Source organism: Ahaetulla prasina, chromosome 2 (genome assembly GCF_028640845.1).
Source record: "Ahaetulla prasina isolate Xishuangbanna chromosome 2, ASM2864084v1, whole genome shotgun sequence".
NCBI classification, from domain to species: Eukaryota; Metazoa; Chordata; class Lepidosauria; order Squamata; family Colubridae; genus Ahaetulla; species Ahaetulla prasina.
In genome coordinates, this window is record NC_080540.1 from 130304182 (window position 1) to 130567469 (window position 263288).

General features: G+C 40.6%; 2 protein-coding genes across 6 annotated transcripts; one reads left to right on the forward strand and one right to left on the reverse strand.

Moving 5' to 3' along the window:
* Window positions 1–3439: 3439 nt before the first annotated feature.
* CASKIN2 (CASK interacting protein 2) lies at window positions 3440–140643 on the forward strand. Its single transcript, XM_058174017.1, has 21 exons — window positions 3440–4026; window positions 26845–27366; window positions 95143–95194; window positions 102860–102957; window positions 103755–103900; window positions 105212–105307; window positions 107515–107645; window positions 110536–110644; window positions 111359–111467; window positions 111830–111924; window positions 113138–113255; window positions 115402–115596; window positions 116567–116688; window positions 119157–119235; window positions 120316–120398; window positions 121701–121811; window positions 122027–122128; window positions 122681–122819; window positions 131985–134120; window positions 135041–135371; window positions 138155–140643. The coding sequence occupies exons 2-21, from the start codon at window positions 27273–27275 to the stop codon at window positions 138249–138251; spliced, it is 4443 nt and encodes a 1480-aa protein (XP_058030000.1). The 5' UTR covers window positions 3440–4026; window positions 26845–27272; the 3' UTR covers window positions 138252–140643.
* Window positions 140644–142079: 1436 nt separating this feature from the next.
* Window positions 142080–230333, reverse strand: TMEM94 (transmembrane protein 94). 5 transcript variants are annotated; one of them, XM_058174012.1, is made up of 32 exons: window positions 230030–230326; window positions 221988–222117; window positions 192104–192223; window positions 190592–190719; window positions 189072–189208; window positions 185255–185457; window positions 183617–183768; window positions 183382–183484; window positions 181322–181408; window positions 180120–180236; window positions 178383–178439; window positions 175763–175867; window positions 174626–174790; window positions 171568–171780; window positions 169079–169394; window positions 167131–167304; window positions 165702–165804; window positions 164144–164361; window positions 162248–162426; window positions 161412–161550; window positions 157582–157697; window positions 155917–156016; window positions 155161–155269; window positions 153632–153821; window positions 152922–152999; window positions 152285–152370; window positions 150165–150246; window positions 149030–149190; window positions 147658–147752; window positions 147431–147524; window positions 146296–146466; window positions 142080–144535 (listed from the first exon to the last, which is right to left on the reverse strand). In XM_058174012.1, the coding sequence occupies exons 2-32, from the start codon at window positions 222009–222011 to the stop codon at window positions 144463–144465; spliced, it is 4095 nt and encodes a 1364-aa protein (XP_058029995.1). In that variant the 5' UTR covers window positions 222012–222117; window positions 230030–230326; the 3' UTR covers window positions 142080–144462. The 5 variants fall into 5 exon arrangements, with proteins under 5 accessions (XP_058029995.1, XP_058029994.1, XP_058029996.1 ...); XM_058174011.1 differs by having other exon boundaries at window positions 162248–162429; window positions 230030–230321; XM_058174013.1 differs by lacking the exon at window positions 174626–174790 and having other exon boundaries at window positions 162248–162429; window positions 230030–230318.
* Between the last annotated feature and the right edge of the window lie 32955 nt (window positions 230334–263288).

Below are 263288 nucleotides of genomic sequence, written 5' to 3' on the forward strand. Positions count from 1 at the left end.
GTTTCTCAGCTTTGATGTAACTTGCTGATATTGGATCTCTTTGAGAAAACAAGGATACTAATGGATCTGGTAATGAGCAGGGAATTTTCAAAATGTTCTAGAAACAGAATATCTAGGCTTATAAATATTTATGAAAAGCCAGTTCTATCCACAAATTAATGAAAACTGGTGTATACACATTCTCTTCTACATAATGGAGAGCTACTACCCTGGAACTCCCACAGCTATTTTATAGGAGTAACTCAGGAGTTCATAATAGCAGCCATGATAATTGTGGATCTATTGGTTCCAGGTTACAAGAAGCAGGATCACCAGCTAGTTAAAGTGGCATTAATAGCTATATCTCATCTTTGAAGGAGAATTAGGACAGCCCACCCCAAAAAAATTCTGTTGGATTACAAGACAGGACTTCCTGTCCTCTACCATCTTCCAGAGACCATTTAAGTTCATGCCGACTGCTTCAGTGACGCCATCCAGCCATCTCGTTCTCTGTCGTCCCCTTCTTCTTTTGCCCTCAATCGTTCCCAGCATTAGGCTCTTCTCCAGTGAGTCCTTCCTTCTCATTGTGGCCAAAGTATTTCAGTTTCATCTTCAGGATCTGGCCTTCTAAAGAGCATATTTGTGCTAGTCTGATTTTATTTATTCATTCATTAATTTATTTACTCATTCATTCATTCACTCATTCAATTTCAATAGCCATCCAACTTAACCAAGTGACTGGGGGATTCCGAATGCCATCTGTCATGTAGAGTCAACTATGAGAATATCAGTTTACTTCTTTTGTAGCATTTGACCAGAATGACTTCAATTTGTGATAAGAAGGATTGGCATTTCTCATCAGGATCCTTGCAAACATGGCTTGTAACTTTTATCCAGAAGTTAGAAATGCCTTAGCTAACTAAGTGCCTTTATGAAGAGAGCAGAGATGCCTCGTTTAAAGAAGACATCACTAGATATTTCTTTAATTACCTTTCTTTCCTTTCCAAGTTAGTGTAACACATGATCATAGGTCATGATTTTGCTTGGGCCAAGATAGATCCTTAACATGTCCCTCTATAGACAAACTGAGCAATAGTGATTAAGTGGGTGAACTAGGGCTAGGAAGACCTAGGCCTGTGATGATGAACTTATGACACGCATGCCACAGGTGGCGCATAGCGCCCTCTCTGTGGGCATGTGAGCCGTCACCTCAGTTCAGATCTGCCGCGCATGTGTGTGCACCTCCCACCAGCCAGCTGGTTGTCAGGTCTCTGCTGCGCATGCGCAGGGGGTGGGGCACATGTAGGGGGCACACATGCAAGTGTGGGGGCAAGACACATGTACATGCACGGGGGGCGTGCAGGGGGCGTGCATGTGCATGGGTGGGGCACATGCACTGGGACCACGCATGCATTGCATTTTGGGGGTTCGGGCTTGTGCTTTGGGCTCTTGGTCCAGAAAAGTTTAGTCATCACTGACCTAGGCTCAGGTCTACCCACAGCTATGGAAAAATTGGGTGAGTTTGGGCCAGTAGTTCTATCTCAGACCAATCTATTTTATAAGATAATTGTTAGATGAATAAAATCAAAGAAAATTTCCATATAAATTGCCCCAAAGTGCTGGGGAAAATATAGGATATAAAGTTAACACTTAAAGATGACTCTGCAAGCATGCAGGATAAGATCAGAAACAGGATTTTCCTTAAGATGATGAGAGTTTTTCTTCTTTAAAATTACTGATTAGACAACCTCATAGGGTTTTTATGTCTTTTAGACCATCAAGCCCATCTCCTGAAAAGAATTCCAGAAGGATACAAATTCAATTTTTAATTTAATTTAAAATCTAAAAATGTAACACAGTGCAATAAATTGCAGATTTATACAATATAAAGAAGGAGCTGAAAAAGTATAAAATAACTTTCTATGTACAGTAAAAAACTGCCTTTTAATAAAGATGTTTCATACACTTCATAACCAAAGGAAGTCTAGCTGCATATGATATGTTCACTAAGACTGTAATAACTGCTCTCCCACCTCATCCTGTTGCTTGTATCAGATTTGCCTTGCAGGCACTGAAAAACTAAGATCTAAATGTAGACCTGTAAATTTCTCTGCGAGAACAACTGTTGAAAAAGAGAAGGGAACCAGAATAGGTAGAAGGATAATTGATTAAGGTTGTCTTTCCTATGCCACTTTAACCCAAGCTGAAATATATAGACAATTAGATAAAAACCAACCAATCACAAACTCATCTACTGTGTATGAACAGTTCATGGTGTAGCGTGTGAATTGTATGAATCAAATGAATGAGTGGAGTAAATTATTGTTCAATTAATCACGGGGGAAAAGATGTTATGCAAACAAAGCCAGAAGGTACTGGCATAAATCAAGATGAAACAGGAGGCAGATACTTCGTGATGTCGTAGCTAGAAATATGGTGGCAAGTGAAGCATTTTCCACCGCCAACAAAAGAGGCCCGTCTCAAAACATCTGAACACCTGTACACGACGATGCTTAAGAACTGGAGATACAATACAATACAATACAATTCTTTATTGGCCAAGCGTGATTGGACACACAAGGAATATGTCTTTGGTGCATATGCTCTCAGTGTACATAAAAAGAAGACACAAGGGCCCAGAAGAAAAAGAGAAGGAAAACCTCTGCAGATTCTTCATATTTTTAGTACAAAGAAGTGTACACCTATGAAAATAAGCAAGAAACATCACACAGACACATAGAAGTTTAAACTTAGTAAACAGATTTATTTACTAAATCTGCACTACTACTAATCTTCTCATCGGTCCCATCACCCATCTCCTTCCACTTATGACTGTATGACTGTAACTTTGTTGCTTGTATCCTTATGATTTATATTGATATTGTTTCCTGATTGCTTATTTGTACGCTATGAAAGAATTCTATTCTATTCTATTCTAAACCCAACATTAAAACAAAATGGGGGGGGGGAGGATTTTAAGGACCAAAGGGGATAAACATTTATCCATGAGTCCCTCGGAGATATCTTTTTTTGTTTTTTTAAAGACACACTTTGGAAACAGACCGGCCTCTTCTTTTGCGAAGCCTATCTCACAAAACAGCCACTTGAGACTTTCCTGAGCCCTGGAGGGGAATCTCTTGGAAGAGGAGGAGGAGGAGGAGGAGGAGGAGCGGCGAAGGCGGCTCCGCTCCCCTGCTCCAGACACACAGTCTCCCTTACCTGTGCGCACACGCTTCGCACCGGGCCAAGGCCTCTGGTGACACGACACGCCCCCGATCGCCCGCCCTCCTCCTTCTCCTCCTCTATGCTTCACCCCTGAATCCCTTTACTCCCCCCCGCACCCCTCCCGGTGCAAGAGGCAGCGGGAGTTCCGCAAAGCCCTGCCCAGCTCGGCCGGCCGTCCTCGCTTTCGCTTTTCCAATCAGGAGGGGAGAACGGGAGGCTGGGAGGGATTTCCTGCTGAGCGATCCCAGGCGAGGGAAAGGAGGGAGGGAGTCGGAGGGGGAACAAAAAAGAAAAAAAAAGGAAAAGAAAAGAAAAAGGCGGCAGAGGCGGAGGCGAACTCTTGGGCAGAGTTCCCAGGCGCCTCGCAAGCTGACCGGACGGAGTCACCTTCCGCGGGGGGCGACGCTGCCCTGAGGAAGCAGGAGAATGAGAAAGCGGGCGCGGGGGGCGCGGGAGGCGCTGCGCCAGCCTTTCCTCCGCTTAAGTTCTCGGGTTCCGTAGACTTTTGCCCGCGGACTTCCAAACCCTCCCGCTTCCCTTCCTTCCTTCCTTCCTTCCTCCGCGCCCGCCTTCACCTCGCTCCCGGGCATAACTAGCCTTCGGCGCTCGGCAGGTCCGGGACGAGAGCGAGCGGGAGAAGGAAGCCCTCGTTGGCGTTCCGGCGGTCGTCGTGGAAGGCGAGGGGCAGCTCTTTCTCTTCGCCCGGAGGAGGCAGCCAGGAGGAGCGGGGGAGGAAAAAAAGCCACCAGCCGGTGACAGGAACGCTCGCAACTTTGTGTGTGGTGCCTGGGAACGCGTCGAGCCCCCCCCCCCCCCGATGCGGTGAGTTGTGGGAAAGAAAAGCCAAAAGGCTGGAGTTAAATGTGGAGGCTGTGCGCGGAGGGAAAGAAAGGGAGAAATCGGCTCCCAAGTCTCCAATGTTGCCGACCAAGATTTGTTTTTCTTCCCATCCCCGCCCTCGGCGCCCCTTTATTCGCCTTATTTGGGCACTTCTGTGCAGCCGACTCTGGATTTAAAAACTCTCCGATTTTTGCTTTTTCCCCCCCGAAACCGGGCTCCATCCTTCGATTCTGGGCATTTCAAGACGTTTGGTCTGATGGCTGCTGGCTTGGATGTTTTGAGACGAACTTTTCAAAAGATTATATCCGCCAGGCTATATAGTACCGCGCTCTGATGCGCTATATAACGTGCGCTGGTTTACAAAGCTTTTTATCCCGAATAATTCTCGGGTTTGATTTTTCCCTCTACTGCTCTGCTGCCTCTCCTCCTCCTGCATCTCCTCGTCCCGGATAACCCCATCCGCTTTTTTTGCAGCCTCCTTTGACCCATCTAGGTGAGCTGAACTACCACCACTCCCATTATCCCCAGCCCGTTATTGATCATGTTGGCTGGGATCAGTCAGGGTTGCCCTTCAATATCCCTGCAGGGTTTTTTGGGTTGGTGAAATTGTGGGGTTTTTTTTTTTATTTTAAGGAAAAAAGAACTATAGTCTACCTCCAAAGCCTCACCTCTTTTTCTCCTAACTCTGACTTGTAGCATACCTGAAAAATGACACCACTGTTGTGATACAAAAAGTTCCCCAAGTTCTACCAGGTAACCTTTGCTCTAGGCTTTGTTTTCCAGTGGAGATAATGTTTGCCCCTTGTCTCCCTCCTCCAGGGCTTGTATTTTTAATAATTGTTGTTTAGCATCTTTAGTCTATCTCTCACATAATTGAATCCTGGTCCCTCACCCCCAACCAACTTTTGCACTACTTTTGAGAAAGGAAATTATCAGATACTTGAGTTCAGCAGGTAGAGTCCTGAATTTGGTATATTAGATTTCTTAAGCAAGATGGGTGTTTTACACATTCTGACGGGATGGAAATGAACTAGGCTGCTGAAAAAGTAGCCTGAAAAAGATGCCAAAGCGTGCACCAAGTTTAACTCTCTTTCTCCTGGTGAGAACACTGACTGGTAAAGGAGCCCCGTTCTTGTTCATGTGTTGATCTTTATGTACAACAGCAAAGTTAATAAGTTTGCTTTAATACAGGGGATCTCAGACTGAGTAGTAGGTTTCATGCAAAAACTATAACAAAAGCAATTATTTTATTGTACTTTGATTGTAAGAGGCCAGAGATGTGAACAAGGGGTACAGAGATTATTTCAGGTCTAAAACCTACAGAAAATTGAATAATCAGTTGAGGAGAAAGTAGTCAGCCAAAAAACGCACTCTGCCAATGGAAAATCCCTTTGGGGTCTATTAGCAACTCTTGCTTGATTTCTAGAATGAAATGTGCCAGAGCTCATCAGTTGCAGCCCATGAGCCTGGAAATGGGTAGAACAGGCTGGTCTGACTTGCTTAGCAGAGGAATGTATTCTCTTCATGCATATTCTGCAGCTTTTTACTGTTATGTTACTTATAGGAGGACTGATTACCAAAGCCTATTCTGTTTTTTGAGCAGTAACTCTAATTACTTTATTCTAAGAAGGTGCACAATCAGCTTTTTGGAGTCCAGTTTATTTATAACTTATAATGAATATAACCTAAATGCTTAATTTGAAGTGTAATTATGGCTTATGGTTGTGGAAGTTGAGCAAATATGATCCTGTTCATGGTCTCTGGAGAAAAAAGGTTATCTCTGGGGATAACTTTTTCAGATCACATCCGATACTTCTGCTGAGATGGGCTCCATAAGGCAGACTTTGAATCTCAGTGATTGCGTAGGCAAATGCTTGCCATCTGGAACTGTCATTAGTTATAAATTGTAGTTTGTCCAAGGACATCCTTGTAACCACATTGTTCCTGTAAGTCCACCTTATCCATTATCTTCCTCTTCCTCTACTTCCTTCAACCTTGCCAAGTATGACAATGTCCTCCAATCCCCCTTCCGTTCACAGGACATCCCAAAGTATCTGAACTTCCTCATAGATCTAATTATGGTAATTAAAATAGGTTGGAGAAGGGAAAGAGACAAAACTCAGAATATGGATTTTTTTTTTAACAAGCAAGTCACCAAGCACAGGTTATAGCTAGAGATCCAGATTAGTAAACCATAATAATTGTGTCTCAATAATGAAAGAACAAGAGTGATCTATTATGCTCAACAGGGTCATTCTAGACACAGTCTTTGAACAGAGCTGTAATATTTCTTGTATATTATGGTTTTTACATGTTCTAAGTTGATTTTTTTTTAAAAGCAAATGAATAAGATGGTATGTTGCTGTAAAATATTTGTCTATCTGTATGGCAACAAAGTAATAATCCCAGTCTGAATCCAATCCAAAGTGTGTATGTTGATATTGTATTTTTAAATAAGATTCCAAAAGTCCTAATCCATTTAGTATTAATGGTCTGCAGTCACAGCTGCTGTAAGAGATAAATATAAATATAAATATGACTCCTTTACAGCCAGTAGCTAGCTATTCTCAAAAAACATTTTGTCCATTAATGATGCTTTAAGCTAGGTTAGCCCGGTTACCTAGTCCACAGTTTATCTAAAATCTATACCCTATGGAAATTCGCAAATGCTTAAGGTTTTATAGTTTTCAAGGTCATCTTGATCCTGCTTACATTTATACCCACCCCATAGACGACTTGCTGGTTACTTGTTAATACTGGTATGACGGGTTTATAGGTCTGGTGGTCATAGGAACTTTCGTTTTACTGAGTCTACTAAAGGTTATTCTGGGTAGAATTCTGGCACATGAACTGTTATCTGTTATTTTCGGTTGGAGTTAGTAGTGATTGAACTTGATCACTTTTGTCCACAAAGCACTTTGGGTCTATGCAAGTCTATTATAGCCTCAGAGAGCTCTGTGAGTTAGATCTCCCAAGATACAGTTTCTGAGAATTTTGGTCCTGATCCTGGATTTTTTATAATTTACCCATTTTAAGCTTCCTCCTTCATTCATAGACCATTGTACAGGTTTTCCTTGAATAATTACTGTATGCAATTGATTGCTTTTCTCCAAGTATTTGCTTTCTTTTTCCTCCTTACCATTGTGTTTATTTATTTGCTAGATTTACAAGTAATTATTATACTAGGTTTATAGATCAATAATATTGATCTGCAAAACCATTAAATATGTAGTATAGTTCTAATTATGTATCCTGTCTCCCACTTACTTTCATACCTATAACAGCCATGGCTGTTATTGTGGAGTCAAAGTGGACCTCAATGTCTTGTCCAATTCACTTACTAAAAATGAAAATGATCTCTCTAACTTTAGATGTTGGACTTACTGTGTCATGCCATAGCAGATAAAGAATCCTCAGGCCCAAGAGGAGCTTTTAAACTGGATGAATCTACTGTATAAAATAAAATGTAGAATGCTAACAAAACTCACAGACCTGTGCTACGATAACCGCCCACTTTAGAAATCCAGTCCTCACTGTACATAGAATAAGAGACAAGGAAGAAAAGCTGTTTCGATGTAGAGGCTCTAAAAAATGTATGGGCACATGTCAAGGTATTTGGATTACAAAAATGGACGTCATGTCCTGCAACCCCCTTTTTTCCCATTGGTTTCATGTTTCGCTTTATGTGAATTTACTTTATGTGAGATTTTCAGGCAACCTGTACTTGTTTGGAAAGATAGCCGTGCAGATGATAAAGTAGCTCCCACTAGAGAGCCAGATCTTGTTTCACCTGGATGAGCAATTCATTTGTCATCCTGATCATAGCCGAGTGGTTGCTGTGGAGATGGGCAATAGTAACACCAGATAAAGAACCTAGCTCATATACTAAAGCATCGGGTGGTTTTGTCTTCAGGGTCAGTAAATGATGCATGTGGTCTTTGGAGTGTTTAAGATTTCATAAAGGAACACTAAAATATCCAATATGTAAGCCAGCAACACATTCTTATGAGATATGGTCATATTTTTCTCACACGAAAGGGGGCTTGCTTTATCTCTTGAAATCAATTAAACCCGAAGCTGATTTTTATAAATAGCCTAGTTAACTCCAGGCAGAAATTTTCCAATCTGTACATTGTTAATCTGATTTCCAGCAGAAAAGATAACACAAGTTCACCCCATTGTGTGTGGAGTTTTTGTGGTAGGGAAAGTTTGATGTAGCGTCTTCAAAATTCATTTGTAATTTTTGTTTTCTGTTCCTCGCATCATTTTCGTAGCTCAATGTACCTTTCTCTCTTAACTAACTGTACACATGGGGAAGTCATCACATTAATTTGGGAATGTGCCTTATGATGGTAGGGGTGGACTGCTGGGCAATGGCTGTATTGCATTATGACTCAAGATGGTCTCGCTCCCAGGGGTTTAAGGAACTTCTCTGTCATCTTAAACAGGGGTCACCAACCTTCTGGACCTCAGGGACTACGTAATTCATAATTTTAAACCCCACGGACCACTAATATGATCTGCCTAATGACTGGCTGGGTGGGCTTGGCTAGGTGGGCATGTGACTGGGTGGGCATGGCCAACTTGATGTAACTCATGTTGAGGGATGCCTTGCCGGCCTCTACTCGCCCCTCTCCTCCCAGTCACTCCTCGCCTGCCTGCCTGGGCTCCTTAGGGCCTTTAAAAGGAAGCAGTTGTTGGAGCTAATCAGCCACCATGAAAAAGAGTTGGCAAAACAGCTGGCTCAGTTCAAATTGGATCTGACCAAGAAGGAGGCTCAGCAGAAGCACCTCACTGAGGACTACGAACATAGACTTTCCAAGGAGAGGGAAGACCTGCAGGAGTGCAAGGCCAGGTATAGACACCTGCAGGCTCAGCAGGCTGAGATGGTCAGCCAGTTCCAGGCCATGATGCAGTCCCACTGGAATGAGGCCCTCTTTAACACCAATGGCACTTCCCTCCAGCCTTTGTCCAAAGCCCTATGCCAGGAGGCTGAAGCAGACCCCGAGTTGGAATTTCTGCCCCCCTCTGACCCACACAAAATTACCCCGAAGGGGGAGACTCTCTGCAGCAACGCAAACGTTCATTGCACATATCCGGCCCAGGGGCCATAGTCTGAGGACCCCTGATTTAGTGCAATATAAAAAAAAATGCAAATAATTTTTCTGCAGACCACCAAAATCTTCTTGCGGACCACCAGTGATCCACAGACCACCAGTTGGTGATCGCTGATCTTAAATATTCTTCAGTGTGGGACAAGCTAAAGTTTGTTCAAGTAGTAATCCTCAGACCAAGCAACTGGTTCCAAATTTAAAAACTAAACTGAATCACATTATGTTTATATAAATTGTTCCTCAGTTCTTCAATTCTCTTTCCTCTCCTTTCCTGAATCAAGTCTGCTTCAATGCAAAATACACTGTGTGGGTAATCCATCTAAACCTCTTAATGGATGGGTGTGGGTGTAAAAAAAAAAGATGAAACAGTGGTGGGCAAACACAAGGGTGGTATAAAAGGATATCTTCTGGATCCCAGAACAAAATTCAATACCTTTGCAATGATGACATTATAAATCTTGGTGTGGGAGAGCCTTGATCCCCGATAGGCAAGAAGAATGTTCCCACTGGAACATTCAGATTATCCTGTTGCCTCTGAAAGATCAGATGCCATGTCAATAAACTCTGTTCTTCTTTCCCCAACTTGCTACTTTTCAAATATGTTAGATTCCAATGACTTTGACAGTTGTGGATTGTGGGAATTCTCCTCTGGACACCCATATGCTGGTCCAAGGGTCTGGGGTTTTCTTTTTTCTTTTTTGTTTCAGATGTGAAGAATCTCTTAGGGTGAATTGTAAAGATACTGTTTTATCACTTCAGTATTGACAGATGAGGCAAGACGTCTGTCTTTGATTTATCTATCTTATAAGAATAGAATAGAATAGAATAGAATAGAATAGAATAGAATTTTATTGGCCAAGTGTGATTGGACACACAAGGAATTTGTCTTGGTGCATATGCTCTCAGTGTACATAAAAGAAAAGATACGTTCATCAAGGTACAACATTTACAACACAATTGATGATCAATATATCAATATAAATCATAAGGATTGCCAGCAACAAGTTATAGTCATACAGTCATAAGTGGAAGGAGATTGGTGATGGGAACTATGAAACGATTAATAGTAGTGCAGATTCAGTAAATAGTCTGACAGTGTTGAGGGAATTATTTGTTTAGCAGAGTGATGGCCTTCGGGAAAAAACTGTTCTTGTGTCTAATTGTTCTGGTGTGCAGTGCTCTATAGCGTCGTTTTGAGGGTAGGAGTTGAAACAGTTTATGTCCAGGATGCGAGGAAACTGCAAATATTTTCACGGCCCTCGTCTTGATTCGTGCAGTATACAGGTCCGCAATGGAAGGCAAGTTGGTAGCAATTATTTTTTGTGCAGTTCTAATTATCCTCTGAAGTCTGTGTTTTTCTTGTTGGGTTGCAGAACCGAACCAGACAGTTATAGAGGTGCAAATGACAGACTCAATAATTCCTCTGTAGAATTGGATCAGCAGCTCCTTGGGCAGTTTGAGCTTACTGAGTTGGCGCAGAAAGAACATTCTTTGTTGTCCTTTTTAATGATGTTTTGATGTTAGCTGTCCATTTGAGATCTTGCGATATGATAGAACCCAGAAATTTGAAGGTTTCTACTGTTGATACTGTGTTGTCAAGTATTGTGAGAGGTGGAAGTATGGAAGGGTTTTTCCTAAAGTCTACCACCATTTCTACGGTTTTGAGTGTGTTCAGTTCCAGATTGTTTTGATTGCACCACAAGGCTAGTCGTTCGACCTCTCGTCTATATGCGGATTCGTCATTGTCTCGAATGAGACCAATCACTGTTGTGTCATCTGCGAACTTCAGTAGCTTAACAAATGGATCATTGGAGATGCAGTCATTGGTATACAGAGAGAAGAGAAGTGGGGACAGCACACAGCCTTGGGGCGCCCCTGTGCTAATTGTACAGGTATTCGATAAGGGAGCCAAGTTCAGAAGAAAGATTATAAAGAACTCATCAACTCATTAGAACTTTGGAGGAAGTGTGAGGTAATGGAAAGAGGAGCACGTTAATCTTCTAATACTAGAAAAGATTTGTCTTGTTGAATTATTGCAGAGCCTTTTCCCACTTCACATAAAGTCTATGCTTGTCGGTTTGTTCCTCCCAGAGGAGTCCCAAAAGGTGCTTTTTCAAAAGGCAACTGAACTTTGTTTTTCCTTGAAGATGTTTTGCTTCTCATCCAAGAAGTTTGTTCAGTTCTGACTTCTGTCTTCAAGGAAAAACAAAATCCAGTTGCCTTCTGAAAAAAGCGCCTTTGGGACAACCATGACCTGGATGACTGAGAATCTCCATAGACACTCCCAGAGAAAAGGAGATGTTCTTGTGAAGGGGCAAAGAAACAGGTTAATACACAGGAGCCTCAGTCGGTGACTGGTTGGAAAGTTTCAATCAGAAATCTGGGTTAAAATCATAAGTATATCTTCTTGCTTTTGTTCTTCTCTTTTTCCTTTTCTTGACTTTTTTTTAAAAAATTGGAAGAATATAACAGATGGCTAGTACAGATTTAAAACATCAGGCACTGCTAGAGAAACATGAGCAGGCACACAACAAATCTGAAATATCACAAAACTAATAGTGTATACTCAGATTCATTTTTAGAAGCTTATACTACGAAATGTTTTATATCTGTTTGCTAGTCAAAATCTAAGTGTCCCTGCTAAGTTTTATTCTTAACAAAATGCTTGGGTTAACATTATTCACATTCTGCTTATGTGATGCTTAGACGCAGGCTATCTTGCTGCCAGCTGCAAGATTCATTTAGAAAATTTTCAAAACAGATGCAGATAAAATTTAGCCAATGAATTAATAGTCAAGAATGTTTTAGAGGGTCCTGCACTCCTACAATAGCTGTTATGTTTTCTGCTAGAAAATCCAGCATTCATAGTAAAAGTACACTTGGACTGAGCATTCTCAGAATATTTTAAAGTCCTTACTGATGCTTTACTATGCGGGAAGTTTTTGAAGCTTTTGAGGAATTAAAAGAAAGGGCAAAGGCAAAATAAAGTTTTTGAAGTCCTGAATCCATTGGTGAAAAGGCTCATCACCCAGTGGTTCCCTCCAATGAAAAGCAGCAAGGCCAGTGGACTGGAGCTCATGAGTGAACAAGCAATGGCTCACGTTTGTATCCCACCCTGCCAATTATTGGGAAGATGTGTTTTTTCTTCACATTTTTGGATGTTTTCAATGACTGAATTTGCACAATACACTAGACCAAGGAGGGGGGGAGGGATTATGACAGGGTTTTGTGGGGGATGGTGCACACACAGGCAGCACACAGACCAACTCCTGGGTTGCTTGCTGTTGCAACAGTCACATATACAGTAAAGCTTTTTTCCCTTTAAATATCTAAGGGGTGCCTATTATTTAAGCAAAATTGACTGCAAAGGGTTGTTTCCCTTTCACATTCTTATTTGTCAATTACCTTCAGGTTTACCTTTCCTGAAATTATTAGAGCTCTTACCTCTTATTCAATTCTCAGACCAACCACTGCTAATCTGTAGCCGGCTGGGTTTGACCTTGGTTGTTTCCAAAACAATCTGAGTGTGGGAAAGTAGATTTTCCCATCTCTCCATGTTCCTATGCTTCCTCTTGTAGGTGGCTTCACTGAGCAATTGCTGCTGGACTAGATCAACCTGCCATTTTAAACCTATAACACGGATGGTTTTTTTACCCTTCTCTGTTGCCCTTATTAGCCTTGTTTCCTTCATTGTAGGTGGTGTCTGCCACCACCAGGTTCTGCTTTGACTACGGGATTTTCATCTTCATTGTTCCCACCTCCCAATCCTCAGCCATCACTCTATAGGCTGGTGTTGGCTTGATTCTTCAGTGGGATGACTTCTAGTTTCTACTCAAACTTTGTGGTCATTGGCAAGGCAGGTGGCTTGGCTCTGCTCAAGATGGGATGCTTCATTGCTGCTGAGCTTCTTAGTACACAACCTGGATTTGAGCTGCCTAGCTGATGAGCCAGATTGATTTGCCACTGGTGGTGGTCTGGGCTGCTCTTCTGCCGTTACTTCTGCCAAGGCTTAAAGTAGCCCCCTGAGTGAGCTTCTCTGTTGTCCTCAATTAATAATTTCTCCTATTGTCCTGGCTAATTTTAGGCTGCATTGGAGTTGAAGCTATCTCGGTGGATAGCCAATCAACTTCTTTCTCTCGCTGACTAAGCCTGCAGAAAATTGGCTTCCCTAATTGCAGTGAAAGGATCACCCAGCTGAGGTCTTCCTCAGTCCCTCTCTTTTTGGTGAGGGAGGAAGGGGCCCCATTCACCTGGATCAGGCTTTAGCTCTTTGCTGCCCTGGCAATATCTCTCATTGCTCCCATTGTTGATCCTGCTGGCCAAACTTCCCAATGCTTTTCTAGGTGTTTTCTCAGCCTGAAAACCTGGATATCGCTAGTCTGCTAAAAGGTACTCCCAATTGAAAGTTCTCATGAGCGGCCAACCCACATTTTTTTGCTGGCCAGTCTGCCAGCCAAGTCTCCTAGCCCGTTCCCAACTTCCATTGACTGATCTGCCAGCTGATTTTACTAGGTCTTCTGACTTTCCTCCCGAATACTCCTGTGTTGGCCAATCTACCAGCTAAATTCTTTTCACCATTGTAATTTGGTCTGATCTATGTCATCGGCATCCTCCCTTCTGGGTCTTTCCCTTTTTTCCTAGTTCTGGATCTCTCTACACAATTTGAGTTCTTTGACCCTTTCAGTGCTTTTGGAGCACCTACTAGCTCAAGAAGCAGAATCTTTGGTAGTCCTTCCCCTGCCCACCACTGCTATGTCCAGCCAGTCAGCCTATTTGTCTGTGTTGCTTTAAAGCCAGCTGATTTCCTCTTGACCCGCACTTAAGCATGAACATGAACATAGGCATATGTATATGCAATACAAACCACTTCATTTGAGATGAAGGACCTAGGTGTTTGCAATCAGCTAGCCCTCCAGCCTATTGTGGGCATAAAGTTATTAGTCTCAAGAGTGAACCATGCCATTCACTTTATGCCATTACTCAGTTTTATTTGCTTGAGTATAACCTACTCAGGAAAACAGTAATTATGTTTTATTAAACTGCGTTTAGAGTTGGCATGTTTTCTGAATCAAGCTAATGAGTTAGCAAACTGGATGACAACAACAACAACAAAAATAACAACAACTTGTATGCTGCAAGCTCTCAACAACTCTGGCTTACTTAAATAATGAGTACGCGGAAGGGATAAGCTGAGGGAGGTTAGAAAAAGTCTGCTGGAGACTTTGCCCTGTTCAAAGTTGAAACACATACAATAAATTATTATGAGGACTATTCACCCTATATCAAAGGTGCCTGGCAAATAATACCTAAGATCTTATCTTGGGACAGGTGAACAAAAAAAATATTTATGGAACCTGTTTTTCGTGCGAGTGTTCAACCACAGGAGGTGCATAACAATTGTGTAGTGAGTATTTTTAAATATGTAGATTGCTTTCTTTACTCTCCTAGGTACTACAGTAAATTCCTTAAGTTCCTGAAAACAAAAGAAGGCCGTGAAAGTTACAAACAGGTGCCAGGTTTTTCCTTGCTTAACTTTTTATATGCTTCATAGTAAGGGATTAATTTGGCAAATCTTGTGGGGTTTTCATTTTCTGAGCATCTTGCTGCTGTGGTCGTCCTCTTTTTTGGCCACTTTCTGTGCCGGGCTAAGGAATGATCAGATCCTAGTTACAGAGATGTAGATATGGGTGTGTTTTTATATGTTGTTACTTTTCTTATATTTGTCTTGCATGATTTTGCAGTGTGCTTGCTTAGTTTCTTACAGAAAAGCTACAATGCATGAAGCGACAAGAGGTTTTGTTTATCAGCCAGCAGAGCCTGACACTGATTAGGACTGAGGGAATAACTGGCTCAAGGTCACCCAGAGGTGGTTCAGGGAGGACTAGACTCTAGGCTGCCCCTTCCTAATCTAGCACCTGAACCAAACACTACATCACACCGGCTCTGTATGTACATACTGCATACATATACATACAGTCCCCGGGTTAAGGATGAGTCCCATTCCTAACTCTCTCTCTAATCCAAATTTATATTTGTGCTGGAACTTGTACTTACAAATGGAGTGCCTATTATTAAAAATGGCAGGCAGCATTCTCCATGCGATGCTTCCAGGAAACCTCTGAGAACAGGCTGTATATTAAAAATGTGCGGTTTCAGCAGTTCCTGAAAGCATTGCACAGCTTCAGCGCTTTGTCGGCTCAAGGAAAGAGAACGCTGCCTGCCATTTTTAGTAATAGGCAGCCCATCCATATCTAGGAATTGTTCTTAAGTCGGACGTTCTTAACCCGGGGACAATATGTGTATCCATATACATATATTTGAAATCCCAGCGTAATAAATATTAACACTTCCCTTCAGAATTAATAAGATAGATCTATTACATTGAGATTTCTGCTGTAGGAATGAGTTCTGAGTCCTATCTATTTCTGTCAAGTTTATTAGATGATGGAGAGAAGCTAGAATGCAAAGTGCTTGAGCTGTGGCCCTATGTGATTTGCCGTTTTATTAAGAGCAAGTGTGTTAAAATGTTTCCTACACAAACATCTGTTCCTGCCTAACATCTGCATTGTCTAGATCCTAATTATAAGTTAACTGAGCATCAGTTAAGAAGTACCCCCGGGACCAAATACAAGCTCCACTTAGTGCAACTTTGGGACACAGCAAAGGGCAGCACTTAGCCAACTTTTCTGAGCTCAGAAAGCGCTCTCTCTCTCTCTCTCTCTCTCTCTCTCTCTCTCTCTCTCTCTCTCTCTCTCTCTCTCTCTCTCTCTCTCTCTCTCTCTCTCTCTCTCTCTCTCTCTCTCTCTCTCTGTGTGTGTGGGGGGGGACCCAGTTAGTTCCTGGATGGGAGACCCAAGATTCTTGACAAAGCTGAGAAGTAGGGGAAAAAAACCTGAGGAAGAAGGCAATGGCAAACATTTACATACTGTTGCCATGAAAACCACATGTGTTCACCAGGAATTTAGTTGATTCAAAGAAGTCTATACCTTTACTGTTTCTAACAAGAGCTAGTCAGATGCTTCTAGGGATTCAGCATCCCTTCCCCCAACTTGCATAGTTTGCTTTTGGTGTCTGTAATTTAGAGAGATTTCTCTGAATAGCGAGAGGTTCCATTTAGGCATTTGTGTATAAATTGGGTTTTATTTATTGTATCTTATCATTTGATGACTTAGTACTTCCTAAAAGCTAAATAATAGTTTAGCTCATATACAAATCTTAAAGTTTCTTTCCGTTGTAAAGAGGCGGATGGAGGAGGGTAGTGAAAAACATGAGCAGACTTTATAGCTCTCCTACATGTTATCCATTTTGAACATAAAGACATAAGCAGAACAACCCCCTGGCCCAAGACCAACAGTCTGTTCGAAAAGTTTCCCCCCCCCCCACATACTATATTTAGTTCAGACCATTGCTTGATTTTTATTTATTTATTTATTTATTTATTTATTTATTTATTTATTCGAATTTTTATACCGCCCTATCTCCCGAAGGACTCAGGGCGGTGTACAGCCAAATAAAAACATAAGAATAATACAAGTAAAAACAACAATTAAAAAACTTATTAATTAGGCCGAAATTAAAATATCACTAAAATAGTATAAAACCCCATTAAAACTAAATTTAAAACTAAAAACCCTAGGCTAGCCCTGCACAAATAAATAGATGTGTCTTAAGCTCGCGGCAGAAGGTTCGGAGGTCGGGAAGTTGGCGCAGCCCTGGGGGAAGCTCATTCCAGAGGGTGGGAGCCCACACAGAGAAAGCCCTTCCTCTGGGTGTCGCTAGTCGGCACTGCCTGGCGGACGGCACCCTAAGGAGTCCCTCTCTGTGAGAGCGTACGGGTCGGTGGGAGGCAATCGGTGGCAGTAGGCGGTCCCGTAAATAACCCGGCCCTATGCCATGGAGCGCTTTAAAGATGGTAACCAAAACCTTGAAGCGCACCCAAAAGGCCACAGGTAGCCAGTGCAGTCTGCGCAGGATTGGTGTAACATGGGAGCCACGAGGGGCTCCCTCTATCACCTGCGCAGCTGCATTCTGAACCAACTGCAGCCTCCGGATGCCCTTCAAGGGGAGCCCCATGTAGAGAGCGTTGCAGTAATCCAAGCGAGATGTCACGAGCGCATGAGTGATCGTGCATAAGGCATCCCGGTCTAGGAAGGGGCGCAACTGGCGGACCAGGTGAACCTGGTAAAAAGCTCTCCTCGAGACAGCCGTCAAATGATCTTCAAAAGACAGCCGTCCATCCAGGAGAACGCCCAAGTTGCGCACCCTTTCCATCGGGGCCAATAACTCGCCCCCAACAGTCAGCTGTGGGTGACTGTACCGGGGTGCCGGCATCCACAGCCACTCCGTCTTGGAGGGATTGAGCTTGAGCCTGTTTCTCCCCATCCAGACCCGTACGGCTTCCAGACACCGGGACAGCACTTCGATAGCTTCGTTGGGGTGGCCCGGGGTGGAAAAGTACAGCTGAGTGTCATCCGCGTACAGATGGTACCTCACCCCAAAGCCACTGATGATCTCACCCAGCGGCTTCATATAGATGTTGAACAGGAGGGGCGAGAGAATCGACCCCTGTGGCACCCCACAAGTGAGGTGCCTCGGGGCCGACCTCTGCCCCCCTGCCAACACCGTCTGCGACCGATCGGAGAGATAGGAGGAGAACCACCGATAAACGGTGCCTCCCACTCCCAATCCCTCCAATCGGTGCAGCAGGATACCATGGTCGATGGTATCAAAAGCCGCTGAGAGGTCTAATAGGACCAGGGCAGAGGAATAACCCCTATCCCTGGCCCTCCAGAGATCATCAACCAACGCGACCAAAGCCGTCTCCGTGCTATATCCGGGTCGAAAGCCGGACTGGAACGGGTCTAGATAGACAGTTTCATCCAGGTACCGGGGAAGTTGACATGCCACCACACTCTACAACCTTCGCCACAAAGCGAAGGTGGAGACCGGACGATAATTACCTAAAACAGCCGGGTCCAGGGAAGGCTTCTTGAGGAGGGGTCTCACTACCACCTCTTTCAAGGCGGCAGGGATGACCCCCTCCAACAATGAAGCATTTATAATCCCCCGGAGCCAGCCTCGTGTCACTTCCTGTGTGGCCAGCACCAACCAGGAGGGGCACGGGTCCAGTAAACATGTGGTGGCATTCAACCTCCCCAGTAACCTGTCCATGTCCTCGGGAGCCACAGGATCAAATCCATCCCAAACAGTCTCAACAAGACGTGTCTCCGACATCTCACCTGGATCCACCCAACTTTGATCCAAACCATCCCGAAGCTGAGCGATTTTATCGTATAGATAACCACTAAACTCCTCGGCACGTCCCTGCAACGGGTCATCCCGCATCCCCTGTTGAAGAAGGGAGCGGGTCACCCGAAACAGGGCGGCCGGGCGGTTATCTGCCGACGCAATGAGGGAGGAGACGTAAAAACTCCTCGCTTCCCTCAGTGCCACTAGGTAGGTCCTACTAAAGGACCTAACTAGTGTCTGATCAGCTTCTGAATGGTTAGATCTCCAGGCACTCTCTAGGCGTCTTCTCTGGCGTTTCATCTCCCTCAGCTCCTCAAAGAACCAAGGAGCTGGTTGAGACCTATGCCGGGTCAGAGGCCGCAAAGGCACGACACAGTCAAGAGCCCCAGCCGCGGCCAGTTCCCAAGCCGCGACTAGTTCTTCGGCCGTGTCGTGGGCAAGATCCTCAGGGAATGGCCCAAGCTCCGTCAGGAACCTCTCTGGGTCCATCAGGCACCTGGGACGGAACCACCGTATTGGTCCCGTCTCCCTGCGGTGGTGAGTGGCGGTCTGAAAGTCCAGGCAGAGAAGAGAGTGATCTGACCATGACAACGGCTCAATGACTACATCTCCCAAAACCAGATCACTCATCCACTGTCCAGAGATGAAAATCAAATCCAGTGTGCCTCCCCCGATGTGCGTAGGGCCATCCACTACTTGCGTCAGGTCCAAGGCCGTCATGGAGGCCATGAACTCCCGAGCCGACGTAGATGGCAGGTTAAAGTCCCCCATGACCATAAGTCTAGGGGTCTCAACCGCCACCCCAGCAAGCACCTCCAACAGCTCGGACAGGGCTGTGGTTACGCAGCAAGGAGCTAGGTACGTGACTAACAAGCCCAACTGACACCTATGGCCCCACTTCACAAAGAGGGATTCACAACCAGCAATCTGAGGAACAGTGGTCTCCCTCGGCTCTAGACTCTCGTTTATCACAACCGCTACCCCCCCACCCCTGCCTTGGGCCCTCGGTTGATGGAATGCCCGGAAACCCGATGGGCACATTTCTCCAAGGGGCATCCCCCCCTTCTGTGCCCAACCAGGTCTCCGTAATGCCGTAAAGTCCACGGAGCCCCCCTGTATAAGATCACAAATAAGGGGGGCTTTGTTCACCACGGACCGTGCATTGCACAACATCAACCGAAGGTCCAGGCTCTGAGGATCCTGACCATCCGGGGAACAGTAATTATGTTTTATTAAACTGCGTTTAGAGTTGGCATGTTTTCTGAATCAAGCTAATGAGTTAGCAAACTGGATGACAACAACAACAACAAAAATAACAACAACTTGTATGCTGCAAGCTCTCAACAACTCTGGCTTACTTAAATAATGAGTACGCGGAAGGGATAAGCTGAGGGAGGTTAGAAAAAGTCTGCTGGAGACTTTGCCCTGTTCAAAGTTGAAACACATACAATAAATTATTATGAGGACTATTCACCCTATATCAAAGGTGCCTGGCAAATAATACCTAAGATCTTATCTTGGGACAGGTGAACAAAAAAAATATTTATGGAACCTGTTTTTCGTGCGAGTGTTCAACCACAGGAGGTGCATAACAATTGTGTAGTGAGTATTTTTAAATATGCAGATTGCTTTCTTTACTCTCCTAGGTACTACAGTAAATTCCTTAAGTTCCTGAAAACAAAAGAAGGCCATGAAAGTTACTAACAGGTGTCAGGTTTTTCCTTGCTTAACTTTTTATATGCTTCATAGTAAGGGATTAATTTGGCAAATCTTGTGGGGTTTTCATTTTCTGAGCATCTTGCTGCTGTGGTCGTCCTCTTTTTTGGCCACTTTCTGTGCCAGGCTAAGGAATGATCAGATCCTAGTTACAGAGATGTAGATATGGGTGTGTTTTTATATGTTGTTACTTTTCTTATATTTGTCTTGCATGATTTTGCAGTGTGCTTGCTTAGTTTCTTACAGAAAAGCTACAATGCATGAAGTGACAAGAGGTTTTGTTTATCAGCCAGCAGAGCCTGACACTGATTAGGACTGAGGGAATAACTGGCTCAAGGTCACCCAGAGGTGGTTCAGGGAGGACTAGACTCTAGGCTGCCCCTTCCTAATCTAGCACCTGAACCAAACACTACATCACACTGGCTCTGTATGTACATACTGCATACATATACATACAGTCCCCGGGTTAAGGATGAGTCCCATTCCTAACTCACTCTCTAATCCAAATTTATATTTGTGCTGGAACTTGTACTTACAAATGGAGTGCCTATTATTAAAAATGGCAGGCAGCATTCTCCATGCGATGCTTCCAGGAAACCTCTGAGAACAGGCTGTATATTAAAAATGTGCTGTTTCAGCAGTTCCTGAAAGCATTGCACAGCTTCAGCGCTTTGTCGGCTCAAGGAAAGAGAACGCTGCCTGCCATTTTTAGTAATAGGCAGCCCATCCATATCTAGGAATTGTTCTTAAGTCGGACGTTCTTAACCCGGGGACAATATGTGTATCCATATACATATATTTGAAATCCCAGCGTAATAAATATTAACACTTCCCTTCAGAATTAATAAGATAGATCTATTACATTGAGATTTCTGCTGTAGGAATGAGTTCTGAGTCCTATCTATTTCTGTCAAGTTTATTAGATGATGGAGAGAAGCTAGAATGCAAAGTGCTTGAGCTGTGGCCCTATGTGATTTGCCGTTTTATTAAGAGCAAGTGTGTTAAAATGTTTCCTACACAAACATCTGTTCCTGCCTAACATCTGCATTGTCTAGATCCTAATTATAAGTTAACTGAGCATCAGTTAAGAAGTACCCCCGGGACCAAATACAAGCTCCACTTAGTGCAACTTTGGGACACAGCAAAGGGCAGCACTTAGCCAACTTTTCTGAGCTCAGAAAGCTCTAGCTCTCTCTCTTTCTCTCTCTCTCTCTCTCTGTGGGGGGGGGGACCCAGTTAGTTCCTGGATGGGAGACCCAAGATTCTTGACAAAGCTGAGAAGTAGGGGAAAAAAACCTGAGGAAGAAGGCAATGGCAAACATTTACATACTGTTGCCATGAAAACCACATGTGTTCACCAGGAATTTAGTTGATTCAAAGACGTCTATACCTTTACTGTTTCTAACAAGAGCTAGTCAGATGCTTCTAGGGATTCAGCATCCCTTCCCCCACCTTGCAGAGTTTGCTTTTGGTGTCCGTTATTTAGAGAGATTTCTCTGAACACCGAGAGGTTCCATTTAGGCATTTGTTTATAAATCGGTTTTTATTTATTGTATCTTATCATTTGATGGCTTAGTACTTCCTAAAAGCTAAATAATAGTTTAGCTCATATGCAAATCTTAAAGTTTCTTTCCCTTGTAAAGAGGCGGATGGAGGAGGGTAGTGAAAAACACGAGCAGACTTTATAGCTTTCCTACATGTTATCCATTTTGAACATAAGGACATAAGCAGAGCAACCCCCTGGCCCAAGACCAACAGTCTGTTCGAAAAGTTTTTTTCCCCCCACATACTATATTTAGTCCAGACCATTGCTTGATTTTGCATTACTCAATGGAGGAGGATGCTGGTGTGTTGAATGTTCAACTCCTCTGACTTAAAAACTGTTTGCTTCTGAGCTTTCCTAATTATTCCTATTATTATTTTGTCGCTTTATGTGCCACAAGCCCTTAACACTCGGTTCCCTTTGAGACAGAAAAAGAAGGAGGCCCATTATTGGTGACAACTGTGCCAAGCAGTAAACATATTTTCATAGTCATCTTACACGAACTGAAGAAACCACAGCCACTGGGGATGCTTTGAGTGGAGTCTTTGTGAGAGCTTTCCCGTGGATTAAGGGAGCTTCTGTTTTCTTCTGCCTGGAAGAGAAAAACAATGATTTCTCAGCTATGTCTTGGTAGTTTAAAAAAAAGTCTTGCCTAGAAAAAAGTCCCAGTTGGGATACTGAAAAGACAGACTGGATTGTCAATCTGATGTTTAATTCCCTGTTGTTATATGTGTTTGGTGTACCACAGCAAGCAACCCCTGCATTTTATAAATTTATAAACAGAATATTAACTCTGTGTCTGCGTATCTTATTTGAAAGTATAAGCTATATATGCACAACAACAAGAATGCTGTCGGGGTAGTACTGTCTGAGTAAGGGAGTCCATACCTTACCCTCACTTCTACTTCAGCTCATGTCCAACAGACTTCTACTTACTATGATCTTACTATGTCTACTAACAGAGGAAGGGGTAATAAAACTAGTGCCGCAGCTTTTTTTTTAAATGTGCTGGCAGACTTTCTTTTCAATGTAAACACACATTTGGCCCTGCAATACTTCCTCCCCACGCTCCTATCTGAATGGGTCAAGCTGAACTAAAATACTTTTTTATTTATGCCACATAGGATAGGCCTTTGAGTAACCTTGGAGAAGATGGCATGAGATCAAGAAATGAGGAATGATTGCTGGTTGTCCTTCTGAAATCTTGTTTGAAAAGAGCCATAGCTATAAACAATGACAGCCTTTCCCAAGTTAGGATCCTCCATCAATGGTCAACCGGTCTCATAATCCCCAACCAGCACAGCAATTGGCTTTGTGGGTAGGACAGTGAGAGTTACAGTTCAAAACTTCAGACAGCACCAGAGAAATGCAAAATTGGCAAAAGTACACATTTTGGTTTTGATTTGTATGTGCCTCTTTCTGCTGCACAGTTACACAAATCCTTCTAGGTTATGGTTTAGACAAATTAGATCATTTGATCAATATACAAATATTAATAATGGAACGGGGAATCTACCCCCACCCTAAACACAAGAGAAGATGGTCAAAAAAAGAGTGGCTGGTCGTTTATCATGTCCGAAAGGTACTTTTTCAAAAGGCAACTGGACTGTTTTTTCCCTTGAGGAAGAAGTTGGACATTTTACTTCTCATCCAAGAAGTTTCATCAGTTCTGGCAGAACGGTGGGGTGATGGAAGGATTAGTTCCAACAGAATGGGTGGGTGGGGTTTTATAGGATCATATTTCTTTCAGTCATCTGGTCTTTAGCACTCTCCTTGAGAGCTCTTGAGGCCACTTGGGGGTTTATCTGTGCTGTCAGGGTCACCTGTATCAGAGTGCAAATGCGGGTGGAATCTTCTTGGAATTGCTGAAAGGACTGTGTTGTAGACAGGAAACAGGTGGTGTCCTATCCCCCCCCGCCCCTGTTGAGAGAGGGATGCTCAGTGTTAACATAGATGGCCTCTTTTACCCTCTTTCAAACCAGTGTTCCTCACTATCCAAATGTGGACTTTGCTGTCTTCGAAAGAGTGACTTCTGTCTTTCAAATATAGATGGATTGCTTAATCTAGCCATGATGGGTTTGCTCTCCTATATTGTGCCCTGCATTTGTGGTTGTTTTGTTTCACCAATATCTCATTGCATTGTATTGTTAAGCAGTAGATTCAAACAAATGCACACTGGAGAATTAAAGGCAGTTTAATTCAGTAGTGTTTGTTTAATGTTTCAGAGATCAGATCCATAATCCTAATAGAGGATGGGGTAGAAATGGATTGGTGTGACCTTTCCTGGTTTAGGAAATCAAGTGACAAAGGTGATCAATTCCTCTTAAGAACCTTGTTCTGATTACAAGAATGACATAAAGGAATTAAAACAACTCTAATGATAATTCTCTAAGTACTTGGATAAATACAGTTAGCTGATTTCTATTTTATTTGTATGATGACATCTACATTGCTTTTATCTTTATATGAATATCACCAAGCAAAGTTCAAAACGCGGTTAAAGCCTTTCCTTATTTTAAGGAATGAAGTGTTTGTATGTATGGAGGAAGGAAGGAGTAAACCATTTGCTGTAAGAGAACTCACTCAAATCCACTGGCTAAAAGGTACTTTTAGGTATATTTTAGACCTAAAAAAAATACCTAAAATTTACCTGGCACCCAGTGATGGAATTCAAGTAATTTAACAACCGGTTCTCTGCCCTAATGATTTCTTCCAACAACCAGTTTGCCAAACTGCTCAGAAAGTTAACAACCGATTCTCCCGAAGTGGTGCGAACTGGCTGAATCCCACCACTGCTGGCACCCCTTTATTTTTGTTACAATAGCTATTGGCTAAATATTATTTGCGGTGTTTTAAGTTTCACATTTTCTAGGGTAGCTTACTCAAGTTAAGATTTTTCTGATGTTTCAAATCAGGGGTACCCAATCCCAGGCCTCGGTCCACTACCGGGCCTTGAGTCATTCAGAACTGGGTCATGGAAGTGGCAGGCACATGGGCATCCCCACTTATACAACTAGTGGGTGAGCACATGCACGCACACTCCATTGGCATGAACGGCAGACGGGCTTGCCCGCTGCTCATGCCAATGGAGCTGTGCACACATGCCCGTCATTCAGAGGTGGGTTTCAGCAGGTTCTGACCAGTTCTGGAGAACCAGTAGCAGAAATTTTGAGCAGTTCGGAGAACCGGTAGTAAAAATTCTGACTGGCCCTACCCCCATCTATTCTCTGACTCCCAAATCCCAGCTGATTGGGAGGGAACCGGGATTTTGCAGTAACCTTTCCCCAGAGTGGGTGGGAATGGAGATTTTACAGTATCCTTCCCCTGCCACGCCCACCAAGCCACATCCACAGAACTGGTAGTAAAAAAAATTGAAACCCACCACTGCCGCCATTCCTGTGGACTCATCCCCTCTTCCTGCCCCCCAATCCAGTCCACAAAGGCAGAAAGGTTGGGGAGCTCTGTTTTAAACAACAATTCTAAACATCACTTACTATTGGCTGTTTGGGGAGGGGTCATACTGTATAAAATTACTAGTTTAAACTGGTAACATCCATATTGGGAAAGGCTGATCTGGCCTTTAATGTTTCATTCACAGCTTTTAATGTCGCGCCCAAGGCAACCTTCTTTTTTCCTCAGATTTCCTATATCTCAAAGTTTGTGATATAGTTAGGCATTGGGCATTGAGAAATAGCGCTGGATATTCAATAAACAGGCATGAGAACAGCATGCTAAGGCCATTTCAATTCTCTTGTTTGCATATTACAGATGTTGCTCACAATTTCTTTACAGAAATTTATCTATAAAGGATACTTTATCCTTTAATAAAGCCTGGCTTTGTTCAGAAGCAAGTTTAAGCTGAACTCAGAGTGTTTATTAAAAGGTACAAGCAATTTTTTTATTAAAAGGTGCACAGACACAAATAACATTGTGAGAGGCAGATACAGTAATATATTATTCAGTACTGTATCCAGTTACTGATGCTGTAAAACAGCAATAGGAATGACATTTTGTCTCCCGTTTGCAAACAAGTTCAAATGCAATGATTCTGATCGTTTGGCTTTCTGTTTTCTCCCATTTCTCTCATCTTAACAATGTGGGCAAGTTTATTTGTCTCTTTGCTTTAAATTTCGAAGAAGAAAAAACATCAAGATTGGATTGTTGTGTGAAATGGAACAAATTCTGCCAACTGAGTGTGTAAGCAAAGATAGAACTTACCTCTAATATAATTTCTGAGCAGACCTCTCACAATTGTACAAATACGTGAGAGTCCAATTGGTGGATATTTGCTTTGTTTTGTTTTAAAAGATTCCGTAGGCCATGAAATCTGTTTACCTATGATCTAATAATGCATATGGTTGCAATTATATCATTAATGACACACTTAATAATATTACAGATAATTTCTGCAGAATTTTGAGACCCTTGATTTTGGCTTATGTTAGCAGAGAAAGCCTTTAGATCTCAAGAGTTTAAGCGGAAATGCCCATGAAGTAGTTCTGGTAAACATTTTGAAAAGCACATAAAAATTAAGGGAGAGTTATAGTAGTTGGGAAATCAGATTTCTCAGCCCAGCTACTACTTCTTTCGTATATGCCCTCCCCTTCTTCATCTGTTGTATTCCTAGTGAAACACTCATTTCATGGAGCATATAGTCTATCTAGTATTGAATTGTACTTGAACTGAAAAGAGCAAATTGCCTATAATCCAGGATTTATATTAGCACATTACAGGTAGTCCTTGACCTGCAATCATTTCATTAGCGACTGTTCAAAGTTATAGCAGCACTGGAAAAAGTGACACATGAACCAGTCCTCACATCTATGATAGTCACTGCATCCTCGAGGTCACATGATCAAAATTCAGGCACTTGGCATGCATTTAGGACAGTTGCAGTTTTCTGGGGTCTTGTGACCATCATTTTGTGACCTTCCTAGCCAACTTCTGATAAGCAAAATCAATGAGGAAGCTGGATTCTCTTAATGACTTAATGATTCACTTATCAGCAGCCATTCTCTTAACAACCATAGCAAAAAATATCATAAAATTGGATGCAACTCACTACCTTACTTAGGAATGGAGGTTTTGGTCCTAATTGTGGTTATAAGTCGAGAACTGCCTTTATTCCAATGGTTTGGAAGTCTTTGAAAAAACTCATTCTGCTTTTTATTTTCATAGGTAACTGAGAAACAACTCGGGCATTGGCTGCAGAGGCTCTACATCTACTGATTTGGGGAAACAGAGGATTCCTACCACGAAAAGAACCTCTACCTGCCTAGGAAGAATTTGAGATTTGGAGACAATGCACTTATTTAGCAAGAACAGCTAAATATAACACTGTTTCTGTTGCTTCGACCTATTCATTTTTCCTTCCCAATTTTTCCCCACAATTGAGATCCAATCATTAAGCACCAAATTATTTAATGCCCAGTAGTATTTATCACCATTACTAGACTTTTTTTTAATGTGCAGTGAGAGTTCTGAAAATATTTTTGTTTCTTGGGCTTTTTGCTCCCACCGTTTTTTGGGACTTTCTCTTGAGTAGTTATCTCGCACACGGAGTATCTGGATGGCTTCATAAATTGGGAGCAGTGCCCTGGTTCATCATGGGGCGAGAACAGGAACTGATCCAGGCTGTGAAAAATGAGGATGTACCTGGTGTGCAGAAATTGGTAGCAAAGATCAAGGTGTCCAAAAGTAGTGAGTATCTCCTTACAGCCTAATATGATACTTTGCTTTCACTTGGCTCAATAGTAAATTAGTTACAGTTCTGTGACTTTTGGCAAACTGGCTATGGTTATAGTATATAGCAGGGGTCTCCAACCTTGGCAACTTTAAGCCTGGTGGACAACTCCCAGAATCCCCCAGCCAGCAAAGCTGGCTGGAGAATTCTGGGAGTTGAAGTCCACCAGGCTTAAAGTTGCCAAGGTTGGAGACCCCTGGTGTATATAGAGCAATAGTAAGCAGTGGTGGTATTCAGCTGGTTCTATCTGGTTCGGGCGAACCAGTAAGGGCAGCTGCAAGAGGCTCCACCCTCCTGCCCGGACGTCATCACATTCAGTTTTTAGTGCTCTGTGCATATGCGGAAGGCCCTGCGCATGCGCAGAGATGGCACGTGTGAGCGAAGCGTACGCGCATGCGCACTTGCTCACATTTGAAAACCGATAGCGAAGGTAAGTGAATACCACCCCTGATAGTAAGATATGACTCTCAGGTGAAACTTAATTTATAAAATATTTCTTCCTAGCAATCCAGAATTGTTAACAATGTTGGAAATAGCAGCAAGATACTGTATAAGTTCTACCTAAGAAAGCAATCTTCTCTTTGAGAATTATCTTCTCTGGAAGCTTCCTCTATTGGAAAGATTGTCCAATCCATGCCTGATTTAAAAGTACAGAACCATAAGAAAGGCTCTTAAGTTGCCCATTATCACATAGTAACTAAATAGAAGGTATAGTAGACATTGAAGTGATTTGACCACATTCTTCCTCACTGTTATAAAGTATATTATGTTTGTATTTGAACTATGCTCTTACATATGCAACATGTATATTTTTGTTTTCTTCCTCTTGAATTAGTACATATGCACTTACCTTTACCTTTACCTTTATTAGAGATTTCCAGTTTGTCTTTCATGATTAGTAGCAAAGAGCTCATGGTGTTATTGTTAACTATCTTCCTAGGATGGATTTGATAGACAGGGAAAGTATGGGTGCTGGGATTTGGGATTTATCTTGAATAATAACTGCATCATTTTATCGGGGGGGGGCATATATGAAATATGCAAATAATATGAAAAGAAAACTAATTTTAACTTTTACTTTTAATCAGAATAAGTTACTTGGGAGTGTATGTTTTGGCCATCTGTTCAACATTGGGAAACTTCAGATAGAAAGAAGATTAAGAAAAAATAAAGCTTTTGTGTTAAAACATACTTAAAATATTGGGAAAAGGATATCAGCAGGTGCCCAAGCTCCAGGCTTTACAAATAGATGGTTTTCTGCCTCAGATTTAAGGGATTTGCATAAGATTTTAAAATGAACTGCCCAGAAAAGCGAACTTCAAGAAACATCTCTGACACCTGTTTGGCTGAGGATAGAAGCAAATAAAGTGTGAGTGATGGATTTATCCCAGTACATGTAGTCCTTGCATATAACCGTAAGGGAATCTGTCCATTACAAGTTGCAGGTAGACAACGGTAAGAAAGTCTCTTAAGCTGCCCAGGTTGCAAGTCATGATGGCCATTAAGCAAGGCATTTATATGATCACCCTGCTTAATAATCCCAATCCATCTCTCCCCATTATGATAATTAAGCAGAGCATGGGATTCCCTCAGGCATGGGCAGGCCCTGTCCCAACTTATATGTGGCTTGACTCGGGCCTTTTCCACCTCCTGAGGCATCCTGTGCTCCACCTTCCACCCCACTGGATCCCCACAGATCTTAAGCTTGCTTTCCTATCCTATCACCATCATGGCTCGGTCCATTGACCTTTTCCTTAGGTCTTCTTTGGGAAGCAGCTGCATTGCCACCCAGCCTTCCTACACAGAGGCCATTGGGCACCATCCTGGCATTGAATGCCATTTTGGCACTGAAATGGCACCCGCTTCCAGGATGGTGGTTCACAGCCTCTGTACTCTGTAGGCGGGCTGAGGGGCAGATCGGCTGGCGCTCCTTCCCAAACATGATCTCCAATCTGCCCCTCAGCCTCTCTATATAATATGGAGGCTGCATAGTGCCATCCCAGAAGCAGGCCCTGTTTTGGGTCACAATTCATTGGAGTCACCTCTCCAGAATGGGACCTGCTTCCAGGATGGCACCATGTGCCATGTGTACTGTATAGGGAGTCCAAGGGGTGCACCGACTGCTTCCAGAAGGAGACATACAGGACAGGGAGGAGGGTTTTGGACCCAGCAGGATGGGAAGCAGGCCCAAGGCCCAAGGTCAGGATTCAGTGGGCCATGAAGCAGAGGAAGATAGGCAGTGGTCGCTTCAGCTCCTGTGTGGTCGGTTGTAAGGGTGATCGGCGCCACATATTGTTCACATGACCAGAGTGGATGGAATTTTGGGTAGGGGTTTTAAATCTCTTTGTTCAGTGCTGTCGTAATTTCAAACAGTCACTAAACGAACAATCCTAAATTGAGGACTATATGTATTTATTTAGCTTGCAGCTTCACAAACGCCATCCATACCTAGTATGGGATCTAAAACTCCTAGGATTCCCAACCAGCAAAGTTGTTAATGTTTACTGTATGGCTACCAACCATTTAATGTATCGCTGGGTGAAAGTGGATTCTGGGAGCTATATCAGTTCTTCTGGAGAAAAAGAAGAATGTGTATAGGGAAAAATACTAGTTCTACATAGAAAGAATTAAAGCAGAAAAACCAGTGCCTTCAAAGGAAAAGCTTGCTGACGCATGTCCTACATATTGGGACACTTCGTCTCTCCTGGGATAGACGCTAATAAATTTGGATTATACCTTCAATCCCCCATATCTAATTGCTGATAGCTAGGTTAGGCAGTCTTTTTTTCTGCTAAGAACTGCATTCCCATAAGATTAATATGGTGGGAGCTGCAATACTTGCTAGTGGTGAGAAGGATCACAAACAAACTTGAACGTGGCCTGCATTTTCTTTCTCTGAGGCATCTATTTTTATTCTTTTGGTATTAAGAAAGAGCACACCTCTTTTTGAGAGCTAAATTGTTTGTTTGCAAAGGGCTCTTCAAATTAGGCTGAAGATATATGAAACTAGGCCAAGGGCCTTTTGAGTTGAAAATGGCTGGCCCCAATGAAATCTCATTTTTAAAGAACTAATTTGGGAGGGAGCTTGATTATTCTCAGTTGATGCCATGAGTGCAAATTTCACAAATTTACAGCAAGGTTTTGGAGGTGGGAGGATTGTAATGGCCACCCAACCATCTCAAGAAAGTGTCCTGTGGAAAGAAAGGCATTTCTTGGTAAGCCTACTTGGTTGGCAGCTCAACCTTTTGCCCTTGAAAAGAAGAGGGAAAAAGAAAGGCAGGAGGAGATTATTTTCCCCCCTTGATTCATATCCAATGGTTACTCCCCTCTCATCTTTCTCTACTCTCCTTAGGACCAACTCCTCCCCTACCATCTCAATTCTAAGGGGACGTCCTGCATCTCCTTTCTGATTGATGGGGGTCTGCCACTCCCTTTTATTTATTTATTTTATTTATTTTTATTTTATTTTTATTTTATTTTATTAAATTTCTATACCGCCCTTCTCCCGAAGGACTCAGGGCGGTGTACAGCCAAAATAAAACACAGAATATATACAGTTAAAAGAATTTAAAATGAACTATTACTATGCGGCCGATAATTAAAACATTTAAAAAATTTAAAATATTATTAAAACCCCAATTTAAAAATAACTATTTATGCCAGTCCTGCTTGAATGAATAAATATGTTTTAAGCTCACGACGAAAGGTCCGAAGATCAGGCACTTGACGTAAGCCAGGGGGGAGTTCGTTCCAGAGTGTTGGTGCTCCCACAGAAGGCCCTACTCCTGGGGCCGCCAGCCGACATTGTTTGGCGGGCGGCACCCTGAGAAGGCCCTCTCTGTGAGCGTCTGGTCGGTGGGAGGCATAAGGAAGCAGCAGGCGGTCTCGTAAGTACCCGGGTCCTAAGCCATGGAGCGCTTTAAAGGTGGTAACCAGAATCTTGAAGCGCACCCGAAAGACTACAGGAAGCCAGTGCAGACTACGGAGCAGTGGTGTTACATGGGAGCCACGAACGGCTCCCGTTACCACTCGCGCAGCTGCATTCTGGACTAACTGCAGCCTCCGGGTGCACCTCAAGGGCAGCCCCATGTAGAGAGCATTGCAATAATCCAGCCGAGACGTAACCAGAGCGTGAGTGACCGTGCATAAGGCATCCCGGTCAAGGAAGGGACGCAACTGGCGAACCAAGCGAACCAAGCGAACCTTTTACTTTGAGCATCACCTTCTCAGGCTCCCATTCTGAGATGACCTGCGTGGGCTGTCAAGTAATGAAGGGCCTTTCTCACCCATCAGTATATCCAGTTTAGGGACCTCAAAGGAGCTGCGTGCCTTGTGAATGTAGTTGGCCATGGAGGCAGCCAGCAGCAGCCTCCTTCTATAAGACAGGATGAGAGGCTGACCTTTTTTAAAAAAACAAAATCCTTGCCAGAGCCCTTCCCCTGTCTCAGTGGATTCAGAATTGTGTCTTTCTGATCAGCCCTCAGGGATCTCATGTATCTAAAAAAAGTCACTGCACATAATCAAGAATCAAGTGCCAATCCCAGCGACAGGAATTTGAGAACATGTAGTTTAATATTCAGCGGGCATATTCTTAAGCTGTACATGGCTTGAAAGATATAGGTCTACAAATGGGTCACAATGCCTATTATTGATTATGGGCTTGTGGGCAATGTTTTATTGAAGAGGGGTAAAAGTGATATCTAACTGTGCATGGAGCAGAAGAGCAATGTGCTACCCCAGCTTTTGATAATTCAACTAGAAAGGGAAAACAGTCATCTCTGGACAAGACGGGCGTCACATAAATTTAATAAATAAATAAATAAATAATACATTTTGCAAACCTTGTACCTTTTCTAAGGAAGGCCTTTTTGACCCTGCTAAGTTGCCATAGGAGCTTTGCCCACAATAGCTCTGAAAAAGTCCCCCCCTTTTTTTTTCTTCCAACATTTCTTCTTTTTTTGCGTTTGAATGCTGAGCGGTTTAATTGAAATTGTTAAACGACCCGTCAAAGCATTGGCCTTTCTCCCTGATGATCAATCACTTTCTCGGCTGGACGCGCTTGTTAACAAAGAGCCAGTTGGCTGGGTTGGGGCGGGCACCATAGCCCCAAAGGAGAAAGGGGAAAATCCAAGCTCAGGCTGACATTCCTTGGGGGCGGGAAGGGGGTTGGTGGCTATTATCCCTTGAAAAGGACAATGTCTAGGGGTCCTTCAAGGAAAAGGAGAACCTAGTTCAGCTGCCTCATAAGAACTGGGGTCTTTCTAAAACACATTACAGTTTTCATTTCTTCTCTGAAAATGTTACCGCACTTGACCCGTCGTTCTCTCCTTCCCATCACCAGTCCTAGCAAAACCCGTCATCCTATAACTCTTAAAGAAGACACGGTCAAATGTTTGCTCAGACATTTGTGGAAAGACTGGGAATTTCTCCTCATTTTGAGAGCCACAGTGATGCTGTCTGGAAATTGTGTTAATTTTGCAACTTCATTGTTGAGATTGTACACCTCTGAAAATGCTGGTGAAAGTTGAGATGTTTGCTTAGCCAACAGTTTGATAGTCACTTGTACCTAGTCGTGTGTATCTGAAAAGTTTCTGTCACATTTAGTACTTTTAGTTCTTCAACTGGCAGGAAAGAAGTAGTTAGATTATATGTAAAAAACCTGATGGGCAACTACCTAGGAAATCTTCTGTAATAGGAGTATGTCCTATTTCTTGGTATCTGCAAGTGCTCAGCTGAAATTGTTAATGAAGTCAATATATCATTTTTACTTATTATTGCTATTCTATTTTTCTACTGTGACTGATGGTGGAATTTTGAAGTTCAAAGACAAAAGTGACATCTGAACGTTCTGCCAGGATGTTGAATCAAACACATAGTAGGCTGCACTATTTTTAAATGGTTGTATTGTGGAAGCTGACTATCTATTTCCAGGCTAGAAACAGTAAGAGGATATAATTGAAAATGAGCCTTATGCTAACTCATGGTTCAGATTATAGACACATTCATTTTTCTCTCTTTCTTTTGAACAAGTGGTTCTACCTTCACATTTGTTTAAGCTTGACTAGTTTAAGCAGACCAGATTCATAAGCCACTTTAAATCTATTTCATACATTCCCAAAGGCAAACCTGAGCTTGCCACACACTGTATGCTGAGTAGAGAGCTACAACTGAACCCCGATCACTGGAATATTTTTCATAAGAACTAATGCTTACCAGTATGGATTGACATACCAATACTTTTTGTAGTTAGATATGCATTTAGAATATCTTAGAGATATTCTTTATTAGCTCACAGAAAACTAAAGCAGAAAGTACAAAACAAGAGATAATATTTGAAGAAATTAGAATTTGGGGCTGCAGTTGCTATATTGTTTCCTGATATATTCAATTAGTTGTAAAATAGTAGCCTGTTGCATTAATATATTACATTTTCAGGTGGACATTTGAATCATCTTAACTATTTATATACTGAAAAGTATATAGGATTCTTTGAACTACCAGCTAAGGGCTATTCCTGCTGAATTGACTGAGTATGTGCCATTAACTCAATGTTGATTCTCAGCAAACCATTGACAGATTTTCTCAGTGAAGATTTGTCCCCAGTCTGGCCCTTCAGATGATGCATTCACCACTGCTATAGTTAAGTCTATCCATCTTGTGGCTGGGTAGATTTTTCTTCTGTCTCCTTCCACTTTTCCCAGGGTTATACACTTCTCAAAAGAATTAGGTCTTCACATGTGTCCAAAAGGTATGTTCAATATCTAAACTTAATTTTGGTGGATTTGATTTTGGATTCTGATAACAATTGCAAGCCTCAGAAGTTTGCTGGATGTATTGTATAGTCTCTTGTTATTGGGTTTTCTTATTTCAATACTTACACAAATCCTTCTGGCAATCAGAATATGAATCCAGAGATCAAAGCAGTGTTCTCCAGTTGTAAAGGAAGTTTATTCTGTGGGTCTCTTTAGATTGCTATGTACTGTAGAAAGGGATCAGGAGATACTGTTGGTAACATGTATTGTTTTACCTTCCAGAGTTCTCAAATATCTCATTAAATATGTGGCAAGAAGTAAGACTTTTGGGTGAATCCTTTTGTCTGTCGCAACTCCTACTCCACTTCTTTTGGTAATATAGAAGGGATTTATATATATTGTCATCTTTCCAATGCAAGGAAGCAACTGAAATTAAATTATTCTACCTGATATTTTCAGTGGCCTGTTGTTCAATATACCTTGTTTCAAGATTTGTATCCTGCATTGTGCAATAGATTTTAATAACTGTAGAAAAAGAGTAGATCTTCTCAGTCATTAATCATACAAACAAACAACACTGATATATTAAGATCATTAGGGAAGGTTAATTCATGTACTTTGATTCTTCTGAGGTCATTTTTTTACTCTTCTGAAGAACTTTTCACTTGTCTGTATGAGGATTTATTTTCGGGGAATCTGGATTTTTCACTTAATTTGGAAATTCTTTGTTTTGATAGGATGATTTTCAGTTATTGCCTATAAACATTAAGGCATAAAAAGACAAAATGATTTGGGGAGTTAGGGAAGGGGCTAGAGAGAGTGGCAAGGAGCAATTTTCTGAGTGGGGCACTGGAGCAACCCAATAATAAATGAAAAATAAATACAGTAAAGAGCGGTAGCAAATTGTCCTGCTAATATTGGGTAATAGTATAACAGTAATATCAGCTTTGACTTATGCACCACTTCTCTCTCTTCCTGGTAACTAAGTGTTGAATCTCTTTGAAACCACTCCTTATCCCTCTTAGCATGGAGCTTTCAGTACAGAGTCCTCTACTTATGAATTTATGATTGCCAGTATGAAAAAAAAACCTGTCCACAACTCCAACTTAGAAGGTCCCAGAAGGTAGGAAAAAGTTAGTTTATGTCACACCGCATATGTACACTTGGCAGCACCGCTGCAAATTATGAGACCACATATGCTCCATTTTGGATGCTACCTCGTCCTGTCTCTTCACTAATCTCATGGTATTTAGTTTGAGGTATTCTTCCTTTGTGTAGTAACTGTGAATTACAGTATGTCTAGACTTAATCCGAAGCGCTGCTTATGTAAGGTAGGAAATGTACTTTGCATGTCTTTTATACTTGGTTGGACCTATGAGCAAAATGGACTTAACAAACAGCCTTTTGGAATGTAACCTGTTTGTAAGTAGGGAACTGTCTGTATTGTAATCACATTTCCAAGAAAGAAAAGAGATAAAGTGATAATAAATCAGGACTGCACCATCACTACAGAGTGTCTACGGCTTGCCTGCCTCCATTCTGGAATGGCCACATATGCCCACCACTATCGTAGATGAGGCCAACAATAGGACCTTGCTCTTTTGTGTGTGTTATTAAGGGGGGCAGAAGATTCTCTCTCTCCTGAAATATGTTGCAAGGGGCTTTAGTTGGCAGTCTTGAATTTAGAGTTGGAAGGAGAGAGTACATGCAGAAAGTTCATTTCTCTAGATTTAAGTATCTCTTAAACAGTAGAAAAGAGCAAAGAACTTGCTCAATTAACTTGTCCTTGAAAGCAGTTAAGAAGTGGATCACATACATAGGGAATATTTGACTTCGTTGAGACCTGCTTTTATGACAATAGTCTGCAGAACCTGAGTTGTGTATAAAGTCACTGGGTAGCTCCTCTATTTACACTTGGGATGTAAATTTCCTCCACCCCCCCACGAAGTTAAAACTTCATCTATTAATGGTCTATCAAAGAGGGCTAATCTTTCATGGTGAACATTGCACACACCCCTTGAGTGTGATTAGGTTCAGCCATTTCCCTCATCAGCAAACAGATCAAATCTGGATGACATGGAGGGAAAAGCATTTCAGAGAAACTGGGGCCCAACCGAATTGTGACTTATCAACTTTCCACCTCTCTCTGTTCTGCTTGTCCCCTTGGAGGGGTCCTTGTCCGGCAACAGCTGAGATGTGTGCCAGCAAAAACATTCCTTCTTCCATTGGGATCTCTGGAATCCAGGTTGCTTCTTGTGGGATGTGAGCCTTTCAACTCACTCTCTGTTGCAGGGAAAAAAATATAATTAGCTGTTTCCTGTCTGACCAACTTGCCTTTGGATTGATAACAGTGACTATATGACAATTTCTGCACTCAACATGTAGATGTTGAAAAATTATAATAAAAAATGGAAGAGGGAATGCAAGTTAATTAGAATATTTTTTTAAAAAGTTTCCTGCTAAATCCATCCCCATTTTTTTTCTTGTGATTTTTTTTTTAGATTTGAATAAGAATCATATATTTCTGCCCTGCCAACCCTCTTTCTTTTTTCTGCTAATTCATATCACCAACTGAACTTCCTTTGTTGAGCCTAAAATCAAGAGCATGGAGTCCTCAGCAAACTAAGATAAGCACCGATAAGCCCCCGTTACTGACATTGTGTCTGGGAGAGCCACCTTGAAGAAGTCCGACAATAGGGCTAATCTAAAGAGTATTGTTTCCTTGCCCTTTTTTCTCATACTTATCAAGCTCCCTTTTCCTCTCACGCAAGGATAGCCGAGATAAGTAGTTGCGGTACAAGGGCTACCTTGCCTTGCAGTAAGGGAGTGGGGAATGGAATACATGAAGGCAGGAAATATTTGAACTGCGCAGAATAGACAGAATCACAGGAAGAATATTAAAGCGAGAAAAGAGGCAGAATGCCTAGAGAAGTCCCATCATTGTCGGTGTCTCTAGGATTTGATCTTGGATCCAAGATGGATCCCCAAATGGATCCCCTTCCATTTAAATAATATGGCTGCCCAGGATTGGGAAGGAGAGTTATTTTACCCCTAAACAGCTTGTTATAACCTAAAATTAATTCTCTCTTTGTAGTTAATTTTTAATCCGTTAATTTATATGGGACCAGAAAATTGGGTCAATTAAAGAAGCTACAGTTAAATAAGCCATAGAGTAGGCTGTCATACAAAGAATAACTGTAATGCAGTAGGTTTCTATGCACTCTTGACAAGAGAGACTTCTGCACTGTGGCTCCTGCAAGAGCCCCTCTTACTGGGGTCTAATGGAGCTGAGTTTGCAGAGCAAAGCTGTGGTTTTAGGCACAGTTGGAACCAGAATTATCCAAAGATCCAATTGAAGCCATATGGTCTGGAATGTAATATCACAGCTTCAGAATCATCGTTTCCCCTGTTATCATCTGCTTAGAAACAGTTTTCAAATGGCCCTCCTTCTATATCTTGAAATAATAATGTCGTTATTGTACTGTAATTGTTATTGGATTGGAATGCTTGCTGCTTAGAACCAAATGAAATGTGTTGATGAGCATAATAGGTGTCTCTATCTACTGTTTTCTTCAAAATGTTGAAAGCAGTGTTTTCTGACAGAACAGGAGCTCTTCTTCTTTCATCTGTGTATGCAACACTGCAACACGCATACAAAAAAGGATGGAGTTTCTGTTATGTCTATGTAGCTGGGTTGAAGGGTTGAAGGACCAAAACCTCCAAGATTGTCCAGGTTACCAAATGTCGATGTATAGCAGAAGAAATCCTTCTGACTTGGATTTGTGAAAGTGCTTAAATCTACACCAGCTCTCAAGAAGAATGTTCACAGTGTCAGGACATTCCATAGAATGTGAACACTGATTGATAAGCCCTCCTGGAGTTTTCCCAGCTTTAGCTAGAGATACCAGGGGTTGAACATGAATGAGACTCTGCACGCTACCAGAGTTGCAGCCTCTTCATGACAAGAAAAAATTTCATAAGGCTGAGAGGAGGAAAACTAGCAATATTTTTTTTTATTCAAGCATTTCTTGAAAAGAGAAGGGAGGTAAGGATATCTCTTTTCATATATTGGGTTCTTGCTGTTATGTGGAATTGCATCGACCCAGCGCTTCCCGTAGAAAAATAGCTTCATCTGGAAAGGATTCTCTGGAATGTTTGCTGCAGTGCAGATGAGTTTCTAATCAGACTTCGAAAGGAACTGAATCTGCCAAGTTACTTTATATGTTCATATTCTTGCAATGCTTGTGTTTTGAAAGACGCACAGCATGGCTTGGCAGGGGATCAGGCCTAGAGCGGGCTGGTAGTAGTACATGGTGCTTCAGAAGTATGAAAGTGCAACAATTTCCCTACTACCTACTTTCACTTCTAAACCTGAAAAGGAGGTAGGGAGAGGGAAGTACTCCTCCCTCCAAGAATAACATACAGACTCACCACCATCCCCCCCCCCAAAAAAAATTGAATTCAGATTGTAGCTTGGAGGCAGAGTCTGGGGCTGGGGTGGTGCTTTAGCTGTGTACACTCCACCTGCATTATAAGCTTTCCAGTGGTTTATAAGCCTGTCTGGAAATGCCTTTTAGCCACTGCTCTACTTTAACGTTTTGATCTTCTGGCAATAGTGTAGATGATATTGTCCCAATCGAGAACTTAAAAAGCAGGCAAGTCCCTGTGCAACTCGCTGGTTGAGCCAGGGTGGTTACACATGTATGCACAGGAAGCCACCAGCAGCCACAGATAAGGGAAGAACTACATACTGACATCATTTGTCATGAGATGCCCCTACCTTTTTTTTCTCCTTTTATAGGCCACCATGGATGGCAGCAGAATATGTAAAAAGAAACCGTGGTGTATGAACCCGCTATGTGTGTCTTTGTCTTCCTAAAATTCAGGTTTTATGTCTTTGCGTTACAAAATTATCATGTATTTCTCAGTGAAGAAAGATCAGGCCTGTACGTCTACTACAACACCAAGATAAATAAATAAAGTCATAGTTAAGATGTCCTGTTGGTTCTGAGTTAGCAGCTGTTGTTGAATGAGGGCTAAAGCTGTTGTTGACTGATGACTCCAACTCCACTGGTTCTGACGGTGGGCAGCTTTGGGGATTTTGCATAGCTGCCCTTTTGTTGTTGTTATTTCTTTACAGAAGTAATTGTCTGTTTCTGAGCTTGACGTTTGCTAGAAAAATAACACTATAAAACTCAGAAGGAGCTGCCTCTGTTATATACACAAAGCCATAGCAAAGGGAGATTGGCCTCAAATTGCAGTAAGGTCCACATGGAATATAACTGAGACATGCATGACCAGAACATTAAAGCAAAAGCTAGAGTAGAACTAGACAATGGGGACATTCCACATTTTTCTGCTGATTGACTGGATAGCCCATTTATTTTCTGGTGGAAAGGATATAGAGGAGACATAAGCCAGGCCCTGAGATTGATGCTGCATAATCATCCAGGCAAGCCCGCCATTCCCATTTCAAAACTGCCATCCTGATGGGCCCTTGGTCTTCATTCCAACTCTTGGTCTTCCTTCTGCATATGCACAGAATAATGCTGTGGCATTGTAACAGAAACCATACAGAAAAGCAACAGAGGAGGTTGTAGACTGGCTTTTGAAGAAACCGGCACAGAGGTTTCTCAGCACCGGTCTTGTGAATAAACTGGAATAAATATTTTTTTGCTGGAAAGAGCCTGTATGAGTTGTTGTGGCTACATTTGCTCCTGTAAGGTCAAGATTACCCTGTACCTAGGTGAATCACTAGACAGAGCTAATGCCTCTTCAGTGACAATTGTTTCTGTTCCTCCAACCTTACCAACGGATTGATTTGGTAGTTGTAATAACAAAATCATTGAGATTTTGGAGAGGTTTTCGAGTGTGCTCTACTGCTCTTTCATATACAGTGGAAAAAAGTATATGCATAAACAAATTGGCTTAGCATTCATCAGATTCAATATTTTAACATTCATTCCATCTGAAGATGAAGTGCCCTTTAAGCTGAATGCTTACATAATTTTTCATGAAGCTCAAGAAAAGAATTATCCCTCCTTTGATGCATCTTACTCTTTAGAACCAAATAGGCTATGGGTGAATGTTTCAGAAAGAGCAGTGAATTATAATTCTGAAAAGCCCATTTTGAGAACAGCTGAAAGAAGGCATTTCGTTAGTCAAAAGAGTGGATGACAGCAAACCTCTTTAAGGCGACCACAAAAACAGGTCAGTTTATGAAATGTTGAACTTGGAATGAGAGAAGAAAATTCCATTTTTGTGCAACTGGTAAAGAAAAGGGAACATCTAAATATGCATAAGTCAAAAATCTAATTATTATTACATATTCACCTTCCTCCCCCTCTTATTAGATATTTGCTTTCCTCCCCCCCTCCCCAGAATCAAATGTATAACTTTAACCAATGTCTATAAAGCCAAACTAACCCAATCTGGCACCTCCAGCTGTGCAGGTTGCAATTCCCATCAGTGCCAGCAAGCACCAGTTGCCCAACACATCTGGAGAGCTCGAAGCTAGAGAAGATTGGTGCAAACTGAATACAGAAGCTCTATACTCACAGAGATAGAGGAGGCTGGGTGGTAGATTGACTGGGCAGATGGCCAATTGCAAGGACACTGGAAAGCTAAGCATTGTTCTACAAGTACTCTGTCCAGAGGTCATGCTAAAGGAGAGTGAGACAGCCCATCAATTTATGCCTTCTTCCATTCAAAAAAGAAGGGTGGGATGAAATTGATCTGTTCCTGTGAATGGCCCGGGAAATCTATTGGTTGAACAAGAAGTTCAGAAACAGGACAGGAGCCACTTGCAAATTAGCATCTTTGCAGTTCATTCTTCCATGTTGATTTTCTGGATGAATAGTTGTGAATATTTTATTTTATTTATTTCTTCACTGTTGTACGGTAGATACTAGACATTTATTGCTTTTGAAGTATAATATTCAGTTAATTCTTTCTCTCCCTCTTCTCCCTTGAAGTACGAATAAACATAGGGCAGCTTCACTACTCTGGGCTCTTTAGGGAGGGGAATAAATACGTAAATAAAGCAATAAATAAGGCAACAAAAATAATAAATCTGCATTCATGTTGGAAATGGTATGTATCTTGTGTGTATGTCTTGTACAATATAGATAGCAGATAGGAAGCAGAAAATCTTTGGTAATGGATTCTACAGAAAAGACACTTCTGCATCATTAGGCAATAATTATATTTATGGAGCAGGTGCCATTTCAGTTTAAATGTAATGTGTGTGTTACCAAGAGTGAAGCTAATTCTACAAATAGTAGAAGACAAAGATGCTCAAACTAATTCACTCTTTAAACTGCACAAACACACTATGGCCAGGTTTATTGTCAATGATCTTGTCAATTTAAATATCTATGTTAATTTTATTTATACCCTATACTTACAAAATCTTTAAAAAAAAAACCAGAAAGAGCCATATACAATAACTTCCTGTACTGTATCAGCTGTCAAATACATTATGGGACGTACAATTCTTCTTTGTAAAAATTAAAATAAACATGGGCCTTTCTAGATATGTAATTGATAAAGGCTATAACAGATAAGGCTTCATTGTTTTTACATAGTGATCAGGCTTCAATAAATGATGGAAAGGTGCAGAGCTGTATTAAATTATATAAATATAAAATGGAGCCCAAAATCATGGGCTATGGGAGTTGGGCATCTTTAAATAATAAACCATTTAACTGATCTTACTAATGTAAGATAAAACTGATTTGAAATATCAGTGCAACTCTAATATTGAGATAAATGCAGGAAATTAAAGTTATACAGACATTCTGAAGACATTCAACAATAGAACAGTGGTAAAACAAAGGAGTATGCCATTACAAGGCTAAATAATTGAAACTTATCACAAAGTAAATGGTAAGTAGTAATTCATATGGCAGTAAATGCAATTATTTACTGCCATATGAATTACTACTTTAATCTATCACTTGAAGTACACATCTTATCCAAAATTTGAGATCTCAGAACCATCATTTTATTTACAACAAAAAGTTCATACAATTGTTAGCCAGTCTGAACTTTCTATCAGCCTAGAATACTTACATTCTTACATGCTGGCTGGGAATTTTAGGAGCCGCAGTCCTAACTGCAAGGTGTTAGGAAAAAAAATGTAAAAATCAGGAATAGAATGCAGGGTGCTAGATTGTTCTCAGTGTCAGGTAAAGGGAAGAGGTAGATGGGATAAAGAAGAAAATTTCCTTGTTGTTAAAGTCATCAAATCTGCAAATACTCAGAGTCTTGGGAATGTAAAAAGGGATAAGTATTGTTGGAACTAGCCCACAGAGAAAAGAATTTTAATATTACTTAATAAAGATGTTGGCTGATACCATCTTTAAGTGTCTTAAATCATAGAAAAACAAAGGTAATGGTGCATCACTTTGGTTCATTTCTTATACCGCATTGGTCATATCATATTTTGCTTCATCAAGTGTTTGATTTCATTTGAACCACTGCCACTACCTCAATTCAGCTATTACACCTCCACACCCATGCAGCGTATATCCATTTAGCTTTCCCCTTGACTCATCCAGGATTCAAAATAACATACCGTATGACATGCGAACAACAAATTATTGTGTGGTTGGAAAAATCATGCAAACAAGGTCAAATAATATAACAAAAATATGAACAAAAATGGGTTAGAAACATAATTTAATGCATCTATCAGTAAACTATATTAAATACTGTCAGTTGAATTCTTGCTGCTTACAGAAAAATCGGTAGCATCATCAGTCTAGACAGAGGTTAGAATTCCAGAACACTTTAGCTAATTATTACCAATGTAGGATTTGCATAAACTCAAGTGTCTACCTTGTTGTTGGCTATTTAAATGGAACAATGCTTACTGGCCAGCTAACTAGTTCTGCTAAAGCAGTGGTTCTCAACCTTTATAGTGCTGCGACCCCTTTAATACAATTCCCCATGATGTGGCGACCCCAACTGTAAAATTATTTTTTTTAAGCAGTAATCTCAGCGCGCCTCAGCAGCCGCAGAAGGGGGGAAAACTGTTTCTTTGAATTTATCGGCCTGAAGCCGTATTGGCTAGCGATCTGAACTGCTTGCGATTGCCTTGAGGACAGAGGCATTAAAGCGGAGACTCCTCCCCTATTAAGTTTATTGCACCTGAAGCCAGATTAGGCTAGCGATTGGGAGTGATTGCAGCTGGCTTGAGAGGGAGACATCAGAGCAAAGATTTCTCTCTATTTTAATTCATCACGCCTGAAGCCGAATTCGCGATTCTTCAACTTGCAAGTATACTTCCCATATTTCCGATGGTCTTAGGCGATCCCTGGCAAATTGTCATTTGACCCCCAACGGGGTCGCGACCCACAGGTTGAGAACCGCTGTGCTAAAGAGATGCTTTCTTCTTAGACAAGGTGCAGCAAACTGGATGCTTTTCTAATGTTACAGAATCTATAGGATGCTTATACTGTGCAATCTTTGTGATTTGTGGGTTTTTACAAGTCATCCAGAGCAGTGGTCACCAACTGGTGGTCCATGGACCACTGGTGGTCCGCGAGAAAATTTTTGGTGGTCCGCAGAAAAATTATTTGCATTTTTGATATTGCACTAGTTTGAGGGGTCTTCATGCTACAGCCCCTGGGCCGGATACATGCAATGAACGTTTGTATTGCTGCAGAGAGTCTTCCCCTTTGGGGTCTTTTTGTGTAGATTGGAGGGGAGCAGAAATTCCAACTTGGAGTCTGCTTCAACCTCCTGGTGCAGGGCTTTGGGCAAAGGTTGGAGGGAAGTGCCACTGGTGGCGAAGAGCCAGAGGGCCTTCTTCCAGTGGGACTGCATCATGGCCTGGAACTGGCCGACTATCTCAGCCCGCTGAGCCTCCAGGGGATGGAACATGGCCTTGCACATCTGCAGGTCTTGCCTCTGCTTGGAAAGCTTATGCTCCTAGTCCTCAGTGAGGTCCTTCTGCTGAGCCTCTTTCTCGATCAGATCCAATTTGAACTGAGCCAGCTGTTTTGCCAACTCTTTCTCCTGGTGGCTGCTTAGCTCCAGCAACTGCTTCCTGTTGGGTCCCTAAGGACCTGGGTTGACAGGCAAGAAGTAGTGAGTAGAGGCTGGCAAGATGCCCCTTGACGTGACATCGAGTTGGCCACGCCCATCCATTCACATGACCACCTACCCACACCCACCCATTAGGCAGATCATATTAGTGGTCCGTGGGATTTAAAATTATGAATTTATTGGTCCCTGAGGTTTGAAATGTTGGTGACCCCTGATCCAGAGGATAATGCTTAATTAATTGTTCCAACCATTTGTTCATCCTTTTTATACCATAGAAAATCCATTGAGGGGGAGAAGCTGGAATAGGTGTGAAATATTTTGGCAAAATCGTCCTAGAATCATATATATATTCCATTTCTGATTTTTACATTTATTTAGCCAAAAATATAAGAATATATTGAAGATGTTATGGCATCCTTTGATTTCTGTGGCTGAACTTACCTTCTATCAACTTTAGCCTCTAATTTAGTTGAAGAATTACAATCTATAACAATATAAAGTAGTGAAATCTATACATTATATATTAATCTATATATGACTGGTGTAGAAAGAAGTGCTTTTAAAAGATCCGCTGCTTGAAAGTTTAATCTTTTACACTAGCATTTTTTTACCATGAAATGAAAGAAAGCAATGGGTACATATTGTGCTTGTGGTCTTGTTTTCTCATCATTTAGAAAAATACAATAGTCTGAACAGAAGATAACATGCAATTCAAGTCAGTATGTGTGTCATGTTTGCCTAAAATTAGCTATCCTATGAACATGATTGGTTTACCTGGGAACTTTTTCTTAACATAATTTATTTTGTATTCATTGTAAAGGCTAAAGCTGGTGAGGAGGAAATCTGTAGTTCTCAGGCTAGACAGCACCGTTACATAAACAATGAACAGATATCTCTCTGTCTCAAGGGTAGGAAGAGAATGTCCACATTTCCACTGATTTCAAAAAGCAGGAAGAAATAGTCTATAATTTAAACCCTTGGGCAGACAAAGAGAGAACGTATATGCCTTGATTGCTCTGTTCTGCATTAGGTAGCTGTTCGGGGCATGTATGATTTCTGTAATAGCTGTAATAAAGCTGCTTATGTAATTGTCTCATGTCTATAAGCTTATGCTTTAAGCAAGTTCCAGAATATGGGACAAAATCTCAAAGAGCCCAGATTTATCACCATGCCTGATGTGAAGGTCAATACATTGGGGATGCTTTTTTCAGATGTTTCTAATCTGACCATTACAAACATGGAACTCATCCATATTACAAAGCCCTGTAATACCATTTTATCTCACATATATGGGTTGAGGCCTTTTTCAAAATCTATCTATAAAAGAATGGATCTATGAATACTGAAAAGAAATGCTACCCCCCATAGGATTTCATTTCAGTGTTATGTTTATTAACCATTCAAATCATACTGTATTATTGAGGGTGAGATTCAGGGGAAGAAGAAAAAAGAAATGCATCATAATTTAAAAATAAAAATAAAAATGCATAAATGTACAGTGTGGAGGGGTATCTCAGATTTGAATGAAGAAATCTGGACAGATAATTTTCTTTTTCTCACTGATCACCTTAAATGGGAGAATGTCTTCAAGTCAGAATTGTCTTCTTTTCAAGTGTAGATGGAAAAGGTCTTCCATGGAGTCCCTGCAGATTTTGAAGTCCCTTCTTAATGAGGACATCATGCAATGTATCAGATGACACAGTTCCATTTACTTTGAGACTGTGAGAAAGTTAAATAAACTTTTTTCACCATATGCCATTGTTTTAAGCTTAAATATTTAAAAAAAAAATAAGATTATTATTGTTAGTGCTAGTAATAAGCAAAAACAAGAGTAGTGTACTTTTTGAAAACAATTGTAAACTTTTTCTAAGACAAGACTAAGTAGTTTTGAGTTTTATAGGCAACCAGGTCAGAATTGGAAATTAGTTGTCTGCTACAAAACCAGCCTAATACAATGATTGCTAGAAGGAATGTTAAGAAACCGATAGAACAATCTTATCCAAGTAAACCCTCTTGAAAACTACAAATTCCCAGCTGGTATGTATAAGATTAAAACAGGATTTACCTGGACTGATTGAATCATCTAAATCGGTTTATTATCCCCAAATCAGATATTCTGTTACAGAAAGTATAGATTGATGAGAAATATATTCTTTTCAAACTGTGAACCAGCATCAGTCTTCAAAATACTTCTTGCATATGAATATGTACAGAATGTTCTTGGAAGACTTAAGCCATCCTGAATGCCTTTCAGATGTGCTAGACTACAATTCCCATCATTTTCAGCTTGCACGGAGGTTGCTCATCCAAAGATCTCCTGATTGTAATACTATGGGATGTTCTACAGTGATTGATACACATGTGAGAGCTCACGCTACTTTGAGTTCTTGTTCAGCCCTAGAAAAGGTGTATACTGTTTCCTTACATTTGGCTGCCAATTCTCTAATCTAATGCTCCGTTGTTATTTTTTTTATAACCTCAAGAGTTATGTGTCTTGTAGCATCTGTTTCCTGGACTATATTTAACAATATACTTCCTGGCTCCTGTGTTCTTAAGGTTCCTTTTGTGTCTTCTTCAGATCGGCTCTGGAGTCCCACTTGGAAGGATTTTTTGTACCCTGTCAGTGTCTTCTTAACTCAAACACATACTTCCATTGCACAGCTTCCATGTGAGGCTGGGAAAAGTGGCAGATTTCAGGTCTGCATCCATTCTTGCTCTAAAGCACCCTTTCAGTTTTAATATGATGTACACTACATTCCCATATGTAGTGCAAGCTCTATATGCAGAATGCTGTAAATGTCCCGAACAGGTATTAGACTGTGAGCCATACAGTACGATCTTGTATCAATATAGAGGAAGACTGTAAAAAGAGGAGCAGAGAGAAAAGGACAGAATAAAGAAAGCTGGTTTGAATGTATAAACTAGCACACCAATGAGACTAAATCTCTCCTTGCAAGTATTTGATGTACAACTCTACATTCAGGAAGGGTTTCTTTCTTTCTTTGTTTTATGAGGCAAGAGCATTCAGAAATATGCAGCATGAAGTACTACAGGCCAGGAAGGAATTCTGCTACATGATTTTGCTAAAAATGAACCTTGACTCTGTTGAGTTTATTTAAGCCAACCTTTGGTCCCCCCTTAGCCATTTCTTCTCTTTTCCCCAGTATAAACTGTGCAATTATTAGAATGTAAGTAGAAACAGCTGTGCTGCTCCTTTTCTTCATCCCATTGAGTTATGTCAGCCTTGGCAAAATCCATTGGGTGTATCCTATTCAGAATGTCCCATTGATGAACTACTTCTAGACCAGGTATGTAGCGACCCTTCTCATAGCACACCGCTAGCATTTCACCGAAATCTGATCAGGTTCCCTTGGCAAAGTAGCAAGCTCAACAAGTCCTCTGGAAAAACAAACAATAAAGCAGAGAAGATAGCAAATCTGTGGGAAGGTCAAAACTGTTCTTAGTGTCATTAGTACTGTTGTGTACTCACCCTCCATCTGAGTTGCCTGTAGATGTGGAAATTTGAGATGATTCTGCCACTTTTAGATGGGGTTATTGCTGTGTCTAAATCTGCCTGCCCAGCAGACCAGCCCCATTTGTATGATCAGGAGCCAACCAGGAGCCCCTCAGTTGACTCACTGCCATCAAAAAAACCAAGGGATTCCAGCTACCTCGAGGGTATTCATGGGCCTGTGCTGCTGACAGAGGGCCTCTTTTGAAGAGATTTATGGGGACCAGTCATTACAGCCACACAAAAGGAACAAAGGAAAGGAATTTCAGCCTAAATCCATACTGTAAAATGTAAGATGAGCTCCCTTCAGGCACATAGGCTGAGTTACACATTGGAAAGAGATGAGATGAGGTAAAAATGGATCAGGTGAATCCTCTCTCTACCAGCTAGCCCATTTCTGTGTCCAAGAAAAGAATCTGAGCAGAAGGAAAAGAAATTAAAGAACAAAACGGAAAAGACTGTTGACTGTGACTTCTTATTGTTGCTGTTGTTTAAAAATTCATTTGGTATCCATCTTTCTGCCTGGAATGCACTCAAGGTCACCAACAATAACTAAATTAAGAGGGTAAACACTCTCCAAAGCATCCTGGTAATTTAGCATGAAACTGCTTATCAGCTACAAGTTGTAGAATTTAGAAGTTTTACCAGAATTTAGGGGAGGGGGTAAGAATCATAGTCTTTTCACTTTTCTCACCAAAGCTTTAACCGTAATTGCTGTATTTAACCATGTGTAAATCTGTTGTTTTGTCACCATGTCTTTGGCCCATTGTTCCCCTTTGCATCTGACAGCATCTGTCAGGGGTCTATCACGCTTTGTACGAACAGATGAGGCAGATAACGGCATATGGAGCAGGGATTCTGAACCAAGAGTGAAACTCATAAATCCTACCTCCAGGAGAACAGGTGTTGTAGGAGGAATAAGGAAAGAGCCATCCCACATCATGGCATAGTTATAGATGTGGCAGGAGAACAGATGCTGCTCAGAATAACATGAAGTCCTAGGTCCATTGCAAAAGAGCTAGAGATAGAAACAGAAAGGCTCAGATTCCTATTGAAGGATACAATTTAAAGAGAACAAGGTAGCGATACAGTACAGTACAGGATGTCAGATTATCTGGGGAGGGGAAATATATACACCTTGTGATCTTGTTCTGTAAAGTCCTGGTGACAAAAAGCAAAGTAATGAACGAAAGGGCAGGCAACACAGTAGTTTCCTCTTAGTGCTTCTTTACCATCTCTGGGGGAAGATGCAAGGAAATTTGCCCATGGTTTTATGCTTCCCTTTTGACATCCCCTGGAAGGATAATCAAGTAGAATAGAATAACAGAGTTGGAAGGGACCTCAGAGGTCTTCTAGTCCAATCCCCTGCTTAGGCAGGAAACCCTAGAGAAGTAGAGAAGGCTTGAGACTGTTTCATCTGTTTTAATGGAAAATAAAATAGAAAAAAAATTCCTTTCTTGCTTGCCCATTCTTGCTTTTCCTCCCCCGCATACTCAACAGTGCATTAGGAGGATTTTTAAAACAAATATGGGACTTTTAATCCTATTGTTGCCTATTCCTAGATGAGGACCTCAGACTGTTTGACATTAATTCTTCCTGTTATTCTTCAAAACATAAGATCTGGCTCCTACAGAGTTTAGAATTTTCTAGACAGGAAAGTAATTCTAATTCAGTCCTCAAAAATAGGTAGATACATATTTTAAGCATATGACAGAAATAATCAGCGTATAAAAATAAATTTGTTGTTGTTGTTAGTTGCGAAATCGTGTTCAACCCATCGCAACCCCATGGACAATGTTCCTCCAGGCCTTCCTATCCTCTACCATCCTCTGGAGTCCATTTAAGCTCACACCGACTGCTTCAGTGACTCCATCCAGCCACCTCATTCTCTGTCATCCTCTTCTTTTGCCCTCAATCTTTCCCAGCATTAGGCTCTTCTTCAGTGAGTCCTTGCAGTCCAAGGGACTTGCAGAAGTCTCCTCCAGCACCAGAGTTCAAAAGCCTTAATTCTTAGGCACTCAGGCTTTCTTATGGTCCAACTTTCACAGCCAAACATTGCAACTGGGTGAATGTTCATCATTAAAATTGTTAAAATATTAAAAAGCTGGCCCATAAGTGACAGCTATGGATGAAACTTTATATATAATAATATATTAACATTAATAAAATGTGGAGAAGAATATTTCCCATAAAGTTCTCTTAGAACCAAATCAAGGAAAAGATATCTAGATTTCCCTAGGAGGATATTTCAGAGATGTGGGGCCATCACAGAAGGCATTCTGTCCCTATAACTTACTGGAGCTCCTGGACCTCAAGGGCAATGCCAGGGAACTAATTAAGGGCAATCTTCAAGGGCAATGCCAGGGAACTAATTAAGCCTAGATGTACCTTGTACGGATGTTAAGCACTTCAACTTTGATTCTAATAAGGTATAAGGAGATACGTAATATGTATGCAGCACTATAAAGTACCTGTGTCTTTTCCTGGAATCACTCAGGATAAAATTTCAGTAGGCAAAACTGTTAAAAAAATATTCCCATATATTGATACTACCTATACCTCCCTAGTGAGCATGTAAAATATCCAAATTATTTAGAAGTATCTTGCACACTTTCAATCGTATTAAGTAGTCCTGACCTTCAGTATCTTGATTTCTGCAATTTTTACATTTATCCTCATGGATATGTGTTTCAAGTTTCTTCCATCTTCTTGAGAGTAGGTCAAACTGACTGTCTATATACTGTAAATGATTGAATCTTAAATTATTTCCATCCTGTAGTTTAATGAAAATAGATTTTTTTAAGTATGTAGTATCTATCGCTACTGGTGAAAAAGTATCATTTTTTGAAACCTTTCCTCCAGATAGGACCTGAAGCATCCCCCTTTCATATAGTTTACTCTTGAGAAATGGTCGAGGGACATTGTCCTTCCTGCACCCATTATTTCATTCCCTCTTTTATTCTATCATTCATTAATATCTATCCCAGATGAACACTGGAAGCCCAATTAGAATGGATCTGAGTAATGTTCCACAAAATAAAGCAGTCCCTAGTCAATTAAAGACATTCATATCTGGCTTTGAACCATATATCTATCATTGGCTTCAGCAGCAGTGCTTGAATGCATTGAGACAAACATGCCTTATGGCTCTTGGGAATACAATTAATGATTCCTGTTCTGATGAAGATGATGTCCATCATAGCTGTTCAGCCTTTCAGTCAGAAGGCTTCGTTTGCCACTAAAGTGTTGAATATTAAAATTCTTGCCAGCAGTAGGATCTCATTCTAATTTATCCAAAATGGAAGAAGTGAAACAAGAAATATCTAGGTGTTTAAGAAATCTCTCTGCTGCTCAATGATTGCATGGAAAATAAGGAAGAGGAAGTTTTGTTTGAAAAGCCCTGCTGATATATAAAAGCCGGCTCATTAAAAAAAAAAAGCATGAGAATATTTGCCAAGTACCAACAGATCTTTGCAGGCATGAATACTATAGAATGGCTGGAATCGTGTGGTTGAAGAATATCAGGCTAAGCCTATTTTGTTTTTTTGTTTTTTTTTTTTAATTTTTTTTTATTACTTTTTTTGCAACAAACAAACAAAAAGAAAATACATTATTACACCCTTGTGCTATACATAAAAGGAAGATTTGGGTCTTCGGATATATCCTCATGATTGCCAAAATCCACGTTCTCGAGGTACAGGTACTGAAGCGTCCAATGTTCCAAGCGCAAAGTCCACAAATGGTTTCCAAGTCTTCCAAAAAATATCTTCTTTATACACACCACTTCTAATTTTAATATCACATGTCATTTTATCATTTAAAGCTAATTTCCACATTTCAGAATTCCACTCTTCTATTCTAAAAATCACATCTAGTTTCCAATATCTAGCTATTATAATTCTACCTATTATAATCATAATTCTAATCAATTCTCTTTCATATTTTGTTAATTCTATTTCCTTAATTACCAACAATAATATAGTTTCCACTCTCAATGTTATTACTTTCCCCATCATTTCAAATATCATTTTCTCCAATTGTTGCCAAAACTTTTAACCTTATCACAATTATACCACATATGTTCATAAGTCCCCAATTCCATCTCACATCTCCAACATTTTTACTAATTTTTTATCCATTTGTGACAATCTTACTGGAGTCAAATACCATTTCCAAACAACTTTATAATTGTGCTCTTTAATCCTTATAGATAAAGTTCTCATAATTCTACTCTTCCAATTCACATTCCAATCTGACTCTGGTATTTCAATATTAAGATCTTTTTCCCAATTTGTCCTCATCACTCTTTGTAATTTTTCATCAGAATTTATAATCTTATAAACCCTACTAACGAGTCCCTTTAGCCCAATTTCATCTTTCATAATCCGAGATACTAAATATTCAAATTCAGTTTCACATCTATTTATCGAATAATTTTCCTTTAGTTTTTTGTCCATTTTTCTATCTGTATTTTTCAAACCAACTTAACCCTAATTTTTCAATAATTTCTTTATTCCTCCTTTCATTTCCATAACTTTTATCCAATCTCTAATAATTTCTATATTTTCCTCTTTAATCACTTCATTACGTTTATATTATTTTTAATTGGCCAAATTCCAATTGTCTCCCCAAAAGATTATATCCGAATTAAAATTTTAACAAATTTATTCCACATTTTACTTAATCCTTTAACCAATAACTTCTACTTACACATTTTAAATTTGCTTTATCTAAAACCACCTTGATCCAAATTTCTATATCCTTAACTCTAAGTCTCTCCAATAGTTATCTTCACCTTTAAGTATTTTTACCACTATCCGGATACCATACGCACAGTAATAATTAAATAATTTGGGGATTCCTAATCCACCTTCCTTTTGATTTTGATACCACATTTTCTTCACTAATCTAGGTCTTTTGCCACCATTACAAATTTATCCAGTTTTTCTGATATCCTTCAATATCCTTCTCTGTCAAATTTAGTGGTAGCATTTCGAATAAAAAGTTGAACTTGGGCAGCAACATCATCTTACACATTGCAATTCTACCAAACCAAGACAACTTTAAAATTTTATATTTATCTATCTTCTTCTCAATTTCGTTAATCACCACATCATAATTAAGTTTTTCAATTCTTTAACCTTAAGTGAAAGCACTATACCCAAATATTTCAATGTGTTTTAATCCTTATCCCAAATTGCTCTTGCATATTCTCAGACTCATTACCATTACTATCCATCAATAATTCTGACTTTGACCAATTTACTTTCAATCCTGTCATTTCTTCAAATTCTATCAAATGCTTATATATCTTTTCAGATCTTTCTCTACATTTTCAAAATAATTAAAGTATCATCCATACAAATTTATCTTATACCCTTATATCCTTCTAATTCTTCATCTTTTTCTATCATTTTTGTCAATATTTCCATAGCCAATAAAAATAATGTTGGGGACAGGGGACATCCTTGTCTCGTACCAGCTTCTAATTTTATCTCTTCAGTTAATATTCCATTCACCTTCACTCTTGCACTGCTCTTTTGGTACAATTTTGAAATAACATGTATAAACTTATTACCAAAGCCTAAAGCCTCCACAATTACTTTAATAGTTTCCCATTGTACAGAATCAAAAGCTTTAAAATATCCAATGATACTATACCAATTTTATCACCATTATATTCAGCTACATCTATAATATTTAATACTCTTCTAACAATATCACTCATGTATCTACCCTTCACAAAACCTACTTGATTATAACTTATATATCTATCTATAAATCTATTTAATCTATTACTTATAATAGCAGTAAATATCTTTGCATCCTGATTAATTAAAGAAATGGGCCGATAGGACTCAATCCTTTCTAAATCTTTATCTGGTTTAGGAATTAGGGATATCACCGTTCTATTCCATGACGAAGGTACTTCCCACCATGTAATATTCCATTGAATAATTTTTGCAGTCTTGGTATTATTAATTCTTTAAATTCTTTATAAAACTCAACAGGTAATCCATCCTCACCTGGAGCTTTCCTAATTTTAATTTTGTATTATTCCATTAATCTCATCTTGTGTTATATCTTCTTCCATCAATTCCTTATATGTTTGATCAATTTTCACCACATACTTTTCTAAATAGCTTTGCAATTTTCCCGATTAATTGGTTTCTTTGAATATAGATTCTGAAAAAGTTTCTAACCACTTCACATTTCTCTAATTTTATAACATCTTATACCTCTATCATCTATCAAAACTCCAATTTCTCTCTTCTCTCTTTTATCTTTCGCCATCTTTGCCAATAATTTAGAATTTCTATTACTAAATTCAAAAAATTCCTATTTAAAATCTCAAATTTCTTTTACTAACTCTGTATCTTCTTCTATCATTTTATTTCTTAACATATTAAGCTCCTGAAGAATTTTTTTTCTTTAGTAAGCAAAATTGATTTTCCAATTCTTTAATCTGATTTTTATCTCTTTCCATTTTAATTTTATAATTTTTATATTTCCTACTTGATAATTTAATACTCTCCTCTAAACACCGCTTTCATCGCATCCCAAACAATTTCAAATTTAACCTCCCGTTATCATTTAATCTCCAACTTTCCTCCAATTTTTAAGTATCCATTTTTATCCTTTTCATTTTATACAATTTCTCGTCATATCTCCAATAGCTTCTTTTTCTCAAAATTAAAATCTAAGTCCACCATAACTTCTGCATGATCAGAATCTTTAAAATTCCACATCTACCTTATCCACATTATTCAACAAATCTTTAGAAAGAAAAATATAATCAATTCTAGAATATGTATTATATATCTTAGAGAAAAAGTGTATACTCTCAATTCCTTTAACCTCTCTCCACACATCAACCACGCCATTTCGAAGCATCCACATATTTAAAATCCCCATTTTATTTGCTCCTCCACAGCGGGTAGGATTAGTACTGTCTATTTTATCTCTGATTAAATTAAAATCCCCAGCCACAATTACTTTCCCTAGACTTTCATTCTCCAAAATTTTTGTTATTTTTCAAGAAATTCTCTTTGTTTTCATTCGGTAAATATAAATTAACAAGTGTCACTTTTTCCTCATTAAGATTTCCAACAATTATTACATATCTTCCATCTTCATCCAAAATTACCTTATGTTTTCAAAGTACACCCTATCTGATATCAGTGTTGCAACTCCTCTAGCTTTTGAAGTTCCAAATGCTTTTCATATATTTGCATACCTTTTATATACATTCTATTTGAATCTTCAGATTTCTGATGGGTTTCTTGTAAAATAAAATGTCTGGTAAATCCTTTTAATCTTAAACTCCAATCTTCTTCTTTTAATCTGATTCCTGTACCCTTCACATTCCATGACATTATTTTTATAACTCCCATTTAAAATATAAATTTTTAATCCTATCCCGCATCTTCCTTTCTGTGCCCCCACCACCCGACATTAAACTACCATATAAACAACAATAAGAAAACAGAAAAAAACAAAAAAAAAACAAACAATAAAGTACAAACAATCTTCTTCCCCACATCCTCATCGGTTTCGCCTCTATAAAGAGAATGGGGAGAGGGACGTGCCAATGCCCGGGCACTTCTTTCGGCTGTCTATTTAAATTCATCACTCAAAAACAGATAGCGATGACCCGCATTCAGCTTCATATTTTCCAAGACTCTTATCTGCTTCTTCTCCTACTGTATCCTCACGACTCTTCTTCTGTTCAACCAACACAGGTGATATTTCTTTCCTCTTTAACCCTTTAGAGTCTTGCCTCCAATAGCCCTTTTTCTTCTTCTGAGATTGATGTTTCCACGTATGTTCCACCCATCTGAAGCATTTGATCTTTTATCTCCATTAAATCCTCCATCTCAATCAGTCCAAGCTCCGTAAATATAATAATGCATCTATATCTGGGGTGATTGTACGCATCCTTCCTTTATAAAAAATTTCAATTGTTGTGGTGGCCTCCAATTGTATTTAATTCCATTATCTCTCAAAACTTTTGTAATTGGTTTTAAAAAAAATCTCCATGCCCTTTCTTCTCTTGATATATCCGGGAAGACTTGAATAGTCTTCCCTTCAAACTTCAAAGCATCTCCCAACTCTCTTAACTTGGCCATAACTTCCAACTTATCACCAAGATTTGCGAACCTGACAAGCACATTCCTGTTAGAACCATTTTGCCTTCTATATCCAATTCTAAAACACTTGCCAGGTCTGCTATTGTGAACGTAAGTTGCGTATCCAAATCATTAATCCATTTCAAAACCCGCTGTTTCAATTTATCCTCCCTTTCTTCCGAGATTCCTCTGATAACAAAATTATATTTCCTCATCTCTTCTTCCAAAAAACAAATTCTCTTATCTTGCTGCTCATTTTATAAAATATTTTGCCAATTTGCCGATCTACTTTTGCCTCATGCACATGCAGCTGCTCCATTTTATCTTTAATCATTATCATTACCTCTTTTTGTTTAGCAAAGTTATTATTCATCTCTTGCTTTAAATTTTGCACTTCAGATGTCAGTTTAAATGTCAAATTAACTATACGCTCTGATAGTGCTGGTATTTTTTCCCCAATTTTATTTAAAGCTGCAGCAATTTGCTGCGTTTCTGAAAGTTGTTGAGTCATTTTGAAATAAACAAAAAAATTTCTCAAACTGGGATTCCAATTTTTCAAAGAGTCTTAGTGAAGATCAAAGGACAGCAGTCAAACCAATTTTACAGAGGGTCTTGATGAAGATCAAGGGACGACAATCTTTTAATTGAAGCGAAACGGCTTATTTGCACTCGTTAGTAGCTTATCAGTAACTTATGAGTCATATTCACTCCACAAAGAAACACAATTACCTCACAGCTTAATCAGCGCCATTTTTTCTCCACGTCGACAGAGAAGAAAGAAAAAAAAAAAACCAGCTTGAACTTCAAAACAAAGTCCTTTTTTTGTTTTCTATAATATAAACAAGCTATTAATTTCCTCTCAAAAGAAAAATAAAAAAAAATTATCCACCTAATAAAATCTTCTTCAGCTAGTCAGTCCAGCACAAAAGATCGATCTCTTCAATTAAAATTCTTCTCATTAGCAAATTCAGTCTTTGATATTCCTTAGCCTCAGCATTTAACACAGAACACGATAATTATAATAAGGAAAGCAAAAGACAGCAGTTTATTCCAAACTCATCGTGTCTGCCAGTTCGGTCATTCCATGCAGTAAAAACTCCTTAATTCAAGCAGTTTCAAATGACCTACCAGTTTTAAATTCAGTCTGCTGGGCTATTAACACTTCCACTTCATGATTTATTAACTTTCATCCATAACGGTGCATTCCAAACAGCATTAATCCTCATAAATCTTCATTATTAAGCCCTGTGAAGTGAAGGAAAGGTCCTTACCCCACCACGGTCATGGCCACGCCCCGGCTAAGCCTATTTTGTGTGGAGGGTTAGAACTTCAAGAGTGAAAATTCTCAGCTGTTGGCTATGCAAGCTGGAAATTTTGGGGGGAATTTCCAGTCTAATATCCTCTAAAACATTTCTAGATGATAGGGAGAAGCAAGGGGATATAATATTACTGATACTGATACTAATGTATAGTCATAGCAGAACCTGGGTTTCAGCAGGTTCCGACCAGTTCTGGAGAACCGGTAGCGGAAATTTTGAGTAGTTCAGAGAACCGGTAGTAAAAATTCTGACTGGCCCAACCCCCATCTATTCTCTGCCTCCCAAGTCCCAGCTGATTGGGAGGAAATGGGGATTTTGCAGTAACCTTCCCCTGGAGTAGGGTGGGAATGAAGATTTTATAGTATTACTTCCCCTGGAGTGGGATGGGAATGGAGATTTTACAGAATCCTTCCCCTGCCACACCCACCAAGCCATGCCCACAGAACCGGTAGTAAAAAAAATTGAAACCCACCACTGAGTCATAGATCAGTACGAAAACTATTGTTACAACTATGCTAATATAAACATACCTTGTTTTGCATAATGCTTTGATAGCAACAACTCTACAGTGAGTGTAGGGAAATACTAGCCAAGCTTTCTGCTACTTCCTGATGAATAGACTCTTAGCTACACATTTCTGAGCTATAGCGATTTGTTTGGAGAATAAACCTTGTTCAGGTCACAGTTCAGGACAGGCATCTGGGTCACATTTTAAAACACTCAACTATTTGACAATTCCAGCCGTAAGTAAAACTGCTGGAAAGGGTCGGTGTGTCTGAAATTGCCTTCACGATCCCAAACAACACCTTTATTCCCAACTACGGACAGAGAGAGATTTTGCTCCTGATTTTCAGACATTCCCAGCATGAGAAAAGGGAAGGGAGAATAGTTAAGAATACAAACTCTGACCCAGAGTGACCCTTTGGGCAATCCTGGATAAGCTGTTTCATCTTTCTTCCACTTCATTTTTTCCCCCTTCAACAGATGTAATCTAAACGGTAGAATCTTCAGCTCACAGATAGGTTTAAGGACTGGACTCTTCTTGCATCATTGGGGTTTTTTTTTTGTCCCTGAAGTAATGAATGAAACAGCCTCACACCTGTTTTTCTCATAATCCATGCACTCCACCCATTGTAGATTATACCATCTGTATTTTCTAAAAGCAAACAAAAAGAACCAGGATCTGAAATTGCTTTGGGGCATGTAGTGAATTCAAGGAGCACATGGCCGATTGCCCTATTGTAGGACTAAGTTATTTTTTGGGGGATCACGTGAATATACTGCAACTTTTTTCCTCCCTTTATTAGGCTGATATCAAATTAAGCAGGGAAGGTAGCATATAGAGAGAGAATTGTTTGACCAGTTCTAACATGTTTTTTTTTATTTGCCTGATTGATTTACAGCTCTGTACATTTTGAATTATGCAGTGAAATGATAGGAGGTTGATTACCGATCTAGAGTCAACAGCATTTAAAAACAACAAACATTTGTTTTACATTAAGGTCTGCTTAAGATACCTGAACAGCACCAACCTGAACAATATCTTTACATGGTAAAGTGCATTGTGTAATGCATCATAATTCTTCAAGAAAAATGACCTTCCCATTTTGCAAAATCTCCAGGCAGAGTCCTCCATGGAATGTACCATTACAATTATTTTTCTAAACTTCAAAAACATTACAATTAACATTTCTTTTTTTAAAAAAATGTGAAATTATACAATAAACTAAACAGCAGTATACTAATATAAAGTTAGTATACATAACTTTTGTATGTGTATGCTTTTGAGTCAGTGTTGACTAGTGGCAGCAGACTGAACTAGTCCCACCAGTTTTCCTGGCAAAATTTCAGAATTGGTTTGCCCTGGCCTGCTTCACAAAGCCAAGAATTAGTGGCTGGCCCAAAGTCAGCCAGCTAGCTTTGTGCCTAAGGCAGGACTAGAACTCATGGTTTCCTGATTTTTAACCTGCTGCTTTAATCACCGCACTAAACTGGCTCTCAATAATAAAACTATATTGTTGTTGTGGTTATTATATAAAAACTGTATTATTAAAAAAGAAACCTAAAAATAACTTTAAAATATTTTTAAGAAAGTAACTGTAGCTCAAAACTAGTTAAAAACAACAAAAGCAAAGAAAAAAATGTAAATTAGGTTAGAAGAGTTACTTTGCTGGAATACATAAAAATGTAAATCAGTAGAATCACTGCTTTCTCTCTCAAGTGCTACAGAGGAAGAAAATTAGCTGTAATTCCTTGTAACTAAAACTACTGAAAAACCATTAAGTGATTGGGCGGATCACACATTGCACTTAACCCATAATTTAATTTTGATTTAGCAGATCTTGTGAATCCAACTATTATGATTTGTTAATCAAGGTTAATAGTATTGCTTTATCATCGAACTATGATTAATACAGTTAATCATATTAATGTTATTAATCATAAGCAATTATTCATCACTTAACATGTTGTGTAAACCCAACCCAAGTAATGCTTTCTGTATAAACTATTGAATGCATTTATATGACACATCAGACACAATATACTTCACAAATTAATTTCTTATTTTCTGTATGAATTCTACAAACACATTTTGTGGAATTGGACTTATGATCAAATGGAAATTAGTAAATTGAATTATTTAGAGTATTCCATAGCATGCATACGTATAATTCATTGCTTTGTTCTCATTTGCCTAATTTTATATAACATTTAACTTATTCTCCATTAAAAGTAAACCTAAACAATGATAGATTTAAACCAATTACAAAACTGCACTAGGAGTTTTGAAGTATGTGCATACACAACATCTTAAGTGCTTTTTGATGCCAACTGGGAAGACTTTCATCTCTTTTACCCCACCCCTAGTTCATGTTTATAAGATGCATGTCTCTGCAATCATCACATGTCTCTTCACCTGCAGATATATTTGCCATATAAGTGTGGCGTAAATTACTTTTACTATAATACTGTACTGGATTTAATGCTTCCACCGTATTCACTATTTGTACTGTAATGCACTTTTAACAAACTTGGTGAAATGTTTTCCCCTCTTTACCAAGCTGTTCCTTTAACACCTTAATGTACTTTTGCCATGAATTCCTGAAAGTCCTCTTGTCTGCCAGTGACATCTCAGTGTCACTGAGCATTGAAGAATGAGTATACAGATGCCAAATTCGTAAAACCTTGCTAACATTTGAATGTCAAGTAAAAATGCTTGTAGAAAGACAGGTTGATTTAAAGAATTTAGGTAGTATCCAACCGCAAAGTTGCCAATATGGGCCTGCTGCACTGCAATCTCATTTAGCACAGAAACATTTATACTGGAAAGCTGCTTTGAGACACACACACACACACACACACACACACACACACACACACAATTTTTATTGAAAATTTATAGAAAAAGAAAAGGAAGAAACCTCAGGTGTAAGACAAAACAAATATTAAAATGTAAGTTAGACAGGCATTTTTCACAATTTTTATTTTTTTGAAAAGAATAAAATACAAAAGAAAAAATAGACAAAATTAGACAAGAACATGAAAAATATGAATTAAAAAACAAAAGACAAAATCACATATTATCGCCCCTGACAAAGCTGTTGCAACAATGATGGCTTCCGTCCTTGCAAAATTAGATAGAATAAGGTTCTAAGAAATCTGTTCATCTGTTCAGAGTTGCAACTAATTTTCAGAAATTTTATAGATTTATTTTCTCCATTTCAAACATGTCTAGATAGCCTACCCAAAACTGCCTCTTCTACAGCCTCCAAAAACCATGTAAAAGCATGCCCCCTTCTTGCATGATTTTCAGAGGTCATGCAAGAGCACATCTCTTGCGCATGACTTCCAGAGGGCTTTGGAAGTCCCCATTCTCTCACAGCCTCTGCAGCCTCTGAAAATCATGCAAGAATGAGCCATGCTTTCAAGAAGAGTTGTTGGGTTTTGGTGAACACTGTTGTGTCACCCAAAATATTGTGACATGTCGCCTTCGACACACATGTCATGTTTGCCATTACTGTCCTATAGAAACTGGAAGAGATTCTGCTTGGCAAATCTCCCCAGGAATTTAGTTCTCAAAATCTCTTGAGGATTTAGCTCTCAAATTCAGGACCAATTCCAATGTTATAATTAATTAAGCATAAATTGTTCGCTCTATCATTTATATCAGGGATATGAAAGAAGGTAAAGTATAGTTCCCAGCTTCATTATGGGTCTTCGTGTTACCTCCTGTCTGCCCCACTTGGTAGACCGAACCAGGAAATTAACTCCATAAGAAAGATAAAACTACTCTTACTGAGATTGGCTACCGTAAGAGACTCTTGCAATTCTTGTATCCTTGCAGTTCAGTGAATTAGGGAGGCATCTGCCTGAGGCCTTTTCCAAATGTTATCTCATTGTTTCAGACTTAAAAATGCTTCAGACCCTTTTGCCTAAGGAAGGGTTCTTGCATATCTCCATTAGGATCATCCGCCTTTTCTACACCTTTTCATCTTCCTTCAGAGATCTCTGATACTGCGTAAAAATTTGGGTTGGTGCGGCGCCAATGGCGCGCTTAATCCAGGCTTCACATTTAACCTAATCACATGTGTGACACCTATGAATCTCAGGCATTTGATGAAAGATCAGTTCACATTCAACGTAATGATGTATTTATTAGCTTAATCACAGAGGTGGCAATTTGTACAGAATCATAGATATGACCTTGCGATAGGAATTATTTAAGCCCAGGAAAATTAGAGAATATTACAAAGAAAGTAAGCTTACTTACTTTCTTAATGTTCTTTAGTGTAATAGGCACAGATGGTCAAGCTTTCATGATTCTGTTGCTTTCTCAATAAAAAAAGAGTTCCAGTCTTTCTTGTGGAGCCTGTTTCTGGACTTGGCCTACCTCAGCATTGACACAATTACAACAGTTACATGGGCCATTCCTGCTGTAACTGTTGAGAGCCTTATTCCTTTCAGGAGTCATGGAATTTTATTTATTTATTTATTTATTTATTTGATTTTTATACCGCCCTTCTCCCGAAGGACTCAGGCAAGATAAAACCAACAATACAAATATACAGGTTAAAATACCATTTAAAAAACTTATTTAAAATTAGCCTGAAATTAAAATTACCGTAAACTAAAAACCCCGTTTAAAAATTAATAAAATTTCACATTAAAAATCCAATTTAAGCCAGCCCCGCGCGAATAAAGAGATGTGTCTTCAGTTCGCGACGGAATGTCCGAAGGTCAGGTATTTGACGTAAACCCGGGGGAAGCTCGTTCCAGAGTGTGGGAGCCCCCACAGAGAAGGCCCTTCCCCTGGGGGCCGCCAGCCGACATTGTTTGGCGGGCGGCACCCTGAGAAGTCCCTCTCTATGGGAGCGTACGGGTCGGTGGGAGGCATGTGGTAACAGCAGGCGGTCCCGTAAGTACCCAGGTCCTAAGCCATGGAGCGCTTTAAAGGTCGTAACCAACACCTTAAAGTGCACTTGAAAGGCCACAGGCAGCCAGTGCAGTCTGCGCAGGAGCGGTGTTACATGGGAGCTACGCGTAGCTCCCTCTATCACCCGCGCAGCTGCATTCTGGACTAACTGAAGCCTCCGAGTGCACTTCAAGGGGAGCCCCATGTAGAGAGCATTACAGTAATCCAAGCGAGAGGTAACGAGCGCATGAGTGACTGTGCATAAGGCATCCCGATCAAGGAAGGGGCGCAACTGCCGAACCAGGCGAACCTGGTGGAAGGCCCTCCTGGAGACGGAGGGTGGGAGGGGCCATCACCACCTTCTACATCTCTTCATTTGGCTGCAGCAATCCCTCCATGTTCCAGCCACAGCTGTCTCAAGGCAGTTCCAGCAGATGCTGGTGTAACTCCTGAAGCATCTCATACTTAGTTCCCTCCAATGCTTGGTACTGAATATTAGTTTCTGCTCAATTAAGCGATTTGGTTAAACAGCATTTGGAAGCCACTCTAGTACTGAGTGATTAGAAGAACATGTGGCTGCAATTGCAAATTCATCTGCAGGCTTTATCTGCATAGACATCTGGCACTCTTAAAGATGTCCTGGAGTGTTTTGGATGCTTCTCTTTTAATGGAAGGTAAAACTGTATATGATTGTTTGAAGTCATCTTTTAATTGTGTATGGCCAACTTTTAATTGTATACCTGGCTACAGTAATTTCCTTCCAACGTATATCTCTTTCTTGTGCAACCAACAGCAGCGATTAACTGCATTCACAAAAACGGGGGCTCGTGACAAGGAGAATCCAGGAACTTACGATGCAAACAGATCCTAAAACCCAATAATGTTTAGGGATTTCAACTTCACAGTTTTGCTAAATTTTATTTGGAATAGCCATGTTAAAGCAGGTTTTGTCAGAATAGAATAGATTTCCTGTGAAATCTCTACAATGAGAAAAGGAGCCACCCTTGCCGGCATTGGGAAAAAGTTTGTCAACTGAACCAGATCCTCTGTCATATCACATGCATTTCAGTTCCTCCTGGAATTGTTCTGTCCTTTCGGAAGGATGAAGGAAATGGACAAGGCTCCACCTTTTCCTTATATAAATGAAAAGCTGCTAAGCTATCGCATCCTGAAAAGAGGAGTAGCTGGATCCCAGAAGAAAGAGTGACTTCATAGGCCGGTAACAGGTTTCCTTGCCAGCTGGAAAAAAAAGACCATTTCATATTTCGGAAGGAATGGCTTGATTCCCCCTCCTCACCCAATGATTTCCCCAGCTGTTTCAGTAATGGAATGAGAAACGGGTAAAATTTTGGATTCCAAGAGAAAAGCAGACTTCCTCTGCTTGTGAAGAGAACTACCTAAAGGCCCAGGAATCTTTCCTTAGGCATGGGAAATTACTTACAAGTTTATAATATCTGTTGAAATGTAAAAGTCAGGAAAGATTGAATCAACCTTTTTCGGTTTTCAGCTGCATCCTGCTAGCAATAAACGGATTGGAATGGTTGACTTTGGACTTTGCCAAACCACCTTTTTCCACCAAGCGCTATTTATTCAGTGATGATAAGCAGCTGTTTACATTCATACATCTAGAGAGATCACATTAAAAAAAAAGAAGACGTTAAAATCTCCTTTGAGGCAAACTTGATTCCTGGAAAGTTCACTGGTCAGAGTACAAATGTTCCATAGCCTTCTTTGGGGATTATTTTCTTCAAGTACCAGTCTAGTGAAGAGCCCTCATATTTCTCCATGGCTCCTATCCAAGTAGTAACAAAGTCCAACCCTACTTTGATTTCCAAGATTAATCAAGATCAAGTGGGTGTTGTACTTGTACTAAAATAGTAAGATGTTGGGGAAGTACAATTCCCCTCTAATCCTTTACTAGTCATAACTGCGCTAAACGTCATGAGCAATTATTTTGGTACCTATTAAGGCCATTCAAAGAGGTGTTACTACCTGAGCCAAAATAGCAAAGACAATATTCCTGCAAGCAGGTCAAGGAGTTTAGGACCTGAGGTTGGTCCAGATCTTTTGGCTTGAACCTTCCTAAACCCACCTCTCTAGAAATAAAACCAATAAAAGTAACAAGTTAACAATTTTCTTGCTTGTTTGTGTTTCTCCCTAACATAAATAACAGTTATTGTCAGGTGTCTTACTCTAGTAAAAATGCTGCTCTTGATACCTATGACATCACAGCCAAATAAGAAACAGATACCATTTGTGTGTGTGTGTTATTTTGGGATTTTAAAAAGAATTGTCCTCTTACACTCTACTTTCCCATTAGTTTTTTAATTATTTCTCCTTCGCAACAGTGAAAAGTGTACCTTTTTCAATATATGAGCAAGATAGCCTACACTTACAGCTTATTCTGTTGGAGGATGTAGAATGGCTAAATCTGCAGTTGTATGAATTGAATGCATTGGTAGTTATGGCTGAGCAAATGAGTGGCGAGACTGAACTATAATAATAATAACAAACTTACTTAAATCAGTGAGGCTTAAATTAATCTTATTTTGGTCTCTTTGATTTCACTGTATCTCTCTAAATACAATTAAACCTGAATTTAATTCATTTTCTGAAAGCTGCTTCAGCAAAGTTTTTTAAAACAAGTGTTTTATATTTTGAACCCACAATTCTCTTCTAATATCCCCATGGATCTGAAAACTGTCCATCATCTTTTTGCCTTGGCGACTGGTATATTATATCCAAAATTGAAAATTGAAGCAGATATTCCTGAACTGTATTGTAAGTTCAACTTGCATCATAGACTGTCCATCCAGACTGTTCTAGGATCTATCATTATGTTCCATCTGGAAGAAAGTCACTAGAGAAGCCTCTTCTTGCCCTAATCCTTAATTTGCAATGTTCTTTTCTGTTTCTTAGCCTGATTTTCTTTATTATCTTCGTCACACATGGCTAAATCTGAGGTTATCTGGATAAGATAATAGGTTAATGTCTTTGAACTGCAGCATTAGAAGGGTATTTTCTGTTTCTTTACTAGATATTAATTGATAACTGGTGTAGCTAAACTATTTTTTTTACACTCTGTTCATTCCGAATAATAGTCCAACGTTTTAAGGGTGGTCTCAATATTACTTGACACAAATTAGTTACCCCCTCAGCCTATTTAAGATTCTTTTCTGTTCATAGCATGACTAAAATGTTTTTAAAAAGAGTATTTTTCTCTTCTTTCACTAACTGCTCCTGGGAACCTTTCCACAACGCAATATTAAGCTCCCTTTAGATTTATTAATTCAGCATGTTCTCACAGCCATGGATTAGAATCACCTCTTATCCCTCTGGGAGCAGTCAGATGGGCCTATTTTCCATCCTTTGTGATAGTACCAACAAAAGAGTGATGCAGAAAGTATTGAGTTGTAAATAGTTAGTGTCTGCATTTATTTGAATGCTTTCTTGAACCACTCTACTTCTTTGATCAGTCATTTAATCCTCTCAGAAATCAGGTGTACAGTATTTTGATCGGAATCATAAAGTTAAATTTATCTAAGTGCTAGTTTTAACTACTCTTGCCAGACATGTTAAGAGGGGAAAAAAACTTCACTTGCAATCTAGTATATTGAAATTATTTAATTGCTTAGAGAAATGCACTGAGAAGGTTGAAATGATCTTCATGGCAGCATATGTATTATACCTTCTTTTCAAGAAATGCAGATATAACTCCAGACATCTATAGCAAAAAAAAAAAAGACAGTAGTTCTCAGTATAATAGACTAAATAATAGCATAACTGTCTCCACCTAGTAATGTTCTCTGTAGCTATTTTTCTCAACACTGATTCTGCCCAATGGCTTCCTGTCTGTCAATTACAAATTATGACCTCTTTTTGTCCCCTTCCTACTATGAAGCTAGATCTGATAATAGATCATACACTTTGGGGGAGGGAGGAGGGAGTGTCCTTCCCTGTTCCTGGCTGAGTGGACTTTCCAGTGCTTGTTTCCTTCTATTGTTCTCTCCTCAGTATTGAGACTCTTTGAAATTACCTGGATGTTCCTTCCTGTTCTGCTTTGGGCTTTATGGTGCTTTTTGAGGAGGGAACTGATATATAGGAAGCTAAGATGCTGGACTAACTACAAACCAACAGTATTTTCACAGTAATTTTGGTTTAAGCCGTTTCTGATCCTCCTCCTTGTGTTGCCCCTCACACCTTTCATATTTATATTTTGCAGACAAGGCTGATGGAGGATGAATAGCTTGGAATACCCTACAAATTTCTGCCTGCTTTTCTTTCCCTAACCTTTTTTAGAAATGTGATTTGGGTTGATTGGCCTTAAACTCTATGAACATTGACACAGAAACAAAGCTACCTAATATTGTGGCCCTCACTCTGTAGCTTTCCCTTTTGATCCATAGAGAATTTTTTTGCGTTGACTCTGATCACCACCTGCCTGTTCCATAATATCTTTTTAGATTGCACAGAATCTTTATATAGGCTGTGATTGGTTTTTGCTCTGGATATATACAAAAGCATATTACTTTACTGTATATTGTTTTAATATATATATAATTATATATAGAATATATAAAATTATATACACACACACACACACACACTGAATGCCAGTATGTGTGTGGGTGTATAAATACACTCACTAATATAATATAATATAATATAATATAATATAATATAATATAATATAATATAATATAATATAATATAATATAATATAATATAATATAATATAATATAATATAATATAAAGTCTCTCTTTCCTCTTTGCAAAACTAGCATTTCTGGGAACCGGATCTCCTGAAAAGTCAGGAGAATACCGATATTTGGTAGAAATACAGAGCATAGATATGTTATTTTTGTTGTTGTTAGTTGTGAAGTCATGTCCGACCCATCGTGACCCCATGGACAACATTCCTCCAGGTCTTCCTGTCTTCTACCATCCTCTGGAGTCCATTTAAACTCATGCCTACTGCTTCAGTGACTCCATCCAGCCACCTCGTTCTCTGTCGTCCCTTTCTTCTTTTGCCCTCAATCTTTCCCAGCATTAGGCTCTTCTCCAGTGAGTCCTTCTTTCTCATTAGGTGGCCAAAGTATTTCAGTTTCAACTTCAAGATCTGGCCTTCTAAAGAGCAGTCAAGGTTGATCTCCTCTAGAACTGACTTGTTTGTTTGCCTTGCAGTCCAAGGGACTCGCAGGAGTCTTCTCCAGCACCAGAGTTCAAAGGCCTCAATTCTTTGGCACTCAGCCTTTCTTATGGTCCAACCTTCACAGCCATACATTGCAACTAGGAAAACTATAGCTTTGACTATACGCATTTTTGTTGGCAGGGTGATGTCTCTGCTTTTTAGTACGCTGTCTAGATTTGCCATAGCTTTCCTCCCCAGGAGCAAGCATCTTTTAATTTCTTGGCTGCAGACCCTATCTGTGGTGATCTTGGAGCCCAGGAAAATAAAATCTGTCACTACCTCCATTTCTTCACCATCTATCTGCCAGGAATTGAAAGGGACGGATGCCATGATTTTAGTTTTCTTAATGTTGAGTTTTATTTTACGTTATTAAATAGGTGCTAATTACTAATCGGATAATTGCATAACTTATAGGACTTCTAAGGATCCTGCAACTTTGCAAGGGATCTAGGCCACGTCTCTCTGCAGGGTACTTCATTTGCTCATCTAAATTTATTGCTACAAAAAAAAAAAAAAACTTGGATATTGGGGCAGGGATCAGATTTCATTCCTAAATAGCCAGTGCCCTTGAATAATGTGGAGCAGATTAACTGCTTGACCTAGTAAATGCATCATATTTTTTTAATGCCAAATATTACCTTCCCAGGCTGAAGGTAATCAACAACTGGCAGATGACCTGAATGAGTTTTACTGCAGGTTTGAAAGGAAACTACAGCCACCTATCTCCACAACCCCCATCTCAGACACACCAACAACAGCCAAGCCTCCTACAACTGACCCCATTTCATTGGGTTCACAACCCCTAGTGATCACAGAAAAGGAAGTGCAGGACCTATTTCACAGACAAAAGCCAGGAAAAGCTCCAGGCCCAGACAAGATAACTCCTTCTTGCTTAAAAGTCTGTGCTGACCAATTGGCCCCCATCTTCACCCATATTTTCAATAAATCACTAGAGATGTGCTATGTTCCTTCTTGCTTCAAACGCTCTACCATCATCCCAGTGCCGAAGAAGCCCACCATCAAGGAACTGAATGACTACAGACCAGTTGCTTTAACATCTGTAGTCATGAAAACCTTTGAAAGGCTAGTGCTTTCCTACCTGAAAACCATCACGGATCCACTGTTAGACCCCTTGCAATTTGCATACCGAGCAAATAGATCAACAGATGATGCTGTTAATATGGCTCTGCACTACATCCTACAACATCTTGAGTCTCCAAAGACCTATGCAAGGGTCCTTTTTGTAGACTTTAGTTCAGCATTCAATACCATCATTCCAGACATTCTTCTAACTAAGCTAAACCAGCTACAGGTACCGGAACAGACTTGTAAGTGGATCACAAGCTTCCTAACAAACAGGAAGCAGCAGGTGAAGCTAAGCAAGATCACATCAAATACCTGTACAATTAGCACAGGTGCCCCCCAAGGCTGTGTGCTCTCCCCACTTCTCTTCTCTCTGTATACCAATGACTGCATCTCCAATGATCCATCTGTTAAGCTACTGAAGTTCGCAGATGACACAACAGTGATTGGTCTCATTCGAGACAATGACGAATCTGCATATAGACGAGAGGTCGAACGACTAGCCTTGTGGTGCAACCAAAACAATCTGGAACTGAACACACTCAAAACCGTAGAAATGGTGGTAGACTTTAGGAAAAACCCTTCCATACTTCCACCTCTCACAATACTTGACAACACAGTATCAACAGTAGAAACCTTCAAATTTCTGGGTTCTATCATATCGCAAGATCTCAAATGGACAGCTAACATCAAAACATCATTAAAAAGGACAACAAAGAATGTTCTTTCTGCCAACTCAGTAAGCTCAAACTGCCCAAGGAGCTGCTGATCCAATTCTACAGAGGAATTATTGAGTCTGTCATTTGCACCTCTATAACTGTCTGGTTCGGTTCTGCAACCCAACAAGAAAAACACAGACTTCAGAGGATAATTAGAACTGCAGAAAAAATAATTGCTACCAACTTGCCTTCCATTGAGGACCTGTATACTGCACGAATCAAGAAGAGGGCCGTGAAAATATTTGCAGATCCCTCGCATCCTGGACATAAACTGTTTCAACTCCTACCCTCAAAACGACACTATAGAGCACTGCACACCAGAACAACTAGACACAAGAACAGTTTTTTCCCGAAGGCCATCACTCTGCTAAACAAATAATTCCCTCAACACTGTCAGACTATTTACTGAATCTGCACTACTATTAATCGTTTCATAGTTCCCATCACCAATCTCTTTCCACTTATGACTGTATGACTATAACTTGTTGCTGGCAATCCTTATGATTTATATTGATATATTGACCATCAATTGTGTTGTAAATGTTGTACCTTGATGAACGTATCTTTTCTTTTATGTACACTGAGAGCATATGCACCAAGACAAATTCCTTGTGTGTCCAATCACACTTGGCCAATAAATTCTATTCTATTCTATTCTATATCTGAGGTTGTGCTGCTATCATAAATAGTTTTCCTGCTCTGCTTTATGTTTCCCATCACATCATTTTGTAGCTTTCTTTTTCCACACATGAAGCAACATCTTAGTGCAGTGCAGTTATGAAATTTTCTACAATGCTTCTTTGCCTTAAAGCAACTAATTATGTAATTAAAGTTAATATTACATTCTCTCATCACAACTTATGTTTTTAGCCAGCTTAATTAATGGCTCCTTTTGGGTAAATAGGTGTAGGTATCTTTCTTGTGGGTGTAGGCATGTGGAAAAGAGGTAGGATAAATCCACTTTAATGCACATATAACTTTATAACTCCCCCCTCAATAGTGAACAATCCAATCAAAACGTCCATTAAAATGTGGTTTCCATCTATGTTGATTGAATTGACTAAGGAATACAGACCAATGGGTGGATTATTTGCAGCCCTACAGTGACTAAAGTTCAACTCCTGGAAAAAGTTAGGGAGTAGTAAGACTATATTACTATCATTTAAAAAAAAATCCTCTTTGCTTTTTGGACTCTAGCTGTGGGTGATTGGCACGTAGCTGCAGGTGTGTGCCAGACTGAAAGGAACAATTTCAACTGCCTGTTTTGTTGGCTGCTTGGATCCTCCCCACCCCATCTGTTTGTCCAGATCCTGTGTACACTCCAAGTGCTTTTTACTGGTAAAGGTCATCGGTAAGGCACGTGCACTTTCTCATGCTACCTTTTGAGTTAACTATTTCCTGACAACCTGTTCTACAAAATTCAAGCTAGCACTAACAACAACCAATGAACTACAACAAACAATGCTGATCAGGGCTACTGGAAATTGTATTTCAACAATAGGTAGAAGGCACAAAGTCAATAGAGGATGATTCTTCGTAGATATTTCTTTTTTTTTCTTGCTCTAAATGTGGTCAGGGTAAAAAAAACAAACACCAGAATTTCTGTATGTCTTATTCATTATAAGAAGGGAAGTTTTAGTGGATGGAATTCTCCCATTCCTGTGTGACAGTCAAAAATCTCTATCTGAATTACTCTCAAATTCAAACATTAACAGAAAACCCAGTCAAGACCTCTGAGAGCAGAAAGGCCCACTCTAAAATCTCCCCAAGCAATGATTGTTCCAAAAAATTTCAAATCTAGTCTCTCATCTAGCAGCAGTCAAGATGACGTTCCCAGCCTTTACTAAGTTGGGCTGCCAAGTTCTGGTGTAGGTCAAGTCAGTTCAGAATGTATTGTATATCCTTTTATGGAGCATTGTGAATATCGTTAAAGTTGTTGGAATAAGACTGTGTGTACCAACCCTAAAGTTGGGGAATATCATACTGACCCAGTTCTTGCTTTGCAGTAAGTGACCTCATACATTATATTATTCTTCCCCCATTTAGTTTGCTAAATGTATTGGGGATACAGCTTCCTTTATATCAGGCTACCGTAATGGAAATCACAGTTTGCTGTATGTCAAAGGCTCAGCTGGGGAATATTAACATTACGCATCTTCAGCATGATGCTTAGGGACCAGGTAGTTTACTATCAACATAGAACATCAACAGTGTGACAGTTGTCAGATTGCTCATACCCCATGCTCCTATTCAGTGGAGACGGATTTACTATCAGTGATGCTGGTGTAGATACTGTCTGGGCTCAAAGGCAGAGATGTCTTAAAATCAGTAATAAATTATATGGCTTGCTTGTGCCTTCCATTATAAAAACAAGTGTTTTAGTCCTAGTCTAGGACTCTAATAAGATATATTGCAGGAAAATGGGAGAAATGGTCCTCGCATAGCTACTCTGTTTGAGAATTACAATCCCACCAGAGATTGCTGGCACCAAGGGCTAGGAAAAATCAAAGAGCCTCCTTTCAGTTTGACATACTACAGTTTCATGAGTTATATCAGCCACAGTGTATTTTGTAATCATTCCTGGGAGCAGTTGTAGGTCAAGTATAGGCAAACTTTGAGGACTGGAGACCTGTTAAGAATTTGGTGAGCATATGAAAGGTTTTTATCAGAAGGTAAATTAATTTTCCAGATTCTTTCAACCATTGTAGCCCAAAAGTATTGCAGAAAATATCTCATAGCCTACAAGCCAATACTGTACTTTGCAGCATGCCAACATCCTATTTAATTGTTTAATTGTTTTATTTTAAAGAAATATTATAAATATGTTAGGTGGGTAGGGGGCCTACTGAACACTACAGAAAATACCTAGGGATACATTGATGCCTCAGATTTAATTGACGTATACACAGGTGCATGCATCAGGTACCAACTTACACCTAAGTGTAAGTTAAGCGCGGGTGTGTACACACCTGCAATTTATTTAATCCCAGAGTAATGACATTTCCCCAGCATGATTGTTAGCACCACAAGTATGCTATGGCAGTGGGCTTTGACATTCCTCTATCAGACCATCTCAACTTTACTACGAGTCAAGTGTGGGCATATTCAATTTACCAGTCACCCGGATAAATTTGTCTTCAAGAAAGACAAATTAACACCTGTGGGGCAACATCTGGCCTTTGAAACTGGAATGTAGCTTCTCCTTTCCTAATCCTACAAGCCTCGAACATCACACACCAGCCACGGGCAGGAATTTTCCCAAAGAGAGCCTTTTGCCCAAATGGAGGTTGAGCCTGTTGTTTTTCCCCTGAAGTCTCTGAACTTAGTGTTTGTAAGTGGGGAGAGAGAGAAGAGGGCAAGACCAGGCGTACTCAAAAGAAAGATAAATTTGTTTGGTGCCAGTAACTGGCTAAGGAGGGGTGTGGCGAGCAAGATGGGAATGTGGAGAGCTTTTTGTAAATGTGTCTGAGGAGAAATATGTTCCCTTTGCATCTTTCTGCTCTGGGACCAGGTTTGTAACTCTTTAGCTTCCAGGTTTTAGCCACCATTGGCTTAAGCTTGCCCCCTGCTGGACTCATATTTGTTTCTCCAGGCCACAGAGGGATCCACTCCGTTCCAATCTGTGGTCAGCTTCCCAAATTCAGCAATGTGTGGACCTTGCCAGTTTAGGCTCTGGGGTGCTTGGCAAGAGTGGAGTGTGACTCACTGAGCCAGGCATGCCCACACAGCCCCAACTGCCACCCATTTTGCCCTGCCTGTGCCATAGGCGTGGAGTAAAAACATTTCAACCTTTGGCAACAGTGCAATAATGGGAGGGAGAGAGGTAAGTAAGAGTTCATTTAGGAACCTACCTACTAGGGGCTTTAAATTCCCCTCGGAAAGTGAGGGGCAGAAGATCAGATACCTTGCCCGTCATACTTTTTGGAGCGGGGGGGATAATTTATTAATTAAACAGAACAGGAAAAAGGGAAGAGAAAGCAAAAGAGTGACAACAGTATACGCAAGGGCTTTTCTTACTTGAATATTTGAATCTATAGTATTATGGTTGGTCATCCTGTTTGATGGTATTAAAAGTATTGTTGCAGGATATAAGCTGTTCCAAGTAAAGCTGCCTTCTGCAATTGACTTATGGTGGTTTTGTCAATGCCAGCTGGTGTTCAAATGGTGCTCCAGATGTTTTGGGATTATATCAGAGGTGTGTATTATTATTGATACTATTTTTGCTTTCTTTTGTCATTGTCATCATACTTCTGTTTGCAGGTCTTTGTATATTTTGTTATTTTCTCCACTTCTTCTAATCTGCTGTTCCCAGGTACTTGAACATCTACTGCCCAGATTCTTTTTGTCTTTTTTATTGACAATTGCCAAGTGTGAGGTATTACGTGTGTTTGAAGTTTAAAATCCCAGATCACTTTAGTGTCTTCATTTTTTGTTACTTTGTGAACCCACCAGTTCTTGCTTGCAAACAAATGGTATATTTTTGCAGATATTCCAGTGCACCATTGTTGCTACTTTATCATGCTGTTACTTGCAGTCATTCCATGCAATTTTATTGCAGCAGCTAATTTCATGATTCTTCAGCTTCTTTGCAGAGATACTATTTGCTATCTGTTGCTGTTAAGTTCGGGAAGTAACGAGGCTGGAGACCAGGGTAGTGACAACAGCTCTTTAATATAGGGTGAACCCAGCAACAGGCTGGGGGAAAACCTCTCCTTTTATACAGTTCTACTGGCGGCTTCGTCCAATCAGCAAGGTGCTGATTTCCCGCCCAAATATTTAAAGGTACATACATGAATACATAACACTCCTCCCCTCCCAGAAAACACTTTGCCTCTATTTACATATTATTTACATGTTATTTTTCGACGTAGTCACGCAAATAACCTGGGCATCTCCTAATCCTTTCAGACCTGCGCGGTTCAGTCCTGGGTGGTGTTTTGAGCTGTTCGGAGGGTCTGTTTTCTCCTCCCAGCTCTTTCTCTAGGCCATCGGGCCCCGGATTATTTGCAGACTCTTTTTCTTGGCCATCCGGCCTTGGATTACTTTTGTAATTTTCCCTGTCGTTTCCCTCGGGAACCTGATGGCGTCGCTGGACCTCCGGGACCTCAGCTAAGTCTTGCGCCTCCCCCGGGTCATGGTCAGCTGTGGGTTCAAATAAGGAGTGGTCATGATTTGTTTCATGTGGCTCGGTTTGTTCAGTTATTCGTCTCCTTATCTGATCTATGTGGCGCCTCCATACTCGGTTGTCTTGTAATTCGACCAAGTATGACTTTGGACCGGTTGCTTTTATGATTTGCCCTGCGAGCCAACTTGGGCTGTCCCCATAGTTGCGGGCCCACACTCGATCGCCTATGCCCAATTCCCTTGTTTTGTCTATTTCCCCTTGTAACCCTCTGGTGTGTAATGGGGATTCAAGCAGTCAAGTGGGCACGGAGTTTCCGTCCCATCAATAATTCGGCTGGGCTTCTGCCTGTAGCAGTGCTTGGGGTTCTGTGCTGAACAGCCAGAAAGAAATCTATCTTTGTTTGCCAGTCACCTGGCTTGAGCCTGGACAATGCCTCCTTAGCGCTCCGGACGGAACGCTCTGCAAGGCCATTCGACGCAGGGTGGAAAGGCGCAGAGAGGGCATGTCGGATGCCCTCCTCTGCCAAGTATTCTTCGAACTGGGCTGCCGTGAATTGCGGGCCGTTGTCGGACACCAGAGTGTCAGGCAACCCGTGGGTTGCGAATAGGTGGCGCAGGGCTGCGATTACTGCCTCGGCCGTAGTGGATTTCATGAGTATGATCTCCAACCATTTAGAGAATGCGTCGACAACCACTAGGAAAGTTTGGCCATGGAAAGGGCCAGCAAAATCAATGTGGATTCTTGACCAGGGCCCTTGGGGTTTTCCCATTCCCTGACTGGGGCCGTTGGGGGTAGAGGTCTGGACTCTTGGCAAGCCTGGCATTTCCCTACCCTCTCAGCAATCTCTGAGTCCATGAGTGGCCACCACACATAGCTTCTTGCCAGCCCCTTCATCCTTACGATCCCTGGGTGACCCTCGTGGAGGAGGTCCAGTACCTTTCCCCTTAATTTATCCGGGATTACCACACGATCACCCCATAACAGGCACCCCCCTTGAGCCGAGAGCTCATCACGTTTTTAACAAATTCCTTAAACGTTCGGGCCCACACTCGGTCGCCTATGCCCAATTCCCTTGTTTTGTCTATTTCCCCTTGTAACCCTCTGGTGTGTAATGGGGATTCAAGCGGTCAAGTGGGCACGGGTTTCCGTCCCATCAATAATTCGGCTGGGCTTCTGCCTGTAGCAGTGCTTGGGGTTCTGTGCTGAACGGCCAGAAAGAAATCTATCTTTGTTTGCCAGTCACCTGGCTTGAGCCTGGACAATGCCTCCTTAGCGCTCGGACGGAGCGCTCTGCAAGGCCATTCGGCGCAGGGTGGAAAGGCGCAGAGGGCATGTCGGATGCCCTCCTCTGCCAAGTATTCTTCAAACTGGGCTGCCGTGGTGCGGGCCGTTGTCGGACACCAGAGTGTCAGGCAACCCGTGGGTTGCGAATAGGTGGCGCAGGGCTGCGATTACTGCCTCGGCCGTAGTGGATTTCATGAGTATGATCTCCAACCATTTAGAGAATGCGTCGACAACCACTAGGAAAGTTTGGCCATGGAAAGGGCCAGCAAAATCAATGTGGATTCTTGACCAGGGCCCTTGGGGTTTTCCCATTCCTGACTGGGGCCGTTGGGGTAGAGGTCTGGACTCTTGGCAAGCCTGGCATTTCCCTACCCTCTCAGCAATCTCTGAGTCCATGAGTGGCCACCACACATAGCTTCTTGCTAGCCCCTTCATCCTTACGATCCCTGGGTGACCCTCGTGGAGGTCCAATACCTTTCCCTTAATTTATCCGGGATTACCACACGATCACCCCATAACAGGCACCCCTTGAGCCGAGAGCTCATCACGTTTTTAACAAATTCCTTAAACCGTTCGCCCGGCGCGGCCACCCTCTTGTACCCAACCGAGTACAGTCCTAACATAATGTCGGTATGATGCCGAGCCACTTCCTTAGATGTGACTGGGCCAGAGTCAAGAGTCAATAAGCAGGATGGGCGTCCCGGAGTGGGGTCTTGATCGCCCCTGGTAGTGGGCATCTGCTTAACGCGTCCGCATGCCCCACTTCTTTTCCTGGTCGATGCTGCAGCTTGTAGGAATAAGCGGCTAAGAAAATAGTCCATCGGGTCAAGCGTGGCGAAAGTGCCACAGGCGTTGGGCGATCGCCAGCCAGTATTCCTAACAGCGGTCTGTGGTCAGTCACAATTTCAAAATCCGCCCAAAAACATATTCGTGGAATTTTTACCCCTGACACAATTGCTAGCGCTTCTTTATCTAATTGGCTATAGTTCCTCTCTGGGAGGACATCGTTCTAGAGTAGAAGGCTATAGGGGCTTCTGTGCCGTTTGGAAGTCTATGGCTGAGTACAGCCCCACCCGTAAGGGAGGCATATAAACCAGCACTAGGGGCAATGAGTTATGATATTGGATGAGTAGGCTATCGCTCGAGAGCAGGTTCTTTACTGCTTCGAAAGCCCTATTTTCCGATTTTCCCCAAGACCAAACAGTATTTTTCCCTAAAAGCTTATGCAGCGGTTCAGCAACGGTCGCTTTGTTTTTTAAAAAGACCGCGTAAAATTCACTAGCCCAAGGAATGCCTGTAGCTCTGCTTTGTTTTTGGGCGCTGGAGCCTTTCGGATTGCCTTGACCTTGCTCTCAGTGGGGTGAATTCCCTTCTTGTCTATTCGGTAGCCCAAGAATTCGACGGATTCTACCCCTATCTGGCATTTGTTCACTTTAACCTTTAATCCGGCTGACGGAAAATGCCCAGAACTTTTCTTAACGCTCCCCAATTCCTCTCGTTTTCTGCTGATATTAAGACATCATCAGTAGGAACTACCCTGGGAGCCCTTGCAGAAGTCGTTCCATTAGGTTTTGGAACAGCCCTGGTGCCACACTCACCCCAAATTGTAATCTGGTGCACTTGAATGCACCCCTGTGAGTTACAATCGTTTGGGCTTGGCTGTGTTGGCGTCTACGGGCAGTTGTTGGTAGGCTTGGGCCAAGTCTAACTTTGCAAAGACTTGCCCTTGCCCCAAAGAGTGCAGTAGTGTTGCACCACGGAACGGGTAAGCGCTTTTCTGTAAGGCTTTGTTAGCGTCGCCTTGTAGTCAGCGCAAATTCTAATTGACCCGTCTGGTTTTATTGGGGTGACGATTGGCGTCTCCCACTTTGCGTGATCGACTGGCACCAAAATCCCTGATTTATGAGCTTATCTAGCTCCTTGTCAATTTTGGTTTTAGGGCAAAGGACTCTCCTTGCCTTTAACCTAATGGGGCTACCTGGGGTCTAAGTTGAAGGAAATAGGGGTCCCCTTGTACTTGCCCAGGCAGTCCTTGAAGACATCTTGAACTCGTTCAAGAGAATGTCTTTCAGGTTACAGTCACTTCTGTAGATGCCAGTCACTCCCATGCCCAGGGCACGAAACCAGTCTAGTCCCAACAGACTGGGCAGGGTCCCTTCGACGATCGTGATGGGCAGGGTCTTCTTGTGTGGTCCGTACTCGACTCGGACGGAGGTGGTCCCTCGAACAGGGATGCGATTCCCTTGGTAGTCGTGGACTCGTAGCCGTTGTGCTTGCAGGTGGCGCTTCGCGACTGACGGCAGTGACTTCGCCAAAGTGTCCCAGGACATGATGGTGATCGCTGATCCCGTGTCTACTTCGAGCCGGCACCGTACTCCTTCTATTTTGGGTTTGGTGAAGATCTTCTTCTCCACTCGGGTTGAGGCGCGGCCTATAACCACAGTCGTTTGGTTTGAATCCGCGCCTTTTTTGTTTGAGCCAATCGCGGGTCGCCTTGCCGATCCCGCGCTCTGATTGGCCGATTTGAATTTTCGGCGGGAAGGTTGGGCCGCTCGACAAACTTGAGCCAGGTGCCCTTTCTTCCCGCACCGCCGACATGTTGCGTCTTTAAACTTGCAGCGTTGGCGCTGGTGTTGACCTCCGCAGCTTCCGCATTCGTCTCGGTCCTCTTTGTCGCGTTTCTCGGTTCGGCAGACCCCTTCCTCATCTTCCCCGTCGGATTCGGTCTGAACCTCCTCCTGGTGCACTGGAGTTGGCTTTGTGCTCGCCTTTGGTGGGAGAGGCTTTTGCAGTGTCTCCGCCGCTTGGGTGGACATTTCATGTGCTCTGGCTTCGTCCAGAGCGTTGGCCAGCGTTAGGTTGCTCTTTGCTAGCAGCCGTCGCCGCAAACGGATGTCTCTGACCCCTCGGATGAGTTGCTCGAGCAGCACCTCGTCTAGGTCTCGGTATCCGCAGTCCTTGGACGCTTTCCTTAGGGCGGCCATGTAGTCACCGATGGATTCGCCCTCCATCTGTCTTCGCTCTCCGAATTCAAACCGCCGCACGTATTTGGACGGCGTTGGCGCGAAATGGTTTTTTAGTAAGGTCTGCAGAGTTGGCCACGATACCGATTGTATCGGCGTTGGCTCTGCCAGGGCTTCCGCGATATCAATGACCTCCGGACCACAGTGGCTTAAGAAATAAGCCCTTTTGCGGTTATCTGGAACTCCTTGCAGTTCGTTGGCTTCTAGAAAGCTTTCGAAACGGGTCATATACGTTCCCCATTTCTCTTTAGCCGGGTCATACGGTGCTGGCGGAGTGTAACTGGCCATCTCCGCTTTTCTGCCCTGTGATTGCTGGGTTCGGTTCTTTCGTGCTTCAGCTCGGTTCTGGTTCTCCTTAGCCTCGAGATCCCATCCTCGTCGCCAGTGTTAAGTTCGGGAAGTAACGAGGCTGGAGACCAGGGTAGTGACAACAGCTCTTTAATATAGGGTGAACCCAGCAACAGGCTGGGGGAAAACCTCTCCTTTTATACAGTTCTACTGGCGGCTTCGTCCAATCAGCAACGTGCTGATTTCCCGCCCAAATATTTAAAGGTACATACATGAATACATAACAGTTGCCTTCTTCTCAATCTGGCTTTATATGCATTTGTTCTTAAGACTCGGCCTTATGCATCCAGAATTAGTCCCTCTGTCTCTATTTTCAATTTTCCTGCTCTAAGCCATTGTCAGATCTTGTTGTTATCTGCTTTGTCTGTTAGTTATTTTTTTAATGCACTGGCCATGTAATATTTTGTCTTTCATGTCTTTTTTCTATTCTTCATTTGTCCTTCTTGTGAGTCAGTTTTGTCTCTCCAGTATTCAGTTAGACTGCATGGTGTCACTAGTTCCAACACATCTTCCTCACTGTTCTTCAGATATTTTTCCAATGCCCTTTTTTCTTCCTCAACTGTCTGATATAGTTGCAACATTCCACATCCATCTGTGTTTCTTGGTAAGTAGAGTCAACACCACTATGTGGATGAAGGGCATGATTCATTGTCATTATTCTCCTAGTCTTCCTAGCCAGGGCTTTTAGTTTTGCTAGAGTCCAGCCTTTTTATTTATTTATTTACATTTATATAATAGCCTTCTATTCCAGGTGTGTATCTAATGACTAGAATCATCCAGGTTCTAATTACCTTGATGGTATTTTCGGCACTGTGTTTGCAGTTTAAGATCTTTATACTTATGATATACTCACTTCGAACCTTCTTTCTGAATTCAGTGTGCTTAATGTTGTCAGCTTGAAGAATGCCCAGGTATTTGTAGTGTTCTTCATCCATATTCTTGTTTTCAGAGGGCGTCATGATTCCTATGGTTTTCACTATTTTTTCTCTGTTGATGGTGAGGGTGGCACGTTTGTCCAGTACCTGCCAGCAAAGTTGGCTGAGGAACTCTGGGAGTTGAAGTCTGCAAGTCTTAAAAGAGCCAAGTTTGCAGACCCCTGGTCTAGTCTAAACTTCATTGCAGTATAGGTAGTCCTCAACTTACAACAGAGCATTTGGTGACCGTTCGAAGTTACAGTGGCACTAAAAAAAAGTGATTTATGACCATTTTTCATACATTGCAGCATCCCCATGGTCACATGATCAAAATTCAGATTCATGTGGCAGCTGATTCATATTTATGATGGTTGCAATGTCCCGGGGACATGTGATCACCTTTTGTAACCTTCTGACAAACAAAGTCAATGGGAAAACCAGATTAATTTAACAACCATATTATTAATTTAACAACTGCAGTGATTCACTTAACAACTGTGGCAAGTAAGGTTGTAAAATGGGAAAAAACTCACAACAAATGTTTCACTTAACAACAAACATTTGGGGCCCAGTTGTGCTCCTAGGTCGAGGACTTCCTGTGTGGCAAACTATCTTGCTTAGCAACAGAAATTTTGGGCTCAATTCAGGGTTGATATTCAGCAGGGTCTGACAGGTTCTGGAGAACCAGTAGCGTAAAATTTGAGTAGTTCGGAGAACTGGCAAAAAGCACCTCTGGCTGGCCCCAGAGTGGGGTGGGAATGGAGATTTTGCAATGTCCTTCCCCCAGGAGTGGGGAGGGAATGGGGATTTTGCAGTATCTTTCCCCTGGAGTGGGTGGGAATGGAGATTTTGCAGCTTTCTTCCCCTGCCATGCCCACCAAGCCACACCATGCCCACCAAGCCACGCCCACAGAACTGGTAGAAAAAAAATTGAATTCCACCACTGGTTCAATTGTGGCCATAAGTCGAGGACCACCTGTATCTTGGCTGTATATACAATAGCAATTCTATTTCAGTTGTTGTTGTCCCATACAACTTTAGATGGCCCATGCAAAGGAGATAGGATAGACTACCAGATGTTTTTGATAAATGGTAGCCATGGCCTAACTTGTTCAGTATTGTTCACAGGTGTTAGTGCAATGAGAAACAGTAGTGGTGATAGTGAGTTGTCTTGAAGGATTCTTTTCTTGATATTAATCCCTCTCACGCTATCACTTTTGACTAGTAGTTTCCATTGTGCTATTGATGTTTGTACAAAGCTTCTGTCATTTCTACTGTCTCCCGTTATTTCTAGCACTTGATTATCCAATCAGGTGCTAGGGAATCAAATGCCTTCTTGTAATTAATCCAAGCTGCATTCAAGTTGATCTTCTTTTTCTTGCAGTTTTCCAAAATTATCCTGTCAGTTAGAAGCTGATCTGTTGTTCCTATGCTATTTGGGCAACTTTCTTATTACTCAGGTGGAAAGAGCTTGCTTTCAATAGATATTGTTGGAGCTACCACACCAGTTAGCAATTTGAAAGTTGTTGGTAAGCAGCTAATTGGCCTATAATTTCCTGGTGCTTTTGTTGGAGCTTTCATCATCCAGTATCTTTTGCCAAATGTTAACCAAGGCTTCAATTTCACCTCACCAGTTCACCAATATGTTGTTAAAGAGTTTGGCAACAACTTTTCTTCCAGTACTCTTTTAACTGCTGACCCTGGTTGCTCAGCCAAGAGTCCTGGGTTGTGTAGCCCATTTGTCATAAGATGTTCAGGAACATCAACACATAGTGTGATTCTTATTGACCCAAGCGATAACTGATCTGATATGGGTTTTGGTAAATTATTGTACGTCTCACTGTATTGTTCATGGGAGTGACACTCCTCATCTGGTTCTTCTGATGGGACGCATCCGGCATGCTTAAATCTCTTACTTAGCTCTCATCCTCCCTAGGGCTTGCAACCCCCACAATCACATCAAGTAACTCACTGGGGCAGGAGTGAAATGCTCCTGGTTCGGACCGGATCGTTCAACCCTGTAGTGATGGCGGCGGGTGGTTCAGAGAACTGGTAGCAAAAATCCCTGCCCCCCCCCATGCCCAGCTGAGCCGCGCAATCATCAGAGGTTTTTTTTTTAACTTTTAAAAGCATTTCTTCGACCAAAAAAATGCTTTTAAAAGTAAAAAAAAAAGCCTTTGATGATCGCACGGCTCAGCTGGGATCGTCAGAGGTTCTTAAAAGTATTTTTCTACAACCTCTTCGGCTGAAGAGGTTGTAGAAAAAATGCTTTTAAAAGTAAAGAAAAAAAAGTTGGCCACGCCCACCCAGTCACATTACCCCACCCCCCACCAAGCCATGCCCACAGAACCAGTAGTAACGAATTTTACATTTCATCACAGCACTGGGGGTATTATTATAATGGCTGATCACACATTCAGCCAGATGTCTATGGTTAAGTTTCAATGAAGAATTACAATAATTCAATGAAGAATTACAATTTTTAAATAGAAATGAATTATCTCTTCTATTCTTGTTGCCGGGAGACTACAACACAGGAAATACATGTTTAGGGCCCTGAATGCTCTATGGATCGAAGACTTTGTGTTACTTACGATTTATGAATGAAATGCTCACAGACATGAAGTAGGCATGTGGTGTACTGGACTCAATTTGCACTGGCATGTGAGAGCCAGTTGTTGAATTTCTGGAAAGTTATGAATCCAGTTGAGAGCAGAAATGAGCCTGGATGCTTAGCACACCAGTCAGCATTTTGATGACTAGCAGGGCAACCAGAACAGAGCTCACAGAGCCAATTCCTTCATATGTGTTATAGCAACGTTATTAAAGATTAAAATTTACAACAATAAAAACTAATACAGGTGGTCCTCAACTTATAACAGTTCATTTAATGACCATTCAAAGTTACAACAGCTCTGAAAAAGTGAGCTATGACAGTGCAACATCTCCATGGTCACGTGGTCAAAATTCAGACACTGGCAACCGACTCATATTTATGACTATTACAGTGTCCTGGGGTCATGTGATCCCCTTTTGTGACCTTTTGACAAGCAAAGTCAAGGGGGAAGCCAGATTCATTTAACAACCGTGTTACGACTTAACAACTGCAGTGATTCACTTTACAACTGTGGCACAAAAGGCCATAAAATGGAGCAAAACTCACTGAACAAATGTCTCACTTAAGAAAAGAAATGTTGGATTCAGTTGTGGTCATAAATCAAGGACTACTTTAAAGTATGATTTAAGCACTCACTTTTTTGCAGGGTTCTTATATACAGTAAGAAATAGTTCTGTGAGCTAGATCTCTGATGAGCTCAGACCACAAACTTGTACGTATAGTATAAGACTAATGTTTGTACACTTACTTGTAAAATCAAATCCTAGGGCCTTAAAAGATGGCTATTTCATTTGAATGTTTCAGTAATGATTATTAAATATTAGAAAGAAACCAGCCATATATACTTATCTTATGTCCCATGGCATATTAATTCTACTCTCTCTTTCACCTTTGGAACTTGAAGTGATGTATGTAGGGTGCAGAGAGTCTCTTATCCAGGCTGGTTCTGAGCAGTCCTTAAGTAGCTTAACCTATTCCTGAATGGGTCCTGGAGTACCCTCAGGTGATGAACTGGGATTTCTGCTTCTCAAGTGAGAAATCAGAAAATTTAAAACTCTCTTCTGAGAACGATGGTTTTGAGATTAGAAGCATTCCTACTGACAAGTCTAGAAGAAATTATTTAGATGGGGAATATTATTTGGAGGACAATAAAAAACAGTGCTCTGCAGAGCAGGTAAGGCGTTCGGCAGTAAGACAAAGGAATCAGATTTCCACAACCATTTTTGCAAAGAGAGATTTTCCAATAGCAACATTTCTGTGGCCATAGCCACATGAAGCATGACAGACTTTAGCTTTGCATTCCAAAATCTAGTGGCTTTGAGATAACTCCAAGAATTTTAGCTTTCATCTTTAAAAACAAAACCCCAAAATTTAGGCTCACGGTTGTTAAAATATAATTTTAAAAGGCTGTATGCCGATGTATACATATATGTTTGAGTTTATGTTTGTATAACTATAACAGAAACCGATATAGAGCTAGTTACGATATTTGGAGGCACGGGACTTCTGGATTTTTGTGTAATTCTCTAAATTGCATACAATCCATTGCCTAGAAAGGAAACAGCAGTGGAGAAAGAGCCAATGGCCGTTCCTCAGACTGTTTTAAGATCTGTTTCTTTAAGTTAGCCTGTACAATCTGCTTTCCATAATTTTAGACCAGCTGTCATGCTGGGTTAGGATTATGGACATTGTGGTCCAATAGATTTGGAAGACACAGATTGAGGGAGGCTGCTTTAACTGCCATTGTTTCCATGTCTTGTTTTATGGTGGATTGTCAAGAAGAAATATCAGACTGCTCCTGGGAAGAAGGGCTCAGAAGCCAAGGAATTGCAACTGTGGCTTCCTAGCCTGTCCCCAAATGTAATTATTAACACACAAGAAAAATAACATTAAAAGATGATATCTCTATATCTGGGCCTGACAAATTCTGTCAAAAAAGGTTATTTGCAAACGCAAAGAAATAAATTAACCATAGATTCCTATATACGAATCTTCATATTTTTGAAACAAATTATTGCAAATAATGGGCGGTTTACAACCTCACAATGTTTTCAAGTACTTTTTAGATATTTCCATGAAACACTGATTGAAAATACTTTCCTGCCTCCAGTGTCTATGGAGATTCTCAGTCATCCCAGTCATGGTTGTCCCAAAGGTGCTTTTTCAAAAGGCAACAGGACTTTGTTTTTCCTTGAAGACTGAAGAAGCTTCTTGGATGAGAAGCAAACCGTCTTCGAGAAAAAACAAAGCCTTTTGAAAAAAAACACCTTTAAGATTTCTTTCCCCTAGCTGTTCTTTACCTTGTACAGTGCATGATGTTGTGTGTCACTAATTGATAATTACCATGAGAAGCCCATTTATTGTTTCATTAATCTGGCCAGTGCAATAAATGAGACATCCTCCATTTACAAATATCCAAAATACTGTGTGATTTCTACTGTTCTTCTGGGGTTGGATGCTGTTCACTTCTTCCTTACAACACACACACACTTCCTTTTTTCTTGGCACAGAGCTGGCTACTTTTTGATCAAGATTTAATGAGGCAGGGAAAGAAGTCAGATAGAGCTGGATCACTAGCTATGGGAAGCTGGAGATAACCAGCTAAAACCCATAACATCCCTCTGAAAGGTCAGGCAACCACATCAGAGAAGATTGTGGGTCCATCACCAGAACCCATGCAACTTGAAGGCTTAAGATTGCTACTCAGAGAGAGGCTTGTGGTCTTCTAGGACAGTGCCACACCTCTTAAATAGCACAGCCAGAGGAAACTGTGATCAATGAAAGGCCTATGTTTTAGCTATTTAGCCCACACTCCAAAATATATCCGTGGGAGCCTGCTTAACCCAGCAGGGTTTAGGACAGAGTAAACCACTGGGAGGGTGCAAGATAGTATCTCATTCTGGCACGTAAACGAAGAAAAATTGGTGGGTATGTGAAGAAGTGGGAAAGAAAGTTTTCCGCGGAAAGAATTTAAAGAGATGCAAAGAAAGCTTCCCTTCTTTTATTAAACAGGAAGTGAAAATACTCCAATTATTGACCTGTTTGTGTAAGGCTCCATTGTACTCCACAAATTGTATTAGTGAAGACTTATTAGCAATCTTCAGTGGTGTGCTGCTCTTGAATATATGAGTAGACTCTACATTCTTGTTCATTCTTATTTTACGTTAGCCTATGTCACGTTGGGAAAGATTTATTTTGGTTTGTTACTGTGCTACAAAATTTCCATTTCACAGAACGGGTACCTGGGTCTTGTAAGTAGCTTACAAGGGCTTTGATTCCCTGCTTTCCAAAAGTAGACTCAACACCCTTATCTGCCAAATTGCAGATAAGGAATCCATTAATGAGGCCTATAACCCAGTACACGGATTAAATTGTAGAGTTCTGAAGGCTGGAAACAGACCTCCCTTCATCTTCTCTTGCGAAACTGCCAATCCCAGTCAAATCCTTTGACAGAAAGAATGTGAGAACAAAGCTTGCTTGCCTAGAACTTTTGAAAGGGAGAAGCCCTTTTTCTCTCTGCCCTCCCTGCCTCCCCTGTGTATAGCTGGAGCAGGGTGGGATGGGGGGTAAGAGCTGCATTCTTCGCCATGGGCTGTGCTCCACGGCTTTGCTATTGTTGCAGTTCATGACATCAACATCCTTGGAGTTGATTGAGTTCCTCATCTGTTGTGAATCAATAAAAGACAGATGGGGGTGGGGAAGAAGCGACCCAAAGAAGCTTTCATATCATTCATGAGTCTGGCCCTTATAGCTGAGAAAGGAGGCTGAGAAAGGAGGAAGCAGGGCTTCTGCCAAAGGGAAACCAGTTTTTGCATTCTCTGTTCCTAGGGGGAGATTTCATAGACAATGAGGCCCTCCACAGCTAAAAGGAATCTCCATTTTTTGGAGGCATTGTTCATCTGAAGAACTTGTAGCAATTGGGGATTCTGCATGGTGTGGAATCACATAAAGGACATGGAGAATTTCCCCCCCTTCAGGTTAGAGTGATAGTTTTTTGTTAAGGCCTGGGGCTCTTTGCCAGAGTTTTGTGACTGAGATTTTTCTGTGTACTAAATGCCTACTGCTTCAAAAGCCTTGAAAAGATATTTAGAAATCTTCCGTCTCCATATTGCACTACGGAGGAGTGACCTTGTTTAACAGTCTCTTGGAAAAGGAGCAGCAGAGAGTGGTGCCAGCTTGTATGAGGTAGAGAGCAGTGGGCCTTCAATAGTCATACAGAAAGAATTTATAGCAGACACAGAGCCTTTCCCCCACTGCCAAAAAGCCTACCAATTTTTTGTGGTGTTCTCAATGTATATGGAATATTATTATATCATCATTGATATAATTCATCATTGTAAATCACAGCTAGGCTAAAATTTCATGAAATCAAAACTATTACCTAATTATATATATATTTTCTTCATAGTGTTAACTGTAGGGTCTTATTTTGGATCAACCAAGTGTTGATCCATTGGTGGTGACAGAAATTGATTGACCAGCTTGTCGCTCAAGTCTGACATTGAGAGCTGAGAAAGAGTAACTGATCCAAAGTCAACCAGCCAGCTTTCATGACTAAGGCAGGACTAGAACTCACAGCCTACTGGTTTCTAGGTTAGTATCTTAACCATGAAACCGAACCAGCTCTCAGCTAATTATAATACTAGGATAAAAATAAAACCATACAGAAATAAATAACATTTCTGCCATTAGATGGAGCTCTTGCAATTAGCTGTGAGAGCAATGTCTTACAAAATACTCAAAGAAAATCTGTTTTCCAATTTGCCAAATGTTTTCTGTTTTTCTACCCCATTTTATTGCATTTGCTTGATACCCTAAATCACAACCTAGCAAGCCATATTTAGCAAAGTATGATGTGCAAAGCCTACCAATGTGTGACTTCATGGTTCAGTGTATTGTGAAATGGGGTTACTTCACCAATCATGGTTTAGTTAATTACACGTAAGTGTGTTAAGGGAACAGTCAGCAGCCCCCTTAATTTCTTCTCACGTTTTTAACCCTCATTTTTTTGTGACCATAAAGGAGAAAAAAATTATCAGCTGTTGTTTCCAGTCACACGTCTTTCCACCCCTCAGTGGCTAGCCTGGTTGCCCACAGATACTGAAGTGTGGGACTTTTAAGAGAAGAGACTTCCCTTAGGTTGGGAAGCCAGACGTAATTCTTCCCCGCCTTATAATTAAGATAAGGATTAAGAACTCCAAACCTTACCTACAAGGATCTGTGTGTGTCTGTGTCCATGTGTGTGTGTGTGTGCATGCGTGTACTGACACCTTTGAGTCAGTATTGGGACTGCCTGGACAAGTCCCTGCTGTTTTTTTGGCAAGGTTTTTTGGAAGTGGCTTGCCATTGCCTGCTTCCTAGGACAGAGAGAGTGACTAGCCCAAGGTTACCCAGCTGGTTTGGCGTCTCAGTCAGGATTAGAATTCACAGTCCCCTGTTCCTATACTGGTGCCTTAAGCAATACATCAAACTGGCTCTCTACACAGGGCTTTGATCAATATATTTTTCTTCTTTGGGGGGGAAAAAAAGAAAACTATTTATTTTCTAGGTAAAAGAATGAGAACAGGTTTTTCTAAGTCTAGAATAAAATTTTGGTGGAATATTAAGTGATAATTTCTAGAACTGGATATATTGTCTCTAAACACAGTAGTGTTATATCTACCTAAAAGGTAGATTAATTGGAGAGATAATTACTCAGATGGAAGTTCCTTGAATTCAGTGACGATTTCTTCAGTCTGTGCGGTTAGAGGAGGCTTTTCATGACTGCCACAGTGGATAGAAATTTTGAACACTGTAGCCCCAACACATCTGGAGAGCTTCTCTATGAAAATCTATCTCTACGTACAGTATTGCAAGCTTTAGCCTTATCTTCAGCTGGGCTAACAAAAGAACATGAGATGTAGTGGCAGTTGGCGGTGTTATTTTAAGCCACGGTTGTAGCTGTCTATCACTTCTGGGCCTATTGTGTGAAATTCATTTTTGTTTTGTGTGTTTCTTCTATTGCTTTTTTAAATTTTCAAAGTTTCCAAGCTCATAAGGGGATAGGAGTTTGAATAGCTGAACAATCTACTTCCAGACCCAGGGAAGTCTATTGGCTGAGTGGCAGCCATGTTTTTCATGTCTAAAAGAGGACTAGTTTCTAGTCACTATGCCAAACTGGCTCTCTTGTCTTGCATATGACAGAGGTTGGGGATTTGTAGTGCTCCAGATGTTGCCTAATTAAACAATCCAGCATCCCTTGTTTTTTTCATATTGTCTGGAATTTTTTGAATCTGTTATTAGTGATATTAATGGAACCTTAACTTCCTCACTCCTATATCATGTGAAAGGAGGTCATGCAAACCAAACATCTTTGCATACTTCTTTAATGCGACTTATACAAAAAGAGTGGGAAATCTTTGGCCCATTAATTACCTGCAATCCAATCCGTTTCTTCATAGTGTCTGAAGTCCCCTTCAAGTGATTGTCTAAATATCTGCCATATTTAGAAGAAGCAAGGTCTTTGGAAATAAAAAAAATATTTTTTACAAAAGAAGAGGAAAGGTCTGACCATATTATCTCACCACACCCATCTGGATAGAGATGAGACCAGAGGTGGGCTGCTGCCGCTTTAGACCAGTTTGCCTGAACCGGTTGTTCCAATTCTGTGCATTTCGGAGGACTGGCAAATTGGACCACCGACTAGCCCGACCTCCACGCATTTTTCAGGCTGTTTTCAGGCCATTTTCCGGCCAAAATCAGCCCAAAAAATGGCCTGAAAAAGGCCCGAAAAACAGCCTGAAAACAGCCCAAAAAAGCTGACTGTGAGACGGAGAGGGAGAAGGAGGGGGGTTGTGTGCTCCCATTTCTGTGTGGCACTCTCCCCTCAATGCTAGTGGCTGCCGCTGTCCCCTTCTTCCTCTTTGTCTCTACTGCTGGGTGATCCCGTGTGAAGAAGGAGTCTAGCAGAGAGGGGAGAGTGTGAGGTTGCTGCTTCTGGGATGAGGGGACCCAGGAAGTGTCTGGGTCCAGCTCACCCAGTTTCTCTTCTTCTCACAGCCAGCTTTCCCAGTCTCTGTCTCACACACATACATACACACACACACACACAAACAGGTTGGAGCTTTCTTCCCCCCACACCATCAGAGACCCCTGGATTCCCTCCCCAACCCTGCCTGTCCCATACAGGTACCTCCCACACAAGTGACATAGACTTGGCAACGCCCACTCAGTCACATGACCCAGCCAGCCACACCCACCTAGCCAGTCTCTAGGGCAGAGAACCAGTTGTTAAAAAATTTGGAGCCCACCACTGGATGGGACTCAGGTAACTCAAATAACCCTTCTAGAAGTCCCACTGCTTTCTTCCCCAAAAATGTCACTGTACCTTTGGCATATGAAAAATAGCTATTTATCCATTGAAGCTTTCCTCTTCTGTTCAGATTCCTTTTATGATATAGTCCTGTATAGGTTTACGTGCTGGCTGCCTGATTTGTTAGACTTCGGGCTACTTATATGAAAGGGAAAAAGAATACCAATCTTTTCCAAATAAAAACTTGTTTAGGTTTTGCCACCTGGTCTTTTGCTCTCAGCTGAATAAAAGGGGAAAGGCAGATCACTTTTACCCAGTTTCTTCTTTAGTACAGAATGATTGTAGAACATTTTTTGAAGATGAAAAAGCCTTTAAAAAACAAGTTACTCTGATTTCCTTTAGATTTCCTCCTTTCTGCTCTGCTTGGCTGACCCTATTGGTTGAGTTTGTCATGCATGTTGTATAATCAGCTCCTTGGAAATGGTTTTGCATTAATACGCCTATTTGCAAAATATTTTAATTAGCCCAAGGAAAACCACAATTACCAGAGTTTCCTTTTCAGCCCGTATTTCCATATGTCAGTAAGCCCACCGCATTTAGAAGGGTAGGAGGAGTTGCAAAGCCGTTCCTCTATGTAACACAATCTTTTTATTCCAGCCACCATCCTCAAGGTAATTGGAGCAAAGGAGAACAGAAAACTATAGTCCAAAGAATAGAAGTACCTTTCAATGCAGGTCACACAATATTTGCAGGAATGAGCTTGGGAAATTTCTAGAGGAAACCATATCAGTGACAATGAGGAGGAGGGATGCAAAATATTTTCTGTAGTCAGTGTATTTGTTTTACCCTGATCTTTATCACCCATCCTGATATACTCCAACTTCTGTATTATCCGATTTAATTCAGTTGCTAGGATTAGGATTATCCTGCCTGGCTGCTTTGGTGGTCCATGCAAACCGAACTTTAAAGCTACATTTCTGTAGGGAAAACATGTGCCTACCCTCCCTAGTCTGTTTTGTCCATATTCTTTAGGCAGTTCTACAGAGACTGAGCTATGGAAGCCTCAGAGACCTGAATCTCTGGATGAGTATTCCATAGCACCCAAGTCATTCCAGACATTGCCTGTCTCCAAAATAAGAACTATGCAAATATGCTCTTATCCATTCACCTTATTCTGCTGGTTATAAATGTAAAAATTGCTTCCTTGGTTGAATGAGACCAAAAGACAGAGTGTGGAAAGTCTGATATCAATAAGAATCTTGCATTCCCAGATGTGCACTTATGGCCTTGTTCATCTTCAACATTTAGCAGTAGAATGTACAAAATATATTTGTGTTCTTTCCATTGTTTTCCTTTGATAGCAGGTAACAACAGATAGTGCTGTCCCTTTGATTATACCTCATCACTGAAACACGGCTCTATTATTCTCTTATTCTGCGCCATGGTGGCACAGTGGTTGGAATGCAGTACTGCAGGCTAATTCTGCTGACTGCCGGCTGCCTGCAGTTCAGCAGTTTGAGCCTCACCGGCTCAAGGTTGACTCAGCCTTCCATCCTTCTGAGGTTGGTAAAATGAGGACCTAGATTGTTGGGGGCAAAATGCTGACTTTGTAAACCGCTTAGAGAGGGCTGTAAAGCACTGTGAAGCGGTATATAAATCTAAGTGCTATTGCTATTGCTATTTGCTCTGGCTGGATCCTCATTTATGTCTGTGTTGCTAACCTTCTATCCCTGGAACATTCTCCCTTGAAATACCAAAGAAAATACTGCAAAGAGTTTGAGATGACAACTATTGGCCTATGTGGCTTTTTAAATTGGAAAACCTGGACAGCTTGGTGAAGCTAAAGTGTCTTTTGGGTAGCTGTTAGTCATAATTACCAAAAATAAGATTCTTAGGGCAGAAATAAAGAAGCAGTTGCCTCCCTCAATCCCTTGCAAGCAGCTATGCTCCTTGTAAATGATGGGGTTGAAAATAGAAAGAGCTGGAAGGCTGTCCTAGAGCTTAGCCTCCCCCTGCCCATCTGTTATTTTTCTTTCGTAATTTTCTCTTTCGCATTTTACAGTAAAAGTTTTTTTCTCTGTGCATCTTGATAATGTTGATGACACTGGAAGAGTCTTTATGATTACTGTAATGTCAGAAGAATCCAACTGCTCAAGTTGCCTGTTTATTTTTACTTAACAGGCATTGCCACTTTAATCCCTATTTGCCCACAGGGCTTGCAGGAGTTAGGGTTGTCAAGTGATTATAAAGCTGCAGCAATTCAAAAGAAGAAGAAAAAAACCCTGTTCAAGCAGCCATCTTGAACAGACCTGCGAAGAAGATACCATCGTTAAATAAACCCCATCAACCAGATTCTGTTCTAATGGTTTTGCTTTACTAATTAGTTTGATTATTTTAAAATTTCTAGGAGCTATCACATTTATGTTTTCTTTGAGATCTGGGGAAAATATGAAAAAACTTGCTCAGTTAGGTGATGACTTTTACACTTTAAAACATGATATTGCATCGGTGGAATAACAAGCTGCCTATATAGTACTGGGGCTGTTAATCCCTTTTTCCCTCCCTTCCATTCAATTGTGTCTAATTCTTGGAAACTGCCTGAACAAGTCCCTGCAGTTTTCTTGGCAAGGTTTTTTTAGAATTGGTTTACCCTTGCCTCCTTCCTAGGGCTGAGATAAAGTGACTGGCTCAAGGTAGCTGCCTCATGCCCAAAGTAGGACTAGAACTCACTATCTTCCTAATGTCTTAAGCATATCACATTATGCTGAGCAAGTGCCTTTTGCTCTTAAGATGATGATGAAGGTACTAAGATTACAAAATTTTACATGCAAACGTTACAATCTTGTATCATGAAGAAATTGGCTGAAAAATAGCTGGCTAATTTTTATGCATTACAAAATATTCCGAATTCAGGAATGTGTTGTTGTTTTTTTAGCACAGACTCTTTAACTAAGAAGGCATTAATCACCTTTCATAACCATGGGACCAGTTGCAATTTGGCTGAGAAGGTTAGGCAAGTAGGTGATGGTCCTCCTGTCTCCACAAATCCTCTCCAGATCTTGAGCTACAGAATTTGAAAATATGCCACGTTCATAGGAAGTGTGGTTACTTTCCTGTGGCCTTCCCTCATATTAGTATCCAAATTGGGCCAGATCCAATCAACCATTCCTGCTAAGAATGCTGAAAATTGCCCACAGCAAGTTCAATGTTTTCTTTTTGCAAGATTCCTTCATGCATGCTAAATAGTTGACCAATCTGCATTTTTCAAACGCTGTTCAGAGAAACCCAACATATTCAGTAAAACATGCTAAATCTTTGAATTAGTTTTCAGAGAGTGAATCAATATGTATTTAAAATGGTGTAGTGGACAGGACTGAATTATTACTGGAGACTCAAGTTCAAGTCCACCTTCAGACATAGAAACTCAATGCCTTGTTTTAGTTAGGTCACTCTCCCTCAAATCAATCCATCTTGTAGAATCCAATCTGGGTCAGTGACAGGGACCAGAGGTTAAGTCTTCTGATCTTTTAGATTCATCCCCAGGGAATGGGGATGGGGACACTCTAACAGAATGTCCATCTTGTTGAGTTGGTGCTATAGGGGGAAAAAATTGCAGAATGAAGTATTTGCGAACCAATAGAGAATAAATTAGAGAGAGAGAGAGAGAGAGAACTAACAGAGAAAAATGATTCTTGCTTATATGTCCTACCCATAATTGTCACTTTCTTTTGTTGATGCCCAGTTGTTTTACATTCAGATTTCTGAATGGCTCCATTATCATGTGAAAGAAAAGAAATGCATCAGCTTCTGCGTATGGGAGAGAGCATCATAATTGGTTCAGTTGCACACTTCATTTGGAAACTGGAAGGGGCCTCTCCATTGTGGAGTTATCCCCAAAGTAGGCCAGCAAAAAGTGGGGTACTTGGAGGATAAGCAAGGTGAATAGAATGTCAGGCAAACACAATGCCGTGATTTAAAAACTCTGGATCTACCACCTCTCCCTCTGGACAAAAAATGCCAGCCATCTGATATGTGTGTGGGCTTTTTTCCCTGGCAGCAGGAAAGCTGAAGGGAGGTGGCAACAAAATAAATGTCAGTTTTTCATTTTTTCCGGACATGCCACTTTATAAATGTAGGCATCGCTGATAGAAGGAAAGCAAGGATACTGACTGAACCAGTGCCTAACGTTGATGGGAAAGGGGGATTTTGTCTGCTGGTTTTGTGGAAGTAATCAGTTGGAGAGGGGAATATTTGCAGCCACTATTTTGAGGAAAAATGAAGTGAAGAAGGGGACTAGTCCCAAGCTGGTATTCACAAAGAACAGAGTATAGAAGTCAATGCTAGAGAATTTGGAACGAAAGAAGAGACTGAAGGTATGGGCCAGGTGCTGTTCTGTGCACAGCAAGGTGAGTCTGGCAGGGTTGGGACAAGGGCCAATTACAAGTAGAAGCAGGAACCCCATGCCCTTATCTATTGGAGCACCAGGTTTGCTGTTGTCACTACCATCAGTTCTTCTAACTATTAGGACGGCAACTATAATTTCAGAATGACCACAAAACTGTTCCTGACAAAGCAAGGAAACATCTAAATATATGCCACCAGAAAAGCAGAAGGGAAAGTGTGCATTGAGTATACTTCTTTATACTAACTGATTATTTGATTGTCTGTCTGTTCCTTTCAAAGAAACATTAATGCGTTCATTCTAAACTATGGTTAGAGACAACATTGAGGGCAACGAGAGTTTCCCACTAAATTTTCTGGTAATATTCTGACTTGGAGCTGAGCACAATATTTGTGGCCAAGATACTTCCTTATAAAGCCTTCATAGTGTTGCAGATTCCCATGAAAAACGTTGCTAATTGTGTCTCTAAATTTGCATTCATACATACAGATCCCACAATTCCTCAATATATTAAACTGACACAAACTCCTTCTTCTTCTTCTTTTTCTCTTCCTCTAGAACTCTTGGGATCAACTAAACGACTGAATGTGAACTACCAGGATGTGGATGGGTATGTAATTAAAGAAAGACAAAAGTATTCATGATTTGAATAGAATTTGATTACATTTTTTTTAATATATATATGGCTGCCTAATTTGAAAATTGTGGGTTTGGCCAGCATATCATAAAGTAAAAACATGACAAAATGAGCTACTTTAATTAAAATATAAAAACTTGATTGTACTAGGCAACCAAGAAATCCCATTTTTATGTACCTCTCAATCTGGGAAATTCCCATCATCCCATCCTCAAAACTTGGGAACAACCCAGATTTTTAATGTCTTTCTAAAGCCAACAAAGTAGGGGCCAACTATATGTTGGGGAGATTACTCCAGACTGCAGTTGCCACAATGGAAAAGCTATGCTTCTTGGATCCCAGCATTGATTCAGGGAAGGGGTACAAAAGGTGCCCATCCAATTGGAGTGTGTGGGATGACCAAATATTACAGGGGAGAATCAGTCCTGCAAAAACTCAGTTCTTCATTATGGACATATGTGCTTCCCGAAAAGAAAAGAAAAAACACCAAATCATTTCTGAAAAAGTACAATAATTTCCCAGAATAGCTACGCTACAATGGATTAAGGGCTGTGGTCATATCATACATGCATAATTCAGTGAGTTAACGCTACAGCTGTTTAAATGCATGAACATGTAGCTAATGATCTTCAATCATTATCTATTTATATTAGTACCAGTACAGTATTATTTCCCAATCTTGATATTAAGTGGAGAGAACGATTTTCCAAAAAAAATCAAAAATAAAAAAAAAATTCTATGATTTTCTAGTTTTCTAGTTGCCACCTCCTTTTATTTTTGCAGAACAATTGTTCTAACAGGGAGATTGCATCTAACTCCCACAAATTTTCAAATGAATGAGGCAAATATGCTTTTGTGACAGTCTTTTGGGGTTCAAGTTAGAAGGAGTAACTCAGATTCTGGGCTAGATGCAGTCTAAGATAAATGTATTTTATGAAGAAATGTGATGGAAATTTTCCAAATATTTCCTTACACAATGAATTGTGGGGACTTAGCACAAATAAAATACAGAACAAATAAACTAGTCAGATGCTCAACCTAGATATCAGGCCCAGGCCTCCTATTACATAGAAGGAGGAACTTATGTGAGGGAGTAAGCGAGGGCAAAAAAAATATTGGGAATATTGCCAGGGATGTGCTTGAGCTATTTCTGCCTCATTTGCCAAAAAAATCAAAATAAAAAAAAATTCTATGATTTTCTAGTTTTCTAGTTGCCACCTCCTTTTATTTTTGCAGAACAATTGTTCTAACAGGGAGATTGCATCTAACTCCCACAAATTTTCAAATGAATGAGGCAAATATGCTTTTGTGACAGATAGTCTTTTGGGGTTCGAGTTAGAAGGAGTAACTCGGATTCTGGGCTAGATGCAGTCTAAGACAAAAGTATTCATGATTTGAATAGAATTTGATTACATTTTTTTTAATATGTATATGGCTGCCTAATTTGAAAATTGTGGGTCTGGCCAGCATATCATAAAGTAAAAACATGACAAAATGAGTTACTTTAATTAAAATATAAAAACTTGATTATAATAGGCAACCAAGAAATCCCATTTTTATGTACCTCTCAGTCTGGGAAATTCCCATCATCCCATCCTCAAAACTTGGGAACAACCCAGATTTTTAATGTCTTTCTAAAGCCAACAAAGCAGGGGCCAACTATATGTTGGGGAGATTACTCCAGACTGCAGTTGCCACAATGGAAAAGCTATGCTTCTTGGATCCCAGCATTGATTCAGGGAAGGGACACAAAAGGTGCCCATCCAATTGGAGTGTGTGGGATGACCAAATATTACAGGGGAGAATCAGTCCTGCAAAAATTCAGTTCTTCATTATCGACATATGTGCTTCCCGAAAAGAAAAAAAAAAACACCAAATCATTTCTGAAAAAGTACAATAATTTCCCAGAATAGCTACGCTACAATGGATTAAGGGCTGTGGTCATATCATACATGCATAATTCAGTGAGTTAACGCTACAGCTGTTTAAATGCATGAACATGTAGCTAATGATCTTCAATCATTATCTATTTATATTAGTACCAGTACAGTATTATTTCCCAATCTTGATATTAAGTGGAAAGAACGATTTTCCAAAAAAAATCAAAAATAAAAAAAAAAATTCTATGATTTTCTAGTTTTCTAGTTGCCACCTCCTTTTATTTTTGCAGAACAATTGTTCTAACAGGGAGATTGCATCTAACTCCCACAAATTTTCAAATGAATGAGGCAAATATGCTTTTGTGACAGATAGTCTTTTGGGGTTCGAGTTAGAAGGAGTAACTCGGATTCTGGGCTAGATGCAGTCTAAGATAAATGTATTTTATGAAGAAATGTGATGGAAATTTTCCAAATATTTCCTTACACAATGAATTGTGGGGACTTAGCACAAATAAAATACAGAACAAATAAACTAGTCAGATGCTCAACCTAGATATCAGGCCCAGGCCTCCTATTACATAGAAGGAGGAACTTATGTGAGGGAGTAAGCGAGGGCAAAAAACTTATTGGGAATATTGCCAGGGATGTGCTTGAGCTATTTCTGCCTCATTTTCCAAAATAATTTGACTTTGTTTACTTTACACATTGATTGGAAAAGTTTGCTGCTTCATCTTAGGCAGAACAAGGTCTTGAGATGGCCCTGCTAGAGATTGCATGCTGACAAAGAGACAAGGTGAAAAATTCTGAGGAACAGTCACAAAAATTTTGAGGTCATAAAAATCATAGATGTGTCTTGAATGGACTGTAGGAGATATTCAAATTGGAATGTACTAGTGTTGCAATCCTATCCGCTAGAGCAGCAGTCCCCAACTTTCTAGCTTGGCAGCCCAATCCGACGGTGGGGTAGATATATGAGTGGTAGGTATACACGCGCACTCCCAGCTCCATTTGTGGGAGATGCCGTCCACGCATGGAGTTTCGTGCGTGAGCGGAGGATGCTTGTACTTGTGTGCAAAGCTCCATCGTGTGAACCGCAGAGGCTTGCATTCACGCGCGAAGCTCTACTTACACGAATGGAGCGTGCTTGTGCTAGCGTGCGAAGCTCCACTCATGTGAGCAGAGGGCGCTAGCATGCAAAGCTCAATTCACATAAATATTGCTTTGTGTGCAAGTGCAAGTGCCCTCCACTCATGTGAGGGGAGCTTCACGTGTGCATGCTTGCCTGCTGCTCACACGAATGGAGCTTCATGTGTGCATACTTGTCCATCTTTCCTGCAACCCAGTTTTGTACAGGCCGTGGCCCTGCACTAGAGATTAATAGTAGTACTGATAGTGGTCTTTTCCATAAGCATTTTGCCATATAAAGTAATAAAATATGGCATAAAGCAATCAATATAACTTACCAATTTAATGTAAGATTACCCCAAAAGCTTAAATTCACTAAAGCTGACTTAAAATTTAAGTTTAAATAAAGAATTTTAGAGCCTAGGTGGCACAAAGCAAGAAACTTTATAGAGCCCAGGAGCAGGTCAGAATAATTTCTTTTGACACGCTTTTCTGTCAATGGTTCACAAAGATGCTGAGTTGAAAGTTGGTTTATGAGTGCATCTCTTCCAACATTCCTTCAGAAAAAACGGGATCTGTAGATACTCCATGTGGTGGTGATGGGGAGAAATTCTGGGCAAAGAACTTGTACTATCAACAAGGGCATTATTACTTCTTGATACTTTTATTCTTTATATGCCAGATACAAACTTACAGAACAATGGAAATGGAAATGCTGCAGTTGACATGAGAAGAACCATTCATACACACCCATATCAAATATACATAAATGCATAATAAATTTATGTTTGGAATGCAGGAAATAATTTTTTTTGTAGCTTTTATAAATTATTTTGCCACCAGGAATTTGCCAGGACTTCACTTTTATAAGATGAAAGAAACGTTCTAGAAACTCATAAATTTTTGAAACTCATAATGCTTCTGTGTTTGGTAAAGTTTACATTAGTATCAATTTATAACATATTTGATGTATTTATTAGTGCAAAGTTTAATCTAACTATTTAACAAATCTTAAAAGCTAATGTTTCTTTAATGATTCTAAGAATTAATTCATTGTTGAGCTATTCTATCTTAAACCATTGATTACATCCTTCTCTTGTCAACAGCAGCTGTTCTCTAGTGTTTCCTTGCTTTCTCTAGACTAAATGTTGTATTTCAAGAATTGAAAACAAATAAATGCTGTGAGAGTTAGAGCCATGTGTTTCAGCTATTACCATGGTGTATGGATTTCATAGTTAAAAGACATAGATAGCTACACGTCAAGAAAATGTTGATTATAATCTCACTTTGTCAGTTTCTCATTAGGTGGTCTTAGCCAAACCACTTGCTTCAGGTTCACTGATGCCAATTCTAATATGGGGAAAGATCTGGACACAAGTCAGCCTAGATAACGTTAAACCTTCTGGTGGGTTATTGCTCATGGTTCAGGCAATTTTCTCAATGCTATCCCACGGCTCTTCTCCAAGATACATCATGGGATCTAGCAGTGATGGGATGGGCCTCTCTGCATTCGTGCTATCACTGTACCATCTGTCAAATAACATCAGTGGTGTGAGGCGATTTTCCAGTCTCAGTTGTGTCTTGATTTAGGGCTGAATTAATACTTCAGAGTCGCTTGATGGGCTGTAGGAAAGCTTAGCTGCAGACCAAAGGGGCAAAGTGGGCCGGTTAGCTCAGGCTGGTAATAGCCTGTTATTAAGAACACCGAAGCCTGCAATTATTGCAGGTTCGAGCCCGGCCCAAGGTTGACTCAGCCTTCCATCCTTTATAAGGTAGGTAAAATGAGGACCCAGATTGTTGGGGGGGCAATAAGTTGACTTTGTAAAAATATACAAATAGAATGAGACTATTGCCTTATACACTGTAAGCCGCCCTGAGTCTTCGGAGAAGGGCGGGGTATAAATGTAAACAAACAAAAAAAAAAAAAAGTGCCCTTTTATTGGTTGTTTCAGTAACACTGAGAATTTCAGCAGGAGTGGCAGGCTGCCACAACCTCCCTGGGACTCCCACAGGTTACCAACTCCTGCTAGACAATGCCAATACAGCTCTCGGTGGCTATTCTTCCTAGCTCTTCAGGCCTGCCCCTTGGATTGGGCACAGGGCTCTTTCAGATGCTCTGGCCAGTGTTCCTGGCTGTGAGAGCTCTCCTTCCCATTGAGAGGTTACCGTGGGGATAATTGGAGCCTCCAGGCCTGCAGCAGAAGCCCAGCATGAGGTGACTGCTTGCTGGCTGCTTCAGGCTAAGAAAAGACCTCCCTGACGGAGACTGTCATCGTGCACAGGAGACTGGTGGTGTTGGTATTCCTTGCATTAATGGCTGCTATTAAATCCTCTCAGACAGGCTCCTACAGCAGGCCAAAAGACACAACTGCTTTCAATCTGCGATGGATGCCCATCGCTATTGAACAGTGCCAGAAGGCTGAACCAGTCTGCTACTAAAGTCACCCTCCACACTTTTCACTCCTGCCCAGGATAACAGTACTGCAATCCGGGGCACCATTGCCGCAGAGGCTGGGTTCCCGTGGGTCCCGACCTACCCTCCATCCTTTCCAATGAATGAAATCGGCATTAAGCAAGGAGAAGGCGGGAGCCAGCGGGGGAGGAGGGGTCTGGATAAACAAGCCTCTTTCACAAACCCCAAACACAAGATCTATTCATCCTCAGTGGCCTCACACACTCTGGCAATAGGAAAGTGGTGCTGGGAAAGAGACGGCCATAAGCAGGACAAGTCCAGGGAGGCGAGGGGGAGGGGGAGGGGAGATGCTCCCTCTACTGAGAGACAGCTGGTCACTTGTCCCAAGGCCAGCATTAGCTTTTCTGTCTGACCTTTTGGGTGCTACTCTGAACACACATACACACCACTATAAGAAGCAACTCATTTGATGGCTTAATCTTCCTAGAAGACTGTTTGTATGCTTTTTTAAAAAATTAGAGAAATGAAAAAAATCCGCACATATTTTGATGAGAAAAAAATTCCTATGCTTTTATGAGCTGCAAGGCTGGCTTGAGGCAGGAATCTTAGTCTTTTCCAGATGAGACAATGATTAAAAATATAATACTTGCTGAACAGCCTCGTGCATGCCAGTTACTGAATCTTAACAGGGGCACCAGGGGTGGTATTCTACCGGTTCGGGTGAACCGGTAGCTTCGATGATCACTGTGAGCAAACCAGTTCACTCCAACGATCAGGTGGGCCCACCCGCCCGCTCCTGCACTTTACTGACCTATATCTTCTCAGCTGATTCGTGCAGCAGAGTGGATTGCCGTGCTTCAGCTGTGTTATTCCCCAGCAGTAACACGGAAGGTACTTTTTTGTAAAACTGTACATACATGCACGCAAAGCACGCAAATCAGCGAACCGATTGTTAAATCAGCAGGATCCCACTACGGAGGAGCACCCTAAATCAGAATATACAACTCGGGGGAGCGGGGAGGCTGTAAGCATCCTGGGGACCACGGTTTAAAACTAGACGGGATTTAGATTATTTTAGATTTAAAATTACATTGAAGGAATTATATCCAATAAAATGGTTACTCCACATTTATTTAACATTTCTCCTCTCCTGCCAAACCTAGACCTTTAGAAGAGTCCACTTCTAAGACTATAAATGGCTCAGATTATAGCTTTTATCATTTTAGTCAGTTAGCGCTAAGGTACGACCATCCTTGTTTTCCTAGGCAAAGAGGGTACCAAAGTGCAGGCATCAAGTCACATCTTAACAGCTTGCTCAAATTCCTCTATTTATTACAGCCAAGAGGGGATTGTTTGTGTCCTGCAGAACCATGGCAGCAGACTTTCCCATGTGCAAGAGTGTATGTATAACAAGGTCTTCAAAGGAAAAAGAGAAAGTTTGGGGAACATTAACAGGACAATGCCCGAAAAAGAAATGTGTCATTAAGCATTCTGGGCTTGTTTGGTCAATGCTGAAACAGTGTAAATGGCAACACCTCCACAAAGAAAAGAGCTTACCAGAGTCTCTTACTATAAGCGTCTGTGATTTCGGAATCTCTCGATTTGCCAGGACACTGGAATAATATCAATAGCTCAACCTTTCCCAAATTAATATGTTCCAGAAATACTGAAGTATACTATGAAATACCACTTTCCAGCCATCATAGCAACTAAATTTGTTGAAAGTTACGGTCAACAACATCTGGAATACATCCTATTGGGAAAAATGCTTCCTTTTCTCCCCCAAAATTAATAGTGGTCCCATGAAGCCCCCCTGCTTCTCATAATAATTCTGTAAAATAAATTCGTCTGAAGAATAGTGGCTAGCCTAAGGGTAGCTAGATAGCTACAAAGCTGAATAAGAGTTTGAACTTGGTTCTTGTCCAATGTATATACTATACTGCACAGTGCTGACTTTCAAATCTTCTATATTATACCCATATCTATATGGAGGACTAGAATCATCATTAAAAACGGTATAATCACCAAGAAGATGTGCAGAGAGGAATCATGCCAGGGTGGATCGTGTGCCTAAAGAGAGTTACATTTCTTGTGGTGTCACTCTTAGTAGTTTTGAGTTCTCAACATATCTCCTAACAGGGTGGATCAGGCTGTATGTTAAGGAACCACTGAGGCTTGCCCCATCAAGTCATCCTATTCTTTTGCTTTTCTTGGTTTCAGGTTTTCAGCTTTGCATCATGCAGCCTTGGTTGGAAGCCTGGAGCTTATCTCCCTGCTGCTGGAGGCACAAGCCATTGTGGATATTAAGGACACAAATGGTAAGACATTTGCCTATTCTGGCTTCTCCCCATGCATGATCAAAAAGGAGAAAGATCGTCTCAAATGTTCTCTGTAGCAGTAGCCAATCACTCTCGTCTCACTAATGAAAAGTGTCATTTGCGAACAATGTGATAGACAACATTGCTTCTAGGGAAGTAATATTTTGAGTAATATTTTGAAACGAGAACAGAGGATTGTCGTACCCCGCCTTTTGCCCCAGTACAGATTGTCTGCTTACCGACCAGCCCTAACCCATGGTTAAGATCCAAAGATCTAGTACAGATAGTCCACAACTTAGAACCATTCATTTAGCAACTGTTCAAAGATATATCAGTGTTTTAAAAAAGGAACAGTTCTCACACTTACGACTGTTGTAGCAACCCTGCAGTCATGTGAACAAAATTTGCATGCTTGGCAACCAGCATGTATTTACAATGTTTGCAGTGCCTCAGGGTCACATGATCATCATTTGCGACCTTCCCAGCTAGTTTCCGACAAGGGGGAAGTTGGATTCGATTTAACAACTGTGTGATTCGCTTAACAACTATGGTGATTTGCTTAACGTCTCTGGCAAAATAAAAAGGTCATAAAATTGAACACAACTCACTTAACCGCCTTGCTTAGCAACAGAATTTCTGACTCCAATTATGCTTTTAAGTCAAGGACTACCTGTATGGATTTTTTTTTTAAAGTTTAATTTCTGATATCTACAGTACATTCCCCAGATGGGCCTCTATTGTTTCCACATTAGATGGCTTATCTCTGTCTTTTCTTTTCTTATATTTGTCTTCTACAGGAATGCGCCCTTTACACTATGCTGCCTGGCAAGGGAAGGTGGAGCCAGTGCGCCTCCTGCTACGGGCATCTGCTTCAGTCAATATGGCATCATTGGATGGACAAGTCCCACTGCACCTGTCTGCCCAGTATGGCCACTATGAAGTGGTAAGTGAGGAATTATGATGGAGGAAGCAAAAGGTAAAAGAGGTTGTCGTAACTCTTTGTGATAAGTCAAACCCTCATTCTAAAGTTATGTATGGAAAATCAAATTTGCTGATATACTTCTGTAAAGACAAACAATACATGATTTCTTATGGATCTTATACAATAATACCCTGAAATAAAACATTAATTGTTTATAATCAACTGGTTCTCTGAGGAAATAAAAACTAGAATACAATTCAATCAATTCAATCCAAAAGCATATACTATTAGATGAAGAATATGTATGTATGTATGTATGTATGTATGTATGTATGTATGTATGTATGTATGTTCAAACCTCACTGATGGAGAAGTTCTAAATTTGTCTTTTCAAAAGAAATCCAGAACATTTTGTCCTCTTAACCTCATATTTCTTGTATGTCCTCAAGTGAAAATTGCATAGCAAAGCTATTATAGTGCTTTGGTATAAAAATTATTCTAAATAGTAGAATGAAAATAAGCTGCAGTCAGTGCCAAGATAGCATTTATACAGATTTTGTCAGGAAACAAAAAGGAAGAAAGATGACAAAAAACATTTGTTCTCATAGGTAGCATAGTTTTGTAGGGCAATGCATTCTGAAATAAACTCAGCAGAGTTGTATATATTTTGCTCTGGTGAAAAAAATTATACATGCCATCACTATCATCCAAAAAATTCCGTACGTTGGTTATTTATAACATTAAAGCTTTTCTAGGAATAGCTCCAAAGTTCTGTCACATTTCTCTTGGTTTTCAAGCTCTCATTAGGACTTGCACCACACACAAATGAGAAGAAGCATTTTATTTACAATTTTTTAAAGATAAAATCTGAGATTATTTGCATACCAATCATTATACTTAGAACTCTTACGAGCTTGTGAATTTAGAAAACACATCCTTTCTCCTTATTCAGTGGGAAAACTTCCCAGTGATTTTCACTGTCTGAATCAAACACAGTGTTGAGAGGGTGAGAATGCAAATAAAAGTCCCTGAGAGGATGTTTACTTTCCACCAGATTGATTTAGAGAAGAATTTTAAAGTGGCTAAAAAAGACTGGAAAACTTTCTGTGTTTCTTGGTCTGAGATTTAACTAGGAGGAGCTGGAGAAGCAAATTACAGGCCCATTATGATCCATATATAGCTGTGTTTTATTGTCAGTTCCAAATAAGGCTTTTCCTGTATAAAAGCTTTGAATATGCATCACAGGGAAATGAGTTGTGTCACTGGGGAACGTGCTGTAACTTCCTCCAGATTCACTGACTTCCTTTCATGTTCTTACATGTTTGCCTGCAGTCAGAGATGTTGCTTCAGCACCAATCCAACCCGTGTCTTATAAATAAAGCTAAGAAAACCCCCTTGGACTTGGCTTGTGAGTTTGGGAGGCTGAAGGTAAGCAGAATCACCCATATCCTCTTGCATTACAAAGCAAACAAGTCAGAGAAAAGATTACTCCATCTGTCTACTTCATATCCACCGTCTATTGAAAACCATTCTGGTGCACCAAAAGCAGTCAAGCATACCATATAATTCTATCCTGTTCTGTCTTATCCTGTCCCGTGAAGCTTCTTAAGCTAGCCTTAAATCAACTATTGTACGCTGTTTTCCTTATCGCGCTGAGTTTCAACCCTTGGCCTATAGTTTTCTGTGGTAACCAAGTGTATGTCAATACACTAAAGCAGTGTTTCTCAACCTTGGCAACTTTAAGATATATGGACTTCACCTCCCAGAATTCTTGCTGGCTGGAGAATTCTGGGAGTTGAAGTCAACGTATCTTAAAAGTCGCTGAGGTTGAAAAACTTTGGGCAGGCAGCAATTTGGGTCAGGCCTTGCTATGGCTAGTGGGACTTAATACAGCACCCTTCCCCCCCACCATGTCTTTTTCCACTACAGTTCCAAAGCAATCAGTGTTTTCTCTTGAAAGTTCCCACACAAAACCACAAATGCCTGGAGCCTAATAATCCTTTCAGGCTATGAAGTCAGAAGCAAAGCCAGCTGGGATAGAAGGCCAAGCATTCCATCCTGACCCAGTTGGGAGCTGGCTGTAGATTCCTGGCTCCGATATTTAGGACAGGTGCAGAAGCTTCTTGGAATTCCTGGGGATGGGAAGCTTCCTCCAAGCTAAAGAAAAGAGTAGGAAATATAAATAAACCCTAAGTTGGGGTAGGGTGGGGAAGCATTAATCTAAGGGATCACACCAAAGAATCTGAGGGAGTGGCATATTGTTTTCATGATTAATCAGGAAGTATTTTGAACATCAGCTTTAGTAACATAAATACAGCATAAATAGCATGATGAACCTGACATAAAATAATATACTCAAGATCTCTGCACATGAACTACAATTTGTGATGGTGTAGAGATTACTTATAGCCAAAGGCAGGTCAAAACCAAACTTGAAATTGAAATCATTTCTCATTTAGTAAATTGCTTTAAGCATAACCTTTAGCTTGGCTGTCTTTTCATGATACTCTGCCCATGGATAGCCCAGATTTGCTAATTAACCCAGTTTCCTGGATTTGTAGAACGTGCTGAACTATAAATACATTCGAGTTCCTCAATATACTGAGATATAAACCAAACTCTAAATCACTGTTAAAAAAACTAATCCACCTCGCATGAAAACTGCATCCTTGCAGAAGCATTTTTGGGTAGGAGCATCTTCTATAAGGATTACAGGGCCTGTGGTTGAAGGGCTGAAGGACATTGCCAGGTGGAGTCTAGAAAAAGAGAAACCGAGTGGCTGATAATAACAGAGTTGGATGACCCAGTTCCTAAAAGGCTGAAGAATTTGGCCTCTTTAAGGACTTGGAAGCAAAGCAGATGTACAACACTTTCTTTCTCAGGGCTGCTGGAATGGGAGGAATGGCTGCTCTTGCCTTTCTTGGAGGTCAGGAGGGCAGAAGCTATCTCTTTATTTAAATTATGGCCATATTAAAAATAACCATTAAAAAAGGACTAGAAAACCCATGCTGTGTTGGGTCATCATTTCAGAAATATTTCCTTATCTAAATAGAAAAAAACCAGAATGATCATGAGTGGGGCAAAACAGTTTGGAGCAAGAGTAAGCTTAGAAAGGAAGGATGCAATATAAATACATTTGTAAATTGTTGTAAGAAAGATGGGAAACCACATTGTTATAATTTTCTTTTTCTTTGTTGTCTTTTTTCTTTTGTTTCTTTTTTATAAACGTATACTTTTTCCTTTTCTTTACATCCTTTTTTTTAATGTATTATTTTTACTTCATTTAAAAATTCTTTAATAAAAATGGATTGGAAAATATAAATATGGAAACAATACAAGAAAAACAAGAGGAGGAAAAAAGATGGGAAAACTGGCAGATCCCCAGAATGTATCCCTCCCCCACCACCTTAAAAAAAATTCAACAAGAGACTCTGGAGTGCCATCAGAGTGTAGAGCAATCAGATCTCAAATTGGGAAGGAACTATATTATGTCCTTTCAGGGAGATATGAGAGTTTGAATGTTCTAAATTAGATGTTCTACATTGCTGAATAGATGGTCTTGTCAATGAATTATCATTGGTCAGATAGGCTGTCTATTGTATTTTATTCATTGTATCTTTCCCTGTTCATTTTAGGTAGCCCAGTTGCTTCTAAACAGCCATATGTGTGTGGCTTTACTTGAGGGACAATTCAAAGACACAAGTGACCCCAATTACACTACACCTCTACACCTGGCAGCCAAGAATGGGCACAAGGAGATTATCAGGTAATTTTCAAAGCACTTCCAAGAAGGGGAAAGCAGGGGTGAAATCCAGCAGGTTCTAACAGGTTCTGGAAAACCGGGAGCGGAAATTTTGAGTAGTTCGGAGAACCAGCAAGTACCATCTCTGGCTGGCCTCAGAGTGGGGTGGGAATGGAGATTTTGCAATATCCTTCCCCTGCCACCCCCACCATGCCCACAGAACCAGTAGGGAAAATTTTTGAATTTCACCCTTGGGGGAAAGGCAGTAATCTTAAGAGAATAGGCTACTGTTGGCCATTTTTTAGTGGAAGGGAGGTAGCAGCAAATCACGGTTTAGCAAAATATATCTGCCAATAGAGGGCACCGTTCCTTTCTCCAGTATCCTTAAAAGAATGCTGTATTGTGATGTTGCATTGTTCCAAAGGGCTAATAAAATATTGTAGAGGCTAAAGAACTGGGAGAACTATCGATGAGTTTCCAATTCCTAAAACTTATCCTAAACGCTTCTCTTTTTGCCGCTCTGCACTCTGGCCAATGAAAATAATAAGTAATTTTGTGTTCTTACAGTTTACACTTACCTTTTCAAATCGTAATTTATTCCTAGTAACCTCAATTTGGGCTGGTTTTGAACTGTGTCAATTCTCTCTGTCATATATTCTAGACTAGGAAACAGCAATTAAGTGTATTTTGGATTTTTCAGTTGTAGCAACCACTGAGTTACCATCATTCAAGTCTGAGCCTAATTATGGCATAAATTAAAACATATTACTGTATGGCATACACATCCATTGTATATTCTTCTTGTAGTTCAAAAGCTTCCTCCAAATTGATTTCTTTTTTTTTTAATTGAAAAAGTTTTAACAAACAAAAACATTTTCCCCCTTTTCCTCCCCCTCCCCCCACAAACCCCCTTTCCCCCCTCTCTTCACGCCCCCCCCCCCGGCTTCCCGGGTCAATCACAAGGTATTGTTATACATAAACCAAACATAGAATAAAATTTTCCCTTCTAATCCAATTAACCTCATCCAAATCTTTTCATTTCCTAACCCCCCCCATTATATAAAATAATACATCCTAATTATTCAAAGGCAATCTGATATCTCTTAATCTGATATCTGTTTTGTAAATAATCAATCCATTTTTTCCATTCAATTAAATATCTTTCCTGCGTATTGTCTTTCAAAAAGGCTGAGATTTTAGCCATCTCAGCCAAGTTAGTAACTTTCAATATCCATTCTTCTATTGTAGGTAACTCTTTTTTCTTCCAATATTGTCCAATCAACAGCCTTGCTGCTGTTATTAAATTCAAAATCAATTTAATCTCAGTCACTGTACAATCCGTTATAATTCCCAAAAGGAAAAATTGCGGCAGGAACTTTATCTTCTTCTTCAGGACATTTTGAATAATCCACCAAATTCTTATCCAAAAGGCCTTAATTTTCTTGCAAGTCCACCAAATATGAAAATATGTAGCGTCATCACAGTCACATCTCCAACATTTCGCTTGGATATCAGGATACATACATGATAATTTTTTGGGATCTAAGTGCCATCTATAAAACATCTTATAAAAATTTTCCCTTAGATTCTGTGCTTGTGTAAACTTAACATTTCTAACCCAGATTTTCTCCCATGTTTCCAACATTATTGGTTCCTGAATATTCTGTGCCCATTTTATCATACAGTCCTTTACCAAATCCTTTTCCGAATCTATTTCAAGCAACACATTGTACAATCTCTTTATATGCTCCTGGGTCTGATTTCTAATTTGCTTTATTAAATTTTCCTCCCTTTGCATTATACCAATTTTTTGATCTTCTTTCCATCTAGCACTTAATTGCCTATATTGAAACCAAGTATATTTCCTCCCTTCTTCATTTAATACCTGTAAAGATTTTAATTGCAAGCTACTTCCTTCAGCATATAAAAGTTCTTTATAAGTAATCATTTCCTGTTTATGTTCTATATTTATATTCTCTATTGCATGTCTGGGGCTTGCCCATATAGGAATCTTATAGTTATAGGAATATTTTTTCTAGACACGCAAAAGAGCACTTCTCAACACATGACTCTTAAAAGCCCTATCCACTTTTTTTTCATAAAATAAATACGCGTGCCATCCATATAGTAAGTCATAACCTTCTATATTCAAAAGTCTTTCCTCCGTTAAATTAAATCAGTCACTTACTACTGAAAGGGCTACTGCTTCATAATATAGTTTAAAATTAGGCATTTTTAGGCCTCCTCTTTCCCGTGAGTCCTGAATTATTTTCATTTTAACCCTTGCCTTTTTACCTTGCCATATAAATTTATTAATCCCAATCTGCCATTCCTCCAAATTTTTATCTTTCTTGATTATTGGTATCATCTGGAACAGAAACAAAAATCTAGGTAACACATTCATTTTAATAGCCGCTATCCTCCCCAATAACGATAGTTGCAGTTTTTTCCAAGCATTCATGTCTTTCTGAACTTTTTGCCATAACAACTCATAATTATTCTTATACAGTTTCCTGTTCGATGAGCTAATATAAACCCCTAAGTATTTAACCTTTTTTACCACCTCAAATCCTGTTATTTCCTCTAATTTTTGTTTCTGTTGTTTAGACATATTTTTGATTATCACTTTTGTTTTATTCTGATTTATTTTAAATCCTGATACCTTTCCGTATTTATCAATTGTTTCCAACAAAGATATACTTGAAATTATAGGATTTGTTAAAGTAACCACTACATCATCTGCAACCTCCAAATTGATTTCTTGAATTCATTGGTGATCTCCTATTTTCATCCAGACCTCCAGCTGGCTTAGAGTAGACAGCAGGGTTTTGTTAACACCTCCTAGATTGATCTAATATCAGCTGACCATTGTGTAGTTTGCTGGTGCTCATTGTTTCTTTTTCGGTCCACCCAGGCAACTCTTGAAAGCTGGAATTGAGATCAACAGGCAGACAAAAACAGGCACTGCCTTGCATGAAGCTGCACTGTATGGGAAGACAGAAGTGGTGCGCCTACTGCTGCAGGTGAGATAAAGAAGCAGTTTGCACACAAGTACACCATAAATCTGGGTTAGTCATGACCATGAGCAGATAGGCATAACAAGCTCTCCTGAGTAAGCCAACACAGCATTTGGCAAATCTTATGAAGTATAATTCTTCCTCATGCAGATAAATCCTTTGTGCGTATACCTCCATTTTACATATATAACTCCATTTCCTACAGCTGCTGTATGAATGTACATATTCTGGGGTTTGGAACCGGTGAGAGAAAAAAATAATTGCCAATAATAGGGAACTTTTTAAAAAGTTCTGAAGTGTCAGAATCAATATCTAACCAGTGTTATCTAAACAATACTGGACATTGTCCATTGAAGGTTATCTAACCAATACTTACTCTTGGGTTTAGTTAAGTCAGTGATGAAACTGTGAGGCTAGATCAGAACACAGTTCCCAACCAGTTGAAGAGACTATCTGTAGCTCAGGGTTGAACTATGAAGTCCTTAGTCTACTATGAGCTTGTCTTTTTACATTTTATTACCTGACTAGGTAACATCACTACACACTGATGTTGTTATCTACTTGGGTAATGAAATGTCTGCAAGCAAAACAAGCTCAAAGAGCACCAAGGACTCCACAGTTCCCTATTTCAAGAAAAAAAAAATCTCTATCTTGCAGAGACCCTCTTCCTATAGTCTTTTTAATCTTTCTCCTCATTCCATTTAATATTTTCTCTATTAGGGGGGCATTGATGTCAACATTCGCAACACCTACAACCAGACAGCCTTGGATATTGTGAACCAGTTCACCACTTCACATGCCAGCAAGGACATCAAACAGCTCCTACGAGGTGAGCAAACTACTGAAAAACTACTCCCCACAGATCCTGAAGTGAGAAGGTCATCTGCTGCAATCTAAATGTCCAATGTGAAAGGACTTTGGTTGGAAGTCTTTTGGTGAAAGTGGGAGTAATGAAGACATGTGGGTTTTTCAACCCCACTGCTGACTTTGAATCTTAAGCTAAGTAAGAAAGTTGAGGGTGGAAAAAGTATACTGGTTGCTTGAAGAGTTTGCCAGCTGTGGGAAACAGGAGAAAGTACCTGTTTTGTAAGTAACAGTATCATCTTCCTGTTCCTTGACATGTTTTCATCCATTTCTGCTTCCTCTGTTTCCTTCTTTCTCTCTCTCTCTCTATTTATCACCTGTCATCAGAGGCATCAGGAATCCTGAAGGTCCGTGCTTTAAAGGATTTCTGGAATCTCCACGATCCAACAGCTCTTAACATCCGTGCTGGGGATGTCATCACGGTGAGAAATTGATGGAAGTCATGTAAGATCTTACATGGTTAATGGCTATCACTCTCCCCTGAAGTGTTCCCTCATCACTTTGTTATATGTCTTCTTTTTTTCATGGAGGGGCTTCACTATTATTAAGAACAAATACAACTTTGACTTGTCTTAAAAGATGGGAGAAAGTATTGTTATATTTGGATCTCAGTTGGCAGTGTGTTTAGATGCTAACAAGGGGCTTTTAAGAAGAATGTACAAAAAGAAAGGTTCATTAAATAATAGACTTTGTAGTGTAGCATTTTGTGTGTGGCACAACTTTTGCGGAGGTACAAAGTGACAAATTTCAGTTTTAGGTGCAGGTATAAAATTCATGTAACAAGCTTAGCTTCCAGTTTTTTAAAGGAAATTTTTAGCCTTTGGATCAAGACGAAAGTGACTAATCCTAATAAAGTATTTCTTTAGTTTTTATTCCACCTTGTTCTATTTTTATTTACTATTTCTTTCAAGTGTTAAGAATGCATGAATGATCTAAAAATAAAATAAAAGAATTTCACACGCAAACTTTACTTCATTTTAATCCTTACAATAGTCCTACAGTTCTAGACCACTATACAATTATATAGTTCTAGGACTATACAATGGAGCCCAAAATTTCTGTTGCTAAGTGAGACAGTTATTAAGTGAGTTTTTCCCCATTTTATGACCTTTCTTCCCACAATTTTTAAGTGAATCACTGCAGTTGTGAAGTTAATAACACGGATGTGAAGTGAATCTGGCTTCCCCATTGACTTTGCTTGTCAGAAGGTCTCAAAAGGGGATCACATAACTTCGAGACACTGCAACTGTCCTAAATATGAGTCAGTTGCCAAGTGTTGATCATGTGACCATGGAAATGCTGTAATGGTCATAAGTTTGAAAAACAATCATAAGTCACTTTTTACAATGCTGTTGTATCTTCAAATGGTCACTAAATGAACTGTTGTAAGTGGAGGACTACCTACACTTACTCCCATTTTATAAGCCGAGACAAACAGGGAAATGGCTAGCAAGTTCATAGCAAAGGTTAGCTTTGAACAACATAGATTCATGCTTATATCCATCACATAGCACGGGCACTATGCAATATGCCAGCTCTTAGAAAATCTGGCTTACAGGAGCAGGAAATTAGACTTAATGACCCTTTTGGCCTTTTCAACCTGCTGATGTGAATTCTTTTCTTTTGTTTGGCCAGGTCCTGGAGCAACATGCAGATGGACGGTGGAAGGGCCATATCCACGATGCTCAGAAAGGCACTGACCGAGTTGGCTACTTTCCTCCATCCATTGTAGAAGTAATCAGCAAGCGGACAGGTTGGCCCAGGTTTATAAAGGGAAAGTTTCATGAGAGTCCAATGATGTGATTGGTGGGTGGAGGAAAAAACTGGAGACATTTGGGGTTCCGTGATCCAGGACGTCCCCCTTACACTATTTTTTCATGGTTTCATCAACTCCTTTGTTTTTTAAAAAAAAATCTCATAGCCTCCTATTCCAATCATAGTTACTCATGGCAATACCTGCTGTGCCTTTAGTTGCTAATTGAAAGCTATAGTTATTCAGGACAAGTTCAACATACCCTTTATATGAAACTCACCCTCCTTCCCTTCCTTCCAACCCCCATCTCTTACCACCTTTTCAGTATGAAAAGGCTCGTTTATGCCTTGAACAGAGTCATTTCGTGTGAGATGGGTGATCATATAAGTTTAATACATACATGTATACCTACCTACATATATAATAAGATGATAGAGAACTTGATGTCTTCCAGATATTTAAGACTTCAATTTACTGTATTTCCATGAGACCCTACAGACAAAGCTTATATTGTTCGTCATTCTGCTTTTTATATTCCATTTGTACTTCTGTATTTTTTCATCCCTTTTACTTTTTTTTAACATTGAGAGTCCAATAAAATAAGAAAGTTGAAATAGATGCACAACAGTTTGGGACTGATAAAAGACACCCATCAAAATCTCCCAAATAATGGAATATGGCATTATCCAGAGATCAATGCAAACTATCATTTATCAAAGGGAAACTTGCAGAGATGCAAATACAATCTTAAAGGTAATTTAGCTATTTGCCTCATCCACTCATGTTGTTTTAGACTGGTTGCAAATATCTAATTATCTATAGATGGATGTTATCGATGTCCAGTGTTTACGAATATCCAGTGAAGTAAAATACTCATATTTTAAACTTGTTCCATGTTCTTAAGAAATTAAAGTTTGGAGACAATTATTAAAAAAAATAAATGATATAAATTCTATTATTGTATTATTGCTTCTAAAACAAAAAAAGGTTGGAGGTTTTAAATGCAAAACCCTGCAAAATTTCTTATTTTTGTGAGGAGTGTACAGGTTTGTAGGAGAGGTATGGCAAGTGTTGGAGTAGGAGAGAGACAGTGTGTGAAAGGTGGTGAGGATTGGGGAGAGTGCACGAAAGTGCAGCATGGATCAGGGAGAGTACAGAAGGGGTATGCAAGAGGCGCAGGACAGGGCAGGGCAGGAAGGGTGTGATACAGGCTGCTAAGAGTGGGAAGGGGGGCAGCATGCATAAGAAAGGGTGCATGGGGGTGTAGATTGGAGAGTGTATGCAGGAGTGCAGTGCAGATCAAGAAGGGTGCCCAAGAACTGTACAGGAAGGGGAGGATATGCAGGGGTTTGTGGACAGGGTATGTGGGGGCGGGTGCAGTTGGGATCAGGGTGGGTATGTGAACATATGGGTTAGGGAGTGTGCACAAGAGGCATGGTGCATGTCCAGGAGGGTACACAGGGATGGGGATGGGCCAAGAAAGGTATGTGGGGTGCAACATGGGTTGGGGAGGGTGCGTGAAGGCATGGCACATGTCCGGAAGGGTGTACAGATTGTATGAATGGCTGGCACAGAGACAGGAGCCAGAGGAAGATGCACAAGTGGGGGAGATTCACCTCAACAACTTGCAATCTTTCCTGCTGGCTTCCCCACTGACTGTCTGGGGAAGCCAGCAGGGAAGGTTGCAAATGACAATCATGTGATCGCAGGGCACTGCAACCAATCATAAGCGCAAACCATTTGCCTAGTGCCCAGATCACAATCACATGACCACGGGATTGCTGAGATGGCCGGAATTCCAAGGACCTGTCATAACCACCATTCATCCAGCAGCACTGTAATCTTGCAGTCGCTGAACAAATGGCCATAGGTCAGGGGCTACCTGTACAAGGATCCTGATTCTGTTAATATCCATTATATGGTGCTGACAATTTGTTAAGGAAGCATTCTGGAAGCATCTAGGTAATGATTCCACGTCTTTAGATGAACATATGTATTCCATGAGTACCAAAGTTGCCCTCTAAAACAGCCCCTTGGTCCATGCGGTGTGCCCCACTGGGGAAAATCGGCCACGTAGACACCCAGTCCACTGCCTTACCTTTACATGCGCTCTGTTCTGACATGCATGTTTTGTCTCTACATGCAGGCCTGACTCTTTCCCGCATGGTGTCCACACATCAGTGCCAGAGCCATGTAAAGGGACTGCAGGTTGCCACAGCCACCCCTCCTGGTGGGCTACAACTACATACCGACGCCTCTCCGCCACAGGCACCCCTCAGCCTCCCTACAGGTTGGGGCCACCTCACCCTGACTAGGACTGCTCCAGCACCTGAGAGCCCAGGTCAGGGGTACAGCTGGGCTGGGCTGGGCTGGGCAAGCCTCCCTAGCAGTCGGGCTGCCTGATTGCAGCATAGGAAAACACAGGCCAGGGACAAAAGCAGCAAGGAGAAGGGAGATGTCTGGTTCATGATATTTATCACCACAATATTTAGCTTTGGAGACATGTCCTCACTCACGCATACCCACTTGTTCTTGACTGATGTACGTGTGCATGCCTCGTTCTTGCCTCTGTCTTTGTTCAAAAGATGGATAATGTGTGCCTCGGTGCTCCAAATATTGCCGAATGCTACCTTAGCCAATGGCAAGAGTTGGTGAGGGTTGCAGTTCAGCAACAGATGCAGGAATACATTTTGCCCATTCTTGCACTACAACACTATGCTGCTACATTTGTAGTAGACCTCTGTGGACACTTCCAACCTTATCTGGTAACTCCATTAAAGGTACATTTATTTGCTGCTTCTTCTTCTTCCTTTTATTTTTAAGGGCAGTTTTACCTCTCAGGGCAGAATTCTGATGGCTATGCCAGCCACGTCTACCACACACATCTAATAGAGTGATACACTTTTCTTTCTTTCCATCTGCACGTGCAAGTTTGGCCTTCCCTCAAATTCAGCAGAGCCAAGCATGTTTGCTCTACTTAACCTGCTTGTTCATTATTGCATCTTCCCTCAAATAACCTGGTATGGTGGATTTAGAGTCAAAATCGGAATAAGTGGAGGCTGATGTAAGGAAAGTGTCACATAGCTAAATTCCTTCATTGCTTGCCGACTAATCTCTCCCTGAAAACTGGGGCTTCTAATTCTAATTAGAAACTGGGGTTTTCATTTTGTGCTCTGTGACAAAGCCTGCAGGGCTGTGAAACTGTCTGCTACCAATTGCTTTCTTTCACCTAACATTTTCTTCCTTAGGGAAGAAAACCCTCCGTTTCCTCTCCACAAAATGCCATTTGAAATGTCTCCCCTCCTGTCCAGCAGGTGATAGAAACAGCGTGGGCAGCGAAGGCAGTATTGGCAGTATCCGAAGTGCTGGTAGCGGACAAAGTACTGAGGGTACCAATGGACAATTCATGGGAATCCTCATTGAGAATGTGAAGGTAAGGAAATAGTATTTTTTGTGCAAAAGCGTGAGAATCTTTTGTTCTGTGATCTTCAGCTCATGTTCACCCAAAACCAGCGCTTATCTGGCTGAAGTTGATTTCAAAGTGATAAATTCATCAGATTCACAAGCAGAAAGCATCCAACACAGCAGCAGCATAGCAGAATTCAAAGACATGGGAAGCCATATCCGAAGGAAAGGTCTTGACTATTTTAAGAATGGAATTCATGGTAATCTTTACTGATTGCCATATTTCCAGCAACCTTTTATGGAATGATTATATTCCATTAGGAGAGCCAGTTTGGTGTAATGATTAAGGCGCCATGCTAAAAACCAGGAGGCCGTGAATTCTAGTCCTTAGGCAGGCAGAAAGCCAGCTGAGGGACCCTTGGTCCGGTGACTCTCTCTGCTTTAGGAAGATGCCAAGGGCAATCAGACCTGAAAAATCTAGAAAAATCTAGACCTGATCTAGAGATTAGATCAGGGAATGAATGAATAAATGAATGAATGCTTTATTCCACCTTTATTATTTTCATAATAAATAAGCTAACATGGTGAACATATCTGATAGTCTTTCCTCTTGCTATTTTCTCCACAACAGCAACCTTGTGAAGTGGGTTGGATTGAAAGAGGGCAATTGGCCTCTCAGTTGGCTTTCAGGCTTAGGGCAGAATTAAAACTCAAGGTTTCTGAGTTTCTAGCCTGGTGATTTAACCACTATACCAAACTCTTTCTAATTGTGAGGAATCAACATTGATTTGAAAAGAAACACACACACACACACACACATGCCATCAAGTTGGTCTCAACTCTTAATCACCACAGGTAAGCCTTCTCCAAGATGATGTGTCCCCAACCTGACCTTTCAGAACTTCTAATGATGCACCCAATGGTGTTGTATTTGACTTCATCCACTTTGCTGTTCAACACCTTTTTCTTCTCTTTCTATGAGACTTCTAAAGAGAAGAAAATCTTTGCATAATGTATCCAAAATTATCGTTTGAGTTTGGTCAGCAACCTGTCCTGATTGCTCTCAGCAGCCTCAGAGGTTATTATTAATTTTATTTATTAATTAAATTTCTATACCGCCCTTCTCCCGAAGGACTCAGGGCGGTGTACAGCCTTATTTAAAACACATAAATACACAATATAAATTCCAGATTTAAAATGCATTTAAAACAAAATATTTAACAGGCCTAATTAACTAAAACGGTGATAGACCGATAAACCTATCGGTCTATCGGTTACTTGGGCACACCTGGCTTTGACAAGACCATTCAGTCCATTACTCCTGACATGCTTTGGCTGGTTTGCCTCTCTCTTGATAAAGCCAAGAAGTCTTGTCTTTTCAGACACTAGTTGTGTTCCTAAGGGCTGTGTGGAGGAGTACCTGGGTCTAGGACAGGAATGTTTGGGCTGGTTGCTGGCTTGGTTTCATTTATGGAGCCCAGCAGTACAGGATCCATTCTTGAATACTTCTTCCTGGTCCTGGTCCTGATATTAGCAAGCCTCTGGGGACCAGACCATGACCTTTTGATGCACTTCCACTTAGGTGACACTGCCTTTAAGCCATTCTCATTTTAAGGAGCTTATATCTCACTTGGAAGCCCCAAGTGAGATATAAGCTCCTTAAAACTCACTTGGATGCTGAAATTCATGATTTGCTAATGGGTGAATAACAAGATGGTGATGACTAAAAAGAAATCAATTGTGAGAGATAATGTGCTTTTTATGGCCGAGCTAGATGAGATGTAGGAGTATTTTCTCATTTAAAGAAAGACTGAGCTACAGTTTTCTTTAAGACCTTTGTCAGACATAAGAGCTCTGAATTTGATTTAAGCACTCTTGAGTGACAGAGCTGATTGTAATTCTTTCCCTAGAGGCTATATTTCTATTCAGGTTCCAGGTCCTCCACAACTAGATTACTCCCCACTATGGAAAATATAATAATACTTGGTATTATGTTTGTTCTCATCTTCAGATAGCCACTGCCTGGAAAATCCGAGAGTTATAATCTGAATATTTCAGAAGGTAGCTGGTTGGAGAAGGATGTTCTTTATTATTTAGAGATGTAGTGGGATGTTCTCTGGCAGCCATTTAAAAGGACAGGGGCACTGTATCTGACAAAATTCCCAAGAAATAACTATACGATCCCTTTAAAGCAGTGCTGTGTTAACGAACTGGGTACGAGGAGACAGTAGTCTTCACCTTTGGGGATGAACTGATGATGGTTTGCATTCCCATTCCCTTTCTTTTCCCACCTGGGCTTTGAAAATGATAGAGAGCTTCCATAGATCAGGGTTGCTGATCTGCAGGGGGTAAATTAAAAGAACAGCCAGTTCATTGCCCAGTTGTAAGTATGCTTTTGCTGATACTATATGCAAAATCTTTTTGAGTACGAGGGGAAAAAAATCCTATGTCTGGGAAAGTGATGACCGAGGGCTCTCTTCACTCTTGTGTCTGCAGCCACTTTTGCCTGGTGGGGAGGATCTGCAGCAACATGTCCCGAGTTCAAATTCTCACAATGGTCAAACAAGCTCCTTAGGTAAGTGGAGATGTGCTGTCATCTTGAGACAAGAGGAATAGATGTCACAGAGGTAGAAAGGGAGAAACAGAGCCTCTTTCCTAATAGAAACAGATACAAGCTTTGAACAAGGTGAATGTTCAGCTGGGTTGGCATGCTTGAATGGCAGGGAGACAATGCTATTAATTTCTGAACAGAGTAGCAGAGTTATTGGAGGTCTTCTAGTCCAACCCCCTGCTCAGGCAGGAAACCCTACACCATTTCAGACAAATGGTTGTCCAATCTCTTCTTAAAAACTTCCAGTGTTGCAACATTCACAACTTCTGGAGGCAAACCGTTTCACCGGTTAATTGTTCTAACTGTCAGGAAATTTCTCCTTAGTTTTAGGTTGATTCTCTCCTTGGATTTGTTTCCATCCATTGCTTCTTGTCCTGCCTTCAGGTGCTTTGGAAAATATAGACTTAGAGCAGAGCTCTTGCTATTTGCCCCGCAGTGTCAAATGCTGCTTTTATACAACAGCTTTTCCCATCTTGATAACCTCTAAATGAGTTGGATTACAACTCCCAGATTTTCCATTGGCCATATTGCCTAGAAACTATGACAAAAGAAGCCCCACACTTCTGAAAGGTATGGTGCAGAAGACTGCTCCAGGTGTCCATGAAAATCTATGCCTGAATGTCTTTGGTATGAAAAATTGAAATTCAAGAGCATGTGAGAATTGACTTTAAAACAATACATTAATTAAAATGAAATTGAGTATACTGTTCAATTGTACTCCCTTGTTTCCCCAAGAAGCTGCTGGTAGCTTTTGAGAAAAGATGGGTTTTCAAATTAAAAATTTACAGGACAGAAATGTAAATAAAATGTACATTCCCTATTTGTGAATTCCATGGGTGTAAATGCAGGAAGTGCCACCATCACAGTGAAAGGATTTCTGGGAGTTGAAGTCCACAAGTCTTAAAGTTGCCAAGGTTGGAGACCCCTGCCCTATTCAAACAAACAAATGTTATGTAGCAACGGGCCTTTTTGCATGACTGTGTCCTGCATTGATTCTTCCAAGGCTCCATTGCCTGCTCTGATTTTTGCTTTGATTCTTTGCAGGGACACAAATGCATCAGAATTTCTCCAGTGACAGGATCTTCTCCCACCAATATCTACGCCCAGAGCAGCTCCTGGAAGGGAAGGTATTGTCATTTCTTTGTTCAAAGAACAGACAACCCTTAAAAATGTTGATATCAGGTGTTCCTCAAGATTCCTTAAAAATCATCTGGTGCCACTTCTTGCCTGGAATTAGAAAACGGACAGAAGAATTGAAAAGATGCAGGGGAGTAATATGGTAGTGCAAGGTAGAGGAGCAACAAATGCAGTGCTAAGGCTGCAAATACGTTAAGACTACTGTGTGTTTCATCTTTTCTGGAGTTGTTTTGGCAAAGAGGCATGCTATATTAGTGGATCTAGTTGGTCTAGAAACCTTCCCTCGCAAGGTCTCTTTTTATGGTATTGCTATCAGAAAAGATGAAGATGAAACTGAAATACTTTGGCCACTTAATGAGATGGAAGGAGAAAAGAGCCTAATGCTGGGAACAATTGAGGGTAAAAGAAGAAGAGGACGACAGAGAATGAGGTGGCTGGATGGAGTCACTGAAGCAGTAGGCATGAGCTTAAATGGTCTCCAGGGGAAAGTTGTCCATGGGGTTGTGATGGGTCAGACACAACTTCGCAACAAACAACAGCAACATCAGAATAGAGCGAGTAGAATGCCAAGGGCAGCAGATGTTTCTATGGCTACTATAAAGAGTTGTACAATGGCAGAGATTGCTCTTCCCAAGAAAATGTTGCTAATAACATTTATATTGAGTGCAGTGCTAAACAAAGGAATTACGTAATAAAATTACTCCTTAGATTTGCTGAGATCTTTCCAAGAAACCGTATTATTAATAGCTGGAAATAAATCAGTAAATTTGAAACTATTAAATTGCATTTTCTGTACTCTGGTCTTGACTTGGAAACTGCACTTGAAGACCATTAACAAGGACTTTCCAAAGAATAACAATTAGTTCATATCTTTTCACTTTATCAAGAGACATTTTATTACATCCATTAAATAAGTGCATGCCAAGCATGCCGATGAATGGCAAAGCTGAGGTTAAGTCCAAGCTGGCACGAGTGCTGACAATCTGCTATTTTCAAATAGACGTCCCACCCAGAGTTTAATGAGTGGCCCATCACTCAGAAAAAGTGGGGCTTGAATTACAGCCAAAATAGGTAACCTAATGTCCTCTTGTGTTTTCCCATCATCTTTACCCATTTGGAGATAGGTGACCTGATGCCGTGCTGCTTGACTGTTCTTGTTGGGTTTTTTTAAATACACATGCTCAAGCACACTATTAATATTTTGGTAAAATAACCAAGAGAAATAGGGATGTAAGGATCATTGTGATCTTTTCCAAAAGGGACTTTTCTTTCTTTCTTTCTTTCTTTTGCAGGATGCTGCAGCCATTTATAATTGGCTAAGTGATTTCCAGCTGGAGTGTTATACAGCCAACTTCCTGAATGCAGGTTATGATGTGCCAACAATCAGCCGCATGACTCCAGAGGTAAAAAAATAAATAAAAATAGAGGGAAAGGCAAAGGTGGGAAAGTGCCTTTTAGTTCCTCCATGCAATTATCATTTGGGGTGTATAAGAACCTGGCCATTTTCTCAAAAGAGACACTGCTGTACACACATTGCATAGATGCTTAGTTCTCCATTGTAGATTATATTAAATGTATTTGGTTTGTGGTAGATAGTTACTTGGGCTCTTTCTTCCAGGATCTCACAGCAATTGGGGTAACCAAACCAGGCCACAGGAAGAAAATTTCGACGGAGATTGGACAGCTCAGCATTGCTGAATGGCTCCCAAATTATATTCCTGTGAGTATGGCAACTACCAAGATCTACAAGAAACCTGTGATCAACTATATCCCATCTGAAAGCATACACTCCCAGACTCAAAAAACAGCTATAGAGTGTCTATGAGGCATATTGTAATGTAATCATTATTTAATGCCACCATATCGTTGATCACCTTCTGCATAAAATGAGGTTGCATCTATAACATTGTTCTATTCCCATTCTTTTCCCCAGAGTGCTGCATCCTTTTCATGGAGGTCTCTTAGAGTATCTGCAAATGCAAACCCAATAAGCTGCTCTCTACTTTACCAGGGCTATCATTTGCTCACTCTGATAAAGTGATGATTTGAGTGAATGTTTTAAGCTATATATAAAGATGGTGGCATTTTGAAGATTGCTTTTTTTTTTTGCTTGTCAAAATGGCAAGGGAATACAGGCACTATAACCCAAAACCTTATCTGACATATGTATCTTTTAGGATCCATTTAGTTTCCTAACTCTCCCAAGTTGCATAGGCTTGGAGAGAAAGAAAGAGATTTCTAATAAAACTCAGTGTGATGTATTATTTTCTAGGATGACTTGATGGAATGGTTGAGTGCTATTGGTTTACCACAGTACCACAAAAAGTTGGTGAGCAACGGTTATGACTCCATCAACATTGTGACCGATCTGACTTGGGAGGATTTGCAAGAGATTGGCATCAACAAACTTGGTGAGAAGAAATCAAAAGCCAGAGGCAAAACCACCAGGGCTTTGGGACCTTCTGGTTGTATGTAACTAACAAGACTGTTCCTGTAAGGGTGGGGAAATTGGATCCATAGCATAATAGTCACTGCACCTCAGCTTGATCGTGTTTCAGTGATTCATCTCTCAGAACTTTTTAACTGACTTGGAATGGAAAATCTAGTCAGTCTGTACTGTTGAAGAAGAGTACTGTTAGAAGAGTACTGTACTGTTAGAAGAGTATCATGGTGACTGTGGTACTTACAGGCAAGGATAAGAACCTTAGAAAATTTATTAGCAATTAGAAATAGCAATAGCACTTATATATTGCTCCATAGTGCTTTGCAGCATTCTCTGAGCAGTTTACACATGTCAGCATATCGCCCCGAACAATCTGGGTCCTCATTTTACTGACCTCAGAATGATGGAAGGCTGAGTCAAGCTTGAACTGGTCAGGATCAAAGTCCTGGCTGTGGGCAGAGTTAGCTTGCAATACTGCATTCTAATCACTGCACCACCAGGGCTCCCATCATTTGGTAACTAACTTGGCATGAAGGAAGTTAAAATCTAAAGTATCTTGATGATGTCAGTTTGCTTGCTTTTGGCCTAAAGTGAATCCAAGAAGGGTAGTCATAAATAGTTAATCACCAACTAAGAATAATGCAGCACCTCACAAAAGCTTTTACACTCCAAAGCCTATTTGATTTAAATTTACTCCTGATATTCCATGGAATCCTAAGAAAAGTATTTCCTTATTCAAATAGATTGACAGTTTCCTCAAATTTTGTTGGCTGACTCCAATTCACTTTATGATATGTAGCCGTGAGAGAACATTGGACCTAGCCCAGGATGCAGTCTTCATTTTTGCACAGTGACAGACTCAGCAAAGCTTGCCAAGGACAGTCCCAAAAAGGAGACAGCCTCCTAGACTGTGTCCACAGAGTTTGTCTTCTGTGCAGTGTGACTTTGTAGCTGTGAGATGGATGCAGCAAGAGCAGGAAACATTGCAAATCCTTTGCTAGGCACAGTGGTATCCTAACTGCTCATGGACAGAGGCTGTCTCTTGTTTTAACAGAGCAGAATCTTGTGGTATCTTAAGGAGAATATTTGGAATATTTGTTGGTTGTGGAACACTTTGCACCTACATATACAGTACATTATTCCTTTTCCCTTGAGGTATTACTAGGGAGAGAGGCTTTAATCTGCCCCTTTCTAGCAATGAGGGATTGTGGTTCATTGCCATTATCCTAGCAACTCTGATTAAGAATCAGAGCGAGGGTGGGTGGCTGGGGCGAGACCCCCACCACAAACACACACACACACGCCCGTGAGGCGTCTTGCTTGCATGTCACACACACGCACGCTCGCTGGGAAAAAAAGGATGGATGGATGGATGGAAGTAAGGAAGGAAGGATGGATTGATGGATGGGCGACCGCTTTGAGCGCAACCCTTCTCCCGCAACTAAGGGGGTCAATGTTTTCCCCAATCCTAGGGTGTGGGAAACAGTCATTCTTTCTTCCCCTAGTCTCTCCGAGATCGCACTGCAGCGCCCATCATCCCCAGCCGGCAATCTGAGCTCGTGCCATCGATGTGGTCCTTGAACTTCCCCCTCCTAGGATGGCCGGCGTGGAGGGTGTGGTGGTGGTAAAACGGCCAGGAGAAAGCTTTCGCTCTTTTCGAGAGGTCCTCTTGGAAGGCTGCCTTGGAAAGGGAAAGTGGGGAGGGGGCAGAGATTTCTCCCTCAAAGGTCCCCTTGGAAGGCTGGGTTGGAAAGGGAAAGTGGGGAGGGGGCAGAGATTTCTTCCTCGGGTCCTTCTAGAGTCCTTGAGAAACTGATATCATACAAGGTTAATAAATTATACTCCTCCTCCTCATTGATGAGTTTTTCATCCTGAAATTGATTGAAACATTGTACCATCATATGCTGCCATAGTATAGTGTTAACAACATCTGTAAAGATGATATATGAGCATGACACTAAGTTTTTTCTATATTTCCCCCTTTATTGAAAAACTTCCATCATGCTTCTTTCTGAAAACAAAGGTCATTATAATATACCTCATTATATATTTGATTTGATGATATTTCAGTTAATAAATACCATTTAAGGTGTTAAGCTTCTTTTCTTTTTCAGCAGCAAAGTGAATTACAACTTTAAAGAACTTTATTACTTTATATTCATTTATTTTAAGTATAGATTTTAGATTTTTAAACAAATATGTTTAGAGCTTTTATATCTTTCAAGTTATTCAAATTATCCCTCAGCAGGTATATAATGGCATCCAATTCCAATATCATGTTGGGGCTTTTGAGCAAGGGAGGAGGCGTGAGCACCGCCTTTCGCTGGCATTCCGGGATTTCCCTTTGTTTAGAGCTGGGAATCCTCCTTCCCCTTTTGCACTCCCTCCTCCTCCCTCTCTCTCTCTCTCTCTCTCTCTCACACACACACACACACACACACAGACTTCTAAAGTCGATTGGCACAATGAAGGCAAAGACCACAATTGTTTTAAGAAAGAAGCTTTAGCAGGGAGGGGGGATGGGAGGGTGTTTTAAGTTTTGGCAAACAGCCAGGCCAACTGTATTGGAGAAGGTCACACAACTGGCCTTAACATTTTAGCTGCTGTCTTTTTCCTCACACTTGGGTTTAATGATATTAGAGACCCTTATTGCCCTGCCAAAAAAAAAAAAAAAGCCACCCCAACGTCTATGAAAATTAACCTTCTCTGCCAAGAGACACTGTGCAGGGTATTTTCACTATTGGTGTGCATACAGGCTTAGATTTGTGCTGGGTTCTTAGTGCTTAGAGCACTGACCTTCAGAGGCACCCTGGTCCCTTGGAAGCTAAAGGAGGACTCATTTTCATGCTTGCAGTTGTATTGTCAATTTCTGTGAGACAATGTTGTTGAAGTAACTCACTCACTCATACATTCATTCATTCATTCCTTGTGTGTGCAATCACACTTAGCCAATAAAATTCTATTCTATTCTATTCTATTCTATTCATTCATTCATTCATTCATTTATTTTGTCAAATACATATTAAATAATTATATAAATATAAGCATGAATTGAATACATAAAGGAATACAACTAAAGGGAACATTAGGACAGGGACGGTAGGCACGCTGGTGCTCTTATGCACGCCTTACAGACCTCTTAGGAATGGGGTGAGGTCAATACTAGATAGTCTTTGGTTAAGGCTTTGGGGATTTTGGGAAGAGACCACAGAGTCAGGTAGCACATTCAGGCATTAACAACTCTGTTACTGAAGTCACATTTTCTGCAATCTAGATTGGAGAGGTTCACTTTTAAGTTTGAATCTATTGTGTTCTCGTGTATTGTTGTGGTTGAAGCTGAAGTAGTCATTGATAGGAAGTACATTGTAGCAGATAATTTTATGAGCTATGCTCAGGTCATACCAAAGGCGGCGTAGTTCTAAATTTTCTAAAGCTGGGAATCCTCCTTCCCCCTTTTGCACTTTTATTGTTTTTCGTTCAAATAAATATTCATGTTATTTTACTTGGCTCTATCTTTATTTTTTACATTGACCAGTAGCTGCCTCATTTCCCACCCTCGGCTTATACTCGAGTCAATAGTTTTTCCCAGTTTTTGTGGTAAAATTAGGTGCCTCGGCTTATATTCGGATCGGCTTATACTCGAGTATATACGGTATATTAAATGTATTTGGTTTGTGGTAGATAGTTACTTGGGCTCTTTCTTCCAGGATCTCACAGCAATTGGGGTAACCAAACCAGGCCACAGGAAGAAAATTTCGACGGAGATTGGACAGCTCAGCATTGCTGAATGGCTCCCAAATTATATTCCTGTGAGTATGGCAACTACCAAGATCTACAAGAAACCTGTGATCAACTATATCCCATCTGAAAGCATACACTCCCAGACTCAAAAAACAGCTATAGAGTGTCTATGAGGCATATTGTAATGTAATCATTATTTAATGCCACCATATCGTTGACCACCTTCTGCATAAAATGAGGTTGCATCTATAACATTGTTCTATTCCCATTCTTTTCCCCAGAGTGCTGCATCCTTTTCATGGAGGTCTCTTAGAGTATCTGCAAATGCAAACCCAATAAGCTGCTCTCTACTTTACCAGGGCTATCATTTGCTCACTCTGATAAAGTGATGATTTGAGTGAATGTTTTAAGCTATATATAAAGATGGTGGCATTTTGAAGATTGCTTTTTTTTTTTGCTTGTCAAAATGGCAAGGGAATACAGGCACTATAACCCAAAACCTTATCTGACATATGTATCTTTTAGGATCCATTTAGTTTCCTAACTCTCCCAAGTTGCATAGGCTTGGAGAGAAAGAAAGAGATTTCTAATAAAACTCAGTGTGATGTATTATTTTCTAGGATGACTTGATGGAATGGTTGAGTGCTATTGGTTTACCACAGTACCACAAAAAGTTGGTGAGCAACGGTTATGACTCCATCAACATTGTGACCGATCTGACTTGGGAGGATTTGCAAGAGATTGGCATCAACAAACTTGGTGAGAAGAAATCAAAAGCCAGAGGCAAAACCACCAGGGCTTTGGGACCTTCTGGTTGTATGTAACTAACAAGACTGTTCCTGTAAGGGTGGGGAAATTGGATCCATAGCATAATAGTCACTGCACCTCAGCTTGATCGTGTTTCAGTGATTCATCTCTCAGAACTTTTTAACTGACTTGGAATGGAAAATCTAGTCAGTCTGTATTGTTGGCTATCCATTAGAAGAGTATCATGGTGACTGTGGTACTTACAGGCAAGGATAAGAACCATAGAAAATTTATTAGCAATTAGAAATAGCAATAGCACTTATATATTGCTCCATAGTGCTTTGCAGCATTCTCTGAGCAGTTTACACATGTCAGCATATCGCCCCCAACAATCTGGGTCCTCATTTTACTGACCTCAGAATGATGGAAGGCTGAGTCAAGCTTGAACTGGTCAGGATCAAAGTCCTGGCTGTGGGAAGAATTAGCTTGCAATACTGCATTCTAATCACTGCACCACTAGGGCTCCCATCATTTGGTAACTAACTTGGCATGAAGGAAGTTAAAATCTAAAGTATCTTGATGATGTCAGTTTGCTTGCTTTTGGCCTAAAGTGAATCCAAGAAGGGTAGTCATAAATAGTTAATCACCAACTAAGAATAATGCAGCACCTCACAAAAGCTTTTACACTCCAAAGCCTATTTGATTTAAATTTACTCCTGATATTCCATGGAATCCTAAGAAAAGTATTTCCTTATTCAAATAGATTGACAGTTTCCTCAAATTTTGTTGGCTGACTCCAATTCACTTTATGATATGTAGCCATGAGAGAACATTGGACCTAGCCCAGGATGCAGTCTTCATTTTTGCACAGTGACAGACTCAGCAAAGCTTGCCAAGGACAGTCCCAAAAAGGAGACGGCCTCCTAGACTGTGTCCACAGAGTTGTCTTCTGTGCAGTGTGACTTTGTAGCTGTGAGATGGATGCAGCAAGAGCAGGAAACATTGCAAATCCTTTGCTAGGCACAGTGGTATCCTAACTGCTCATGGACAGAGGCTGTCTCTTGTTTTAACAGAGCAGAATCTTGTGGTATCTTAAGGAGAATATTTGGAGTAATAGGTTACATTGTTGGTTGTGGAACACTTTGCACCTACATATACAGTACATTCTTCCTTTTCCCTTGAGGTATTACTAGGGAGAGAGGCTTTAATCTGCCCCCTTCTAGCAATGAGGGATTGTGGTTCATTGCCATTATCCTAGCAACTCTGATTAAGAATTAGAGTTCCGGTCACTGGACCGCATGAGGCAACTCATGGGCAGCTGTGACAGCTCTAAAGGGATGGAATGGTGTAATTGGACATCAATAATTGGAAGCATCAAAGCAAATTCCACATCTTGATCAGCACCTCAAGCAGCAATTGTTTTGTTAGTTTGCTAATTTCTTTAGCACTCTTCCTCCTGGAGGAACTGGAAGTAATTTGCAACAAAATAAGCTTAGATCTCATAACATCCCAATCCTTAAAATTGATCCGTTCAAAAAATTTAAAATTTCACCTGATCAGTACGGAGCATCAATTGTGAAGGACACACACATGGACCAGCACAAAAATGCCTAGGTGTTTATTCCCTCAAGGGCTGGTTGTCGTGCTTATAGGAAAGCTCCCTGCCCATTCTTCCTTCTGTCAGAGCAGCCATGTTTCAACTTTTCTACCTTGGTCTAGGTAGGAACCTGCCTTCTCCCGTTTCATAGAAGCCAAGCTCCAGGCATGTCTCAGAACTGTTACAGCTAGTCCAGTGCTTCTTAAACTTACTTCTCTCAGGATCTTTTTCCACTTTTAAAAATAATGGAGGACCCCAAAAGAGCTTTTGTTTGTATGGATTATATTCATTGTTTTTTCCCATATTAAAAATTAAAATCGATGCATTCACTATTACTAACGATTGCTTGATGGCATTTTAATATTATATTACTTTTCAACATAGGCTGGCAAATAATTTTGATTTCATGAACCTTTGAGTGGGGCCTGGGGGGAGGGGTCTTAGGACTACACTTTAAGAAACACTGATCTAAACTAGGGGTCTCCAACCTTGGTCCCTTTAAGACTTGTGGACTTCAACTCCCAGAGTCCCTCAGCCAGCAAAGCTGTCTTAAAGGGACCAAGATTGGAGACCCCTGATCTAAACCATCCTTTTAACAAGAACAGGATGCAGTGCCTCCATGGAACACGATACCATAGCATTTAACCATTCCTGTAAAAGTTTCTTCCCCACCTTCTTCTCATGGCCTGATTTAATGAGTCAGGCAGCTCAGCCACCCCATCAACCTTTGGCTGGCTCCTTACCAAAGCCATATTTTACAATGAGGAAGAAAAAGAATAGGGGAGAAAGCTTGCCCCTATTCTTTGGAGGCAGGAATTAGTGTAATTTTTGGCACTGCACCAAATTCCCAGAGTAATTGAATCCTGTTTTCAATGAAGACAGCCTTGCTTGTCCATGAGCATAAGCATAACCTAAATATGCCAACTGGCTTCATCCCCAAACAGCCAAATGTATACGTAATTGGGTGTACATGACAAATAGCTGTTGATGAGACCCCTTTTAAAAACAAATGACCCACCTCTGACCCACCTAAAACAGTTGCTCCAGTTTCACCCTTCCCACTGCTTCACTCAGCTTCCCCCACTGGCTTATACAGAATGTCAAGAACTGTAGCCCCATTCTCTAGTCACAGATTTTAAAAAAAAAAAAAAAGAATGCCGAAGGCCTACTCACATAACACGCTTAACTGGGTTATAGGAGATGGGGAAATGGCTTAGTTACTCTGCCAATTAATCCTAGAGATTTAATTCCATTAATGTAACTCTTTCTAGTCAGGGGTACTGCATTGCCTGCATAATTGTTGAAAGCCCTACAAAATAGCGCCTCTCTAGACATTCTGCCTCTGTGGCTGTTCTGGTTTTCATGGGCCCATTGTTGCACTGAGGCAAAGAATGAAATGAAACAGAAGATGGCCATGCACATTATTTGTTTTTCCCACGCTGGCCCAAGAATATTATTAGTGTTGTTGTTTTTAATTGTTATTTAAAAAGGTAGGGCGGAGACAAATGCAGGGGGACCGAAGAGATAAAAGGCAAAGCAGAGTTATTGTAGCAATGATGGTGGCATATAAATGGATAAATAAAAGCTAACCCATTCGTTTCAAGTTGCATACTGCTGGTATTCAGCAAGGAATGAATGCGCAGTGGAGGTGACTGCTGGATCATTTGTCTTGTGTAAATGCACTTAATACCCTCAAGGCACTAAAGAAAAAACCCTTTAAAGCAGGGGTCTCCAAGCTTGGCAACTTTAAGACTTGTGGACTTCAACTCCCAGAGCTGGCTGAGGAATTCTGAGAGTTGAAGTCCACAAACCTTAAAGTTGCCAAGCTTGAAAACCCCTGCTTTAAACAGATGATGCAGAAAAAAGAAGTCTTATTTTACTGGCTGCTCAGCTGAAATGGCTTCTTCCAGGATGGTCTGCTTACAGAGTTCCTTTTGGATTCCAGAAAAGAAGAGCCTTGAGCTTAGTGAATGCTGCAGAGAGCTCACTAAGCTTTCAGGCAACGGGAGAGGGTTATATATTGAACAGTAAAGTCTCTTAGGGTGGAATGCATTAACTGCACAGCCAGGTATTAATTTTGGTTGCTCATAAAAAAACTAAACAGCACTAAACCGGGAAATCCAAAGGTTGTTGGCTATAGGAAACTGAATATTGCAGAAGAAATCAATGGAAAACCAATAGCACATTGTTGGAAAGCTACATTGATATATTGAGTTGAGTTCAGCTTGAAGATTTTACCTTTAATTCAATATTGATTGATTTTGTGCCATAAAGTTAGTATCACCTCTTAGCAACCAGATAGATTTTCTCCAGGATTAATTCAATAACCAGAAACATAAAAGATCCTGAGCTCATTAATAAGTTTATTATATTCATATGACCAGCAGTAATGGTCACATAACAATATATATCTGACAAACATCCAGATAATAGTTACACTTGCAAGGGAAAAAAAAACCAAAGATGTCTAAAATTAAACCCTAATAGCAGATGGCTTATAATGTAGAAACAAACAATTTGGCTTCGCTTGGTAGAGTTGCTGTTACAGGGGCTAAAGGGTAATTTATCTAACTTGCAATCTCTGTGCCTAAAAGATCCTTTAAAAATAAATATTAGTCAAATAAGAGAATCTATAATGATAACGATAGTGCAGAAGGATGTGGCATGTACATTCAATTTCAGTTTGAACTATAGGCAAATACTTAGGGAGTAGAGGATTTTTTTTTTGTATTACTTGATATAAAAGCAATATATTGAACTGCCAATTGTGAAGGCCTGCTGATGCTTTAAATTTGCTATGTTAATGAAATGCTGACCTAATATTTATCATGGTCCCTGCATACGCCAATCTAGAAACCTTTATCTTTTTGAAGCTCTATGTTCCAAATTTTCCAAATGTTTATTTATTTTCATCCTCATAAGCTAACAGATTTGCGAATACAGGGATAAATATTAATATTTTAGCCTATATTTAGAATTCTTTCCAAGTCAAAAGGTCTGTTGGCTCCCATACAATTGCTGAGCTTGTTTTTCTTGTGTGACATGCAGGGCACCAAAAGAAGATCATGTTGGCTGTCAAGAGGTTGACAGATCTTTGTAAGAGTCAGAGCCAGGCTGAAGTCAACACTCTTAGGCGCAAGATCCCTGGCACCTTGGAAATAGTCACCATTGAGACTGTGGAGAATGGGGAGTGCCATTCTCCTCTTACCCCCAAAATGACCACTTTTCAGGACAGTGAGCTGAGCCATGAGCTCCAGACAGCCATGTCCAACAGCTGCCAAGAGACATTGACCATCAAGAGTACCCAAGGCATGTCACGAAGCCAAGAGAGCATTGGTGCACGATCTAGAGGATCAGGACATTCCCAGGAGAACATGCTGTCCCAAAGCACGTCCTCAAGCCATTCTCAGGAGAGTTTGGGTAGTGGCGAAGGGAGCAGCGGGAGCAGTGGAGGGCATTCTTTCACCCAGGCCCATCCTGCAGAGAACTCTGCCAGTACCCAGGGTCGGCCCAGCGCAGACCACTATGGGAAATTCATTCCATTGCTCAATGGACCAGATGGAGTCAATGGCTATTCTGGCAGTTGTGTGGGAAGTCCCTTAAGGGAGAGAAATCTGCCTGAGGGGATGGATCACTACCATAGACCAAGTGCTTCACCAGAGCCATCAAGCCCCCTACCAGTCCCCTCCCCCTGCACATTGCCCCATGCTGCCAGCAAGGGAACAGCCCCGTATGTCTTCATGTATCCCCATGTATTACTGAAGGGCCAGTCAGCTCCTCCACCTTCCATGCCTGAGCAGGCCAAGGCATCTACCCACTTGTCAGTCCAGAGGACCGCCCTCCAATCAACTGCCCAGAAACCTTTCTCCTATCTTCATTCCCACTGCGGCCCTACAGAGCCACCTCAGGTGCCTCCAAAGCCTAGGCCTGAGCAGCAAAACGGCGAGGGCTTTAAGCACAAGAAACGCTCACAAAGCTTGAACCGCTATGCATTGTCGGATGGGGAACCTGATGAGGAAGAGCCAGCCAGTAGCTTAGTGGGCTCTTACGCTACCCTAACCAGGCGACCCGGGCGCAGTCAGGTTTCACGGACACAACCACCTTCAGAAGCGAAAGTCTTGCGCAGTCAGTCTTTTGCTATCCGTGCCCGGAAGAAAGGCCCTCCACCTCCTCCTCCTAAACGCCTCAGTTCAGTCTCCAGCCCTTTAGCAGTTGATGCGGAGTTCGAACAAGGCCAACAGACACAGAATGGATCCTTGCTTTCCAAGGACGAAGGGGATAATACTAATGACAGACCTTGTTTGGGGAAAAACACAGCTACTAAGCTTGATAGGCCAATCTATGATGGGAGCCCAGCCCAACCTCTTCAGTCTTCCCAGATACCCAGTTGTGGTCAGGAAGGTACCAAGAAAGGCAGCCTACACAATTCAGTTCAAGGAGGCCTTGGTAACGCCAATACCCTGAATGGTAGAAGCCAAGTCTTGGAAGGCAACACTCCCAGGAGACGAACATTCAGTGAATCAGCAGTTACCACGACAGAGGCTTTGCAGCATAACCATGAAGATATCCGATCAGACACTGAGGAAGATGGTCCAGTTGAGAAGGATGACTGTGCCAAATCCCCTTGTTCTTCTCAAAACAGCTCGAGTGAGTGCATCCCCTTTGCAGAAGAAGGCAACCTAACCATCAAACAGCGACCAAAGCCTTTGGGGCAGCTGAAAAATGAGGCCCCAGCTCCAGACACAGACTCTGCTCCTGCTCAGTCCAGTGAGTTTCAAGGGGAGTCAGCAAAAGAAGCCCCGGTGTTGGAATTCAATCTCACAGAATCCGACACGGTCAAGAGGAGGCCACGGTGCAAAGAGAGAGAGCCTCTCCAAAATGTACTGAAGGCATTTGGCATGGCCATTCCAAGCCCAGGCATGACCACCACCCCACAGTATGCCCAGGCCCAGGCGGTAAGCATCAGTGGGCCTTCGCTGCACATGATGGAACCACTCCCTACCACAGGCCCATTGGAGGATGACCACATGGCATTCCAAATAGTTGAGATAGAGAAAAGCATTCTGTCTCTGGAGAAGGGGATTAGCAAGCTTCCTGTCTCTTTGAAATCAGCCAGTCCAGGGCCACCGCACAGCGAGAGGCATGGAGGACCAGCCCAGCTAAGAATACCGGCCACGGTAACAGGTAGGTTGCGGGTTTTGACGCTGGATTGGGGAAGTTGGCAATAACTTCCAGAGCTATTGCCAAGATTACTACTAAAATGTTTAATATTAGAAGAAAAAGAATAGAATAGAATAGAATAGAATAGAATAGAATAGAATAGAATAGAATAGAATAGAATAGAATAGAATAGAATAGAATAGAATAGGATCTTGGAAGTCTTCTAGTCCAGTCCTCTGCTCAAGCAGGAGACCCTATCATTTCGGACAACTGGCTGTCCAGTCTCTTCTTAAAAACCTCCAGTGATGAAGCACCCGCGATTTCTGGAGGCAAGTTCTTCTACTGGCTAATTGTCCTCACTGTTAGGAAGTTTCTCCTTAATTCCAGATTGCTTCTCTCTTTGATTAGTTTCCAGCCATTGTTTCTTCTTCTGCCCTCTGGTACTTTGGAAAATAATTTGACCCCCTCTTCTTTGTGGCAGCCCCTCAAATATTGAAACACTGCTATCATGTCATCCCTAATTCTTCTTTTCTCTAAACAAGCCAAACCCAAATCCTGCAACCATTGCTCATGTGTTTTGGTCTCCAGGCCTTTGATCATCTTAGTTGCTCTTCTTTGGTGGGGAAATTATTATTGGTAAACATTATTAACTTTACTTAATTATATTTGATAAATTTAATCTGGTTTAGATGGATTTTGTCCTGGACTGGCCCACTTCTTTATAGAAGCTAGTTCACCTGTTCTAGAGCGTGACTCTTCAATTTGAAAAAGGGATTTGGCTTAGTGAGCTACGGGGACTCAGCTACTCTTTGCTTTTTCTGTGAGAATACGGTCACTTATTCTTATTGCTGCACCTTATTGCCCAAACTCCATGGGACATTCTGCAGACTCTTCTGCATCAGATAGGACACTAAGCACTAGGGTGTTTTTTTTTTCTATTTCAGACACAACAGCCATGCCAACATCCATTGCTTCTACCAAGCTTGTATTTTCAGGACCTAAAACCATCTACCAGCAAGTCTTGCCAAACTCTCACCACACAGGTCCCTCCAGAGCAACCCATGAGACGGTGTCAGAAGTATCCAGTCCCTATCCCATGAAACCGGGTCTCAGCAATAAGCCTGCTTTCAATTTTGGGGTGCCCCTTTCACCAAGGCCTTCAAGCATGTGTCCAGATGTAATACAGACTCAGCAGCGTCTGGAACAAACCAGTTCATCTTTGGCATCCACCCTTGAAGCTGCTGAAAAGGAGATCATTGCAGAGGAAGCAGACAGGTGAGTAGAAGGCTTTGAAAGATGCATCTTCAAATGGCATTGTGGTAGGATGCAGGATACAGATGCTCCATTGGTTACAAAGAGCACTTAGGAGCAGACATCATGCTCTGATTCATTAGGACCAAATGTGTTCAGATTTTTTTCCCCAAGTTTAGCTGTAGGTTTCTGTGAAGTTACACACACGTTTTTTCTGTAATAGCTCCCCATTTCTCCCAAGATATGGTGCTTCTGCCAAATTTCTCTTCCCCCACTGCTACCATGGAGCAACCTAAAAGGGCTACCGAGCCGTCTCAATAGGAACAAGCTATGTGGATCACTTCTTACATTTTTGCACCCTGTTGTAATTGTGAAAGCCCCTTGCCTATTCTTACTCAGACTTCAAAGCAAGCAAAGCCTATGTAGTAGCTGGGCATATATGGGCACAAGAGAGAGATAATTTCTTATACCGAGCTTGGAAGTTGTTGCCAAAATGTCAGCTGGTTATGTTCCTCTTTGCCAGCCTCTGTTATTGACGGGTAGCATTAATTTGTATTGATAGAATGTCCAAGTCACTTTTATGCCAGTCTTATTGTAAAGTACTGTATTTTTCGGTCTATAAGACGCACCTCCCCCCCAAAAAAGTGAGTGGAAATGTCTGTGCGTCTTATAGATCGAATGTTGCCGAAGCCCCGCCCACCGCTGGCCCCCACCCTTTGGCCCTTTGACCCTTTGAGCAATTTGCCAGCTTGCAGCAAATAGCAATCAGCCTGGTCAGCTTCAGCCCAGCCTGATTTAGCATGGCAGCTGATTGATGGTTGGATCGGCCTCCCATAATATCACCCATCAACCATTCCAGACTGCGGGGATCACTGCTGCCCATTGCTGTCACCGCCCATCACCGTCGCTGCCTATCACTGCCTCCTCGCGCCCCATTTTCAGCCTCCGCACATCCCATTTTCGGTCCATTCCAGGCGGCGAGGATCGCCACCACCTATCGCCTCTGAATGGCAGCAATGATCAGCGGCGATAGGTGGCGGTGATCCCCGCTGCCTGGAACGGGCCAAAAATGGGACGTGCGGAGGCCAAAAACAGGACTTGCGGAGGCCACAAATGGGGCACACAGAGGCAGTGGGATGGGCAGCAGCGATCCCCTCAGCCTGGAACAGCTGATGGGTGATATTCTTGGAGGCCAATCCAACCGCCAATCAGCTGCTCGTGCTAAATCAAGCTGTGCTGAAGCTGACCAGGCTGTTTGTTGTTTGGTGCAAGGAGGCAAATTGCTGGGAGACGGGGGCAGGTTTTTTTTTTTCTTGTTTTCCTCCTCTAAATCTAATGTACGTCTTATAGTCTGGAGCGTCTTATAGTCTGAAAAATATGGTATATTGCCATAGTCGCCTTTGGAGTTTAAATGCATAGACTAGCATGACAGACCTAGAAAAAGGGTGTAGTCCTGCTTATGTGAAAGATGCAGAAATAAATGGCCTTTTATTAATGATAGATTTTCATTATCTATTTCCGGAGAAAGCAGAATTTTGGAGGCAATTCCTGTATCTGTTTCAAAAAAGAAAACATAGCTTCTGTTACAGGAAGAACTACCACTCTGTAACAGTGGAATAAATAATCAGCATTTTCTTTATTTTCGAGATTTACTTTTTTAGCCATATCTAACCACCAAGACTACCCATCATTTGAAAAGATAAAGAAAAGTGTGTGTGTGTATGCGAGAGAGACAAACAGACAGAGACAGAGAGAGATGCAACTTGCCTTACCTGTATATGCCTAAGGAGGTATTGAGCTGGAGCCAAGCCTGTTACTGATGTAAATACTTAAAAGTGCCAATTACTTTTACTGTTTTTTGTGGTTTAGTTGTTTGTTTTTGTAATTTTTCATTTTTTTTCATAAACTGTCTTGTGAGCTATCTGGGGAAAAGGGTAAGCTGCAAATATAAATTACTCAAGCACATGAGCTTTGTACTTCAAAATAAAAGTTGCCATTTTTAACACATTAAAAAAACTTTCCATATATTTATTTATTTATTTATTATATTTGTATACCGCCCTTCTCCCGAAGGACTCAGGGCGGTTCACAGCCAATTAAAAACACAATACATAGAATACAAATTAAAAACTATATAAAAAACTGATTCAATAACGGCCTAAAAATTTAGATACAATTTAAAACCCCATTTAAAACCCCCAATTAAAACCCATAAATTAAAAAAACTAACCCAGTCCTGCGCAGATGAATAAATGCGTTTTAAGCTCGCGACGAAAATATGGACACATTTTATAATATATTAAAAAATGCGACTTAAGGTAAACATCCAATATATTCAGCCCTCCATCTTTTTTCCTATTTTCTTCTTTCAGACAAACATAGGTTGTTGGGGTAAATATTATCCAAAGCCTGTCCATGATAGCTGGACAAGATAGAAAATCCTAGGAATAAAACTCCAACACCACTAAATTAAATAATAATTGGCAGCTTCTTTGTAAGGTCAGATTCATCTCTGTTCTCTCTCTCTGATGGAAGAGTTGGTCTAGATGTTGTTAATCTGAAAAATGTACAGAAATTTAACGGCAGTATCTTAGACTGGCTATAAAATATAATCTGTCATGAGTATGAAAGCAGTCCATTTTGGGGAAGACATTCCCATAACAAAGAGAAGCAATTGTATCAAGTGTGTGAATGAAATGATCTTCAGTTCCCACAAAACTGAATTGACAGGTCAAATGGGGAGATCCATCTGACTTGTCAATTTTTGCTCAAACCCTGCATTCATTTGTATTTCTCGTCTTCCGCAGCTGCTATGGGACAACACACTCAGCCAAGAACATTCTTGAAGACATCAGCAACATGTTCAACGACCTAGCTGAGCAGCTGGATGCCATGTTGGACTGAGCACCAGCTTCTCGGCATGCATTATTATAGGTTCACACTTCTAACCTGACTTACATAACAGATGGACAACCTCTGAGATGTGTCTCACAAGTACTTCTAGTTTCTCCTCCCTGCACTTTAGCATCTTGCTTACTCATCATGTTTTGCTGGATAGAGGCTCCCAGATCTTCACTTCCAGCTGGAAACCACCCCAAATAGCTACTTATGCTCTGGTGCTTCCGAGCGCTTTGACACAAGAGGAAGCAAGCACTCCAATGCAGATTGACTTGGTTTCTACCTATACTCCAGAGCAACTTATGAACTGATGGTGCACACCACACTGCAGTTACAAAGAGGTAGAAGTATCTCTACTCAGGCTATAATTGTGGAATAAGATGATCAGTGTCACTGTGAGCTTCTCCTCAAAAGGTCTCCTCCTGCCACATAGACCTGCATTTCTTCTCAAGACAAACTCATTTTTTGTACTTGAGTTTTGTCATTTCAATAGTAGAAGGATTGTGTCAATTTCTTCAGATATAGTGGTCCACTGGTTAGTTGCTGGCAGCTTGCAGTACAAGGCAAATCCCTGAGGCCTTTTCAGCATATCAATACAGAAAACACTATGTAACCAGTGGGCTTAAATCTCTTTCCTGTTCAAAAAGTACATGACATAGCCTGTGGGTCACAAAAAAAATTTGCACGCGACATTTCAAAGCAAGGTTTTGGGAAGAACTGAAAGCCACTTGACCTCTCCCAAATCCTTTGGACTTATGCAATGCATGGGACCGGAAGACCAGAGAGCAGAGAAGAGGTTTATCTTCCATTTTTTCCCCTTTCAGTAGATTCTGTGGGAGAAATGTCAACTAGTTTAGCAAACCCCCTAGTGCAGGGGTCCCCAACCCCCGGTCTGTGGCCTGGCACTGGACCATGGCATGCCAGCAACTGGTCCACGCAAACAAGCAAAGCCCCTTCAGTGGGATATAGGCAGCATGCAAAACAGTGCCCTCTCAGGTCCACAGAAAAACCTTTCTCCATGGAAACGGTTCCCTGGTGCCCAAAAGGTTGGGGGCCGCTCTCCTAGTGATAATGATTATAAAAATATGCTAACATGCCGACTGAGTTTCTGTTGTAGCCATATTGAGTGACTTTTTTCACTTAACTGTGTTCTTCTCTGCAGGGAACAAAACTCGTCTGACAGCTAATGAGAGCCGTTGCCTTTTTAGGGAAATGAAAAATGGCAGAATTTGGGCTCCAAACGTTTGCAAAACTGTTCCTTAGTCCTTTCCCCCACCCCCCAGCTCAAAGAGTGCCTACAAAGCTTATTATTAAACCCACGGACAAGAATCTAGAAGACAAGAGCCAAGTTATGGCTATGTTACCTTATTGCACTTCAGAAAAGATGATCTTCTTTGAAGTGAGAGAAGGGAGAAGTTGCACACAAATTCTGTTTATAAGCTACAAATAGACTATAGCCAAGTTTTGTTTAAAAAAAATATGCCTGCAACTATGACAGTGCCCTTCCCCTTTTCAAGGTTTCTGCTGTCTTAAAGGGTGTACCCTTTATGGAGGGGTAAGGGCTGCCTTCATTGCTAGGAAGCCCTCTGCTGATGGAACCCAGAAAGCACAATTCTTTCTTTTCTCAGAGAGGAATCATGAAAATACAAGTGCTGATTTCTTAGAAATAAAAAGGGGGAAGGAAAGTAGTAAATAGGACTAGCAAGACAAAGGAGCCTTTTAGCAGTTCTTTGCCGTAGGTCTAGTTTCTCTTCATGTTTGACTCTTTTTATCCAGTGTCAAGCAGATTAGTCAGCCGTTGGTTGATGACTAGAACTGTCAGAATAATCGCTGCAACCAGTGGCACTTTTCAAAAAGGGTCCCTTATAAAACTTTTTTTTTTCTAAATAGATTATACATTTCACACTTTACTGACTGGCAGAGCTCATTTTTTTCCCCGCTGTTGATAAAACTGTAAAAAAAATTAAAGATATGTATATATTTTTAAAATGTGGGTTTGTTATATATTTACTAATCAAAGATCTGTTGTATTTTCTGGGTGGAACCACATTACTGTCTGAGCCACTAGGAGGCAGTAAAATGCTATTCTTTCTCCTTATCGCTGAGAATCCAATCTGTTTGGTTTTTATTTGCTCTTTCAAAGAATGCTTATTTTTTAAAGAACTAGTAGTTTATTTTAAATATATTGTATGCTGTGTAAATTATGTATGGATGCAGCTGAGTCTAACCAGCCTTGGAGTAGGAAATGATGGGGAAATTACTTCATGAGAACATCTGACAGTTTTGAAAAGTTTAAATCTTGTTAAATGTTAATCATGGCTTATTGTTTTCCACTAACACACCTTACAATTTGATGGTATTAAATAGTGGAAATAATTTTCCCTTTTGATGGCCTTGCCTGGCTAGTTGGGTCTCCTTTTTTGCTTTCAGATGAATTGACTGTGTGAGTATATTATTAGCTTTAGCAGATAGAACTTAAGGGAGTTTACAAGTTTTCTTTGGAGACCATAAACCATGACTGCTGACTTTACAATTCATGTACCATGTAAATATACAAATTCTCAGGTCTCAGTGTATAAACATTTTAAAAGGAGCTGCCAAAGAGAAGAAATAGGCCCTTCTTACTCAGCCTGTTAACAGAATAACAGACTTGGAAGGTATGTTGGAGGTAACAGTAACAGAGTTGGAAGGGACCTTGGAGGTCATCTAGTCTAATCCTGCTCACACAGGAGACCCTATTTCGAACAAATGGCTGTCCAATCTCTTCTTAAAAACTTCCAGGATTGGAGCATTCATAACTTCTGGAGGCATGTTGTCCCACTGATTAATTGTTCTGTCAGTTCTAGGTTGCTTCTCTCCTTGATTACTTTCCACCCATTGCTTCTTGCTCTGCCCTCGGTGCTTTGGAGAATAGCTTAACTCCCTCTTCTTTGTGGCAGCCCCTGAGATATTGGAACACTGCTATCATGTCATCCCTAGTCCTTTTCACTGGACAAACCCAACTCCTGCAACCATTCTTCATGTTTTAGCCTTCAGCCCCCTAATCATCTTGGTTGCTATTTTCTGGGTCCTTTCCAGAATCTCTGTATCTTTTATATTATATGGTGACCAAAACTTGATGCAGTATTCTAAGTGTGGTCTTACTAAGGCTTTATCATTTTAAAGAAATTCATGCACCTTTCTATACATGGTGAAAGGCTGGCAAACCACATCAGACCTCCCGGTCCACCGCTAATAAAGGCAACTGTTCTATTAGCCACGTTGTGAGGTCTTTTCACTCCAAATCTCATTAATAATGTTATTTTGATTTATAAGGTTGTGAGGGGGAAGAGGAGAACAACAAACCTAGCCAGTTCTCACTTAACAACATCACAAATAAGTCAATCCCTCCAAAGAATCAACCTTAGAAACATATAGGTCTCTAGTTGAAAATATGTTCCCTGAAATTCAATGGAATTTATTCTTAGGTTAGCATGTCTTCTGTAGCCATCACTAAGTCTCTGGTTCGTGTCTTACTTTATCTGGGGACTAATTAAGACACATCATTTCTTTTAATCTCTTCATCTGCAACATACTTTGCAGGTCTGTATTATATTAAGGAGCATACTTGAAGAAGTTATTAAGGTGAATACCAAGCCTCATAAAACTGCTTTCTCCACAATATAAACTCTTTGTATTTTCCCACTCCTGAAAGCAAGAGCTCTTCAGCCAAATATGTTGTCAGTCTCCAGAACTGTGCTCTGATAAGCAAGTGGTGTGGCCTACAATGACGTCTATCCAGTTTATTCTCCAAAGACGACAATTTGTCCAAAAAAACCCAAAAACATTACTGTATCAAAGACAATCATTTATTACTATTCATATCAGGTGCTCTTCGTTTCTTTATACAATTTACAAGTTTTAATACAAATCTATTTTTACATCCATCCCAAAAATCTTAAATATAAAATGTACACCATTTAAAAACAAACTTGTTAAGTGAAATTCATTCCTAAGGCGATGCCCCACACTTTTCTGAAGCCCCGTCTGACTAAAGGCAGCAAGTTCTTCAGGAGACCGCCATGAAAAAGGCTTTTCAGTCATGGTTTAATTCTAATTGAGTACCACTAAGGAGAGATGAGAGTAGGAAAGAAGGAGAAAAATCATTTTCAGCTTTCAGAGAGAGAAAAATAATAATTATAGGAAGCACCTTCTCTAGGAGACTTGGTTATATATTAAAATGGCCTAAGAGGGTTTTTTTTAAACCTGTTAGGGAATCCTTACTCCTTCAGCAAAGGAATCCCTCCCTTTCTCCACATCCTGACATTTTAACCTGGGATTGAGCAGGTTTCTCAACCTCAAAAAGGATTCAGGTCTTGGACAACATTGTAGCTTGTTAACAAAATGGTTGTGTAAACCAGAATACATATTCCAAACCTCATTATTCTTAGAAATCCAGATAATAAAAAATTGAGAAAATGACAGGCTTTAACTATATGTGGACAGCAGCAAAATTGAACAAGAGGAAACGTCTAGGCAGTAAACTATCTAGAAATGTAATAAGTTCCTGATCACTTTCCCAGACCAAATCAATTGGCGGTCACAAATCAATAAACTCTGCTTGTTGTATGTGGAGGCCCATAGATCAATTTTCTAAAAACCTTCCAGCTAGAAAACCCTTTTTTTTTTCCAGGAAAGTGTCCCAATACTGTCAGGCATCAATCTGTGATTATTACCTGGCAAAGCTGGATACCATTTTGCCCACTATGGAAAGATAATGTCCCCTCAGAGCATCGTGGGATTAGTCACAATCAATCAGTAATTTTAAATACAGCAGTGAGAAATGAATTGGGATTGTCTCACCTGTATCTATGGCAGTTGGGTGTGTTACACTGCAGCTCAAAAATCTGACCAAAACAGTTTTTAATTTAAGCATCTCCCACTGTTTCACCTGCCTGTTATGTCTGGGACAGTCTTAATATGGAACATATAATATAGCCTTAAGGAGAATAATCTGAAGAAGTGAAAAAAAAAGTGATAGCAGAACGTAGTTGCGCTAGCCTTCTGCTTAGAGAAAATTACTCACCATAGCTAAACTGGCCTTTAAGAAAAGAGATAGGTGTAGGGGTATGCAGGTTTCCACCAGAAAATCTCTTTTCTGGGGGACAGACTTTGGAATGAGGTATTTTGTGTTCATAAGTTCACTAACTTGAGCTTCTGCTCAAATACGCTTTGAAGTATAGGCAAGGACAACATTCAGCTAAAGGCGTCTCTCTGCTGGGCCCGACAAGTGACCATCCAGCCCATGGACTTGAGGCAGGAAGAGATACGGCCAGCGTCACCTGCCTTCACTCATTCAAAGCAGCTGGAGACACTTGCCTGCAAATGAGCTCTCATAGACGGAAATACAAACTCCTTCCACAGCTCTGCTTCAGGCAACTTTGTGGGACACTTTGACTTCCATGCTTACAGGATCGCATGGATTCTTGTGGCTTCCCAGTCCTTGGGTGTGTGTGTGAGAGAAACATTACCACACATACCCCAATCTAACCAACTAGTATGGAGTGTTAAGAAAATATGGCACCTGGCCAAGCTGAGAAACCCACAAACTAACTTTCCCCATCAATGCTTTCACCATATGGATGAAAGGCCTGGCTTGCTAGTTAGGGATAACAGACATCACATCCCAGGGGAATTTAATTTGAGAGCCTGTCTGCAAGTCACTTGCATCCAAGTCTCTCCAATACTTTACTTCAGCCGTGGTTTGTTCCTTTCTCTTACAAAGGGCAGTCTCACCACTATATTAGGAGAGGCAAATGTTGTTACGGCAACTGCAGCTGGGTCTTTGGGTCTTCCCTGCAGGGCCTAGCAGGACAGGAAAGCCAGACACACTTGAACAGAAACAACCAACAGGAGGGAGGTCACCAAGTGACAAATTAAAGATTCAAATCGTGGAGCCTGAAAAAGTTATCACGGACAATTCCTGCTCTTAGATCCATGTCAACCCGAGGGATTCCAAGAAGCATCACTGGAGGACGTCCTAAAATAAATAATGGCAAGGACAGCTGTCTGTGTGTCATTGTCCCAATGTCAACCCTTTGCCTGGACCCCTGCTGACCTTTCAGTCAGACTATAGAGGGATTCCTGTGTGAGGCTGTTACTCTCCCTCTCTGCTAAGTGACAAGACTGGGCACAAAAGGGACATGCAGCCCTCCAGGGCACATCCAACCTGAGGGGATTAAAAAGGAGAATTCATGCCCAGCTTAGTTTCAAACTGCAGCTTCTGTCTCTTCTGGTAACGCACCCGAACCCTATAAAGAGAAAAAAAATAAACAAATGAAGAAACAAAAACAGGAAGTAGTGCTGTTCTTACAATCTAAGCTACCCTAAACCTTGCTCAAAGATTTTTTTTTTATACATATACATTCACATGATTTGATGCAGCTGTTTTTAAGCTGTTTGGAAAGTTATCAGAAATTTCGCAAGTTAACAGGCTTTTCTGCAAGAGCAGCTTCTCCTTGGTAAATCTTCTGTGATACAAGGATTGATTTAGGAAAAAGCCACCATGCAAGCTTGTTTGGAAAATTTAGTAAAGGAAGTCAGTAGTGAGGAACAGCAATTTAGCCGATTAGTTTTAAAAAAAAAAATCCTAGGTGCACTAACAGTTTTGTCTGATACACACACTGCATACACAGCACAGTTTGGAGGCTCTCTGACTTGAGTATCTCTTTTTAATAAGCCTTCTTTGATAACTGGAAAGAAAATGACTTCCAATTATATCATGGTGACCTGCAGAGTATTTCCACATTGCATATTTGTCAAAGGGTGCCTTGAATTCTTGGCCTCCTCCGCGGGCATCCCTCCATGCCATGGGTTAATGCTTCTTTCCTTTCATAGCTGTTTTGCCCCTAATCCTTGCCAATGTATTCTTGATGTTCCAAAGGCTCCAGTTTTACAATGAGACCATTGTACAATAAGTAAATTTGCACCTGGTGGCGCGGTGGTTAGAATGTAGTACTGCAGGCAAACTCTGCCCACAGCCTGGAATTCCATCCTGATGGAGCTGAAGTTTGACTCAGCCTTCCATCCTTCCAAGGTCAGTAAAATGAGGACCCAGATTGTTGGGGTCAATGTGCTGACTCTAAACCGCTGTAAAGCACTGTAAAAGCAGTATATAAGTCTAAGTGCTATTGCCATTGGTATGGCTAAATAGCACAAAATGGCTAAATAGCACAACATTATTCTCCTTTTGAAGAGGGATGAGGAGGAGGAGGAGAATAATGATATTTTCTTTTTGCAAGATAGGAGTTTTTCTTTTTAACAAGAGAAGCAAAGAGCAAGAGGGAAATGGGAGGTAAGATTACCATACAAGCTTTAAGGCTATTACTTAAAAGAGCAGTGCCAGTTTGAACCAGTAGGACACACTTCATTTGCAGTCCAGGTTTGCAACACACATGCTCTGACCTACTCTAGGCATACTGTGGGGAACAGCCACCCATCTTCAACCTTCACCAAAATGCCTTTCATATATATATAAATAGGTCAATTTGGTGATGTCATGGTATATAGGAATGACTTTGTGAGGCAAGGCAAAAAAGCAACTTAGCCCACAGCATGAATGTGGGCAGGGCAAAAGGTTCACAAGAGACCACCCCTAATTTCTTGGGTCGTAAAGGGGATGTAGAGAAAAATATATTTTCAGACTTGCAAGAGACTGTTAAAGAAACATGACAATCAAGTAGAATTAGCTCATCTAGCCATGTTTCCTCTCTGGTCTACCTCACAAGGCTGAAAGGTTTCTATGCATGATGGGATGCTTTTTATCATTTTGTATGAAGGTGCTGTAGAAGCCAGTAGCCGTAAGGAGGTGTCAACATGCGGGGGGGACGGACGCTCTCTTGCACATTACTCATTCCTTTGACAAAGGGATGTGTTTCTCTATTTCTCATCAATCTAATGAGAGATACCACCCTACCTGCTTTAACAAATTCCAAGACTTACTATATATACAAAATACCTGAAGTACTAGAAATGCTAAGCAAGGCTGGATTACTTAGTGAATTATTCTTACCTGATTTCATGGAGTTTGACAGTCTCATTGATTATCACCACAAGGACAAGAGAGAGCAAACCCAGCAGCCAGGAGGCCATGGGAATGTCATCCATTTGGTAAGTCACAGGAGAATCAAGATTCACCCACAGTTTCAAGTCCAGGAAGGTCTGAACAATCTGGCCCAGCAACCTGTAATATAAGGAAACAATCCGTGAGCAACATCATTCCTGGAAGGGAGATGCTGTCTTCTCCCAAATGTGGCTGCTGGCAGAAGAGAATGCATAATGGAACATACAGAAGCAGGAAGGAAACCTTGAATTTTAATAAGAGCCAGTGGGATCCACCTCATATAGGGGAAACCTGTGAACCTCAAGGTGCTGCTGAAATGCAAAAACCAGTGTTCTTCACCACTGGATGGGATGGCTGGAGTTCTTGGGAATTGCATTTTACAGTATCTGAATATCCACAGGTTGCTCATTCCTGACACATCCACAAAGAAATCTGCAAGATGATGGAGTAGGCCAGGAGTTCTTAACCTAGGGACTAGAGAGCCCTAAAAGTGTCCAAGGATAGATTCAGGAGGGTCTGTTTATTTGGATGGGAAAGCATTATATTCCCTGACCACTAATTAAATTTTACTTTTTCATTTAATAAACAAAGTAATATGTGGCCTCTAGACTGCAAAGATATGAATTTCAATAAATCTCACTACCTAAAATTATTTATATTATTTTTGATACATATATTGAGCATATATTGACTGCTTTTGTTATAGAATCTATGTCTTTTATGTGATGCACTGAAATATAGTTTCTGGGAATACATCTGGAGGTTTCTGGGAATACATCTGGAGATGTTCAAAGTAGTCCATGATACAATAAGATTTAAGAATTCCTGGTCTAGACCATGAAATACCTTAAAAGTGCCAAGGCTAAGGAAATGATTAGGAATTTGAAAGGAGACACAGAAAATTGGAGCATTCCAGAAACACATATCCATAAAATGACTGAAATGTGATGCTGTTTCCCAGTCAAAATATATATATATAGAATACATCAAAGGAAGTACTTAAGTGATAAAGGAGTCCTGGTTAAAAACAAAACCAACTTGTTTAAAAAGGCTGCAGTTTCCAAGAATTAGAAAAGAGACTCACACAACCACTACTGTCAGAGTCCACCAGAAGTTAGTGAAGGGGCTTTTCTTCCACAGTGGTTTGGTACGATGGACATGGGTGACTGATATAAACACTGCAAGGAAAAACCAACTTGTTTTTTATTTGCAGCTTTGCAGCAGGTAGGCCAAAATCTACCCAACCGCATATTTTATGCAGGCAAGACCATTCCTTACCACAATATGAAGTAAGGATTAAAAAATGCTTACCAATGTGTAAGACAATCATTCCAGCTGTAAATTTCTGGGCTAGGAGAAGAACATTGGAGAAAGTTCCAAACCAATCTGGAGGACGTTCTGCTCCACTAGGGGGGGAAAAATGGATGGATCAATGTTGAAAGCATAAACATACTTCCTGTAAAGGGATGGATCAGGAAGGGGCCTTATGAGTAATCTGTAGGTTCTGCAATTCAAATTAGCAACCTTCTTTTATTGGACTAACTGGTCAACCACAGATGGTCATGGATATAGCATTATAATAAGGCAATTGGTAACCAAGAACTTCCTAAAAGGAAAATGTGTATTTCTTCTGTCCCCCCACCTCAGTCCGCGAGGCACGTGAAATGACTCAATTAGCTGGCAATTTAGTCCTTGGCAGCTATCAGCTCTGGCAGCAAACCAGCGAGCGTCTGCCAAGGTTTTCTTTTATCTTTCTTGATGCCAGCGTGTCAACCAGGAAGTCAGGAACAAACAGCACTCCAAGCCAAATGCTCAGTCAAATAGTTCAGCTCAAGTTTTCTCCAGTCAGTTGATTTGTTCGTCACGAAGTAGTATAGCAGCCCCTCCTGCTTTTATACCCTGTGGGGTGTGGCTCCGTGACTCAGCACCTTCTAGGCCTGCCCCACCCCTGCTTCTGTTGTTCCCGTCTCTCTTGTCTACGAAACCTGGGATCTAACCAGGACTGATTGTCCACAGCTGGGTCTGGGAGCATTGCCTCGGTGGGGGGAGATACAGGAGACAGAGGCCTCGTTACTTCCTCCACCTGTCCTGCCTCTGGCTCCTGGAGCTGAGCTAGAGAGGCCAGCCTTGCGGAGGGGAGCCCTGACAGCCCTCCCCACTTACTCTCTGAGTCACTCTGGCAGGGGGCCAGGCCCGGGAGAGGGGGGGCGCTGGAGCCACAACAGTATGTGTGTGTATGAATGAAAGTGAGTGAGTGAAGGAAAAGGCCTTGGCAAAATTATTAACACCTATATATACTTTATCAACCATGATAACAATCGCAATGTGAGGAAGGTACCTTCTAGAGTAAATTATGGCATCAACAAGCTCTTGAAAATGACAGATTTACATCTGAGGTGATCTCAGAAATTCAGAAAGAGCAGAGGTGAATTAACATAACCAGGATCTAGAAGCTAGGAATTTAGTTTTTTGCCCACATGCTTAGCCACACAGCCTGGAAAAAGCATCTATTCTATGACTCTTCACAGTTCTATTTTTTTTATCTCTGTGAAAAAAAAATATTGTAGACTATGCCAACTTGGAACAAAATATTAAAAGATGTCAAGCTAAACACTGCATATACCTACAGCACAAGGCTTCCAGCTGCTATATTTGGGAACTTCAAGAGATCCCTGAAGCCTACCTTTGCAGCACGAGGGAGAAGCAGCCTGTGACATTCACGCTGAAGGTAGATGAGTTGAAGTTTGCACAGTAATCTTGCAGCAAGTAGCCAAAACAAGCCAAGCAGGAACAGATGGTGAGGCTGAACTTCAACAGGAAGCAGAAGAGGAAGTAATGCTGAGTCTACAAACATTGCCAAGAAGACCAGTGTTATGTGGGGAAGATGACTCAAACACTCTCCCTGCACTATCCGAGTTGCAATTGCAAAAGAGCCAAATTACCAGATGCACCACTATACAATTGGGCTGCTGCTTAAAATAAACTGGATTGTCATAGGGGCCACATGGCTGCTGATACTGATGATCTGTGGTTTGGGAAGAATAAAATTAGCCATTTTCTAGTGATTTGGAGGAAATGCATTGCTGACCTTAGGTGGCTTTCTCAATGGTATAGAGCAGGGGTCTCCAACCTTGGCAACTTTAAGACTTGTGGACTTCAACTCCCAGAATTCTGGGAGTTGAAATCCACAAGTCTTAAAGTTGCCAAGGTTGGAGACCCCTGGTATAGAGTCCAGAAGATTCAGTTACTTCTTGGTTACTGAGAAGAGCCCTTGAAAATCAACTACAGAGATTAGATGTGAACTTCTAACAAACATACTGAGAAAATTGTGAGCATGGCAATAATGTCCTCTGAAGTTAAAAACAAAAACATTTGAAACCATCAGTATCAACAGACCGACCAGATTCAAAAACAGTCCTTCCATGCTTGGTTCAACATCACCAGCATAGTCTCCAAAACCCAAAGTTCCAAGCTAAGCCCTCATATTCTCATAGGCAGACACTCGTGATCTTTGGTACTATGGACGTTTTATGATATAGTATAGTTTAAAAGTATCATATTGTTTGTGAGTCAGCAGCAAAGAAACTTAATAAGTAATTGGATTTAGATCTGTCTGATGCAAAAGAGGAAAGAAAATTTGTTTATTCCCAGCCAGAAATCTAAGAGAATACTCTTGCATAAGCTGGAGCTTGGTCAATAAGGCATCTATTGGAAAGGAAGGCGGGATCATTTATAAGCAACTGTCTAGAAAATTAACCCTTTATAAAGTTTTCTTCTACTCCAAGCAAATAAGACATCCAATTGAAACATTGCCTTACCTTTTTAGGAATGAAGATCAAGTTTTTCCCAGTAGCCATTGACATAATGGAACTATGAGGGGGCTTTCCCAGAAGAGACACACTTGAAACAATAATGAGGTAATTAATGTGAAAGATAGTTTAGAACATTAGAATGCAACAAACAAATGAAACAGTTGGACATCTTGTCAGGTTCACCCCAAGAACAACAGAGATGTCAGCCCAAGTTCAATTCTTTTATTTGCTCACACCAACAGACGGAATCTTGCCAGGCTAAACCTTTACTATTCTCACCCCAGGAGATATTCTTTGGGAGATTCTTGCGAGTGGCAATCTTAACTCTCCGTCTTTAACCCAGCTTGGGACTGTGTTGCCATTTGTTTTGCCCCCTTCCTGAGAATGGGTTCCCTCCTTCCTGGGAAACTACCATTTCACTGTAATCCATTATACCACCTCCTCCTTTGTAGGCACCCTCCATCTACTTCTACATTGGAAGTAAATAAAGTTTTTGTGATCAGGAGCCACAATTTATTTTTAAATATTATCGGTAGTCAGGGACCACGAGAATTAGATCAATAACACCGTGACATTACAAACAATACTCAACTTCTGTGGAGGTTAGTAGCTTCAAGAGATTTGTGGTTTAAGATATTGTAACTCTCACTGAAAAGTTGCCACAGCTTCCCCCCACCCATCCCATCCATAATCAGCAGGAAATTATTCAATCAACGTTTACCATTTTTCCTTTGCCTTCCAGTGGTGCTGTCCAGAGGACCACCAAACTGGGGCTTACAGTAGTTTTAGGTTGCCCATCCCTGTCTACAATGACAGAGGCAATCAACAAAATCAGTTCAAATGTATCAACTTATGTTTTCCAAAGACATGCAATATTTGTTCACTGTGTCATCCACTGAGAACTCCCCCATATTATAGACCTCTAGCACTGATGATGTTACCTAGTTTTGGTAATGAAATGTCTGCAAGAAAACAACTGAGCTCCCAGGAGCATATAAACCCAGGAGCATATAAAGAGATTGTATAATGTGTTGCTTGAAATAGATTCGGAAAAGGATTTGGTAAAGGATTGTATGATAAAATGGGCACAGAATATTCAGGAACCAATAATGTTGGAAACATGGGAGAAAATTTGGGTTAGAAATGTTAAGTTTACACAAGCACAGAATTTAAGGGAAAATTTTTATAAGATGTTTTATAGATGGCACTTAGATCCCAAAAAATTATCATGTATGTATCCTAATATCCAAGCGAAATGTTGGAGGTGTGATTGTGATGATGCTACATATTTTCATATTTGGTGGACTTGCAAGAAAATTAAGGTCTTTTGGATAAGAATTTGGTGGATTATTCAAAATGTACTGAAGAAGAAGATAAAGTTCCTGCCACAATTTTTCCTTTTGGGAATTATAACGGATTGTACAGGGATTGAGACTAAATTGATTCTGAATTTAATAACAGCAGCAAGACTGTTGATTGGACAATACTGGAAGAAGAAGAGATACCTACAATAGAAGAATGGATATTGAAAGTTATTAATTTGGCTGAGATGGCTAAAATCTCAGCTTTTTAAAAGACAATACGCAGGAAAGATATTTAATTGAATGGAAAAAATGGATTGATTATCTACAAAATAGATATCAGATTAAGAAATATCAGATTGCCTTTGAATAATTAGAAAGTTATTTTATGTAATGGGGAGGGGGTTGGGAGATGAAAAGCTTTGGATGTGGTTATTTGGATTGGAAGGGAAAATTTTATTCTATGTTTGGTTTATGTATAACAATACCTTGTGATTGACCCGGGAAGCCGGGGGGGGGGGGTTTGGGAGGGGGGGGGGAAAAGGGGGAAAAATGTTTTTGTTTTTTAAAACTCTTTCAATAAAAAAAAACAAAAAAAAACAACAAAACAACTGAGCTCAGAGACCACCAAGGACCCCCTCCTTTCACCCTTGAGCTACAAATTCCGGTATTATCCTTTATTAGAAAATAGCTGCTGTATGGAAATTGCTCTAGTAGCCTGAATATCAAATCCAGCATTCCATATCTTAACTTTGCCCTTCTTAATGTAGGAAAGGAAATCACTCCCTGAAAATATGGAGGGGAGGGTTACTACGGAGAGCTTACCTTAGCAATGGGTAGCAGAAGCACGAAAGCCACAATATGTCAGTGGTACTGAGAATGGGAGGCAGTTGTGCCAGGCAAGACAAGAACTACATACAACAAAGCAAAAGGCATCATCAGAAGCAAAGCTGGAAATTGAGGAATCAACAAAACATCAAGGACATCTAGAAGAAACGTATAATGAAGATCTGACTATCTCTGAGGGTTTCAAAATCAACTTTTATTTATTTTTAAAAGAAAAATAACTTACTTATTTTTAGAGAAATATTTGTGGCATACTGTAGCTCTGCTTGAAAAACCTAAGATTTATGCCTGTGTAAAACACTTACAGGAAAACTCACAAAGAGACCATGAGGAATTTAGGTAAGATATCTGCTTACTGGATACACACACATCCATTTGTTCCTGTGCTTCTTTCCCCCTAAAAAATAATTGCTAAAATCTATTACCTCCAAAGTACTCTCTACATTTCTTTCATTTCCCTAACATTTATATTGAAAAAAAAATAGGAAGTAACAAATTAAAGCAATCTAAGACAGAATCCTTGAGATAAATAATTTCTAGCACTGGATCCCTGGGAGGCTACAATTTTCTACTAATACGCTTTTTCTGCTTCATGAAATTGTTTGGGATAACTCACCTGAATGATGACCAGAGTCAGCTGACACTGCAAGAGAAAAAGGAAGCACTTCCTTATGCCATAGGTTGCATGGCGGGCCTAAAGTGAACACATGTTTAGGATATTATTAATGTATGAGCAAACCAGCAAATCTATTACCTACATTAGAGGCTACTGTTACAATAACAGATAATATTTTTATTAAGAAGCAATTTTTCAGAGCAAATACTTTCCAAAAAGATCTGGAGGAAGGCAATTAATACAATAAATTGATCTACTTTTAATTAATCAAAATTAAACAAATCAAATGCAAATCAAAAAAAATGCAAGCCTTTCAAATGCTTTCTCAGAATTCAAAATAATTTGAAGAAATGAACTATTAAATTTCTTAACCTACTGAATAATATTCAGACACCACTTTACCTTGATGAACGCATCTTTTCTTTTATGTACACTGAGAGCATATGCACCAAGACAAATTCCTTGTGTGTCCAATCACACTTGGCCAATAAAAAATTCTATTCTATTCTATTCTATTCTATTCTATATTAGTAGTAAAAGGAAGCATACCAGAAATTTACCTAGATTGATTTGAAGTAAGATACTTATATCTAATTTAGCCTAGAAGCTAGAAGAGATATATTAATAAGTTATGATCATAATTTTAAGATGACAGTTTGATGGATGTCACAAGGGTAGCTTCTACCCTCTTGAAGGGAAAATGGGCTTACTTGCTCTATAAGTCTGATGATCCCAATTGTTTCTTCAGGACAAATAGACAAGGAGCAGGATAAGCTATTCAGCTGGCCAGAGAGCTGAAGAGGCGTGAGCTCATCAGAAATATGGGTCAGGTTTGTGCTGGTAGCATAACCAAAGGTCTCCCAGGAGCATCGAGAGGGATAGAGAGGATCCAGTGCTATGCTGTATAGGTAATATGACATAAGGAAGATTAATGCAACAGGGGAAAAGCCAGAAATAATGAAATAAAAAGCGATCTAAAATAATACAATGCTGGTTGTAAACAAACAATGAAAATTGTAGATTATATGTTAGTGCTTAATCAAAATGACCATTATCATTGACAACTAATCAGGATGCCTACATAACACTTCCAGAATCCGAGGCTATGATTTCCAGTGTAATTTCATTGACAAATTGTGTCCTAGATGCTACTGCCGTACACCTCAACTCTCCGCTATACATTTATTTATTTAGCATATGGCTTCTACAGAGGGCATGCAATCACTGATATACCAATTTAAAGCATCAGCAAATATATCTATATGCAGTATATATGTATAGGATGCATGGACAGTACAATATAGGAGATAATGCATTAAATTAAGATAAAACCATAATAAAATCCCCATACTATGGAGCCACAGAAATGGGACAGATGTTATAATTTGATACCTAAGGAATCTAAGGGGTATGAACTGTAGACTACTCCATGACAGTATACCCCTGGCAGCATTCTGTCTTAACAGTCTATACACCTGGCAACCGAACGGGATATTGCATCTCTCACAGTTAAAAACAGCAATTAGACTACAACAGTTCTTTTAAGAATGTACTGACAAAGGATATTGGACCCCAGATCCATATTTGGCAATTAAACACAGAAGGCTTAAGTAGAAATAAATGTAAGTACCTAAGAAGACTGGCCATAGATAATAGGCTAGATGTTATAACACTACAAGATTCTAATTTGGCTGATGAGGAACAGATTAAAGCTGGAGGGAAGATCCTGGAAGATGAAATTGTAGTTGACTTAATATGTAATGTCCATGGCTCCTTAATGTATCCTCTATACATCAGTATAAAAGATGGTTTGGATTTTCAGTTCAGAATCTCTTTACCTGATAACTGAATGGAAGTACATTTGCTGTTGACTTTAAGAGAATTGTAATGCCCAGCCTACAAGACCACAAAAAGGGGGTTAAGTGGCTAGGAAAGGAAAAATCAATTTAGTGCTAAGACTAAACTAAAGTTTGTGATCTTATGCTGCTCTGAGAAAAGTTCGATTTGGGTGTTGTGGTTGCCCGCTCCTGAATCAGACCACACACACGAATGACTTCTATTATTGGTTGCAAGGGTGAACATGCAACTTGTACTTTCAAAGGCATGAAATGCGCTCTGAGACAAAGCAATGAAAAACAGCAGAGAAGTCATCCCAAAGGCAAAAAAATCAGGAATGAGGTCATATATTTCTCAAAATCAGAAGATTAAATCCTGAAGGCTGCTGCTTTCTTTTTCTTACCTGATATCACTCTGAAGGAAAAGGCAATTGTTGCGCAAGTTGGCAGAGCTACCCAGGCAGCAAGTGACTTCCCCGTATTCCTGCATGATCTTGATCATCTCACACATGGCTGGCAAGAGAAAAGGAAAAAAAGAACTTACCCCACGGACACCCTCTAGCTTTCTTTGTTTCGACTAATTTTCATTTTTACAAATAATTACTGAAATATTATAAGAAAAAGAAAAAAACAGAAAAGAAAAAGTGCAGAAAAGAATAGAGTTAAAGAATTTGTTTTAAAGTTACAGATGGGACTTCCACTCTTCTTTACAGAGGTTGCAAGCAAACCCGTTATCCCTCCTCCCGCACTTTACAATAATCCCTCCTGCCACTTGTTCCATTTTTTTTTTCAGTTGCCAAATCTAGAAATCACCATTTCACCTTTTATAAATTTTAGCAAAAAGTCTATAAAAGGTTTCCCCATCTTTTAAAGAAGTATGTATTGTCCTGTCTCTGATAGAAAATTCAGTTTTGCTAACAATGCCATCTCTACTACCTTCACCATCCATTCCTTCATTGTGGGTATTTCAGTATTTCTCCCTTTTTGTGCATATAATAATCTTCCTGCAGTTACCATATATAAAACCAGTCTTCCGTAGGTCTCTCTTAAACGACTATCCATAAGTCCCAATAAAGAGAGTTCTTGTTTCACCCTCTAGCTTTTCGTAGTGCCTTTCAATCTGAGCAACACAGAATCCAGCCAGCCTGACCCTCACTTACTTTCTGGGGTGGAATCTGTAAACAGAGGAACGAGCAAAGGCACGTTGTCAATGTTCTGCAGGTGGGGTCTCACCTGGTGGATTCCCCGGGGTAGTTTGGCCTAAAATAAACAAAGAAAACAAGCAAAAGAAAGATAACTTATTAGGACCCATAGTCCCAAAGTCAGTTGCTCTGCGGATCCATGCAAGAAAGCCCGTCTGCTCTTATCAATCGAGATATCCCAAACTCAGTGCAATATAATCAAGTTCTAACATCCGGTAATATAAGAACTACAAACCAGATCAAGTTGGTATCTCTTGCAAAAAGATTTAAGTGATTCAACTTACATTTCCTTCCTTCCTTTCTCTTCCACTTTTATTATTTTTAATAAATAACTCAAGGAGGTGAACACATCTAATATTTCTTCCTTCTCCTATTTTCCCAACAACAACAACCCTGTGAGAGGAGCTGGGCTGAGAGAGTGTGACTGGCCCAAGGTCACCCATCCGGCTTTCATGGCTAAGGCAGGACTAGAACTCACAGTTTCCCAGTTTCTAGCCTGGTGCTTTAACCACTAGACCAAATTGGGTCTTAATAAATATTTGGTACATTAATGAGGTTCCTTGCTAATAAAGTATTTAATGAATGAGGTTCTTTGCTAATCAAATATTTTCTTTACATAAATTACGAACTTCTAGATTCATTTTTCCTAGATTCTGGCCTTGTCAACCCTTTGAGGTAATCCAAACAGGAAACCAAGTACTAATACTACCAAATACTTACTATAACCGTAAGATTAGAGTAAAAGACTCTTGGAAGTCTGAAAGGATTTATCTCCTTCCCTGCTTTTACTTTCCATAGACCGAGGGAGGGTCCCTTCTGAGATTCCCATACATGAGGACTTCACAGAAAATAATTACTGGAAATAATGAGAATTTACTGTAGATATATTCATGTGTATATGTGAATAATTAAAGTTAATTTTCAAGACTGAGATAGCTAATTATTTTTCTCTAAGCCACTGAAATAACTTTTACTCTCTTTTTTCAAGACATAATTTTCAGAAGGGGAAAAAAAACACTTCCTTTGCTGCAGTCTCTGGAAATCCTCCAAAAGTTGATGTACAGTGATGTTGCACTGTAATTTCTAATGTGACAAAAAGGAATATGAGATATCATTAGCTATATTGTTAAATACAGAAAGAGCCGCTGTATTAATTTGCACTGGATTAAAATTTAATTAAGTCAATCCAGTGTAGCTTTGTCTACTTTGTCTTGACTCTTCATTCAGAATTCTTAGTGCTAAAAAAATTGCACAGCTGCATTCTGCAGCCAGTAGGCATCACTTCCTTGCATCCGATGATTATATCCTTTGAACTGCACGGGTACACTTGAGCTTCTGCTATTTGGATAGTCTATAAAAGGTGTCATAATGAACTCTAATCTCCCATTACATATGCTAATACATCCATGGGAATTTGAGGTAAGCAAACTGTTAGATTAGGTAACATGCACTAAATATACATATCGCTTTAAGTCTCTAAATTAAGCAGAGCTTTCTTCTCAATACCTTCCTACCTTCCCCCCTACTTATTAATCATGAGATTATGCAAGCATCCAAAGCTGCAACTGCTGAATTGCAATTGCTGAGAATGTATTCTGGCCAGGAAGGAAATGTCAACTGTACCCTGTTACAGTCCTCCAGGAAACTGGGGATGTCACTGTCTGTTGGCTGGAAGCTAATGAGATCCGAGTGGCCTTCCTCCTCCATCAACAGAATCCCCTCCGCATCTTCTCGGGAGACTGAGGACAGAGAAGACAACAATGTGAAAATAGAAGACTGCTATAGCAGCTCTTCATGAATCTCTAATGTCGGGCATTCCCTCCCCAACATTTCCCCACAAGGCACTGTGACAGCCCAGAAGTGCAAATGCTGATTTTCTGTGTTACATCAGCTGACAAATCCCACTCAACATTCCTAAAATAAAAGGTCTTAAATAACTCATCTTAGTCAGTGTCAAAAGCATGATCTCATATTCAGCCAAGTTTTAACTACATCTAATGGTTGCTAAAGGAGTATATCAAATAGAAAAGCTTAAAAGTACTGATGCTTCCAGATGGATGGTTGGTAGCAACCTGTAGTGAAAAGACAGGTAGCCGTATAGGGAATGTTTGCTTTGTATCTGTATTTCAGATGGGATCCATGGACTTGGGTGAGAGATCCCAAGTTGGGGAGGAGTGCTGGTTCAACAAAGGGGGAAGTAGCAGGCAGTAATATCTCAGTGATGATGGGCAAAGGAAGATATAGTAGAAGACAGAGGGCAGATTATTCTCGGGAAGGTGAGAGTCCAGATGGGGAACAACAGACTTCATCTGAACTCTGGCTTTGGGGCCCTCTGGTTCTAGGATTACATCGTCTTTAGTACTGGATGGTGTTGCACTGCCCAAAATAGATACTGTGCAGGATCTGGGAGTCTTCTGATTGTGTCTAGAAGGACCTTTGCACAACTTTGTATTGGGCTCCAGTTGCACCTATTCCTGGATCAAGGGGCCTACTCATGGTCACTCATGCCTTGGTCACTTCCCAATTGGACTATTGCAATATGCTCTACATGAGGCCGCCTTTGAAAATTATCCAGAAACTTCAGCTAGCGCAAAAGGTGCGCACAGTTATGTGTTTTTCTGTTACAGGGCACATTACACCTCTGCTGCATGAGCTGCTGTCAACCCTTAAGCTTATCTGGCTGAAGCCATATTGGAGCTTCAGTGCTGCCACACTGGAGCGAGGGATAGGGAAGGGGGATTAGAAATAGCTGGGGTTGTGTAGTCAAAATAAAAGCTTTCTCTTGGGAACCAAGGACGTTCTCAAACCTGGCCGGAGGAAGGAAGAGTGATGTCACCAGACCAGCAGACACTGCCTTGATTGGGCCATGTGACTGATTGTTTAGGGTTGAGGAAAAACTTTCACTTTTAGATAGGTGAAAACCAAGAGGCCCTTCAGAGTTGGTTTTCATGAGGTATGTGCCAATATGATATTTCTAATAATGCTATTCTTTGAGGAATCCACCTGCCTTGGAGTTTTTGCTTGTGATGGATCTATAAGGGATAGCTCAGGCTGGTAAGAAGCCTGTTATTAGAACACAGCAGCCTGCAATTACTGCAGGTTCAAGCCCGGCCCAAGGTTGACTCAGCCTTCCATCCTTTATAAGGTAGGTAAAATGAGGACCCAGATTGTTGGGGGGGCAATAAGTTGACTTTGTAAAAATATACAAATAGAATGAGACTATTGCCTTATACACTGTAAGCCGCCCTGAATCTTTGGAGAATGGCGGGATATAAATGTAAACAAACAAAAAAAAATTTGGAACCCTGACAACTACATTGTTACCAGTTTATTTATAGATCCAATTCAAGCTGCTGATGTTGACTTTTAAAGCCCCACATTGCATAGGATCAGGTCATCTGTGGGACTGCCTTTTCCCGATTTCATAGACTTGTCCCATCGGATCCAGCAAAATGGGTATGTTCCAGGTTCTATTATCTAGGGAGCTACATTTGGCTACTCCAGGCAGTGGGGGTTTTTTCTGCTGTGGTACCCACATAGTGGAATATTAATCCAGATAACTGAGATCCAACATACAATGAAGAGCGAATCTAACAAAACATTGGCCACAGTCTTTAATAAAGATTATACTGTGGCAATAAGAGCAGAAAGACACAACTATATTTCTGCACTTATTGCATCCATGGATTGCCATCTAGTGGCCCTGTTTAAGATGACTTGGTCCCTCTAAAGGATGGATGGGTCAAAAGAAAAACCACTGTGAGAACCTTTGAGGAATTTGTCAGATAAAAGTACCAAAATCACTCTGAGCTGAATTACAGCTGCACAGGTGATAGCAATAGCACTTAAGACTCATATACAGTTTCAAGTGCTTTTACAGCCCTCAGCTACACAGGTGATGCTAAGTTGCCATAAGTATGATCTGGTGTGGTTGCCTGGGAACAGGATGAGCCTTTTGGTCCCAAGGAAGGGAACTGGATTCTCAAAAGTGAGAATGTGGTGACTTACTCATGGATTCATGTCCCTCCCTCTTAGTCAAGGCCTCCCAAGAGATAAATGAGGCTAGGTCCAAGCGGTAAACACAACCTTATTTGAGGGACCATTCTGTCTGTGCTTAAGAAGGAGATGCCCCACTGACTCCTCAAGAAGCCTTCCCTGGATCCAACAGTTCTCAATTTTTGATCTGTCTCTAACTTTCCTTCTTGGGAAAGGTTGTTGAGAAAGTGTTTGGGCTACAGCTTCTGATTACCTGGATCTCTTCCAGTCAGCCTTCAGATTTTGGCACAATCCCATAACAGTATTGACTATACTTATGGAGGATAGTGAAGGTGAAGATTGCTTTCTAGATCCAAAGATTTTCCATCCTTGGTTCTGAATGAATTGTGCTGCCCCAGACAGGTGTGCAGTTTGAGGGCACTCCTACACTCATGACTTCTGTTTGAAGGTATGTGGCAACCATGACTCAAATCCATTTTGTGTACCATTCTAGGATCTGGAGGCCTTATCAACAGTCACTCCTACCTATTCATTTTTTTGTCTTGATTACTACAACATGCTCTACACAGAGCTGTCTTTGGATCTTCAAGAAGCTACAGCTAATTCAGAGTGCAGCAGAGGAGGTTAATTATGAATGCACCTTTGGCAACCACTGTAAACACCTGTGAAATTCCCATTCCCAATTATACTAAAACTAGGGTTTAGGGTTAGGGTTAGGTTAGAGCTCCTTGGAGTCCTAGTCAAGAACTGATCTCAGGAATAGATTCTTAAGAGGTTCTCCAAGGAAAGGGACAGTTATAGCTTTTTGTTCAGACTTCTTCTTGGATCACATAAAATACATGTGAAACTCCCATTGCCAATTAAAGGAAACTAGGATTAATCTTAGTCTTAGGGTTAGGTCTCCTTGTTGTCAAGGCCAAAAACTCAGTATGACTCACCTCAGTATGACCATGACATTCCTACTTTGTAAGGTGCATTGGTTAACAGTAGGCTTCCAGGTAGAATTCAAGGTTATTGTCCCAAAGATGCTTTTCCAAAAGACAACTGGACTTTCTTGGGGTTTTTTTCTTTGAAAACATTGCGCTTCTCACCCAAGAAGTTTCTTCAGTTCTTCTTGCCTTTTGGAAAAGCACCTTTGGGACAATCATGATCTGGATGATTGAGGACCTCATAGACAATTCAAGATTATTACTTTTAAATTTCTTCAAGGCCCACATAGATGGTAATTGTTATTAAACAGTGGGGGCCTCTAATCCACTTGACTCGTCTTTTCAGTCCTTAGATACTTGTACAGTATTGAGGAATTAAGAAAGATAAAGTGGGGCTGTCTCGTACAATGACATTTGGTCCAGCTTCAGCAGGAGCACATTAGAAATTGCTTCAACAAATCAAACACCTTTGTCGTAGCCAATGTTCTGCTCATGCTCTGCAAACCCTGCCAAGTTATTTTCACTCACCTTGAGGAAGGTCCTCATGCAAAGAGCCTGCATGACTGGGACTGGAAGGAGGGATTTCAGAACCAGGCACATCTCCATTGGGAGTTAGAGATATATGGCAATTCCAGCCAGTCTCAAGACCCATCTTCTCAGCAAACACCTGTAAAAAATTATTTATTCATTAAATTTACATGCTGTTCAAAAATGGAAGGCAAGAGAGAAAATGAAATCAAAGCAGTGATTTGGGCCTACAATCCAGATTCAATTTCAAGATCACATATTTCAAAATATTCAAGGGTTTACTTTGATCAAAATCTTTCGGGTTATTTTGATTAAAAAGTCATCAATGGTAGATTACAAACTATGATATTCTAAAAATGTATACACATTTCCAAATGTTGTTTGGCTCTACTAGCAGGAGAACTATTTTTGGGGCAGAACAAGTATATTCCCATTTTGGGCACAAGCCAATCTAGATTTACTATGTCAATTTTACTATTATAGTAATATATATTAAAGTAAGTCTAATGAGCATTTAGTGAGATGCTTCCTTAATATACATCTGCCCGATAACAACACGCTTTGGGAAAAAATTATCATGATCACAAACCAAAGAATATTCCATTATTAAATTATTAACTGGGGTATTTGTAGGAAAAAGAAGAGGGAGAAGAAAGTACTGCAAATTAAAAGGGATTAGCTACCACGAAATCCATAAATGCTAAAATACAATAAACATATCAAAAGAAGTAGAAAAAGTTAACATTAGTTCAGAATCAATCCCAGGACCACTATGTCCTCGACATGGCTGCTACAGGAACAACGCATGTTAAAAACGATGCAAAGGAATAGCTTACCTTACTCTTCAGCTCATCTTCCAGGGAGAAATAGACAAAACGAATGCAAGCATTGACAAGTCCTTCAATGAGGCGGACGACATCTGATCGGGCCTGATACTGGGAGGAGACCATGCCCATGAAGATCTGGCCACTCAAAGCCTGGATACAGTCCTCTTTCTCCATCACTTCCCCGATCCCTTCTTTGGGCATGCGAACAAGAGCAAATGCACAGAAGCAGATATGCCATGGAGACATAGGCAGCCAAGGTGGAATGCAGAGACAGGGACAGACATCCATCAGAGAACATGCAGGACACCCATTTAAAGGATCAAGAAGGAAGTATGATCAGTCATGGCCAAAAGACCCCAGGGCAACACATACATATATATGCAGTGAAAGATGGAAAGAGAAAGGAAGAAAAAAAAATGCTCATCAGTTATAAAAGAAATAATCAATGACTGAAAAGGTACATGCAAAGCTATTAAGAGAACACCCAAATCCCAGAACATTTTAAAAAGCTAGGGGGAAGGTTTGGATGACCAATATCTTCTTAGCAAACACCCACAACAGCAGAAAGTAAGGAAATTAACTTGGAAGAGATCACTGTTATTCCACTTCTCGTGCCTTGTGCTAACTGGGATGTCTAAATTAGTTCTTTACAATCAGCTAAAAGAAGATCCTGGAGGAACTTGCCAAGCTAAAGCAGCAAGACTGATGCTGGATCAAATTAAGCCTTTTTTCCGATGACAGGGCAAGCTTGTCCAAACATCAAGTTTTTTCCCCTCTCAGCACCTTTTCTTTTTATATATATATATATATATATATTTCTTAGTCTGTATTAGCATTTATCTTTTTTTTTTAATTTCAATAAAAATATTATTTAAAAAGCAAACATCAAGAGTTTAGGTAAGCAGAATTCTTTCACAATTGCCAGATCAGATGGTGACCAGGAAAGGACCTTGAACCATGAAAAAAAATATGAATCCAAGGGTAATGAGATCTTTGTGCAATTATAGTGCCTTCTATAAGAAATAAACTTTATTCAAACTATTGCAATGCTCTCTACATGGGGCTCCCCTTGAAGAGCACCAGGAGGCTCCAGCTAGTCCAGAATGCGGCCGCGCGGTTGATAGAGGGGGCACCGCGTTGCTCCCATATAACACCCATCCTGCGCGGCCTGCACTGGCTGCCAGTAGCCTTCCGGGTGCAATTCAAGGTGCTGGTTACCACCTTTAAAGTGCTCCATGGCTTAGGATCGGGGTATTTGCGAAACCGCCTTCTGCCACCAATTGCCTCCCAACGACCTGTGCGCTCCCACAGAGCGGGCCTCCTCAGGGTGCCGTCGACCAAACAATGTAGGTTGGCGGCCCCCAGGGGGAGGGCCTTCTCTGTGGCAGCACCAGCCCTATGGAATGAGCTACTTTATTATTTCATCGAGCGGGACTAGCCTAAGACATATTTTAGCGAAATTTTAATGGGTTTTAATCGGTCTTTGACCGTTTTAGTGATTCGGCCAGTAAATATTTGTTTTTAATTGTTTTTAAATATTGTTATTTATTATATTTATATTGTATTGGTGTGAGTATTTTAACATTGGCTGTAAACCGCCCTGAGTCTTCCGGGAGATGGTGCGGTATAGAAATGTAATTATAAATAAATAAATAAATCAGAGAGTTCGCAATGAGACAATATATTTTGCAGCATAAGCAATTTTGCATTCACTATAACAACACTTTGACTGGCATTTTGTAAAATAACATTGTAATTGAAGGCGACAATCATCTGACCCTGCATTTTTAAATTTCATTATCCAAATACTATTTTCCTCCCAGCAACATCTTTTAAAAGCTATGGTGAATCTAGATCAGCTCCTGTTTCTCCAACAAATCTCTACTACGGTGGCAAAGCACGTACCATCTGAGCTCCAGCTATTTCGGCGGCTGCTCTGCTTGATAGGTATGGTCCCTGGAAGATCACAAGAGGTGAAGATGGCATTTTGCCCAGGGACCTGCACCAGTTCTATGCATTTACCATTCAGGAGAGAAGACAAGGCACAGTGCATGGGCTTGTAGGAGAAGGCAGAACAATAACCCGAAAGGCAGGCACGCTGGTAGAAATCCAGCACTTTCTTCCTGAGAAAACAGAAGACAAAAGTTATTAGAAACAATTTCACCCTAAATTACTGTTGTTGTTGCTGGTGTTGTTGTTAGTTGTTGCATACCCTTGTGTTAATATGAGCAATGGCTGAAATACTGAATTTCCTTGAAAAATATTATTTCAGACTCATCCTTTCAATAGTTCTGGAGGGGTCAGGGATATTAAAACAGCCTAGTGAAGAATGAAAATACAGGGAGGCTGTCAGGCTGGGGTGGGGGGGAGGAGGAGGAGGAGGAGAAGCACAGTTACCATCATCATGCATTTTTTTTTGGTTGCTGGCCTTCCATATATGGGCATTTGGGTTTTTTAAATTGCAGCCTGAAATACTAGAAAAAGGCTGTAAAATCAACTTGGCTCCAGACAGACAGGTCACAATAAGGAAGGCTTGACAAGACAATACATCCTCTATTGATGAGTGTGGACTGACAAGCTGCAAAAAACACAGAACCAGGCAGCATATAAAATTCAGAGGCGTCAGAGGCAGCCCTCTCCCCCTCCCTAACATTAGGGCTATTCTTTACGGGTATAACAAGTCATAGTTACTACAATATTGCCGACAGATTTTTTGATAAAACATAGGTATACATTTTTGTTTCCCCTTTGGAACATTTCCACCACCATCACCACCACCACTTTTGGGCCCACCACTCTTCTTGTTTTTGAAAAACGTCTAAAGACCAGGCTCTGCCAACTTGCTTGGGGCTCACAGAGGAGATGCAGCTGTGGGGCTGGTTAGTGCCCTGAAGGGCTTCCTCCTACCTTTGAATGAATGTTTTAATATAGCAATAGCATTTAAGCTTATATACTGCCTCATAGCCCTTTAAAGCACTCTCTGGGCAGTTTCCAATGTTGAAGCATTATTTGCATATTGCCCTCAATAATCTGGGTCCTCATTTTACTGACCTAGGAAGGATGGAAGTCTGAGTCAACCTTGATCCCAGTCAGGATCGAACTCCAGGCTTCAGGCAGAGTTTGCCTGCAATACTGCACTTTAACCACTCCGTCATGAAGACACTAATGTTGAATTTTAACTATCCTTGCCTCTTATTTTAATTTTTAATATTTACTTTTTACTTCTTAACATATCATTTCTACACTACCCGGAGTTCCTCTGTGAGGGAGATGGCATCTAAATAAATGTATTTTCCTCAGTAGGGAAACTGAGCTCTGGAAGCAGGACCCGATTGACAATGAGCTCTCTTCAGAGTGAGGGAAAAATCCCTGGCACAAAACATTCATCCCGAGAAACCATTGCTCCAGCAATCTATATTACAAAGCCAGTGTCCCTTAAAGGCCTAAAGAGCAGTCTGTCTACCTGTCAGAACCAGAAAGCGGGTAGATATCCGAGCCATCCCAGAAATCTGTGCAGGCCTCCAGGATGATGTCAGCAGTTCCATGTGAAAGCATCTGCTCTGTGCCTAGGAGAAAAAATAGGCCCTATATAGCAAGTCTGAAGATGGCTTGCTGGCAGGCTCATTTATTTTACAGCTTCCACATCACCCACAAACATCTTCTTCCACTGAACAAAAGGACAAAATGGTAATGACCGAATAGAGCAGGCCCTAAAAATAACCTACTGCCTGTCATCAAATTATCACAGGAGATCACCTCCTCTAAGGAGCCACAGCAGGGCAACTCCAGCTTTTCTAGACAATTATGTTTTGTTTTCTTATGCCAATTAGAGTTATATTAGTGCAACTGACCAAGTGCCCATAATTTTTTCCACACTCAGAGACTTATGCAAGGTCTACAATAAAATGTGCATCTCATCTATAAGCAACATTCCTTTTGAGGCAAAACCTCTAACCTGTTCAGTGCCAAATACAGGACACCTATATGGCAAATAATGGCTGCCCCGGGAGACTATTGTCATCCCTCACCTGTTCTATCTCTTCCCAACTTTGGGTCTCAAAACAGGGCAAAGCTTTGTATCAGAAATATATACATATATTTGAATATTTGCATTAGATAAGTATACAGAACGGTTAGTTTACTGTTTAAACCAGGGGTCTCCAAGCTTGGTCCCTTTAAGACTTGTGGACTTTAACTCCCAGAGTCCCTCAGCCAGCACAAGTCTTAAAGATGCCAAGGTTGGAGACCCCTGCTTTAGATGCAACCAGACTACAGTACTTAGCCAACACAGCTCTTCTGGCAGAAAATTCTGGATTTGCTATCTTAATACAGCTGCACTGTGCCAAGAAGTTAAAGAACTATCTCTTGGTAATCCTGGAAGGTAATCAAAACGCATTGTTTCTAATACGGTTGTTAAGTCCAACTAGCTTTTAAGCATTAAAATAATTGTAATAAAAATCAATTCTGCTTTCCAAACCTATTTAGCTTTTTACAGAGCCTACATACCTTCAGGACAAGTGTGTAATATATACTCAATTCTTTAAAATAAAAGACAAACGGAACTAACAGAGAATAAATTGAAGTGAGATACTTGAAAAAACCCTAGTATTTTAGTTCTCGGCTGGAATTACACCCAAGATCCCAAACGTTCATCTTAAAGCATCAATCAAGAAAAGTTAGAAGAAGATGATCTTCATTTTGGAAGATTTCCAAAATCTTCATTTTGGAAAACCTTTTGTGATATCAGTGGAATGGCAACGTTTCTTCGGTAAAACGGCATTTTACTAGAGATTCAAGTGCACACCTTAAATCTTTGAATTAACTACAGGGGCTGCCTGTCAAATTGAAATCCGAGAGGCTGGACACAGCAGTTATCAGTCTCACAATCTTACTGGTTGTGGTGTCCCTCACGAAAAGGCTGATCATGTGACTCAAAGGCGGCCTCCTCTTGGTGATGAAGGAGAGCTTCCCAAGCATCACTTCTTTCACCATCTCATCGGAAGGCAGGCGGTAAAGGGCCATGTAATTCTCCTGCTTGAAAAGCTCTTTGGCACCAGGCGTAAACCCTAGGAATGAAAACCATCAATAAAAAAGGAGAACACCACAAGGAAAGATTACCCAGATCACACAAAATGTGCAGCAGCTCTTCTCATTCACGCACCATTCCCTTCTGGCTAGCACCATCCTCCCGCTGAATAAATACCTTCACCATCTTCTGTCCTGCCTATTTTGTAGTCCAAAATGAAACATCAGGTGTCAAAACAGACAACCGCCATGTGAAATTGCCCTTAAAATCAGAGATGGGGTCAAGGGATGATTCTGTGGGTGACTGATCTTACCCTGGAGACAAGGGTGAAATCTACTTACCTTCCCTACTGGTTTGGAAGTGCATGTGCCACGCGCGCGGACCCTCTATGCATGTGCAAACTTTTCTGCGCATGCGCAAAGGGTAAAAAACAGGTTACTTCCTGGTTAAAATCAGAAAGTAACAACAACTGGGCGGGTGAGCAGAGCCTCGCGCTGCTGTTGCTAACGGTTCTCTGAACCACCCACTGCCATTGCTACTGGTTCAACAGAACCAGTCTGAACCGGTAGCGTTTCACCCCTGCCTGGAGACCTACAATTAACTGAATCTGCAGCATTATAAAAGTCTTTCTTAAAATGTGGTAACTATACAAATGAGAGTAGCTTATGATTGTCAGACATGGACAAGGTGTATTATTACACAGTTCTGGTATGGGTGGATGTTGAAGGCTTAAACCAATTAGGGGAAACGGAAAAGTTTATAGGGCCACCTAATCCTCTTTTGTACAGCCATTTCAGCTATCTCTTGATTAAAACAAAGAAGTTAGAAATCAGACAATTTACCTCTGAATCTCAGCAATATTCTTTGGAGGCTAAAATATGAGGTGCCTATCTTTGATACAGTCAATACCTAAATCAATATTAGCCAGCATTAGGAACTAGGTCTGGAAATTGGATATTAAAATTTACAACTGTAGATAGAGACAAAAGTTTTGTACAGACAAAAGTTTACCAATTGCGTATACAGACTTAGTTCACATGTAAAGAGAGTCCCTGACTTAGACGGGTTCATTTAATGAGCATTCAAAGTTACAACGCCACTGAAAAATGTGACACATGACCGTTGCAGCATTCCTGTGGTCACGTCATCAAAATTTGGATGCTTAGCAACTGGTTCATATTTATGACAGTTGCCATGTCCTGGGGTCATGTGATCACTTTTTGTGACCTTCTGATATGCAGTCAATGGGAAAGCCAGATTCACTTAACAATCATATTACTAATTTAACAAATGCAATGATTCACTTAACAAGTATGGCAAGAAAATTTGTAAAATTGGGCAAACTCACTTAGCAAATTTTTCACTTAGCAACATAAATTTTGGGCTCAATTGTCGTAATTCGAGAATTATCTGTACTTTAAATAACAACTGGCTGTACATCATGCTAACTCATAAAACAGGGAAAGAATCTATGAAGCCCAATTACACTATGGCTTAGGACCGTGATGGCGAACCTATGGCACACGTGCCAGAGGTGGCATGCAGCGCCCTCTCTATGGGCATACGAGCCATCACCCCAGTTCAGCTCCGCCATGCATGTGCGCCTCCCACCGGCTAGCTGGTCTTTGGGTCTCTGTCGCGCATGAACTCTCTAAGTTTCAAAATTCCTACTTTAAAGAGAATTAAGAAAGAGATGTTATGTCTCAGCATCCTGTGCACTAATGTCCATGACCGTGAACATTCTGCTAACAAGGAAGCTATGCACTTTGTGACTTTTTAAAAACAAGGGAGATATTTTATCACCTGCTCCATACCTATTAGTCTAGCAAGTTCACAAAGCCCCCACGGTATGTGAACCGGCAAGACAGCATGATGTGTCTCTTGCAAGGCGAGGTTACACAAGTGGTCAGAGAAGCGGCAGAGGGGTTCCGTCACACTGGCATTGCACAGGTTGAGCAGCACGTTCAGGCCCAGAGGCTTCAGAGAGGTTAAGTGCATTTGCCAGTTGGAATCATCAAACTGGATGCAGGAAGGATTCTGCTGATCTTGAGACAGGCTAAGCATTTCCAAATGGTAATCACAGACAAAGTCTTCGGCCTCACAGGCTAATCCATCAATCTCACCTTCCACCTAGGCCAGTAATAAAGACAGGCTTTAAAAAACAGGACTTTTAAAAACTAGTATCTCACTTGAAATCAATACGGCTACAGTGATAAGAGAAGATGCCAGCCACTCCTTCTCTCATATCGCAAGTGGGCAAGTGTGGCAACTTTATGATCTGGGAACTTCAACTCTTAAGATTTCCTGAGCTAACCATGCTGGCTCAGGAATTCTGGGAACTGAAGTCCACAGGTTGTAACTTTGCCATAGTTACCCAACCCTGCCTTATAAATATGCATCTGTGTTAGTCTAAGGTTTCTAATAGTAGATTACACATGCCCATTAAGGCTCTTCCATTTCATTAGTGAAGTCCAAGAATAATATTATTACTTCTTCATATTAGAAAGCAAGACTCAGATTTAGAGAAAACAATCAGAGGATCGGATGATGGTGAAAATTACAGGCAAAAAAATTGAAACTAAAATTTGAAGGATCAGTTGAACTCTCTTTTCAGTTTGCATGGTTTTTAGACTTGGTCAATTCTCCAGAGTTCTGCTGATGTCATAAGTCTCTGGAGAATAAAGGCAGGACATAAAGTCAAAACACATATGAGAAAGAGCCTCAAGAGTCTGAAGAAAGTTGTCTCTAATTGGATTTTAAAGAAAAGACAACAAATGGCAGATAGCTTTGTTTAACCAACTGAACAAACCAGTTCCTATTTGATTTCTCAGCTGTTTATTGGTCATGGCTGAGTAGCAACTGTGAAAATAATAGGGCATGTAAGAGTAGCTGTACTCTCCTCCTCAGGTCTATGAAGCTGAACATGAAAGTATTGCTTCCATGTGTTAAACTGTAACATTTATGGGTTTTTTTATATGAGAGAAAATTAAAGCGAATCTAGGAACTGCAGTCTATATATTACTTAAGAAACCTTAACTGGGAGTTACGTGGTTGAAGTTAACCAAAATGACCCCCAATTACAAATGAAATGGTTATGCAAACGGGATTTAGAAGCTCTTCAGATTCCATGCAAGCAAAGCATTTTTCTATGCCTTCAGGCTTCTAAAGTGGCAGGGGGAAAATCCTGTTTCTTTAATGGGTCATCTTATTAGAGATGCTGAAAAAAGAAGTGGTTGCTGTAACGACTGCAGAGAAATGGGGCACTCACACATACTGAAGCATTTCTGAATAATTTTTGAAGTAGGCACAACCCAAGTAAATCGTTCCCTGAAACCTTCTTTAAGGATGCTCACCATATTCTTTTGGATTTTTAAACTGCTACCAACCTGCCTTCCATTGAGGACCTGTATACTGCACGACTCAAAAAGAGGGCTGTGAAAATATTTACAGACCCCTCACATCCTGGACATAAACTGTTTCAACTCCTACCCTCAAAACGAGCACTGCATACCAGAACAACTAGACACAAGAACAGTTTCCCCCCAAACTCCATCAATCTGCTAAACAAATAATTCCCTCAATTCTGTCAAACTATTTACTAAGTCTGCACTACTATTAATCTATTCATCGTTCCCATCACCCATCTCCTTCCACTTATGACAGTAACTTTGTTGCTAGTATCCTTACGATTTATACTGATATTGTTTCGTGATTGCTTATTTGTAGCCTATGACTATCATTAAGTGTTGTATCATTAAGTGTTAAATTTGTATCCTATGACTATCATTAAGTGTTGTAAGTGTTGTACCTTGATGAAGGTATCTTTTCTTTTATGTACACTGAGAGCGTATGCACCAAGATAAATTCCTTGTGTGTCCAATCACACTTGGCCAATAAAAATTCTATCCTATCCTATCCTATCCTATCCTATCCTATCCTATCCTATCCTATCCTATTCTAAAACCTCTTCTAAAATCGGAGTTCCCAAATATTTCCCAGGTCTTTTCTTTATCTTCTATTATACACCCCAGTCTCACATCCCAGAGCCCTCATAATCTATTGTCTGGTACTTTATGATAGAAATCCTCACTAATACAAGTAATGTTAACATAGAGTAAGGAGCGCAGTACTCATATTCCTTTGGATCAATTTTTTCAAAGTTGGAAACTTTACGATGTGTGAATTTTAACTTCCAGAATTCCTCAGCCAGGTATGAAAATCACTGCTCTGTAGATACCCACGTTAGCATTGTCTCCTGGATGACATGAAGAAAATGGACCAGAAGTGATCCGTCCTTCATTACCTGAGCTGTCTCCTCCTCTCCTCCCTCAATGTCTTTGCTGAAGCTCACATTAGATCCAGAAGGGTGCTTGCTGCGGCCTGCTGGTTTCTTGTGAATCTGAGTATCAGAAGATTTGGGAGTATTGCTGGTGGACCACTCAGCCCTGTCATGCTCGTTGCTGATGCGAACCACATCCGACAAGGGCCCTGAGAGCAAAGCATCCCTTTCATGAGGCTGTAATACAGTATAAGTAAAAGAGGTAAGCAGAAAACCCCATGCAAGAACAAACAAGAAGGTGGACTATCATAGATATTTATGGATAAGTTGAGTATAGGTAGTCCTTGACATACAATTACAATTGAGCCCCAAATTTATGTCGCTAAGCGAGACATTTATTAAGTAAATTTTTTCCCATTTTATGATTGTTCTCGCCATAGTTGTTAAGTGAATCACCACAATTGTTAAGTTAGTAACATGGTTGTTAAGTGAATTTGGCTTCCCCATTGATTCTGCTTGTCAAGCATCCAAATTTTTATCAAGCAACTGTGAGGATGCTGCAATGGTTGTAAATTTGAAAAACGGACACTTTTTTCACTGCTGTTGTAACTTCGAACAGCCACTAAATGAAATGTTGTAAATCAAGGACTACTTGTATTTTAGGTGCCAAAATAGACTCAAAAATTATCTTTGGCTTATTTGATCAAGGCCAGATAAAGAACTTAGTTATATCCAATTGTTCTTATTTGACTTTTGTTAACAACGAATGATGAAGGTATCTTCACTTGTGGGGTGCCGCAGGGGTCGATCCTCTCGCCCCTTCTGTTCAACATCTATATGAAGCCGCTGGGTGAGATCATCAGTGGTTTCGGTGTGAGGTACCAGCTGTACGCTGATGACACTCAGCTGTACTTTTCCACACCGGGCCACCCCAATGAAGCTATCGAAGTGCTGTCCCGGTGTTTGGAAGCCGTACGGGTCTGGATGGGGAGCAACAGGCTCAAGCTCAATCCCTCCAAGACAGAGTGGCTGTGGATGCCGGCATCCCGGTACAGTCAGCTGAGTCCACGGCTGACTGTCGGGAGCGAGTCATTGGCCCCGATGGAGAGGGTGCGCAATTTGGGCGTTCTCCTGGATGAACGGCTGTCTTTTGATGAACACCTGACGGCCGTCTCCAGGAGAGCTTTCCACCAGGTTCGCCTGGTGCGCCAGTTGCGCCCCTTTCTAGACCGGGATGCCCTATGCACGGTCACTCACGCCCTTGTGACGTCTCGTCTGGATTACTGCAATGCTCTCTACATGGGGCTCCCCTTGAGGGGCATCCGGAGGCTACAGTTAGTCAGAATGCAGCTGCGCGGGTGATAGAGGAGCCCTCGGGGCTCCCGAATGACACCTATCCTGCGCAGGCTGCACTGGCTGCCTGTGGCTTTCGGGTGCGCTTCAAGGTTTTGGTGAACGTCTTTAAAGCGCTCCATGGCATAGGGCGGGCTATTTACGGGACCGCCTGCTGCTGAATACCTCTCACCGACCCGTGCGCTCTCACAGAGAGGGACTCCTCAGGGTGCCGTCGGTAGCGACAGTGTCATCTGGCGGCGCCCAGGAAGGGCCTTCTCTGTGGGGCTCCGCCTCTGGAATGACCTCCCCAGGACTTCGTCAACTTCCGGACCTCAGACCTTTAGCTTAAAACTTACCTATTTATTTGCGCTGGCCTGGGTTAGTTTTTTAAATTTATGGGTTTTTAAATGGGTTTTAGTTTTAAATTTTAATTATGGCCAATTTTAATAAGTTTTTTAAGTGTATTTTAAATTGTATTTATATATTGTCTATTTTACTTGGCTGTGAACCGCCCTGAGTCCTTCGGGAGAAGGGCGGTATACAAATTTAATAAATAAATAAATAAATAAATGAAGCATCTGGATTTTTGTTTTATTAAGAGATGAGCTATGAGGAGAGGTGAGTTTATGTTGCATTTAGAGACAGCGATAAATTGTCAAAATTGTTTTTTACTTGTTGGAATGAAGGGAAAAGTTATCTTTTGTTCTCCTTTTTTCTTTTTTTTTACACTTTTTTCTTTTGTATTTTGTTGTTTGGGACTTTTTTGTAGTGTGTATTCATTTTCACTTTTCTTATGATCCTTAATAAACTTAAGGATTAGGGTTGAAAAAAAAATCAGGTTTCACTTATCTGAGGATGAGGTAACCTGCAGGTATATATGTTAATAGCTTTTAAAAGTACTTCTATTTCCCACATATATGTATGTATAAGCCAATCCACAGATAAGCAGACTCTCACATTTTTAACCAAAATACCATGAAAAATGCAGAGTTGACTTATCCACAGCTTATCTTTTTATGGTATTTTGGCTTAATGTTCAAAAGTTGGATTATTTGCAGGAGGGGTTCTACACTAGTGTACATGGTATATTACTTAATAATCTCATGTCAAAAGAACACTCATTTCATAATCCTTCCAAAAGAAATTCCTGTTCAAAATCATGATCAGCATTTTCAGGAAAAAGAAATGTTATTAAGAGAAGAATTTTTTAATTCTTATTCCCTCAACAACCACCTCCAAAGAATATGCTTTTGGGTTCTTTTGGACTATAATCATACTCAAAAAAAAATAAATGTCTGATAAATTTAATTAATCTTTAAATCTCGAATTCTCTACTTCCTATGTTGAATTTGGCAGAGGTAGGAATATGACATCATTAGTAATTACATGAATTGGAACTTATCTTGTATACATTTATGCTTTGTACAGAAACACAGACCTAATATATAGATTTTGGGTATCATTCCATAAAATAAGTTCTATCTTTCAACAGATCATGCTGTGTTTATTCTATTAGTCTTCAAAGGTACTCTAATAATATTTGTTCCAGATTTCCTTAAATAATCTAATTGTTCACGTAGACTAGTTGGATGAGAGAATAGTTTCCTAAGGTATTTTATTGCTATAATTTAACTGCAGAATTTGATCATGCATCTGCAGTGTTTAACTGGTGTTACCTTGCAAATGAAACAAAGGTCAGGAAGACCAAGCACCCTTACAGAGTATCCTTTACAAACCCATCCCTCACCTCTTCATCCATCTCTGGGTGGCAGAAGGAGCGTGTGGAAAGTTCATCTGTCAGATCTTCATGGCTGCTGTGAGGAGGTTCCACCTTGCCACTAAAGAACAAAACCGTCTCTGGACTGGGGTTAGGCCAGGACAGAATTCCTTGCTTATCCACACAGCAGAGCACCTAAAAACAAGCCCAAGACACCTGACAAAACCCCAGAGATATACAATAAACTATTGGGCAAGGCTACGTCTGAATCAGTGAGCCAGACACAATGTTCCGTTGTTTAAACCCAATGCAAGACAAAAGGTCGTTTCCAAATAACCTTCAATCTTTCTAAACTTTATATATATATATATATTCTTGAATGCAGAAATACTTTTCCCAATATGTGCAGATGCCATAAAACACTGTAAAGCAAAGTAAGGACTTACTTTAGTTAAGTTTGTTCCTAAGAGGACTATAAGGGGCATGCATAAGAGCACAAAAGTGCCTACCGTTCCTGTCCTATTGTTTCCTTTCATTATATATACGCTTATATGTTGTATAGTTGTTTCATGCTTATGTTTATATATACTGTTTTGACAAAATAAAAAAAAAGGAGATGACAAGGCACAGTCCTAGCTCAGTGAGAGACCCGCTAAGGCCAAAAGGAATGACAATTGGCAGCATGTGGTGTCCTTTATAATTTTTAGCCATCTTCTATCACATTTCATGTTTTGGACAGGAGTGAAGGCTCTTGTGAAAAATAGGTGGAAAGTAAAGTAAAATAGGTGGAAAGTAAAGATTCTTAGTAAATTAAAATGTTAATGTTCTAAAAGCTGAAAAGGACAAGAGCATGCCTGCTGCTCATTTGTAGTTTATTGATTTAAAACTAGACACCTCGGCTTTATCATTTCTTTTCTACATAGAAGACATTACTGTCAGTCCAGCCAAGATAAAGAGCTTGCCAATCAGTAGCAACTTGATATCTTCGGTCCTCAACCTAAAATCAATCTGACCACATTTCTGAACCATTATCCCATCAATATCTAGCTAACACATTAAGATAGATTTTAGAAGAACTGTTTGCAACCATAAAGGAAACTAGCCAATGAAACACAGGGCAGGGAACTCTATGCTCCTTTTTGCAGTTCTTCCTGCAATCAGACTTACTGTGACAGATCCCAGACTGTGAAGCAGACTAGAGGTGAAGGTGAGAGTGGGTGATTTGCCCTTCAGAACTTGCAGGAAGTGGCTCCAGATACACCGTAACATTTCCTACCAAAAAAGCCACAACAACTAGTCAACTAATGAGGAAGAATGGCAAGTTCAAATAGACTTGACACAGGAACATGGTTATTTCCGGAAAGACAGAATTGGTAGCAAGTGACAGTTTAACATTTCCACAGAAACTAAGTATAGCAACCTATGTATAAATCAGATCTCTAGTGCATGACAAAGCTTGTAGGGAATGTTGGACTTCAAATATGTACAGGAAGTCGGATGATTGGGGGGGGGTTGGTTTTTCTTTCCTTCTGTTCTTTCTGTCTGTCTGTCTGTTATTATCTTTCTTGTTTAGAACTGCAGAAAAAATAATTGCTACCAACCTGCCTTCCATTGAGGACCTGTATACTGCATGAATCAAGAAGAGGGCCATGAAAATATGTACAGATCCCTCACATCCTGGACATAAACTGTTTCAACTCCTACCTTCAAAACGACGCTATAGAGCACTGCACACCAGAACAACTAGACACAAGAACAGTTTTTTCCCAAACGCCATCACTCTGCTAAACAGATAATTTCCTCAACACTGTCAAACTATTTACTAAATCTGCATTACTATTAATCTTCTCATCGTTCCCATCACCCATCTCCTTCCACTTATGACTGTATGACTGTAACTTTGTTGCTGGTATCCTTATGATTTATATTGATATTGATTGTTTCCTGATTGCTTATTTGTACCCTATGATTACCATAAATGTTGTATCATTAAGTGTTAAATTTGTACCCTATAAGTATCATTAAGTGTTGTAAGTGTTGTACCTTGATGAAGGTATCTTTTCTTTTATGTACACTGAGAGCATATGCACCAAGACAAATTCCTTGTGTGTCCAATCACACTTGGCCAATAAAAAATTCTATTCTATTCTATTCTATTCTATTCTATTCTATTTTGTACTGTGACAAATACAGCTCTAAAAAATTTGAATTTTGACAAACATGTATCTAAAAAAATCAGTGCAGGCAGAATTCTGAACTTCACCTTACGATTCAGCTTTGTGGAACAATTCTGAGAGGATTGTTCAATCTGGGATATTTAAAAAGAACATAGATATATATCCTCTATTATGCTAAATTTTGTTAAAATATGTGGGAAACAGATACCAAACAAACAGGTCTTTGTAGTGGGATTCATATAGATTCCACTGTTCACCTACACATAGCTAGAACTCCATTTAGAATTATAGAATTGGAAGATACTATTTAGCCTACTAAGTTCAACCTATGCTCCATGCAGGAATCCAAACTTGAACATTCACAAGAGAAGGATATCCAACCTCCACATGAAGACACCAAGTAAACAGGAGCCCATTATCTCCCTTGCTTCCACTGTCAACTGCTATTATTAAATGGTTTTTTTGCCCCTCTAAAATTCAATTTGAATCCATCTTCCTGTAACATGAAACTGTTACTTCATGCACTCATCTTTGGAACAATAGGGAACAAGTTTTGACCTTCTTCTCTGAGACATATCTTCAGATATTTGAAAGTACTGTCCTGTCTTCCTCAGTCATTTTTTTCTCAAAGCTAAATACGCAGTTTCTTTAGTCTATCTTCATGTGACACAGAAAAATGGAAGAAACATTTAGTTAAATTAGCTACATTTCTTTTTTAAAGAAATAAAAATAAATGCTCTCTCCCTCCCCCTCTCTCTTTCTCTGCAGTATTGTTTCAAAGTGCAAAGGATTGCTCCAAAGCACTAAAAAATTAGATACCAGTTCATCATCACCCACCTGAATTGATACCACAGAAAATTTGCCCACTGATACTACCATTTCTTATACACTCATTACTGAATGCAATAGGCAATCGACATTGCTTCTTAATTTAGACAGAAGAAAGCAACAAGTTCCACCAATGAACTGTTTCTTGCTTTGATAAAACTCTGGTTTTTTGCAGATAATGGTAAAGCATATTCTCTTTTCGTCTAAGAAAAAACAATTAAAGAGGTTTAAGTAATGAATGATAGGGGTTTGGATCTCATTAATCAGATTATAACATATAGACTATCTGGATAAATTTTGAAATTCTACCACCCATTTGTTCCATCTAATCTCGCAGAAATACCCAGTTTCTCATATTTAACTTTCCTAAATCCGATTCTGACATATAGATATAGAGTATGCAGCCTGAAATTCTTAGGATGCTTTTTTCCAGTCCCTTGGACCATCTGTCGGTTATTTTCACTCAGCTAGACAAGCAAGGTGAATTATGTGCTTCCTTAAAATAAACTTTTGAAAAATTTCACAGGCTTAATTCAAATGCCCTTTTGTTCTCAAAAAAATCAAACAAAACTAGTACACTGTAGACATTCACTATAGGGGACAGCATATAGAAAGGTGTGCAGTAAGCGTGCAGACCATCACAGTATAGCGAAATGAAAGTGCCCACAAGCCAAAGATACATAAGAAAATAAGAAGAAGAGGCCAAGCATTTTGCAACAAGGAAGGATGGACTGCACAGAAGAACACAGAACAGGATGCAAGACTGTTCAATAAAATAGTACCTGGGAAGATACCACCTCTGTGTAGCTACTGAGTGTGTCTTCTGAGAACTTAGCCAGCTGCAGCAAAAAAATAAAATAAAATTGGTTACTATCAAGATATTTGGAAGGGATGCATGAAGAAAATCCTTCTGAAAATACTTGTCACCACTAGGATACTTGAATGAAAGAGGATCTTTGTAGGCTAAGCTCTACATGAAAAGTATCCTGCCTCAGATATTCCTTTACAAATTGAAAAAAACCAGCCCAAAAGAATCGAGTCTCCATTTTGACCATGAAAAGATACTGAGGGACGCAGGAACTTATATTAAAATTTAAAATGAGCTTTTGGTTAAAAGCAAACACATTCCTAAATTAAAAATGAGCCAAAGGTAATCAAGATAGCTGCTAAGGTGGAACGCAAGGAACAGCATCAAGTAGAAAGTGGTTCAGAAGAAGACTTGAAGAAGAAACCAGTCAGGAAAGTTGAAGGGAAAATTAAAGAGAGCGGGGAAAGAAGCAGACACATGCAGGCTGGGAGAACAAAGAGTCTAATTCCAACCCCCAGACAAAGTGAAAGCATGGAAAGGAAAAGAGCTATATAAACCAAGAGGACAGAAGCATGTAATTGTGCTAGATGATTTTGGTGGTAAAGCGCTACAAGAGACAGTGCTACTCTAAGCCAAAGCAGAAGTGGCAAAGACCCAATTAAGCTTACAGATGGCAAAGAGCAATGATACCAGTCTACATTTGGGGTGTAAGCGTATTGCCCAAAGAGCCACAATTTCTGGACTCTGGAATGGAGAAGGGAAACACTGAGAATACGAGCACTGAAGCAAACAAAGGAGACGCTGGAGAAAGGAAGAGGAAAATAAGGACACCAAGCTTCACATGTCTACAGCAAGCAAGCAGAGATGGAAGCAGAAGGAATGGAAGAAGCAGAACAAGACTGAATAGGAGAAGCAGAAAGAAGCAGGAATGATATAAATCAATTGACAGTAAAATCTACACAATCAAGAAAAAACATTATTCCTGTTATTGGTAACCCCCCCCATAAGTTCTGCAATTCTAAAAACATATATAATATCTAGTTATTCATTAGAGAGGTTAAACAATTTAGAATCAAAAGACTGGTGCAAGCTAAAATGGAAACTTACCGACTACCTTCTACAGAAGTCTGGAAACAAAAGAGTTGAGAATTGCAACCAGCAGATGGTCTATCAGATCCTCTGAATAATTCCCATTTTGTTCATGCTCAAACCCCAAATCAGTTTCAGTTTTGTCCCTTTATCCCTTTAACGGCTCCCTCAGGAATACCTCCAATTCAGTGGTACTTTTACTACTGGTTCTGTGGGTGTGGCTTGGTGGGCGTGGCATGGCTTGGTGGGCATGGCAGGAGAAGGATACTATAAAATCTCCATTCCCACCCCACTCCAGGGGAACGATACTGCAAAATCCCCCATTTCCTAATTAGCTGGGACTCAGGAGGCAGAGAATAGATGGAGGTGGGGCCAGTCAGAGGTGGTATTTACCGGTTCTCCGAACTACTCAAAATTTCCGCTACTGGTTCTCCAGAACTTGTCAAAACCTGCTGAAACCCACCTCTGCTCCAATTCCAAAGAATGATAAAGAAAAAGCAGGGAAAAGGAAAGAAGGACATAGGATTTTCCTCTGACAATATTAAAAGAGGTTAGCGAATTCCCATTCCATATTTTTTTTCCCAGTCCATCCTCCCACCGCTCCTTGTTGTTAAATACCTACCAAGGATGTGGGGGAAGCTTTGCTCATCTGGGCCAGAACCCTGGCTTCACCAAAAGCTGTGGCAAGAATCCATAGGACTGGAAACAGGAGTGGGAGGATAGGCAAGACTCCATTAACCTGTAAGGCCATTCCAAGTCACAATGAGTACAACCACTTTGCATAGATAGCTAAGGATGAAGCACCTCCCCAGATATTCAGTGATGACCAAAGCCATAAAGACATTCTACAGATGTCCCAAAAGCATCCTGTTTTTTGAGATCACTGAAATTACATATAAGAGAATATAAACATGAATAAAGGAAAAATGCAAGAAAAGGTAAATTACAGGTGGAATCTCAAGAGCCACAAACCTTACCACATAACTCCATGAAAGACTTATTTTTGCCATGTTTAGTTGTACATCAGCAGAACTAGAATAACAAACTGGGGCTGCTAATAGACCCAGGTACCACAGTTCCCTAAAGTCGGAATCTCAGGACATCCTTTAAAGGTGTTGAGCTTGCTTCCCAGAAAAGTCTGAACACAAGTAGCAACAAATTATACTGGGTTCCTTTGAATGCCCCCTTTCTGCCGTCAAAAACAAAGGTAAAGGTTCCCCTCGCACATATGTGCTGGTCGTTCCTGACTCTAGAGGGCGATGCTCATCGTTTCAAAGCCAAGGACCCAGCGCTGTCCGAAGACATCTCCATGGTCATGTGACCGGCATGACTAAATGCCAAAGGTGCACAGAACCTTCCCACCAAAGGTGGTCCCTATTTTTCTACTTGCATTTTTTATGTGCTTTCGAACTGCTAGGTTGGCAGAAGCTGGGACAAGTAACGGGAGCCCTAGGGATTCAAACAGCTGAACTGCCGACCTTTCGATCAACAAGTTCAGCGTCTTAGCCACTGAGCCACTGCGTCCCGCTGTCAAAAACAAAACAGGAGCCCAAAATCAGAATGCAAAATTGAAGCAAATTGGGTCCTGCTTCCTCCAAAGTTCTTCAACAAGTCAAATAAGTGCATTCTGCACTACCTGAAGTATCCTTCTCACCCTTTTCACTGTGAAATGCATCCCTACCGAACACAGCTTAATAGCGGAATGTAGCACATACAAAAGTATTAACATCACACAAGTATTTAATAGTAAATGCAAAAAATACTCTTCTTCATTTTTTGATAAGTGAGAACCAAAACCAATTTGGGGAGCATAGTTTTCTTTACCTGAAGCTGAAGAAACATGTACTGCCAAGGGACTATTCCACCAGCCATGAAAAAAAAACGCATGGCATTGGTGATCAGGAAGCCAAGCTGCCATTTAAAGAAAGGAAACAACATTAAAAACCTCAGCTTTCAGACTCCCACCCTTCTATATCTAACATAATTATTCTTTGCAAGATTATACAGTGACCAGATTTGGGGTGAATCAAAGAAAATAGAGCACCCATTACATAAATAGATTGGTTCACTTTACTTGCCACTATTGTAGTTTAAATGGAGAGATGACTCTGAGCCTGTGAATGCAGACTTCGTCATTTTCATTATATATTTTTTAGAAAATAGACAAGCAATTTTCTGAAAAACAGCGCTCAAGGCAAACAGCATTTAAGTTCCAAACATCAAAACAATGTAATTAAAATGTGTCAATAACACCCTAAGGAAACAGCATTTGCCAGCTAAAAAGTGCTTTAGCAACCTTGATGTTGAAGCACGGCTATGGATAAAAGTCATTTGGCCTTCAACCACAAATAAGATCTAGTCCCAAAGGTGCTTTTTTCAAGAGGCAACTGGACTTTCTGATTTTTTATTTGAAGACATTTCGCTTCTCATGCAAGAAGCTTTTTCAGCTCTGACTGAATGGTGGGGAATGGAAGGATTTATACTCTTTGCAGACAGCTGGTCATTTGCATTCTATTAGCGAGTTGTTGAGGTCACCTGGAGGTTTGCCTGTGTCATCAGGGTCACCTGAGTGGTGCAAATGGATGTGGAGCCTTCTTGGAACTTTGAAAGGACTGTGTTTGAACAGCCCTCTCTCAACAGAGGGGGAGGGATAGGACATCATCTATCTTCAATCTATGATACAGCCCTTCCAACAGTTCCAAGAAGGTTCCATACTCATTTGCACCTGTCAGGTGACCCTGATGACCCAGATAAACCTCCAGGTGGTCTCAGCAACTCTCTAAAATATGGGTGTCAAACTCACCGTATCACATTGCCGTCACGTGATGTTTTGCAACATTTCCTCCGTCACAGAGCTGGGGTGGACATGGCCTGCATGTGACACATCCAGCCTGTGGGCCGCCAGTTTGACACCCCTGCTCTAAAAGAATGCAAATGACCAGCTCTCTGCAAAAAGTATAAATCCTTCCACTCCCCACCATCCAGTCAGAGCTGAAGAAGCTTCTTGGATGAGAAGTGAAATGTCTTCAAAGAAAAAAACCAGAAAGTCCGGTTGCTTCTTGGAAAAAAAAGCACCTTTGGGACAACCATGTACCTGGATGACTGAGAATCTCCATAGACATGATGTAGTCTGGTTTTCTTGGGATTAGCTGCTGAAAAGACTCTCTCTTTGAATTACTCCCAAACAGTCTCCAATGATAGCATGACAGAAGAAGAATCTCTCATCTAGATCTTAAATTCCAAGCAGACGTATATGTCATTTTCCAAATAAAAGTGTTTTAAATTGTGCTCGGAGAGGACCAGTAGCCACTAAAATTGTTTTCTCAGAAACAGGTCTCCATTAATATTTGGACTGAGGTTTGCAAGCATTTTTTTTAAAGCAGACTTACTTAGTCCATGTTATGGTAGTCAAAACAAGAGGTCGCTATGTCATGCCTGCTGTATCCAGATCAGGCATTTTAAAGAATGGATACTGCAGATGTATTGGCTTTAGCTGTGCACATACTGTATATTCCCATCTTCCTTTAAAACCTGGATACCCTTTATGCCCATCTTACTGTTGAGACTGAGAGAGAAAGAGAGGGATCACCTTAAGGTTTAGTTAAGCTACCTTCTCTTCTTCTGTGTTGGTCTATGACTGTAACAATTATCTCCTCTCTCTCTTTCTCCCGACAAAACTGCTCCAGCAGTTTTGTCTAGTTATCTCCTGTACATAAAACAGTTTTTCCTATTTCTACAAATGAATACTCAAGACTTGCAAAAATGAATCAAGGACTATTTCTTCAAAGGCACAGAAAACCATCGCTCATCGGGATACTCCTAGTCACCTAGAACTTGACTGGACCAAAACCAAAGAGCTGCTTCTTACAACCAATTACACATACCAGCACAACAGGAACAGCGAACTTCAGCATCACTGACTGTACTGTGAATCTCTCGTTATCTAGAGCAGTCACAGGCCGTGATAAGCCCGTGTCTAAGCATAACCTGAAACAAACAAATGAAAAGTCACCGAGGATCTCAAAAACACTGTCAATCATGTATTACCTTTTGCTAGCTTTGTATCCAGCAAATCTGTTATGCTTTGGGAAGAGCTCTATCCAAGAATTAAGAACTTACCGAACATTGTCAATCACTGGTGTTTTTGTGACCCGAAAGAGTCGAAACATCTGGGGATTCTGGGGTCCTTTCTTCACCTCTCCACTGGGGGAGGGTGGGGGAGAAAAAGGAGGAAACAGATCCCCTGGTTCTAAGACAATGTGTTCATCATCCTGTTAGAAAAAGATGAGACAGTGGCAGAAGCTGTCTAACAAACAGGCAACTCGAGCATCTTACAAAAAGTTCAAACTTCTTTAAGCAACCAACAACAACACATCTTACTTTACTACAACATATAATTTACCGTTGCTTGGCTGACACAATAGTCTTTTATAGCATTATTATATGAACCCTGTTTTTTCGCTCACAGAACCTTCAAGGAGGCTTCAGTTAGTCCAGAATGCAGCTGCGCGGGTGATTGAGGGAGCCACACGTTGCTCCCGGGTAACACCACTCCTGCGCAGTCTGCACTGGCTACCTGTGGTCTTTCGGGTGCGCTTCAAGGTTCTGGTTACCACCTTTAAAGCGCTCCATGGCTTAGGGCCCAGGTACTTACGGGACCGCCTGCTGTTACCTTATGCCTCCCACTGCACGCTCACACAGAGAGGGTCTTCTCAGGGTGCCGTCCGCCAAGCAATGTCGGTTGGCGGTCCCCAGGGGAAGGGCCTTCTCTGTTGGAGCACCTACCCTCTGGAACGAACTTCCCCCTGGTTTGCATCAATTACCTGACCTTCGGACCTTTCGCCGTGAATTGAAAACGTATTTGTTTATTCAAGCGGGACTGGCTTAATTTTTAATATTCTAAATTTTTAAATTTTTAAAATTTTAATAATTTTAACTGGTGTATTTTATTTATGGGTCAAATTTGACGGTTTTAATTTTCGGCCATTTATAGAATACGTTATTTTAACTATGGTTTTAATTTGTATATTGTTCTGTTTTAATCCGGCTGTACACCGCCCTGAGTCCTTCGGGAGAAGGGCGGTATAAAAATCTAAATAATAAATAAGTAATAAATAAATAAGGTATCTAACAATAACAAATTAAGCATACTTCTTAAAAAATGAAAACAGAGAAATGCACAGCTAAGTTAAAACGAAAAGGTCCACCGAGCTGAAGAAGCAATGACATGCAATGCATGGTAGCTGTGGTGGCACAGTGGTTAGAATGCAGTATTACAGGCAAACTCTGCCGACTGCCAGCAGTTTGATCCTGACCAGCCAGGGTTGACTCATGGTTGACTCAGCCTTCCATCCTTTCGAGCTTAGTAAAATGAAGACCCAGATTGTTGGGGGCAATATGCTGACTCTGTAAGCCGCTTGGAGAGGGCTGTAAAGCACTATGAAGCAGTATAAACATCTAAGTGCTATTGCTATTTGTTATTGCTTTAAATCCATTACAGAAAGAAGTCATTTTGTCACAAGTTGTATATGCTGATGTTTTCTGAACTATTTGGTTTCCATTTTTAAAATAAATGTTTAATTATGGCCCTTTCAGGAAGAAATTTATGGGTGTTTCTAATACTCATATTTATGTAGAAAAATATTAAATACTTTGAATCAAAAAAACCCCAGAATCAGACTTTGGACATGCCAAATTCTTGTTTTTTACTGGTACATCAGCATCAACATTACCATCAAGAAGAAAAATCTGAGTTACCTTAATCCCTCTAAGAGAGGTGAAAGATTCCTGGCCTGGCCTCAGAGCAACAATATCTCCTTCTACCAACAGGCTTACTGGGAGGTTGACAAGGTGACCATCCCTATAGACCCAATGGAGCGACCAGGATGGCGCAAAGGGCATGTGAAGGTCGGGGTACATAGTTTTTGTCCAGATGAGTTCTTTGCTATCTTTTAAAGCATCTGAAATATCAGATCAACAGAAAATGGTTATTAAACTGACTAAAATACTAATAGGAAAAATATTCAAGGAGGAAGAAAATAGATAGGCAACACCAGAACAGTATCAGAAAATTATAATAAATAGTTTGTTAGCTTCCTTCCTTTCGTCTCTCTTGAAAAAATGTCGTTCAAGGTTAACAAACAAAACATATTGGCAATCCACCATTGCAAATCATGTGCAGACTTCTCTTTCCAATGTTGTATAAATAATTCTTTTTGGCCACCCTCCATGCATGAAGGGATTATTTGATGAGGTCCCATCCACTAAGGTCATACTGCTAAACATTGATCCAGATTTCAGTAGCAGCACGAATTTATTCTGAGTTCATTTTAAGGTCAAATTAAAAGCCTAACCTTATCCTTCCAGCCCTGGTATTAATTAATACAATCCTTCAGGATCTGTTGGCATCTATGCCATTTTAGAGAAGCTATATTAATTTCAACCATGGCAAGGTGGAGTTATACTCTCCCCATTTTCTGTTTTTCCAGTCACTCATTCATCAACTACACACACCTCCTAAAACATGCATTTTAATGGGCATCAATGCATTTCATTAGTTTAGTACAGGGGTCCCCAAACTTGGCAGCTTTAAGACTTGTGGACGTCAACTACCAGAATTCTCCAGCCAGCTATGCTGAAGAATTCTGGGAATTGAAGTCCACAAGTCTTAAAGCTGCCAAGTTTGAAGACCTCTGGTTTAGTACATGCTACAAATAATCTGCTCGGTCTTCCTATAGAGTTTGTAAACTGCAGCAGTGGTTCTTGCAGCTTTCCCTGTAGTGCATCAAAAATTTCAACATCTGGATAAATTTGGCAAGTACAGTAGAACCTCTGGTCATGAATGCTTCGGACCATGACCAAACCGAGTTCTGACCAAAAAATTCACTTTTTTTTTTTCATGGCCAATTTTCCCTTCCATGCCATTTTTTATTTTTTTTTTGTAAGCGCCAAATTTCCAAAATTAGGTTCAGGTCACGATTAAATCGGTTTGCAACCAAAGTTATGGAGTGAATTATGGTCATGACCAGAGGTTCGACTGTAATATGTTTGTTCACGGAAGACAGAACAGGATGGAGATCCAGATGGAGGGAAACAAGGGAACAAAAACAGCAGCACTGATTTGGTCAGGGGTTCTTATCAATCCTCTGTCCGTAGATATGAGACATTCTTCTCTTTAGTAGCAGCCTGGTTTCAGAATATCCAGCCACAGGAAGTATGCTTGTTGCATTATTTCTGGTGCTAGGTTAAAATGTACTGTATTTTTCGGAGTATAAGACACACTCCCCACCCCACCCCACCCCGCTAAAAGTGGGTGAAAATTTCAGTGCATCATATACAGAGAATGTTGCGGTGGGGAAGGGGGTTGGTGTGGTGCCAATCAGCTGTTCTAGAATGGGCAGCGGCGGTGGTGGAGAACACGGGGTGGGGGTGGCAAACAGGGGGCCGCAAACGAGCTGCAAACAGGGGGCGGCAAACAGCCCACGGTAAACGGGCTGCAATGAACGGTGAATGGGCCACAGCGAACAGGCTGCAGCGGTGATGAACGGGCCACAGTGGTGGCAAATGGGTGGCGGCAAATGGGCTGCAGTGGCAACGAATGAGCCGTGGCAAACAGGCTGCGGTGACAATGAACAGGCCAATTTTTTTTTCTACCCCCCAAAAGGTAGGTGCATCTTATAGTCCAGAGCATCTTATACTCTGAAAAATATGGTATTTATTTACCAAAGAATTTTTAAATTTCAAGCTTATATTTTATTTCCGTTTAAATACTTTTTATGTTTGTCATAGTTACTGTCATAGATAGCTACTGATGCTTAGCTTTTATTTCCTTTTGTGTAGCACTTAATATAGCCAGTCCACAATTGAGATTAAGATCACAATTGAGCCCAAAATTTCTGTTATTAAATGAAATATTTGTTAGCTGAGTTTTGGCCCATTTTACGACCTTTTTTGCCACATTTGTTAAAGTCAATCATTGTTGTTGTTAAGTTAGTGATAAGGTTGCTAAGTGAATCTGGGTTCCCCATTGACTTGGCTCAACTTTGCTTGTCAGGAGGTTACAAAAGGGGATCACATGACTCCAGGACACTGCAATTGTTATAAATACGAGTCAGGCCAAGCGTCTGAATTTTGATCACATTGCCATGGGGAAGCTGCAACGGTTGTAAGTGGGAAAATGGTCATAAGTCACTCTTTTCAGTGCCGTTGTAACTTTTAATGGTCACTAAACAAGTTGAAGAGTACCTGTATCTGATATTGGGGCATATAACTCCAAATTCCTTTTCTGAATGAAGACATGGTTTACAAATATAGAAAATTTAAAAAAGGAAAAAAGTATTTCTATTACTGTCCTAAAATATAAGTTACAGGATACTGTGGCAATACTGCAGTAACTGGAATAAGAAAAAATTAGGATACTTATATATATATTTGTATATGTATAATTTATACGACTGCCTATTTTACAACAGCCTCTGATGAGATACCAACAGATGAGGGAAAACAAAATCTAACCAAATGCCTAGTTCAAATCTATCATGAAAACATCAGATACAGTAGATGGAAGGGGGATGCAGAAAAAGACTGTAGCAATGATGGAATATAAAGACAAAGGAAGAAAGCAGAAGACTATAACTTTTGGACACAATTTCTATATGAACTTTCTGGAGAATTATCAGCTGTTAATTAAGAATAATTATTTCTTCAGACAAAAGAAAACAGTAGAGTGCCTTCATGGTGTAGTGGTTAAGATGTTGGACTATGTGTAAGGAGATACAGGTACTAGTTCAGTGATGGCTAAACTTTTCTGGACTGAGTGCCCAAAGTGTGCATGTCTGAAGTTCCAAAATGCAATGCACGTGTGGTCCCTGCGCATGCTCCCCCCATGCATGTGTGTGCCCCCTTGTATATGCCTTGTCCCACATTTGCGCACGCAGGCCTTCCACATGTGCCCCGCCCCATGCATGCACGTGTCCCCCCCTGCACGCACCCCCTCGTATTCGCAGCAGAGACCTGAAGACCAGCTAGCCAGCGGGAGGCACACACACATGCGCAATGGAGCTGAACTGGGGCGATGGCTCATGTGCCATCAGAGAGGGGGCTGCGTGCCACCTCTGGCACGCGTGCCACAGGTTCGCCATCACAGTACTAGTTCCTACTCACAACTTCTCTCTAGGGATCAGTGGGCCAGTCACTCCTTCTCTGCCTAAACAATCTAACTCACAGATTGTTCTTGTGAGGAAAAAATGGGAGGGAGGGACATTTATGTACCGCCTTGAGCTCTTGAATGAAAAGTAGGATATAAATCTATGAAATAAATAATAAAATCAACGGCAAAGGTTCTAAGATCTGATGTTGAAAAGGATGCAACCACATCTACATGGGGCAGGGGTGTCAAACTCACGGTCTCACGTTGTCGTCATATGACATATCACTTTTTTCCCCTTCGCTAAACTGGGGGTGGGCATGGCCAGCACGTGATGCATCCACCCTGCGGACCACCAGTTTGACATCCCTGACATAGGTTAAGAAAAATAATAAAGGAGGAAGAAGAGTAAGGGAGGGGGGGGGTTACCATTTATTCTGCTGATGATTTTCCGAAGTCTCCTCTCAATTTCTCGGCGTTTCATCCTTTCTTGCCGTCCAATCACAAAGAGGTCAAGTAGCACCAGGAAGAACAGTGCCAAGGCATTTACGATTTCTGAACCTTCACTGTTTAAAGCAAAACAAGAAGGCTTTTTAAGTAGCTGAAAGAATTATGACCAGATCCAGAGCAGGTTTGACTCTACCTATAAATGCCAACAGGAGTTAGTAAGGAAACCTCTGCTTTAACCCAAGGAGGATTTACAACTCCTATTCTTTCAAATCATGCAACCATAGCAGGAAAGTAAGTGAGATTATAACACATAAAACATTTCTCTTCAGTCCTCTCAGGGCAGCCAACCATTAGAGAGCGCCCTATATCTCAGTCGGTTGTTCATAAAAGAATGTGAGGTCACAGAGTTATATGAGTCCTTCGAGAGAAGGGCGGTATAAAAATTAAATTATTATTATTATTATTATTATTATTATTATTATTATTATTATTATTATTATTATTATTATTATTATTATGTGCATCCCATTGCTAACTGCAATGAGTTATATGGGATCCCATTGCTATCAGTCTGACCAACTTCTGAATACTTTATTTATTTATTTGTTTCCTTGCTTGCTTGCTTATTTACTGATTTATTTCCCATAAATAAGTCAAGGCAGTGAAATATCTTAATCATTTAACATTTTTAAACATAACATTTTATCCTTCACTTGAGACCACAAGGCATCTTGGGCTGAAACTGTTCAGGTTCCTGAAAATAAATACCTTGAGTCCTTTGGTTGGAAGGACTGACTAGGAAGTCGCACCTGTCAAAATTTCTTTAAATAAACTTCACTTTAAAAAAGACATAAGATCCTTTGAAGGCCAGGCATTGGTCTCCACGAAACTGAATGCCCAGTGTTGAAGCAAGGTGAAAAAAAAATCTTTGTAGCAGTCTTTGTAGCTGGGTCAGTTTCATAAGCATGAAGACAGCCAACAAACAGAAATAAAGTGTGAAAGCTTAAGAACGATTAGGAAGTTGCATAGCCTAATCAACAATCCTACTAGCTTTCAGCCACTAATCATATAGTCGCTTATGAGCCTAGCCACATACTTAAATCTTAACACAATTTTTATTCTATATCCATATTGGTCAAGGCAAAAGCAGGAGGTTTTGGGCGGATCTTGGACTCATACTGTGGAAAGTATAAATAAATATATATGATAATATCAATTATTGCCTTTGAAGAATCCATTACAATCTACACATACACACACACGCACACACACACACACAATCCTGTTGTCACCAGATCAAAATACTATTATTGTAATGTGCTTTCAACCTGAGTGGAAACCATTCATGAATTTGATAAATCCTACACAATCCAGGTTGAATTTGTGTGAAATCATTAAAGTATGATTATCTAAAAAAGCAAACATGCTTATGGTTTTCCATAGAATATCAATGGTTTTCTATATGAATTGAAGGGTAAGAAAATGTATAGATTACTTACCTTCCTTGGGGTTGGCTCCCATAGCAGCAGAATAGTAGCAGCATAGTTAGAAGCATCAGAGATGCCCCTGGCCAGTGAAAACAGGAACAACGGTTGCCATGATATAGAAAACTGGCCTTCCATACTTCCTACAATAGGAAAAGTATAAAGAATGGGGCTACATTCACAAACAGAAACTAGACTTTATTATTCAACTGCAAAGATCAAGAGAAGCAACAGTGGAACTAAGTTATATTGGACTGCAAGGACAGTAGATACAATATTCTTGTTATCCATATTCCATGTATAATAGATTGATAGACTGATAGATAGATATAGGTAGACAGACAGCGAAAGAAACAGACAGATGGACAGAGGTTCAGGAGCCCTGTCTACAAAGAATGCTAGTTCTTTATTCTGGCCCTCCAACAGCAGGAAATATCACAGAAATTTGACACCCTGGGATTATCACTTTTCCTTCCCTGAATGGTAAGGGTTACTAGCAACCTTTACAACAATAAATCCAGCAAAACCTCTAACCATACAAAAAATAACATTCCAAATTAAAGCTTGGCATTCAATTTTCCCCTAGACCTCATGGTGGCCTAACTCTCATCCCAGCTGCACCCTACTGCTGAAAGTTTTTCGCTCCCCGGAACACCAAAAATCAGACAATCAAAAAGTAAATGGAGAATTGCCTTTAAACACAAAAAATTACCTCAAATCCACACATTTACATTATAGGAGTAACCTCTGTACAACAGGAAGTACTGACAGAGAAAAAAGATGTTTTCTGTATCAGGGTACCTAGCAACCCAGCAATTTTCATTTATTTTCCCCAATTACTACCACTTTCCTCCAGCTTCAGAGGAATGAAGTCCGTGTTATCTAAATGCTGATTGCTGACTTGTAAACTGGAAATTAAATGCCGTATTCCAATGTTTAGTAATGCTTTGCGCTTTTACCTTGAGCTGATTGGATTGATTTCTGATTGGGCATCTTTTATTTTTTTCCCCAGTCCTTGTACAGTGATACCTTGGTACTCGTCGATAATTTGTTTCTGGGAGATGCAATGAGTACTAAAAATGACAAGTGCCAAACAAACCACGTGACTTACCACGTGACCCTTTGTTTTGGCTCGGGAGAACTTCCTGTCTGTCCCTTTTCCTATGTCAGCGACCTTCCCAGCATGGCTGACTTCCTGTCCATTCTCTGCAGCCATCCCCATCTTCCCATCTCAATGCATCAAATATCAAATTTGATGAGTTTTGAAGCAGTTGGGTACAGAGGTCCCACTGTATGGGTATGTTTCTATTTTATGCTTGCTAGCTGTCCAGAAGTATCTGAATAAGATGGCTGACCATATGCATTTCTATAGTAAATAAATAAATAACAATTTTTGCTTTCTTACTTATTCTACAATAAGTACCCTTATTCATTGTTTAAGCTTTTACCTAAAATGCACAGGGGATGCTCTTTAAAAAACACGTAAAACTGAGAGGGATACCTACTTCACAAAGTTGCAATGCTTACCTTCCATGAAATCACCTTCTTCCTTTCTTTCTGATGTCCTTCCAGCAGCATTGATAGCTGGTCTCTCAGAATAGTTAGGGCTTTTGTTGTGGTCAGACCCAAATTTGTAGTCATTTCATCCTGAATAGCAAAAGGCAAATCTAGTATTTCTTCATAATTTTTCCTACCAAGTTCTGTGTCATCTTCTCAAACAAGTTAAACTTAGCAGTGACCCATCTCCAGAAAGAACTGACATATCTTTGTGCATAATAATACTTTAAACACAAGAGTACCACAGCTTAAACTTTCACGTCTTCTTTTTTTTCTTATGGGATGATGTTATTCACATTTCAAAGTATTGAGAAAGGGGAAAAAATTCCTACTTTTCTTCCTATTTCTTCCTATACTATAGTTTCAAACTTTGGTTGATATCTGATTATGATCTCTGATTGGAGATCCCTGATCTTGATCCTTTATCGGGGATCTCTTAATCCCTGATCATATCTAAATAGAAATGCCACCCTATCCATATTAATCTCCAAAAGACTTTGTTCCCAAGTTGCTCCTGTATATGAGATCACATCTTTCAGAGTCTTATAGTGTTTTCACTTGATTCGTGTTAACCCCATTATTTATATAAATCAAACATTGTGCCAATTTTTAAAGCAAGCCAACAGATTTCTTAAAATTTTAAGGGGATGCTCTAGTACAGTAGAAAAAAGAATAAAAAATAGTCTAACAAATCCAATATACTATCAGCCTACATTTGTTTCATGTGAGAAAAATGTTCCATGTATCTGGAGGACACAAAGTTGGTGAAAGCCACATTAGAAAATTCTCCTGTATAAACTCAATTGGAACAGGAGCTGACAAGAGGCATTTCATTACAGGCTGAACACTTAAGATTCCCAGCATATTATGCCTATTTTCAAGAACTGCAGAGGGGACTGCATTCTGAATAATCTACTTCTGAAACTAAAGTATCTTGAACTTGGCTAATTTGTAAAAATAGATAAATCCTACCCGATTCACATATCATGATAAGCAATAATAAATAATGACAATTATGAAGGTGTTTATCATGTGTCTCCTGCCCAAAAGACCAGTGTTTGAGCTGATCTAGAGAAGCCAAAGTTGCCAAGGACAGACCCAGGACAACTGCCAAAGAATGAGTGTCTCAAACAATCAACCTTCTTGTAGAACTTCTGGCTTTGACCAGCAAACCAAAAAACTGTTTGCTGCTATTCTCTCTCCTGGCTCTGCCTTGTTCTTTTTTTAAGAATATGAAAATGGAAATCCCTCAGCCATAAAAATAAACATGTAAAAAAAAAATTGTCATAGCGCACAGGCAAATTATGATACTTCATATTTGGCACAACTAAAAATAAAGGCTGATGTAATATTCCTATTTGGCTAGCTCTAGGACTTAAATAATTGCGCCTTTTTGTTTTGTTTTTTTAGAAGACAATCAGACTGAATCAACATTATGGCAAATAAACATAATTCCCCTATATTAACCATAAAGCCAAAAAGAAAATTCAGGTCCCAGTTTAGGTCCATTTAACAAAGATTGTCTCGCATGGATTTTCAGTAAGTACAAACTAGGAAGTAGCTATGAAACAGAATCTGTAAGCAGAGGCCACCAAGCCTGAGGACTGATATTCAGACATAATGAATGGCTATAGAATGTTTTTGATTCCTTCTTCCAATTCTCAATACAGCTCAATTCTATAACAAGATTCTCCGTCTCCATGAAATACTTATTCAACATCTCTAGGGGTAATTTCTTCCTGAATATTTTAAAGTGAAATCTTTTACAACTTCTTCCTACGGTACAAGAATTCTGACCGCTAAAAGTATGAGCATCAGGACAAACTGTGCTTCTTCAACCATTAGACCAGTGCTTCCCAAACCATTTTTTCCTTCATTATCCAAAACTGCTTACCAGAAAGTCCTTTCTACCCAATGTAGGTAAAACATGTAAAATTTAATTTTGATGTCCCTGTTGTGATTGGGTGATGGGTTCATGTGTTGAAAGAAAAAAAATACCTCTAACCAATTTGGGGGATTTATCCAGGTTTGGGAAGCGCTGCATCACACTAATCACCCCCTCTATATATTGTATAACTCCACTATTTCTCTGCACTGCCCTGAACATGTAAAATATTGTAAAAATCTCTGCCATGTGTATGGATTTGGTTTCTGGATGCAACATGGGATATGGTTAATTCCAGAATACAAGTATAATCCAAGTTTCCCAAACATGGGAATTTATAACACATGAATGTGAGAAACAAGAGCTGCCACAAATCTCTTCAGATTTTTAGTCTAGAAAGTGCAGAAGTGACACTCTCATCTGGCAGCAAAAAGTCAACATTAGGATACTTCAATAGGTTTTTCCCCCCTGTTATTAGGATCAAACAGTGTAGACATTAGCAAAACTCAGCTTCTGAGTTTTATATGGTTAACATATAAAAATTATGGTTTGTTAACTAGAAAAAGTCATAATTGCCTGGGTTTATTTTAATTTATCATGGCATTTAAATGATAAACCAAGGTTTATAAACCCCAGTGTCTGAGATCATACAGGACGTTAGCCACTGTGGAGCCATAGCATTTGTGGTCTACTACCTGAGAGATCAGGAGCACCTACAGAGCCATCAGTTCCACATCTCCAGAGCATTCCCTACCTCAATACAGTACTGTAAACTGCTTGAAGAAGAAACTGAGGGAGCCCAAAATGCAGACATGAACAACGACACTGAAGTTATTTCAAATATTTCCTTCCCCCCCACCCCACATTTCTTCCGCAATTTAAGTTCCCCCTTCAGACCTTAAAATCAAGTTCTCTGACCTCCCACGCTCACTTTTACTTTCTCACATGATGCAGGCATAGCAAATTAATAATGTCAGCAGACCTAACTCCTATAGACTGCACACAGCTTGTTTTCTCATTTGCTAACTTCATACTACACAATTATACAATTAACCCATTTTCTGGGTTCACATAAGATACCAAATCATAAACTATCCAACAAACTATTTACCCATTTAGTACAAAAAAACCTAAGTAGTAAAAGCTAACTTAGGCTGAGCACACATATTTACTAGGCCTTTCACTGACCTAATTTAGTGGTTATTCAACTCTAGCTGTATGTTACCTGCTGAAATAAACTAATTAGTCCATAATTTGTCACAGCAGTCTATGAAAAAACAGTATTGTAGCCCTAATGTATTACTCTTTAGTGCTTTGGCTTAGAAATAATTCCCCAGAGTCTGGCTAAAGCAGCAGCCCTCTGTTGAAGAAAAATGGAAAACAGCGGGAATTATAATAGAAAAGCAAAGTGGCAAAACTGTTCAAGATTGGTTCCAATATAAATGCAGCAAGTTAGAAAGAGAATGCTGAGTACGACAATGCAATTGTGTTCCCAGTACTGGTGCCTACTGTCTAGTCTGTTTGTTTTCCAACATGGGAAGCAATCAATCATAGCTCAGCATCTGCCTTCTTTGCTCAATTGATGGGCCAAGATTAAATTATTAGATATGGATTAAGACCCTGCTCCCAACTGTAAAGAAATATGTGAATGGTGGCACCTACAGACTACATCCCAAAATGAAGCAATTACAGCCCACAATACCGCATGTGAAAATGCCATCTTATTCTATTCAAAATACTACTGAAGAACACTCATCCATGCAATGACAGTGACACAGGCTAATCAAGGAACTAGCAGGATGGTGCCAAGAAATATCACTCTCATCCTGCTGTCTGACTTTCTATCCCACATAGCAGCTCTGAAAACTTTCACTGCCCTAAAACAGGGAATGATGGCAGCAGCTACCCAAGCAGTCTTTCAGGATAGCTCAACAACTTCAATGTAACATGATAAAAATAAAGTTTTACTGGCTAAGTATAGTTAAGAAAGGAAGAAGGAGAAAATGATAAACAGACAATGCAAGGACAATTAAAGGAAAGAATTCCCATCTTTCTCTTTCCTTCCTTCCTTCCTTCCTTCCTTCCTTCCTTCCTCCCACCCTCCCTCCCAGTTTTTGATTGCTGGCAACTGCCTGAACTACTCTCTGCAACTTTCACAGCAACATTTTTCAGAAATGGATTAACACTGTCTTCTTCCTATGGCTCAGAGATAGCGAATGGCCCAAGTTCACTCATCTGGCTTTGTACCTAAGGTGGGACTAGAATTCAATATCTCCCATTTTCTAGCCTGATGCCTTAACCATTACACAAACTGGCTCTGGTGCAGATATTTACATCCTAAGGGTGGGGGAAATAAAAAGGAATTTTACCTTAATAATGAAAGAAAAATTAAAAAAGGTAACAAGCAAACCTAGTTGGCATTAACCTTTTTTAAAAGAATGAGCTTAACTATTGTTAGTATCAGCATGCTATGGCCAATTGTGCTTATTAGCCAATGTCAGGGTATGAGAATTATATAATAACTGAAGTTACTATTTGCTTTAGTCACCTCTGAAAATTTCAAGGAAGCCATCACTCCATAGCTATCAGAACATGATCCAAACACAATCTGAGATTGTACTGTTTGTCTCAAGTTTATAATTTTTTAAGAAGTTGATGTTCCTCCTTATCTGCCCAATCAAATTGTTAACATAACGAATGCTATTGGCTATTTCTGATTATTTGCATCCCTCCAACAAAGAGTGTCATTTTACACTGCTTTATAGTCTATAAATCCAAGACACAGATTTAGACTCTTCTGAGGCAAGCTGCAGAACATTTCAACAAAAACCGCACATGCATATACACACAAACACACTGATGGCAGTTATATAACTATTGTGAGACACACAGGCTAGTCAGATTTTTCTTCAAATATGTGTGATACTCCCCCACAACTTCAGGTAATCAGGGAAAACTTTTGATAATTAATTAAGTCTGAAGACAATGTATTAGCTTGATGAGCACTGGGAGAAGTATTATTTCATTTAAAATCACTAGTATTAATGTTTTAGATCAATGGTTCTCAATGTAGGCCATTTGGGATATAGAAAGTTTTCAAGGGAGCCACCTAAACTTAACTCTCATCATGTCTGCTCATCTCAGCAGCAGAAATACTGAAAATTATTATACTTTACAATAAATATGTACCAACTAGCAGTCAGCATATTGGGGTCACCAGACGTAAATGAGGCTCAGAAGGGAACCTTGAGCAAAATAAGGTTGAGAACCCCTTGTTTAGATAATAGCTATATACTGTGTGACACACTGATTAAAATGTTGATCCGGATCTCCTCAAGTCAAGTCAGATGATTTGGAGGTCAACGGGTGAGTCTGGCTGATTACTCAGTCTCAACCAAATCAAACTCACGGCTCAGGGAATTCCACAGCAGAACCCAATTTAATTCTGCCCTTAAAGAGAATGTACTGTATGGCTTAGAGAGGAGCCCTGCTCAAGCAACCAAGTTTCAAGAACAAGCTGCAAAGGCAAAGTGAGATGACATGCTTGTTTCTGGTAAAGAGGATCTTCTGGTTTCCAGGTCACTGCATAAATTCTCTTTTACATTAAGAGCCATGTCATTGGAACGACAGTCCCATTAAAATTTGGTCATTCTAACTTAGCAATACGGTAGGAAGCAGACCTACAATTCCTTACAGAGGGCTGATTTAAATTGTCTCCATTGGTCACGACTCCTGCTACAGATAAATTGCTTTTTTTTTTCTGGATAACCACATTTTCAAGATTGTACAAAAACTAAAAGCTGGATGCCAACAGCCAAGATAAGCTCACCTAAGCCTTTTTCTGTTTGGCAATTTCCCCTTCATCCAGTGGTGGGATTCAATTAATTTAACAACTGGTTCTCTGCTCTAATGATTTCTGCCAACAACCAGTTCACCAAACTGTTCAGAAAGTTAACAACTGGTTCTCCCGAAGTGGTGCGAACTGGCTGAATCCCACCACTGTCTTCATCTAAGTCTACTGAGAGAAGTAGTCTCTCAGTAGTCTCTTTTCCTTTGGGCAACCATGTGCCGTGCAGCCTCTCTGTTCCATCCCTCTGGTCCTCTTTCCCCTGATGTATCACCCTAGGGCCAGATCACAATATAGCTAAGACATGCCATGGGGATAGGTGTTTATGTTTTGTTTTTAAGACATATTGCATAATCTAACATGAAAGCAGAAATACTCTTCTCTGTAGCTCCCTAACTCTGAAGCATGACACGGGTACTGTTGAGAATTACATATACTTCTACCACTGCTGAATGTAATCCTAGATTTATTAATCTGCAAGGATGGATCATTGCCATATTTGCTTCCCCTGAATAGAGCTGGCAGACCTCCCAATTGAAGAAATTTAGTACAAACCATGCCTGCTACTTTAAAATACAAACCTTAACCCAAATGCATGCATTCCAGTGCAAAATAATATTCAGCTGCAGTGCACGGCCATCAGAAGAAACAGGCAAATCATAATTACTGAATAGGAAGAGGGTTTCTTTTCAACACAAAATGTGACAGGTTTATCTATTGTATTTAATGCTGATATCTTTCACATAACAAAATGCCATCCACAAGAAAGCAATCCTATGCCTAATCAGATGTCAGTTACAGTTCACCAAGGCTCTCTCCCATGTTCTCTCCCCCCTCTTCTTTATCTCCCTCACACACATACAACACACATAGACAATCCCTGGAAACATATTAGTAACTCAGGAAGCAATCCAGGAATTTTTGGGGTGGGGGAGGGAGCCATCTTGAATGAAAATGTTAGATGGGGGGAGGGGGGAGAAAGAGGACCCCAAAAAAAAAAGGTAAACTTACTTTGCCACTTTTGGCTTGCTGAGACATCCACAGATCTGGCTGTTTGAAAAGCATCTGGGCTAAGACTGCTGCACCCCACTGGAAACCTTGAACAGCAACTTCCAATGCTGCTACTCACAGAGAAGCAGAGAGCAAGAGGGAGAGAACGAGAGGGAGAGAGAGGGAGAGAGAGAGTGCGCAGAGCACAGCGCTGCAGAAAAAGAGAGAGAGGAACAGCAGAGTGAAGCACCAAGCCACTGATTAATTCAGCCTGTTGCCAGTCACGCTGCTGTATGCTGGAGACAGAAGAAGAAGGGTAGGAATGAGAAGAGAAAGATGGAGAAGTTCTTTTCCCTTGGGGTGGGGGGGCGGGCAGAAGGATGCATATCAAAACAAATAATCCCCATGAACTACCTATGCAGAGATGTGATATTAGGCTGAGAACCAGTTCATATACATGTCGAGCTGATGGAGGCTCAGTAGAGATAGGAGAGCTAGTCTCAAAAGGGAGAAATCAACCGTGGGAGCTGAGAAGGATGGTGAATGTTTGTACAAATTGAAAGCACACATTCGTAAAGAAGGAGAAATCAAATGACAGGTTCTGTATTTCTCATGCCAATTATTTCAATGCAGTAGGAAAAGTCTAGAGGATCCTCAATTTGCTGAGCTCTGTGGGTATTTAGTGCTATCTACTGAACATCCTTTTGCTCTCAGCAGGACTTCCCAGCAGTAATCCGGATGGGGAACAGCTCTTCTCCACCACCAAGCATCAAATATTCATAGTATCTCAAGACGAGACAACAGAAGAAAATGCAGTATAGGTTATTAATAACAACCCAATAGTTATGTGGCTTGCCACTCACCGAGACAACAATACAGGGGACAAGAGAGGGACACAGAGCTAGCAAATATAACTGTCATAATATTATACTCAAGTAGCAGAAAAGAAGAATTATACAACTGACAAGAATCAGGCCAACTTAAGCTACATCCTATTCAAGGGACTGTGCCGCACAACTCCCCTTAGGGGGTGAGGATGCTAAAAGTTAACATTTTAGCCCTACACAAAAATTGTGTGAATGACCAATCAGCTTCAGCGATTTGAGTAAGAGTTGGTTATGCTGAATGAAGATCACCTGCTTTTTCAGCAATCTCTGGATGACTTATCCAACTTGGATCTTTCTAGCATGCATATTTTAGCATCCTAACGGTCTCCAACCTTCTTGCCCAGTTGGAAAAAAAGCAGTAGGTGGTTTTGGATATAAAATTCTTGCTGGGCGAAATTAACAATGGTTTTGAATGCTGAACACTAAATGGGTTTCCTATCCCCAGGGTCTTTCTGGTAGCCTTTCTATGATCTTTTCCACCAGCCTGATGAGTTCAGAGCCAGAAAGCTCTTTCAATCAGCTCCTCTTCCTTATTCTCCCAAACCTTCTCTTCTAGTGCTGGATAGATAATGGTCTTGCCCCAAAGTTTCATACAAAATGACGCACTATGTGCTGCAGAGAGTCACAGTAATCAAAGTTGACTCAAATTTGGGAGGAAAATAATGTCTGCGGGGTCCTTGATGCTCTCTGAGCTTGGAGGTTTTTCTTGCTGCATTTCACTGCCAAACTAGCTAACATCATCAGTGCTAAAAGGGACTGAGGTTTGCTCAAATGTTACCTTGCAATGAAACATCTGAATGAAAACGACCAAGCTCGAAGAGTACCAAGGACTCCACAGTTTAACCCACAAATATTCTTTTCTATTGGAATCATGGCTGTTACAAATTGATGCTCGGTTGACATTCCTGAGGACTTTTGGAAAGGGAATACTGTAGGCTAAATTCCTTCCCATTGATGAATCAAAGCACTATGTGTACTTTATAAGGCTGGAAAATGTTATGGAAGAAGCAGTGCTAATTGCCTCTCTATTAAAACATGCACATCTTTTCTAAGGCTTTGCATATGTGATTCCTAAAGCAGCCATGTCTTTTTTTAGGTTGTAAAGTATCATAGTGGTTATGCAGAAGAGAAGACCAAAAATATCTAACCTCCTTGTAACATACAGTGGTTCTTGGAAGTGGAAGAGCCAGTGTGGCATAATAAATGAACCAGAAATTGAGAAATCCAAATCAAATTCAGCCATGAGGCTTACGGGAAGACTTCAGGCAGTCCCTATCTCTAGCTTATTTATACTGCAAGGCTGCCATATAAACGTAACGGGAGGAGCAGAATGCAACATGAACAGCTGACTTCCCTGACCAGGTAGCCTCAAAACGACGCTACAGAGCACTGAACACCAGAACAACTAGACACAAGAACAGTTTCTTCCCGAATGCCATCACTCTGCTAAACAAATAATTCCCTCAATACTGTCAAACTATTACTAATTCTGCACTACTATTAATCTTCTCATGGTTCTCATCACCCATCTCCTTCCACTTATGACTGCATGACTGTAACTTTGTTGCTTGTATCCTTACGATTTATATTGATATTGTTTCCTGATTGCTTATTTGTACCCTATGACTATCATTAAGTGTCGTGCCTTAGAATTCTTGATGATCTTTTCTTTTATGTACACTGTGAGCATATGCACCAAGACAAATTCCTCGTGTGTCCAATCACACTTGGCCAATAACCTAACCTAACCTAACCTAACCTATTCTATTCTCTAGAATCATTGAACTGAAACTTCCAGAATCATCCTATGATCTTGCTAAGGCTGAAAGATAGCAATAAAGGGACCGATCTTTTCAATTCAACATGTCAATGGACATATTACTCATCATGATAGAAAAGACAGAAAAGAAAAACGTTCTCCCAAAAGGATAACAAATTTAGGTGCCATAACATGTGAAATAAATCCTTCACAAGCTAACTGTCTCAGCATTACAGTCAATCTGCTTCAGGTCAAGGCCAGCTAGAGATACCCTGAGCATGAGCCCAGAATCTCCTGTACATGAAGAGTCCCTGACGTAGACCTGCTCTGTACTAAGGAATCACTCCTGACAGGCTCCCTTTGCCTACTTCCCTCCTCCCAGAAAAAACAATTTAATTAATATTTATGAGCTTTTGAGCTGCACAAGCTTCGTAACAGGGGTGAAATGTAAAATTTGTTACTACTGGTTCTGTGGGCGTGGCTTGGTGGGGGGGAATATGACTGGGTGGGCATAGCCAACTTTTTTTTTTTTTACTTTTAAAAGCATTTTTTCTACAACCTCTTCAGGTGAAGAGGTTGTTAAAAATGCTTTTAAAAGCCTGTGATGATCAGGCAATTCAGCTGGGATCATCAGAACCCTTTAAAAGCTTTTTTTCTACAACCTCTTTGGCCAAAGAGGTTGTAGAAAAAATGCTTTAAAGGGTTCAGATGATCCCAGCTGAGTTGCCTGATCGCCAGAACCTTTTAAAAGCATTTTTTTACAACCTCTTCGGCCGAAGACGTTGTTAAAAAATGCCTTTAAAAGGTTCTGGCGATCAGGCAACTCAGCTGGGATCACCAGAGGAGCCTTTTAAAAGCTTTTTTTTTTTTACAACCTCTTTAGCCAAAGAGGTTGTAGAAAAAATGCTTTTAAAGGGTTCAGATGATCCCAGCTGAGCCACGTGATCATCAGAGGCTTTTTTTTTAATTTTTAAAAGCATTTTTTTGGCCAAAGAAAAAATGCTTTTAAAAGTAAAAAAAAAATCTTCTGATCATCGCGCGGCTCAGCTGGGGCGGGGGGGGCAGGGATTTTTGATACCGGTTCTCCGAACCACCCGCCGCCATCACTATCGGATCCAGCGATCCGGTCTGACCCGGGAGCATTTCACCCCTGCTTCATAATCATTGTCAACTTTGTTAAATTTACAATATATCAGAAATTACTGGTAACACTGGCCATAAGTAAGAATGAAAAGGAAGAATATGGTGAGCACAATACGATGACCAAAATAAATATTTATCTCCCAAAAAGTATTTAAAAACTACTTTATTTATTTTATGCCACTTTTAATATTTTTAGGAATCATTCAATATAGTGAACATTTTTGTTTCTTTTTGATTATTTATACCCCTTTATTACTTTTACAAATAACTCAAAGTGATGAACATGTCCAACACACATTCTTCCTCCTATTTTTCTCACAACCACAACCTCCGAGATGAGAAGGCGGAGAGAGAGTGACTGACCCAAAATCACCCAGCTGGCTTTAATGCCTAAGGCAGGATAGTCTCTTTAATCCTAGGCCAGCAACTTAACCACTAGACCAAACTGGCTATTATAAGAAAAGTGGATTTTCCCCTATTAATGAAAAGGAGAAGTGATGTGAACTTCACCATTAGCAAACCATAGGACTTTTTAGAATCTTCCAACCATCCCCGTGCTAAAATAACAGCAAGGATAGGCTTTTAGCCTGATGGCTGGGTAATGCTGCAAAGATTTGTAAATCACTGGCGTGGAAATGGCCTATAGCTGAAGGGCAAGACATACATCTCAAATCCAGGGAACCATTGATTAAAACATACTTTTTAAAAAAAAAACTTTTGGGCCCCTAGATGCTACTGGATGTTGCACCTTAAGTAGCCCAAAATCATAGGAGCATTAAGTTGGTATGAAAATCTCCCCAGACTTCAAAAAAACATGCTTTGCTTGAGACGCTGAAGATGTTGCTGGTTAATGATAGTAATTGAGAGACTTGGCTCTACATCTGGCCATTCTTTGGATAAGGATGGCAAACTGGATGGCAAACTGTGGATGGTAAAGAACCAGGGATGAAATGCTCCTGGTTTGGACCGGATCGCCTGATCCGGTAGCGATGGTGGCGGGTAGTTCGGAGAACCAGTAGCAAAAATCCCTGCACCCTCTCATGCCCAGCTGAGCCACGTGATCATCAGAGTTTTGTTTTTTTTTACTTTTAAAAGGATTTTTTCTTCGGCAGAAAAAATGCTTTTAAAAGTAAAAAAAAAAGCCTCTGATGATCACCCGGCTCAGTTGGGATCGCCAGAGCCTTTTAAAAGCATTTTTTCCTACAACCTCTTCAGCCAACAAGATTGTAGAAAAAATGCTTTTAAAAGTTTTTTTTTTTAAGTTGACCACGCCCACCCAGTCACATTACACACACACCCCACCAAACCATACCCACAGAACCGCTAGTAACAAATTTAATATTTCACCACTGCAAAGAAGCTATAACCTACACGGTCGGGTAGCCTCCAGGATTTGTACTCAATTTGGGAGATTTTACTTATCATTATTTGAGAGATCAAAATGCCAGCATATATAATTCTAAGAGAAGAGCTCAAGAAAAGCAAGAGAGCATTTGTGGTGCTGATTACAAAAGGAGTCCAGTGGGGAAGGAAGGGGAGGGGAAGGAAAGAGAGGCAGCATCTTTCTCCAGGGCATTGTGTTTCCTAGACGACACACACTCTGGAGCTGCACAAAGGAACACAATGTTTTGCACAGCACAGTTCTCCCTCCACAACCTCCCAGCAACGCCATCCCCCCCTTTTCCTTAACACCATTCCTAGGAAGTTCCCCGGCTGCTGAAGCACAGCTATTGGCAGGTGGGATTGCAGAAGAAAGGGTTGGCGGGGGAGAGTCTTGAAGCCATCTGGCCTGGGAAACTTTCAGTCCCAAACACAGCAGTTAAATGAGTTTTGATCCCTCCAGAGAAACCCTCCCTGGCAAATGGGCCTGCAACTGCTCTCTCATCACAATTTTGACTGACTGCATGGAGGATAGCATTTAGGGATGCTTTTACGCTGTTTCTGCTAAACAGAATAGGAGCACCTTAAGCTTGATGGGCAGCCAGATCTTCTTCCTGTGCTTTGGCAGTTGCCTTAACAGACCTGCGGTCTACATTGGCTGAACTTTTTCCTTAATAAATAAATGAGAATATATACTCTCTTTTTCATTTAGAATCGTTTAAATTCCGTTTATTGTTTGACAGATCTGTGAAATGTATGGAAAGTTTGTAATCTCTTTTTGTTCTTAATGGGGTGAGGGTTCCCATGCGCATTTTTTTATAAAACTTGTTAAATAATAATATGAAAAGAACTTTTCCATCAATAAAAAGTCCAGATTCTTTCTAACTGAAGGCAACACAAAAGCATTTGAGGTGCTTAATAGGCGGATCTTTAAAAAGCACAATGCATACTTGTTTCTGATAAGAGGGTCAATCCAAAAGAAGAAAAACTGGTATTTATCAAATAGGAATTATCCCAAAAGAGCAGAGGGACATGGCTGGAGGAGGGTTGGGTGGCATATGGACCATTGATTAAAATAAGAAAGGAAAGGAGGAGACACCTGAAGCCCTGAAGCCATTTCATCTCCATCCTTTGGTCGCATTGGTGGATGATCTCTGGAGGGCTCGGGACAGGGGTTATTCCTCTGCCCTGGTCCTATTAGACCTCTCAGCGGCGTTCGATACCATCGACCATGGTATCTTGCTGCGCCGGTTGGGGGGATTGGGAGTGGGAGGCACCGTATATCGGTGGTTCTCCTCCTATCTCTCTGACCGGTCGCAGACGGTGTTGACAGGGGGGCAGAGGTCGACCGCGAGGGGCCTCACTTGTGGGGTCCCTCAGGGGTCGATTCTCTCGCCTCTTCTGTTCAACATCTATATGAAACCGTTGGGTGAGATCATCAGTGGTTTCGGGGTGAGATACCAGCAGTACGCTGATGACACCCAGCTGTACTTTTCCACCCCGGACCACCCCAATGAAGTTGTTGAAGTGCTGTCCCGGTGTTTGGAAGCCGTACGGGTCTGGATGGGGAGAAACAGGCTCAAGCTTAATCCCTCCAAGACGGAGTGGCTGTGGATGCCGGCACCCCGATTCAGTCAGCTGCAGCCGCGGCTGGCTGTTGGTGGCGAGTTATTGGCCCCAAAGGATAGGGTGCGCAACTTAGGTGTCCTCCTGGACGATCGGCTGTCGTTTGAAGATCATTTGACGGCCGTCTCCAGGGGGGCCTTCCACCAGGTTCGCCTGGTCCGGCAGTTGCGCCCCTTCCTTGATCGGGATGCCTTATGCACGGTCACTCATGCTCTCGTTACCTCTCGCTTGGATTACTGTAATGCTCTCTACATGGGGCTCCCCTTGAAGTGCGCTCGGAGGCTTCAGTTAGTCCAGAATGCAGCTGCGCGGGTTATTGAGGGAGCTACACGTAGCTCCCATGTAACACCGATCCTGCGCAGGCTGCACTGGCTGCCTGTGGCTTTCCGAGTGCACTTTAAGGTGTTGGTTATGACCTTTAAAGCGCTTCATGGCTTAGGACCTGGGTACTTACGGGACCGCCTGCTGCTACCACATGCCTCCCACCGACCCGTACGCTCCCATAGAGAGGGACTTCTCAGGGTGCCGTCCGCCAAACAATGTCGGCTGGCGGCCCCCAGGGGAAGGGCCTTCTCTGTGGGGGCACCCACACTCTGGAATGAGCTTCCCCCGGGTTTACGTCAAATACCTGACCTCCGGACATTTCGTCGCGAACTAAAAACACATCTTTTTATCCGCGCGGGGCTGGCTTAAATTAGTTTTAAGGGGAAATTTTATTAATTTTAATTGGGGTTTTTAGTATGGAAAATTTTAATCTCAGGCTAATTTAATAAGTTTTTTAAATGGTATTTTATTCTGTATATCGTGCTGTTTTTACTTTTGCCTGTACACCGCCCTGAGTCCTTCGGGAGAAGGGCGGTATAAAAATTAAATAAAATAAATAAATAAATAAATAAATCCTGTTCGCACTGTAAGCATCACAGTAAGAAAGGTTGGAATTTTAACAAATGGTACCAGATCCTGGGGTGTCTTTGTTCACGGCAAAATAGTTTGGTGTACAGTTATCACAAAGATCCTGTCTGCAGTTGCACTGGCAGTCAATGCAGAAAAGAACAGCAAGGCATAATTCACAAGGTTCCTCATACTGAAAGCAAAAGTCCGGGAGGGGGTGGGGAAACCCTCAAAGAGATTAAAAACTGCAGAACCTAGAAAAGAAGAAGCATAACTGCAGCAGCTGATAAAACCCAGCAAAAGTGGCAGGGGAAATTGAGCAATAGGCCATAACATAGTTTGTTACATTTTGATTTTAACTATTTTTTTTTAATCTGGCTACATCAGTTTATTCATCGTATGATTACTGTGGTTTAAACCACGTATGAACCCAATTTTACTGAAGCAGGAAGAATGTTCTAGGTAGGAGAAGAAGGTAATTTAGTCTCTTAGGTTTTTGCAATAAAACACATTTAATTGAAGGTGTGTCAACACCCCACCCCCAATCCCCTTACTGTTGCAGTTTGGTTGTTTCCCATCTAAACTATATTATTGCCCAGAATATGTCCTCTAGAATAGGATGGAGTGAATTCTCTTTGTGAAAACATTAGTAGAAATAACAAAGTTAATAAACAGCAAAAAAAACCAAAACCCCACAATTTCAGAAATTCATGAGTTATCATAATCCTTTTCAACATTTATGAATCTATAATGTACAGAACCAGGAATGGATCAGATCAGTGATGGGTTTCAAAAAATTTTACTACCGGTTCTGTGGGTGTAGCTTGGTGGATGTGGCATGGCTTAGTGGGTATGGCAGGGGAAGGATACTGTAAAATCCCCATTTCCTCCTGATCAGCTGGGACTTGGGAGGCAAAGAATAGATGGGGGTGAGCCAATCAGAATTTCCACTACAGGTTCTCCAAACTACTCAAAATTTTCGCTACCAGTTCTCCAGAACTGGTCAGAACCTGCTGAAACCCACCTCTGGATCAGACTATATTTCCTCCACAGGCTGGCTCAATATCCTAAGATATAGTTCTCTTATATAATAGTTAAACAATGTTACATAATTATAAATATAACTATTTTGCACAGTTTCTTATTACTTTTATAAATCACAGTTTCTGCCTACTGGAACATTAGGCTGATGCACAGCAATTCAGAAGAATAAAACCAAGGAAGAGGATAGCAAACCATTCTCTTATTTTGTCTGTAAAGGAAATATATTAACAGGGCTTAATTCAGATAGACAATAGTTAAATTAAACCACAGGGGGGGGGGAGTGCCATTTGGCCAGGCAGGGAACAGTAGGAGAAGCAGAAATTAATACTGTAAAAGAGAGAAGTAACGGATTGTGGAAAGAGACCTCACAGCAATGTTATGTATGTTTAAATGGGCATTACTTACAGTCCACGAGTTATAAAATATGGTACATAGGCCTGCAATATATCATTTATCAAGCCTGAACATTGAGAATTATAATGAAAAATGCTATAGAGACTGAATATAATTTAAATTGAAAACTGAAAACACAGAGATGGTACAAAAATTTAAATTTACCCATCCCTAAGCAAAAACAAATATTTACTCTGCTGATTTTACCAGCCTCTGCAGATTTTAACAAAAGTTCATTTTGTATACAACATTTAGGTTGAGTTTAAACGTCATACTATAAAGCTACGGTTGCTTATTTGTGTTTTAGCCCCTTGCATGAATATATTGCAGCTTATCAGTTGTAGTTAATGGCTTGTGTGCACCCAATTAATTGTAGTTTCTTCAACAAAACATTACTAAGGAAACAAACACAATATGTGAATCCAGTCAGTGTACTACTATCTTGGCAGCTGCCATAATGACATTCGTATTTCCTGTTGATAGGATTATTTGATCTCTGGGAAAATGTCATTATACAAAACCACAGTGGGAACAGGGTGAACTAACAAAACCTCTGCAATACCAGAATTAAAATAGTCAAACAGAATTTGCTAAATTGCTTTGCATGTGCATAGCCCAGGAAGATACCCATTTTGCCAATATTAAATTATTTAAACATATTTCAGAGAAGGGGGCTGGGGGAGACAATGGCTACAAACTGAGTCTATTAAACTGGATTTCAGAGATACCTGGACAATCATTTAGGGTATTTGCTCTCTTGTTCCGAGATGCCCAAACTGGATGCCAGGCAATTTAGCATGCAATAAATGCTGAATCTCATCCTTCGTTGGCTATGAATGACAGGAACTAAAAATCAAATCTCTTAAGTTTCAGACTCTTGGACTTTACTACAAAGCAGTTACACACAGAGCAGAATTCATGAACTTCAGCAATATTGCTTACACATTTTGTTTTACACAATCAACCCACCAATACCTCTAAAACAGTAATTTTGAAATGTTCAAATACACATAAAATACATATTGCATACCATCTTCGGACGTTATCTTACATTTGGAATTAAAATTCAACTGCTCGAAATGAACTGCTTCTCTTCAATCTTTTGGATGTTGGAAGACAAAACTTAAAAAGCCATGAAGATTCAGAACATGTTTGCACGAAGTTTAGTTGTGCTCTTTTATAATTAAGTGAATTGAAATTGAATATTGAATATTCTCTCTAAAGAGAAAAAATAGCACTCAGATTGAAAAATATAACGTCAAGAAGGATAGTCAAGAGCCCATTGCCCACATGAGGGAGAGAAAAAATACCCTCCAAAAAAAAGCCATTCTGATAAAGAACATTCAATCCAATGTGTTCCAGTTATAATCTGAAGTAGTACAGCCTAGATACATCTGAAGCAACTTTACTAAGTAACTTCTTTACTTAGTGTAAATTTTAGTAAAAACAGATACTTTATCAAGGGTTAATTTTTTTAGTTCCAACCATTCCAATAATTATCTTTTTTTTTTTTTTTTTATTCAAAAAGTTTTACAAAATTTTTTTTTCCCCCTTTCCCCCCCTCCTCCCCCTTCCCTTCGCAACCCCTCCCCGACTTCCCGGAACGAGCACAAGGTATAGTTAAAAGTAAAACAAACATATGCTAAAAGTTTTCGTCCCAACTTAATTATACCCTACAATCATCAATTCCTAACTTCCCCAAAAGCAATCAAAATAATACATCATAATCATTCAAAACAGTCTGATAACTCTTAGTCTGATATCTACGTTGAATATAGTCAATCCATTTTTCCATTCCTTTAAGTATCTTTCTTGTATTGTCTTTCAAAAGGCTGATATCTTCGCCATCTCAGCCAAATTGGCAACTTTCAATATCCATTCTTGTATTGTTGGTACTTCTTTTTCTTCCAATATTGTCCTATTAGTAATCTTACTGCAGTTATTAGATTTAAAATCAATTTAGTCTCAATTACTGTACAATCCGTAATAATTCCCAACAAGAAAAATTACGGCAGGAACTTTATCTTCTTTTCAGAACATTTTGTAAAATCCACCAAATTTTTATCCAAAAGGCCTTTATGTCCTTACAAGTCCACCAAATGTGAAAATATGTAGCGTCATCACAATTACATCTCCAACATTTTGCTTGCATTTCTGGATACATACACGATAATTTTTAGGATCTAGATGCCATCTATAAAACATTTTATAAAATTTTCCTCAAATTCTGTGCCTCGTGAATTTAACATTTCTAACCCAAATTCTTTCCCACGTTTCCAATAATATTGGCTCCTGAAAATTTTGTGCCCACTTTATCATACAGTCCTTTACCAAGTCCCTTTCAGAATCTATTTCAAGTAACACATTATACAATCTCTTTATATGCTCCTGAGACTGATTTCTAATTTGCTTTACCAAATTTCCCTCGTTCTGCTCTATACCAATCTTTTGATCTCCCTTCCATCTAGCATGTAATTGCTCATATTGAAACCAAGTATAATTTTTCCCTTCCTCTCTTAATACTTGCAGAGATTTTAACTGCAAATTACCTCTTTCAGTATACAAAAGATCTTTATATGTAATCATTTCCTGCTTCTGTTCTATGTTTATATTTTCTACTGTATGTCTAGGACATGCCCATATAGGAACCTTATAATTTAGTTTATAAGAGTATTTTTTCCAAACACGCAGAAGGGCATTTCTTAGCACATGATTTTTAAAGGCCTTATCCACTTTTTTATCATAAATTAAATATGCATGCCATCCATATAACAAATCATAACCTTCTATATTCAAAATTCTGTCCTCTGTTAAATTAAACCAATCACTTATTGCAGAGAGAGCAGCTGCTTCATAATATAATTTAAAATTAGGCATTTTTAAACCTCCCCTTTCCCGAGAATCTTGAATTATTTTCATTTTAACCCTAGCTTTTTTACCTTCCCATATAAATTTGTTAATTCCCTTCTGCCATTCCTCAAGATTCTTATCTTTCTTAATTATTGGTATCATCTGAAAGAGGAATAAAAATCTAGGTAAAACATTCATTTTAATAGCAGCAATTCTCCCCAGCAAAGATAATTGCAATTTTTTCCAAACAATCAACTCCTTCTGAACTTTTTGCCATAAAACCTCATAGTTATTCTTATACAATTTCACATTTGATGACGTAATATAAACCCCTAAATACTTAACCTTCTTTACAATTTCAAATCCTGTTACTTCCTCTAGTTTTTCTTTCTGTTGTCTGGCCATATTTTTTATTATCACTTTTGTCTTTTTCTGATTTACCTTAAACCCTGAGACATTCCCATATTGATCAATTATTTCCAACAAAGATTTACTAGAATTTATAGGATTTGTTAAAGTAATCACCAAATCATCTGCAAAAGCTCTTAACTTATATTCATACTGTCTAACTCTAATTCCCTCTATCTCCTTTACTATTCTCTTTTATTTCTTCTCTTATTTTCTCATTATTATCCATAATCTCCTTAAACCTTTCTTCAGACACTCTCCCTTGCTCTTTAATCAGATCTTCTAAAGCTGGTTCAGAACCCCTTCTGCCCCCAGTCTTAGGTGGTTTAGTAGCCATTTCAGTTTTAAAATTCACAAAATATAAGTCTAGAAACTTCTCTTCTCCCCTTTAAGTATAGGAGAGCTCAGTTCACTTCATTAAAATCCACACATAACATTTCTTATCTTCTTAGTTGCACAGACTGTTTAAAATCCATTCGTCATTTTCACTCCCGTTCAGGCGCCATCTTAGAGTCAATTAGAACAAAGAAAAAAAAATTCTCTTTTTTAGAAAGTAGAAGTCAGGAAATCAAAAATACTTGCAATCCAATAATCGTCCGCTTGCACTCATTCCGTCTGCTTAAAGAGATCCATAAAGATAAGACAATTAGCAGAGATGGACACCTTCTTCTTTTCCTGCTTTTGCAGACACGCACTGAAGTCGGAGATGGCAGAAATATTTATGGGACCCATCGACCCTTCGAAGCTCTGCTTAATTAAAACAAAGCCTCTGGGGAGGTCTACCAACATTCCTGCGCTCTTATCTTTCCTCTTTCATCCAGAGAAAAAGATTAAAGCCGGCTTTTCCTGGCTTTTACGATGTTCAGTGCGGAGCCCCTTTAATTAGGGCTCAGCGAAGAGGTGGAGCCACCCGGAAGTCTATTCCAATAATTATCATGTTAAATGAGTTGCAGAGATGAGGGCCTCTGGTGGCTCAGCAGACTAAGTCTGTCTGTTATCAACACAGCTGCTTGCAATTACTGCAGGTTCAAGTCCCATTAGGCCCAGGGTTGACTCAGCCTTCCATCCTTTATAAGGTAGGTAAAATGAGAACCCAGATTGTTGGGGGCAATAAAAGTTGACTTTGTATATAAATACAAATGGATGAAGACTATTGCTTAACACAGTGTAAGCCGCCCTGAGTCTTCGGAGATATAAATTCAAATAAAAAAAATAATAAGTTTATATGATCAAACAAAAAATAAAGGATTAAGCCTAATATTTTACAAAGAATGAGGTGGATTGGCAGTACCAAATTTTAAGCTTCAGATACCACCTTATGACTGTTTTACTAAGGTCTACTGAATCCCAGATGCTTTGCATAAATATTTTTGACTGAATAATAGAAATGCATAACGTGGAAGAAATTATACAATAAACATTATAAAAGTAAGGGATCACTTCAATATTAAACAATTGTCATGAAAAAAATGAATCAAAGAAACAGTAACTCATATAGTTTGCAAAACTTAACCCTTAATAAAACAAAAATGAAAGTTTTTTTTAAGATTTTTTTTTGAAAATGGTTAGCATAATCCAAACAGAACTATAAAAACAAGGATTTAGAGGCTTGATTGAATTAGAAAAATTCAATCTTATTTACAAATTAAAATATGCCTCAGAAACAGGTTAGACTGATTAAATATTTGCAGAATCTAAATAGGACAATCAATATGCAACAATGGGAATATCAAAGGATGATAATTATACATTTATCTTGATTCATCAGAGAGGAAAATGAGTCAAAATGTTTTACCACTTGTATGTTATTCCTTTGCTGATTGCCAAAACAGACTCAGGTAGGACCAGCAACTTGGTCATTAAAGAGGAGTTTCTAAGTAAAACCACAACTGTGCTTACAATCTTCTGTTAGTATTTTTCCATTAATCAGCAAACTTAATATTTCTGCAAAATATCTGGAGATAGCTCTGTATACTGTATAACAGTCACCATGATATTTATGCATCTTACTGGCATTCACATAGAATTTCCTCTTAAGACAAATGTAAACTACACTGTGAGAATATGCATTAATATCAACAGTAATTTCATATTTAGAAAATAAATCTGATTTAAAATTTAATTCCCCTTTGAAACCATTTATAGGTTATAATTTTGGATATACCATGTTTCCCCGAAAATACGACCTCCCCAGATAATAAGCCCAATCTGGTTTTTGAGTGCATGCGCTAAAATAAGCCCCCCCCCAAAAAATAAACCCTCCCAAAAATATTTAAACACGTGTGCAGCCAGTCCCCGCCATTTCCTCTGGTTAGGGAGGCAGAGCTGGAAATCAGGTAAGACTCAAGAGGAGCCCTGTCTTGCTCCACGTGCCCCAAAATAATAAGACCTCCCCGAAAATAAGGCCAAGCGCTTATTTCAGGGTTTAAAAAAATATAAGACAGGGTCTTATTTTCAGGAAAACATAGTAGACTTTTATAGAATTGAAAATTTGGTTTTCTCTTGGCATAAGGCTTTAATTTATTAGTCCTGCATGGCTCAAGGGAAGGACAGAACATTTTCTTCCTTTTAGATTTAATGGATAAACAGAAGAAACCATGGGACGTTATTTCTCTATAGGATAATAGCAGCAAGACGTTTGTATGCAGAAAGATTTACAAATTCCTACAATGGAAGAATGAATGGTGAAGCTAATGGAATTGGCTGAGATAATGAAACTATGTTGATTGAAGAAAATACTTTGTCTAATATAGTTTTTGCTTGGAAACCAACTTGGAATTCTTGCTAGAAACTAAAAGAACTAAAAAACATTTAATTTTTGGATTTGACCATAGAACTGTTTATATTTATAAAAATAATATATTGTTGCTTTTTAAATAAGAGATTCATATATTTTATACCTGTATCTGTACCAAATAAAGTTGGAATTTCTTCTCTTTTTTCCTTTCTTCTTTTTCTTTTTTTTAAAACTCCTGGTTTTAAAAACTCCTGGTTTTTCTTTAACCTTTTTTCCCTAACACTTTTTTTTTTGCTTTTTAAATTTTACCTTTTGCTGAAACTTAATCAAAACATTGCTCAAAAAAAGATAGAAACGTAGAACATTTTATCTCTTCTTCATTATTTATTTTGACTTATAAGTCTCATTATACTGGCTGCCTTTGTTAATTATGGATTTGATTTTAATAATGGTTTTGATCACTTTTATAGTAGCATTGATCTAATATCTTATTTTACATTTTTTATTCAGTTTTAAACTGTAAATTTATTTTCTATTTCCTTTCTGCTGTTCTTATTTCTTTTCTGCTGATTTCCCCCAGATTGCATTTTTAAATTTGTATTTAAAGAAAGGAAAGGAAAGGTAAAAATGATGTTTTTCAGCTTGAAGAAAAGAAAAGAGACAAGAAAGATCAGATGTCATATTACACAATAAGAGTAGAAAAAGCAACAAGCAGCTTGGCTGTATTTAAGGCAGCAGAAGTATGACAGCATGGTGGCAAAGATGAAATAGGAAAACGGCATTCTGTTAACTGGTTCACTAGTCAGTGGTAAACACAGTCATACAGTGTTCATTAGCCAGGATTTTAAAATAATTGAATGAACGGAAGAACCATGATTGATACCTATGCAGATGTATAGCCATTAATTGCACTATGATTAAGTAATGTTAAACAATGAATTCAAAACCCAAATTGAGACACGCTAAAAGCAATTATACAAAATACTTCCATAATTTATGCAGCAAAGAAGCTCCTCTAATGCCCAGGGGGAATCTTATTCCTAGCAGAACCTGAAAGTGTTTGCACTCAGAATGCTTATCAAGAGACATTTGTCATTCAGAAATGCCGTTTATGTTGAGAAAGTATAATTACTAATGAAAATTGCCATCAATAACTTGAGTGAGTACATGTGTGTTCGGTCCCTGAACAGATTCGCCTCATATTATGCAAAAAAAATAAATAATACTTCCATATCAATCAATTTACAAACACAATCATGTACCACATGACTGAAATCATAAAAATATTTCTTCAAGGAGCAGTAATTATGTCTCCTACTGATCAGTATTAAAGTTGGTCACTGAACCATTTTTTGGTAAGCTTTGTTAGCTTCATTGGAATGTGGCTCCTGGGGCTGCTCAGTAAGAACAAAAGATACGCATAATTCGATAGCACATGCATCTATGACTCAGGAAGAAAGCATACATTCCTGGAATTCCCCTAGTCCTCATGGCCTCAAATTAAAAATCATGCCACTATGACTTAAGTATATATCTAATAATATAATGGAGAGCCACATCAGGTACAAATTCTGAGCTCATATGAAGGGCAAAACATCCCAGGGAGAGATGCATGAATGGCCTTGTGATAAGCAAATCAATTTGTTACTGGAATATAGGGAGCCCTCGACTTATGACCACAATTGAATCCAAAATTTCTGAGGTTCAGTGAGACATTTGTTAAGTGAGTTTTGCCCCATTTTACAACTTTGCTTGCCTCAGTTGTTAAGTGAATCACTACAGTTGATAAGTCGGTAACCCGGTTGTTAAGTAAATCTGGCTTCCCCACTGACTTTGCTTGTCAGAAGGTCTCAAAATGTGATCACATGATCTTGGGACACAGCAATGGTGATAAATATGAATCTGTTGCCAAGCGTCTGAGTTTTTGATCACAATGGTCATAAGTTACTTTTTTCAGTGCCGTTGTAGCTTTGAACAGTCACTAAATGAACTGCTGTAAATCAAGGACTACCTGTAAAAGCTATTACCTTATTTTTTATACAGCCAAATCAAAATGTATTGTCAAATCATCAGTATTGGCCTCCCTCAACATTATATTTATCAGACTTATGCAATAATTCTACAGAGGAATTATTGAGTCTGTCATTTGCACCTCTATAACTGTCGGGTTCGGTTCTGCAACCCAACAAGAAAGACACAGACTCCAGAACATTTTGAAAAAGAAGATCAAGTTTGTTCCACAGTTCTTTTTATTAGGAATAATCTCAGATTGCACTGTTATAGAGACAAAACTGATTCTGAATTTAATAACTGCTGCAAGATTATTGATTGCACAATATTGGAAGAAAGAAGACTTACCTACAATTGGAGAATGGATTAGTAAAGTATCAAATTTAGCAGAAATGGCAAAAATTTCTGCCTACTTGAAAGACTGTACACAAGAAAAATATATATTGGAATGGAGGAAGTGGATTGATTATATTCAAAATAAGTATCAGATTAAAAAATATCAATTAGTTTTTGAGTGAAGTTAGGAATTATTATGTATTAGTTTAAGAAAGAAGGGAATTGATAGTGTGATGGTGTGAAATGGAATATGTTTTATGTTATATTTTAGATTATGTTTGTTAGTTACAATACCCTGTATTCTGTTCTGGGAAGTCTCGGGGAAGGAGGCGGGAAGGGAAGACTATAAATTGATTGGTTGCCATTGTACAGGAATAATGGTAGAATTAAACAAGTTGGAATGGTGTAATGTCGGGACTGCTCGGCAAACACTCCCGAAGGAAAGGGTAAGGAAAGAGGAGTAAAGAAGGAAGAAAGTAGGTAGGTAGGTGGGTAGGGAGGAAAGAAGGAGGAGAAGAAAGGATAGGAGGAGGAGGAGAAGGAGAAGATAGAGGGTTAGAAAGGATGGTAGTGAGAAGTGGGAAAGAGGAGGGGAAGTAGGAAAGCGAGGAGAAGGTGGTGGGGGAAGTTTAAGAAGGATGAGAAGGGAAGAAAGGATTAAAGGGGGGAGTGGCAGTCGAGCAGCCCTGACTGAGTATAATTTGAGTATAGGACTGATTGTTGGATAAGTGATTGTATTGTACACTGGTCAAATTGTGGGAATTATTATGGAAAAATAAAAAAATTTTGCAAAAAAAAAAAAAAAAAGAAAGACACAGACTTCAGAGGATAATTAGAACTGCAGAAAAAATAATTGCTACCAACCTGCCTTCCATTGAGGACCTGTATACTGCACGAATGAAGAAGAGGGCCGTGAAAATATTTACAGACCCCTCGCATCCTGGACATAAACTGTTTCAACTCCTACCCTCAAAATGACGCTATAGAGCACTGCACACCAGAACAACTAGACACAAGAACAGTTTTTTCCCGAAGGCCATCACTCTGCTAAACAAATAATTCCATCAACACTGTCAAACTATTTACTGAATCTGCACTACTATTAATCTTCTCATAGTTCCCATCACCAATCTCTTTCCACTTATGACTGTATGACTATAACTTGTTGCTGGCAATCCTTATGATTTATATTGATATATTGACCATCAATTGTGTTGTAAATGTTGTACCTTGATGAACGTATCTTTTCTTTTATGTACACTGAGAGCATATGCACAAGACAAATTCCTTGTGTGTCCAATCACCCTTGGCCAATAAAAATTCTATTCTATTCTATTCTATTCTATTCTATTCTATTCTATTCTATTCTATTCTATTCTATTCTATTCTAATACCTGAAACCCCAGTGAGCCTATCTTAGCCACGAGAATTCCCCCACCCTCGCACACTCAAGTCTTGTAACTCATGCATGTGTGGCCTCTCACCTATGATCAAATCAAGGCTGATCATGTCATGGATGAGGATGCATTTATTACAAACAGAATTGGCAAATATTCACATCATCTTGAGCTCAGGTTCTCATCAACCCATTAACCTGCCTCTTGAATTGAGATTTGGAGCCTGAAAGCAGAAAATGGCTGCAAATTTCCAATCTCTTTTCCCCAGCACAGTCCTAGACTTACAACAATAATATTACAACAATCTGTCCATTATTGAAGTGCTTTTGCTGAAAATCAGAAATAAATGCCAGTTTTTGACAAAAACTTTGTAAAATATGTAACCATGGAATACTGCAAATTGCCATACACACAGGGTGGTTGCCAAAGACCCAAAGTATGGTCACATGACTGGGGGGGCATGATTGTTAGAACTTCAAAACTGGGTCATGAGTACATTTTGTTGTCATAACTTCAAATGGTTCCTAAGCAACCAGGTATAAGTTGATGGCTACCAGTAAAAATCCACCTGACTTTCTGCCACACTTCCCTTTGCCCATCACAATTTTTTCCCCTCCTTCCTATACCGCTCCTCAACCTACCTAGCCACCTCTCTGAAGAAAGGAGACAAGAATATGCCACTGTTGGAATTACATCCCCTTTTGATCCAACAAAGATCTCTCAACATTGCTTGTGACTCACGCTGAGGGAAGTGTTAGTGACAAGATTGTAATTTCTATTCTTGTCTCTCTTTCCCCAATTGTCCTGAGGCAATATCCCATATTGCCAGACAGCAACTGCAGACAAACTTCTCATTAAATAAAGAAACAAACAACAAAACGGCAGGATGCTGAAACATCTTAGCAGTTCTATTTCCACTTTAACTGAGAATTAAAGTGGGCTGTTGTTGTTAGTTGCAAAGTCGTGTCCGACCCATCGCAACCCCATGGACAACATTCCTCCAGGCCTTCCTGTCCTCTACCATCCTCTGGAGTCCATTTAAACTCATGCCTACTGCTTCAGTGACTCCATCCAGCCACCTCGTTCTCTGTCGTCCCATTCTTCTTTTGCCCTCAATCTTTCCCAGCATTAGGCTCTTCTCCAGTGAGTCCTTCTTTCTCATTAGGTGGCCAAAGTATTTCAGTTTCATCTTCAGGAAGATGGGCTGCATGGGGGCTGCATGGAAGACTTTCCTGATCGGTCCAATGAAAAATTAGATCCAATTTATCCTGTTAGAAAGAAGTTGCTATATCTTCATGCTATCATTCACAAGAGGTGCCTTTAGCCTGACTCTTGCAACAGCAAGGCTTGAAAGTCTACGACACAATATCAATCAATCATACAATCGGTTTGATAAGCTGCCAATCTAAGATTGGTTTAAGACAGGGAATGTAGAATGTCAACTTCAAGTAGGAACAGTTTCATAGCTCTTCCTTCCTATCAGCATTCTGAGCAAATTAATTTGGAGAATGATGCAGATTAACAAGCCATGGAAACTGAATGAATAACTAAGCTTAATTCTGATATATACTTCCCCAGCTTCCCTTTGCCTGATCTTAAAAGCTTATTTCTGGTTAGGGCTACCAGCTCCAGGAGACAAAAAAATAGATTAAAAATTAGAGTATTCCATATATCTTTACTGCCATTTTATGGTCATCCAGATTACTCAGTCATTAAATGACTCAGTCGCTAAGTGAGGATTATCTGTATAGAAATCACTGTTTTAGGTTGTACATGATTCTGCCTGACAAACACCTTAGTGAACTTCATTCATTTTCCAGATTTTCTTCAATGGAAACTAAAATGATGAAAAATACTTAATTACTCAACTCCTTTCCCACTGAAATCTACTTAAAATACATCCAATTAACCCAAGTAGACAAACACAGAACAAAATATAAGGATAGATCAGTGGAAAAATTCACAAGACTGGTGAAGAGATTTCTATTCCATATATTTTAAGAGTAGTAGTAACAAAAAGGTGGCTTTTTCCCTATGAAATTAGAAATTAAAAATGCAGAAATTAAAAAGAGGCAATAAAAATGGACTTTGGGATTTCACAACAAAATAAATTTTGGTAGATCATGAGTTCAGAAACATTTTATTACTTAATTAGACAATCCATGAGGTACTGGATCATTGGTTCAGAGATATTTCCTTAAAGCAATGGTAGTGGGAACAATTTCCAACTTCCTGTCAGCTTCTCCATTGACTTTCCTTGTAGGAAGCTGGTAAAAAGCACTGGAAATTATGATTACCATATTTTTCGGAGTATAAGACGCACAGGAGTATAAGACCCACCTTAATTTTGGGGGAGGAAAACAAGAAAAAAAGAATTCTACGTCTGCCTACCAGCATTTAAGGTGGTGCTGCTACTCGCTTTCCCCAAAGAGACCCCTCACATGCTGTGCAGAGAGGGTCGGGGCACAGCCAGAGCAATGAGCCTCTTCAGGATGGTCTGGGGGTGGGAGAATCTCCCTGGCGGCTTCAGCGAACAAGGCAGGTCCCACGGTTTGCAGCTTGTTCCCCCTCTGGCTGCCCAGCGGGCAGCTCAGGGCAGACAATGGCTACAATGACTTCATTCCCTCTCCGTGCCTGGGAGCCCCTAAAGTGAAACATCCCTCCTTTCCAGCACCGCTGACAAATGTGGCAACACACCAGCGAGGTGAAATGCCAACTTTGCAACAGTGCGAGAGATAACACCTCTTACAGAGCTGGAAGGCTCCCGCCCTTCTCTGCAAGAGCCTACTGTAAGCATACTGCCTGGTATTCCTTCGCCTTTCCTTCCTTTCTCCTTTCCCCACCCACCCCAAAGCAGAGGGGATCACACCAAGAAGGAAGCCTGGGCCAAAACTGGCCTCGTCAAGGAAGGCACCCCCCCCATCTGTCAGGTTCTCCCTGTATCTCTTGTAGAAGTAGTCAACCACGTCCTCCGAGACCCGCTTGAGGGTGGAGATTTTATCCAGGTGCATCTTCCCCCTCCCCTTCAAACAATTGATCAACCCCTCACCCCCATTCCCTGCTATACTATGCAAAGCGCTGTTTTCAGAACTGCCTCTGGAGACGCAAGTAGCGACCCGAGGAATCCACATTGACAAAAGCGGCGCCCGCCCACAAAAGCTCAGGGAGATTGCCTTTCGCCTTCCTTCCCAAAGCATCAGCACCCCCAGCTCCTCCGCCTCTCCTCCACCACCGACCACGGTGCGTGCAGTTAAGAGCGTGCATCTTCCCCCTCCCCTTCAAACGACCGATCAACCTGCCACCCCCATTCCCTGCTATGCTATGCAAAGTGCTTTCCTGCCCGAATCCAAAAGCATGCCGTGCGGCTGGCACTGCCACCTGAAAATGCTTTGCTCCCTGGTTCCCTGAAGCACATTGGAGGGAAACTGGCCACCACCTGAAATGCAGCTCTGCGAATTGCATCGGACCAACGGGCGGCAGTGCTGAAAAGGAGGGATATTTCGCTTAGGGGCTCCCAGGTGCAGAGAGGGCTTAGACGATGGCAGTGGCTACTCACATTGCTGGTGAGTGAAGTCATTGTGGCCATTGTCTCCCCTGAGCTGCCCGCTGGGCGGCTAGAGAGGGAACCAGCTGCAAACTGTGGGACCCGCCTCAGTTTTCACCAAAGCCGCTGGGCAGATTCCCCCATACCCAGACCGTCTCAAAGAGGCTCGTTCCTCAGGCTGTGCCCCAACCCAGATCCCTGTCACCTGGAACCGCCCAAAATGTGACACACAGAGTTCAAAAATGTCCAAAGGGTGGGGGCTGATGGGTGGGCGTGACTACATTCGAAGTATAAGACACACCCAGATTTTCACCCTCTTTTGTGGGGTAAAAAGGTGCGTCTTATATTCCGAAAAATACAGTACATGTCCATGGCTGGCCACAACAATGCAGCAGTATGGCAGCATTGAAAGAGCCACAACTCTGCCAAATTTCAATTTGATGGGAACTTTTTTTTCTAGATTTTGGGGACATTTCTCAGCCTATTTGAGGTGCATTGATTAAAAAATTGTTACCCTCTATGATATGCTATTTTGCTCAGTTGAACATTACAATGAAATAAGCAGAAGAGTTTTAACTGTGTGTAGATGCTAATTATATGCCTTTATTTTATCCTCCAAAGTTACTACGTCACACTTGATGGGCCTAAATTCTAATGAAACAAATACTGAAGCCGAACGAGCATTAAATGGCATCCTACAATAGATAAGCATGATCAGAAAACCTACCTGATGCTTCTCCTTGGAGTCCATGGTTACTTGGGGCACTGTACATACCCCGAAAACCACAGGAACCACTCTAAGAGAGGTCTCTTCCAAATAAAGTATGAGGTTGGTTAATAGATGTTTGTGACACCGTCTGAGGAAATAAATATGATAAGAATTATTTTTCTCTTTTGCATCTTTAAAGAAAATACTTTACACAATTTAAGATCAAACCGATATTCTGAAATAAAAATATCACTCTAATTGTATTTGTTTCAGCTCTTGACTATATTTTCTAAAATCATCAGTTAAGTGGTTAAAAAAATAGCATAATGATTAGAATAAGGTCTCATGTAAAACATAACATGATGAACACCTTGGCACTTGACAGATTTTCTTGATACATCTAGGAAAACTGCCAAATTCTGCCTCAGAACAAGAAGCCAGATTTCGTCAGGTGCAGCAAGAATGGCAGGCTTTAAATGCCAGCTGGGATAGAGCTGGCTATCATTAATGGCCATTTGTTTTGTCTTTTATTTTTATCTCTAACCCAAGTATCTGCACAAATAATCTTTGCAGGAACTAATCTTTCTTTCTTTTTTAAAACAGACCCAACCTTGTTTGTTAAATCTAGGTATCATTAGCCAGACCGGAGGTTCTAAAAAAAGGAGCCAGAAGATCAACAACTTGTCATATTTTAGCATGATTTGGACTATCAGAGTCTAACTGGGAAGCTTCCTCTCCCAATTTGCATTTTTATACCTGTGGATTATAGTCGAATCATAATCTGCACCTTAGCTATATATTAGGCGCTAAAGCATGATACAACTCTTTTGCCTTGGTATATAAAATTAACCCTAGTCAACCTGAGTCAAAAAGAGGGCTGTGAAAATATTTACAGACCTCTCACATCCTGGACATAAACTGTTTCCCCAAAATGATGCTACAGAGCACTGCACACCAGAACAACTAGACACAAGAACATTTTTTCCCAAACGCCATCACTCTGCTAAACAAATAATTCCTTCAACACTGTCAAACTATTTACTAAGTCTGCACTACTATTAATCTTCTCATCGTTCCTATCACCCATCTCCTCCCACTTATGACTGTATGACTGTAACCTTGTTCCTTGTATCCTTACGATTTATATTGACTGTTTCCTAATATGATTTGATTGCTTATTTGTACCCTATGACTATCAGTAAGTGTTGTACCTTATGATTCTTGACCGAATGTATCTTTTCTTTTATGTACACTGAGACCATATGCACCAAGACAAATTACTTGTGTCCAATTACACTTGGCCAATAAAGAATTCTATTCTATTCCATTCCATTCCATTCCATTCCATTCCATTCCAAGCTTTTTAAAAAAGTTTGATTTTGTATATATATATATATCCCAATATAGTTACAGATGCTACTTCCTACAAATAGCTACAATTCAAGTAATAACAATAGCACTCAAACTTACATACTGCTTCATAGTGCTTTACAGCATTCTATATGGTTAGATGAAATAATGTGTTTAAGTTCTTTCTACTTTGCTAACAAAGTAAGCAAAGGAAAATATTTTAATATTATCAATAACAAATGAGTTACAATGGAGATATGTACAACATCTTCCACTGGAAACCTTATCAATGTCAATATTATCAGCACTGCTGAAAAAGGAGCATTACCTAGAGAGCTAAAAGAGACAAAGTTAATATGCATTATTCAAGAATCTCCATACGCGATCTCAAAAATAGGATGAAGATGGAACATTGCTAACCAGGACTCATTGTGGGCAGACCCTTTACTAAATAAATTACATAAAAGCAGAATAAATAAATAAATAAATACTGCATATAAATACTGATCTATGCCGTGTCTTAAAAGTTGCAGAATTTATTTATAAGAATTATAATATCACTGTGCATTTTTCTTCGTTCTTAACAAAGAAGAATCTTTCTGCATCCCCTAGCAATGCTTTTTATGTTATATTTAGATGCCTTCATGCTGTCCTGTCTTCAAAATGGCCATCCATGTGAAATGCACCTCGTATTTTCATTGTGATTCTTGCAGCATAGCATCAATCTAAGTATTTTTGGCTTAGCTTGCTCCATCAGTTTAGTTACGGAATAAAAAGCAGGAAACCAAAGGAAGAAAACCAAACCAAACCAAAATTACTTTCAGGAAAAGTTGTTTATGGGGAGAATCTCCAACAGTATCTCTATGCTACAAATTAGAAAGGAGCAAGGGTTTTTCCTGCCCACCATCTTCGTCATGGCCCATATGTTAAAGAACAGCCCTTCTCTGAAAATCAATATTGCTCTGAAATGCACACATTTATCTACCGTATACAGATATGATAATATGTAAATATTACTATTGGTAATCATCATCCTAGCTTCCCCCACCCCCGCAGGTGCATGACCCACTTTTCAGGTCAATATTATCAATATTACTATTCATAATGCGTTTACTTTATTAGATTACTATACTGCTACAATCTTAAGATGTTTAGTGGTACCCAAAAGTAGAGCATAAAGCTTTCATATTAAAATAATTGATGATATAGTAAGTTAAATTTTAAAAAATCAACTTTCACTCTCAACCCAGAACAGCATACAATTCATCTGAGGGCGTTACTTTGATAATTTATCTAAAAACGTCTTCTGGAACAATCCTTTCTCATAATCACTGATCCACCCACTCTTACTGTAGGTAGGCTAGGGCTACCTACTAGATCCTTAGGGCTATCTACTAGATCCAGATGAACCCCTAAGTTCAAACAAAAGATAGGCCTCCCCCATCTGCACTATATATATCTAAAAACCATATATGCTAGTATCACTATAAAAACCAGGGGAATCTTTAAATAGCTGGGCAGCCAGGTCTTTTAACACCAGGCGTCTTGTTCTCCCTACCACAACCAATATATTCTTTTCTGAGTTCTAGTTGATAAGGTGACCTTTTCAACCAAGCTCCTCTGTACCGACCTAGGAGAGGAAAATGCCAGTGGTTTATGGTTCTCCATCTCCCTCTTCATGTATCCTATCCAACACCCAGTGTTGTCACTTTTCTGGGCTACTGTTTTTCTTAGTGTCACTTCTATTGGCATTGCGACTTCACAAGAGAAGCTCTTCCCTGTCACACTTGCATCCCAATTTTGCACACAAGTACATAAGGGGCGGAATCTATATCATTTTGCCATTTTCTCCCCTTGCCTCTCATGTATCTTTTCTTTTAAGTACACCGACAGCGTATGCACCAAGACAAATCCCTTTTGTGTCCAATCGCACTTGGCTAATAAAGAATTCTATTCTATTCTATTCTATTCTATTCTATTCTACTCTACTCTACTCTACCCTACTCTACTCTACTCTAGGGGTGCTCATAAGCAAACCGCTCTGTTGAGTCTGCCGCTTTGTAGCTTATTTATACAGTATAACTTTCTGGTAAAGCGATAAAACGAAAAGGAATTAGGGCCACATTGAAATAATCAATCTGATAAAAAGTTGCACATGGACATTCCATAGAGATCCAAACACCCTGATCAGACAAAAGCCTATTGCAAAGAAGCTGCATTAATCAACAATTTTGGAACAAGAGGTAAAATTTGAGCCAAGTCAGCAGCTCCTGAGGAATAACCTATTACATATTTACCACTACAGTCCATGTTAAGATGTGCACTTATTTTTCTTTTTTAGAATGGGGTCAATACCTTTGCTGAAGAAAAGAGTTGTACTGAGAATGCAGACTATTAGCAAGTGCACATTGTTTGGTGTGGCTTCAACCAATACTGTACCTTACAGAAGTCAGAATTTTGCTAAAAGGAGAACCAGTCTACTGATCTGATACCCTGGGTTTCAACATGAGAATTAAGAAAAATATTTTGGGGAGAATCCAAGTTACATCAATACTTTCTATGGGCAAAAAATCTATTTAGCTTTTTTACAACTTTTTTACAACTTTAAATTTTAAATAAACTCTGCAATATCTGAGAAAAATGCAGGTGAAAGCCACAAAAAACAAAGCAGTTATTTATTGGGGAATAAATCCACCAGTTGCTTTTGCAATTGTCACATGGAAGGGATAAAATCTGCCATTGGATAGCCATTGTCTTGGTTATTCTTCTGCTTTCTTTAATGAAGAATTGCTCTTCTCCTGGAGAATTGTTTGCATTTCAAACCATGCTTAATAGTTAAAATAGTTTTTTTTTTAATAGTTGGGAAATCTTTTCCAACTTTCAATTGGAGTCTGTCCTCCTACAATTTAAATCCATTATTCTGTGCTCAACATCCTAGAAATTAGGCCTTCTTCTTTGTTAATACTCATATAGGTGAATGTCTATGGAGATTCTCAGTCATCCAGGTCATGGTTGTCCCAAAGGTGCTTTTTTCAACAGGCAACTGGACTTTCTGGGGTTTTTTTTGAAGATGTCTTGCTTCTGTTCAGCTCTGATCTGAAGAAGCTTCTTGGATGAGAAGCAAAACGTCTTCAAAGAAAAACCAAAGTCCAGTGCCTCTTGAAAAAATCATATCGGTGTTTGAAAAATGCTATTAGATCCCCAATCAATCACTTTCTTCAAAGAAAAAAATACCCAGATGCCTCAATCTCATAAGATCCCCTAAATACCATGGGAGTTTTTTCTGCATCTGTTCAAGCTTGCCTGACTCCTACTTAAACTGCAATAACCAAAACTGGACATTTAATTAAAGAGGAGTATGACCAATGACAATTATAATATAATTCCCTATAATTTGGAAATAGTACTTCTGTTGATGCAGCCTAATGATTCTTCCATGCTATATGGAGCTTTATCTCCATTTCCAAACCCCAATTTCTTAAAAATAAGGTTGAACCTAAATTTCAATCACCTTCACTTTTGTTGGCTTGTACTTAGAACTTGGTATGATAAAGGTATGATTAAGTTACAAAAAAAGTCAACAGAAATAAGAATTGTCGCAAGCCTCAGCTTTGCCAAAAGTAGAGTTCAGCTGTTCCATTTCCAGCTAAATTTGCATATTTGAAAATTGCTGACTAAGCTCTTGAAATAAACCCGTTTTGAAGAGGACTGTCATGCCAGAACTGATCCAGAAGTAGCACAAAGAGTGTAAAATTTGCATTCCTCTTTTTAGCAATCACATCATATTACTGAGCCATATTTAGCTTCAACTACTATGCCAGGTATAGTATTACTATGTCAGAGGTCTCCTGTCTTATAAGTTGTTATATGATTTCTTTTTCTTCAATGAAGAGAATTACACAGATCTCTGTTCAATATAAATTTTTTACTTACAATCCAGTTCTAGAAAGTTAATTCTGATTTTCCCCCCCTGCCTTCTAAGGCAAAGATTCTCAGACTATGGATGGGGGGCAGGGGCTGCAACCCACTCCCATTCTGGTCATAGACAAGGCATCAGACGAGATCATATGGGAGGCTTCCTCAGTGCTACCCAAAACAATCCAGCCAGGATCGAAGTGCTTTTGCCAACTTATCTTCCCCCTCTTTCAAGAGTTTTTCAAGGAAAAAAAAAGAGCTGGGTTCTCTTTTCAAGAACCCAGCTTCTTCTTAGAGAGCGTCACCCTGGATCTTGATGCTGAGCTTCTGTACCCATTCCAGACGGGCCAAGTGCTACATCCCTCCTATTTCTTGTAGGAGGGGATTGTCTTGCAGGAGGTCAGTTGCGCATTAAAAAAAAAGGGAAGGCAAGACTAGCAAAAGCAATTTGATCCTAACAGGGCTACTTGGTGGCACTCAGAAGTGAGTTGCGCCTCCTGCTGAAGGCTGTTGCTACAAATGTAAAGGCTACTGACAGCTACTCTTGGTTCTGGGGGCAAGTTCTAGTGATCCTGTTTTGGGTGCAATTTCCTAGTTTCTGCTCTGCCTGACATGGGCGATGGGTTCACACACTAATCTATTAATGTGAGGGTATGGCCTTACAGAATTTAATAACCCACTTTAAGATCATCAGTATCCAATCATCTCTCTGGCCTTGGGCAGAGGGTTGGACTAGAAGACCTCCAAGGTCTCTTCCAACCCTATGATTTATATAGGGTCATTATATAGGTAATAGCTATATATTACCTGCAAGTTTCAAATGCATCCTCTCTGTTTCATTGCCATGTCCTTAATAGCAATATTAAGAGTTTCCAGTGCTGAATCTTTACAAACCACTCCAGTTTGTAGGAATAATATTGTGGGGTCCTCTATACTCTCCAAGTTTGGTTGTTGTTGCAGACCTTTCATTACCAAATGAAGTCTGTGAGAAATAATAACTGATAAGCATTATTGTGATACTATTAGTTCTAGGTAGGATCTCTCCTTCATTAGTTTCCATCCTGCCTTCAGATGCTTTAGAGGACAGATTGATCGCCTCTTCTTTGTGACAGCCCCCAAATATTGGAATACTGCTATCATGTTACCCCAGTCCTTTTCATTAAACTAGACATACCTAATTCCAGCAACTGTTCTTTATATGTTTTAGCCTCTAGTCCCATAATCATCTTTGTTGCTCTTCTCTGCACTCTTTCTAAAGTCTTAACATCCTTTTTTTTATATTGTGGCGACCAAAACTGCATATCCTGGAAAAATGGTAATATTGTTTAAATCATTTCACTCCAAATAGGATCAAATATAATCATTCGGCCAGAATAAAGTAAGGTGAGAAGAAAACTATAATTAACATACCATTTCCACCACTGATTCTCAAAATACATACACATAGCATTCTGTGTCTATCCCAAGCAACACAGAGACATGAAAAACTAAACCACATAGAGTTAGCATAGTGTTTAACAGTAATTTTGCTTACTACTCTGGTTATAGCCAGCAATTACATCTAGAAACACTAAACAATCCACTTAAAACAAGTTACTAACTACACATTTTAAAACGCAAGTGCTAAACTGAACTTGGAGAGGAAAGAAGTATACGATTGACTGCAGTGCTGAGAATTGATTCTCATCATATAAGCACATTTTAGGGATCCAATGTCTGCATTTAGTTTAAGAAGCCTTGTCCGAACACGTTCAGGTAGTATTCTCATCTTTATTCTCATCTTCCTGTTTAAAGCAGATGTTCTTCAATTTAGGGGGGGAAAACCCTTAAACCCTTTAAAAATCAGCCGGAAATCAAAACAAATACACTAAACCATCGTTTACTGAAGCAATCCACATACCAAGTTTACCCTAAGCCAAGGTGATATTTGAGTATGTTTCTATATGTAGAAAGCTGGAGTCGCTCAACAAATACTTTGCGACAACGGAGAGCCAACTAGGGAAACCCATTGCTGAAAGACGCGGCAATCGTTCAGAACTTCCCGTTAACAATCCCCACGCGCACCGTAATGCGGCAATGCGGGCCGCCTATATTGTATCCTACATAAACTCTCCGCTTGAGTTTGACTAATTCGGGGATTAATTCGACTGGACTATCCCGAAGGCAGCCAGGCCTTTTTGTTTGTTTTCTTCCAAGAGAAAACAGTGGCCGGCGGTACATAGCAAACTCTGGAAACGTCAGCAATTTTTTGCCGCTGCATCGTCGCCGGGGGACGGTGGGGGGGGGGGCGGATGCAGCTGCGCCAGAGTCAAAAGAACAAGTCGGCTCCGCCGCTTCTGCAGGGCACGTCTGAGACGTGCATACGCGGCGAAGCTCTTTGCAGCTGCAAGGGGCTGCGTTTGTGCGGAAACTTCCTATCGCTCCTGCAGTGACTTTCCGTCTCCGTTAGGCACGGCTTAAGCGGAGAGCAATTGAGAGCCGGATCTATCCGGCCTACCGTAATATTTCACCCATATTCCGGGAGGCAGAAACACGGTCCGTATAAAGCAGCAACAAAGGCGGAGAACTTGACTCTTGGCTGTTTCTCCGGAACGCTTCCTCGGCTTTGCGACGCCGTCTCGCCCTAACGTCTGGCGAAACCCCCATTCAAGCAGAGCGGGGCCGTTGGGATGTTTCTGGGTGGGGTGGTTGCTGTGTTCATCTGAACCCCACTGCAAAGATCAGGGCTAAAACCAAGGCGGTGGGTAGCGCGACCTTCCCCCTCGCTCTTTTTCGTGAAGGCTAAACTTACTCACCAGCTTAATCTGCAGACTTTTTTTCGTCCGTAGAGAGGCGGGCATATCCTGGGAAACCTTCTTCCCACTAACTCTTTTAAGACGCCCCGAAGCAACCTTTCACTCCACCTAGTCCAACATCGCTAGCTCCGCCATTCTTACTACTGGCAAATCGCCCGCTTTCCCTCCAGGGATTTATGTGTATGATTTCAAGTACAGTGAAGTAAAACTCGTCTGGATTGGCTGTATTTCGCTAATATTTTAAGCGCTTTAGCGTTGGTAGGTTAAACTAGGGAAAGGATTGACGCTATTCTTCCGCCCTTTTTACTATTGCATTTGCGAACAGTCTACTCTACTATATATATGCTCTAAATCTAAGCTCTAGTGGCTGGTTTAGGAATTGAAACCAGGAGCTGGTTGGTGATCAGCAAGAGTTTCTTAAGCAACAGATCTTTGCATGATTTCTCACAACCTTGGTGCACAGGCTACTTCATATTGAAAGGGTTTCGCTTATGAGACACTACGGCCCTCCGGATAGATACTATCATTATTTGTTTTAGATATAAAATATATATATATATAAAATATATTTATATATAAAATATAAAGATCTGTATCTTTATATCACTGAAATCCTATATTCACACAGGAACTTCTATCTGTCAGAACTGGAAGTACTGTGTTACTGGTTCTTTATTGTTCATATTGCTTAACACTGTGTAAGCCGCCCTGAGTCTTCGGAGAAGGGTGGGATATAAATTCAAAAAAAATAAATAAAAATAAAAAATATTAGGAAAGCAGAAGTCACTATTTTGAGCACAGACAAAAGTCTAGAATCAAACCACCGTATTTTTCAATACTGCTTGTAATATTGTGGATTTTCCTTTTCACAAGGTCTGGCAATTTATTTCCTCTTCCTGTTTTTATTAAATGGCATGATTACAAATTATATTGAAGAGAGCACATTTGAAAAAAATATTTAAAATACAGTAATAAATAACAAATCAAAATAATAACCAAACAAAACTATCCATTTATAACATTGACAAAGGGAAGCCTTGCATGAAACTTCAATAGGTTCCTAAAAGACAAAATACAGGTGATCTTATGATAAATGTCAGATGTGAGAGAATGGACCAGAGAAGAGGCCTAGCTATGACTAATGGCAAGATGACTCCAGGTTGTGGTTCATATAGGACAGTGATGGCTAACTTTTTTGCTGTTGCGTGCCAAAAGCAGGGGGAGTACGTGGGGGTTGCATGCGTGTGTGCCAACACCCATAATTCAATGCCCCTCTGTGGCCTGGCCCCCCGCATGCAACCCCCCCCCCTTTTTGGTACGCAATGGCAAAAAGGTTACCAGTGGGCCTGGTAGGCTTGTTTTTCACCGTCCCCAGGCTCCAGAGGCTTTCTTGGAGCCTGGGGAGGGCGAAAACGGCCTTTCCCACCCCACCCCGGAGGCAACAAATGACCCGTTTCCTGACTTTCAGTGGGCCTGGAAGGCCCAAAAATCAGCTGGCTGGCACGTGCATGGGCACTGGAGGTGAGCTAGGGCACCGCTCACATGCCCACAGATATGGCTCTGCATGTCACAGATTCGCCATCATGGATATAGTAGGTCTTCCTCTGATATTTTAGCAGTTGTTCAGAACTACAGGTCACAAAGCAGCCTGTGAGGATTCCTGCTCCCCTGTTGTCTTGTGAAACCATAATTGATTTGCATAATATGAATATTTGATACACCTTAGAAAAACTATGATTTAGTGTGATCTGTGAATCATATATATAAAGAGTTAATGTAGACATCAGATTGGAATGTAATGAGATTAGTTTGCATTTAGTAGGTATTATGATTAATACATCTCAGTTAATGACTTAATGTATGAGCAAGCAATGCCTGGATTATTCAATAAACCATAATATTAAAAAAAACATGGCTTAGTGTGATATGAAGTCAGCCATTCTTTATTACATTGGAGCAAAAGGTATTTTGATAACTTGTAGGTGCAACCTGTTCTGGATACAACATAATCTCCCAACAAGTGGAAATTGTAAAAGAGAAAATATACAATTTTCTTGTTTGGTTTTTAGAACAAGACAGGACCATTTCTGTAATAAAGGCCAATATAGTTCTTACTTACTATAGCACCTTGATAAAAATATAAATAGCCATCTAACAGCTGCTGAAATTCCAAGCCTGCTTATCCACTTTCCTATTGTTGCCAAGAGGACTCCATACATGGATATGTGTTCCTGGATGTGTAATCTTCAAGAATCCACCTTGTCTCTAGGGAGAAGGCTTTACTTCTTTTTTAATCTACAATGCTACAAATTTCTTTCTACTAATAAATACGGCCTGTTCATCTGAGAGGATGGGTCCATTGTTGAACGGGAAAAGTGATCATCAACATGCATAAGATTATAGTGCCTCATCTACATCATACTTAATTCTGCTGAAATTAGTATCATTTTGTTTTGTTTAAATAAACACATGTGGCATAGCATGCATACTCAGAAATCACAGATAAATAAGCATTAAAAACAAGTTGCATTGCTACTTCTGTAATATTAGGATTACATCTCAGAGAATATTTTGTCTGTTATATTGTGGTCTACATGAACAAGCAGCATCTTCCATTCACATGCATACACACTTATATATTTTACACACACACACCACTAAGATGGACAGAGAAATAAATGAATCTTTTTATCAATATAGCATCTAAACAGCAGATTCACATTTTACACTTAAAAAAAACAGGAAGAAGAGGACATTAACAAGTCATTTCCTTGTATACTGTCTCTGGTTTATTATTTACATAGTCTGAAAAATACATATTAAAAACCATTTCAAAAATGCACAATAATTAAAAGAAATTTGCAAAAAGGCGATGTAATTATGTAACATCATACAACAGCAAAAACATAATAGTTCGGAACATTTATATTACAATAGAGCTTTCTCTTGAATCACAGTTTGGCTCATCACAGGGACATGCAACACTCTCGAGAGGTAATTTTGTATTTCATTATAAGAACACTGACTTTAAATCTGTGATGAATGATTAAATCTCCATTTAATTTCCACTGACATATCCCTATTTTTATAATAAAGCTTAGCTAACTAATGTTAGAAAACAATCAACATCAATAATCTCTTTTCAAAAAACATCATTATTCTTGAACTACCTTTTAAGCATACTTATAAGAAATTCTAGAATGCTAGCTATTCTAGCCTCCCAGAGAAAACCTGCGGATATTTTATATTATAACAAATTCATTATACTAAAAACAAAAAAACGTAAACTGAAGTCAGTTTCATCAGGTGGATGGAAGTAAAAACATATGAATTAATGAGGTTTATCTCTAAGTTATACCTATTTCCTATTCAGCTTCCAGAGTTAATGTGGTAGTTCATCCTACTTGTAAATATATCTTAGCTTTCTATATTTGGTATGCCTTTTCTTTCTTTTATTGGTCTATTATTACCCTGTTTCCCCCAGAATAAGACATCCCCTGATAATAAGCCCAATTGGGCTTTTGAGTGCATGGCAATAAGGCCAAGCGCTTATTTCAGGGTTCAAAAAAACCCTATAAGACAGGGTCTTATTTTTGGGGAAACACAGTATCTTCTGATTCTGGTGTTAAAGCAAAAGGAAGAATACTTGTGGTCTTCTTTGTATCATGCTCCTTTGTTTTTTCATGATATTTTGAGCATTTCTGTATTGTCACAATTCCATCCTCCAGTCCTTCAAATTCAGAATGGTGGTTGTGTGGTTAAGGCATCAGGCTTGAAACCTGGAGATTGTGGGTTCTAGTCTCTACGCACACGTGCACTATTGTGGCTCCAGCCCGGGCCTGGCCCCCTGCCAGAGAGTGACTCAGAGAGTGAGGGGGAAGGGCCATCAGGGCTTCCTTCTGCAGGGCGGGCTTCCCTAGCTCAGCTCCAGGAGCCAGAGGCAGGCCAGGTGGAACAGGTGACGAGGCCTCTGTCTCCTGTATCTCCCCTCGCCCAGGAAATGCTTCCAGACCCAGCTGAGGACAATCAGTCCTGGTTAGATCCCAGGTTTCGTAGACAAGAGAGGCGGGAACAACAGAAGCAGGGGTGGGGCAGGCCTAGAAAGTGCTGAGTCATGGAGCCACACCCCACGGGGTATAAAAGCAGGAGGGGCTGTTATACTGCTTTGTAATGAACAAATCAAACTGCCTAGAGAGAATTTGAGCTGAAGTGCTGTTTATGCCTGACTTCCTGGTTGACACGCTGGCATCAAGAAAGATAACAGAAAAACCTTGGCAGACACTCGCTGGGTTGCGGCCAGAGCTGATAGCTGCCGTGGACTCAATTGCCGGCTAATTGAATCATTTCTTATGCCTCCCGGACTGAGCTGGGGGGGACAGAACATGCATGTACGTACACATACTCCTTCAAAAGTACTTTGAAGCAAACACAAAAATGCTTAGAGCCAGGTCAACTCCTTTTGTGTAATTGACATTATTACTGTTTTTCCAGATATGGAAAGCACAAAAGAGAAACTTAATAACTAGTGATTATTTTTAGTTCCTGTTGTATACATCTATATGGTCATGTGTTAAAAGTTTGAGCAGTTGCTCGGATGCAATGTTGCTAAATCATATTTCCTCTTAAAAGTTCTGTGTGAAAATAACAAGTTAAAAACCAAAGATATCGCACTCTCTCGCTCTCTCTCCATTAATAAAGCATGAAAAATGTATAATATAAAACAATCCTGCCCTTAAAAGCCAGGCCGCATGATTTCTCTAAACGAGGTGTGGGAAGAAATTTCGGGTCAGGATTCATGGCAAACTAGATGTCTCCAAAGGAGTGGAGACAGCCTTGCAGTGAGATCAGTAAACAGAAGGTGTTTTCTGGTTGGTCAAGCCTCTCCAGATAAAAGAGAGTCTGTGACATCACCCATTTGCACTCCAGACAGTTGTTCCTCATAAGCAAGCAGCAGAAACTAGGATTTTTGCAATCAGCTCCTTAGTGGAGTTGCTAGAGCCAAGGGGTGAAATCTAAAAATTTTCCCCACCGGTTCTGTGGGCGTGTCTTAACTGGTGGGTGTGGCTTGGTGGTCAGATGACCGGTGGGCGTGGCCAATAACAATAAATAATAAAAATAATAAGGTATACAAAACAATAAGAGGTACCAAAAACCAATTCACACTTTACACACACACAATACAACACAACTGACTCACACACAATGTAAAAGTAGCTGCACTTCACCTAAAATGGCCCCTGCAACAAGCAAGAACCTCACACTTTCCCACTTTACGCACACACAACACAACTGACACACACACACACCACATACAGCTTTGTGAGATTTTGTGTGTTTGTGTAGTTAGAGTGAAACACGACTGAAACACACCAAATCTCAGAAAGCTGCACAAATATTTTATTTTATTATTTTTATTTATTTTTTTAGATCAGGGTCTCCAATCTTAGTAACTTAGCTTGTGGACTTCAACTCCCAGAGTTCCTCATTCAGCAAAGCAGGAAGTCAAAGCAAGCTTTTTTTTTTCTTCAGTAGCTGAAGAAAAGCATGCTGTTGCAGCAAAAGGAGCAGTAATTATAGGTAAGTGAGGAGGGGGAATTGGCTGGGCATGGGTGGGGGCTCTTGTAAGTGGGGGCTGTTAAAAAGTGAATTTAAAAGCCTGTGAGGAGCAGGAAACGCCTCTGGGATCACCAGAGGAGGCTTTTAAAACCTCTTTTTTTTTCCCCCTTCGGCTGAAGAGGGTTTTTAAAAAAAACTTTTAAAGGGTTTTGATGATCAGCCCTGCGATCATCAGAGGGTTTTTTTAACTTTTAAAGGCATGTTTCAGCTGAAGAAAAACTGCTTTTAAAAGTAAAAACAAAAACCTCTGCTGATGGTGCGGCTCAGCAGAGGCAGGGGCGCGGGGCCAGGGATTTTTGCTACCGGTCCGCCGAACCAGCAGCTGCCATCGCTACCTAATCGGGCGAGCCGGTGTGAACCGGGAGCATTTCACCCCTGCATTCCCACCAGGCTGGCTACCGCGACACAGTGTTATGGACTCAAAGTTCAACCCAGCCTAATTTCTTAATCACTTTTGGAAATTGCTTAATTGCTTTTTAACTACTAAGAACCTTCCAATCTCCAAGTCTGATAATAGATTTTGGGTGAATTGAGTTTAATCCTTAAACTATTAGAAGAGTTAGAAGTTTAAAGACTCAAAACAAAACCCCTCTCTTTTGGAATAAACAGCAAAAGGGTGATTAGAACATTAATTCTGGAAAGTTATAAAGGGTGGATGGATGGATTTGAATAAGATTTTAACATTAACTATAAGAATCTTTCCCATGGGAAAATGCTGTTGTTTTCAATTCCTAAAATAACACATGATAGGATAGGATTTAAAATGTTTGACACTAGAGGGAACCCAAGGGGCTAAAGATTACAACTAAAGATTAAATTTGACTCACTCACACAAAATAGAGTAAAATACTTTAACATTGGATATATCAGAGAATGTTTTTGAACCATGCACTCAGAAGCTAATTTTAAGAGTGACTGCTTTTACAGATAGGTTATGTTTAAAAGGTGTCATGGAACACATTTTACCAGACAAGACTAAGACTAATTTGAAAAGGGATTTAAAAATGGCAAGCTATGAAAATGATATTAGCAAAAGATGCTACACTGGATTTACAAATAAAATAGCTGTTGTCTTAATAGTTAAAAGGGATGTACAAATGGCAGACCAAAAGAATGACTTGGATAACTTTCATACATTAGATCTACAAAAGAGACTTATTAAAGTTCTGAAGGGTTTTGTGAGAAGGGACAAAAATAATTGAAATGAAAACATTATTTGAAGGGCATATTCTTGAAAGTTTGTGTCAGAGTTTTGTGGCCACCTTTCTTTTAGGGGAGTATACCTTGTAGGGAAGCAAGCAATTTCATTTGAGGAAATTGTTATTTTCTTATGGTACTCTTCAAGGACATTCCTCCCAGAGAGAAAAATGACATCATTTAGTTGTGTGTGCATGAAATATATATGTGTGTGTGTGTGTGTTTTCTGAGGTTTTTGCGGGTGTTTGTATGTAGGTCTTTGGTTATTCGGGTTTTCTCCCGTGTAAAATTGGAAGTGTCTTGGTGGCGTTTCGACGAAGTCTCATTTGTCATCTTCAGGCTTCAGCTTCGTGCTCCCAGAAGAGCAAAGACATACATATATATATATATAAAGTATATATATAAAGTATCACAAAATAATACAAACAGCAAAATAGGACTAATAAAGGAGAATATTTCTAGCTCAGAGTTGACATGAGGGGTCTTTGGAACACTGATGATGTTACCTAGTTTGGGTAATAAAATATCTCCAAGAGAACAAGCAAACTCAGAGAGCACCAAGGACCCCTCAGCAAAATAGCATGTGATAAATCAGCAGAATGTTGTAGTAGTACCTGCAAATCCCACAACCAGAATCAGTATTGTTAAATATTTGCCGATGACCTGTGGGCTCATCACCTTATCTCCCTTTGCTTGAGAAAAGCAAAGACCAATTCAGCAGCAAGGTAGAAAGACCCTTACACAAGAGATCTGTATGTACCTCTAAGACACGGGTCTTAACTCGCAGCCCACAGGACAGATGTGTCATGCACTGGCCACGCCCACCCTCATTTTAGTGAAGGGGAAGTTGTGATACGTCACGTGACGACAATGTATCATCATGAGTTTGACACCCCTGCTCTGTCATTCAGAATTTATCAGGAGCATCTGTATAATTAGAAACTTTTATGAAAGTTTTGCAGTGCCTTTTTTACCTGTCTGGCAATGTCACAATGCACATACAAAATGGGTGTAGCTTTTCATAATAGCGTACACAAGTAGAAGTGGAGATAAAGGAAATTGTTTTTTTAAGGCAGAAGTTCTAAAATGCAAGTCATCCTTTAGTTGTGTGTGCATGAAATATATATGTGTGTGTGTGTGTGTGTGTGTGTGTGTGTGTGTGTGTGTGTGTGTGTGTGTGTGTGTGTGTGTGTGTGTGTGTGTGTGTGTGTGTGTGTGTGTGTGTGTGTGTGTGTGTGTGTGTGTGTGTGTGTGTGTGTGTGTGTGTGTGTGTGTGTGTGTGTGTGTGTGTGTGTGTGTGTGTGTGTGTGTGTGTGTGTGTGTGTGTGTGTGTGTGTGTGTGTGTGTGTGTGTGTGTGTGTGTGTGTGTGTGTGTGTGTGTGTGTGTGTGTGTGTGTGTGTGTGTGTGTGTGTGTGTGTGTGTGTGTGTGTGTGTGTGTGTGTGTGTGTGTGTGTGTGTGTGTGTGTGTGTGTGTGTGTGTGTGTGTGTGTGTGTGTGTGTGTGTGTGTGTGTGTGTGTGTGTGTGTGTGTGTGTGTGTGTGTGTGTGTGTGTGTGTGTGTGTGTGTGTGTGTGTGTGTGTGTGTGTGTGTGTGTGTGTGTGTGTGTGTGTGTGTGTGTGTGTGTGTGTGTGTGTGTGTGTGTGTGTGTGTGTGTGTGTGTGTGTGTGTGTGTGTGTGTGTGTGTGTGTGTGTGTGTGTGTGTGTGTGTGTGTGTGTGTGTGTGTGTGTGTGTGTGTGTGTGTGTGTGTGTGTGTGTGTGTGTGTGTGTGTGTGTGTGTGTGTGTGTGTGTGTGTGTGTGTGTGTGTGTGTGTGTGTGTGTGTGTGTGTGTGTGTGTGTGTGTGTGTGTGTGTGTGTGTGTGTGTGTGTGTGTGTGTGTGTGTGTGTGTGTGTGTGTGTGTGTGTGTGTGTGTGTGTGTGTGTGTGTGTGTGTGTGTGTGTGTGTGTGTGTGTGTGTGTGTGTGTGTGTGTGTGTGTGTGTGTGTGTGTGTGTGTGTGTGTGTGTGTGTGTGTGTGTGTGTGTGTGTGTGTGTGTGTGTGTGTGTGTGTGTGTGTGTGTGTGTGTGTGTGTGTGTGTGTGTGTGTGTGTGTGTGTGTGTGTGTGTGTGTGTGTGTGTGTGTGTGTGTGTGTGTGTGTGTGTGTGTGTGTGTGTGTGTGTGTGTGTGTGTGTGTGTGTGTGTGTGTGTGTGTGTGTGTGTGTGTGTGTGTGTGTGTGTGTGTGTGTGTGTGTGTGTGTGTGTGTGTGTGTGTGTGTGTGTGTGTGTGTGTGTGTGTGTGTGTGTGTGTGTGTGTGTGTGTGTGTGTGTGTGTGTGTGTGTGTGTGTGTGTGTGTGTGTGTGTGTGTGTGTGTGTGTGTGTGTGTGTGTGTGTGTGTGTGTGTGTGTGTGTGTGTGTGTGTGTGTGTGTGTGTGTGTGTGTGTGTGTGTGTGTGTGTGTGTGTGTGTGTGTGTGTGTGTGTGTGTGTGTGTGTGTGTGTGTGTGTGTGTGTGTGTGTGTGTGTGTGTGTGTGTGTGTGTGTGTGTGTGTGTGTGTGTGTGTGTGTGTGTGTGTGTGTGTGTGTGTGTGTGTGTGTGTGTGTGTGTGTGTGTGTGTGTGTGTGTGTGTGTGTGTGTGTGTGTGTGTGTGTGTGTGTGTGTGTGTGTGTGTGTGTGTGTGTGTGTGTGTGTGTGTGTGTGTGTGTGTGTGTGTGTGTGTGTGTGTGTGTGTGTGTGTGTGTGTGTGTGTGTGTGTGTGTGTGTGTGTGTGTGTGTGTGTGTGTGTGTGTGTGTGTGTGTGTGTGTGTGTGTGTGTGTGTGTGTGTGTGTGTGTGTGTGTGTGTGTGTGTGTGTGTGTGTGTGTGTGTGTGTGTGTGTGTGTGTGTGTGTGTGTGTGTGTGTGTGTGTGTGTGTGTGTGTGTGTGTGTGTGTGTGTGTGTGTGTGTGTGTGTGTGTGTGTGTGTGTGTGTGTGTGTGTGTGTGTGTGTGTGTGTGTGTGTGTGTGTGTGTGTGTGTGTGTGTGTGTGTGTGTGTGTGTGTGTGTGTGTGTGTGTGTGTGTGTGTGTGTGTGTGTGTGTGTGTGTGTGTGTGTGTGTGTGTGTGTGTGTGTGTGTGTGTGTGTGTGTGTGTGTGTGTGTGTGTGTGTGTGTGTGTGTGTGTGTGTGTGTGTGTGTGTGTGTGTGTGTGTGTGTGTGTGTGTGTGTGTGTGTGTGTGTGTGTGTGTGTGTGTGTGTGTGTGTGTGTGTTCCATCACAGGAAAAAAAACCGAATTGCTTTGAAATAAAGGTAGGATATTTGGATGATATTATAAAGCTGTAATCATAAATGAATTTAACTGGACTGAAACTTACCAATGGTTCTTTTCCTCAAGAGACTTGTGTGATGTGAACAGTTTCGTAATAAGTAGAAATCAGCAAATAAAAGATTTCCCGTCAGCGAAAATGCATTTTAGAAGTTTCAATTCCTAATTTCAAATTCTTATACGTAAAGCTTGTGAGGACATTGGAGAGAAAAAAAGTACCACCAGCCTATTCTCAGAAATAACATCTAATATTTATTTTAACTTTATCTGAGAAAATACAGGCCTCTTTAACATAATAACCAGATTTGCCCTACTTAACAGTACTGTACTGATCATCTTCATGCAACTGCCCCTACTTTCACATCCTATCACCAGGCTATGTAAGCAGCAGTAGAATCCAATGGAATTGAGTGGCTAATACATTTAAACAAATAAATAATAACTCATGACCCACTGCATCCTTAAATGTTATATTCTCTCCTTGGCTCCTTTGCAAGGAGAGAAGGGGCTATAAGAGCAAGTTTCAGGACTTATGGCAAAGCTGCTGCTCAGTTTGGTAGAAAAGGTTTATGTTCTGTTTCCCTTCCCCCAATACTCCCAGCAAAGAGTCAGTCAGAGGCCTCTTTTCTGATTTATTTACATATATATAAATGTCCTGGCTATGTCTACCCACGGGCCTGCCAAGTTTCTGGAGATAACAAGGAAATTACAGATAAGGCCAGAATTACTCACGAATATATTCTTCCTTCCGTTGATACAGATTGCCCGCACAAATTCATTACTTTGTCCAAGACAAAAAACCAGGAAGTCCCGCCTCCTATTTATAGTCTTTGCAGATGTCACTGCATGACAATTATGACTTGGCTTTGTCCCAACTCTTCCGCTGCTGCGCACGCCGATCACGTCTTCGTAACCTTGCATCACTCCAAAACTGTTCTTGGGGCGTTGCCAAATCAGAAGAAGGCTCCAAGGAATCAGGCTTTGCCGGCCCCTCCTCCTCCCTTTGAGTGGGTGCCAGGGAGGGAAAGGGCTCACGAGAAGCAGGGCTGGCCAGGTCTTCTCCCTCACTTTCTGAATCATCCGAGTCCAGGAGTCCGGGTCCAGGAACTTGGGTCACAACACTATCCCTCACCGCAGGGCCCTTCCCCCGGGGCTGACGATCGGGATGCGGTCGGGCTGGGTTCTGCTCATGGAAGGCCTGCACCAGGTCAGGGGCATGAACGTCGGAGGCATCTACCCAGGAGAAATCAGTCCCGTATCCCTTCCACGCGATCAAATATTGGAAACGACCCTTCAGCCAGCGGGAGTCTCGTACGCTGTGGACTTTGTATTCCTCCGATCCGTCCTCGGCGACAGTGACGGGTGCTGTTGGGCACCGAAGGGGACTCGGTGTGGCCTCAGGAACCAGAAGGGACCGGTGAAAAACGGGGTGGATCCGCATGGATCGTGGCAGGGTCAGTCGGTAGGCTACCGGGTTGATGACTGCCTCGACAGGGAACGGGCCGATGAATCGGTGGTCCAACTTCTTTACCGGGCGGTCGGACGGGAGGTGTTTGGTGGAGAGCCACACCCGGTCTCCAACTGCCAGCGGGGGCGTTGCCCGTCGGGAGCGGTCGGCGGACCATTTGTAGTCCTCCTTTGCCCGATTCAGCTGCTGACGTACCAACTGTTGGACCGCATGCAATTCCGTCAGGAAGGTCTGCGTTTCAGGAACAGGAGAGTCCGGTGGTGCCAGAGGGAAGAGCCGCGGATGGTACCCACATTAGCAAAAAACGGGGTCATCTGAGTAGAGGTGTGCTGAGAGTTGTTAAAAGCAAACTCCGCCAGGGACAGGTAATCGGCCCAGTTGTCCTGTTGCTAGTTGATGAAGCAACGGAGATACTGTTCCAGTATACCGATGACCTTCTCTGTACCCCCGTCGGTCTCCGGATGGTGCGATGATGACAGACACACCTGCACCTCCAACGCGCCATCAGGCTCTTCCAGAAGCGGGCTGTGAACTGAACTCCAGCGGTCCGAAACCACCCTGTCCGGTAGACCATGGAGGCGGAAGATGTGCTGCAGAAAGAGGCGGGCGTTTTGCGGCTGTGGGCAGTCCGCGGCATGGGATGAAGTGTGCCATCTTGGTGAGCATGTCCACCACCACCAGCACCGTGGTGAACCCAGAGGACGGCGGCAGGTCTGTCAGGAAGTCCATAGAGATCGCCCCAGGGTCTGTCGGGTGTCGGCAAGGGCTGGAGGAGCCGGGAGGTGCCCCGTGGCGGTCTTGGCTTGCCGGCACGGTACGCAGGATGTCACGTAGGCATGTATATCATGCCGCACTGGGCCACCAAAAGGTCCGTGTCACCAGGTGGAGGGTCTTGAAGAACCCAAAATGTCCTGCTGCAGGGTTGTCGTGGCACTGGGTCATGACGAGGGCTCGGAGTGGTCCTGTGGGCACATATAATCGCCCAAACTTGAGTAAGTCCTCCTCCAAGGTCCAAGGAGACGGGGCCCACCTCCGCTCTCCTTTGCTGCGACCAGGCGTCCTGGCGCTGCGCCTCGCACCTGGGCCCGCAAGTCCACTGGCTCCCGTGCTGCGGCCAAGGCTTCTGCCGGCAGCACTGTCCGTGGAGGAAGGGGTCCTTGGCGCAGAGGTACTCTGGCTTATGGACAGGGCATCCGCCCTCCGGTTGTGACCGCTGGGAATGTAGGTCACGCGGAAGTTGAACCGGGCAAAAAACAACGACCACCGGATCTGCCGCTGGTTCAACTTCCGAGCTGTGGTGAGGTGCTCGAGATTCCGATGGTCCGTTCGGACCTCCACCTGATGTCGGGCCCCCTCCAGATGGTGTCGCCAAGCCTCGAATGCAGCCTTGATAGCCCGCAACTCTTTTCCCACGTAGTGTAGTTGCGCTCGGAAGGATTGGGTTTCCGGGAGTAGTAAGCGCAGGAAAAGTGTGCCGCCATTCGTCGGAGTCTGTAGCAGCACCGCTCCCAGAGCCACATTGGACGCGTCCGTTTCCACCACAAAAGGCCGGAGCGGGTCGGGATGCCTCAGGACGGGTTCCGTGACGAAGGCTTTCTTGAGGGCTGTGAATGCTTCTTGCTGCGGGGGACCCCACTGGAACGCAACCTTCTTCCTGAGGAGCTGGGTAAGTGGAGCCGTCAGTGTGGCAAAGCCCGCGATGAAGGTCCGGTAGTAGTTGGCGAAGCCCAGCAGGTGCTGAACATCCTTCACCTGACGAGGGGCTTCCCAGCTACACAAAGCTTCTACTTTGCATGGGTCCATGGCTATGCCCTCGGGCGAGATGATATGCCCGAGGAATTCTATGGAAGTCCGGAAGAAGATGCATTTCTCCAGCTTCGCATTGAGTTGTTGCTCCCGCAAGCGTTGCAGAACCAGACTGACGTATCGAAGGTGGCTTTCCCTGGACCGGGAGTAAATCAGGATGTGGTAGATAGCCACGAACCGATCCAACATGTCTCGGAACACGTCGTTCATGAAGTGCTGGAAAACGGGAGCGTTGGTCAACCCAAATGGCATGACAGTGTATTCGTAGTGTCCGTATCGGGTGCCGAATGCCGTCTTCCATTCGTCTCCTTCTCGCATCCGCACCAGGTTGTAGGCCCCCCGAAGATCGAGCTTGGTGAAGATCGTGGCCTCCCGCAACCTCTCCAGTAGCTCCGGGATGAGCGGCAGGGGGTAGCGATTCCGCACCGTAATGGTGTTTAGCTAGTGGTAATCACAGCATAGGCGCAAGTCCCCTGTCTTCTTCTTCACGAAGAGAACCGGGGCCGAGAGAGGGGACTTTGAAGGCCGGATGAACCCTCGGGCCAGGTTTTTGTCCAGGAAGTCCCTGAGGGCGGCCAACTCGGGCTCCGACATGGAATACAGGCGTCCCACAGGCAGTGGTGCGTTGGGCAGAAGGTCCACGGGGCAATCGTAGGGCCGATGCGGGGGTAGTCGGTCCGCCTCCTTCTCGCTGAACACGTCAGCGAAGTCCGTCAGCTCAGGAAGCAAGGTGATGGCAGCGGTGGGGACGTTCTGGCCGGCACAGGTGTGGCGGATGTGATCGACGCACTGCAGACTCGGGAAAGAGATGGCGTTCCGCGACCAGGCCACCTGAGGATCGTGGGTCCGAAGGCAGGCCAACCCAAGGACCAAGGGAAAATGAAGGTCCGCCGTGACATAAAACTGGATCGCCTGCTCATGGTCCCCAATAGCCAGGCGCAAAGGCTGGGTGGCGAATTTAATGGGGCCGGACACCAGTTCTCGCCCATCAATTGTCTCTACCGCATCGGAGGGTCCACGGAACCACGGGACCGCAAACTGGGTCACAAAGGCCTGGTCCATAAAGTTTGTTGTGGCCCTGAGTCCACCAGCGCATGCGCCTGGAGCCCGTCCGACTGGTTCCCCAACCATATCCGTGTGTCCAGAATCAGATGCCGAGGGGCCCAGAGTCTACTTCCAACGTCCAGTGGGGCTTAGTACGTGCCCGACCTAGGGTTTCCCGAGGTCGGGCCTGCTCCGCTTCCGATTGGTCACGCTGTGATTCGGGGACGGCGTCGTGCCCACTTCGCTTTCTGGGGCAAGAAGCGGCGGTGGCGGGCTCCCACAGTACAGGCACAATCCCCTTGGCGCCTCGGTTCCGCTCCTGGGCTGTCAGGCGAGGGCTGGCCGCCCCCCACTCCTTGGGCCCTCCCGCAGTGGTTACAAAGCGTGGGGCGACCCTGGGTGCTGGTGGTGCAGGAAGTGGGGGTGCAGATGTCGACGGCGGGTCCCGGGGGGTGCGACGGGACGGTCGCCGTTGCAGACGGGCATCGAGGCGGAGACAAAGGGGCACCAAGTTGTCGAGGGTCCGCGGCGCCTCCACGCGGGCCAGCTCGTCTTGCAATTCCTCTGAGAGTCCCTCCTGGAATGCGTCCACCAGCGCTGCATCATTCCAGTCAGAGTCCTGGCACAAAAGACGAAATTCGGCGATGTACTCCTGCAGGGGCCGTTTCCCTTGACGGAGTTCCTTAAGGCGCCTGGTTGCCGTCAGCATTCGAACGGGGTCCTCATACATGGTGCGCAGGTGCTGCCAAAAACGCTGTTGGTCCGCCAGCAGGGGGCTGTCCTGGAGCAAGAGGGGCGTGGCCCATCGAGCAGCCGAGCCGGAAAGAAGGTTAATCACGAAGGCCACCTTAGCCCGGTCGTCTGGGAAATCCTCTGGCCTCATAGCCATGTAGAGCTGGCACTGTCCCAAGAAGGTCGGGAACATCTCAGGCTGCCCAGAAAACTTATCCGGCACGGTTATCGGGCACTTGCGGCGAGGAGGAGGAGTGGGAGGATGGGGGGGGGCTGCAGGCACATTCCTGGCAGCAAGTTGGCCTGCCAAGTGAGCCACTTGCTGCTGGAGCTGTTGATTAGCCGCTTGTAGCTGCTCTAACTGCTGCTGTACCTGCTGCTGGTCCATCTTTGGTGGAAGATGTTTTAGTCAGGTCTTGGACAAAATGTTCTGTTTCCCTTCCCCCAATACTCCCAGCAAAGAGTCAGTCAGAGGCCTCTTTTCTGATTTATTTACATATATATAAATGTCCTGGCTACGTCTACCCACGGGCCTGCCAAGTTTCTGGAGATAAAAAGGAAATTATAGATAAGGCCAGAATTACTCACGAATATATTCTTCCCTCCATTGATACAGATTGCCCGCGCAAATTCATTACTTTGTCCAAGACAAAAAACCAGGAAGTCCCGCCTCCTATTTATAGTCTCTGCAGATGTCACTGCATGACAATTATGACTTGGCTTTGTCCCAACTCTTCCGCTGCTGCGCACACCGATCACGTCTTCGTAACCTTGCATCACTCCAAAACTGTTCTTGGGGCGTTGCCAAATCAGAAGGAGGCTCCAAGGAATCAGGCTTTGCCGGCCCCTCCTCCTCCCTTTGAGTGGGTGCCAGGGAGGGAAAGGGCTCACGAGAAGCAGGGCTGGCCAGGTCTTCTCCCTCACTTTCTGAATCATCCGAGTCCAGGAGTCCGGGTCCAGGAACTTGGGTCACAACAGTTTAGGGGAGGGAAGATCCTATGGTCTTGGCTTCTAAAGACTGGAAGTATCATGGGAGAGACTGCTCTCCCCAATAAAAAGTCACCCCATCTCGTATCTCTGAGGAAACAGCATGAAATATAATAATAATAATAATAATAATAACAGAGTTGGAAGGGACCTTGGAGATCTTCTAGTCCAACCCCCTGCCCAGGCAGGAAACCCTACACCATTTCAGACAAATGGTTATCCAACATTTTGTTAAAAATTTCCGGTGTTGGAGCATTTACAACTTCTGCAGGCAAGTTGTTCCACTGATTAATTGTTTTAACTGTCAGGAAATTTCTCCTTAGTTCAAGCGGGAATTGAAGACGTTATTATATCATTGGGCGGGACTAGCCTAAGTATGTATTTAACTGTATTTTAAGGGGTTTTAAGCTGGTCTTCGGCCATTTTAGTTGATGGCCTTATTAATATTTGTTTTTAAATTCTTTTAAATTTGCTATTTATTTGTTGTATTTTAAGATGGCTGTACACCGCCCTGAGTCCTTCGGGAGAAGGGCGGTATAAAAATTTAATTATAAATAAATAAATAAATAAATAAGTTGCATCTCTCCTTGATTAGTTTCCACCCATTGCTTCTTGTTCTACGCTCAGGTGCTTTGGAGAATAGTTTGACTCCCTCTTCTTTTTGGCAACCCCTGAGATATTGGAACACTGCTATCATGTCCCACCCAGTCCTTCTTTTCATTAAACTAGACATACCGAGTTCTTGCAACCATTCTTCATATGTTTTAGCCTCCAGTCCCCTAATCATCTTTGTTGCTCTTCTCTGCACTCTTTCTAGAGCAGTGGTTCTCAACCTTTATAGTGCTGCGACCCCTTTAATACAATTCCCCACGATGTGGCGACCCCAACCAATCTCAGCGCGCCTCAGCAGCCACAGAAGGGGGGGGAAAGCGGCAAACTGTTTTTTTGAATTTATCGTGCCTGAAGCCGTATTGGCTAGCGATCTAAACTGCTTGCGATTGCCTTGAGGACGGGGGCATTAAAACGGAGACTCTTCCCTATTAAGTTTATCGCGCCTGAAGCCAGATTAGGCTAGCGATTGGGAGTGATTGCCGCTGGCTTGAGAGGGAGACATCAGAGCAAAGATTTCTCTCTTTTTTAATTCATCGCGCCTGAAGCCAGATTAGGCTAGCGATTGGGAGTGATTGCCGCTGGCTTGAGAGGGAGACATCAGAGCAAAGATTTCTCTCTTTTTAATTCATCGCGCCTGAAGCCAGATTAGGCTAGCGATTGGGAGTGATTGCCGCTGGCTTGAGAGGGAGACATCAGAGCAAAGATTTCTCTCTTTTTAATTCATCGCGCCTGAAGCCAGATTAGGCTAGCGATTGGGAGTGATTGCCGCTGGCTTGAGAGGGAGACATCAGAGCAAAGATTTCTCTCTTTTTAATTCATCGCGCCTGAAGCCAGATTAGGCTAGCGATTGGGAGTGATTGCCGCTGGCTTGAGAGGGAGACATCAGAGCAAAGATTTCTCTCTTTTTAATTCATCGCGCCTGAAGCCAGATTAGGCTAGCGATTGGGAGTGATTGCCGCTGGCTTGAGAGGGAGACATCAGAGCAAAGATTTCTCTCTTTTTAATTCATCGCGCCTGAAGCCAGATTAGGCTAGCGATTGGGAGTGATTGCCGCTGGCTTGAGAGGGAGACATCAGAGCAAAGATTTCTCTCTTTTTAATTCATCGCGCCTGAAGCCAGATTAGGCTAGCGATTGGGAGTGATTGCCGCTGGCTTGAGAGGGAGACATCAGAGCAAAGATTTCTCTCTTTTTAATTCATCGCGCCTGAAGCCAGATTAGGCTAGCGATTGGGAGTGATTGCCGCTGGCTTGAGAGGGAGACATCAGAGCAAAGATTTCTCTCTTTTTAATTCATCGCGCCTGAAGCCAGATTAGGCTAGCGATTGGGAGTGATTGCCGCTGGCTTGAGAGGGAGACATCAGAGCAAAGATTTCTCTCTTTTTAATTCATCGCGCCTGAAGCCAGATTAGGCTAGCGATTGGGAGTGATTGCCGCTGGCTTGAGAGGGAGACATCAGAGCAAAGATTTCTCTCTTTTTAATTCATCGCGCCTGAAGCCAGATTAGGCTAGCGATTGGGAGTGATTGCCGCTGGCTTGAGAGGGAGACATCAGAGCAAAGATTTCTCTCTTTTTAATTCATCGCGCCTGAAGCCAGATTAGGCTAGCGATTGGGAGTGATTGCCGCTGGCTTGAGAGGGAGACATCAGAGCAAAGATTTCTCTCTTTTTAATTCATCGCGCCTGAAGCCAGATTAGGCTAGCGATTGGGAGTGATTGCCGCTGGCTTGAGAGGGAGACATCAGAGCAAAGATTTCTCTCTTTTTAATTCATCGCGCCTGAAGCCAGATTAGGCTAGCGATTGGGAGTGATTGCCGCTGGCTTGAGAGGGAGACATCAGAGCAAAGATTTCTCTCTTTTTAATTCATCGCGCCTGAAGCCAGATTAGGCTAGCGATTGGGAGTGATTGCCGCTGGCTTGAGAGGGAGACATCAGAGCAAAGATTTCTCTCTTTTTAATTCATCGCGCCTGAAGCCAGATTAGGCTAGCGATTGGGAGTGATTGCCGCTGGCTTGAGAGGGAGACATCAGAGCAAAGATTTCTCTCTTTTTAATTCATCGCGCCTGAAGCCAGATTAGGCTAGCGATTGGGAGTGATTGCCGCTGGCTTGAGAGGGAGACATCAGAGCAAAGATTTCTCTCTTTTTAATTCATCGCGCCTGAAGCCAGATTAGGCTAGCGATTGGGAGTGATTGCCGCTGGCTTGAGAGGGAGACATCAGAGCAAAGATTTCTCTCTTTTTAATTCATCGCGCCTGAAGCCAGATTAGGCTAGCGATTGGGAGTGATTGCCGCTGGCTTGAGAGGGAGACATCAGAGCAAAGATTTCTCTCTTTTTAATTCATCGCGCCTGAAGCCAGATTAGGCTAGCGATTGGGAGTGATTGCCGCTGGCTTGAGAGGGAGACATCAGAGCAAAGATTTCTCTCTTTTTAATTCATCGCGCCTGAAGCCAGATTAGGCTAGCGATTGGGAGTGATTGCCGCTGGCTTGAGAGGGAGACATCAGAGCAAAGATTTCTCTCTTTTTAATTCATCGCGCCTGAAGCCAGATTAGGCTAGCGATTGGGAGTGATTGCCGCTGGCTTGAGAGGGAGACATCAGAGCAAAGATTTCTCTCTTTTTAATTCATCGCGCCTGAAGCCAGATTAGGCTAGCGATTGGGAGTGATTGCCGCTGGCTTGAGAGGGAGACATCAGAGCAAAGATTTCTCTCTTTTTAATTCATCGCGCCTGAAGCCAGATTAGGCTAGCGATTGGGAGTGATTGCCGCTGGCTTGAGAGGGAGACATCAGAGCAAAGATTTCTCTCTTTTTAATTCATCGCGCCTGAAGCCAGATTAGGCTAGCGATTGGGAGTGATTGCCGCTGGCTTGAGAGGGAGACATCAGAGCAAAGATTTCTCTCTTTTTAATTCATCGCGCCTGAAGCCAGATTAGGCTAGCGATTGGGAGTGATTGCCGCTGGCTTGAGAGGGAGACATCAGAGCAAAGATTTCTCTCTTTTTAATTCATCGCGCCTGAAGCCAGATTAGGCTAGCGATTGGGAGTGATTGCCGCTGGCTTGAGAGGGAGACATCAGAGCAAAGATTTCTCTCTTTTTAATTCATCGCGCCTGAAGCCAGATTAGGCTAGCGATTGGGAGTGATTGCCGCTGGCTTGAGAGGGAGACATCAGAGCAAAGATTTCTCTCTTTTTAATTCATCGCGCCTGAAGCCAGATTCAAAGGGTAGAATTATCAGGGATGTGCATTGGCATACATGCAGCATCAATCAGGAGCACTTTAAATCAAATGTATTATTTCTACAGATCGCATGCCAGCTGCAGAAAATGTGAGCCCATGAAAAGGGGCAGCTGCTTTAAGGTGATCATGAAAACTATTCTGAATCATACCTTGCCTTACTAATCTGTCACTGGATAGCTCTAATAACCCATTAGCTGAGAGCAAAACTTTAACGGAACAGGGCCAATTCAAAACACATTTGTTCTGAGATTGGGTTGAATAAGGTAATCCTTGATGTACAATTTAACAACTGTTCAAAGTTACAACAGTGTGGAAAAAAGTGAGTTATGACTGGTTCGTGCACTTACCACCTTTGCAGTATGCCTGTAGTCCAGAATGTATTAGTATAGGCAATGATGGGGATGTTTCATTATGCTCATGTGAGTTGTCAGTTTGCTTCTAGGTGCAATTAAAGGTGTTGGTCATAATCTATAAAGTCTTATATGGCATAGGCCTGCTTACTTGAGGGACTTCTTTATCTTCCATAACATTTACCTAGCCAATTTAGCGTGGCAGTTTTGGTGCACTCTAAATTTCTTTGATTACACTATTGGGATCAGAGAAGCTCACCTTCTCTGTAACACCACCTCCTCTCTGGAATGAGGGTGTCCCCAAGATTCAAACACTCCCAACCCTACTGGTGTTTTGAAGTGCCCTGAAGGCTTGGCTCTTGGTTCAGGCCTCTGATAAAGGTGTTTGAAGTCCCCTCTTTTTTTCTTCGTTCACATCCTATTTGGTCATTATTGATACCTTTATTTTTTTTGTTGTTTCCTTATTTTTAAACCATTTGTAAACTCTGCTCAGAGTTGCTGAGACTTGAGCAGCATATAAATTCAATTCAATTCAGAATAGACCAGGAAGGGACATTGGAGGTATTCTAGTCCAACCCCCTGCTCAGGTAGTAGACTCATACCGTTTCAGATCAATCATTGTAGAATCTTTTTAAAAATCTCCAGTGATGAAGCGCCCACACTTCTGAAGGCAAGCCATTCCACTGGTTAATTGTTCTCACTTTAGGAAGTTTCTAATTTTAGGTTGCTTCTCTCCTTGATTAGTTTTGACGTTTTTTGATGATCTAGACAGTGGATATTTGGCATTATTGTAAATATATATGTACATGCATAGGGACATATAAACAACATATGATCATACCTTTATTATAAATAACAAAATAATTTTGTTGGGAAAACAGTCACAACATGCAAACAGTCACTAAATCTATCTCTATGGAGATTATCAGTCATCCAGGTCATAGTTGTCCAGGTCACTAAATCTATGTTAGTGTAGTACAGACTGATAGGGATCAATAAACTTCAAAGAAGGTCTGATATTTAACCTACTCAAGTCTGTGCTAAGCAAAATAAGTTTCAATGTAAGTAAACTGTCACAAAGAGAAACTCTGTATATGCTAAAATGCTGCAAATCCAAAACAATTACAATGCAGAGAAAATGACTTTTATTTTTTTCACTTACCGTGCTATGTATAGGTTTCTATGAAATTGCAAGACAGCAGCTTTTAATGATTCTGGAAGCTTCAGAAAGTGTCCTCAAAAGGACTTACCCATGCATCGGCAAAGTATGTTCTTTAACCATGGTTTGTTGATTATACCACAACAGTAATGTCCACACAACATCCAAAAATAGAATCAAAACCACACCACATTGCAGTTTATCACTGTTGATACCGATGTTGTATTTGTGAGGATGAAATAGACACTCCACTAACAACTGATTTTCCATACTATTTTATTTATTGTCAACCTATATAATTACTAATTAATTTCTTCATTTCTTGGACATGAAACCAGGGTAACTTTTTCCTATACTATTTGTACTCTAGTTTGCAATTGTTATTCTAATACATGTAGTCCTCAGCTTATGACCACAAATGAGTCCAAAATTTATGATGCTAAGTGAGAAATTTGTTGTGAGTTTTGCCCAATTTTATGACTTTCTTGCCACATTTGTTACGTGAGTCACTGCAGTTGTTAAATTAGTAACACAGATGTTAAGTGAATTTGGTTTCTCCATTGACTTTGCCTGTCAGAAAGTTGTAAAAAGTGATCAGATGACCCCGGGATACTGCAGCCGTCATAAATGTGAGTCAGTTGTCAAGCATCCAGATGTAAATCATGTGACAATGGGAATGCGGCAATGGTCATAAATGTGAAAAATTTATTAAGTTATTTTTTTCAGTGCAGTTGTAACTTTGAATGGTCACTAAGTGAATTGTTGTAAGTAGAGGACTACCTGGACTGTCATATGTCCTATGGAACAACTTTAGAGAGGAGTGGCTATTTAGAGCCATATGTATAGACATTTAGGATGACTATGTCTGCAATTACTGTATATATGCAAACCTGTAATATACATGTAATTGTGTGCATCTTAAAAATATTTATATGCTTTTTGCACCTTGAATTACACTAATTTTATGGACAAAATTGATTAAATTATGCTTATATACAATATGGTCAAATATGTATACTTAAGTCTTGATTATCACTGTGATTTAGGACTTGGTTTGCCTAAAAGGAAGGGTGTTCCCTGTTCAAAATGTTCAACAACCCAATTTTTCATAGAATATTGCCAGTGTGGAATGAATGAAATACACATTGTATGATAATGGCAGGCTTAAACTGATCATCTTAATAGGTAAATAATCAAAACCTTTTAAATAAATAGATACAAATACTTTGCCTTCTGGAAAAATGGAATCCTGGAAAATACAAAGAGATGTTAGGGTTACTTATTTCTTGTATTGTTTGGGTACTTTCCTAACTACTATTAACTTTACCATGATAGCAAATGCAGCCTTATCTAGGCAATTTTATTGCTTAGCTTGCTGGCATCCCTGATAACAACGAAATCAGTGATCTGATGTATACTAGGCTGGACTATGCTGGGAATTAATCTGAGTTCAGTCTCCAGTGGCATCACCAGGTAAGTTTGCGTCTAAACAGATCAAACTACTGTATTGTACGGTATTAAACTTCATTGATCCAGATAGTTTATCATTAATTCAGTGGGGAGTTGAGGAGCATCCAGCAATTAGACAAAACAGGACAAAACACCTTCCGTTTTCCAGTGCACAGCCCTAGGAGACGCATATACGTGCCCATCTCGGGAGGTGGAAATCAAACGTCTGGTCTCAGACATTGTGAGAATGCATGTCACAGGGGTTTAGGATGTTTAGCCACCCACCATTGGCCTCACCCCCTTTGCCCCCAGCCACCTGGGGCAAAGGAGTCTTTGGTGCACATGACAAGAAACCACCAGCCAATGGGGGAGCAATCGGTGACTGGCTAGCTGGCTGGCTGTGGAAGTGGGCAGCATGCCATCACGGGGGCCGTCGGGAGTACACCAGGCAACTGGCAGTGGATGCAGTGTGCAAAAGCAATTGCAGAGGGGCAGGGAGGCTGCCAGGCATTTGGCAGCAATGATGTGTGGAAGTGATTGCAGGGGGGGGCGTCGTGCAATTGGCAGCAATGGCATGCAGAACCAATCGGGATGGGAGGGTCTTGGGCAGCTGGTGGCAGTAGCAGAGGTGTGCAGAAGCATCAGAGGGGGAGGGGGCCACCTGGTAACTGGCAGCAATGGCATGCAGAAGTAATCATGGGGGGTGGGGGGTGCTGGGTAACTGGTGCCAGTAGCGAAGATGTTCAGAAATATCGCAGGAGGGCAAGGTCCACCAGAAAACTGACAACAATGGCGTGCAGAAGCGATCACGGGGGGTGGGGTGCAGTTCGGAAACATATTCCATCTCAAGTGTTTTTTCTCATCAATTCTAATTAAAAGGAGGAAGTGGCTAAGCTCTCCTTCCAGTGTCATCATTAAATATTTCCGAATAGTGTCTGCAACTACATTAAAACTTAGTCCTTAAAAAATTATTGTTATTTTTTTATTTTATTTATTATTTATTTGTCAAATATGTACAAGATAGCAGGTATAGGTATAAACATAAACAAAGGAAGTTAAGTACAGATAAATGGGGACAGTAAGACAGGGATGGTAGGCATGCTGGTGCACTTATGCACGCCCCCTTAATTATTTATGTACTGTACAATTACAATACAATACAATACAAGTTATGTATTATACAAAACCATTAAGACTATTTCTACAGGATAAGGGCACCTTAAGTTATATATGTGTCAAAGGTATACCAATGCCAACCTCTTTGCATATTTTGACAACTGTTAGCAAGGTATAGGATAATATTTTAGTCCTTTCCATATTTTAGGTAAAGGATGTTACAAGTTTTTAAGGAAGGGGGGAAATGCCATAAAGCTCTCTTCTCTAATAATAATGCTTTTCGCTTTATTCGGAATTATTTCTATACTATGCTAGAATTATTATTTGAATTTTTTAAATTGATCATTTTTTTTAAAAACCAACCCATATTATAAAAAAAAACTAGTCTCTCTAGCAGTCTGTTTAACATTACCATCCATGTTACATGTAAATGCAGAATATTCATGTCCTGAAAAAGAGAAAGAAAAAAATGACTATTTATAAGCCTTGACTAGTAGAACAATGAGGAAGTGAACTATTGTTTCTGCTGCTAAAGATTTTGCATAATCTGGTTCCATGGAAAAATATGATTAACTTTACTGTCTTTTTCCTAGAGATGTGCTATGTTCCTCCTTTCTTCTTTCTACTATAATCACAGTGCCGAAGAAACCCTCCATCAAGGAACTGAATGAGTTCAGAGTTGCTCTAACGTCTGTAGTTATGAAAACCTTTGAAAGGCTAGTCTGGCCCACCTGAAAACCAACACGGATCCGCTGTTAGACCCCTTGCAATTTGCCTCTGCACTTAATATGGCTCTGCACTACATCCTACAATATCTTGAATCTCCAAAGACCTATGCAAGGGTCCTCTTTGCAGACTTCAGCTCAGCATTCAATACCATCAGTCCAGATATACTTCTAACTAAACTAAATCAGCTAGCTGTACCTGACCACACTTGTAAATGGATCATAAGCTTCCTAATAGACAGGAAGCAGCAGGTGAAGCTAGGCAAAATCACATCAGATACCTGTACAATTAGCACAGGAGCCCCCCAGGGCTGTGTGCTGTCTCCACTTCTCTCTATACACCAATGCCTGCATCTCAAAAGATCCCTCTGTAAAAGTTTGCAGATGATACAGCAGTGATTGATCTCATTTGAGACAATGATATGTCTGCATACAGACAGGAGGTTGAACAACTAGCATTGTGGTGCAACCAGAACAATCTTGAACTAAATATATTCAAAACCATAGAAATTGTGGTAGATTTTAGGAGAAACCCTCTTATACTACCACCCCTTACAATACTAGACAACATAGTATCAACAGTAGAGCCCTTCAAGTTTCTAGGTTCTATCATATCTCAAGACTTAAAATGGACACCTGTCATCAAAAAAGCACAACAAAGAATGTTCTTTCTGTGCCAACTCAGAAAGCTCAAACTGCCCAAGGAGCTGCAGATACAGTTCTACAAAGGAATTATTGAGTCTGTCATCTGCACCTCTATAACTGTCTGGTTTGGCTCTGCAACCCAACAAGACAGACACAGACTTCAGAGGATAATTAGAACTGCAGAAAAAACAATTGCTACCAACCTGCCTTCCATTGAGGACCTGTATACTGCACGAGTCAAAAAGAGGGCTGTGAAAATATCTACAGACTCCTCACATCAGTGGTGGGTTTCTACCGGTTCGCCCCGGTTTCGGTGAACAGTTTTTTCCAGAATGCCATCACTCTGCTAAACAACTAATTCCCACAACACTGTCAAATTATTTACTAAGACTGTATTATTACTATTATTCTTCTCATCCTTCTTAGTACCTATTTCTTCCCACTTATGACTATCACTAAGTGTTGTATCTTATGATTCTTGATGAATGTATTTTATTTTTCTTTATGTACACTGAGAGCATATGCACCAAAGACAAATTACTTGTGTGTCCAATCACACACTTGGCCAATTCAGAATTCTATGCTATGCTATGCTATGCTATTCTAAGCTATGCTATGCTATGCTATGCTATGCTATGCTATGCTATGCTATGCTATTCTAAGCTAAGGCCTGCAATGTTTTGTAAAATATGGTGGATGGTACAGGAAGTTTAAGAATGTGAAGGATTTGCTTAATCCAGGTCTATCCTTTTCAGTTGAATAAGAGGGTGATAATATTTTACTATGTAAGTTAGTTTCTTGTTTTGGTCATCTGTTAAGTTTAGTTAAAATATGAGCCTCCTAAGTGCAAAGTGAGTGTATTGCAATAGCTTTCAATTTAACCAGTTTCCTCATTAACCAGCTTTAAATAGGTACGAATTTTATCCAAGTAAGGGAATTGGCTACCAAAAGTGGAATAGATCTTCTGATATTCTCCTAGTCTGTGGGGGACATAGAAAAGGTTATTTACCCACCTTCTCATCACATTCTTGTACACCCATTAGTACAAAAATTAAGTAGGCTGCCAGCAGAGAAACAAATTGTCCTCTCTTGCTGTAGCCCATTGTCATGCTGTGCTGGGCATGCAAAAGGAAAAGCCCAATTTATTTGGCCAGCATAGGAATTACCAGAACAGCAGCAAAAGCATGGAGCTTCGTTCTCCAGTAGCACATAGTGTTTTTATACAAGATAATTCTTTTATGCCTATGTATCAGTGTTCCTAGAGACATATATTGTTTATTTGCTTGTTTGATCTATATACTACTGTTTATTCAGGAGCTATATATTGATTAGCTCTCTTTTCTCCCAGAATATCAACCCTGTGAGGTAGATTGGTTTTAAGAGAGACACTGTCCAAAGTTATCTAGTGAAGTTCTATGGTTAAGGGTAGATTTGAACCTGATCTGTGATGATTGTCAAAGCTTGAAACAGTGATATATTTAGAAGATATAGTTTTAGGTTTACTGTGTATGAATCGACTCATAATCCTCTAATGCTCAGTGTTAAATAATAAATGCACTGAAAATTACATCATCAAAGGAAAGCAACATTATGGTTAAATGACTGTTGTTTAAGCATGAATCTACATACATATACACAAGAGAAATGGTTTAATTGAAAAAATATTTGGGGATGAAGAAATAATTTGCTATTCAATATTTATAAATAATATATAAATAATATATAAATAATTATAAATCCCTTTTGTAGCCATGAGCATCAATTTGTAGATAAATGTATTTCTATTTATTCATCTTATCTTTCTTTCTTTCTTTCTTTCTTTCTTTCTTTCTTTCTTTCTTTCTTTCTTTCTTTCTTTCTTTCTTTCTTTCTTTCTTTCTTTCTTTCTTTCTTTCTTTCTTTCTTTCTTTCTTTCTTTCTGTCTGTCTGTCTGTCTTTCTTTCTTTCTTTCTTTCTTTCTTTCTTTCTTTCTTTCTTTCTTTCTTTCTTTCTTTCTTTCTTTCTTTCTTTCTTTCTTTCTTTCTTTCTTTCTTTCTTTCTTTCTTTCTTTCTTTTAAAACATTTAAAATTTTATTTTTCTTTATGTACACTGAGAGCATATGCACCAAAGACAAATTACTTGTGTGTCCAATCACACACTTGGCCAATTCAGAATTCTATGCTATGCTATGCTATGCTATTCTAAGCTAAGGCCTGTTCTCCCTGCAATGTTTTGTAAAATATGGTGGATGGTACAGGAAGTTTAAGAATGTGAAGGATTTGCTTAATCCAGGTCTATCCTTTTCAGTTGAATAAGAGGGTGATAATATTTTACTAGAAGAGTTCTTCACTCCTCTGAAAACAACAAAATACCTTATACCACCAGGCTTGAAAACTTAGAAAAGTTTCTGGGTTTAGAAAACTTAGAAAAGTTTCTGGGTTTAGAAAACTTAGAAAAGTTTCTGGGTTTAGAAAACTTAGAAAAGTTTCTGGGTTTAGAAAACTTACAACTCCGCCGACTCCGACATGATCTGTGTTTAACACACAGAATCATCTATTGTAATATCCTTCCTGTAAAAGACTACTTCAGCTTCAATCACAACAATACAAGAGCAAACAATAGATTTAAACTTAATGTCAACCGTTTCAAACTTGATTGCAGAAAATATGACTTTTGTAACAGAGTTGTTAACGCTTGGAACTCACTACCTGACTCTATAGTCTCTACTCAAAACCCCAAAATCTTCAACCAAAAACTGTCTACTATTGACCTCACCCCATTCCTAAGAGGACTATAAGGGGCGTGCATAAGAGCACAAAAGTGCCTACCGTTCCTGTCCTATTGTTCTCTTCATTATAGTATTATATGCATACTTTTACTTATATATACTTTTTCTCTCATGATGAATTATTGTTTATGTTGATGATTGTATATACTGTTGTGACAAAAAAAAAAAGTCACCCAGCTGGCTTTCATGGCTAAGGTAGGACTTGAACGCACATTCTTCCGCTTTCTAGCCTGGTCCTTAACCACTAGACCAAACTGGCTCCCATAATAGTATGGTACATGTAATTTATAGCGCATGAACTACCAAACTAGTATCCAAACCTTGCTGACAAAGTACTGCCGCACCATTTGTCATAGTTGAGGTCACAGTTGTCATAGACATAGACAACTATGATCCGGATGACTGAGAATCTCCACAGACATTACCAAACTGGTAATTTACTAGTCTTCTGCATGATTAAAGAAGCTTCACTTAGCAATATCTAATCTAAAGCCTTTCTAGATCAGACAAGAAAAAGAGAGCTTTCTACTCCTATAATCAATCACTAGTCAGAATCCCACAGTAACTAACTAGCTAGTCACGCTAGTAACTTCTAATTTGTGAATAAAATTTTATTTTATTTATTTATTTATTTATTTTATTTTATTTTTCTTTATGTACACTGAGAGCATATGCACCAAAGACAAATTACTTGTGTGTCCAATCACACACTTGGCCAATTCAGAATTTTATGCTATGCTATGCTATGCTATTCTAAGCTAAGGCCTGCAATGTTTTGTAAAATATGGTGGATGGTACAGGAAGTTTAAGAATGTGAAGGACTTGCTTAATCCAGGTCTATCCTTTTCAGTTGAATAAGAGGGTGATAATATTTTACTAGAAGAGTTCTTCACTCCTCTGAAAACAACAAAATACCTTATACCACCAGGCTTGAAAACTTAGAAAAGTTTCTGGGTTTAGAAAACTTAGAAAAGTTTCTGGGTTTAGAAAACTTAGAAAAGTTTCTGGGTTTAGAAAACTTAGAAAAGTTTCTGGGTTTAGAAAACTTAGAAAAGTTTCTGGGTTTAGAAAACTTAGAACTCCGCCGACTCCGACATGATCTGTGTTTAACACACAGAATCATCTATTGTAATATCCTTCCTGTAAAAGACTACTTCAGCTTCAATCACAACAATACAAGAGCAAACAATAGATTTAAACTTAATGTCAACCGTTTCAAACTTGATTGCAGAAAATATGACTTTTGTAACAGAGTTGTTAACGCTTGGAACTCACTACCTGACTCTATAGTCTCTACTCAAAACCCCAAAATCTTCAACCAAAAACTGTCTACTATTGACCTCACCCCATTCCTAAGAGGACTATAAGGGGCGTGCATAAGAGCACAAAAGTGCCTACCGTTCCTGTCCTATTGTTCTCTTCATTATAGTATTATATGCATACTTTTACTTATACTTTTACTTATACTTTTACTTATATATACTTTTCTCTCATGATGAATTATTGTTTATTTGCTTGTTTGATCTATATACTACTGTTTATTCAGGAGCTATATATTGATTAGCTCTCTTTTCTCCCAGAATATCAACCCTGTGAGGTAGATTGGTTTTAAGAGAGACACTGTCCAAAGTTATCTAGTGAAGTTCTATGGTTAAGGGTAGATTTGAACCTGATCTGTGATGATTGTCAAAGCTTGAAACAGTGATATATTTAGAAGATATAGTTTTAGGTTTATTGTGTATGAATCGACTCATAATCCTCTAATGCTCAGTGTTAAATAATAAATGCACTGAAAATTACATCATCAAAGGAAAGCAACATTATGGTTAAATGACTGTTGTTTCAGCATGAATCTACATACATATACACAAGAGAAAATGGTTTAATTGAAAAAATATTTGGGGATGAAGAAATAATTTGCTATTCAATATTTATAAATAATATATAAATAATTATAAATCCCTTTTGTAGCCATGAGCATCAATTTGTAGATAAATGTATTTCTATTTATTCATCTTATCTTTCTTTCTTTCTTTTTTTTTACAAACAACTCAAGGTGATGAACATATCCAACACACATTCCTCCTATTTTCCCCATTACACCTCTGAGGTGAGTTGGGCTAAAAGAGAATGACTGGCGCAAAGTCTCTGACATTAATACTATCGAACGCGTCCAGAAATATTTTACTAGAAGAGTTCTTCACTCCTCTGAAAACAACAAAATACCTTATACCACCAGGCTTGAAAACTTAGAAAAGTTTCTGGGTTTAGAAAACTTAGAACTCCGCCGACTCCGACATGATCTGTGTTTAACACACAGAATCATCTATTGTAATATCCTTCCTGTAAAAGACTACTTCAGCTTCAATCACAACAATACAAGAGCAAACAATAGATTTAAACTTAATGTCAACCGTTTCAAACTTGATTGCAGAAAATATGACTTTTGTAACAGAGTTGTTAACGCTTGGAACTCACTACCTGACTCTATAGTCTCTACTCAAAACCCCAAAATCTTCAACCAAAAACTGTCTATTATTGACCTCACCCCATTCCTAAGAGGACTATAAGGGGCGTGCATAAGAGCACAAAAGTGCCTACCGTTCCTGTCCTATTGTCCTTCATTATAATATTATATGCATACTTTTACTTATACTTTTACTTATATATACTTTTTCTCTCATGATGAATTATTGTTTATGTTGATGATTGTATATACTGTTGTGACAAAAAAAAAAGTGACCCAGCTGGCTTTCATGGCTAAGGTAGGACTTGAACGCACATTCTCCTGCTTTCTAGCCTGGTCCTTAACCACTAGACCAAACTGACTCCCATAATAGTATGGTACATGTAATTTATAGCGCATGAACTACCAAACTAGTATCCAAACCTTGCTGACAAAGTACTGCCGCACCATTTGTCATAGTTGAGGTCACAGTTGTCATAGACATAGACAACTATGATCCGGATGACTGAGAATCTCCACAGACATTACCAAACTGGTAATTTACTAGTCTTCTGCATGATTAAAGAAGCTTCACTTAGCAATATCTAATCTAAAGCCTTTCTAGATCAGACAAGAAAAAGAGAGCTTTCTACTCCTATAATCAATCACTAGTCAGAATCCCACAGTAACTAACTAGCTAGTCACGCTAGTAACTTCTAATTTGTGAATAAAATTTATATTCCTAGGAATTTTAACCTTGGCAGTGGAAATTATAATCAGAGCTAGTAGACTTTATAGTGTTGTCCTGAATAAATTTGTCTATTTTTTAAAAAGTCTTTAAACTGTTATCATTACATACTGTGACATCAGACTTTCTAAACTGTTAAAAAATAATTGGTTTTGTCTGTCCTTTATTCCCCACTTTTTAACCTCATTGGATAAGTCTGAATTTTGATATTATAAAATAAGAAGAAAAATGAATTTCTATCTGTTTTCTCCACTGTTACTGTCCTGTGTTTTCCCCCCCGCAACTTTTTGAATCTATTCTTAATTATGTGCCATGGGATTTATCCTTTTATAATTGCTTGTACATGCACATCTGGCTAGTTTCCATATAAATCACTAATAACTGAGGTAATAAGTTCAAAATAACTTCCTTCTGCATTATTTATTGGATTTACCAAAATTGCAGTTTGGAAACTGAGTCATGTGCAAGCAGAGGAAATTATACGCATTTCCTTTACAGATCATTTTGTAATATGCATTCCTGCAATGACTTAGGCAAAAGGTCTGCTTTTCAGAGTTTCATATTCACTGTCTATACTCTATATCCAAACAAATTCAGCGACGGTGAAAAATGTCATACTAAATCATGTCAGCAATTTCCTGATAAGTCTAGCTTTCCTTACTATTGTTTTGTGTTTAATATGTTATGCCTCATTTATGCTTGTAAAGTGAAATGATATTGTAAAATATATATCCAAATAACACTAGACGTTTTGTAAATTGTTTCGCTCAATAAACATTCTTGCCTTCATTCTTATCCCATTGTTCTCTCAAGCTTGTTTTTATATGTCTGCTTGCTGTTGTTTTTAGTGTAATGCTAAAATGTCTGAATAGTTTAATTCTTGGAAGCCCATTTAAGACAAAATAGTCAAGCTGTTCTTTATTGAAAGCATTTTGGGTTAACTTGATGAGTAAATCCATTCAGAAGAAGCAGGATGATAGAATGGATATTTTATACAACACAATAAAGTATATTGGGGTTGGATCTAAGAATAATATCTGTGACTGAATTTCTTTCCACCTTATTTGCAGTTTGTAGCTGTGACTTGTTTTAAGTTAGTTTCCCAGAGGCCAGTCTACAAGTGGTGGGATTCAAAACTTTTTTACTACCGGTTCTGTGGGCATGGCAGGGGAAGGATACTATAAAATTTCCATTCCCTCCCCTCTCCAGGAGAAGGTTACTGCAAAATCCCATTTCCTCCCGATTAGCTGAGACTTGGGAGGCAGAGAATAGATGGGGGCAGGGCCAGTCAGAAATGGTATTTACCGGTTCTCTGAACTACTCAAAATTTCCGCTACCGGTTCTCCAGAACTGGTCAGAACCTGCTGAATACCACCTCTGCAGTCTACTCTGCAGTTTTTAATCAGGTAAGAAATAGCAGGAAAGTAGCAGGAACACTCTTAGAAGCTTTGCACATTGCATGAAACTATATATGTTCCTTGGTTTACTAAACTGTACTTCCAGCTACTGTGATTTAGAAACCATAGATTGTATTTTAAATTATTGTTTATGTTGATGATTGTATATACTGTTGTGACAAAAAAAAGTGACCCAGCTGGCTTTCATGGCTAAGGTAGGACTTGAACGCACATTCTCCTGCTTTCTAGCCTGGTCCTTAACCACTAGACCAAACTGACTCCCATAATAGTATGGTACATGTAATTTATAGCGCATGAACTACCAAACTAGTATCCAAACCTTGCTGACAAAGTACTGCCGCACCATTTGTCATAGTTGAGGTCACAGTTGTCATAGACATAGACAACTATGATCCGGATGACTGAGAATCTCCACAGACATTACCAAACTGGTAATTTACTAGTCTTCTGCATGATTAAAGAA

Coding starts and splice junctions, on each gene's coding strand:
- CASKIN2 (XM_058174017.1), top strand. CDS start 27,273: ATGGGGCGAGAACAGGAACTGATCCAGGCTGTGAAAAATGAGGATGTA. Junction 113,256..115,401: donor AGTAATCAGCAAGCGGACAG/GTTGGCCCAGGT, acceptor CTCTACATGCAG/GCCTGACTCTTTCCCGCATG. Junction 122,820..131,984: donor GATTGGCATCAACAAACTTG/GTGAGAAGAAAT, acceptor TGTGACATGCAG/GGCACCAAAAGAAGATCATG.
- TMEM94 (XM_058174011.1), bottom strand. CDS start 222,011: ATGGACTCCAAGGAGAAGCATCAG. Junction 183,769..185,254: donor CCTCTCTTAGAGGGATTAAG/GTAACTCAGATT, acceptor TTTTTCTAACAG/GATGATGAACACATTGTCTT. Junction 144,536..146,295: donor GTCAAACTCCATGAAATCAG/GTAAGAATAATT, acceptor TTCTCTTTATAG/GGTTCGGGTGCGTTACCAGA.